This window comes from Tamandua tetradactyla, chromosome 12 (genome assembly GCF_023851605.1).
Source record: "Tamandua tetradactyla isolate mTamTet1 chromosome 12, mTamTet1.pri, whole genome shotgun sequence".
NCBI lineage: Eukaryota > Metazoa > Chordata > Mammalia > Pilosa > Myrmecophagidae > Tamandua > Tamandua tetradactyla.
Window position 1 is genome coordinate 79,917,383 of NC_135338.1, and position 288,358 is coordinate 80,205,740.

The window sequence follows — 288,358 nt, forward strand, 5'->3', positions numbered from 1 at the left end:
TTTTTAATTTTGTGGCAGCCTTGTTTAGTTTTGGTGTTAGTATTGTCAGGCACAGGGTCATTAAGGATTCCACACAAGACAGCGAGTCAAAGATTAACACATTTATTGAAGGGATAAAGTAGGGAGGAAATAGGTGGGAGAGTGAAATGGAGAAAGCAGGTAAGAGCCTGAAATTGGCTCCCCTCTGGGGAGCCAGCAGGAAAAAAGAGAAAATGGTTTGGGCTCCTTGTTCGGAGTGCTGTGCTTTAAAGGGGCAGTGATGCCAGGAGGGGAGGGTGCACAGTAGGTGGTGTGTTGATTCCTGATTGGATGGGAGCTTGTAACAGTTTACAGCTGGGTCCTTGAACCTGCCAGGGATGATGAAGGGGGGGCTGAGGGGGACTCTGCATCAAGAGTTCCTTTTGCTCTTTGAGTTTTCTTTCTGAAACCTAACAAGTATTATGCTGGTCTCACTGAATAAGATAGAATGTTTCCCACAATGGTTTATGCCCTGGGAGATTTTACATAACGTATCATAACATGTATTATGGTTTTAAAATCTCACTCAAGAAACTGTCTGATCTAATGCCATTTTTTTGATAGATTTAAATTTTTTCTTCTTGTTACCTCCTCTATTTCATCTTTGATTCTTCATTTGTTTGGAGTTTTGTCTCTTATTAAGTTAAAACTGGTAAATTATAGTTTCTTCTATTTTTTCCATTTTATCTAGATGTTCAAAACTGTTCATATAATTTTATAGAGTGTCATCTTATATTTTAAAATCCTCCATACATGTATTTATAACAACTGTCCATTTCTAATTATGTATACATGTATATTATCTGACTTGACAAAGATTTGCTTAATTTATACTTTTTTCAAAGAACTTGCTTTTAAATTTAGCAATCAAATCTATTAATTTTGTGAACTATTAAACCAGTTCTTGTCTGAAGCCTTATTAAATTCTACCTTTTTCTTTCTGTTTTTTTAAAGTTCTCTTTTATTAAGTTTTTCAATAATAGAGAATTCTCAGCTTTTATCTCTTCAAATATTCCTTTTTCTCCAGTTGCTCTCTCCTCTCCTTACGAAATTCTAATACAACTTACATTCTATCATTCATTTCTTTAAAATTATCATTATGTTCTCCATTTTTTAATATGTCTGCTGCAATCTGAGTGGCTTTTTTCTGCACCAATCAAATTCTCTCATTCAAAGTAGAATGTACCTATTGAGTTTTATTCTTCCTCTGAATCTTGTTTATTTCTAGAATGCTCACTCAGTTATTTAAAACATCTTTTTTTTTAATACTTACCTGTACCTGACTTAACTGTTGCTTACCTATTGTTGTCTTAATTTCTGTTACATTTAAAAATAGTGAAAGTCCTTTTCCTTTTCTTAAAGGTCTAAAATATCATTTTAGTTCTTCTAAATCCATCTAGTTCTGGGTTTGTCATTTTTTCTATTAATTTCCAGAAAAGTCATCTATATTGTAATTTGTTTACTTATCATTTGAAGCATGCCTACTAATTTTTGCTATCTGGAAAAATTCTCTGCCTTGATTTTGAGGTCAGTTCTTTTAATATATATTTATAATTCACTTTGTGATATTTTATCTAGAACTTCAAAGTTTTGAACTAGAAATGGACTTCATCAACATCTGCTCAGTTCTTTAATCAGACTAGAATTTTTTTTTTTTTTTTTTACTAGTATGCTTAACTAACATGTTGTCCATACCTTTCTCCCTTTTTAGGTGTATCTTGCACACAGAACTTTTTCTCAACTTGGTGCCTTGGTTGTGTTCTACAAATTTGGCATTTAGCGGTCTCAGGATTCTATGTTTCTAAATCATGTGGAAATTTAGTTCTGATTTCCTCCTTAATCCAAGAATTATTAAGAAGGCTGGACTTATTAAAGAGAGACATATAATTTTCTTCTTGGCAATCCTTTTATTCTTAATTTTTAATTTGATTGTCTTATGAAAGTAAATATGACTAGTATAATTTTCTTTTGAAATTTTTAAAGACTCTCTTGTTGCCAGGCACATAATTGATTGTTGTGCCTGTCTGGGTGGGGTGGGTTTCTTAAGTAACTGGAGACAGGTGGAGAAAGCTTTCATTGTCTTAAATCCAGGGTCACTCCTGATTCCCAGCAACTCAGGCTTCCTGGTTCCTGACAAGGAGTTATGGTGTGAGCCCCCGATTAAGAACTAGGACATGATGTAGCTTCTGGTTCGACCCAATAAAAATAAGAATGGGGGACCTATGACTTCTCTTGCCTCTTTCATCATAATCTCCCTTGAAACACAAATGGACCAAGAAGACCCACAGTTGTATCTGGAGTCGTATATTTTCTTTTCCCAAGAAATGCTTCTCTGGAGGGATTCTGGAGAAGATGGCAGAGTAGGGAGATACAGGACTTATTCCTCCTATAACAACAGTTAGTGAACAAGCAGGAACTGTCTGAGTGAGTGGTTCTGGGGCTCTGGAGACCAGGGGAGCACTGTTCAGCATCCAGGAATGAGCAGGATGTGGAGACGGCGAAGCTACAGCAAAAATTATGTGTGAATTTCTCCTTCAGCAACGGCTGGTACCCATTCCCCACCCCTGAGGCTTGTCTTGGATAAAATTGGTGGCTGGCTGCCATGGACAGGAATGGGAAGGGGGACATATCCAAGTGCTGAGCATGGTTCCGGTCAGCACATTTGGACTGCTGGGTTCTGGCTCTGAATCATGGTTTCAGCCTGTCTGGAATAGGGATCCCTGTGGCCCTTATTTGCTGCCAGGTGGAGGTTGAAAAAATACACTCCCTCCTTAGTGTTGTGGGGAAAGCTTTGCCAAAGAGTGCTGTTCAAGTTTGCTAGGTGCCAGAATGCAATATACTAGAAACGGAATGACTTTTAAAAGAGGGAATTTAATGAGTTGCTAGTTTACAGTTCTAAGGCTGAGAAAATGTCCCAATTAAAACAAGTCCATAGAAGTGTCTAATCTAAGGCATCCATCCAGGGACGGACACCTTGGTTCAAGAAGGCCGATGAATTTCAGGGTTTCTCTCTCATCTGGAAGGGCACTTGGTGAACACGGCATCATCTGCTAGCTTTCTCTTTTGGCTTCCAGTTTCATGAACCTCCCCAGGAGGCATTTTCCTTCTTCATCTCTAAAGGTCGCTGGCTCGTGGACTCTCTGCTTCATGGTGCTGCAGCATTCTTTCCTCTCTCTGAATTTCCTCATTCTCCAAAATGTTTCCTCCTTTATAGGACTCAAGAAACTTATCAAGACCCACCCAAATGGGTGGAGACATGTCATCACCTAACCCAGCTTAATAACCACTCTTGATTAAATCACATCTCCAGGGAGATGATCTGACTCTAGCTTTAAACATACAGTATTGAACTGAATACGGGTTATTCTGCCTTTATGAAATGGGATTTTGAGTAAAACATGGCTTTTCTAGGGGACATACATCCCTGCAAACCAGCGTAAGTGTTATCTGCTAGGCAAGCCAGAAAACTGCAGTTTAGGGGAGGTAGAGGAAAAAAGAATAATTTCTGGTATCTTTCCTGATCCTCTCATCATGCCTTTTGACACTGATCTGCACCAACTTCCTGGACCCCAGTCTCTGTTTTGATCAGGTAAACACAGGCAATTCTAAAAATTTACTATAAGTTGAAACAGTTTGATGAAAGAGTTCCAGATGAGAAATAGGTGTCAAAAAAAGAGCCTTAACACATAGCTGATCAACAATAAATACCTAGGCAAGAGAGAAAAACTGACCATCAGAGTAAACATCAAGATAACTAGATGCCTAGACATCAGAAAAAAATTACAAGCCATACTAAGAAACATGAAGATATGGTCCAGTCAAAGGAACAAACTAAAAGTTGTAGGCAGAATTTTTAAGTTTTTTTTTTTGATGCATGGTCTGGGAATAAAATCTGGGTCTCCCACATGGAAGGCAAGTTTGTTTGTTTTTTAAATTTTTTCTTTTATGTATGCGTAGGTAGAATTTGGAATAACTAATCAAAGATGCTCATCAAATCTCTTAAATCAATTCAAGGAGATAAAGAAAAATATGTCTAAAGAGAAAAAGAATAGTGAGAAGACACTGGGTGAGTATAAAGAAGAATTTGACAGTATATAAAGAAAATGAACTAATGGGAATGAAAGACACAATAGATGAGACCAAACACATAGTAGAGGTATACAGATGTGTACAAGCAGAAAAAAGGATGAACAAATTAGAAGACAGAATACCCAAAATCTTACAGACAGATGAACGCAGAGAGAAAATAATTCAATAATTGAGCAGAATCTCAGGACATTGAATGGTGGCGTAAAGCAAACAAACATATGCATAATGGTTGTGCTGGTTTGAAAGGATGTATGTACCCTAGAAAAGCCATGTTTTAATCCTATTCCCATTTTGTATAGGTAGTCATTTCTTCTAATTCCTATTCAGTATTGTAGGCTTGAAACAGTAATTAGATCATCTCCCTGGAGTTGTGATTTAATCAAGAGTGGTTGTTAAGCTGTATTAGGTGGAGGCATGTCTCCACCCATTTGGGTGGGTCTTGATTAGCTTACTGGAATCCTATAAAAGAGGAAACATTTTGTAGAAAGTGGGAGATTCAGACAGAGCAGAGAAGAAAAACATAGCCATGAGGAGCAGAGTCCACCAGCCAGCAGCCTTTGGAGATGAAGAAGGAGAACGCCTCCCAGGGAGCTTCATGAAATAGGAAGCCATGAGAAGAAGCCAGCAGATGATGCTGTGTTTGCCATGTGCCTTTCCACTTGAGAGAGAAACCCTTAACTTTATCAGCCCTCTTGAACCAAGGTATCTTTCCCTGGATGCCTTAGAATGGAAATTTCTATAAACTTGTTTTAATTGGGACATTTTCTTGGCCTTAAAACTGTAAACTAGCAACTTATTAAATTTCCCTTTTAAAAAGTCATTCTGTTTCTGGTATATTGCATTCTGGCAGCTAGCAAACTAGAACAGATTTTGGTACTGGAGAGTGGAGTGCTGCTGCAGTTTGCAAATACCAAACATGTTGGAACAGCTTTTTATTTTATTTTTTTATTAATTAAAAAAAATTAACTAACAAAACATTTAGAAATCATTCCATTCTACATATGCAATCAGTAATTCTTAATATCATCACATAGGTGTATGGTCATCATTTCTCAGTACATATGCATCGATTTAGAGAAAGAAATAGCAAGACAACAGAAAAAGAAATAAAGTGATAACACAGAGAGAAAACAAAAATAAAAATAAACAGTACAAAAATATATAAGAGAAAAAAAAAAAACAACTATAGCTCAGATGCAGCTTCATTCAGCGTTCCAACATAATTACATTACAATTAGGCAGTATTGTGCTGATCATTTTTTTTTTTTTTTTTAGAAATCATACCATTCTACATATGCAATCAGTAATTCTTAACATCATCACATAGATGCATGATCATCGTTTCTTAGTACATTTGCATCGGTTTAGAAGAACTAGCAATATAACCGAAAATGATATAGAATGTTAATATAGAGAAAAAAAATAAAAGTAATAATAATAAGAACAAAACAAAACAGAACAAAACAAAACAAAAACCTATAGCTCGGATGCAGCTTCATTCAGTATTTTAACATGACTACTTTACAATTAGGTATTATTGTGCTGTCCATTTTTGAGTTTTTGTATCTAGTCCTATTGCACAGTCTGTATTCCATCAGCTCCAATTACCCATTACCTTACCCTGTTTCTAACTCCTGCTGAACTCTGTTACCAATCACATATTCCAAGTTTATTCTCGAGTGTTGATTCACATCATTGGGACCATACAGTATTTGTCTTTTAGTTTTTGGCTAGACTCACTCAGCATAATGTTCTCTAGGTCCATCCATGTTATTACATGCTTAATAAGTTTATCCTGCCTTAAAGCTGCATAATATTCCATCGTATGTATATACCACAGTTTGTTTAGCCACTCGTCTGTTGATGGACATTTTGGCTGTTTCCATCTCTTTGCAATTGTAAATAACGCTGCTATAAACATTGGTGTGCAAATGTCCGTTTGAGTTTTTGCCCTTAATTCCTTTGAGTAGATTCCCAGCAATGGTATTGCTGGGTCGTATGGCAATTCTATATTCAGCTTTTTGAGGAACCGCCAAACTGCATTCCACAGTGGTTGCACCATTTGACATTCCCACCAACAGTGGATAAGTGTGCCTCTTTCACCGCATCCTCTCCAGCACTTGTCATTTTCTGTTTTGTTGATAATGGCCATTCTGGTGGGTGTGAGATGATATCTCATTGTGGTTTTGATTTGCATTTCTCTAATGGCCAGGGACATTGAGCATCTCTTCATGTGTCTTTTGGCCATTTGTATTTCCTCCTCTGAGAGGTGTCTATTCAAGTCTTTTTCCCATTTTGTAATTGGGTTGGCTATCTTTTTGTTGTTGAGTTGAACAATCTCATTATAAATTCTGGATACTAGACCTTTATCTGATATGTCGTTTCCAAATATTGATTCCCATTGTGTAGGCTGTCTTTCTACTTTCTTGATGAAGTTCTTTGATGCACAAAAGTGTTTAATTTTGAGGAGTTCCCATTTATTTATTTCCTTCTTCAGTGCTCTTGCTTTAGGTTTAAGGTCCATAAAACCGCCTCCAATTGTAAGATTCATAAGATATCTCCCTACATTTTCCTCTAACTATTCTATGGTCTTAGACCTAATGTTTAGATCTTTGATCCATTTTGAGTTAACTTTTGTGTAGGGTGTGAGATATGGGTCTTCTTTCATTCATTTGCATATGGATATCCAGTTCTTGGAACAGCTTTTTAAATGGATAAGGAGAAGAATCTGGAGAAGTTGTAAGGAGCTTAATAGAGAAGACCTGGAGTGCTTTGAAGAGACTGTTGGTAGAAGTGTGGACTCTAAAGATACCTCTGACCAGGCTCCACACAGAAAAGAGGTGTGGGCTATGCAGACTGCAAGGAAGGCAATCCTTGTTTTAAAATGGCTGCTAATCTGGCAAAATTGCCTAGTGGCTTTGGCTGGAAGATGGATTTTAAAAGCCATGAACTTTGATACTTAGCAGAAGAGATCTCCAAATTAAATGTCAAAAGTGCAGCCTGATTTCTCCTCACAGCTTATAGTGAAATGCGACAGGAAAGAGAAAAGCTGATAACTGAACTCTTGGGTACAAGGAAACTAGAAATTGATATTCTGGAAAATTCCAGGCTTCCAGGAAGGGAGACCCCAAAGAATAATGCCCCACATGAGGACTTGGTCAAATGTGGAACCAGTCAGTCATTTCAGAGAAAGCCAGGATCGGACATGGAGTTATCCAGGAAGGATTTGTGGAAACTCCTTATGTCTGATGGGCATGATCCAGCACTACTGCATAGAAAGCCAGTAAGAATGTTGCAGGATCTGTATAAAGAGAACCACTGCCAGTCAAGACTGAGAGGGACAGAGAAGGGATACATTGGAGGAAAAATAACCTCAGAAGCAGAACCATGGAGGCTGAAATCTGAAGTCAAGAAACCTCAGGCTAGGAGAGCGGACCCGCCCAAGCATGCAGAGAGGGTGAGTTTGCCCCTAAGGCTGAGGATTGGCCTTCCCACTTGTTGCAGTGGAAGAGTTATGCTGCCTCAGACCTTGGAGAGGGTGAAGCACATTCCTTGGGGTTTGGGGAGAGCCTGGCTGCCACCACATGGAGGGGTTGAGTGTGAGCTCTGGAGATGGCAGAGAGCCCGGGTGCAGCCATGATCCTTGGAGAGGGTGGACCCAAGAAAAAGGTGGTCTTTTCCCAATATCCCCCAAGGTTGTGTTTGCAATGAGGCAGGCCTCTGTGTAGGCCCTTGGAAAGGGCCTTTCCAAGGACTGCCGCTTTCTAAAGTCCTGAAGATGAAAACTCTCAGACTTTGAAATCTAATGAATAGACTTTGCCCTGCAGATTTTTGAAATTGCTTCGGTCCTGTGACCCCTGTGTTCCTTTCTCCCTATGGTAATGGGTATATGTATCCTATGAATGTTCCTCCTTTGTATGTTGGCAGCAAATAATTTGTTTTGAGTTTTTCATAGGTCCAGAGCCAGAGGATAATTTTGCCATAGAACAGACCATGCCTGTAACTAGTTTTGATAGGAATTTGTACTGTTTCTAACTTTGTATTGCTACTGAAATGATTTAAGTTTCTCTGATACTGTGATGGAATTAATGTGTTTTATATCTGGGAAAACATGTCTCTTTTAGGGTCCAGAGGGTGGAATGTGCTAGTGTGAAAGGATGTGTGTGCCCTAGAAATGCCATGTTTTGGTCCTAGTCACATTTTGTAAAGGCAACCATTTCTTCTAATCTCTATTCAGTACTGTATGTTTGAAACTGTAATTAGATCATCTCTCTGGAGATGTGACTTAGGGAGTCACATCTTGATGTGAACTTGATATGATCTTGACGTGATCACGAGTGATCAAGAGTGGTTGTTGAAATGAATTTCAGCCATTTGGGTGGGTCTTGGTTGGTTTGCTGGAGTTCTATAAAGGAGGAAACATTTTGGAGAATGAGAGACATTTCTGAGAGAGCAGAGAATGACATAGCCATGAGAAGCAGAGAGTCTACCAGCCAGCAACTTTTTGAGATGAAGAAAAAAAATGCCTCCCAGGGAGCTTCATGAAAGGAAGCCAAGAGAGAAAGCTAGCAGATGATGCCGAGTTCGCCACATGCCTTTCCAGATGAGTGAGAAACCCTGACCCTGTTCGCCATGTGCCTTCTCACATGAGAGACCCTGAACTTCACTGGCCTTCTTGAACCAAAATATCTTTCCCTGGATGCCTTAGATTGGACATTTCTACAGACTTGTTTTAATTGGGACATTTTCTTGGCTATAGAACTATAAACTCGCAACTTATTAAATTCCTCTTTTAAAAGCCATTCTGTTTCTGGTATGTTGCATTCTGGCAGCTAGCAAACTAGAACAATGTTTGACCCAGAAGAAAAAGAGAAGGGAAAGGGTCAGAAAGAATATTGAGGAAATAATGGATGAAAATTTCCCAACTCTTATGAAAGACTTGAATACACATATCCAAGAAGCACAATGGATTCCAAACAGATTAAATATTAATAGAACTAGTCCAATACTAGACACATACTACGCAAATTGTCTAACACCAAAGATGAAGAAAAAATGTGAAAGCAACAAGAGAAAAGCGATTTGTCCCATAAAAGAGATGATCAAGACTATGTACTTATTTTTCATCAGAAACCATGGAGGTGAGAAGGCAATGGTATCATATGTTTAAAATGGTGAAATAGAAAAACAGTCATCCAGGAATTCTTTATCCAGTGAAAATGTCCTTCAAAACTGAGAGAAAGTTTAAAATATTCAAATTAACAGAAACTGAGAAACTTTGTTAACAAGAGACCTGCCCTACATGAAATACTAAAGGGAGCTCTGCAAGCTGAAAGGAAAAAAACAGGAGGGAGATGCTTGGAGGACAGTGCATGAATAAAGATTATCAGTAGCATAAAAAGAGAGACAAAAATAAGATATGACATATAAAAACCAAAGATAAAATGTTTGAAGTATGTACTGTCTCTACAATAATAACATTGACTATAGTAGATTAAACTCCCCAAACAGAAGATGCATTGACAGAATGGATAAAAAACAGGATCCATTATAGGCTGTCTACAAGAGACTTTTCTTAGATCTAAGGACACAAATAGATGTGAAAGTGAAAGGTTGGAAAAAGATATCCCATGCAAACAGTAAGCAACAGAGCTGAGATAGATATACTAATGTTGACAAAATAGACTTTAAATGAAAAACTGTTATGAGACAAGAAAAACATCATATATTAATAAATGGGGCTATCTGTCATGAGAAGATAACAATCACAAATATTTATGCACCTAATCACAGTGCCCAAAGGTACATGATTCAATATACTGGCAAAACTGAAAGGGGAAACAGATGACTCCTCAATAATAGTGAGAATTAAATACACCATTCTCATCAGCAGATAAAACATCTAGACAGAGGATCAATAAGGAAACAGAAAATTTGAGAAATATGATGAATGAACCAAACCTAACAGACATATGCAGAACATTGCACCCCAAAACAGCAGGATGCACATTCTTCTCAATTCCTCATGGACCATTCTCCAGGATAGACAAAATGCAGTGGGAAAAAAAAAAACAGGCTTTATAAGTGTAAAAGATTTGAAATTATACAACACTTTCTCTTATCATAATGGAATGAGGTTGGAAATGAATAATAGGCAAAGAATTGGAAATTCACAAATATATGGAATTTATATATTTGTGAACACCACACTCTTAAACAATCAATGATTTAAAGAGAAAATGGCAAGATAAATGAGTAACTCTCTAGAGTTCAATGAAAATGAGAACACAACATATCAAAACTTATGGGAGACAGCAAAGGCAGTGCTGACAGGGAAACTTATATACCTAAATGCCTACATTAAAAAAGAAAAAAAAGAAAGAAGCAAAAACCTAACTGCACACCTGGAGGAACTAGAGAAAGAACAGCAATCTAAGCCCAAGGCAAGCAGAAGGAAAGAAATAAATATTTAGAGCAGAAATAAACTAAATTGAGAACAAAAGCAACAAAAATCAACAAAACCAAAACTTGGTTCTTTGAGGGGATCAATAAAATTGGCAAACACTTAGCTAGACTGAAAAATAAAAAAGAACAATTCAAATAAATAAAATCACAAATGATAGGGGAACATTACTACATGCCTAATAAAAAAGATCATAAGAGAATACCATGAACAAGTGTGTGAGAACAAATTAGAAAACTTAGATGAAATATACATTTTCCTGGACACGCATGGACAACCTATGCTGATTCTAGAATAAATTGAAGACCTCAACAATCCAATCACAAATAAAGAGATTTAATCAGTCATCAAAACCTCCCAACCATGAAAGGCCAAGCACAGTTGAATTCTACCATTCTTAGAAGAATTATTACCAATACTGCTAAAACTCTTCCAAAAAAATTGAAGCAGAGGCAACACTAACTAACTCATACTATGAAGGAAACATCACCTTAATACCAAGCCAGATAAATGTATCATGAGAAAATAAAATAAAAACCAGTCTCTCTGAAGAATATAGATAGAAACTTCCTCAACAAAATACTTGCAAACCAAATCCAGCAGCACATTAAAATAATTGTACCCCATGGTCAAGTGATATTTATCCCTGTTATTCAAGGTTGGTTCAACCTAAGAAAATCAATTAATGTAATACACCAATTAACTGAATGAAGGAAGAAAAAACCACATAATCTTCTTGGATGATACAAAGAAGGTACTTGACAAAATCCATCATCCTCCTTAATAAAAACATTTAGAACACTAAGAAGCAAAGGAAGCTTCCTCAACATGTGTCATGATTAGGTTCATGTGTCAACTTGGCCAGGTGGTGGTGCCCATTTGTCTGGTTGGGCAAGTGCTGGCCTGTCTGTTGCTGAAGACAATTCATAGAATTAAATCATGATCACTTTAGCTGCATCTACAACTGATTCCATCTGTGATTGGCTGAGGGGAGTGTCTTCTGCAATAAGTGATGCTTAATCTAATCACTGGATTCAGAAAAGAATCCTCCTTAAAAGGCTTCTGCTTTGGCTGATGATCCTCTCCTGTGGAGTTCATCCAGACCCTTCATCAGAGTCATCAACTTCACAGCCTGCCCTATGAATTTTGGAATCTATGTTTCCACAGTTATGAAACACTTTTATAAACTTGATATCTACAGATATTTCCTGCTGATTCTGTTAACATGATAAAGGGAATATATGAAAAATCCATAGCTAACATCCTAATTAGCAGTGAAAGACTGAAAGTTTCATGCTACTATCTGGAACAAAACAAGGATGCCCAATATCACCACTGTCATTCAACATTGTGGAAGAAGTTCTAGCTAGAGCACTTACACACACAAAAAAAGAATGAAAAAGCATTTGAGTTTGGAAAGGGAGAAGTAAAACATTCACTATTTGCAGATGACATGATCCTATATTTAGAAAGTTCCAAAATATTTACAACAAAGTTACTAGAACTAATAAAGAGTTTTGGACTTCACCAAAGTGGCAAGATACAAGATCAAAAAACAAAAATCAGTTGTATTTACATACAGTAGTAATGAGAGATGTGAAATAAAAATCCAGAAAAAATTGCATTTATAATAGAAACTAAAAGAATCATATATCTAGGAAATAAATTTAATCAAGGATATAAAGAGCTTATATACAGAAAACTACAAAATATTGCCAAAAGAAAATGAAGACCTAAATAAATGGAAGTAAATTCCATGTTTATGGATTGGAAGACAAATTATTGTGAAATAGTTAATTCTACCCAAAGTGATTTACAGATTCAATGCAATTCCAATAGCCTACTTTGCAGAAATGGTAAGGCCAATCATCAAATTTATTTAGAAGGACAAGGGGCCCTGAATAACCAAAAACATCTTGAAAGATAATAATGAAATTGGAGGACTCAGATTAAAGTATATTACAAAGCTACAGTGATCAAAAAGCATGATGCTGGTATAAAGACAGACATATCAGTCAATATACTCAAACTGAGAGTTCAGAAATAGAGTTTTGCATCTATAGTCAATTGAATTTTGACAATGTTCCCAAGTCCACTCAAATTGGATGGAACAGTCTCTTCAACAAATGTGCATGAAGAACTGGATATCCATACCCAATAAGTGAAAGCAGATCCTTATATCACAACTTACACAAAAATTTATTCAAAATGAATCAGAAACTCAAATACAAGAGTCAGGACTAGAAAACTCCTAGGAGAAAATGTAGGGAAGCATTTTCAAGATCTTGTTGTAGGCAGTGGTTTCTTGGACTTCACACCCAAAGCACAACTAATGAAAGAAAAAAAAGAGGAGTGAGACCCTCCCAAAACTGAATAATTTTGAGTGTCAAGGACTTTGTTAGGAAAGTGAAAAGGCAGCCTACTCAATAGGAGAAGATATTTGGAAACTACGTATCTGATAAGGGTTAATATCCAGAACACATAAAAAAATCCTACAATTCAACAATAAAAAGACAAACAATAAAATTCGAGAATGAGCAAAAGACTTCAATACATGTTTTTCCAAAGAGGAAATACAAATGACTAAAAAGCACATGAAAAGATGCTCAACAACACTAGTTATTAGGGAAACGCAAATCAAAACCCCAATGAGATATCAATTTCACCCTACTACCAAGGCAGAGTAGGATTGGACATAGGGGCTGTGGTCACTGTTCCTCCACCCAGACCTGAAAGAATTAAAAGTTTCAGCACCAAAGCCCCAGGAATTGAAACATAATGTCACCACCAGTCCAAGGCTGCAAAACTAATCCCCCAAGAGGCAAGTATTTAACTCTTTTGATAAAATATAATCCGTGCATAACAGGAAGGTCACACGCATGCAATTCTTTTAAAATACCATGAACCCTGATAGTCATGGGACAAAAATAAAACAATTACTGTAAGCTAAAGCCTCTACATAATCAGCCAAAACTGTGATCCCCAGTGTGATGGTAGTTGAGCACATTCACATTAATCCCTTTAACATGTACTCTCACTTTAATAAATCTTGCTGTTTGCCTTCACTTTTTTACTGTCCTTGAACTCTTTCTCATGGAGAGATTCCAAACCTGGAGTGGGGCTTGACTCTGCATGCTGGTGTCTCCAGTTACACTAGAATGGACACTATTAAAAAACATAAAATTGTTGGCGAGGATGTGGAGAAGAGAAATGCTCATTCACAGCTGGTGGAATTGTAAACTGCTGTGGTTACTGTGGAAGAGAGTTTCATAATTCCTTAAAAAGCTAAGTATAGAATTGTCATATGACCCAGCAGTTCCACTACTACTTATATACTCAATAGAACAGAAAACAGGGATGCGAACAGACATTTCCACACCAATGTTCATAATGGCATTTTTCACAATTGCCAAAAAAACAACTCAAGTGTCCATCAGCTGATGAGTGAATAAACCATATGCAATGTGGACATATATGGGATATTGTTCAGCAGTAAGAAGAAATGAAGTCCTGGTGCATGTGACCACATGGATGAATCTGGAGGACATTATGTGGCATAAAATAAGCCCAACACAAAAGGACGAATATTGTATGATCTTATTGGTTTGAAAGACATAGAATAAGCAAATTTTTAGTGTTAGCATCTAGAATATAGATTACCAGGAGAATGAATGAGGGTAGGGAATGGGGAGCTAATGCTTAATTTATGCAGAATTTTGAAATAAGTTTGATTGTAAATGTTTAGAAAGGGACAGAGGTGATGGCAACACATTATCATGAGTGTAATTAACAGCACTGAATTGTGCATATGATTATGGTTGAAAGGAAAAGCTGAGGGCCATGTATGTCACTGAAAGCCAGAGGATGAAACATGGGTATAACTTAGTGAACCATGTTGTGGATGATTAATGTGGTTAATAGTACAAATATAAGAATGTTCTTCCATGAAATAGAACAAATTTATATCACTATTACAATTACAAGCTGATAATAATAGGGTGGTATGTGGGGATAATATACCTAATGCAAACTATGGACTAGAGTGAATAGTAATGTTTTAATTTTTTTTTCATCAGTTTTGACAAAGGCACCACACTAATGCTAAGTGTCAATAATAGGGAAGTAAAAGGTATATGTTTGTTTTTGTTTTTGTTTTTCATTTTGGAGCAATGAAAATGGTCTAAAGTTGATTGTCATGATGAAGGCACACATCTGTGATTATACTGAGAGCCATTGATTGCAGACCTTGGATGGATTTTCTGGTTCATGAATAAAACTGTTTTTAAAAAATTAAACAAAATAGTTTGGGGGTACCTAAAGGATCCCCACCACTTCCCCCTTTCTGTGCACGTCACAATGCTGTCTTGAAGGTCAATATAATTATGCTGTGTGTAGAAGTGAGTGTGGCAGGGCATGTAAAGGAGATGGCATCATCAGCACTCAGATTAAAGTATCTCACATGAAGGTGGTTTCAGTAAAGTGAAGGAGGACCAATGGTAATTCGGTGGCATGGCACATTTGGGGGAAAGCAAGATTTTAGAAAGGAATTTTCAGAACTAAAGGAAGGCATGAGAGTTAAGTGCAGAAAAGTAACACATAATGGTTTGTGTTTGGAAGGTTTGAAAGCTCAAAGGCACAATAGAATTTTTTAACTGTGCCTAGGACTAGTCCTTCCCTGTTTCCTGGACTAAAACAAACAATTACTATTATTACTATCTTCCATAATTAGGCAGCAGTGATTAGGGTCTCTCTGGCCAATCACAAGCAGCAAGCACAGCATGCACATGTTATACTGGCAACAGTTAAGAGTGAATTTCACTCTTCCTTAGGAGGAAATGGAGAAAGAAGAGCAGCAATGGAAGTGGAAGAAACAGTAATCAGAAAAACTGGTGGCAGGTTTTGATACTCACACTTGCTCTGGACTTCCCTCCTCCAGTCATTTTAAATTTGCAAATTATCCATGTGAAAACCTGGAGACTCTTTCCACTTTCCTTCTCAATTCTTGGTCATACTTTATCATTGCTCCTTTTCTAAAATTGAATAACCTGCACATTAATTTATTTGTCACTTTCTTATTGGAAAATTGAATTTGTTTCTGTTTTCATTACCTGTACACAGTGGCTTGTCTACAATAGCCTTCACATAGATGAACTTACAGCATTTTAATAAGATGACTCTGCATTGGGAGAAATTTATAATGGATAAAATAAACCTTTTTATCATTGAAGTAATACTTCATTCTTGCCAGCAAACACACAAAAAAGGCCACAAAGGTTGTGAGTTTAGTTTAAATGTGAAATTGCCATGTACCCTTTCTACTAGACCACAGGAAAATCTATGATTCCTGCTTTAAAAGTTCAATACCAAATTTAATATGTAGCATTTTCTTACATGATAAAGAGTTCCCTTCATATAGACTTCATAAACTGCTGAGTTGTCAAAGCTCTGCATAAATAATGCATGCCTCTTGCTCATCACTATCAAAAAACACTGCTAAGTCGATAGAAAATTCAATGATTCTCTTTTACTGAGATCATAGAACACACACTTAACACAATTTGCTGACCTTCCCATCAAAAATATTGTCTGCAGAGCTCCTGGCCTGAATCCTACCACACTGGAAAATAGATAGCTGTGGTTTGTAAATGGAGAGAGTGAACACTGGTTAAAATTCTGATTTCACTTCACCTTAGAATTGGTCCACTGAGAAAAATTTGCAGCCCTTACTTCTCTCCCATTCAGTACACACTCTTCCTTCAAAGGCATTTTTAGTCAGAGTCTGTGTTCTTTCAAGAAATCGCTTGTAGTAAGGCCAAGGGAATGGCTAAGTGAGACCCAGTAGGATAATAGGCATATTGCCTCCTGCAAGTGTTTGATTTGTACAGTGAGAAATACACCACTCAGTGATTCACCAGTACATCTGTCCCAAGGAAGTCTGCTTGGGAAATGTCATATACACTAGTAAGTGTCAGGGTAAGTATATAAATCAAACATATATAACAAGTCATGTGCCTATAAGGAAAATATGCCTAATTCAACCAGATGTCCAGGTACCTGGTCTGGACATGTTCTCCCCGAGCACAAACTAAGTTCCAAGGTTCCATCTCCTAATATTCCAAAGAAAAACAAACCACAAGTTCACATTAACATATCTAGTAAATTTATGATTCCTGCCTTCTGCCTACCTAATGATATAGGATATTCTTCAGTTGACCATATTTTCTGTAAAATTTTCTGTGGCCACTCAATATTTCTTTACAACATGCTGATACGCAAGTTAGACTCTATGCATCTCCAATAGAGATGTGCGAGATGTGGAAGCCACCTTTCACTTATTTCTCTCCCTCAAATAAAACCCAAGACTGCCAAAATTCTTCACCAGTCCAGATCTGCTAGAACAACCAAAAAGCCATTAAGAATTATTAGTCATGCTCCAATAGTATGATTACATGATTAGCCTCCAAAATACATAAATCACTTCCCCCAAATAAATAGTAATGCTACCTTCTGGAGAAAACTCATTAGCACTCTCATTTAAGTGTCCTTCTTTTCTGACTAATTTTATCAGAAGTTCCCTTTTGAGCAGGTTGAAAACTGGATTCCTGGGCCCCACCCCAGACCTACTAAATTGAAATCTCTGGGGATAAGGCTCAGGCACTTTTATTTTCAATAATTTTTTTCTTCACACACTGTGGTTTGAGAATCACTTGGGGTAGATTTTTCTCTAGAGCTCCTTTCCGATTTAGTGCCCCATGGTTCTGAAAATGTACAAAAAAGACTGTCAGTGTGCAACACAAAGGGACAACCCATACCATAGACTATCTCCATTTCTAAATCCATCATGGAATTTAGCAGCAGGACTGTTGATGGGGGGAAAGTGGGCTGGGGGAGAACTGAGCATTGAAAATCTCAGATCTGGGCTCAAGTTCAGTGCCTTCGCTTTCAGCTCTGAAATCTTAGATAAATTACTCAATTGCTCTGATTTCAGGTTTCCCACTTGTAAAATGGGAGTAAAAACATCTACTTCCCAAAGTATAGGACCTTGTATATAATGGTGCACAAGTAATACTTAAAATATTTCATTTAGCAAATGTTCACCTCCCAATTTCCCATTTGCAAAATTATGATGACAGCGAGCCCAGGTTCACTGGCTGTTTTGAAGATGAGGTTAGGTAAAGAGCAGGGAACCCTGAATCCCTTAACCTGTCTTGAAAAGGGGACAAACAAGGGCACCAGTTTAATCTGAGAGCAGGGTACTGTGTTCAATTGAACAGTGATTCCCCAAGATGCTCATATCTTAATCCTGGAACTTGTGGATATGTTACCTCACTTGGCATAAGGGATTTTTCAGGTGTGTTTAAATTAAGGCTCTTGAGATGGGGAGATTATGCTGGATTACCCAGGTGGGGCCTAAATGTAACCACACCAATGTAACCTTAGAAGAAGAAGATAAAGAGAAGTTTGACTATGGAAAGAATGAATGTGATGTGGTAATAGAATTAGGGGTAGAAAAGGCAATGCACTGTGTGGAAGGAGTCATGAGCTAAAGAATGCAGGCAGCTTCCAGAGGCTAGAAAGGTAAGGAAAGAGAGTTCCTTCTCTAAAGCCTCCAAAAGGAACCAGCCCTCCCCAGGCCATGATTTTGTCCCCATAAGACTCATTTTGGACTTCTGAGCTCCTGACCTGTAGAAGAATAGCTGTTTAAAGGCATAGAATTAGTGGGAATTTGTTACGGCAGCCATAGAAAACAAATATAGGTGGGGTTAAAAAAATCTATTTCTAAGAAATCGAAGGGAAAGTTTTAACAATCTACAATGTAAAAGCATCTGAAATTTTAGCAGGGCAATTTCAAAGCATACATATTTGCTCCTCCAGCGTTGACTGAGCACCTATTCTGTGCCTGGAATCACACAGCTCAATATTGGCTTGACACAGCCTGTGGAGCTTCCCAGGACACTTTGCCTCACCTGAAGTATCTCTGGAAGGAATGCAAAACCCCTCTTCAAATGCCAGGCCCAGGAATAATTCAGGCTAGCACAGCTTCCATCAGAGTTGGGTATTAGGGTCTTCAATATCTGATTTATGGAGCCTTTGTAGTGTGTGTGATGATTATGTTCAGGTGTCAATTTGGCCAGATGGTGGTGCCCAGTTGTTTGGTCAAGCAAACACTGGCTTGTTACTGCAAGAATATTTTATTTTGGCTAGTTAACAAACCAGAAAGCTGGTTTATTAAATTATCAGTCAGTTGATTGCATTTGTGGCTGATTACATCTATGATCAACTAAGGGTGTGCCTTCTGCAAGGAGAGAATCCAGTCAGCTGGGTTTAATCCAGTCAATTGAAGACTTTAAGGGAGAAGAGAATTTTCATTTCCTCAACCAGCCAGCCTCATCTGTGAAATTCGCTGAGGAGCATCATTGGAGTTGCTAGTCTTGCAGCCTGCCCTTTGGATTTTGGACTTTTGCATCCCCATTGTGAGATACTTATAAATCTCAGCTTTACAGATATGTCCTCCTGGTTCTGTTTCTCTAGGGAACCCTGACTAATACAGCTGGATTTGATATGGAGAGTGGTTTTTTAGAAATAGAATGTTAAAGATGGGTTTTACAGTTGGTTTTCTACTCAGATTAGATTCAAAGGCACTAAGGACTTTATTTCCAACAATCAAGATGGCACTAACAGTCCATGGTGTGAGTTGGAAATACAGATACGCAAAACATCACCTAATCACACTCTTGTATTAGGCAAGGTTCTGGGTGACAATGTTTTTGACACCTTAACACTTGTGGAGTTATGAGGTATAATGATGATGGTTTGTTGTTCTTAGATAGCTGGATACAGTTATGAGAGAAAGGGATGAGATGAAGGCTTCAAGTTTGCAACTTAAATGCCATAAAAAATATGTAAAAGTTTCTGTATGTACCCTGAAAGAAAATCTTATTTCCTGGGGTCACAGCCTTGAGATCTCTGAAAGCCAGACCCAGAGTCTCATTGTGTGAATAGCAGATTTTCAATATAAACTAAATTCTCAGCTTTGCGGGGTCTGCTGTTAAAGTAAGGGCTTTGATCGGAAAACAATGGCAGTTGAAACTTGGGATGGTGACATTTGGGTTGATAATGATGGCAGTGGGGACATGAAAACCCTGAATTCTGCTGAGTCTTTGCTAGATAGACTTGTAATTATTTCTCCTGAAGAAATAGGGTGTCTCCACCCTGAGGAGAGAGCCTGTCTTGAGAAAACAGCTTCCCAGCCTCCACTCCTGTCACCTCTTCAAGACCTATAATTAGATTAAAGTTCCAACAAGCCCTGCAAGGTGAGGTATAATGTGTGACCCATGAGGAGGTATGCTATGCTCCAAAAGAACTGCATTAGTTTTCCAATTCATATAGGCAGAAGTCAAGGGAATATGTGCAGGAATAGATATTAAAGGTGTGGAATAATGGTGGAAGGAATATAAAATTGGATCAGGCTGATTTTATTGACATGGGACCACTAAGCAGAGATTCTGCATCCAGTGTTGTAGTGTAGTATGAGGGGCTAGAAAGGGCATTAGCAGTTTGTTTGGGTGGTTGGCTAAAACATGGATCAAAAGGTGGCTGACATTACCTGAGGTCAAAATGCCAGAACTACCCTGATATAATGTAGGTGAGGGGCTCCAGAGGCATAAGAGATATTGTAATGTTAGAGTGGATTTATCATGGAAGACCTGTTCATGCACCCCAGGAATGTCCAGAGGACATATCTTTAAACAAGACTTTGAGGAATAAATATGTGAGACCAGCTCTATCATTCCTAAAGAGTTCAATAGCCACCCTTCTCTGTAGGTCAGATATTACTGTGGGAACTGCTGTCACTGAGCTGGAATCCTTAAACACAATGGGGATAATTGGATCCTGAGTTGGCAGAAACCTTATAGCAACAGGTAACCACCATAGACAGGTGGGCATGGCAACCATAATGGACAGCAAACTTAAAGCAGCAGTCAAAGTAATCTGATTCAGAATCACGTGGTACCTGGAAGTAAAATAGATGGGCAGTTGTCATGGTTAGGGACACGTGTCAACGTGGCCAAGTGGTGGTACCTGTTTATCTGATTGGGCAAGCGCTGGCCTGTCTGTTACAACGAGGACATTTCATAGGATTAGGTCATGATCACGTCAGCTGCATCCACAGCTGATTCCATTTGTAATCAGCCAAAGGGGAGTGTCTCCTGCAATTAGTGATGCTAAATCTAATCATGGGAAGCCTTTTAAGGAGGACTCAGAGGAGACAGGTTCCATTCCTGCTTTGGCTGGTGAGCCTCTCCTGCGGAGTTCATCCAGGCCATCCATCGGAGTCATCGGCTTTGCAGCCTGCCCCATGGATTTTGGACTCTGCATTCCTGCGGTCACGTGAGACACTTTTATAAATTTTATATTTGCAAGTGTTCCCTGTTGATTCTGTTTCTCTAGAGAACCCTATCTAATACAACAGTGTACAAATTTCTTGTTTGAGTTGTATAAACAGAAATGCTCTAAGTCAAGTGAACAGAAGTATAACTTGAATTACAAAAACAAAAGTCATAGTCTCTTAATCAATTTGCAGACTTGAGATAGTTTATAGACCCAGAGCCCTTTGAATGAGGGGAAAGCCAGTTACCCTTAGGGAAGGACCCTGTTACATTGCCAAAAATTTACACTCTTGACCTTCCTCCCAGCTTTCTCCAATGATACCTATAGCCACTACCTGGGTAACTGTGCACTGGGGAAAAGGAAATAATCAGTTATTCTGTGGATTACTAGACATTGACTCAGAAGTGACAGTAGCTCCAGGAGACCCAAAAACATCACTCTGATCCACGAGTTAGAATTTGGACTAATGGAGGGCAAGTGATTGCTGGAGTTTTAGCTCAAGTCCATCTCACAGTGGGTCTGTGGTTCTCTGGATCCATTCTTTGGTTATTTCCCCAGTTCTAGAATGCATAATTGAAATTGACACACTCAGGAACTGGCAGACACACACATTGGTTCCCTGACTCATTGAGGGATTATGGTAGGAAAAGCCAAAATGGAAGCCACTAGAACTGCCCCTACTGGCAAAATAGTAAATCAGAAACAATACTGGATTCCTAGAAGGATTACAAAGATTAGTACCACTCTTAAGGATGTGAAGGATGCAGAGGTGGTAATTTCCACCACATCTCCGTTCAAATCTCCTAATTGAGCTGTGAAGTAAAGAGATAGATCTTGGAGAATGACAGTGGATTAATGTAAACTTAACCAGCTGATGACTCCAATTAAAGCTTCTGTTCCAGACTTGATATCCATGCTTGAGCAAATCAACACATCCCCTGTTACCTCATATGCAGTATTGCTCTGGCAAATGATTTTCCTTAATAAGTAAAGACCACCAAAACCGGTTTTCTTTCAGTTGGCAAGGCCTTCACTGTACCTTCACTGTCTTACCCTCTGGGGTATAGTAACTATCCAGGCTTATATCATAATCTTGTTCTCAGGGAGCTTGATAGTTTCTCCTCCCACAAGACATCAAAATGGTCCCCTGTATTGATGATATCATGTTGATTGGACCTAGTGAGCAAGAAGAAGCAACTGTTCTAGACTTATTGGTAAGACATTTGCGTGTCGGGGGATGTGAGACAAATCCAACAAAAATACAGTGGCCTTTTACCTTAGTGAAATTTCTAGGTGTCCAGTGGTGTGGGGCATGTTGAGATATCCCTCCTAAGTGAAGGGTAATCTATTGCATCAGGCCACTCCTACAGCCAAAAAGAGGCACAATGTCTAGTTGGCCTCTTTGAATTTGGAGATAACATATTCCTCATTTGAGTGTGCTATGTTGGCCCATTTACCAAGTGTGCTGGTTTGAAAGGATGTATGTACCCTAGAAAAGTCATGTTTTAATCCTAATCCTATTTTGTAAAGGCAGCCATTTCTTATAATCACTATTCAGTACTGTCTATTGGAAATTTTAATTAGATTATCTCCATGGAGATGTGACTCAATGAAGAGTGGGTATTAAATTTGATTAGATGGAGACATGACATCACCCATTCAGGTGGATCTTGATTACTCTACTGGAATCCTATAAAAGATTAGACATTTTGGAGAAAGTAGGAGATTCAAAGAGAGCAGAGAAGAATGACAGAATCATGAGAAAGCCACAACAGAGAATGCCACAGAACCACAAAGCAGAGTGTCCAGCAGCCAGTGACTTTTGGAGATGAAGAAAGTAAATGCCTCCCAGGAATCTGAAAAGGAAGCTAGAAGATGATGCCATGTGCCCTTCCAGCCAAGAGAGAAACTCTGGCCACATTTGCCATGTGCCTTTCCACTTGAAAGGGAAACCCTGAACTTCATCAGCCTTCTTGAATCAAGATATCTTTCCCCGGCTTCCTTAGATTGGACATTTCTATATACTTGCTTTGTTTGGGACATTTCCACAGTCTAGAAACTATTAACTTGCAACTTATTAAATTCCCCTTTTAAAAACCATTATGTTTCTGGTATATTGCATTCTGGCAGCTAGCAAACTAAAACACCAGTGACAAGAAAAGCTGCAAATTTCATGTAGGGACTCGAACAAGAGGAGGCTCTGTGACAGGTCCAGGTTGCTATGATAGCATCTCTACCATTTGTAACAAATGATCCAGCAGAGCCAATGGTGCTGGAAGTGGCAGTGGCAAATAGAGATGCTGTTTGGAGCCTTTGGCAGCCTTTCTAGGAGAATCACAACACAGGCCCTTAGGAGTTTGGAGTAAAGCCTTACTATCCTCTGCAGATAACTACTTTCCTTTTGTGAAACAGCTTTTGGCCTGCTACTGGGCCTTAGTAGAGAATGAATGCTTAACCATGAGCCATAAACGTGTAGTCTGAACACCAAGTCATAAAGTTGGGAGTGCACAGCAGCAATCCATCATAAAATGGAAATGGCATATAAGAGATAGAGCTCAAGCAAGTCCTGAAGGCACAAGTAAATTACATGAGTAGGTGGTTCAAATGCTCATGGCCTGCACTCCTGACATATTACCTTCTCTTTTTCCAACCAGTGCTATGGTCTCTTAGGGAGTTTCTTAAAATCAGTTGACTGAGGAAGAGAAAACATGGATCTGGTTCACAGATGGCTCTGCATGATATGCAGGTACCACCTGAAAGTGGACAGCTGCAGCACCACAGCCCCATTCTGGGATGTTCCTGAAGAAGAGCAGAATTCTTCCAAGTTGGTGGAACTTCGAGCAGTGCCCCTAGTTGTTCATTTTGCATGGAAGGAGAACTAGCCTAAAGAGCACAGGATACTGACCCATCAGATGTTGCTAATATGTTGGCTGGATGCTCAGGGACTTGGAAGGTGCATGATGGAACATTAGTGACAAAGAGATCTAAGGAAGAGGCATGTGGATAGACCTTTCTAAGTGGGTAAAAAGGATGAAGATATTTGTGTCCCATGCAAATGATCAACAGAGGGTGGCTTTAATAGAGAAGGCTTTTAATAATCAAGTGGATAAGATGATCCATTCTGTAAGTACTAGTCATCCTCTTTCCCCAGCCACTCCTGTTATTGCCCAATGGGTTCATGAAGAAAGTAAGTATGGCATAGGAATGGGGTCAGAAACATGGACTTCCACTCACCAAGGCCAACCTGGCTACAGTAACTGTTGAGTGCCCAACCTGCCAGCAACAGAGACACCCGCTTTGTCCCAGATATGACACCATTTCACCATGATGATAAGCCTGCTACCTGGTGGCAGGTAGATTACATTGAACCACTTCCATCACAGAAGGGACAGGTATTTGTTCTATCTGCAATAGACACATACTCTGGATATGGGTTTACCTTCCCTGCATGTAATGCTTCCATCAAAACCACCATCCGTGGACTTATAGAATGCTTTATCCACTATAGTGGTGTTCCACACAAAATTCCTTTTGATGAAGGAACCCACTTCAAAGCAAATGGAATGCAAGAACGGGCACATGTTCTTGGAATTTTATGGTCTTACCATGCTCCCCATCAACCAGAGGCAGCTGGGTTGATAGAGTGGTGAAGTGGCCTATTCTGGAACAATGCCAACTAGATGGCAATACCTTGCAGGGCTTGGGCAGTATTCTCCAGGAGGTTGGGTATGTTCTGAATCAGTATCCACTCTAGGGTGCTGTTTCTCCTACAACCAAGATTCACAGGTCCAGGAATCAAGGAGTGGAAATAGGAGTGGCACCACTCACTATCACCCCTAGTGATCCACTAGGGAAATGTATGCTTCTTGTCCCTGAAACAACTAAGATCACAGGTCTTAGTTGCAAAAGAGGAGTGCTTCTACCAGAAGAGACAGCAATGATTCCATCAAATGGAAGTTAATAGTACCACCTGGCCATTTTGGGTTTCTCATGCCTCTGAATCAACAGGCAAGTAAGGGGATTTCTGTGCTCACTGGCGTGATTGATCCTGACCATCAAGGGGAAATCAGGACTGCAACTACACATTGGAGATAAAGAAAAGATTTTCTGGAGTACAAGAGATCCTCCAGGGCATCTATTAGTAGTACTCACATGCCTTGTGATGAAAGTCAGTGGAAAACTGTAACAACCCAATCCAGGCAGGACTACCCATAAACTTCAGGAATGAAGGTTTGAGTCACTCCACCTGGTGAAGAACCATGGCCAGCTGAAGTGCTTGTTAAAGGTAAAGGAAACATGGAATGGGTAGTGGAAGAAGGTAATGATAAATATGAACTATGACCATGTGGTCAGTTACAGAAATGAGGACTGTGATTGTTCTAGTTTGCTAGCTGCCAGAATGCAACACACCAGAAACAGATTGGCTTTTAATAAAAGGGGATTTATTTTGTTAGTTCTTCAGAGGAAAGGCAGCTAACTTTCCACTGAGGTTCTTTCTTACGTGGAAGGCATAAGATGGTCTCTGCTGGTCTTCTCTCCAGGCCCCTGGGTTCCAATAACTTTCCCCAGGGTGACTTCTTTCTACATCTCCAAAGGCCTGGGCTGAGCTGCGAGTGCTGAGATGAGGAATGCCGAGCTGCTTAGGCCGTGCTATGTTGCGGTCTCTCATTTAAGCACCAGCCAATTAAGTCAAACGTCCTTCATTGCAGCAGGCACGCCTCCTAGCCAACTGCAGATATAAATCAGCAACAGATGAGGTTCATGTACCATTGGCTCATGTCTGCAGCAACAAAACTAGGTACACTCACCTGGCCAAGTTGACAACTGAATCTAACTACCACAGTGATGGTAAAAGTATTTCCTCCTTGTTTTGTTATGCGTATGTTTGTATTTGTACACAAAGCAAATATCTTATTTTCTTCTTATCGCATGACATAAGTTGTATTGGTCATGTTGGAGTATTTAAGTTATAGGATATCAAGTTTAAGGTTGAATGTTACCTATGGACTTGCACCCCATTCTGGAAATACTTAATGCATTTATGGTTGTATGCAGGACAGTTGAATATTGTAAGGCAAGACGTATGTCTGTTATTGTGTTCTAATTAGAAATTAAGTATGGTTTAAGGTGATGTGTATAGCTGCCAAGTTGACAAGGGTTGGACTGTGATGGTTAGGTTCAGGTGTCAACTTGGCCAGGTGATGGTGTCCAGTTGTCTGGTCAGACAAGCACTGGCCTAACTGTTGCTGCAAGTATATTTCATAGTTGGTTGATAAAACAGAAGGCTGATGTATTAAATTATCAGTCAATTGACTGCATTTGTGGCCGATTAAATCTATGATCAACTAAGGCATGTTTCCCACAATGAGATAATCCAATCAATTGAAGACTTTTAAGGGAGAAAAGAGATTTTTCATTTCTTCAGAGAGCCAGCCTCTCCTGTGGAATTTATCAAGAATCTTCATTGGAACTGCAAGTCTCACAGCCTGCCCTGTGGATTTTGGACTCTTGCATTCATATGCCAGCTAGCCTTTCTTGTGGAGTTCATTGAGGACTTTCTTTGAAGTTGCCAGCCTCACAGCCTGACCTACTGATTTTGGACTTTGGCATCACAGTTCCATAATATGTTTTTTATAAATCTCATATTTACAGATATCTCCTATCAGTTCTGTTCTCTAAAGAATTGTAACTAATACAGTGTATGAGGAACTTGGCTTGGCTCCAGTGACCCTGTCAACTTGGACTTGACCCCAGAACAGTAGACCCAAGGAGTGAAGGGTATGTTTTTCACTCCCCATGTCCAAAATTTGCTCTACCAGCTGTCAGTGATAGATTGCCTTATGTACCCCAAGAAGGGATATGTTCTTCATCTTTATATGCATTCCTGTGGGTGTGAGCACACTATAAATAGAACCTTAAAAAATGTATAATTATTTCAGATGTGGCCCAACTCAATCAGGGGGTGCTGTCATCTGTACTCTAGAATCCTTTATAAGCAGAAGAAATTCAGATATGGTAAGACACAGTCAGTCAAGAAAACCATAGGGAGGAGACAGAAGCTGGGAGTCAGTGAAATCAGAAGCCAGACAAAGGTGAGAGAGATCACTATGTGATGGAAGCAGAGATACATGCCAAGGGACCCCAAGGATTGTGGGAAACCAGCACCAGAAGGCTACAGACTCCAGGAGAAAGTAAGGCCTTTTCAACACCTTGATTTGGACTTCTAGTCTTTGAAAGTGTGAAACAATAAATTCTAGCTGTTTAAACCAACCCATTGTGAGGCATTTGTCATAACATCCTGGAAAATTAAGAAACTGTCCCAAACTTATTTGCTCCTTTTTAGAACCATTAGTTTTCTGATCCTCATTTTGTTTGCCAGAATCAGATAGTAAACCTGTTGTAAATGTTGGTTCATTGATAAAAACAAAGCTTATGTAACCAGTTTGAGACACAGAGGCCTCTGGGCAATGAATAGGGTGACTGTGTAATTCATCTATCATTCACACCATGACACTTCTGAGTGTAAGGGACATTTATGACCTCAGACAAAGTAACTGCTAGACTCAGTAAGCTGCAATTTGAGAACAGCATCCAATCCCAGAGTGAGAGGGCAGCAGAGGCAGGGAAATAAGGGTGCAGTCCACTCCAGGAGTTGTAGACCTTCCAGGAGAACCCCCCAAAAATCTTCAAGGCTGAGAACTCCCCCCAGGATAAAGAAGCAGAATGCTAGCCTCTTCCTTCCACTTTCTCCAAGAATGCCACAGAGGTTGGAGATAGTCACTTATTCCTGGTAGCTCACTTGACTACACCCACATGTAGCCTAGTTTCCTTACCTATGCTTCTATCCTCTAGCCTATTACTAGCTATATTAGTTTGTTAAATGCTCCCAGAATGCAATGTATCAGAAATAAAATGGCTTTTAGGAAGGGAATTTATTATGTTACAAGTTTATAGCTTTATGGCCATAAATATGTCCAAACTAAGGTGTCCACCGAAAGGTATCTTGACTCAAGAAAAGGTGATGTCTGTCCTATGGAAAGGCATGTGGCTGGCATCTGCTGGTCCTTATTCCCAGTTCTGTGGACTCCAGTAAGCTAATCAAGATTAATCAAGATGAGGTCACATCTCCATCTAATCAAAAGGCTACACCCACAATTGAATGGATCAGTCTCCATGGAGACAATGTAATCAAAGGTTTCCACCCTAGGTCTGGCCCCACACTGTTGGATCAGGATTGAAACATGGCTTTTTCTGGGGGTACATAATAGTTTAAAATGAGCAGAATAGCCCTTTCCAAGGAATCCAATATACTCCAGGATGCATTAACAGGCAATCCTTTGCTACATACACTGTCACCAAATTCCATTTTTGCAATCCATTAAGTTTCTTTTTCCCAAGTGATAGACACCCAAAGCTCTGGTTGATTTGCAGAGTGGTCAGCAATCACACACCTTGAATCCTCCTAAGATCAAGCCTTTCTTGATCTAGAATACTATTTCCATCTATCCATCTATTTTTTTAATGGCCTCCCTACTCTTCCTTGCCTAGGGTGGGCAAATAAAGTACAGGATATCCTTTTAAATATGAATTTCAGATAAATTTTTTAGTATAAGTAAGTACATCCCATGCAATTTTCATCCTATCCAGTACTTTAATTTGCTAAATCTAGTAACTCTCCCCTCCTTTCTTCCCCTCTACCAAACTGGAGGAGATATTCTCCAGAGTCCCATTACAATGGTATAATATCAAAAATATTTCTAAAAGCTTTATGAAATTGATGTGTGGAGAGGGATGTAGAATTGTTTTATTTAAAGAACATGCCCATCATTCCATGGAGGCAAAGATATCCAAGGATAGAAGTTGTTTGTGTTCAGATGCCACGTCTCTCCCATGCCTCACACTCCTGGAAGTGTTGAAAGGAAGAGCTATGAATACCTGACATGGCTTGCTGAAACTTCTGTAATTCCATCACCAATTCCACACAGGCGACCTGTAGGCTGCTTAGGCAAACATGTCATAGACTCCATATAATGTGCTAAAGCCCCCTGGCTTTGAAATATGCTTGCATGCCATTCTGCTAAAACCCTGTAACCAGAAACTTAAACTAACCTTTATTTATCTATGTGCTTGTTTATTTTGCTTATGCTAATATGTGCGTGAACTTAATTTGTGAGCAATCTATTGAACCAAATGGTGGTGAGCATCCATTATAATAAAATGGATGTCTTTTTTCCCCTTGAAAAATGTCCTTTGAATGCAGATAAAGAGTAATTGAAAATTAATGGAGTGTGTGTCCTAGGGACAAAAAGCAGGGGAGCTGAAAAGGAGAGTTTAAAAGGCCTGGGTAGTTCTCATTGGTCACTAATAGAATCATCAGATTAATGACAGAAGAAAATAAGATGTCCACTTTCATGAAGTTACTCTTGGTGTTAACCAGACCCTACAAAAAATGAAAGGATTTATTTAGCTCAGAAGTTAAAAGCCTGAGTGTTCCAGAATCCTAGAATTTAGTAAATGTTATAATAACAGGGTGTTGGTCACAGGGTAGATTGGAATATGTAAGATGTGTTCAATATTTCAAAAGACCTGGTGGAAATGAGTCCATAAACATTATCTGAAAACATTATCAGTGAGAATGCCTTCTAGCAAAAAGAACACTTGCCATTAAAAGAGTTGTTGAAGAAAGGTGTACACAGCATACACCATCTCAATAACGGGTATTAGAAAGGACTTGATATTGGATGTGGGCTGCTGCTTCTGGGGCACTTTGGGAAGGACACAAGGATCAGCCGTGGATCAGATGCTGTCAGGAAACAGGTTAATGTCATGACTGAGTATCTCAATAAATCATGTCTAGAAGAAGGACAGATTAAAGGAAGGAGCAGTATCTTAATTCATAAAGAAGCAGCAGGCACTCCTAGTCAATTTTATGATTTAGACAAAGTACAGGCTTCATCTGTGTTCACACATAGTTACACCCATGGTCTTGTTATTGTCTTGAGCCATCATCAGCTCAGGGTGGTCACTCCCAATGTTGATGCTCTGTGAAATGTTTTATGTTCACCAAGAGAGCACCAAAGCCCAACTGTGAGTGCCAAGACAGCTGCTGGATGTCAAGTGTCATTTTTTCCTTCTCATAACAAAGCAATGATAATTAGCTCAAAATTATTGAGCACTGTGTGTTGTTGTTTACTATGTTATTTTTCTCTTGTTTACTGCAGAATTATGATTGAATAATGGCCCATCAAATTTTGTCTTTAAAATATTGCAAAATAATTTGGTAGATAATAATGTTTCAAATCATGGGTGGGATACATAAAGGAAAAGCAATAAAATGTTCTTGGGTTAAAATCAGATCAAATGTTGAAATACACATATATGTACATGATTGTGCTGTAGCTCCCAGACCTATTCATAAGAGACCCCAGGAAGACTTTATCAGCCAGGCATCTCCCTCCTTGTCAATGTCCCTCAATTGTAGAAATCCTCTGTTGAGCTGCCCATCTATCTCACACACTCCACCAAGACCTTCACAGCACTTTATTGATTGAATGATTGATTTTTTTAAACTTTTTCTTATTGTGAAATATAATATATATACAAAATAGCAATAAATTTCAAAGTATGTTGTAACAAGTAGTTATAGAACAGATTTCAGAATTTGGTATGGGTTACAGTTCTACAATTTTAACTTTTTCCTTCTAGCTGCTCCAAGGCACTGGAGACTAAAATAAATAATATAATGATTCAGCAGTCATATTCATTTTTTAAACCCCATCTTTTCTGTTAAAACTCCTCCTTCTCCTTTGATCCTTATCCCAATCTTTAGGGGTATTTGGGCTATGCCCATTCTGCCTTTTTCATTTGGGAAAGGGATGTCAATAATATGGGATTGGGGGATGGGACTAGTTGAGGTTCTGCAGAAGCTGGCCACTCTCAGTTTTAGGACATATTTGGCCTATGTATCCATCTGAAGGTTGTAGGTTTCTGGAAATTAATCACAGTGCATGGAACATTTATAGAATCTCAGATAGAGCCATCAATGTTCTTTAGCATTGAGAGGAATAGTTTGGGTTGATGTTTGGCAAAACAGGATAACTAGTAATATCTAGTTAAAGCTTGCATAAGAGTAGCCTACAGAACAGCCTCTCAACTCTATTTGAACTCTCTCAGCCATTGATACCTTTCTTTGTACATTTCCTTTCTCTCTTTTTGTCAGGAAGACATTGTTGATCCCATGATGCCAGGGTCAGGCTCATCTCTGGGATTTATATCCCATGCTGCCAGGGAGATTTTCACCCTTGGATGGCATGTCCCACATGAAGGGTGGGGAAAAGGTAGGTGGTGATTTTGTTTGCAGAGTTGGGCTTAACAGAGAGGACACATTTGAGCATCAAAAGAAGTCCTCAGGAAGGAACTCTTAGGTATAACTATAGGAAGGCTTAGCTTCTCTGTTACATAAATAACCTTCACAAAAGCAAGTCACAAGATCAAGGGTTTGGCCTACCATTTTTCCTTTGGTTTTTATTTGTCAGATCTATACATTCTTTTCCCTTTTTCTCTTTTTTTCCTTTCAGTTACCCTTACTGGTACTCTTCAATTCTGTTCCCTCCTCCAGACCTCCCTCTCTTGTGTTTTTTTTTTCTTCAGTCAACAGAATTCCTTTTAGTATTTCTTGTAGGGCTGGTCTCTTGTTGACAAATTCTCTCAGCCTCTGTTTATCTGTTAAAATTTTACCCTTTCCTTCACTGTTTTTCTTAATTCTTTTTATTGTGAAAAATAACATAAATACAAAATAGCAGTAAATTTCAAAGCACACCACAACAATTAGTTATAGAATGGATTTCAGAGGTTGGTATGAGTTGCAGTTCCACAATTTTAGGATTTTCCTTCTGGCTACTCCAAGTGACTAGAGATTAAAATAAGTATCAATATGATGTTTCAGCAGTCATACTCATTTGTTAAATCCTATCTTCTCTGTTATAACTCCATCTTTTCCTTTGATTTTTATCCCAATCTTTAGGGATATTTTGGCTAACTTTTCTATGTTGGAAAGGGAAGTTGATAATATGGGATAGGTGGATGGAAGTAATTGATACTAAGAGAGGCTGGCTTCTCTGTGTTTCAGTACTTATCTGGCCTAGGAACCCATCTGGAGGTTGTCAGTTTCTAGAAAGTAATCATAGTGCTTGAAACCTTTGTAGAATCTCACACACAGACCTGGATGTTCTTTAAAGTTGTTAGGAATGGTTTTGGTTGAGGTTTGGCAAACCAGGATAACTAGCTGAAGCGTGCATAGGAGTAGATTCCAGAGTAGACTCTTGACTTTATTTGAACTCTCTCAGCTACTGATACCTTATTTGTCACAATTCTTTCCCTACTTTCTGTCAGTAAGGAATTGTCAATCCCACATTTCCAGGGCCAGGTCCATTCCTGGGAGCCATATCCCATGTTGCCAGGGAGACTTTTGCCCTTTGATATCATGTCCAATGTAGAGGGGTCTCTCCCTCACTTTTAAATGACAATTTGGCTGGATACAGAATTCGTGGCTGGAAGTCTTTCTCTTTTATGGCCTTAAATATACCATCCCACTGCCTTCTCACCTCTATGGTGCCTGTTTAGTAGTCCAAACTCAGTCTTATGTGGTTTCTCTTATATGTAGTAAGCTGCTTTTCTCTTGCTGTTTTCAGGACTTCCTGCTTCTCTTCAACATTTGACAGACTGATTAGTATGTGTCTTGGAGTAGATCCACTTGGATGTATTCTATTTGGGGTTCACTGGGATTCTTCAATTTGCATTTTTATGTCATTTATAAGTGTTGGGACGTTTTCCCCCAACTACTCTTCTTAGGCCTTTACTCTTCTTCTGGAACACTGATGATTCTTATATCTGTGCACTTCATGTTGTCCATCATCTCCCTGAGATCCAATTCAAATTTTTCCATCTTTTTTGCCATTTGTTCTTTTGTGTGTTGGTATTCAATTATTCTATCCTCTAATTCACTTATTCTTTCTTCTGCCTCTTTAAATCTGCTGTTGTATGTCCCTAATATATATTTAATTTTGTCTACAACATCTTTAATCTCTGTGGTATGTGATATTTTTCAACTTATTCTTTCACATTCTTATTTATCCTCTTCTAGGGTCTTCTTGATGTCCTTTATTTCATTACCCAACCCACTGAATTTATTAAGAAGAGTTGTACGAACATCTCTGATTAGTTGTTCCAAAGTCTGCATCTCCTCCAGTGTTTTAATATGGTCATTTGGGTGGGCTGTATCTCTCTGCATTGTCATATGCTTTGTGATATTTTGTTGACTTTGAAGCATTTAATTATCTTGACAGGGTAAGTTTGGAAGTTGATTTCCCTCAATTGTCCAGCATTTTGTATTTGCTTGGATTTTCATTGAATGACTTCTTTTGCACTTGGTTCATCAGTAATTCTCTGCCAAACCAAGGCCCAGACCAAATGCAGGGGATGCAGCTCTACTTAAGGATCTTTTTGAAGCTAGACAGTTGCCAGAGTGCACTTTTTATTTCTTCCCAGCAGATGACACTTATGTGCCTCCTCTTCCCATCAGGCCCAGCACTCCAAGACTATGGCTGCTGGGTGAGTTAGATGGAGACCTTGTGCAATTCCAGACAGGCTTGCTGGTTCTAGTACATGCTGAAAACTGCAAACTCCAGGCTAGGGACTGGGAAGTCTGCACCTCAGTGGAGATTTTGCTTTTGGGCCTAATGGGGCTGGCAACCCCCATGCTCCCACTTGGAATAATCCTGGATTGTAGAACTCAGTATGTCAACCCCTGTCCACAACCAACTTGGAAATGCCTGCTGGCTAGGCATGGTTTGGAAGCTAGGTGCAGTGTGGGGGCTAAGCATAGGGATGTGGGATGTAGGGAGCAGAGGTGCAGAGACACAGGGTGTGGCACAGGGTGCAGGGCATGGGGATAGAGGCATGGGGAAGTGGGTGTGTGGTGTGGGGGCACAGGGCCAGGTATGGGGTGGGATATGGAGCAGGGCATCAGGTGGGGCACAACAGCAAGGTAGTGGAGTGTAGTACAGGGCATGGTATGAGAGACATGGGGCCACCTGGCCTGGGAAACCCTTTCTACTCTTACCCCCAACCCACCCACCCATGCTGTACTAGCAGGGTCAGTAGGGGCCCCAGGGGCACTAGATAATCCAAGCAATAGGCAATAATATTGCAAAGACTCTGAAAATTAAACTGTTATTGGAACCACAGTCCACAAAATAGGCCATGGACTGCATGATAACTTAAAGAGAGTGGCTATCTGCTAAATTAAGATTTAAATATCCCTAGCATCTTCTAGTCTAATAAACAAAATTTCCAGGGCACTATTGGTCAATCACCCCTCATACCAAGAACCAAGAAATGACAACTTGAAAGAGAAAAGACAACCAAGGAAGCCTACATCTGATTGAATCAGACCCAAATACCAGATAAGTGCTTAAAGAAGCCATTGTAAAACTGCTTCAACAATCAGTTACAAATTCTCTTGAAACATATTAAGAAATAGAAAATCAAAGCTACTTTTCTCATCTCTAGGGCTGGCAGGTGCATTCTGCAGTTGCTACTTCTGTTACACCATCGAGTTCATTGTTTTACTCCTTCAGTAATAGGTCACCTTTCACCTAGTTAAGCACTATTTGTATGAAAGTTTCCATGGTCATATATCTGGAGTGAGTTCTACTTCCCATTTGGACCCTGACTAATACAGAAGCTATGAAGAGGTCAGAAAACATTCATTTGGAGAGATCAAGAAAAGGGTTTATATCATACTGTCCTGAAAATTTTCTCAAAATCCTCTTTGGACAATGTTTTTTCAACTAAGTTCCTTTCTCCTGTGCTTTGATCAGAGGTTATTCATTCATCATGATTAGTTCTATTAGAGGCACTCTTCCATTCCAGATCTGACCTACAAATATCACCTCTGTGCTTGACCTCTAAATGTTTGGAAATGTGGATGCTGCTGCCTTCAACCTTGTTCAACCTTCCATCACAGTATTCAAGAAATTCCCTCTAGGGCACATTCTCTGTGGAAGAGAGAAAGGAATACACTATATCCCATGATTCTCTTTCAAGTATCTAGAGACCAGTTGAATCACACCACTGCCCTACCTTCAGTGGCTCCCCATTGCTCTTCAGAAAATCAATCCTGACACAATGACCCCTCAGTGTCATCTATCACCCCTCCAGCTCCTTGCTGTAACCCAACTACTTTGGATCACTCTGATGATATGGTTGAACAATGGGCCTCGATCATGCTGCTGCCACTGTCCACTCTTGCCCACTCAGATCCTGTACTCTTGGGAACTCTGTTTTTACCTCCTCTCCTGGAGGTGCGTGGCTGCTTCTGGGAGCACTTGATTGGCCTCATTCCATTGTCCCAGGTCATTATGCTTTGCCACACTCATCCTGTCTCACATCTGTCTGTCTGCTAATACACCAGGTTGTCTACCAGACTTCAAGCTCCACATGAGTATGTTTCTGCCCATTTTCATCTCTGAATCTTTTAGTGCTTAGCCTCTACTCAGGATGTAGTCAGTGGGCGTTCAATAAACATTCATTTAGTGCATGGTTAGGGCTTTTCATGTGTAACAGTCCCTCCATAATGACCCGAGAGATTTCTTTCTAGGATTTCATTGTCAAAGCCCCTTTCTGATATATAATTTTATTTATAACATGTGATTTTCAATATTTGGATCCCAGAAAACGTGATTAAGGAAGAGACAATTGACATTGTTTCTCTAAACTACTTTTTTCTTACCAGAAAATGTGTTGCTGGATGTCTTTGTCAATGGTGGCAGGAGAAGTTTGACAATGAAGCATCTATTAAACTTAAAATGGATGCCTGTGGCAGGACTTGGAAGCTTGTTTTTCTATAAAGCCTTTAAAAACAAGAAAATATAAGAATATATTCTCCCCTTCGTGGGAAGGGTGAGGTTTGATCCTGCTGAAAATAAACTTAGCTGGCATTTTTCTGAGTGCTTCCCACATTCCGGGATATACTCTAGACTCTGTCTCAGCAGGTTCTGATATTAATCATTCCCTCTTTAAAGATGAGAAAACTGAGGTTTAGAGAAGGTCAAAATGCTCAAGGTCGATAAGTGGGGAATAGAGGTGGGTCAGCTGATATTGGGCAACCTTTTGTTATCACTGCAACAGAGAAGCTGCAGAGAGTGTGGAGGGAAAGGATGTAAAAGCCATTAAGAGTCCTAGAGAGGTTTCATTAATCATTGTCCAGCTAAGCTCTTTCCTCCTGTGGTGTCTAACATAGCCCTGAAACACTCAATGGGAAGTACTATCTATGTAGCCCTCAGGACATTCATTTTCAGCTGATTCAACCTCCTCAGCTATCTTAGTTTTCTGTGGAAGCCATAATAAAGTAACACAAACTGGATGACTTAAAGCAAAAGAGCTTTATTGTCTCATAGTATTGGAGGCTGAAGTCTGAAATCCAGATGTTGGCAGAGCCATGCTTCCTTTGAAGTCTGTATCATTCCAGTGGTGTCTTGCCACAATCTGTGACATGATTCAATCTTTTTCTCCATCCTGTGAACATTTCTGTCCCCATCTGTCTCCTATTACCTGTGTCCATATTTTCTTTCCTCATAAAGACACCAGTCATATTGGATGAGAACATATCCTAATCCAGTTTGGCCTTATCTTAACTAATAACATCTTCAAAGATCCTATTCCCAAATAGAGTCTTTACATGCCTTTTCACTCCACACTCTGAAACAGAGGACAGTATTTTCCATTTCCCTGCAATTTCCAATGCAGTGAGGGAAAATATTGTATAATAAGAAATTTGGCCTTCAAAAACAGATTTGACCTTTGTACAACTCCTACGGCTTAAACTCTAAATTTTTGCAATTTCCCATGATAAGACATTTTTATTCATGGTAAGTCCCAGACCATACCTGATAGTTCATTCTAACAAAGTGATGACTCAGGTGGGGCTTTCCATACTAGAAAGATCTATTATGTGATTAGGGGTTTGGGATTTTGAACCAGATCAAAAAGGAAGGGGAGAGGGGCTAGATATTGATTCCAATGACACAGACATTGATTCCATCAATTATGCCTATGAAGTGAAGCCCCAACAAAAGTTCTGGACACCAAAGTCTGAGTGAGTTTCCATGATTGATGATACACAGTGATGTGCTGAAAGATGTCCATCTTTACTCCATGTGGAGAGGACATGGAAGCTTGCATTTGAGACCTTCCCAGATCTCATTGTATAAGCCTCTTCATTTGATGGCTCTGATTCATATCTTTTTTTGCTATGGTAAAAATGTACTCGTTAGTGCAGTGCTTCTCTGAGTTCAGTTAGTCGTTCTAATGAATCATACAACCTGAGAGGTGGTGGGAATCCCTGAATTGCAGCCAGTTGGTGAGAAATGTAGGTGTCCCAGGAAACCCCCAATCTTGAGGCTGGTATCTGAAATGAAAGCAGTCTTTTGGTGACTGTGCCTTTAACATATGGAGTCTGCCCTAACTCTAAGTGGTTAGAGTAAGAAATTTCTGTAGTTAGTGAAATAAACTATTGCAAAAATGATTAGGGCACAAGAAAGCAATGTTAGGATATTGAGTTTCTAGTTCCAGTTCAAAAATTATTATTCTTGAGTATGAGTGAGTCACCACTGTTGGGCTTGATCTTCTCAACTGATTTCTGTTGAGGTATAACTGAACTGCCTTGATTTTTCTCACTGTGTGAATCTTGTCTAATTATATATCTAATTCCCTGACTGAAAAATACTGGCCCCTGGATAAGAGGTTGTTTTCCCATGACATGGCAGATGCTAGGTGCCCACTACTGTTTGAGTGAACATAGTGAATCTCAGCCTATGGATTCAAGGGGGTCACATCGTTACTAAAATCTGAATTTATGTCGGCAACCAAGCATGGGTTGCAGATTGTGACTGTGGGCTGCCAGTCAAGCTCTGGCTCTCCTCTGTTCCTTTATCTCTAGGAGCCTGGTGGGGTCTCACAACAGCTCAGGAAGCCTCCCTGAGGGAGAGCATCAGCCACTGTCCCCATTGCTGCTGCCTTTCTGATGGTATGGTTACCTGTCTCCCCTAAACACAGATGTTTTTTGTGTGAGAGCTCAATGCTCCCCCACTGACCCACTGCTTTCTGATCCTAATTCTCACCAAGACCTCTTCCACAATGTCCCCTTTGCATCTTCTGTTTAAGGGCCAAACCCAGTCCCCAAGGCCTCTACTATGGAAAATAAATTCTCATCTCTTCTGCTTGAAAAGAGTGCCCACCTCCTTTTTGCAGTTTGAAAACTGATGGTGTCATGGTTAGGGACAGGTGTCAACTTGGCCAAGTTGTGGTACCTGTTCATCTGATTGGGCAAGCGCTGGCCTGTCTGTTGCAATGAGGACATTTCATAGGATTAGGTCATGATCACGTCTGCTACATCCACAGCTGATTCCATTTGTAATCAGCCAAAGGGGAGTGTCTTCTGCAATTAGTGATGCTAAATCCAATCATGCGAAGCCTTTTAAGGAGGACTCAGAGGGGACAGGTTGCATTCCTGCTTTGGCTGGTGAGCCTCTCCTGTGGAGTTCATCCAGGCCATCCATTGGAGTCATCGGCTTCGCAGCCTGCCCTGTGGATTTTGGACTCTGCATTCCTATGGTCACGTGAGACACTTTCATAAATTTTATATTTGCAAGTGTTCCCTGTTGATTCTGTTTCTCTAGAGAACCCTAACTAATACATCTTGGTACCAGGAGTGGCTCTTAAGGAACAGAATCTTAAAAATGGGTTTTTATGAATGGTTTTCTGCTCTGACTGGGCTCAGAGACACTAAGGACTCTGATTCCCGTAATCAGAATGACACTCCCAATCCATGGACTGAGTTGGCAAAGGAGATGGTCAAAATATCATCATTCGATTCGCCTAATGCTTCGCTTGTACGAAGCCAGACTCTGGGGGATAATGTTTTTGACACCTTTACAGAGTTTTGTAGAAATAAGAGTTATAGAGATGTTGGTTGGTTGTTGTTAGATACACTGTCTACATTAAAGGGTGAAAGGGATGGGCTTAAGGCTTCACACAAGAAGCTTAAGTGCCGTCTGAAAGATGTAGAGGTTTCTATGAGTATCCTGAAGGAAAATTTTATTTCCTGTAGCCGTAGACTTGAGATCTCTGAAAATCAGACTCAGAATCTTATTGTTAGAGTAGCAACTTTACAACGTAAACTGAAATCTCAGTCTTGCATGGTGTCTGCCGTTAAAGTGAGGGCATTGATTGGAAAGGAGTGGGACCCTGAAAAATGGGATGGTGACATATGGATTGATAATGATGTTGGGGGTGAGGTTGAAACCCTAGACCATGCTGAGCCTTCTTTAGATAACCCTGTAATAGTCTGCCCTGAGGACATAGCCGCCCCACCTCCAGCCTGCCTTGAGGAATTGGCTACCCAACCTCCTCCTGAAGGGATTAGCCCTAGAGTCATTAATCCTGTTTCACCAGATGAAACTGCAAATGAAAGCCCTGAAGCAAATGGCTTGGAAGATATTTCTAATTCTTTTCATGACCCACCCCCACCACCCCTCATTTCTTCTAGACCTATAACTAGACTAAAGTCCCAACAGGCCCCTAAAGGTGAGGTACAAAGTATCACACATGAGGAGGTACGTTATACTCCAAAAGAACTGTGTGAGTTTTCCAATTTATATAGACAGAAATCAGGGGAATATGTGTGGCAATGGATTTTAAGAGTGTGGGATAATGGTGGGAGGAATATAAGGCTGGATCAGGCTGAATTTATTGATATGGGCCCACTAAGCAGAGATTCTGCATTCAATGTTATAGCTAGAGCAGTTAGAAAATGTGTTAACAGCTTGTTTGGGTGGTTGGTTGAAACATGGATCAAAAGGTGGCCAACATTACCTGAGGTTGAAATGCCAGAACTGCCCTGGTATAATGTAGATGAGGGGATCCAGAGGCTTAGAGAGATTGGGATGTTAGAGTGGATTTATCATGCAAAGCCTGCTCTTACACCCCAGGAATGTCCAGAGGATGCACCTTTTACCAGAACAGTGAGAAATAAATTTGTGAGACTAGCACCATCATCCCTCAAGAGCTCTGTGGTTGCACTTCTCTGTAGGTCAGTTATTACTGTAGGAACTGCTGTCACTGAGCTGGAATCCTTAAACACAATGGGGATGACAGGATCCCGAGTTGGCAGAAGCCAGGTGGCAGCACTTAATCACCAAAGACAGGGTAGACGTGGGTATTATAATAGACAACAAACTCAAAGGAGGCATCAAAATTATATGACACGCAGAGATTTGTGGCATTGGCTAGTAAATCATGGGGTGCCTAGAAATGCAATAGAAGGGCAGTCTACTAAATTCTTGTTGGAGCTGTATAAACAAAAGAGTTCTAGGTCAAGGGAACAGAAGTCTAACCTGAATTACAAAAACACACAGTCACGGCCCCTTAACCAATTTCCAGACTTGAAACAGTTTACAGACCCTGAGCCCCTTGAATGAAGGGGAGGCCAGGTCCCTATGGGGGAGAAACCTATTACACTGCCACAAATTTATACTGTTGACCTTCCTCTAAGTCTTCCCCAAGGAGACCGACGGCCTTTTACCAGGGTAACTGTGCATTGGGGAAAAGGAAATGATCAGATATTTCGGGGATTATTAGACACTGGTTCAGAAGTGACATTAATTCCAGGGGACCCAAAACGTCACTCTGGACCACCAGTCAGAGTGGGGGCTTATGGACGCCAGGTGATCAATGGAGTTTTAGCTCAGGTCCGTCTCACAGTGGGTCCAGTGGGCCCCTGGACCCATCCTGTAGTTATTTCCCCAGTTCCGGAATGTGTAATTGGCATAGACATACTGAGCAACTGGCAGAATCCCCACGTTGGTTCTCTAACTCGTGCACTGAGGACTATTATGGTGGGAAAGGCCAAGTGGAAGCCACTAGAACTGCCCCTACCAAGCAAAATAGTAAATCAAAAGCAATACCGTATTCCTGGAGGGATTGCAGAGATTACTGCCACTCTTAAGGACTTGAAAGATGCAGGGGTGGTGATTCCCACCACATCCCCATTCAACTCTCCTATTTGGCCTGTGCAGAAAACAGATGGGTCTTGGAGAATGACAGTGGATTATCGTAAACTCAACCAGGTGGTAACTCCAATTGCAGCTGCTGTTCCAGATGTAGTATCATTGCTTGAGCAAATCAATACATCCCCTGGTACCTGGTATGCAGCTATTGATCTGGCAAATGCTTTTTTCTCAATAGCTATTAGTAAGGACCACCAAAAACAGTTTGCTTTCAGCTGGCAAGGTCAGCAATATACTTTCACTGTCTTACCTCAGGGGTATATCAACTCTCCAGCCCTATGTCATAATCTTGTTCGCAGAGACCTTGATCGTTTCTCCCTCCCACAAGACATCACACTGGTCCATTATATTGATGATATCATGTTGATTGGACCTAGTGAGCAAGAAGTAGCAACGACTCTAGATTTACTGGTAAGGTATTTGCGTGTCAGAGGATGGGAGATAAATCCAACAAAAATACAGGGGCCTTCCACCTCAGTAAAATTTTTAGGTGTCCAGTGGTGTGGGGCATGTCGAGATATCCCTTCTAAGGTGAAGGATAAATTGCTGCATCTGGCCCCTCCCACATCCAAAAAAGAGGCACAATGCCTAGTTGGTCTTTTTGGATTTTGGCAACAACATATTCCTCATTTGGGTGTGCTACTCCGGCCCATTTATCGAGTGACCAGAAAAGCTGCTAATTTTGAGTGAGGACCTGAACAAGAGGAGGCTCTGTGACAGGTCCAGGCTGCTGTGCAAGCTGCTCTGCCACTTGGGCCATATGATCCAGCAGATCCAATGGTGCTGGAAGTGTCAGTGGCAAATAGAGCTGCTGTCTGGAGCCTTTGGCAGGCCCCTATAGGAGAATCACAACGCAAACCCTTAGGATTTTGGAGCAAAGCCTTACCATCTGCTGCAGATAACTACTCTCCTTTTGAGAAACAGCTTTTGGCCTGCTACTGGGCCTTAGTAGAGACTGAACGCTTAACCATGGACCACCAAGTTACCATGAGACCTGAGTTGCCTATCATGAGTTGGGTGTTGTCTGACCCACCAAGCCATAAAGTTGGGCGTGCACAGCAGCACTCTATTGTAAAGTGGAAATGGTATATACGAGATAGAGCCAGAGCAGGTCCTGAAGGTACAAGTAAGTTACATGAAGAAGTGGCACAAATGCCCATGGTTTCCACTCCTGCTGCCACATTACCTTCTCTTTCCCAGACCAGAGCTATGGCCTCTTGGGGAGTTCCTTACAGTGAATTGACTGAGGAAGAGAAAACTCGGGCCTGGTTTACAGACGGTTCAGCACGATACGCAGGTACCACCCGAAAGTGGAACGCTGCAGCATTACAACCCCTTTCTGGGGTGTCTTTGAAGGACAGTGGTGAGGGGAAATCCTCCCAGTGGGCAGAACTTCGAGCAGTGCACCTGGTTGTTCATTTTGCTTGGAAGGAAAACTGGCCAGAGGTGCATTTGTATACTGACTCATGGGCTGTTGCTAATGGTTTGGCTGGATGGTCAGGGACTTGGAAAGACCATAATTGGAAAATTGGTGACAAAGAGGTCTGGGGAAGAAGTATGTGGATAGACCTTTCTGAGTGGGCTAAAAACATGAAGATATTTGTGTCCCATGTGAATGCACACCAGAGGGTGACTTCAGCAGAGGAAGATTTTAATAATCAAGTGGATAAGATGACCCGTTCTATGGATACCAGTCAGCCTCTTTCCCCAGCAACTCCTGTTATTGCCCAATGGGCTCATGAACAAAGTGGTCATGGTGGTAGGGATGGAGGTTATGCATGGGCTCAGCAACACGGACTTCCACTCACCAAGGCTGACCTGGCTACAGCCACTGCTGAGTGCCCAATCTGCCAGCAGCAGAGACCCACACTCAGCCCCCGATATGGCACCATTCCCCGAGGTGACCAGCCAGCTACATGGTGGCAGGTTGATTACATTGGACCACTCCCTTCATGGAAGGGGCAGCGATTTGTTCTAACTGGAATAGACACATACTCTGGATATGGGTTTGCTTTCCTTGCACGCAATGCTTCTGCCAAAACTACTATCCGTGGGCTTACAGAATGCCTTATCCATCGTCATGGTATTCCACATAGCATTGCTTCGGATCAAGGAACACACTTCACAGCAAATGAAGTGCGGGAATGGGCACATGCTCATGGAATTCTCTGGTCTTACCATGTTCCCCATCATCCAGAAGCAGCTGGATTGATAGAACGGTGGAATGGCCTTTTGAAAACTCAATTACGGTGCCAACTAGGTGGCAAAAACTTGAAAGGCTGGGGTAATGTTCTCCAGGAAGCTGTGTATGCTCTGAATCAGCATCTGCTGTATGGTGCTGTTTCTCCCATAGCCAGGATCCATGGGTCCAGGAACCAAGGGGTGGAAATGGGTGTGGTGCCACTCACTATTACTCCTAGTGATCCACTAGGAAAATTTTTGCTTCCTGTCCCTGCTACCCTGAGTTCTGCTGGTCTACAGGTTTTAGTTCCAAAACGGGGTGTGCTTTCTCCAGGAGAAACAACAGTGATACCACTGAACTGGAAGTTAAGATTGCCACCTGGCCACTTTGGGCTACTTATGCCTCTGGATCAACACACCAAGAAGGGGATTACATTATTGTCTGGGGTAATTGACCCTGACTATCAGAAGGAAGTAGGACTGCAACTACATAATGGAGGTAAAGAAGAGTTTTCTTGGAATATAGGAGATCCCCTGGGGCGTCTATTAGTACTACCATGCTCTGTGATTAAAATCAATGGAAAACTGCAACAACACAATCCAGGCAGGACCACTAATGGCTCTGAGACTTCAGGAATGAAGGTTTGGGTCACCCCACCAGGCAAAGAACCATGGCCAGCTGAAGTGCTTGCTGAGGGGAAAGGGAACATGGAATGGGTAGTGGAAGAAGGTAGTGATAAATATGAACTTCGACCACGTGATCAGTTACAGAAACGAGGACTGTAATGCTGTCTTGTTTGTGTTATACAATTTAAGTTGTAAGATATCAAGTTTAAGAATGAATGTTGCCCAAGGATTTGCACGCTATTCTGGAGAGATTTAATGTGTTTCCAGTTATATGCAAGACAGTTGAGTATTGTCAGGTAAAAGAAAAAATGTGTGCTTATTTGTTTTCATTTGGAAATTAAGTATGGTCTAAGGTGATATATATATATATATATATATATATATATATATGTGCCAAGTTGACAAGGGGTGGACTGTCATGGTTAGGGACAGGTGTCAACTTGGCCAAGTTGTGGTACCTGTTCATCTGATTGGGCAAGCGCTGGCCTGTCTGTTGCAATGAGGACATTTCATAGGATTAGGTCATGATCACGTCTGCTACATCCACAGCTGATTCCATTTGTAATCAGCCAAAGGGGAGTGTCTTCTGCAATTAGTGATGCTAAATCCAATCATGGGAAGCCTTTTAAGGAGGACTCAGAGGAGACAGGTTGCATTCCTGCTTTGGCTGGTGAGCCTCTCCTGTGGAGTTCATCCAGGCCATCCATTGGAGTCATCGGCTTCGCAGCCTGCCCTGTGGATTTTGGACTCTGCATTCCTACGGTCACGTGAGACACTTTCATAAATTTTATATTTGCAAGTGTTCCCTGTTGATTCTGTTTCTCTAGAGAACCCTAACTAATACAGATGGTGAAGATGAACTCTAAGTTCTGCATAGTTTGGAAATTTTGAGTCTAACTGAATGCAGTCAACTTGCCACTATCCAGGAAGGATTTGAAGCACTGCTTTCTCAAAAACATATCACTTTGCTCTGTAGATGGCATGTGAGTCTTCGCCGATGTGAGTGCCTGAGGGAGTTTAATGCTGACATGCAAAAAAAAAAAACAGAGACCAAGGGCTGGTCAGAATAGAGGAAACATGCTGCAGCCTGCAACTACAATTTGCGATTTTAAGTTGGGGGTAATTTTTTTGAGCCTTCCTACTTTTGAAAAATATAAAAGCTACTTTATATTTTAGAGTTATCAAAATGCACATGAAGAAATATAGCATGCATTTTAGCTCTAAGAAGTATTTATTTCTGCAAGACTTTCCTTATCTTTAATGACAGTTCAAGGTAACATGTCTTGACAAAAAACTGTGCAGTCAGTATTAATAAAAAGAAATTCTACACCAAAAAATGGGAGATTCTTGGCTGTTTTAATTTACCACAAGGAGAAAAATGGGACAAATACAGGTGGATAATTGTTAAGCTCTACAACTATATAAAATCCATATGAAGTTCAATGACTTTACCATCAATTTAAAAACAGCTGCCATGATGCTCTTAATTTTTTATTTTCATCTTTTTAATTTTTTTATTATTTTATTTAAAAGGTTATGGTATTACAAGAAATTGTGTATAAAATACAGAGGTCCCACATACCACTCTTATTAACACCTTGTATCAGTATGGTACATTTGTTATAATTAATGAAAGAATATTTTTAGAAATGTACTATTAACTATAGTCCATTGTTTACAAAAAGTTACTGTTTGTGTTGTACAGTCATTTTTTAAAAACAATTTTTACTCTAGTAACAAAAAATTTCCCATTTTAACAACATTATAATACATAATTGAGTGGTGTTAAATATGTTCACAATGTTTTCCTGCCATCACCACCCATCCATAATCAAAACTTCACAATCAACCTAAACAGAAATTCTGTACAATTTAAGCATTAACTCCCCCTTCCTTACTCTCACCCCAGGTCACCAGAAACCTGTACTCTAATTTATGACTATATAAATTTGTTTGTTCTAATGATCATATATTGGTGAGCATGTACAATACTTGTAATTTTTTGTCTGGTTTATTTTACTACAACATGATGTCTTCAAGGTTCATCTGTGTTGTTGCATGTATTAGGACTTCATTCCTTTTGTACAGCTGAATAATATTCCATGGTGTGTGTGTATATATATATATATATATGGCAGTTTATTTATCCATTCATTGGCTAATGGGCATTTGGGTTGTTCCCATCTGTTATTAAATGTGAATAATGCCATTAGGACTGTTGATGTGAAAATATCTGTTCAAGTCTCTGCTTATAATTCTTTTGGGTATATATCTAGAAATGGGATTGCTGAGTTATATGGTAATTCTATACTTAACATTCTGGGGAACCCCCAAAATATCAACAGTGGCTGCACCATTTTACATTCCCAGCTTTTTTTACAAATATAAAGTTTGTTTTAAATATAATATTTACTCTCTATTATCACTCATTTTTCTAAATTATGTTCAAGGACCTTAAAAAAGTATTACAAGTAGAGAAATGTAAGACCCCAAAATAACAAAAATAGAAAGCAGCAGAGAAGTGAAAGAGCCTCTGACCACAATCTTCAAAATGCTACAGCCAAGAAAAAAAAGTAAGAGAATGGCAGTGAGGGCCTTCAAAGCACAGACCCTACCTCAATGTGGTTTCTGCCCAACTCTACACTTTTGACTGAAGGACCTGGTTCCACTCTCTCCACCAAGCCTCACCAATTTGGGGTGAGGCTGATTGAGAAGGTAAGTGGTAACCTTGAGACAAAGAATTCTAGAAATCGAGTCAGAGCAGAGCCCCTACCTGCCACTTGAAGATCTTATAGAGACAGGGAATTCTACCAAGGGTCTTCCATTTGACTCCCTCAGATGGGTAGAAATCAAAGAGAAATGTGCTCAACCAAACACAATGAACAGTACTAGCAAAAGCTCATGTTCCTGGCACCCTGTGAATTATTTGCCCTAACAGCAAAATCCATCGGAATTTGATTTGTTCTCTCTTCTGACTGGATGTGGTGTAAATTTAGGGATTAAAGAATATTGCTGGAGTAACAAAACTAAAGCAGGAATCTGAATAACCAGCTCTGAATCTCTGATGAAAGAGAAATTCCCAGAATTTTATGCTGAACTATGAATGCTATGACAATTGTGGATCATAAGATGATGCAGGGTCTACCCTCAGGAAAATGCTTCCAATGCTATCGGGCATCCAGACTGACAACAGCAGCAAGGTAAGATCAGAAAAGTCCAGCTCCTCTCTCTGAGGGGCTCTCTTCCTCTCAGAACCTGAGGCCCAGAGAATAGAAAAAAGGAGGAAATACTCAATCTTCCCCTCTTGCTTGAATGGGACAATAATTGGAGAATTTGGGAACATAGTCAAAGATCTTTTCTTTCAGAGGAAATAGACATCCAGACAGAGCAAAATGCAACATCATAAGATGCAATATCAAGATGAAAATAGATGACATGATTTTTATGCGAACATACTACAGGAAAACAGAAAACAAAGAATGCTATGGTTCGGTTTATGTGTCAACTTGGCCAGGTGATGGTGCCCAGTTGTCTGGTCAAGCAAGCACTGTCCTAACTGTTACCACAGGACATTCTGTGGATGGCTAATAAACTAGAATACTGTTTTATTAAATCATCAACACATTGATTATGTTTGTAGGTGATAATATCTGCAGGTGGCCAAGGGGATCGTCTCCCATAATTAGTGACAATTAATCTAATCAGTTGACGGCTTTAAAGGAAAAGACAGAAGAGTGAATTGCTTTCTCTGCTTATGCTAGCCATCCTCTCTGAGGGGATTCTTTGAAGACCTTCATTAGAGCTGTCTGTCAGCTTGCAGCCTGCCCTAGGGAATTTGGACTCATGCATTCCCACAGTGCAAGAGACGCTTTTATAAAATCTCTTATTTATAGATATCTCCTGCTGGTTCTATTTCCCTAGAGAACCCTAACTAATGCAGTAGACTCGTATTGGAGAGAGAGGCAAAGATTCCATTTGGCAAAGAACCAGAACCCGATAAACAGAAAACGTTCTCCAAAAATTCTGTATTAGAAGTTAATGAAAAATTGATTTTTATTAAAACAAGAACTAAAAGATAAGATAGAAGAATAAAATGTAAGGTAAATTGCAGAACTTTGGAAATGAAATGAGGATCAAGCTAACACTATTTCAGAACATGTAAAAAAAAAGTGAAAAGCAAGAAAGAGAATAGACAACAATGACAAAAAATGAACTTACCAATTTAGAAGAAAAGTTTCAGATCACTATAGGGAACACAAAGGAATAAGGTACATCAGTTTTATACATACACCAAAATGGGGGAAAAGAAGGGAAAATTCATTTTGTATAAAAAAATTCAGGAAATAAATTTTCAGAAGGTAAAGACAATAAACATAATTACAATATCAAAAGCAGGGGTAAGAGAAGACTATATGCAAAATGAATTAATTTTTATATTTTTCAAACATCATTCAATTTGTTCTCATATTAATGCAATGGGAGTTAGCAGAAATTGTTCTGAATTGCTAGATAAATAAATAAACATTAAAGCCTACAATTTCCTTATATAAGGAAACTGCAGAATGACTAAAAATAAAACTAACAACATTCTGGAGATATTGTCAGTGTGATAAATCATGAAATATAATACAATTATATAAAATTATATAGATAACCAGTTAAACATAAAAAGTAAGCCTTCCATTTTAATAATGAGTATAGCAACTAACATGAGGAAAAGAAAAGAAAATTGAAAATACAGGATGCAAAAAATTATTAATTACAGAAATTATGATTTAAGGAACAATAATATTAAAATCAAGTGTATCAGTTTTATTAAAAGATAAATGCTTATCCAAGGTAAATCTAAAACAAAGTGATCCAAAGGTAAAACAAATGTATGGGCAAGGACATAGAAGGCATATACTCAGAAAAAGAAATTTGTAGCTCTGATTTTAAAAGCAGACAGATGTGGATTCAAGGTGAAAGAGTTTAAAGAGAATCAAAATCTAATATTAACTGTGACATATCATATAGTAAATGGAAGCAAAACTAAAAGAGAAGTAATGCTAGTTGGGAGCATGGTCCTATTCTGCCAGGTTCTTCCAGGTCAAGTGGACAATGGGGAGAGAAGGAAAGGCATGTGTATCACACTTACTAACAGGATAGAACATCCAGGAGTGGATCAAGGTCACACTCTGGGAAGAATCCATTTAAACAAATGGAACATATACCAGGCTTGAAAAAAAAAAACACCCTTAATAAATTGTAAACAACAGTAGTAGTTCAGAATACACTGGGCTCAGTGCTATAAAACAAGAAATCATTATTTAATTTTACAAGTGTGGAAATTTTGAAACACTCAAAAATTCAAGTCAAAGAATTATTAAAGCTGAAGTTGTGGGTGGGGACTTTAAAAAGGGAAGCCTAAAGCTTCCATATGACAAAGATGGCAATGTAAGATGCTCCAGGTGCTGTTCCCCACCAGAATCTTTGAACAACTAGTTAAAACAGCAAAGCAATATTCCTCAAAACACCAGTAAACAGGTCAAGTGTTGCAGTGAATGGATGAGGGCTGAATCAAGAAAATGCAGCTTTAAAACTGGTAGGAACTGAACCAGAGCCTAGTACAAGCAGTGGACATGGTCCCACTGACAGCCGAAGATGGCTGTGAACCTGGCTTGACATCAGTGACCAGTGATGACCCAAGTCAACATGATATGATGGCGTGGATCAATGAGTTTCTGCAGCTGAATTTGACAAAAATCGAAAAGTTGTGCTTAGAGGCTGTCTATTGTCATTTTATGGACATACTATTGTCTAGTACCATTGCCTTGAAGAAAGTGAAATTCTAAGCTAAGCTAGAACTTCAAAATACTACAAGCACGTTTTAAGAGAATGAGTGTTGACAAAGTAATTCCTGTGGACAAATTGGTGAAAGGAAACTTTGAGGACAATTTTGAATTCATTCAGTGGTTCAAGAAGTTTTTTGATGCGAAAGTCTATGATCTATAACCTCTAGACAAGGTCAAGAAATGGCAGTGCCTCCCTCATTTGGTGCTTCAGCTCTAAATAAATCAAAGAAACCTCTCAGCTCTAGCAGTGCAGCTCCAGGGAGGCCCATTTCAACACAGACAACTACTCCAACTCCTAAGGCTGGCCCAGGTATGGTGAGAGATCATCCAGGTTTGGATGATGGGGATGGTAAAGCAGCTGAACTGATGCAGCCAGTCAGTGTATTGAAACTTACATCAAAGACTTGGAGGAGAGAGATTCCTAGTTTGGAAAGCTAACGAACATTGAATTGATTTTCCAGGAGAACAAGGGGAGAATGACCATGTGTTGCAGAAGACTGTGTACATTCTTTATGCCACAGATGAAGTCTTTGTGATACCTATTAAAAGGGGGCCCACAGAAAGAAGAAAAGGAATATTAACTACCTGGAACAGCAGAACAACATCCAAATTCTCAAATTCTTCACTCAGTCATGGGCTTAGCTGTAAAATAATCCCTTATATTATTCTTAGAGGACTCACTGGTTTCTTTTCTTTTGCAAAGTAGTACCTCGTCTTAATAAATTTACTCGCAGAAGTTTCACTTCTTTTTCCATTAAGTCTGAGTGAAGAGCTTTTACCTTGTAGCAGAACAGTGTTAACATCTAGTTGGTTTGCGGAGGAAGCAAAGAGGCTGACCATGGAGCACACCCTGTGGTTGCTGGAAACGCTGATTGCTGGAGAAGGCGCTTTTATGTGATGTTTAAGTGGCGAGAGATCTGAGTGGAGAAGTGGTAAGACTGAATAGAATTTTAAGCTAATCTGAAATCTTGGCGAAGAACGTTTTAATAAATAAATGCCGTAAGAGTATTTAAAATATGCTTCCATATTTCAAAATATAAAATGTAACATGACAGGTTTTATGTGTTTGACACCGTGTTTAGGAAGGAAGGGCCAGATTGTGGAAGCTTTGGAACCTGCTGTTCATAAGATTTTGCAGGACGGCTTGAATCCTTGTAGGCTTAGACATTGGCCCAAAAGGAAAGTTGCTCTGTAAAGCCATTTGGGGTCATTGACCGATCGCAACCCTATAAAAGTGCAAGAGGTACTGTTGCCTGGGTGAATACAGGGTGTATTTCAATCCTGAGATATTTGAATTAAAGAGCTCGATTTTCACTGAGGATTTCTCTGATGATTTTTCCAATTGTCCCCCGATTTTCTTTGTTTTGTGTTGAATATGGGGTGTGTCCAGTTTTTTAATCTCCCTATTTTGGGGGACTTGCCCACATCTTTGGGATTTGAATGTGGGTAGTATCCAATTTTACTGTCTTTTAAGTTTACATTTAACATGTTTCTCTTCTTGGCTCCCCTTGCCCACTGGGGACTCCTCTCTGGCTCCTTAAAGTTTGCTGCTTTCAGTAGAAATACAGCAGGTAGGTGATTATGCTGCAAGTTCTTTCTGGACCTCTGGCAAAGGAAGTGACCAGTGAAGGCCATTGCTATCTTGGATCTGCAAGGCTGGGGTGTTTTTGGTACCTGCTGTCTACAGCTCTCCACTGCTATCGGCATACTTTACCAGTGCAGTAATCTCTTTGGAGATAAATCCATAAGCATATTATTAAATGTTAATTTTCTTTTGCAGAAAATACAGTACCATGAGTGACTTAATTATTAATATTTAAAAATATTCCATTCCTTAATCCTCCTTCATTTGCTTTTGCCCACAGTCTATTCAATTCCTTTGACAGAATTCTACAAAATGTGTCACCTACTACTGAGATTGTTCAACCCCTGATATATTTGTATTGATTTGTATCTAGTGGTAGCTTGTCCTAAAATGTGTAATAAAGCAATTATTTTATGATAAGATTGTTGTGTAACACATGCTCTGGATGGAATTCAGAGGAAAACACAGATTTATGATTAGCAATGCCAAAAATGCAAGTAACTAGCCACTGTTCAAATGACAGTGGCGCTATTTCTTTTTTGTGGCATTTTAGACTTTAATTGCCCTAAAATTCCATTTTATTGGGAACTCATTTTCTACCTGGTTTTTCTTGATATGTTTGTCTTTACTTTAAACAATTTCTAAATAAAATTCTGTATCCAAGGAAAAAAATGGTAGGAAAAGCTTGTGGTACGTTTGCTGGCCCTTGCTTCACCCACTCCCTGGCATGACGCTATGCACCCCCATTGGGGGTCACAGGACCTGTTCCGGAAGGACCAGAAAAACCCTTATGCATATACCAGGGTGCCTGTATATTGGTGGCAATCTATTAGGTGGCAACTTGAAAGACTTGCCCATGGACTTGCCCTTCAGGCAAGGCAGCATGCAGATAGCTAGAACAGTATAAGAAACAATTAAGTAAAAACTGCTTGGAGTAAAGGATTACATGCTCTAAGTTATATAACAGAGCACCCAGGAAGAGGAGAAAGTCTATTTAATAGGAAATAGAGGGGGCATTTGAACTCCTTTAAATGGAGAAATCCCTAGGGCCATGAGTAAGCACAAGCCCAGGACAAGATAGAAGCTCAGAAAAGATGGTGATGACCCTGTACTTCAAATTTTCTTGGGCTGATCCTCTTAACAGGAGGGCTAAACCCTGAAGGAGAACACCATTCAACAAATAGCCAATTTATAAACACTGAAGAAGGAATCTTTTCCTTGGTTGGTTGGTTGTTGTTAGCTCCTGGAACTCAAGGAAATCTCAGTCATATCACTAGTTGAATATTAACCAAAAGAACTGACAGCTCAAGGACTATAACCTAGAATTGACACCTTAAAATATTAATATGTATGACAATATACAACAGACGAGTATAAGACAAAAAAAAGAAGAAACAAGAAATTATGACTACATCCAAAGGAACGATGTACAAATCCAGAAACCATCAATGAAGAAGACCATATTTTGGATATACCAGACAAAAAGATGGAAAAAAAAAAAAGATCCTCAATATGCTCAAGGAGATAAGGGAAACATGGAGAAAGAACTAAATGTTTTCAGGAAAACAATGAATGAAGAATATAAGACTCTCAATATAGGGACAGAAAATTTTAAAAGGAACCAAGCAATAGCTAAAAAGAAAAATTCCCTAAAAGGTTTCCACAGCAGATTGGCGCTGGTAGAAAAAAAGAAACAGTAAGCTCAAACTGAAATGATTCTGGATGAGCAAAAGAATGGAAAAAATAACTAAAAAATTTGAGCAGAGACTTATGGGGGACTCACAAGCTTACCAAGGTATGTATTGTGGTAGTCAAAGAAGAAAAAGACAGAAAGGGGCAGAAGGAATATTCAAGGGAAAGTGACAGAAAACTTCCCAAATTTAACAAAAAGACGTGATTATACAGTCAAGAAGCCCCATGAACTGCAGAGAGAGGGAAGAAAACTCCTCCCAAACACATAGTAGTCAAACTGTTGAATGTCAAGAACAGGGAAAGCAAAGTGTTACATACCAGTGAGTTCCAATATTATTAATAACTAATTTCTCACAAGAAACCATGGAGGAAAGAAGGCTGTGCAACCAAATATTTAAAGTACTGAAAGAAAATAATTACCAGACATGAATTATATATCTAGCAAGACTGACTCTTTAAAATGATGTGCAGATTAAGACATTCTTAGATACATGAAAGATGAGGAAGTTCATCACCAATAGACTGGCCCTACAAGCAATGCTTAAGGGAGTTCTTCAGAATGAAAGGAAAGGACATTAGACAGTAGTTCAAAGCTACATAAAGAAATAAAGACCTGCAGTAAAGGTAACCATCTGGGTAATTATAAATGCCAGTTGTTATAGATTATTACTTGGTATGTAGCTCCACTTTTTACTTCTTATAGGTGATAAAATGCAAATGCTTAAAAAGTAATGATAAGTTTAATTTTGGGATATAAAATACACAATGATATAGGGAGTAACAAGTACAAAAAAATGTGGGGGATGAAGGATATAAGAAAATTATATGACCATGCTATTGAAGTAAAGTTGGTATCAAAACAAATATGATTGGTAGACATTTAAGATATTAAATTTTAACCCTATGATAATCACAATGAAAATATATGAAAAATGTATCCAGGTAGAAATGAGAAGGCATTTGATATGGACAAAACAAAGAATCAAATACATATAAAAGTAGGTATTCATGGAAATAAGGGATTAAAAAGTAGGACATATAAAGGCTAAATAGAAAAATGGCAGAAGATAGTCCTACATTATCAGGAGTGACTTTAAATGTAAATGGATTAAATTTTCCCCTCAAAGACAAAGAGTGGCAGAATGGCAAAAAAATAAAAATAAATAAAATAAAAAAAGCATAACACAACTATATGCTGCCTGCAAGAGACTCACCTTAAATTCAAAGATACAAATAGATGAAGGGTGAAAAGATGGAAAAAAATATATATCACGCAACTAGTATCCAAAAGAGAGGTAAGGTGGTATATTAGCAGGATTCTCTGGAGAAACAAAAGAAATAGGACATATTTGTAAATATTATAAGATTTTATAAAAGTGTCTCACACAACTGTGGGGATGCACAAGTTCAAATTCCTTAAGATACATTGTAAACTGGCAACTCCAATGAAGATTTTCAAAGAATTCCCCAGGAGAGGCTGTCTGTCTGAAGTAGAGATGAAAGTTCTCTCTTCAGAATGCTGAAGTCCTCACTTCTTCTTTTAAAACCTCCAACTAATTGGATTAAATGTCTCTCATTGCTGAAGACATGCTCCTTAGTTGATTGTAGATATATCAGTCATAGATGCAATCAACTTAATGATGATTCAAGTCCATGAAATGTCCTTTTAGTAACAGTTAGGACAGTGCTTCCTTGACCAAACAACTGGGCACGATTTCCTGGCCCAGTTGACAAAGGTGACTTTATGTAAAATTGGATAAAATAAGCTTTCTGTAAAAAGCAGTTACAAAGGACAAAGATGACCATTGTATATTGATAAATGGAACAATTCAACAGAAAGATGTAACAATTTTAAATATATATGCACCTAATAGTAGAGCCCCAAATATATTAAATAAATACTGCTACATATAAAGAGAGAACTTGAGTGTTGTACACTAATAGTAGGGGAAATTTTTTTTTTTGCATGGTCAGGCATCAGGAATCGAACCCAGGTCTCCGGCATGGCAGGCGAGAACTTTGCCTACTGAGCCACCATGGCCTGCCCAGTAGGGGAATTTAATGCACCATTTTCAATAATGGATAGGACATCTAGTTAGATTGTGCTGGTTTGAAACTATTATGTACCCCAGAAAAGCCATGTCCTTTAATCTTCATTCCATATTGCTGGGTGGGATCTTTCTGATTATTTTCACAGATATGTGACACACCCAATTGTGGATGGTAACTTTTGATTAGATGATTTCCATGGAGATGTGTCTCCACCCATTCAAGGTGGGGTTGCTTACTGAAGTCCTTTAAGAGGGGACAATTTTGGGAAAAGGTTTAGAGCCACCACAACCAACAGAGCCAACAGAATGGACAGAGCCCTAGGGAAGACATTGAAGAAGCCTGGAGAGAAAGCTAGTAGACGTCACCATGTGCCTTTCCAGCAAAGAGAAACCCTGAACATCACTGGCCTTCTTGAGTCAAAGTATCTCTCCCTGGATGCCTTAGTTTAGATATTTTATAGCTTTGCCTTAATTTAGACATTTTCACAGGCTTAGAACTGTAAATTTGCAACTTAATAAATTCCCTTTTGTACAAGCCATTCTGTTTCCAGTATATGGCATTTTGGCAACTTTTACAAACTAAAATACAGATCAATATGGAAATATAAGACTGGAATGATACTATAAATCAACAAGATGTAACAGATCTATATATATATATAGAACATTTCACCAAACAAAACAGAATAGACATACTTCTTAAGTGCACATGGATCATTCTCCAGGATTGAACATCACTTAGGTCACAAATCAAGTCTCAATAAATTAAAAAATATTGAAATCATACGAAGTATATTCTCCAACCACCGCAGGATAAAGCTAGAAATCAATAACAGAGGGAAAGATGGAAAATTCACAAATGTGTGTAAATTAATTGGTTTGTTTACTTAATTAATTGGTTGTTTAATACTCTTAAACAACCAATGGGTTAAAGTGGAAATCAGAAGTGAAATGAGGATATATTTGGAAGTGAACGAAAGTGAAAATGCAATATATCCCAAATGTATGGGATGCAGTGAAGGCAGCACTGAGAGGGAAAAGTATAGCTCTACATGCTTATGTTATAAGAGAAGAAAGACTTCAAATCAAAGACCTAACCTCAAAACTGAAAAAGAGACCTAACTAAACCAAAAGTGAACAGAAGGAAATAAATAACAAAGAGTATAGATAAATAAACAGAACCAAACTAAAACAAAACAAAACAAACAAACAAAAACTAGAGGGAATCAATAAAACCAAAAGTTGGTTCTTTGAAAAGATCACTTAAACTGACAAACCTATAGGAGACCAGCAAGGAAAAAAAGAGGAAACAGATAACTAAAATCAGAAAGGAGAAGATAGATATTACTGGAGACTCTTCTGAAATAAACTAAGATCCATAGAAGATACTGTGAACAATCATACACCAATAAATTAGATAACCTAGATGGAATGGATACGTTCTTAGGAACATAAAGACTACCTACATCAACTCAAGAAGAAATAAAAGATCTCAACAAACCAATTACTCATAAAGAGAATGAATCGGTCATCACAAACCTTCCCCCCCCAAAAAGCTCAGGATCAAATACCTTCACAGAGGAACACTACCAAACATTACACGCATAATTAATTCCCGTTCTGCTCAAACTCTTCAAAAAATTGAAGAGAAGGGACTACATCCTAATTCATTACATGAGTGAAATATCACCATCCTACCAAAAACAGAAAAATATCACCCTCCTACTAGAGACAGAAAAAGATACTACAAGAAAAGAAAACTACAGATAATATCATTTATGCAAATAGATGCAAAAATCCTCAGCAAAATACTAACAAACCAAATGCAACAGCGTACTAAAAGACGTTTACATTATGATTAAGCAGGATTTATCTTCAATACACAAAGTTCATCCAACATAAGAAAATCAATTAATATAATACATCACATTAACTGCATGAAGTAAAAAAACATTGATTATCTCAATGATGCAGAAAAGGCATTTGGCAAAATCCAGTCAATTTAAAAAAAATGTTAAAAATGTTTAAAAAATCATTTGTTTAAAAAAAAACTGAGACTATTAAGAATAGAAGAAAACTTCCTCAACATGATAAATACCATCTACTAAAAGCCCACAGCCAACATCCTATTTAACAGTGAAAGATTTAATGCTTTCTTTCTATGATCATGAACAAGACAAGGATGCCTGCTGTCACTGCTGTTGTTCAACATTATACAACCAGAAAAATTCAGCAAGAAAAAAAAATAAAAGATATCCAAATTTGAAAGGAAGAAGTAAATCTTTCGCTATTTGCATATGATACAATACCACATGTAGAAAATCCACGATAAAGTTCTTAGAGCTAATGAATGAACTGAGAAAAGTAGTGGAGCATAAGACTGACACCCCAAAATCACTACTGCTTCTATACACAACCAATAAAAAAATTGAAAGAACAAATCAAGCAAAACCAACAAACCAATTACTAGTAAAGTGATTGAATCAGTCATCAAAAATCTCCCAACACAGAAAAAATCGGGACCACATGACTTCATGGGTAATTTGTCCTATACATTCCAAGAAAAATTAACACCAATTATTTTCAAACTCTTCCAAAACATTAAAGGAGAGGGAACAATCCATAACCCATTTCACAAAACCAATATCACCCTAATAACAAAGCCAGATAAAGATACCACAAGAAAAGTATAGTCCAACGTCCCTTATGGATATAGATGTAAAAATCCTCAACCAAACACTATCAAACCAAATCTTAACAGCATATTAGAAGAATTATATACCATAATTAAGTGGGATTTACCCCATGTGTGCAAGAGTGATTCAACATGAGTAATTCAATTAAAGTAATACATTTATTAATGTAATACACTAATAGAATAAAGGGAAAATACGTGATCATCTTAATTTACATAGAAAAGGCAATTGACAAAATCTAGCACCCTTTCTTCATAAAAACACTTAGAAATCTAGGAATAGAAGGAAACTTCCTCCACATGATAAAAGGCATATATGAAAATTCCATAGCTTTCTCTTTAAGATCAAGAACAAGAAAAGGATGTCCACTGTCACTACTGTTATTCAAAATTGTACAGGAAGTTTAGCCAGAGCATTTTGGCAAGGACAAGAAATAAAAGTCACCAAAATAGAAAGGAAGATATAAAAATTTCCTTATCTGCAGATGATATGATCTGATACTAAAAAAAATTTTGAAAAACTGCCATAAAGCTATTAGAGATAACAAATGCAGCAAAATGGCAAAGTACAAGATCAACACAGAAAAATCAATGCTGTTTCTGTACACTAGCAGTGAATAACTTGAAGAGAAAATAATGAAAAAATAACTTATACTAGCAACCAAGAGAAACTAATAACTGGGAAAAATCTTAATCAAGGCCCAATGAACATGTACATGGAGAACTATAAAACATTGCTTAAAGAAATAAAGAAGACCTATATAAATGGAACAACTTTCCCTGTTCATGAATTAGAATACCAAATATTGCTAAGATGTCAATTCTACCCAAAGTGACTTAGAGATTCAGTATAATCTTAACCATAATTTCAGCAGCCTTTTTGCAGAAATAGGAAAGCTAATCATCAAATATATATAGAAGGGTAAGTGCTCCTCAATAGCCAAAACCAACTTGAAAAAAAGAGAACACATCAGAGGACTCACATTTACCAATTTTAAAACTTCTTACAGAGCTACAGTAATCAAAACAGGACATAAATACAGACCAATGCAATTGAACTGAGAGTTCACATCTATGGCCAACTGAATTTTCACAAAGATAACAAGTCCGCTCAATGGGGAATGAAAGTTTTGTTCAACAAATTTTGCTGGAAAAACTGGATATCCACATGCAAAAGAATGGAAACCTCCTACCTCACACCATAAATAAATGTTAACTCAAAATAGAGTTAACACCTAAACATAAGAAGCAGAGATATAAGACTTTTAGAAGAAGACACAGGGAAGACTGTTCAGAACCCTGTGTTAGGTAATGGTATCATGGACTTTACACTGGAAGCACAAGCAAGAAAAAAATTAATAAATGGGACTTCATAAAAATTAAAAGTTTGTGAGCACCAATGGTTTACCTCATGAACATAAAATGGCACAGTACAGAATGGGAGGAAATATGTGGAAATCACATATCCAATAAAGATTTAATATCCACAAAATATAAGAAAAGCCTGCAGCTTAACTACAAAAAGACAAATAACCCAATTTAAAAATGGACAAAAGACTTGAATAGACATTTCTTCAATAAAAAAGATGTACATATGGTCAAAAAGTACATGAAGAGTGGCTCAACATCACTAGCATTACAGAAATGCAAATAAAAACCACAATGAGATATTAGGTCACGCCCACTAGAATGGCTGATATTAAAAAATGGAAATTAACAAGTGTTAGTGAAGATGTGAGGAAACAGGAATGCTCGCTCATTATTTGTGGTAATGAAAGTTGTGCAGTCACTGTGGAAAATGGTTTGCTGGCTCCCCAAAGAGTTAAGTGGAGAACTACCATATGATCTGGCAGTCTCTCTTCTAGGTATATACCCAAAAGAATTGATAGTAGGGGTTCTAACAGATACTTTCACATTAGAGGCATTATTCACAACTGAGAAAATATGGAATCAACCCCAGTGTACATACACTAATGAATGAATAAATATAATGGAATATTATTTGGCTGTAAAAAGGAAGTTTTGATGTACCTTGAAGATATCATGTTGAGTGAAACAAGCAAGACACAAAAGGACAAATACTGTATGATATTCATATCACTATGAAGTGATAAGAATAAGCAAATTCATAGAGTCAGAAAGTAGAATACAAGTTTCCGGTGAGCTGGGGCAGGAATAGCAAATGAGCAATCGATGCTTAATTGGTGCAGATTTTCTGTTTGGCATGACGGGAAAGTTTTGAAAATGGATGGTGGTGATCATAGCACAACATTGTGAATATAATTCACACCATTAAATTGTATATTCAAATGTGATTACAAAGGAAAATTTGAGGTCATATATATATTACTAGAATAAAAATTTTAAAAAATTGATAGAATTGTGCAACACAAACAGTGAACCCTAATGTAAATTATGGACTATAGTTCATATCACAATTATAATAATATTCTTTCATCAGTTATAGCAAAGGTACCATGCAAATGCAAACTGTTAATAATAGGGGCGTATATGGAAACTGTATTTTCTAAATGATTTTTCTGTAAACCTACAACTTTCAACATCTCTAATAAAAGTTATTACTAAAAAAAGAGAAATCCAAGAGTGAGTATGTGTAAGTGTGTGTTTGAATATGAATGTGTAAGAAAATGACAGAACTACTTTCAGTGCAAAGGACAACCCTGTAAAACTAAGATGTCTCTCAGAGGTAGAAGAATGAGAAATACACATGATCACCTCTACTTCTGTTAATAAAATATTTTATGGTTTACAAATGGCCTGGAATTACAGAAGATCTAGAAAATAAAGGCAATGAAAATACTAGTATCAAATCATTCGGATCTCTGTTAAAGCTTTGAGCAGAAGAAAATACAGAGCCAAAAGCAGCTGCACAGGATTAAATAAGAATAAATGGAAATGAATGAATTAGGTATCTATCGCCAATTTAGGAAAACAACAACATAAAATAAAAGTAGAAGAGAAGTAACAAAATATTAAAAACAAAAGCAGAAGTTTAAGAATTTCATAACAGTAGAATTTGATGATGGGCAATACTTAGAAGTAAATTCAGAGAAATCTAACAAAACAGAGGAGGGACTGGTGATGATTGTTAGCAGAAATAATTAAATTTAGAAAAGAGGATAAACTTTAAATGTTACTACGGAGAGAGACAGAAAGGGTAAATAAGTGGGCAGAAGTGTCAGACATTTTGCATTCCTGTGAGCACACAATGGGAGTTTGACAACATAGGGGTCATTAAGACCAGAACTGCTGGCACCACCTCCCAGGGGTGATGGCAATGTGGTCCCCCTTCCCTACATATGATAAATTATGATAATAGAATGTTAAATCCATATGTAAGGGAAGTAAATGGCAATGGGAAAAGGAGCCAAGTCAGATGTGGTCAGCAACACTTCCAGGATGGTCTAGGGAGGGTTGGGGAGGGGTTTGGTTTGTCAGACAGAATGAATGAGAGAAATAGTTAAATTATGTAAGAAAGGGGCCTCAAGAGAGCTTTTAGTTAAAGCTTCGGTCAGTCTTTCTTCCCCTACTGTGGCCGTGATGAGTGTGCTGACTTGCCTGGTGCGACCCACTGGCACCCATGGCAGGGCAGATCCCTCCGTTCCTCTCCAGATCCCTTTGTGCTGGGCTGGAGAAGGTAGCCTCTCTAGCAGCTGTGACTCTCACTGCTTTCCTGCTTCTGCCAGGAAGGTCAGTCACTCAGGACCACAGAAGCTGGCACCTAGTTTCCTAAAGTGGTGAATAAGTTTAAAGGATGTGTGTCTGAACATAGGATAAAGTAAAATGCTTGGTGAGCTAAATAAATAAACACAGAAGGAAGTGGAAATACACTTAGAAAAGAAAAAGGGCAGATAACTACAGATACAGAGGAAATTCAAAATTAATAGCAGTCTATGCTGGAAAACTTTGCAACTATGTTGAAAAAAATGGCTGAAATCAATTTTCCAGGAAAATTTGTGACTAAAATTGACTACGGAAGAGCTTGAGGACCTAACTTGCACAATGGGTGAAACCCAGTAATGTACTAGTGATAGTTCGGACAGCTGTGAGATAAGGTTTCTTTATACTTAGATAGAAGATAAATTTAAGACCAAGTAAATGGTTGCAGAACAGAGATTTTTTTCAAAATATGTTCCATTTTTCTGAAGTCAGCATAAAAGGAAAACAAAATCTGGAAATAAAAGCACACAAAAGTAAACTGTAGAACTGTTCATCTCAATTATGAATATTTATAGTAAAAATCATAAAAATGAGCAGTGATCAGGTAAGGAATATGATAGGGGGTTGGTCTTGAGAAATCTATTAATTTTGAGGAAGCATGCAAGAATAAATGGGAAAAACCTCATGATCATCTCCAAGGATACTGAAAAGGCTTAACAAGTAGCTAATATATATTTCTAATTTTCCCTAAAAGTATTACATGTCCATGAGTACACGGATACTTATTTTTATTATGACAAGGAAATTACATGTCATCATACAATTTAAATGATGAGACATTAAAGCACCCATTAATGTCACAAACAAGAGAAGTATTTCATCTGAACCCCTATTACTTAACACTGTTCTCAAACGGTAGTTTAATTCAATTGACTGAGACAAAAAAATGAAAGAAGTATTAGAAAGGAGGGGGCAGAAGAAAATCTCAGAAAAATAAGAAACCACAATTATAGTGGCTGATTGTGACATTAATATACAAAATAAACTATTTTCCTATACATCTAGTGAGAAAAGTATTTCATTGAAAATGGCAGACAAATGATAAAACTTCTAGAAATTAACAAAAAGAAATGCATTGGTTTTGTCTGAACAAAACCATGAAATTCTACTGAGTGATTTAAAATTAGATTTGCATAAAAGTTTCGATTGCAGAGTTGTTGAGTAAGAAGACAACAATTTAAAGATGTCTGTCTCTTCCATATTAACCTATAAATTCATTGTGAGCCCAATTAAAAATAAATGTGAGTGGGCGGGCCATGGTGGCTCAGCAGGCAAGAATGCCGGGTTCGATTCCTGGTGCCTGCCCACGTATAAAAAAAAAAAAGAAAAATAAATGTGAGTGTGTTTTGAAGGGAGTGTATAGTTGAAAATGCCTGAAATTAATATGAATAAATCTGTGGTAATTAAAGGCATTCATAGAGAGATAATCAACGACACAGAAAGAGATAAAAACACATAAAGGAATTTAGTTTACAGATAAAGTGGTATTTTGAAGAATAGGGGAGAGATTATAAATGTATTGTAGGAGTGCCCTATTATGTATTTTGTTGGCATAACTGACCAATTGTTTGCAGGGAAAAATTGGTTCTTTACCTCTATTTCCTACAATAAATAAATTCCAGAGATTTAGAAGATGTAAAAGTAAATAAATGAAATAAAGAAAGTTTTAGAAGAAAATATGAGTAAATTTATTTATAATCTCAGAGTAGGGGAGGCCTTTTAAAATTGGAAACCAATGCCAGGATCTACAAAGGAAAATCACAAATGACAACATAAAAATTTTAAATTTCTGCATGCCAATAAATAAGCAAATTAATAAAGAACATCAGAAAACAAATGATCAATAAATAAAAATATTTTCAAGACAAAAGACAGAAAGGTCCAAAAGTACATGGACAAATTACATAAAAGCCAAATAACCCAACTGATAATTATGCAAAGGACATACACTTACAAAAATAGAAATTACCAAAAATATTTGAAAAGATATTCAATTTCACTCACAATGAAAGGGACAAAAATCAGAAAAATTTACAGTATAATATTAGTTTTCACCAATCAGATTGAAAAAAAAATCATTTGATAATATCCAGATCTGAGAAAGTTTGAGAAATAAGCCATTTCATTACATTGTTGGCCGGTGCAACCATTGTTCAGTTTTTGGGAGGACAATCTTACAATAGCTATAAAAATTTTAAATGCACATAGCTTTAAACCAACAATTCCATTTCTAAGCTAGACTTTATATCAAGATATAGTCACAAAAATATGCTGAGATATATGTATGTACAAGGATGCTAATTATAGATTTGTGTATAAAAATAAAAATTGGAAGTGCTCTATATGCATCAACAACAATAAATTATAGTCTGTTGAGAAAATGAGACACTAAACAGCTAGCAAGAGGAATGAGGTAGATCTTTATGTCTCTATGGAAAAGATCTTTAAGATGAAATCGTTATTAAAGAAGGCAAGGTGGAGAGCACTTGGATAGTGAGTTCTAGAAATGGTATGTCTGTCTCCCTACCTTCCCCTTGCCCTCTCCCTATTCCTTCTTTTACTTTCTTTCTTAACATCCTTTCTAGAAGGGTATCCGAGAAGGCATCAGTTGTCCCCAGAGAGGAGAGAATACAGAGAGCATGGGAGGCTAATATTTCTGCTATTCACACTTGGCTAACCATCTATGCATCTATCCCTTTCATTATTATCATTTTTATTTTTAATGTCAGAATAGTTATTTGGGTGGTCAAAATGTGAAGTATGTACTTTTGTTTGCTTTTGATTTTTTTTTTTGCATAAAATACAAAAACTCCCAATTTTTTTCAAGCCAAATTGTGGTAGGCATCCATTTTTGAATAACGATAAGAAATGAAGCATTCACTTTATAGATAAAAATACTCCTACTTGTATCCTAGATACCTCAAATACAAAACACAGAAAATATTGTGCATTGCTCATTCATATCATGCAACATATGTAAATTCCAAGGATGACCCTGCTCCAGGCGTGATGCTGAAATGCCCTGATTTATCAACCTTTTATTGAAAACAGGGCATCTTTAAAGCATCTCTTTTCTTAAGTCACACGCACATTTGCTCACGCACATACACAGACCACACACACAGAAGTTGCCATCTCCATCTTAGTGCAAAAGATTTATGCGCATGACCCAGAAATGAGTGAAATAAATGGCTGGAGAAATGTTTTGAAAGTCTAATCTTTCCTCATTATGTACCCACCTCTATTTTAGTAGGAAAATAAAGACACTTAGGAGCCCAGAAACCTGCAGCTTGAACTCTGAGCTGTTGCTGGATGGCACAATAGAACAGGAGAGATCTTCTTGCTCTCTGATCTCTTTAAAAAATAAGAATGGGAAGGTGATTATTGTCAACAAGATAATATGGACCAAGAAAGGTGTAATCACCTGAAGTTTAAAAAATTCAAGTTCCTCTTCTCTTCAAAACATACATTTCCAGGGAATCCACCCATTGATCCTGAGCCAGTTTTCTGAGCTGAAGCTGGGATGGGCAGGCTGTAGAGAGACAGATCCCCAAAAACCAGATCCAGTGTGCCTGACTATGCTGGCCCCTCCCTACTGGCCACTTCTGACTTGTCATCCAGGAAAGCCACTGGCCATACAAGAAGCCAGGAGAGACCCCAGCTCCTAGCTCCTGGCACTGACAACATTTTGTTGTCGATGAACCTAAATATTACAAAGACTCATTGACCCCAATACTTTTTGGGGGGTATATGTGTGCATGGTCTGGGAATCGAAAGCGGGTCTCCTGCAGACCCCAATACTTTTGAAGCACCTAATGCATTATTTTTAAAAACACATAAACAGTTAATTTAGCTTTAGCTATTATTTTTGGCTCATGATTATACTAGAACTCTGCTTGTCTTTTGGGTTTTGCAAACTAAACAGACTCACTCAAATCCCCATTGTCCAGGGATGGTATATAAAGCACTGGAACTGACTGGGATCTTTAGGAAAAAGATCCTGACTCAGCTGAAGCCACACAAATCACTGCCCCTCCTGATCCCCTTGACAGGGTAGGTGTGCAGACAACCATTTACAAGACTACGTCTTCTTTCTTTCTTTCCTTTCCTTTTTTTTTTTTTTTTTTTTAACATAGAAACAGCATAACCCTATTTCTCTTAACAAACTATTTTTGTTAGAGGAAAAAAAGTCGATTTGTAGGAAAACTAGTGGTTAGGGTTTTAGTTTTAGATTTTTCCCCCTTCACCAGTCAATTGTTTGAGTGGATTTAGTGAGTTTGGTTTATGATGATGATTTTCAATTTAGGTTTTCACAGGCGTAAGCATATGCTGGATTTTGCCGGAGGCCATCAATGGCAAAAGACATGCAGGCATGCAAAACCAGCTGTGCAGGCTTCAGCTGCATCGCACCTCTCTGAGGGGTTCCCCAGGAAGAAGGGACACGTAATACGATGCCTCAGGCATCCTGAGACATACGGTTGCTTCAAGGGTATCCATTCGCCCACCGGAGAGGATTAAACAAAACTTTGATGACACTCTATTACTGAAAGTAACAATGAAACCGTCAGCAACATGGGCAAGGATGATCAAGGTGCATCTGAGCTGTCAGGCATGGATTTAACACTTCAGTGGGATTAGCATCCCGTTTTCTCCCAAACCAAAAACATTTTCTGTCTGTGCATTTCCCCATACGCCTACAGGATGAAGAGGAGGTTAAGCGAAGTCTTTAGACACGGCCTCCACGAAGTTGGGCGCTGACATGAGGATGCCGATGGTACAGATGATGGTGAAGACCGAGAAGGCCATGAGGCACAGACGGTCCACCACGCAGGCCGCGAACTTCCACTCGCTGCAGACCGCCTCGCTCTCGTCCTGGCAGCGGAAGCGGTTGGCGATGTAGCGCACTTCCTCCAGGATCTTGGCAAGGTCCGGGTCGCCCTCGGAGGATGGCCTGCCATGCAGGAGATGCTCGTGGTGCGTGGGGGAGCAGGCCATGCGGCCGCACACCACCCCGGAGTCGGGCGTCGGAGCACAGTGCAGGCCGTCCAGGCCGCGGAAGCCAATATACAGCAGGTTCCCATTGCTGGTGGGGGGCGCGGCCACCGTGTTCATCTCCACGCTGGCCAGGCTGCAGCGCCGCTGCTTGTGCTGGCAGGCGGGCCGGACCTTGTCCTCCCCGGGCCTCTTCATGCGTAGGAACCAAGCACACCAGTTCAGGAGGATGATTCTGGTCTGGGGAACAACAGAGGGTTAGGAGCAGTCCAGAAGCGAGCATCAGCTGATCGCAAGGGCAGCAAGGAGAAGCGAACCTCCCAATATGGAGGTGGCTCTACATTGCAAGACCCTTTTCTTCCACCCGGGGTAAAAAGCTCTATGGCCCTCCCAACTGATTTTATGCAGGTGAGCAGTGCCCACTCTTTAAACTGGTTGGGTTAAATGTGAGGTAAGAATAAAATCAATGCAAAAAATCACCCAGGAATGAGCTGAATTATCTTCCATGAGCTCATGCCCCAGCAGGTGGCAGTAGGCGACACTGCCATCTCAGAAAACACTGTCTTGATACCAGAGCCCCTGGACTGTATGAATTGGGCAAGTCACATACCCTCATCAATTCTTCCTTATCTGTAACTAGGGCATGATAATACCTAATCCCTTGATTCCAAACTGTGTGCCAAGGTACCCCAGAGTGACCAAACTCTCAGGGTGTCCCAGGATATTATACATTTCCAAGGGAAATATACTACACAAACCAACAATTCAGAATTTCTACATTAGATTGTATTTCCCCTTCGATCATGTCATATGTTTCCAGAGCTGGCTTAATGCAGTTGTCCTGAAAAAAATACAAGTGCCCAAGCAAGTCAATGTGAAACAAAAAATGAGAGTAATATCCCCAATCCTGACCCCAAGGTTTGAGATCTTGTGCTGTGCCCAAGGGATAGAAAGTTTGGGTGTAAATACTTAGTAAGTTGTTCTGATCTGTTTAGTAAACATAACTATTAGGTATTACTTTTGGTTTGGGGGTCTGTGAAAAAATTTCTGAGATACTTACAGGGCCATGAATAAAGAAAGTTCAGGAAGCGCTAGCCTAACTCACTAGGCTACAAAGAAAACTGAATTAAATGAAGATTGAGATAGTTCTTTGAAAAGTGCAAAGGAGGGATTGACAAACTGACTATAGAGGGCCAGAGAGTAAATATTTCAGGCTTGGCAGGACACAAGATCTGTGCCCCAACCACTCAATTCTGCTATTGCAGTTCAAAAACAACTGCAGTGTGCAAATGAGTGAGTGTGGCTATGTTCCAATAAAACCTTATTTAGTCAAACAGTTGTTAGTCTGGATTTACTAAAATAATTGGTGGGCTGTATTTGGCCCATGGGCCACAGTTTGCAGAGCCCTAATCTGAAGTATTTTACTAGTGCAAAGCACCTACAATGTATGGAAAACACAATCACGGTTATTGTCTGTATTGTCTATACCTAAATGGAAAGAAGTGAGAAATCTGAAGCCCTGAGTCAGGTCAAGGATTCTTGTAAGCCATTTCTAGACATATGCGTGTAAAGTGGCCCTTCCCCTGAAATTACATAGATATGAATTTCATTTTAATTTTGTTTTATCATTGTAGACAAACTGCATCAGCAGCAAGGCAGCATGTTTCCCATCTGTAAGTAGAGATAGGAAGTTGTCTAATTCTTGGCAGCACTTTCATTCCTGGTCACCGTTTTTATGACATCTTATCAAAGTTATTTGCAGTAAACAGTTCTGGACACAGGTAATGGAAAAAATAAGAAAGGGCAAGATCATTTTCATTGCTGCTATAATGATGACCCTTTGTTTCATCATGTTTCAAGTACACTTAGCAGAGCAGCTGACCAACCCTCTGTCTACCCTACCCAAGCCTCACAGGCAAACTTCTGGAACCTGTAAAGGCTGAGGCTGCTGACCCCTGGAGGGTTTTCCATAATGGATATGATGGATTGAAGCTTGTTCCCCACAAAGACATGTTCAAGTCCTAACCTCCGGGCTTCTGGATGTAAACTTATTTGCAAATAGGGTCTTTAAAGATGTTAAACATGAGTCCAAACTGGATTAGGATGGCCTATTGGTGTCCACATAAGTAGAGGGAATTTGTACACAAGGAGGGAGGAGACAGACAGGCAAACAGACAGGCAGGTGATGGAGGCAGATTTGAGTTATGGATTGCAGGCAAGCCACTACCAGAGTACTACATGTGCTGGAGAAACCCCTTTTGGTTAAGCCAACAGGTCTGTGGGACTTTGTTACAGCTGTCCTGGCAAACTAAGATTTTAGGTAAGATGTAGGAACACACGGCTCCCACGAATCTTCAGATGAGTTCTGCGGTACACACCAGGTCCATGAGACATACCATCTTAGCCCCTTTAGGGTTCTGCAAAGTGGGCATAGTCCCCTCATTTTACAGTCAATGAGGCTAAATCTCAAAGAAGATAAGAAGAGGGCTCAAGGTCATCCTGTAAGTGGTTCGTTCACTTCACATGTTTAGACTTCCACAGTCTCATTTGCAGAAACATCTCTTCAAAATTCCTATGATTTTAGGCCAACCCACACTGAGAGGGCCCAAGGGCAAAGGAGAACATCCTAGCAACATGTGCTCCCAAACTGAGAAACAGCTGTGCAGGTGGAGAGCTGAGCATGCAGGGAACACTTCTCCCATATGGGGGGTGTCTACAGACCCTTAGGCACATCTCAAGCTAATGCAATGCATGCTGCCAGGTCTATTTTGAATTTGATGTTCTGAATCTTTAGCTTTCAAGGCTAAATAAAGTATTTCAAAAGATGAAATAATCTCCTCAGCACTTATGAAACCGTGCTCATGACCCCTTCTTTTGGGTTACAGTTTTGTTTCTGGCTGTGCAAATGTCACATAATATCACCACATCTGACAGCATCTTCTTCAAGACCGGAGATCATAATAAAAGTTCCTTGGAGGATGTTTATGTTTCAGATACACATGGAAAGAAAGAAAAATGCAGGGGGTGCCACATAAAATGAAATTGATGATCAAGCTCTGTATTTCATTTGCAGACATGGATTGCAACACGCTTTTATGCTGATAGATGAATAATTAGCATTTACTCAAGATTTTTCTGGGAAAGAGTAAAGGTCATTAAAAATGGTTTTGTTTCCTCATGTCTTAATTCACTTATCTTTATATCAGTCAAAATACTTATCAGAAATATGAATATATGTTTAAATTTTTGTGTTTGCATACATAAACCCTGGAAGGAAAAGGGAGTTAATCAAAATCATTGTCTATAATAGAAACAGGGTGAGACGCAGAAGTGGGAGCAAGAATTCCTTAGAAGGAATTTTTGATTTTATTTTGACCTTCAAAATACGTAAATGTGTTGCCTGTTTCAAATGGATAAATGGACAGAAAGACTCACAAATAAACAAGGCCCCCCAGGCCACTTGTGTAAGTGCACCATGGTGTAAGAAATTCAAAAAAGGATGTAGGTGAGTGTGTGCAAATACCTCCCAGCTATTACAGGGGAGATAAGCCTTCTCAAAGCAAGTCTCACGGAAGGGTAAGGCACAGCCTACATGCTGACACAAGTTGCCTAATGTAAGAATCTTTATTAAATATATGAGAGGAACCTGCCCGGAAAAGAATCTGATGGGAGAGAAGCCAATATTTTTGTAAAGTAATCTGTCCCCAATTTAACTTTTGGATAACTATAAATTATTTCACAATGAATATTTTTAGCAGACTCAGAAACTTCCTGAAGTTGGGAGTGAACTAAATGCATCTTACAGCTGGTGATTCCTAACTTCTGAACCTGAATGCAAGTTATGGACCATCAAAGACAGGCTCATTTGGGGATGACAGGGCTTTCTGTAGCTCCCAACCATCCTTAGGCAACCTTCTCAGGGAAACTGGGAAGGTTTGCAGCCCCAAGTAAGGAAAAGGGGTCAGACAGCCCTTCCCCACCATGGATTTTGTCTGGTGAGGTGGGAAAAGCTCAGGCTTTGGCTCAGTCCAAATTAAGGTTTCCTGACTTCCAGGTGAGGATTCTTTTGGTGACTGGGGATCTTGAACTCTAGACTCAAAGGAGCTTATCCCATGGACATGTCAGCATCACCAGATACCACTGAAGCAGAGTGCATGGCAGATGTTGGGAAGCTATGCTGAAGCCTTGGCCAAGATGACAGGTGAAACTGTCGGAGGGAACTGTCAGGGCCTGTCCCCATAAGAAGTTCATTTATTCATTCATTTGCTTGTCTCCTTCTATCCCATGTCCCTCTCCCTCTGGTAACTATTAACATTTATTTTATAAGGTCAAATTAAATGTGCTCCTATATGTATTGTGTGTATGTGTTTTCATACAGCTCATTCTCTCTTACTCACTTTACTCCTTATTATGGTTTAAAGATCCAACCATGTTGCTATGTATATATTTAGTTTGTTGCTTCCAACTGTTCCATGGTGTACATTCCAAAAAATAGTTTTAAAAATACCGTGTTAGAAAAATATACAGAGCAGCCAGTTTGTACGCCCGGCTCTGGAATATCAAATTAAAATAAAACTGCCAGAGTATATGAAAAAGAATATTTCTCATAACTGTACTCTATGCAAAGAGATGTAGACAGGTGAACCTAGATAAAAAATGAGCGATTTGTTTAGGAAGTATAGGTTCTTGTGTGATTTTAAAAATAGATAATTTACTCATTTTTCTTTAATGATATAACATTCTATTTCTTACTTTCAAAATCCTCAAAATAGGCCAACTCTCATTACCATAAAAATAGGCCATCTGACCACAATAAGCACTTTGCCTATGTGGTTTGAAAAGTGCTGGTGCCCTGCGGGCATCTCTAAGGTGGGCCTCTGACTGCCTAGCAGCGGGGCAGGGACTTACCCACTTGGGCATCTTGCCACCATCAGGATCGTGGTGGTGGTACTGCAGCACAATCACCGTCACAACGACGGACAGGCCCACGATGATCATGGTGCTGGCAAAGTACTGGGCTGCGGAGAGAGCAGACACAGGTGAGACCCACTGGGCTCCCCAGGGCAGGGGTCCTGCACTGTGTTCACTGACCACCAGGGACTCAGGAGCAGTGATGCCCATGAGCAGGGCAGACCTACCTTCTGCCAGCTGGGTGAACCCTTCACATCCAACTGAGTGGCCTTGGTAACTAATTCTACTTCCATCTATCAATCAGGGCTGTGATGAAAGTCATTCCCATGAGAAAACTTAAGGGATGTTTTCTGAACCAAAAACATGTGGACAGTGGTGGCGAGGTCACCGTCAAGATTACGGGAGGTTGTGGGTGATGGGCTCCTGGGGTGCAGCAGGGGTAAATCAGCATATCACCGGCCTAGGACACTTAGGGTATCAGTCTTGGAAAATAAGAGTCTGGCCCCATTCATTTGAGAGATGCTGGGGGAGACCAGTTGTCCGGCCTGAAGAGAAGGTCAGCTTCAGTGACTTTGTAGACTGACAGATTCAACACTGACAAACAAGGGTGCATCTCTCCACAAAACCCACACTTGTGGGAGAGCCACATCCCAGGTGAGAGACAGCCTACTACACGTGAATGGGATTCAGGCCTGGTCCACTGCTAGCCACCTGTGTGAGCTTGGGCAAGTTAATCAGCCTCTTCCTGTCTCAGATTCTCCTCCAGTTAAACAGGGATGGGAACCCCTTTCTTGCAGGATTGATGCAAGAATTAGAGATTATATGAGGCAAGGGCCCAGTAGTACGTGGCACAGAGCAGACATTCCATAACTGGCAACTATGGTAATTAAACTTTCGGTGTAGCTGTCCTCTTCAGGAGGCTGAAGTCTCAGAAGCATCCTGGCACAGGTGGCTAAGTGTAAGGCCCCCACACCTGGCTGAGGACACAACTGCTCTCCAGCCAGGAAAGAGCTCGCTGCCTTCCTACTGAGACCAAGTGGTACCTGTAAGTAATTCTGCCAGTGACAGGTCCCTAACAGAAGGGTAAGGAGAGTCGGCCAAGCAACGACTCATGGGGGGACCCAGGGTTAAAGGATCCCACAGTTAAAATTCCATTCACAGGGGGCAACCTGGCCAAAGTCCCTGCCTGACAGGTGTCCCTGCATGACATCTTTCTAGACATGAGCTGTGCAAAGCACAAGTCTTCCCCAGTAGGTGCATACATGAAGGCAGCAGCAGCCAGCTGGACCAGTTAGGGTAGTTTCTGTTGCAAATTTCTATTGAAAGTAACATATTGACGAGTAGAAAGACTGGGGTCTGATCTGACTGCCAAGTTGAAAGAATATTTCTAACTATCTGGATGGAACTGAGAGAAATATGACACTCCCAAAGGTTATTGTTTTTTCCTACCAATAGATGCTCTGTACAAAGTATTACACACACATGGAGTTCCACAGAGCAAGGTAATAGACTTTTAGGATTGTTAAGCAGGGGATATCAATGTACGTCCACATATCAGATAAGGGCCCTACCCAAGGGATTGGTATTCAGGAGACTTAGGCCAACCAGACATATGCAGAGATCAATTCTCATTTCTGACCTCCACCACCACCTGGGAGTGGTGACTCTCACACCAAAACTAATTAAACCTCACAGCAGAATGTTGGGTTCCTATTCTCATGACTTTGAGCTTGGTTGGCTTTGGAGGTCTTGGTTCCATGATGAGGCACAGAACCCAGGCTGCAGGCACGAGTGTACTGAACCCTAAACCATTAGTCCACTGGGCAACTTTTGAAGCCTTCTGTTTATTCCAATCCAGAAAGGTGCTTAGTAACAAGTACTACTGTCTCCTGTTTCTGTCTTCCTTCCCTGAGTAGAAGATTGTGTCTTATACCTCTTCTGGCCCAAATGTATCTGTCCCATGTCACAGTCCCTCAAACACTTTTGCTTTCTAAGAAGACATCTAGTTATCAAAGGGTATGTGGAAAAAACAATGTCTTAGGCTGAAATAACATATCTCTAATGGTAATATCTCTGGATCCAGAGCAAGCCTGTTTGATGTATGAAGGAAAGGGGACATTGTTGTACCCCGAAACCAAACCACAAAGCTGGACTCCTTCTCCGACATGGACAGAGGTCACTTTGAATGTTCACAGCAAGTCGTCTCCTCAAGGAAGGAAACAGGGGCATACCTTTCTCGATGGCTGTGGAGGACACATCCCTGCTTCTTGTATCTGCTGGAGAATAATCCCGTGCCTGTAAGAGAGAAGCCTGGCTCTTGCCTTACCTATCAGTGGCACTGAATCTGATGTTGCAGGCATGATTTCGGCCACAAGGAGCATGAAGACAGTAAGAGATAGTAAAACCGTTATCCCTAAAATGTAAACACACAGAAGATTGCTAAACAAAACAGATAAAGCCTCCCTTACAACTCACAGAGGTTCCTCAACTGAGATTCAAAGAGCTATGAAGTAGTTGGGGCCTGGGAATTTTTGAAATTATATGCACGATTTTCTGCTCACAGAGGCATGTGCATTGTCCATTTCATTTAACAGATTCCTAAAAGACTCCCTAACAGAGACAACCTTAGGAAGCAGAACTTTATAAGAATCAAGACAAAATGAATCATTTAACTTAGCACAATTAACTCCCTTTTTCCATATTTCATTATTGAGCGGTAGCTTCAAGTAGCAGAAAAAAAAAAGAATATATATCTAGTTGGAAGATTTGATTACAGGTCTTCAATTTGCTGCTCATTTGCTGCCATGGGACCCTGGATAAGTCATTTAACATTTCTGTGTATCAGACTCGGAAGATAAGGGTTTGCGGATGAATTCTACCACATACTAAATATGACTTTTAGTAACTCTTCGAGATACTGATATTTTAGTAACTCTTTGAGATACTGATATTGAGAAACTCATTCCGCCAACCTAAATCTCAGTTTTCTTTTCTTTATACTGGAATTATGGTAAAGAATTATACTATGTAAGGCACAAATGTAAACTGATAACAAACTAAGTTGTTTGTCCAAATTGCATGCTGACCAGTCACCACCAAGGAACAGAATGGAGTAACAGGAGGGGAGAAAGGACAGGTTCCTCACAGCAGGATCGAGCCAGTTCCAATCTGGGTGTCCCCATCCTCCATGGCAAAGGGTCCTATATGCAGCTGCCAAGCATGGGGTCCCTAAGCATAGCGCTACTCCCAGGAGGATTTGGACACCCAGCCTGGACCCTCAGGCAGGAGCACCTGTTGTTATGGAGACAGATGCTGAGCTACACGCCTTGCGCTAGGAGGTCAGTGTGTGAAGAGCCAAGGAGGCCCTGGACTCCACTGGCCCCTGCATTGCTTGCCCTCCAGAGAGCTAGATCCCAGGGACTGGCCCTCAGGGATGAACTCTCCTCTCATCCACGGCACTTACCAAGGGAAATCTTCTCCCCAGAATCTGCAGGAAGCAAGAACACCAGGAGGGCCAGGGCCGAGATGAGCACACAAGGGATGAGCAGGTTGAGGCCGTAGTAGAGGGTCCTGCGGCGCATGGTCACGGTGAAGGTGACATCCGGGTATGGCTCTTTGCAGCAGTCATAGAACCTCTCACTCCTCTTGCCTGGGATTCCTTGATGCGGAGGAGCAGGGACATAAACCACCGCTTTAATGAAATCACCTCCTTTTCATGTTAAAAAACCAGGTAGATAGTGTTTCAATAAACCCTTGCTGTTTTATTATGGAGTTAAGAATATTTTAGCGATGCTTGAGCAAACTGCTAAGTATGTTTTAGACGGACTGGAAAAGCATTTTTATGAATACATTATCAATATCACACCATTATAAATATAATTAGTGGGTTTTTTTTCCTATTTAAAACAATAACAGAGTCCCACCAGTTGAAATTTCCTCTCCAACCTGATTTTAGGAATGAATTAGATTTGGATAACACAGGGATGCCTTGACTAGCACCCAGTTGTTTAAATTCAGCCTTTACCATAACTGTAGGTACTTCACAGAGAGCAATGTGCTTCCCAACTGTTTCCTGTCCTAGAGCTCTTAATAAATTATGGAACATACTCCAAAGGTTCAAGAAATGATCTCAGTGAAATGGAGAATGGAAAATCACAACTTCATAAAGATAGCACAGGAATAAGAAAGCATTCCTTCAGCCCACTAGCTCTGTGTCTTGGCTGGTCTTACCCACGAGATCCCATTCTCCATTTGGAATGTAGCCACTGATATCTGCCTCCTGCATCTGCAAGTCCAGGGACCACCCTCCGTAAGTCCAGGAGCCAAACTTCAGTTTGCACTGCTGCACATCGAAAGGAAACCAGCGCACATCGATGTAACAGGAGCTCTTGAATATGCCTGAGGGGGTGATGAAGATAGTTAGAATACCATACTGAAGCTGCCCGAGTCATGTTTATAATATATTCTCTCCCATGCAACCTTGTGCCCACTTCATAGTATGCAATGACTACTCCACGGCTTGCTAGCCTGATAAAGGGTTGGCAAGTTAAGCTTTCTGTTCTGTATGACTGCATTTCTTTCCAGTCAGTGCTCTGTGCATGTCTTTCTGGCCCCTTAGTGCTCCCTTTCAGATGAAGTAAGGTGGATATGGCTTGAGGGGCAGGTACAGAGCACCAAGACCTCTGGACTGCATGCAACCCGGAAGCTTTCTGCCCCATCTCTCCCCTCCAACCTCAGCTTAACTTGTCCATAAGAAGAAGGAATTTTTTTGGGAAAAAAAAATCTGGAAAATGAGTTCTACTAAAGCTTCACAGTCTTTTAAAATTCAAACACAACCCTGACATGCTCTGTTGAAGAAGACAATTCTGTTGGCTCTCTATGCAAACATTAGCAGCTCTGTAAATTTCCATTTAGCACATGCATCTTGAGTCTCTATATAATAAAAGAAAAGTTGACAGTGGAAACAATATCAGAGAGGTTAATAAAAATGATGATGAGGTTAGAAATAGAAACTGAAAAATGTGTGTGTGTGTGTGTGTGCTTGTATGTGTGTTTATATTTGGTAGGGAGTGATGTGGCATTTTCCTTAGCTTAAAAATTGAGAAAATACTCAAATATCCATAAATATATAGAGAGGCTAATTTTAGCTAGCCCAAATCCTAGCTCAAGAACATAACAACAACTGATGGAATTAAGGTGAAAAGATATTGCTAGGACATAAGGAAGAGCTTCCACTGAAAAGACAGGTTCCAGGTTAGGATAGGTTCCAGGTTAGGACAAGTTATCCAAAAAGTCACCAAGAAGAAAATGGATAAATTCACTTTACTTATTTATGCCAATATGCTCCTCCCTGCCTACAGACAGACTGGAATGCACTGGAAGCAAGAATGGTATAACTGTTCTAGTGCTAATGCAGACAGGAGACATGCACTCTGTAAATTTCTGTTACTGAATTAAAGATAGAATGGATGTGGGAAACAGCGGGGAAGGGACTCAGTTGTCTTGCAAACCTGGATATCCACCCCCGCAGCCAAGTTGAGGATGGATGACAAACTTCTTGTCACTTCAATTCCTCTAAATATGATTTGAAAGCATTACATTAAATGTTCAGAGGAATCTGAGGTGATTAGAGACACCCCTTCCCATGAACGGGTTGGATCACCCAAAACCCACACAGTTGGGAAATGAGAACTATGTGACTCTTTAACTATAGGATTCTATTTCTATGAAAAGACCCAGAGGAGACCTCTAGGGACAGAAAGCAGATCAGTGGCTGCGTGGAGCTGGAAGTAGGAGTGAGGACTGACTGCAAATGGGCAGAAGGAATCTTTTGATGGAAATATTGCAAAGCTATTTTATGGTGGTGGTTTGCATAAACCTAAATTTACTAAAACTCATGGGTGAATGACATCATATGTCAATTACATGAGTTATATGTCAATTATAACTCAATAAGGTTATTATAAAATAAACATATAAAATGGGGAAAAAGTCATTTTCTAATCAGTGTTTCTATTTCAAAGCTATAACCAAAACACCCTTTCTTTAAACATTTGATTGTAGTACCATTATGCAATTCAAAAATTTTCCATTTTCACTACTTTTAAGTGTACAGTTCAGTGATATTAATTACATTCACAATATTGTGCTACCATCACCCAAACATTTTTATCACCTCAAACAGAAACTGTGCACCCATTAAGTAATGACTCCCCTTTCCCTTCACCCCCAGCTCCTAATAACCTGTAATCTATGCTCTGTCTCTATGATTTTACTTCTAGGTATTTTGGTACATGGGAATTATACAATATTTTTCTTTTTGTGTCTGGCTTATTTCACAAAACATGATGGCTTCAAGGTGCATCCATGTTGTTGTATGTATCAGAACTTCATTCCTTTTTGAGGCTGAATACTATTCCACCAGGTGTACATTCCATATTTTGTTTATTCATTCAACTGTTTACCCATGCTCAGCTATGCAGCATCCCAGGGGCAGCTCTATACTGCCCTAAGCCAGACATCTCCATATTTCCCCTGCCAACATAAAGGGCGACGCCCATAATAATACACAAGATGTCCAGTCCTGACCAGACAAAGGTTCCAGAGAAGGTCTCCTGGGGATAATGGGGCTGGGAACCTGACTGGAGGACCACAGGGGGTGGCCAAACATAGGAAGCTTGAGAGTCAGAGAACACAGCTCTAGGAGTCTCAAAGGGGCTTCAGCCCTCAAAACAACCTGCAGGACCATATTCTTTTATATTGATGACTTCTGGATGTCATTTCCTAAAATCGCTCTCCTAATAGAAGTTGCACCTTAAAGGCCTGGTGTAAAAGAACATTCATGTTATAGAACTCTCACTCTGCTGCTCCAACATGCAATGGACCAGATGTTGGGAGAAAATGCATGCCTGAAGGACTAGCACAAGCGGAGATGCTCTGACATAGAAAACCTGGGATGCCAGGGTTCTGTTCTTAACTCTGTAAAAACATTGTTGGTGGGTATCTACCTTTGACTGATTCGGTATCTCATTCATTCATTCATTCATTCATTCACTCATCAGTAGGAGTTCTTGAGCAGCCACCCTGGACTACATACAGAGTTGCACAGTAGTGGATCCTAAGGTGAATAAACACAGATTCTGTCCAGGTATCATTTCCTAAGACAGGGAGCTCAGGCAAATAGAAGCTCATAGGGCCAAGCCAGTTTTGCTGTGTTTTGTGAGATGACTCTGAAACAGCAGCATGGAGACAGGGCTGTATGGTCAGAGAGGGTTTAAACATCAGATATGGGGTGTGTATGCATGAGTGCATGAGTGTGAGTGCATGAGTGTGAGTGTGTGTGTGTGTGTGTGTGTGTGAATGGGGTGGCTACAGATTGCCCAGGAACAGGAAATTAAACAAACCAAAGAGTTCATTAGGCTTCCTTCATGAAGCAGGTGAGGCATGGTGGGGGGGGGGGATAATACTGGAAAATAATATATTAAAAAAAATCTAAAAGATGAAAAAAAAAAAAGTCTGCTCATCTTCACATGAAAACACACCCCAAACATGCCTTGAGGCCATAAAACCCCAGAGTCCCATGCTGCTGATCATTCCTTGAGCATCCCAGGGCTCCAGGACTATGAATCCGACTGACATGATGAGCTGGTGAGAAAAGAATCCATCCCAGGAAGCAGGCTAACAATTGAGTTGGTTAAGAAAGAGGAGAGAGAAACTTTCAGGGACAAGTCACTTTTTAGTTCTTCTTTGAAATGACTTGGCCTTGATCCAACATGCTGAGTGGGATTTAGTACCGGTGCTCAATAAGCAACTACAGCATTTCATCATGTCACCTTCAGCACTAGTGGATGGCACCAGCAAAGATACTGAATCTCATGAGAAAGAAAGCATTGAGCTGAAAAGGTATCAATGGCTTGGTACCTTGGTATCTGGCTGTAAGGGGAGTTGGAAATTTTCTAACAAGGAAACTTCCTTTAACTATGCATTGACTTTACAGGAAATAAAAGCATATGATATATTTTACCAAAGATAGCTTGAGCCATAATTCCAAGACAAAGGGGAAAGATGGCATTTTCAATTTCAGGAAAAATGTGGAAGCCCAGAGGAGAGGAAGGCAGCACTGAAGAAATGAGAGTGAAGAGAGGGAAACAGCACCAGACTATTTGATTATGCATCTGAGCACTGACACTCTGAACTTGCTTACATTTTCTAAATTTAAGAGGACAAAAGGAAAAGGATCTTACCTGGAGGGATGTACTGACAATGCCCAGTAGAATTCACTAGAACATTGGTGTGGAATGTGGCATCAAATCGCTCATCTGCACTAGAAACAGTAAAAGGATTTCATGACCAACAGTACGAGGTGGTGGATTTCCCAGAGCCCTTTGACTCTCATTACTGAGGTGGGATTAGCACAGGTTTCAGCAGGGTAACTCCTGCAGCTCAGCTGGGAGAATTTCTCAAAGCACAGCTCGGAAAGGGTCAACCAACTCTACCCCCCACAATTTAATATGAACCATAACTTTTTTCATATGTACATAAAGCAAAGCTCTAAACAAAAAACAAGCAAATAAAAAAGTATTTGGAAGGACATCAGCAGATGAGAAATTTTAAAATATTTGTAAGAGATAACGAGTAGGAAGAAGAACAAGCCTGCAAACTCCATAAGGCAAGGCTCTTTAGCTACTTTGTTCACAGGGCTAGTTCCATCATCTTGAATGGGGCTTAATTCCTGGTTGGCATTTCATAAATACATCTTGAATGACTGAAGCTGCAGAGTGCAACTGGCACCAGGAGAGCCACAGAGGGCTTCTGGGCTCCACAATGTGAGATGACAGGGAGGAGGACACATGAAGATTGTAGAATTAAGCACAATTTTTGGATAATCCTAAGCATACCCCAGCTCCACCCTTGCTCCCCAGTCTCCTGCCCATGCATAGAACCTCTTGTGACCATGCTAGAGAAAGAAACATACATGCCAAGAAGTAAAAACAAAATTTTAACAGCTCTACACATAAATAGAAAATAAACTGCCTCAAGAAAACATAGGTAGCTACATATGGAGCTAGCACAAAGTTCCCCACATTTTGGTAATGAGGGACTCCTAGTGGAAGGGCTGCCTGGAGGTCCACTCACCCTAAACTACAGTCTCTGTCACTTCCACAGACACTCAGGCAGCTTGTTGTCTGTTCTTGAGTTCCTCTAAACGGAAAACTCTGAACCACAAGATATTTGAGTACAGTTTGAGCATGAAAGACACAATGAAGGACAGACACAAGCACACACACACAGAGATACAAAAAGAAACAGGCAATGCAAGGAATGAAAAATTATTTCCAAAAAACAGTGTTCTCTCATATCCCTCAGTAAAATTCAAGATGAGAAGGCAATCAGGAAAGAGGAATATGCAAATTAAAATATGCTTTCTGAAACAGAATTTTAAAAATTGGTAGAAGGCTTGATTCACAGGAATCCATGATGTGTCCCAGGAGAGGAAGATGGTGTGGACAGAAATGGTGAAGCCCAGAGAAGACCAGGTCATAAGAAATAACTTTATAAATCAAAGCCTTATCAAGCGATAACAAGAAAAGTGAGAGAGAGAAAATCCCCAAGCAGAAATTTCCTAGAGCTGGAAGAAACCACTCAAGAATGATGGCAAAGGAAAGGATTTTTCAAACATGTAAGACCTCAGAGAGTTTGGTTCCCATGTTTATTTAATTTCTTGGGCACGAATCTGAACATGTGCTCAAAAAAATGAAAAACAGAGAAAGAAGAAATAAATTATTGGACTAAACCTGGGTCATCAATAAAAGGGATTCTCATGATGAGCTGGACTGTAAGCCCAGAGAAAAAGTCAGTCTATACTAGAATGAGAAACTTAAAAAAAATATCTGGTAATACAAAGAAAAAAGGCAACCAGAAATCTCTTGGAAGAAACTGTACAGGAAAGTCATGATTTGCATTGGAAACAGAAATGTGATGAAGCCAAGAGGGAGGGAAACTGAGCTGTCATAGAGGGGTAACTTCTTGAGATGAAAAAGGACACATCTACTTTGTCCCTTCCAGACACACACATAGAGAGAGAGACAGATGTAGGATCAAGATGTTAATATTCTTTGCTCAACTGTCTCTCTTAGTTACATTATAAACAGTGATTTGTAACAAAATAGCTGAAAAAGAGACCTTTCTATGTCTCTTCACAAGCTCACCAAGGATTCTACTCTTCTTTCCAAACTAGGTTCTCCGGAACCCTAAAACATTCTGTGGCGATGTTTCAGGGTGTTTGATTCCAATATTTTCTTTCCCTTGTATTTTAAAATGGTAATAAAATCAAAACACACTTAGATGTCTGTTTGTAGGATTTTAAGTCTTAAGAAACCACCAAAGTAGAAATGTATGGTGCCTGGATGAACTCCTTTTTCAGAGCAAATTAAACTAAACACTATCTTGCCATGAATGTGCATGAATTTGAGCCTCTTGTAAATGAGTCACTAAATAAGACTTCAGCAGTTTTGTACTGCTATTTTAAAAACTCAAATTTGGGCCTATGATTACACCACAGTCAACCTACAACAGGCTACAGAGTCATTAGAAGCAGCAACAATGGAAAGTCTGCTTTTATGCATGTTATACAACACACAGTTTTGCTTATTTTGAGTTTCTTTTTCTCTGAACTTTTACTTTATAGTATAGACTGTGAACATTGTTAGCTCAGTGATTCAACTCTGAAAATAAAAACAATTCCTATAGCTCTTCTTCAAAGCATTTGGATCACTTTAACCGAAGAGACTCTTGAGATCACAGGCAAATGGGTCAAAACAAAATAAAAACATGTTACCATTAGCAACCACTTGATATTTTTTAACTAAAACCAAATGTTGAGATAAACAATATTGTAACACTGCAACTGTTATCAAAATTCAAATTTTAACATTCATCTTCTCAACTTTATTGTTTGTTCAAATAGGCAAATTTATTTTATAAGTTAATAATATATATGTAAACTCTTACAATCAATTTGTGCTAAGAAGTTGCCATTTTATCTGTTTTGACTATTAGGGCTGGAGAAAAGATTGGCTGAAAAAGGATGCTGCTGCTAAAAACTGAGTTTGAACATGGCTTTCCAAGGCAGGAGATGACGTCCCCTCTAACCATGAGTAGCCAAAACCATTCCAGGGACCTTGATGACACAGTGCATACAGTAAGTGCTGAATGAATGCCACCACAGTGCCCCATATACACAGCTACTAAAACTGGGGGGATCATCCCACTCTTCTGTTTGCTTTTGGGTGCACTTGAATCTTCTGAATTAAAGAGCTTGAAAAAAGGTCAAATATATATTTTTCCTTGACTACTAGAAAATAAGGCCTATCCTCAGGGATCTTAATGACATCAGTGCAAGGCCCCTTAACTCCCTTCAAGAGCTGCCTTTCTCTCACTGCTGCCAAATGCCTCCAGTCAGGGATTCCCACTGGTCTCCAGGATGACAGCTGGCTCTTGGTGTGGGGAGAGCTGTGAGCCAGCCTCATCACAGAGCAGTGAAAAAGGGCACCAGGACCTTAACACTAAAGACGATGGAGAGGTAGATTATTTAACTCATGAATTCAGGACGCGGGCCACAGATCCTTAACTGGATTTGCATTTGTGGCAAAGAGCACGGTCTGCACATACATCTGGAGATAAATGGGTGGGAGGAAGACGTAAGGAAAATCTGATCTGCCAGGTCCATGAGATGAGTGAGATGTTGCCTGGCAGTTAAGGCTGGGAAAGGAGGCTTAACACAAACTGAGGATGCCATGCTAGAGGGTCCAGGGGACTCAATCTTCATTGGATTAAATTGTTTTCAGGCAGCAGTGGTGGCATGGGTGAGGAGAGCCCACAGGGCACATGTGGACCCCAAGGATGTGGGCTTAGACCTCTCCCTCCTCCATAACCCCCCACAATGTCTGGTCCCATCCCTGGAAAGGGCTCCTGGGATGAGAGCCCAGTGATTCCAGCCTCTGCTGGCTCTGCAGAGCTGACCCCTAAAGCTGAGTGGGGGTGTGGAAGAGGGTTAAACTCTAAGCCAGGAAAGGGGAAAAGTGATTTTCCACCCACAGAGTTGGAGAGTCATCTGACAATACCTTGACTGGCCCAGGCATCAGCAAGGCCAAACCCTAAAAGGGCATATGTTCACCAAGATGAAACTGTGTCCAAAAAGAGGATGAATTACAATAAAAAATAATAACTATAAAAAAATCAATACTCCTGCAAAGAGGACATTCTGTGTGTGCCCATGAAATCTCTGATTAATAAGGTTTCATATGAAACCAGTCCCATTCCCAGCTGAGTTCACATCCTCCTTGAGAGATGAGAAGAGGGAAAAGGGGAACAGATGAAATGACATCTAGTGAAGAAGTCAAGGAAGAAGAAAACAGCAGATCTAAGGTACCATTTAATTTAAAACCCTTAAGAAAGAAAAGAGCTGCCCATTATATCACAGTGCAACATTAAGACGTAACTTGTGCTGTTTGAAACTGTTGTGCACCCCAGAAAAGCCATGCTCTTTTAATCCAATCAGGCAGGCCTATTGTTGGGTGGGACCCTTTGATTAGGTTGTTTCCATGAAGATGTGACCCCACCCATTCAAGGTTGGTCTGAATCCACTTACTGGAGTTCTTTAAGAGGGAGACACTTTGAAGAAAGCACAGAAACTTAGAGACAGAAGACCCTGGGAGTTGCTAAGGAGCTGAGAGAGCCATTTTGAAACCAACCCAGGAGAGGAGAGCCAGCAGATGTCACCAGCCCATCTGGTGACATCTGGGAAGAGGTGTCCCAGCATCAGCAGCCTTTCTTCAGAGTCAAGGTATCTTCCTCTTTATACCTTAATTTGGACATTTTCAAGGCCTAAGAACTGTAAGTTTGTAACCTAATAAATCCCATTTATAAAAGCCAGTCCATTTTTGGTATATTGCATTCTAGTAGCTTTAGTAAATTGAAACACCACTGATGTAAATAAGGTCTGCCCAGGTCTCAGAGGGGCAAAAAAAAAAAAAAATATGCTAAGATAATAGATGAATTTTGCTAAATCAAAGAGAAAGAAGCCCTGCATGGATATTTTGATTTACGTCTGCATTTCATTCAAAGTAAACGCGGCCTGTCATAGTCAATGATCAAGAAATTTTGAGTGAAACTGAATTTTCATGGTCATTTTTATCTTTTAGAGATACCAAGGCAGATAGCTAGTATATCAGCAGGAGATTTCCAGAAGAATCCATTAAAAAATTCTTTCTTTATCTATCAATTTACTAGTGGGCGACTGATATTACAGCATGTATTTAATTTCTGGGCTTGTTTCTTGAACTATACGTCTCCCTCAGCCAATACAATATCGTTTTAATCATTACAACATTATAAAAGAGCTGACATCAGATAGGCCACCGTCAACACTTTTGTTGTTTTCTAAAACTGTCTGAGCTGTTTTTGACCATTTGCTCATTTTAGGATCCACTTGCCAGTCCCAGAAAGAGCCTGTTAAGACGTTGCTTGGACTCTCATTAAATTTCTCAGCCAAGTTTGGTAAAATTTGATGTCTTTAAGTGTTGAGTTTTCCCATGCATAAACATGATCTAATTCACCATTTACAAAGTTTTTTTAGATTTATTTATTGGTACTTTTTAAATATCTGTGGATATTAGAAAGAAAGTTTGCTAAATTATGTTTTCTAATGGCCTATTGCTAGAATACAGAAACATATTGGATATTTTCATCCTGATTTTGTGCCCAACACAGTTTGTCTGGATGGTTTCTAGGGTCTACTATGTTTACAAAAATTGTAGTCTATGAATAATGATAATTTAGTTTATTACCTCCCAATCCTTAAATATTTTACTCATTATTTATCTTAGTATTTAAATTCATACCATCATTAAAATATTTTTGAAAAATCGTGACAACATATATCCTTTGTTTTTTCTTTACATATAGGAAACTTTCAATATTTCATCATTAATTTAGATTTTATAAGACCCTGTGCCAAGCTGAGAGAGTTTTCCTCTATTTCTAGTTTGTTAAGAAGTTCTTATTACCAGTGGTGCCAAATGCTTTCAATTGCTTTATCTCCAAATACAAAGATGGTCATATATTTTTTCTCCTTTATTCTATTAACAGGATCAATTATATTATTGGATTTTTCAGAAGTTAAATAAAACATGCACTACTAATAAAAATCTAAGTCTGTTAGAATTTGCTTTTAAATTATTGCAAGATTTTTATTTGCTAATATTTTAGTTAATATTTATACATAATGTTCATAAGTGAGTGGTATGCTGGGTGAAGCTGCCTGTAAATCCAGATTTTTAAATTTCTTTTTTAAAATTTATAGATTTAATTTGTTTATCCATTACTTTATTTTATCTACAACTACCTTATATTTTTCTAGAAAATGTTCAATTCTATCTAAATTTCCAACTTATTAGCATAAAGTACTCCATAATTTCCTTACTATTAAAAAAAATCTGTCTGTATTTATAAATCTCTTTTATATCTAGTAAATGTTTGTTTGAGCCGTCCTTATTTTCTTGATAATTACTCCTTGAGGTGTGTTTTTTTTAGTTCTTTTTAAAGTTACTTCTCCTTCATTGATTTTCTCTATTTTATTTTTCTTATCTAATACATTTCTACTTTACCTTTATTTTTCTTCATTTTATTTCCTATGAATTTCATGTTATATATTTCCTAACTTATTGAGATTGGTAATTAACTCACAAATTTAAATCTTTCCTAAAATAACCACTTAAGTCACTCTCTCTCTCTAAGCTAAATACTCACGTAAATTTTAACTTATTCTTTCAATTTTAGATATTTAGTTTTCCAGATATTTATTTTTAGTGGAACAAGGATATATCTATGTCTATACCTGTATCTTTATTTATATCTGTATGTATAACATGGATATTTTATTTTTTTCTGACCTCTATTGTTGCCTTTAAATGATGTGCAGCCTGTCATTCCTTTTTAGTCACCTATCTTTTTAAAATGTTTCTAGGATCTCCTTTGGCTTTGGGTATTTTGAAGCACAGTATGTCTAAGGGTTCATTTCTTGTGCATCACTCCTAAAACTTGTTGCTTCTCCTGATGCTTTCCATCAATTTTATTAAATCCTCAGCCATTAATTTGGAACATGGCTTCTGCAGGAAAAAAAAAGTGTTTTAATAGAAAGCCCTGCATCCTCTAAAACAGACTTTTGAGAGCTATCCTGTTGTAGTCTTGTTCATTATCTTTGAGTTATAGTGTTATTCTTTAAGGAACTGACAGATGTATAAATGCTGTGCTATAAGGCAGAGATCTAATTTTCTTCCTGCCCCTATTATTCCTCTATTATTTCCTCCTACAATCACTAGCAAATATATGTGGCACCACATATCCTATGTTTGAAAGGAATCTATCTTCTACGCCATGCAGTAAAAAGCAAAGTCCCAACTGGGTGGGAATCCAGCTTCCAAGGTATGTGCGACCTTGGACACACTCCCTGCTTCAGCTACCCTCTCTGCAAATTTGAATAATAGTAGTACATTACCCAAAACATTGTTTATACATATATATACACAGTTATAACTCACAAAAACTTTTTGTGTGTTGTCTTGGCATCCATCTTACTTTGGCTAAACACTTGTCTCAACCCTGACCTTTGGCCTAGGTTACTAAGCAACTCTCCAGCCCTGTAAAGTTCCCGCAGAGCCCAAACCCACACGTGTGCCACCACCCACACCACCCATACACCTCACCCAAAACACAGGGGTGGTCCCAAATGATAAGCTCACCATCCCCACTGCCCTCGGACCCCCAGCTCCTTTTCTTTTTTGTGCCTGTTTGCTTTAGGCTAACCAATCCTTCACTCCCTTGGAAAATCTGCTCATCTCTGCCACTGAACCACAAGAAAGCACAAACCCACAGTTCCCAGTATTTCTGTGTCAGTGATCAAACCTGCTGGTTGAACCACCCTGGCTGATGGTATTTCACATCAACCCCTCATGGCACCCCTCTCTCTTTGGGAGCTGGGAGTAACAAATTATCTTTTCTCATGCATTATGGCCTCAGTTTCCCATTGTGCCACACCTGACAACCCAGATCCAAATTTAAAATCCAACTTAATCAAATGCTAAATATAATATAAATTAAATTATAAATATATACTTATAACAGGACCTGTCACATAAAAATGCTATAATTAGTGTTAGATATTATTATTACTGTTCTTATCCATTTTTGTGTATTTTCCACCTATTCAGCTTTCTATGATTCATCCAAGAAATTATCCCCATTCCATCACCTGAATTTAACCCCTCCATTGAATTTTATAGTTTCAAAGATTGTATTTCTCATCTCTGTTAATTTTACTTGGATTTTTCAATGGTGTTTTTTAAAAGGCACTTGCTCTTTCCTGATGTTTTCAATTCTGACAATACTTTAATTACATTAAAATTATTTATTAGTTTCTCTATCGTAAGTGTTTAGCAGTACAAATTGCTTTTTGCTGATGTTTGCTTATGTGAGCTGGTTTTTAAAATATGTTTTGTAATTTTAGTTTTGAGCTTATTCTCAGCAGCTTTCTTATTTAAACTGAGATGTTTCATTCCTGATTCATTTCTGATAGAATCTTCATCTGTAACATTTTCTGTAAAATGTAAAGATTATATATATAATCTTACATAACCTTTAAAGACACAAATGCATTAATGATGGTGAGTAGGAGGAGGACGAGAAAGGGAAAGAAGAACAGGGGAGAAAGAAGAGCAGAATCTGGTGGTTCCCCTTTTGTAGCCTAGAGCCCTCATGCATGGACACGTGTTAGCATGAACAGTCAGGTAGCAGAACACTCATCACCTGAAGAGCTTGCCCGTGGCACACTGAATCCTACCGACTGCACTCACTGGAATGCATCCTCCATCTCTATGAGCCCAGATGGGCTGTTGGAGGTTTAAGTGGGAATCTGGTGGGTTGGCTTAGTGGTTCTTCTCTCCAGCATGCTCTGTTGCCTTTTCTGCCATTCACTTCAAAGGCATCACTAAACAGACCCCTTTGTATGTGGCTGTGTATTAAGCTGGAGTCTTCTGGGTGGTTGTATAACTTGAAACTTCAGATCCTCAAGTGGGCAGGCAGGTCCTTTGTACTGAATTCTCAGAAGGGACATTCCCTTTCCTACCACAGCCTAAAACAGTCAATTCTCACACTCATCTTGCTATGCTGAAGAGCTGATTTTATTTTCTGGTCCAACTCTCTCACTGGGTATACATTTCAAGGACTTCTGCTTTCTCTGTTCTCAGGCACTGCCAAGAAGAGGAAAACCCAGGTTTCCATCTTGCCTTGGAAGGTAAAGAGTTTTGTGTTCCAGGACTGTTCATTGAGATATCCAGGCCCTGGTATGAGGTCTGAGGCAAGATGGCTGGACACTATTCCTCTGATTCCCACTTGGAGCCTCCTCATTCCTTCCAACTCAGAGTTTTTTAAGTAGTCTATACAAATTGATCTGAAGAAGTCCATAAAACAAAAACAATAAACTATTTCCATTCCTAAATAATGTGATTATGCTCCTTCTGGCTCTAAATCTGTGAAACAAAAAAAAATATAGAAAGCTAATCAGCACTGACATTAGGGCTACTATGACTACGAAGGCTGCTCAGAATATGAGAACATCCGTGGATATGAATAAATGAAAATAAAAAGGCAAACATAATGAGTCAACCCTGGGACTGACGCATCCCGTCCAACATGTCCCCATGTGAGGACTCTGACCCATCACCTAGGCAACCTCCAAAGCCTCCCACCTAATTGGGGTCCAAAGTCCATGCCTTGAGGCTTCTCTGTAAATGACTAAAGAGTGGTCACACTAATTATATTTTAAAGACAGCTTTTCCCTTTAGATTGAGTATAGTTAATGAAATTAATCAACATTAATCTGAATAAAGTCCAAATAAACTAAGCATATGCTTTGAGAGAAATACTGATGCCTGACAGCCCTGGGAGTTCTCGGAGAAATCGAGACCTCAACCAAGGGCTGGCGCGTGAGAGTTCTTGACTCAGTCACAGCAATAAATTCAAGGAGTAGTCAGTGTGTACAGCCAAGTGGTTTAATAAACTTGATGATGCCGGAGAGCCCTGGGATTTTTGGAGAAGTCGAGACCTCAGCCAGGGGCTGATGCTATGAAGGTTCTTGACTCAGCCACGGGAAAGAACTTGAGGACTAGTCTGAGTGTCTACCCCTAAACTTTAATGCACAGTGAAAGTACACATTCGAAGGGGGTGGGGGGCGGGAGGAGCGCAGGCTTTCTCCAAAGGAGGAGAAGCCCTCTGAGGTCAGAATCCTTGCATTATAAGAACTTGGAGCGACTGTTCCCCTTCTGGTTACGCTAATAAGGGATAGATTAGCTGCACTTTTTATTGGTTCTTTTCATGCACCAAATTGAGTGAGGGTTAGGCGTGTGAGGGTTAGGTGTGTGTGCGCCCCAAGGAACTTCTTGGAATGGGTCTTAGGGTCACTTCCTCCTCCCTCCTTCCCTCTCTAACCTGCCTCAACACCACTTGCTATGACAGTATAAATAACAGGAAAACTGACAGAGCAAAAACATTGTTCTTGTCCTCCAGAAGCCAACCTCAAAAATGTTTGCTCCAAATTATACTAAATAGATCCACCAAAACCTGAAGCAGAAAGAGTAACAATGAATCATACAAATTTAACTTGGCTAGATTGTGAAACACATGATCCATGACTGAATTTTCTTATGAATAAACCAACTTGGTTTGCCTAAAAAACTATTTAAGAATAAAACAATTATAGTCATAAATATATTGTTACCATTTCTGAGGTAATAAAAATTAGGCTCAGACTTGGTTACAGAAAGATAGAAATGACGTATTTTTCTTTGTTCCTCCTGTAAGCACAATAAAAAACATGGACTATATATACATATATAAGCATAAAGAAGGCCCTGAAAAGTGGAGAAAAGAAGGCAGATCAGTTAGTGCATCAGGACCGAAGGAACAATACATGGTGAGTTTTGAAAGTTTCCTTTTTCTCTCATATATTGCAAACTGGTGCTGGAGAAGCTGGCAATCTGTAAATACTAGCATGTACAGACAGAAAAGCTGCAAGAAAAGCCTGATTTCTCTGGCTGAAGGGCCAGGAAAGAGTCAGGCTGACAGACAGAAAACTTTTAGAAAATAGTCCTACCCCAGCCAAACACCAAAGGGGTATGGAAAAAACAAATGACAAACTCTACCCCAACCCTAAGAGTAAATGCTGAATGGGGACGCTAGACTGCCATCCTACATAGGCTGTAGGGGGGCACTTTTCCACGATGTCACAGAAGGCCATGTGGGGTGCTGGGATTTGATCTTCAACTTGAACCTGTCTTCTGGGGACACAATTCAATCTCTGTGAAATTTACAAGCTAAAGGGAAAAAAAGTATATGATTCTATCAATTGATCCAGAAAAAGCATCCAAAAATATTCAATACTTAGAAAACTCTCAGGAAACTTGAGCAGAGGGTGAATTTTCAACTTGATTAAAGAACATCCACAAAATACCTACAGCTAACATCGCATGTAATGATGATAGACTAAATGCTTTCCCCCTAAAATCATGAATAAGGCAAAGATTTTCACTTGTGACTCTTATTCAACAACATATTGGAAGTTCTAGTCAGGTAAGAAAAAGAAATAAAATGCATAGAGATCGGAAATAAGTAAAACTGCATCTATCCACAAGTGACATGACAGCCTAGATAGAAAATCTACAAAAAAACTCCTACAACTAATAAATGAATTCAGCAGTGTTGTAGTGAAAAAACTAATAATAAAAAAGTTAAGTGTATCTATCTATACTAGCAACAACATGTAGAAACTGAAATTAAAAATATAATACCATTTACAATCACTCAAAAATCAATTACTTAAATACAAACTTAAACAAATATGGACAGGACTTGCATGCTAAAAATAATAGAATGCTAGCAGAAAAAAAATCATAGAGGATTTAAATAAGTGAGACCACACCATATTCATGGATTGGAAAACTCAAAACAGAAATGATAGCATTTCTCCCAAAAATGATGCGTAGGTTTAAGAAAATTCCTATCAAAATTACAGCAAGTTTTTTTGCAGATTAGACAAGCTCATTCTGAAATGGAGATGTGAAGGAATTAGAATAGGTAAAACAATTTGAAAAATAAGAATTAAGTGGGAATCTTATTACATAATTATAATAATCAAGGCAATATGGTATTGGTAGAGGAAGGGATCCATAGATCTATGGGACAGAATACAGAACTTAAAAATAGACCCATACAAATGTTTTCCCCACTGATCTTTGCAAAAGTGCTAGGAAGTCAACAGATGACTACCGATAGCCTGTCAGCTAAGAGAGCTGGAGCAGCTGGACATTTATAGACAAAACGATTCACTTCCACTTAAACCTCACACTTTATGTAATCATTAAAAACAATTAACTCAAAATGAATCCCAGACTTAAATGTGAAATATAAGTCTATAAAAGTTTTATAAGAAAACACAGGAGAAAATATTCTGGACTTAGGTCTAGGCAAATAGCTCTTAGGCTTGACACAACAAAAAGAAAATTTGATAAACTACTTTGTTTTAAATTTTAATTATAAAATTTTAAATAAAAAAAACACAAATTTCTGCTCTGTGAAAGACCCTAATGAAAAGAGAAGCTACAGGAGAGAAAAAGAACACACATTCAACAGTAGATTAGTGTCTAGAATATATAAAGAATTCTCAAAACTCAACAGAAAAAAAACACAACAAAACCAATTAGAAAATGGGCAAAAGACATGAACAGATATTTAATCAAAAATGACATATAGATGACCGATAAACCCATGAAGAGATGTTCAGCATCATTAGCCACTAAGGAAATATAAATTAAAACCACAATGAAATATCTGATATTGCCACAAGAATCACTAAAATTAAAAAAAAAATGTTTGTGGGGATGCAGAAAAATTGATCATTCTTATGCTTTTGCTGAAAATACAGAATGGTACAGCCATTCTGTGGATGTTTATGGCTATAAAAGGATAACAGGAAATAGATGTTTGTTGTTATTAAACAGTTTGAATGTTCATTGTAGTTATAATAATACAAATTTATACATGTGAAAAAATCACATAGAATTATACACACACACACACACACAGAAATAAACAAATGCATGCAAATGAAACTGATACGATCTGAATAAGCCCTGTGGATAATATGGCTCATTCAGCCATATTATGATTGACATCATAAAATTATGTCAATTTACTGATTTTGAACATTGTGATGGTTCGGTTCATGTGTTAACTTGGCCAGGTGATGGTGCCCAGTTGTCTGGTGAAGCAAGCATTGGCCTAACCATTACAGCAAATATATTCCATAGCTGGTTAATAAACCAGAAGGTGGGTTTATTAAATCATCAGTTAGTTGATTTCATCTGTGGCTGATTACATCTACAATCAACTAAGGGAGTATCTTCTGCAATGAGAGAATCCAATCAGTTGAATACTTTTAAGGGAAAAGAGAGAACTTTCATTTCTTCTTCTTTAGCCAGCCTCTCCTGGAGAGTTTTCGATGACCTTCATCGGAACTGTTAGCTAGCTGCCTGCCTAAAGAATTTGGACTATTGTGTCCTCACAGTTGTGTGAGACACTTTGATAAAATCTCCTATTTAGAGGTACCTCCTGTTGGTTCTGTTTCCCTAGAGAACATTGACTTATACAATTATATACTATAGTTATGCAAAATATCACCATTGGGGAAAATTGGGAAAGATGCATGGTCTTTCCCTGAACATTTTTTCAACTTCCTTTGAATCCATAATTATTTCAAAATACAAAGATAAAAAATGAAAAATTTGCCAAATATCAAACAATAGTGAAATAGTATATAAATTCTCAATAGAATATTGTCACCAACAAACTGATGATCAGGAAATGCTCAAGGGAACATTTATGGTGAATGAAAAATACAGTAATGGCCCTGGCACCATGGGATTAACAATGCCTGGCACCATGGTATCAACCAAAAGGGGGAAAAGAAGTGTAACAAAGTATCAGCAGGTGAGAGAGTCCAAATAGAGTCAAGAGGCTCTCTGGAGGTCACTCTTACATAAGCTTCAGTTAGAAATGGCTACCTACCGTAACTTGCCAACCGCCAACCAAAACCATTCAAGCCAATCCTAAAGAACACTTTGGGCATTATATAAGATTTTACATTAATTCTAGCATTAGGGAACATTCTAGAAACCTACAACCTCCAGATAGTTAGCTGGACCAGATAAGTCCTGAAATGCAGAGGGGCCAACTTCTCCAGAACTTCAAATAGTTCATCTCCCTATCCCTTCCATATTACTGACAACCCCTTCCAACATGAAAAAGTTAGAATGGGCGTAGCTGAAATACCCCTAAAGAGTGGGAGAAAGATCAAAGGTGATGGTGGAGTTATACAGAGAAGGTATAGCTCCTTCTCTTATAAACAGAGAAGGTAGGGTTTAACAAACAAATATAACTGCTGAATTACATTGATACTTCTTTTAGTCTCCAGTATCTTAGAGCAGCTAGAAGTAAAAACCTAAAATGGAGGAATTGTAACCCATACCAAACTCTGAAACCTGTTCTATAACTAATTTGCTGGATGTGCTTTGAAATTTATTGCTTTTTTGTATATATGTCATTATTCACAAAAGGAGAAAAATATTTCTTCTAGCCTCCAGCGTTTTGGAGCAGCTAGAAGGAAAAATCTGAAACAGTGGAATGGTAATCCATAACAAACTCTAAAATCTGTTCTGTATCTACTTGGTTGAAGCATACTTTGAAAATCATTGCTTTTGCATTTTTAAAAAATGCAGTAATGATGACCACGAAGATGTATTAGGTGGATGAACTGAAGGAAAATATAGAAAGTCAAATTTAGCTATTCAGGGAAGGAGAAAAATAAATAATTTGATTTTGCCATGGCCCTTGAACCCAGTATTTGAGACAGGAAGGCTTCTTTCATTTCCTCGCCGTCAACCTGAAGTTAACTCTTCATAATAAATGAGGTAAGGTTGAACAAAGCCAAGATAAAAGGAATTTGAGAGTATCCACCTGTAGGTCATACGGAACCACAACCTTCAAACCCAGGTACTGTCTACCATAGGTTTCAAACCTCAGTAATGCATAATATCTTCTTGTGCTTAATGACTATATCAGTAGGCACAAAGCATTTAACTGGTTCATAATAATAGTCTTTCCAGGCACCATCCAGAAGTCAACAAGATGGAACTCATACCATACATTGTATCAAAGAAACCATATTGTGGTCATCATACATCTTGCTTGTTGATAATAAAATGCATAAAGAATCTTGTTATGCTTCACTAAAGTTATCTAGAATTAGTGAATCCTTAATTCTAAGTCAGACACATAAACTATATAAGTACCAGGGAGAAGCATTCAAACAGTTAAAACCAAGTTCCCCCTTGTTCTTTTGTCATCAGGCGCCAATGGTGAGAGCACCATTCATCATTCAGTTGATATTTCTCTAGACAGGAGGCGTGAGATAAGAATGCTATTGAGATTTGTGTATGGGCTGAAAATTATGACTTCCAGCCACCAAAAACCTCCCAATTTCAACCTAATTAAAGGAACACAAGCCAATATCCATGGCCAGTAGAGAGAGTCTTACCAAATTTGGTCTGTTGACCTCCTGTGGCAGATGTCTGAGCCCTACTTTAAGTTTGCTGCTGTAGCAGAGATCGAGCCTCCATTGTTAACAAGTGCCCAGGAACTTTTTGAGCACAACAAATCAAGCAGAATAGTCAATGTGAGCAACAGAACCTAAAGCACCCATATGGGCTGCAAGGCCTCCAAGGATCATCAACAAATCCTCCCAGTAGCCTGAGAGTTTTCAAAGCTCATCCTGCCTGTCTTCTCATGGCCTCATGATTTCCTTTGACCCAGGGCACGAAGGACCTGGGTCCTGATTAGGAACCCCCTTCCACCCACTTCCAACAAACAGGCTGGCCACAGCAGGAAAAACACAATGCTTTTGGCTACTTTCATATTCCTTTCAGAGCTTTGGTAAATTTCATTAGTTTTTTCCCACCATGATTTGGTAGTGCATTGTATCAGATTCATTCCTAGGCATTTCATGGTCATCATGCCTTTTATAAAGGAGAGTCTCTTTTTCCATTTTTCTTGACTCTTATTCACTGATGGGTACCAAAGCTATTTTTTTTTAAACTCTATTATCTCGTGTCCCTTGCTCAATCAACTCTCTTATTAGTTCAAAGTATGTCATTCGGTTCTATTTTAGGTAAATAATCAGCAAGACATAATGACAGTGTCATCACTTCCTCTGTTAATATTTCCAGCTCTGATTTTTAATTTGCTTTTGGCACTTTAGCTGGGGTCTTCACCAGACAGTTGAGAAGCAGGGATGTATCTGTCATCTTTGCCAAGCCTCAGGACTGACAGGGACTCCTCTAACTTTACAGCAGTTTTACGTTTTCTGTAGCTTTCTTATGGTAATAGTTATTCAATTAGAAAAGTTGTTTTCTATTCCCAGTTCATAACATGTATAGTTCAAGAATTGTTGCTGAATTTGATAGTTTTTTTTAGCATCTATTGAGATTCTGTCTTTTCCTTGTTTAATGTGGTTATGGTACCATTAATTCCATTAATAAAATCCATTAATCCGTCCTTGCACACCTGGAATAAAACCTTACTTGGTTTTCTTCTTTAACATATTTTGAAAATTTTGTTCTTATTTTCTACTTTTTCTTCAGTATATTTTAATAATTAGCATTTCCCTAGTAAATCATCTATTTCCAGTAGGTGCTTCATTTATATATTTATTCCTTCATTTACTCATTTAATTTTTGATGTTTTTGAAAATCCAGATTAAAATTTTTGATTTCCTTGGTTTTAAAGTGAATATGCATTTTTGCTTCTTTATAAAATTATTTATATTTGTGTATTTACTAATTTCTTCTATTTTATTTGGTCTTATTTTGATATTCATTTTCTAGCTTTCTAAAACATAGGCTTAATTAAACAAATTTCAAACTTTCTTGTTTCTAGAATATTAGTTTTATATTTTCATTAAGCTAAGATGAAATTTAGGGTGTAATTTTTTTTAACTTTCAAGTAGGGATTATAGATACACACATATTATTTTATTACTATCCTTTGTCGTTAATTTCTACTTCTATAGCATGTGGCCAGAAAATATGAGTTATATTTTCTTCTCATATTTGGAATATAGTAAATATCATTTATGGTTCAAAAAAATAATTGTGCAATTGCATCTTGACCGAAAGTGGGAAAAGAAGTGTAATTAATAAAGTGGCAGAGAGAGTTCAAATAGAATTGACAGGCTACTCTGGAGGTTGCTCTTATGCAAGCTTCAGGTAGACACTGCTACCTACCATAACCTGCAAACCCCCAACCAGGACCATTCCAGCCAATCTTAAAGAACACCTAGGGCAATATATAAGATTTCATAGGGGTTCCAGGCCCTAGAGTAACTTTCCAGAAACCTACAACCTCCAGATGTGTCCCTGGTCCAGATAAGTCCTGAAATCTAACCTCTCCAGAACATCAGATAGTTCCATTTCTCTACCCCATATTAGTGACAGACCCTTCCAATAGCAAAATTTTAGAATTGCCATAGCCCAAACAACCCCAAAGAGAGGTATGGAAAGATCAAAGGTGATGGTGGAATTATACATAGAAGATAGGACTTAACAAATGACTATGAATGCTGAATCATTAAATTGATATCTCTTTTAGTCTCCAGTATTTTAGAGCAGCTAGAAGTAAAAACCTAAAATTGTGAAATTGTAACCCATGTCAAAGTCTGAAATATGTTCTACAACTAATTGTGGTGCTGTGCTTTGAAATTTACAGCTTTTTTGTATATATGTTATTGTTCACAAAAAAAGAAGGAAAAAAAGTCTATTATGATGATTAAAAAAAGAGTATTTAAGCCCTCCAGCCTCCTATACTCTGGAGCAGCGAGAAAGAAAAATATGAGAGGATTGTACGGTAACTAACCCATGACAATCTCTGGGATCTATCTTGTAATCACTCATTGAAGAGTGCTTTTTGAAGAAAACTATTGCTTTTTATTTCTTTGCTTTGTATATATGTTATTAGTATACAATAAAAAAGTTAAAAAAAACTGTTACACATGAATGTTCCAAATGTGTTTAAAAGTAATGTTTATCTATTGGGTACAAATCTCTCTATCTCTTCAGTCAGTTTTATCAAATGTTTTATTTTATCTCTTTTATCTTGACTTGATACAATGCTTGGCCCCTTCCAACACTTTCTTCAGCCCCTTCCTTAGAGCTCTGAGCCATAGCTTGACTTACCCTTGTTTCCCACAGATGTGCCCTACCCTCTCAGACCCCCATCCTTCATCTCATTGGTCTCTTCCTGGAGCCTCCCTGCCCTAAAGCAAGGGGGAGGGGGCACATAAATTATAGTTTAACCAGGTCGCTCTTAAAAGTAAAGGGGCACTATTAGCAATAATCATGCCATATCAACAGGAATAAGTCAGGAATGTTTCAGCCAATCAAGATGCATGAACAATTTCTCTCTCCCTCCCTCTGGATAAGGAGCTTTCTTTTCCAGATCTTTGAAATATGCTACATTCCTGACACAGGACATCTTTTTTTTCCTACATGGGCAGGCACGGGTAATCAAACCCAGGTCTCCAGGGTGGCAGGCGAGAACTCTGCCACTGAGCCACTGCCGTACCACCCCACATGTCATCTTTTGCTCTGTGAAATGTTCTTTCGTGCCCTTGTCTTATAACCACGAAGAAGTTGTCAAGGTTGGGAAAACCGTGTGGGGTTTGAATTCAAGGCCTTGGACCTTGCATGGACAAGCTCTTCAATCTCTTCCAGAAACAATTTCTTCAATTGTGAACTTCAGATAATAATTTCTGATCACTTCACTGACAGTTACAAAATCAGACAAACGAGATCACCAGGGTCAAGTGATTTGTGACTGATTATAAACACCTCAAGGGCAGCGAATCCTGTCTTCCTCTTGGAAACACAATATCGGGATTCACACAGTAGGTCCTCAGAAAATACCTGAGTTCAGCTGACAGCATTGGCCCTACCAGTCCATGGGCCTGGTTCCCACAAATTAAGTTTCACTTTCCTCAGTTTCTAATACATACCATGGCATGTGTACCACTAGGGACCCTTCCCTGCAAGTTGCGACGCTGCGGTCCTGGGGGCAGAGGGGAAACTATTCCCTTCTCAAATATCTCTTCCCTGTTAACTACGATTCCTTATTTCCCGCTCATGGCAGGGGCCCTGTGAGCATAGTCCTGGATGGCAGTGGAAATATACACAGTAATATACAGGGACTTGGGCGGGCCACAGTGGCTCAGCAGGCAAGGACGCTTGCCTGCCATGCCAGAGGACCCGGGTTCGATTCCCGGTGCCTGCCATGTAAAAAATATATATATATAAACAGGGACTCCAACCGCAGGTCCAGAGGCTGACCTTGGTTCCCAGGGCTCTGTCCTCCTCGCCCTCCCTTCCCTCAGGCAACTCATGGCGATGACTGAATTTCCCATCGAACACTTGTCTCAGATATTTATTACACAGACACTTAGAATCGTGTTGGCTCTGTTTGATGCGGTGAAGATCAATAAGCTCATCTCCAAAAGCCATCCTCTTGGGCAAGATCAGGTTCCCAGCCCCTGGGATGTGGGGAGTGAATGGGGAGTGCTCAGTAGATTGACCTGGTGCCAAATGTAGGAGGATGAGAGTCTCATCCGTGCTGCCTCAGGTGCACAGCCATCATCAGAGAATGCCACTTGCTGCAGCACCTGCTCCTCTGTTTGAAATGCTGCTCAAACTCTTGCCCAAGTGGTTTAGAATTTGTCATTCTATGCTCAGTCACAGGCTCTGTGGGCCCTTGCTGGGAAGGGATTTGCTAAAAAAACAAGTCAGATGTCAGAGGCTGACAGGAATAGAACGTATGGATATCCCACGGCAGGTCTGAAAGAAGAGAAGAAAAAAGCTCCTCTCTTCCAAAGTGAAACATAAAGAGGCAGAGGCACAGTGGCTCAGGAATGGTCTGGAAGCAGGTCAAGTTGGCTTGAGAGAGAGGAATTGTTTTTGTTGGGGGTGGGGGGGCGGGCTTTGTTTAACTTGTAGAAAAATAAAACAAAGGTACTCTACAAGCACAGGCATTTTTGTTTTGTTTTGTTTTTGAATGGGCAGGCACCAGAAATGAGCCCGGGTTTCCAGAATGGCAGGTGAGAATTCTGCCACTGAACCACCATCACACCACCCAGTACAAGCACTTTTTAGGCATGAACAGAGGCAGCTTTCCAGCAGATAAATCCCAGACCCTGAACTCAGGCAGATCTGGGTTGGTGGCCTCAGGCAAGTGACTTAACCTCTCTGAACACGAGTTCCTCCCCTAGATGCTAACACCACCAAGTCTAGGAAGAATTCCTGACCAGCAGAGTTCCCGCAATGATACTCAGTGAGTGCTCAACACAGGAAGTTTGGCTGCAATTTAGTAAACTAATAAGAGCTGAAAGCTGGGCCACCTGTGCCAGATACATGAAGCCTTCATGTCCTTTGCAAAAAGAGTGGAAGGAATCGGACACGCTGATGGTCAGCAAGTAGACAGCCTGCTCTGGCACAGACAGGCTCCAAGTTAATCTAAAACAGACAAATTAGTTGAGCTCACAATGGCTGCCTGATGACGCACAATCACTTGTCCTCCCTCCTCAAATTTAACTGGGATGCCAGAGTAAATACGGAAAGAAAAACACATCACTACTGTAAGCTGGGAAGAATGCATCGGCAGAGAAGAACAGAAAATAATTTCTAGACAAAATAACCTGATGGGATCAGCTGATAGAAAGTCAGGTGGAAGACAGAAATAATTATTTTTACAATTATTAAAAGCAAAACGAAAGGCAACAAAAGCTTTATGAAAAAGAGTCAGAACCTCTCCCATGCACATCATTATCAAAGCCAAGTCCTCCAAGAACTGGTCTGCAGCCCCTACACACCTCTGCCTCCCTCCACCCTTGGTCCAGCCACATGGGCTTCCTCTTTCCCTAGAAGAGAAAGAGAATGTTCCTTCAAAAGATAAACTCATGATGCTTGCACAAATATAAAATGAACACATGCCAAAGATTTTATTTAAGTCATTAATTAATTGCTAAAAACCAATGCAGAGGACATGCAAAGAGCAACATATATACGAGTCAGGAATGCTGAGCTGAATCTGCCCACGGGAGAATCAGCTCAGCAGAAAACATCCAGTTGTCTATGGCCTTAGAATCGTGTGTATTCCTATCAGTTTTCTAGGACCTACAGAGTTTGAAAAACAGTTTAAAGACAAAGAAAGACACAGATACAGCTCACTATAGAATCAGAGAACCAGAAAGGCATATACTTAGCTTTCCATTGGATGCCCAGGAGTCTTTGCTTTTTAGTTTGTTTGTGCTTGTCAGTCTTTCATAACCTTTCCCGGCGGCTCTTCTGCACTTACTGCTCTTTGTGTTGTGTCCAGACCACTTGCCTCCCAGATATTACCTGCCTTATTCTTTCCCTCCTTTAAAGTATTTTGTTGGTTTCATCCCCTTCTTCTGACTCTAGCACTCTCTAACCTCTTTGTTTGCTTTATTTTTTAGAGCATCTATGATGAATCAATAGAACCAGCTAATACCTCTTGCTTTCCTTTTCTCTCTCTCACATTCTCTCTCTCCCTCCTCCCCCTACTTCCCTCTTCTCTTCATCCCTTTCTCTAGAGTGTTTAGTCACTGATGTATCCTCAGATCCTAGAAATGACTGTGTGAGCCTTCACTAAATATTGGCAGGGTTAGGAAAGAGGAGGATTTTTGAACATGCAAACATACATTGGTTGCTCCATCAACTTCATGAAAAGAAGCCACTTACCACATCACCCCTTCTTCCCACTACACACTATTAAGAAATAGCCTGTCTCTAGATTTAGGTCTGAATATTTGATAATGAAAATGCTAAAACAGCACATCCCAAAAACTTTTTCTTAGAGGTCCATAGAAGCAAAATTATGTTTGCTCACTTGAGGATTCCTGCCACATACAAGAACTGCCACTGACTTCCTTTCAGGGATGCTGTCTCAAGCCCCCAAGGCAGCCATGCACCAATTTGCCAATCTTAGCCAGGCCCCAGGATGCCACAATTCCAGCAGCCATTAAGTGTAACAATGTTGAATCTAAAAGATTCACTTCCTGCGATTGCATCCTATAAAACAACTGGTGTGATACCACAATAAATCCACTACCACCCAGCCATAAGGAGGAAGAACTGGGCTCTTCTCTGCTGCTAACCTTCCCATCTCTGGTGCTCTGGCTGAGAAGCCCCCTGAGTCCTAGAATGCTCTCCCCACCATGTGCATTGCTGCTGTACTCCCCATCAGAGACTGGGACAGGATCTACAATCATACCAAGGTAAAAACAGTTGGAAATTGCTCATCTTGGGTGTAGTAGACCATGTCAACAAATCATCTTCCCTAGGCCCCTGGCCCTGGCAGCTTTCTATCTCAAGCATCTGCAGCCCTGTGTGAGGCTCTTCCACCAGAGTGCATTTGGGCCATGCAAAGGATAGACAATTTCCAGGTGCTGGGACCTAACACCCCTGGGAGCAGCGTCCCACCATCAAAGGGGTTGGTAGAAAAACAGCCAGGTTCCTTGGGAGAAGTCTGAGGCATGCTATGGGCAGTCTTCCAGAGGTCCCCCATGGGAATGGTCACAAGCTGCCCACAGTGGTAACTTGCTTTTGAACACATACTGGCTTTCTTCCCTTCCTTGTCTCACTTCTTCCCCCCCTAATAATGCTCCTCCCACATTAATGAGTTGCACCGAAATCTTTGTATTGGGGTTACCATCTAGGAGCCTAACCTAAGACATGTAGGAAGGGAATAAATGATATCTTATTGGCTATTCGTTGATTAACCAGATTATAAGGTCTGATAAGCTGGATCATATTGCACCCACGAATGTTGTGCACTCATCCCCCACCCCCCAACCTGCCCCCAAGGTTGTGCCATCAGCCACGCGGTCATGGATACCTGTGAAAGAAAGTTGTAGTTAGAGAACTCCAGCTCCAGAGTCATCTGTCAGCCTGCAGACATGCAAATGTAGCTTATGAGTCTGTGAAAAAAAAAAAGGATGATTGACACCTAGGCTGTCCTAAACATCCAGAGCTAATACAAGTATCTTCAAATATATCCATAAAGAAAGATTTCATTATTTTATAGGATTTTCAAAAATAAGGCACTTGCCCGCAATTGTATAGTGCAGGAGAGGCAACGACAGAAGTAGGATTTGGCCTTTCTTTCTGCAAGCAGACTGCTGATAATTCCATCCAAACAGCAAGGCCTTTAATTCCATCCAAAGGGGAAAATCATGACAAGCCATCCACAATTGCAACTCATTCTGAGCATGATTGTGTTCAGAAAGATCCTTGAACTACAGGCTTTAAAGTAAAGCAGAATAAAGCAACCAAGAAAGTACTGGGGTCAGCATTAAGACAGAGATGCTTTTATTAGCACCCCATCTTCTCTTTAGAGCACTAAGGCCAGCTGGCCAGCAATACTACAGCTTGCTCACCATCCATCAAGAAAACAAAGCAGCCTGTCCCAGAAATGATGCAGACATGGCTGTTTTGCAATGATCCAGCCCCTTCAAAGCACAGGAAATGCATCATATCTCAAAAGCCATTAGTGACTCACACACGGACTCCAATATCAAACTGGAGTCGTGAGAAATAAGACATGTCTGCAATGCTTTCTCCAGCCCTAAATCAGCGCTTCTTAAAAGAAAATAAAAAACAACAGCATGACTTATACAAAGTAACATTTCTGTCTCTTTGAAGAAGACTCTCCTCATCCAAATATTGATGAACATTCTGAGAATAAGGTATCACTTTGAATGCTGAGAAGCTGGCAGCAATTTCTAAGCTGAATATCACTCAAAATCCCCAATAATGAATATCAGAATGTCAGGATCTTCCTAAATTCAAACCTATTTTTGATACTTCCTATATCAATTTTTGGCTCAGTCATAGTTTCAGTGTTTTCAATGTCACCAGTATGATTTTTTTTCTTTTCATTTCTTCCTCCCCTTGCTATTATTAGCAGCATTTAGTATTATACTGATCATATTTCTCTTAATTCCTGCACCATTCCTGTGATCAGGCAACCATGTGAACCCAACTAATTTATCTGCCTTAGATTATTTATTAAGTGCTATGCTAAGCACCCACAAGTAGGGACAGACATCAAGTGCTATGAAGGACAAGAACCCCTCCCTTTCTATTGGAGCACATGACAGTGATGTGCGTCCTAGACTTGGTGGTAGTGGGGGAATCGTAGAAGACTTCCCTGGAGACACAGAATCCACCTGAGGTCAGACGGATGAATGGAAAGGAGTGAGCTTCCATGCAGAGAGGGGAGCTCATATGATAGTGGGAAAACGCAAGGATACCTATGCGTCCTCTCTCCTGCTTCTATTTTTCCCTTATAAAATGTATTTAACTTTGTGTTCTTTTTGGCCTGATACCATCATTATATGTTTAGTCTGGTCTTTCATTTCCTCACCCATATTAGTTTATAAGCTACTGGAATGTAAATACACCAGAAATGGAACAGCTTTTAAAAAGGGAATTTAATAAGCGACAAGTTTACAGATCTAAGGCAGTGAAAATGTCCAGAATAAGGCACCAGCAAGTTATCTTCACTCAAGAAAAGCCAATGCTGTCTGGAACACCTCTGTCAATTGGGAAGGCATGTGGCTGGCATCCGAAGGGGTCTTTGGCTTCTGGATACCTCTGTCAGCTGGGAAGGCACATGGCCACCCCCTAGCTTTCTCTCCCTGCTTCTTGTTTCATAAGGTTTCCCTGGGAGCATTTTCCTTCTGCATCGCCAAAGATGTCTGTCTATGTGATCTCTAAAGCTTTTTCCAAAATGTTTCCCCTTTGAAAGGACCCCGTAAACTAATCAAGACCCACCTTGAATGGGCGGAGTCACATTTCCATCTAACCGAAAGGCTGAAACCCACAACTGGGCATGCCATACCTTCATGGAGATAATCTCTTCAAAAGGCCACATCCACAACTGGGAGTGTCACAGCTCCCCAGAGATATTCTAATCAAATTGATTTCCACCCTACAATATTGAATCAGGATTAAAGGACATGGCTTTTCTGGGGTACACATCATTTTCAAACTGGCAAACCACCCAACCCCACTGATTCTTTAATCTGACCTTGACAGTTTTTACTACTTTCCTTTCTCAGCGTGTGACAGCTAGTCTCTGGGAATGGTATGCTCATGCCCCACCCCCTCTGAGAAGTGTGAGTTATTTCCCTTCCTCTTGAATCTGGGCTGTACCCTGACGACTGTGACCAACAGAATGCGAGGCAAGTAGTGTTTTGGGACTCCCAAGTTTAGTCCTTAAGAAACTTGGCAACTTCTACTTCCTTTCTCTTAGAGTACTCTCCCTTGGAAGCCAGCCACCATGCTGTGAAAAGCCCAGGCCCTGTGAGAAAAGGTTTATGGAGGAAAACCAGGCGCTACACTGGACAACCCCAGCTAAGCTCCCAGTGACAGCCAGCATTAGCTGCCAGCCCTGGGAGTGAGACCTCTTGGCATCCCAGATAACTTCATGGAGGATAGAGAAACAGCTATATGGGCCTCCTTGATCCACACAACCATAACATAGTAATAGTCATTTTGTTGTTTTTTTTAAGCCTCTAAGTTTAGGGTTGATTGATAGGCAGTAATAGACAAGAGACAACCAACACTGTGTGTATGACTGGCACAAATATTTTCTGTAATGTGTTTACTACAAGCTGAGTTCAGGGGGGACATGCAAGCCAATTATTTAACAGTTTGTTCAGAAAAGAAGTCCTAAATCTCATTTCTCAGAAAAACTAAAGCAGAAAACAAGGAAGCCTCTATAGACGCTATAGAGTCTGGTAGACTGGTCCGTAGGGATATGGGGAGAATTGCAAAGAGGATACCAATAAGTAAAGCCAGGGGGGTAACATGAGACAAAAGGGGTTCTGCAGCCATTAGTTGAGCTCAGGTGAAAGGAGAGACATTATTCCAAACAGCCTGGTTCCTGGTGACATTTGTCAGGCAAAGACTGGTATATCTTTGCTCACTGAAGTTAAATTATATATAGAATACTTGCAAACTCTTAAATAGCCAAAACAATGGAATCAGCACATATTTTAATTTTTCACTCATAAGCCATAAAAGTCATCTCTTACAGTCTCACAGTTAAGAGATTCTACCATATTCATAAAATTTATTATTGATTTCAGAAAATCTGAATTGGGAATGTTTTAGTCTGCGTGTCCACTCAAGCAAATACCATGCAGCAGATTGGCTTAAACAACAGGAATATATGAGCTCACAGTTTTGAGGCTAGGGAAAAATGCAAATCAGGGCATCATCAAGGTGATGATTTCTCCCCTAAGACTTGGCATTCTGGTCCTGGGCTTCTCTGTCACATGGCAATGCACATGGTAGCTTCTCTTGGCCTCTACTTTCTCTTTAAGCTTCCATTGATATTCAACTTCTGACTCCTCCCTCTGGGGTTTCCTATGTGTCTGAATTTCATGCAATTTTTGCAGGACTCTAGTAATAGGATTAAGACTCATCTTGACCAAAGTGGGTCACATCTTAACTAAAGTAACAAAAATTCCTATTTACAATGGGATCACACCCACAGGAATGAATTAAGTTTAAGAACATGTTTTCCTGGGGTACATAGCTCCAAATTACCACAGTTTGCCCCCACTGGACCCTCAAAATACACATTCTTTCTACATGCAAAACACATGCATTCCATCACAATGTCCTAAAAGCCTTAAATCATTTCAGAAACAATGCTCAGTACAAATTATAATCACAATTAGTTATGGGTGTGGTCTGTCCTGAGGCACAATTCCTCTCTGTGGACCTGTGAAATCTAGAAAACAAGTTATCTGATTCCAATATACGATGAAGAGACAGGCATAGGACAAACATTTCCATTTCATTAGGGTGAAACTGGAAGAAAAAGAGAGAGGTGAAGGTTGCCAAACAGTTCTGAAACCCAATGTGCCAGTTTGAAAGGATTACATACCCTAGAAGAGCCATGTTTTAATCCTGATTCATTTTGTGGATGCGGCCGTTTAGGTTGGAAAACTTGATTAGATTATCTCCATGGAGAGGTGAGGCACCCAATTGTGGGTATTAACCTTTGATTAGAGGGAGATATGACTCCATCCATTCCAGATGGGTCTTGATTAGTTTGCTGGAAACTTTAAAAGAGGAAATATATTGGAAAAAGCTTTAGAGTTGCAGAGCTACCGAGTGATGTCAGCCCATGCAGCCAGAGACCTTTGGAGATGAATAAGGAAAATGCGGCTGGGGGAGCTTCATAAACACAGAAGCCTAGAGAGAAAGCTGGCAGATGCCATATTTGCCATGTACCTTTCCAGCTGAGAGGTCATCGGCTTTCTTGAACCAAGGTATCTTTCTCTGGATGCCTTATATTGGACATTTCTATAGCCTTGCTTTAATTTGGACATTTTCACAGGCTTAGAAATGTATTCTTGCAAATTAATAAATCCCCCTTTGAAAAGCTATTCTGTTTCTGGTATATCACATTCTGGCAGCTAGCAAACTAGAACACACAGCATAGAAAACTCCATTAGATTTCAAGGTCTGAGAGTCATCTATGGACCAATGTTTTGTCCTTTGGGCTGATGGAGCAGCAGCTTCAACCCTTCTAAGTGCTTTCACAACAGACATGCTCTCCCTGAACACAGGGTGGAGATTATACCTTCTCTGATCACTGGGATGGCAGCCAGGCTCTGCAAACCCTGGAAAACAAGCTCCATCCCTCTGAGCATTGGTGTGGGGGAAAGGCTCTCTACAAATCCTGGGGTAAAGGTCCTACTCTCTGAGCACTGTCCCTTCACGCTGGGGCAGAATCTCTGCCCCCTCCCAGCACAATGGTGAACCTGCCTTCCCACACACATGGGTGGGCCTACTTTCTTGGCCCTGAGGGGATAGCTTTGGACATGGCTTCTATGGTTCTGTCTTTGAAATCATTCTTCCCTTCAATTTAACCCTTCTCTGTCCATTTCAGTCCAGGCTGGGAGTGGCTCTGCTCATACAAATTTCACAGAAAACTTGTCAGTTTTGCATGTAGTTCACAGGGGTCCAACCCATCAGACAACAGAACTTTTCACAGATCTCTTCTGCATAGCTGCATTTCCAATTCTGACTTCCACAAAAATGGCTGACCAGATTCATGTTCAGTTAAACCCTCAAATGGAGCCGCACTCTTCAGGGACTCACTCTCTGGAAGCTCACGGAGGTCCCTGATAGAGTCATTTCAGGCCCTAATTTCAGAGCATACTATCTGGATAGGTTCAGAATTTTCCAAACCATCAATTTCTGGTTTATTTGTGCTTAAGAGTTCATTTCTCAGCTTATTCCTTCCCTATTTCATGTTACTATAAGCTGCATGGGGAAACCAGGCTATATCTTTCACACTTAGTCAGTTAAACACTTTCAAGTTCTACTTTCTATCCAAAAGCAGAACTCAAATTCACCAAATTCTCTTCCACTTTCAAACAAGGATTGCCTTTCCTCCAGCTTCCAATAACACAGACATCATTTCCTTCTAAGGCTTCAACAGAAGAATCTTACTCTTAGGGTTCATATTTCTACCAACAGCCACTTCAAAGCAATCTAGGCTTTATCTATCAAGCAGCTCACAATTCTTCCAGCCTCTGCCCATTACCTAATTCCAAAGCTGTTTCCATATTTTAATTTAGTTGCAATAGCAGTACCTCACTGATGGTAACAAAATCTGTTTTAGTTTCCTTGGCTGCTCAAGCAAACAGTATGCAATGGGTTGGCTTAAACAATGGGAATTTATTAGTTTATGGTTTTGAAGCTAGAAAAGAGTTCAAAGTAAGGCATCATCAAGATGATGCTTTCTCCCCACAGACTGGTATTCTCTTGCTGGCTACTGGTGATCCTTGGTCCTGAGTTCCTCTTTCGCATGGCAATGCACATGGCAGCTTCTCCTGACCTTTCCCTTGTCTTCCAGCCTCCACTGATGTTCAGCTTTTGGCTGCTCCCTTTGGGGGTTTCTCTTTCTCTATCAGCATTTAATTCTGCTTATAAAGGACTCCAGTGATATGATAATGACCCATCCAGTTGAATTTGGGCACATCTTAACTGAAGTAACCTCATCGAAATGCCCTACTTAAAATGTGTTTACACCAACATGAATGGATTAATTTTAAAAGCATGTTTTTTTTCTGGGGCACATAGCTCCAAATCACCATAAAGAACTATGAAATATATTCTTTCTACTTATTTCTAAATTGCCCTACCATCCTACTCTAAACCTATAAACATACAACCTCCCTGCCCTTCTAAATTTTTATACTCTACCTACCACCTCGCTAAGCATGCTGCACACGTCTGCACAGTTACCCTCCCAAACTCTGTGAAGTTGTTGTTTTCCCCATTTTGCAAAGGTTACAGAGATGATAAATATTATGGCTAAGATTTACACCCAGAATTGTTCACCCTAATCTTCTGCCCTTGCACTGTCAAGTGTAATTCCTCCAAGAAACATGACCCAAAGTCCAGGCATGGAAGCTTATTTGCTCTACCTACTCACTCAGGGACCAATTACTCTTACATTAGACATAATTTGCCACAGCTTCTCTGCCTGAATTAATTTAACAAGTGGAAGTGTTGCAGCAAATCAGAAGGGGATATTCTTCTAGAGATAGGCCCAGTGATTCAAGTGAAATGTGGGCACTAGCAGCAAGGACAGAGGAAGAATGAAAAGCCAATACCTGAAATTGAATCACCCAGTGTAGGACATATGCAAGAATGCCTCAAGTACCAATATGTAGAGACACAATGCTATGCACCTTTAATGCATAACCTTATGGATATACGGTCTTAGGCAGTGTGCTGGGTGATACACATGGCAGAGAACACTGGCACAGAGGGAAAGAGCTGCTTCTCAGTGCCAGTGACCACTTAGCCCTGTGGGGAGTAATGGTCCCAAATTATAGGTCATTTGTCTAGCATTTCTGGAAAATACTCAAATACTCCTGATTGCTAAATTATGCAAGCACAAAGTTATTTTTCCTGTTCTCCAGAGTGCTTACCTGTTATAGAGAAGAATATCTGGTTTCCAAATCTGACCATCTGGGAACCGAACGCTCTTCACGCCTGGGTATTCTGACATGTTCCATTGTAAGTAGTGGTCTGTCCAAGACTGACATACACAGACAAGGACGTTAGTGGCACTTTGCTATTAATATTTCTTGTAAGAGATCATTAGGTAAGTTTAAGCCAAAACAAGTTCCAGACACTTCTTTTTATAACTGAGTTGCCATCAATAAAATATAAGGAAACTGGGAATAATAATCTCTTCCAAAATGACTCTGAATAAGTAAAATCATATTTAAGGCCCTGCTGTCATCATGACCACATCCAGAGGGTAGCATTCATCAGTTCTGGCTACCACATACTCCAGAGGATTCCATTCCTGCAGCTGAGGATTTGGTCCTGCCAAATGAATAACTGTTTTGTTTTCACAGTTTCCACTGTAAGGACACTTAAAAAAAGCTGCTTATTTCAGTTGGAATAAGAGACAAACTGGAGAAATATACATTATTTATCTCCATGAAATATTACTGTACAACTGCATGGGAAGCTCTCAAAGGCTTCTAATAAAAAGTTTTCAGATTCAGATTTTTATTTTATTATTAGGGTAGGGCTGCTGATGCCAAAATTTGCCTTGGCAGCCAAACACTGAATCAGGACACACAGATGAGGGTGAGGATTCAAGAGGGGTGCACAAACCCATGGGCGAAGTTCCTTGGTGTCAGGTGCTGTCTGGGTTCTCAAGTGGACCTTGCTAAAAAAAGGCCAGTGCCTGGGTCATCCCTGCCAGAACCATGTCCACCAACCCTTCCTGGAACCATGTGCTGTGTGGAGTCTGTTCTATGGGATCACCCTGCAGGTTGTGTAGAACAGGCAACCCCTAGCTGGGGTGTGGGAACAAGAGGCTTGGGATTAGCTTCTACAAATGCACCATAATCACGTTAGACCAAAGGTTGGGCCTCATACTTATCCAATTCCCAGGGTCCACTGCATTCCAGAGCCCAGTATTTCTCAGACTTAGAAGGAATAAGATGCAACACCTTCCGCTGCGACCAGGGCAGCTCCCCAAAACCAAACACATCATCATCTTTGCAGGAAAACAGGAATATTTACAGTAAGCAAGACAATTAAATGCCTTGATTTTATGTTGGCTTCAGTTTGATTTACATCAAATGAGCACGAACAAAGTTATAACAGCAACATCCAGAGAAAGAAAGAAAATGTTAATTTTCAGAGTGGTTAGATTTCGGAATTGCAGGGCAGGGGCTGAGCTATTGAGGCTGGCAAGAAGTCAAAGGGCATGTTCCAGATATGCAGCTGTCCTCCTAGGAGGGCAGATAAGCATGCTCGAAAAGCTGTCAGTTTTGGGAATATTTAAAGTTGGACAAAAGGGATCATCCAGTGAATAACATCTTACAACCATGGCCCTGTGAGAATGAGGTGCTAATGTATCATGCATGGAAGTACCATCTCAGGCATCTAGAATGGAGACCTGCCCTACTAAGGTCACTAATTAGATATGTGGGGGCAGGGGGGAGGGAAGGTAGGGGAAGGCATGCTGAGAAAGGGCCTGCCTTGTTCTGATTGTTCTGAAGGAATGCCTGGGAGCTGTCCAAACTAGGTTTGCTTCAGCTTGTACCCTCCACAGCATTTACCTCACCCTCCCTTCTTTATTTTCTGTTTCTGGGTACAGAGCTCTTCCATACCCAGCCCCTGCTCTTGCTTTAACAGTATCTTATATCTCGCCATAGAAACCTCTCTGGGTTTGGGAACTCACAATCCCAGAGCTTGTCAGTTTCACCATTACTATCCTCCTGATCAGGACCGTAAATTCTAAGAACTGCCCATTAATGGGGTGTGGTGAGCAGAAGCTCATCTCCCCTTGCTCACCTAAATGACTTGCAGAAGGAGGGAAGGCAAGGGGATTGGAGTGTTTGGTCAGACCAAGCCTAAGCCTCTTTTAATTGCATCGCATCCCAGCTGTATGCGGCTTCCCCACGATTTCACATCTCTGCCTCTTTTCATGACCAATGTTCCTGCTCAGCTGGCTGTACCATGTGGGTCAGCATCACAGCCACTTTGCTTGCTCAGTACTGTGCATATATTTACCTAGGATCACCACAATCTAGGGATGTCAGCATGATCACTGTTCCTGTTTCCAGGAGGAAATGGAGGCACAGAGAAGCTAGGTCTTTTCAGTGTGTCACTGCTAGTATGTCACTGATTTAGACTCAGAATCACATTATTTAGCCTCAAGCAGGGTGATCTTTGGGCCCTACAAGAACTGGTCCACCCAATCAAACCTCTTCGCACTTACAGACCTTCCAATACTGCCATTTGGGCTGCACATCCTCCCCAAGGTGCTGCCCAGCTGCTCACACTGTTTTCCTACAGCCAACCTGAGTCTCTCCCCACGCTCAGTGCAAAAAGGCAGGCTGTGGAGAGCTTTGGAATCAGATACATGTGGATTTGCACTAAGGCTCTGGCAGAGCAAGCTGTGTGAGCCTGAATATGGTAAATTACCCTCTCTGAGCCACAGTTTCCTCAAAGCGCAACACTGTAAGGACGAAATGGGATTATGTAATGAGATGCAGTTAACAGTAAAATGGCACACATTAAATGATGGCTTAAAAAAATAAGAGCTCCATTTTATGAAATCCTGTAGGATGTGAGAGCAGTCATAGCCAATCTGTAGTCAAAGGGAGAAAAGAGAGCAGCTTCTTGGTGATAACAGTTGTCACAAATGCCACATAAAGAAGCACCTGCTGTGTGTCCCACTTTCACACCCTCCATCAAAGCTCACTGAGCCCTGTGTCCCTATCAGTTAACTACTCCTACCACTAGGCTTCCTATAAGGATCTCCAGCAATCCATGGAGACAAGAATCTTCAAACAAATTCCAGAAAGAAGTTATCTATCCTCTCAAAGTACTTACCCCTGCAGATGTAGGTCTCTTGGGGGCAGCAACCCCGAATAATAACTTTGTACAGTTTGCACCCATCATGTTTTCCCTGTGCTAGGCACCTGAAAATAAGTATTAATTATCAAAGAAGCACCTCGAAACGCCAATGCTCCCAAATCTTCACATTTAGATAGTCCGTGCCTTCCCTGCACTCCCATCCATTTCTGTGTGATTCCTTCTCATTAAATCTTCAAGAGCAGAGTGTGGGAGGTTGCCAGGGGACACACAGGGAGAGAGGGGTCATGCATCTAGAGCGCACACTGGGAATCCCCAATTCTTCCATGGGGTGAGACCAGGGCCCTTTGAGAGCCTGCTTTGAGCCAATAGGAAACTCAACACAGCCTGCACACACACACACACACACACACACACACACACACAAACACATGGAAGCATTATAGTTAAACAGAGAAGAGGGAGAGAGGGAGGGAAGGAAGGATGAAGCAAGGGGAAGAAAGACGGAGGCAGGGAGTGAAGGAAGGAAGGAAGGAAGGATTGATTAGATAGATAGATGGATAGATAGATAATGAATGAATATGACTAAGGAAAGAAGGGAAAGAAGTGTTCTTTGCTTTTAAATAATACATATTTTTTAAATTCTTCCAGTCAACTATTTTGGTCTCAGAGTTGGAAAGCGGGCCTCCTTCTGCCTTCCATACCCCCATCACCCTCAATGAGATAATGATTACAACATCATCCTTAACCACGGGATGTTATTATGGCCTAAAGAAAGCTGCTGGCTTATCTACAAGCATGATGTGTGGCATTTCTATGTATCAGAGATAAGGTGATGAAGAACACAGAAATTAAAAGGTAAGTATTTTAAAAATAAATATGATTTAGAATCTAAGCTTCTACGATGTGAATGCTGTTAGTTCCATAATTAGCATCAGAAGGCACAAAAATAGAGAATAAATATAAAAAGGCTTGGAAATTCAAAACCAAAAGAATGGTCAGGATTCCAAAATAAGAGAAGACAGATTTTTTAAAAGCAAATGTAAGTCTCCGGAGAGCTCAAATCTCTCTTCAGAAACTAAAATGACTTGTCATTGCTTCTCATCGATGAAATCAGATTATGTCTGACAGGCTTCCCCAAAATCATAAAACTAACTGGCAGAGAAAATAAGCTAACCGCTTCCTCTTCAGAATGTAGAGGTAAACAAAGATCAGAAACCTTCTTTTCCTTCAGGTTATCTCAATCATCTAGAAGTCCTACAAAATCAAGGGCAAGTGAGAGGAAGGAAAACAAAATCAACCAACAGCAAGTCAAAGAGAATTCTAAATTTATTTATTTATTTTTTTAAACTTTCTGTCTCTTTTATTTTGAATGAATAGAGAATCTATCATTTACAGAGAATTGAACTCAACATTTAAATTCCCTTAAGGAATCAGATTACACTGATTCACAGATTTTCAGAAGAGAAATTCAACAACTTGAAACTCTCTGGGAGGGTAAAACCAAATGCCGAGAACAATTTCCTTGGCTTGCTTTCAACCTCCTGTCCACATTTCTGCCCTGTGTTTAGAATTATGGTCCTGTTAGCTTTCAATATTGGGCTTCACATTACTATACACATCCATTATTCAGGCTGAAGTAAGACCAGGATGGTCAGGGACCAGGAACAAAAAGAGCAGGAGTCAGCATGATGATTGTTTAAGTGGTCCTGGGACGGCTCCCCAGGACCTGTCCTTGATAGTGCAGCTGGTCCACTCTGTCTGTGCTTCCCACATTCGTGCTTAAATGCTGAAACACTGCACAGGAAGAAGGAGCACGCAGTGGACCAGGTGTTGATTAGATAACTTTCTTCTTGTATGCTATACGGCAGGGTCACATTTCATTATTTTTCCATATGAGTACCCCATTATTGCAGCACCATTTTGTCTGTTTGTTTGCTTTTGCTTGTTTGTGGGTTGTTTTTTGGGAAATGCATGGACCAGGAATTGAACCCGAGTCTCTTGCATGTCAAACAAGAATTCTACCATTGAACTATCCTTGCACCCCCAGATCAGATAACTTTTAAGTTCTGTTTTAAACCCAAGATTCTGAGATCCCTTAAAAATTCAGTCGAGAGATAGAGTTACCAATGATATAAGCTGTAGGCCCCACTTTCCAGATAAATGTATCAACCCGGATTTGTAAGGTCACATGCTAGATGCCAAAAGCAGAGAATCTGACGTGCGGCCTGTGAGCCCCCAAATCTACACCACTAAATCCACCTCCTGTGGCATCTCTGGTGGAGTTACCTACTCTGTTCTGTTACTTTAACTTTTTAAAGTGTGTAAATTACACAGTCTGACTGTCAATGGCTTAAGAGAAGATGGAAACTGGGTTTTCTATGTTTCTGGGTCCCTTCACAGGGTCTAGTTTATGCCTTCCACATAGTAAGTGCTGAAGAAGATATGCTTAATAGAGATAAAGAGGTGAATTTCAAAACAAAGCAAACTGCAAAAGTTTTGGCAAAGTCAAGTCTTATTTAGAAATAAGCTGTGTTTGGATGAATTTTTGAGGTCTCTGGTGACATCTTCCAAGCAAGGGTGTTTTATTTAGGGAGGACTTGTACTTGATATAGTAAATAATAATCCAGTTACATTTTTCCTGGAAACTAACAGCCTTAAAAAGAAACTGGACAAAGTTTCTATGTTGCTGAAGATCAATTATTTAGTTAGCAAGGGTTAGGGAATCTCAGTGCCAGGGAGCTAGGCCTGTCCATCACACATGCCTCTTCCTCTGTAAGAAAAATGTCAACAGCAGCTCTATATCCTAAAGGCCACAGGAAATGTCCAGTTTCAGGTAAAAAGGTAAACATTTGCATCATTCCCCTGAGTTCCCAGAGTTTTATCATACACTAAAGTGTCCAAATGTTACTTGGGGAGGGATGGCTTTATTTTGTATCATGATATCTTGATCCCTCTTAGAGCCACCTTTGGTTTTTGTTTTGGTCACTCATTCAACAGCTTTGCAGTATCTTTTATACAAAGGAGGCAGGGAAACAGGCCCTGGGACGCAGCATGAACAAATCAAACTGGAGCCCTGCTGTCCAGATTGCAGGCAGAAGTGCAGGGAGATAGTGACTCAGAGTCAGCAAAAAATAAACAACTCAATATGAAGAATGTCAGATAGTGATAAATGTTTTGGGGCAAAAAAAAAAAAGAAGCAGGGTAAGGAAAAGAAAAAGGCAGGGTAGAGGCAGGGAGGTTTGGAGGCAATATATAGGAAGTGAGGGAAGGTATCATAAAAAGTGATATTTAGGAAGGGCCCAGTGGGAAGTGAGAGAGCCAATCAAGTGGCTTCGGGGAAAGAGCCTTCCTGGCTGAAAGAGTAGCAGGACAGAGGCCCTGAAGTAAGCAGATTCGTGGGTGATGGGTACAGAACATCTGAAAGGGAGCGAGCACAGTGAGCACAAAGAGCAAGGGCTGGAGCGCTGGGAGAGAGGGTCAGGCAGGGAGGGTACTGAAGGCCAAGTGAAACAAGAGCTGAGAGGAGTGTGGCTAGACCTTCATTTTCTTGTACTGCAATCATGCTGCCTGCTATATTGAGAAGAGGCCTCATCAGAGGAGGGACAGGCTGAAGCAAGAAGACTTGTTGCGAAGCTCTTGAGAGAATCAGGGTGAAAGATGTTGCTGGACTAGACAAGGATGGAAGCACGGGAGGTGATGTGAAGCGGTTCCATCCTGGATAGATGTTGAAGGTAGATCTGGCAGAACTTGCTGATGTTAAGAAGTCAGGTGCAAAAGACAAGAGTTAATGGTGACTCCGGGGTTTTTGGTCTGAACAGTTGGGCAAATAGAGTTGCCGTTTACGTACAGAGCAAAGACTGGAAGGGACGGGATGAGCTGGTTTGGAGCATATTAAGTTTGGAAGGGCCTATTAGATACCCAAGTGGAGACTGAAGGGAGGCAGTTGGTCTAGACAGGTGAGTTTATAAATTTAGTACTTTAAACCAGGTATAGTGGACAATGAATTAGGAGGAAAACCTAACAGGAGAGTTACTCCAGACAGTAAGTGGAGAAAAGGTTCAGGGAAGAGCGACAATCGGCTCTACTGAATGTCCGTGAAAGGGTGAGTAAGGTAAGGGGAAAAATTAATCACTGGAAAAAAATGGAACAATACTGGCTCTTCCCAGGTACTGATTGGTGAGGGACCTAGAGAATCACCTGGCACTGAAGGAAAAGTTTGGCCTCTTGCAAGGGTTTGGTTACCACACTGAAGGCACTCCTAGAAATCCACTGAATACTACAGTTAAGATTTCTGTATTGCACAGTCTGTAAATTCTACCTTAGATAAAGTAAAACAAGCATACACAAATATGGGCTCTGGTCACAAATCCAATGATGTGATTGGGAGAAGGGAGGCATTAAAAAATAAGACAGATCAATAGAAAGATGGGTGGTTGGACAGATGTGTGATAAAGCAAGGACGGCAAAAACTAATTATGGAAGCTGGGAGGGGACAGATGGGAGTGCACTGCAAAATTCTTTCACTACTCTCTGTTTGAAAATTCTCATCAAACATTTTGGGAAAAATATTCATTGCTTTTAGCAACCTGGGAGTTCTTGGTTTGCTCACCAGAAGATATTTTAATGGAGTGGCAGAAAAAAAAAAGCCAGATGATGGAGAATGCCAGATGATAGCGACAGGAAAATGGGCACAGTGAAGTGACAATCCTTTGGAGGAAGTTTCTGTAAAGGTGAGGAGGGCAATGGGTGGGGGGAAAATAGAGTACTAAGCCTGTATGCTGATGAGCACCATTTCCAGAGACCATCGAAGGTGCAAGAGGCAAGGGATCACCTGTTAAAGAGGGGCTCTCGGCAGGCACAAGGGGAAGGGACCTTGTCCACAGGAGGACAGACTGGCAGAGAAGGGACGTGTAGATCTCCCATCCATGACATAGGGGGAGACACTAGCGTACCCAGGCACAGGTGCTGGGAGGACGGATGTGGGGATGGGAGACACAGTGAAGAATGTCACTGTAACTTCCTGCACGGGGCAAACTCCCAAAGGTTCCTACCTTATTTACTATCAGTAAGTTCTGCAAGTGGTCTTCACACCAGCTAAGCATACCCCGGAGGCAAACAGCTGAGAGTTTAAGTGGTTCTGTTTACTACCTCTCAGCTCCCTATGTATTCCACTAAAACAAGCCTGCCCAAGAACTGCCTGGGAAGATCCTTGGCACCCACTTTTAAGTTTCCCCTTTCTCCCATTTTACAAAGAGAGGCAGATCTCCTTTACTCCAAATCTTATTTTGGGACTTTGTTCCAAGAACCAAAGAAAGGGTCAATTTAAGCATTCGATATCAGTGTCTGTGGGAATTATGCCTATAATTGGGTGACAAATATTTTCACAGGTCAGGTGAGTTTTAATCCTTCTAATTCTTTGTTTTCAACAAAACTGAAGGAGAAATGAATGAAGTTGTCACCGGATACATTTGATAAAAACTACATCATTTTTGGCATATGATCTGGAAGTGCAAAGAACTGAGTATTACTATAACAAGTGCCTTTCATTACCTACTGTAATCTTACCATATCTATTTTTAAAAAGTTATAGAATTGATAGTGAAACCTGTATCATCTTCTCAGTTCTAATATTAAGAAATGCTCACCTATGACGCTTAAGTTAATTTAAAAGAAAACCCATCTTTGCCCCAAAGAGGAAACTTTCCAATACTTTTTAGGTTTCGTAATCATTTATCAAAATTTACAATCCATGCCACCTTGATGAATTATGTACTAATAATCATTATTATCCTAAATCATTCCAGAAGAAAAAAAAGCTTTAACTCTTATGGTCTAAAGGAATACTTTTATGTATTTATTTGCATTTGAGAGAACCCAGATGAAATGATTAATAAAAGACTCTCAAAAATGAAATTGTATTATCATAGGATGAAATGTGTGGAAAGTGGAATTCAAATGCAAGCGCAGAGGAAATGGAACCATGTAAAATATCTGACGAAGAATGGCTTCATATTTTTTTGAAAATGAATGACATGGGCATCAAATTATTAGGGTACTTAGAGATCAGTAGATCTATTCTTAAATGCCGAGATTGATAATTTGCTGGACATTGCATCATTTGCAACTAATTAAATTTAAGTTAGGATTTTAGATGTAAAATTAAAAATCTGTGAATGGAATAGAGCATTTCAGAATTATTTTAGGGGTTCCTGGAGCAGGAAGTACTCAGCCTCTCCCTGAGGTGGGGTTCCATCTGATGCTAATGAGCCCCTCTGGAGGGCAGGAGAACAAGGCAGGCTCTCCACAGCACTGCAGTCGGGACTGAGACAAATAAATTATGTTGCAGGCAATGAACATCTAACGCAGCCTTGCATCTGATGACTAGTCTTGTTTGAAGTATTTTTTGAAATTTCCCCAAATAACCCTGTTGTAAAATACAAACATGCTGAGCACTGCAGGATGTGGTGTGATACATCCGAAGGCCAAAGAATTTGCACAGTTGTTGGTGTTTATAGAGCCAGAGGTGACGGCGAGCCTTGGCTTTTCTCACGGACTACAGCTTTCCCTGCAAATCAAACATCAGCAGCTCAAGACCCAGAGAAGGACAGTCATTATCTTAACTTACCATTTGCAGCCAAATGTTGGTGGTTAAAACTTGGTTCTTCTCATCCTAAAAGAAAGAAAAAAGCAAAATATGATGCATATGGTTTACAAAAGAAGTTATTCATATAGGAATCTGAGTGTTGGAATGGTTGTTTGTGGAAATTAAAGTGCCCTAAGTACTTCCAAATATAGGCAAGGAGCATTTCCCCAGAGTTAAGCTTCTAAATTTTTTTTTTTCGGAAATGGATACACGGATTTATTGTAGAGCATTTACGAAAGACAGAAAATCATAAAGAGGAAAATTAAAATCCTGCAACCTCCTCATCCAGAGATGATGCCAGTTCATGTTTAGGTGCATTTCTATTTTCATATTTTATTTAAATGTATACTCTTAAAAATCCCAGAAAATTGGGTAGACATTGTAATTTTTTAAAGTCAGGTTTATGACCAGAGTTTATTCGATTTTGAATAAGTAAAAACATTTTATTCTTCCCTCCCTAAGCAAGGGGGCATGACTGTGCATTGGGCTGATGTTTCCAGTGCTGACGGTGCTGACGGCTCTGTGTGGGACCAGCTCTGATTCGTTCTTGCCGGTTCCTAGGTTCCTGTTTTTTTTTTTCTTTCTTCCTCTATCTACCCGGCAGCATGCTAGTCCCTTGACACACAACACCCTGCAAGGTGAGTCCTGCCCAGGTGAGACAGATGAAGTAACACTTCCAAGGACAGAGAATCACTGAGTCAAGAACCTGGGATACAAGCTTTGGTCTTTCTGATTTCAAGTCCATTTTCCCACTTTTCCAAAATAAGGGTGGGATCCAGCAGAACACTGAACCTATGCACTAAACAAGTAGCTCTGGATATTACATTAACCATGGCTTTGAACATGCACAGGACATCTAAAAAGGGATGCGAGTCAAAGCCAGTCTTCCAGCGTTTTATCATGGCTGATCAAGCCCAAAGAGCTGAGCAAAAGCCAACACTCAAAGAGATAAATGGGCATGATTTGTGCAATAGTTCGAGAACACTGTTATTAAATGCCAATATTAAGAACTCTGCAAATTAGCAATTGCCACCCTCTTCAACGGCCCCAGGAAGCTGTGTCCTGAAGCTGAGACCACCAGCAACTCCAGCTAGAACAAGTTTGCCTGATTCTAAAGGACATTCACACACACAAAAAGACTCTATGGAAGAAAGAACACAGCATCTGCTGGGGTATGGAGGGCAGGGGATGCAAATGCCAAATAAAGGCTGCCTCTCATTAAAATAAAAATGCTAAACATGTAAAAAGCTGACCCTCCCCCAGCCGCTCACACCCTGGGCACCTCTGGGGACTGCAGTGGAGGAGGGAATCCTACACAGAAGATGAGGCTGCTTGGGGAAAGATATGGGACAATGCACCAGGCTGGGGACCATGTCTCGAAGAAGCTGCCAATTCAGTGACAGGAAAAATACATCCCGTTTTCTAAAATGAAACCACCAGTATTTCTGCAGTAGAGGAAGTTCTAGAGCTCACATTTCTCTGTACTGAGAAAATGGCAGAGCCATAAATTGAAATAGCATGAGTGCTCTGTTTCCAGTTTCAATTGCTGATACCATCTGAAAGCACTGTTAAACTCTTTCAGGACAAATATCTGTTGCTTCAACTTATCAAGAAGTTGTTTCTTAATAGACTTAAAATCAGCTAGTCTTCCATTTAGGTGCCTTACCATCTTTTAGTTGCTTTTGTGTCTTCATCTTCTGACAGACAGGCTTCTGTGGTTTGGGATTTCAATTACTACCAATCTAATTAAAAGGCTTTCTTCTTTCCAACATTCTAACTAAAAACTCATTGCACTGAACATGAATTTCTCCGGCATGTGGCAGCATGGGACCAAAGCACAGCATTTCAAACTGTAATCAATGATGAGATGCAGCCAGCCACCATCCTAAAGGTGCAAAGATGCCATAGAGGACCCCCCATGTTCTAAGGAAGCACAGCTGATAAACCGCCCTCCTTCAGAAGAAAAGCATCAGTCAGGAAGGCTACCGTATCATCCTTAATCTGCCCTATGACAAGAGTCCCCACACTGCTTCCTACCATCAATGTGTGGCATGCCCCATACACCGCACACACACACACTCCCTGCCCACATACAGAGTCTGTCCTCCACTCTGTCTCCCGATGTGGCTTTCTGACCACCAATATCATACTATCACCTTCCTTTTTTCACATGTCGATGGTTCTCCAATGTGCAAAGAATCAAGTCAAAAGACCTTTAATGCAGCACCTAAGCCCTTCATATGGAATCTAGTCCAGCTAAGTTTCTATTCATTCATTCAATCAACAAACATTTATGGAGCACTTCCTATTCCAGGGACTAGGCAGGACCCAGCTTGTACAAACGGAACTGAACAGACCTTGCCTTTGAGCTCAGAGAAAATAAAACAGGGGGATGTAGTATGATATCAACCATCACAATACGTCTATAATAGTAATGCATTTATTATTAGAAATGGTGACAAGGGTTAGCAAAGGAATGGACAGGGGACCATCAGAGAGGAAAATGGGCAGACAGACTAAACCCAGAGTGTTGAGGGGTGCAGTCATTCGCTTGTACCCCATATGGCCTTATATGCCCAAAGTCATAAAGCCGCCTTATACTCACCCTATGCACCCAGCCCTCAATCCTGGTCCCTTGGCCCCTGCTTGCCTGGATATGCCTGCCACCTTGCTTGTCGAGGCTTCATCCAGGCCTTCCTTGTATAAAACTACATGGAAGGGGCAATGACTTCAGCCTCTTTCCCTTATCTGCAAAACAGTTCTTGGCCAACAGCCCCCTCTCTCAGGGGTCTCCTGGAAATTTTAATAGGGACTCCAGCTATAAAGGGTCTGCAGTAGTGGCTGCCTTCCTTCATGGCATCCACCAGCTGGCAGACAAACCCACATCCCTCCCTCTCCTTGTTCCACAAGTAGGCCAGCACTGGGTCTCTCTTCCTCTCCTCCCATTCCCCATCTGCTTCTGAAGAAAGTCCCATGGATCTACATCCCTCTCACATTCCTCCTATGGATCTACATCCCTCTCTTATCTATCCGCACTCCCAACCCACTAAACCTGAGTTCAGACTCTCCCTCATTCTTTTCCTCATAGGCTGCTGTGACATTCCACTAACTGCCCTTTGTACCTCCAGTCTTGCTCCTCCTCCACTCTCCTGACACAATGATTGTTGTGAATCTATGCCTTCTCATAGATTCAGAATAAAACATATGCCCCAGGAAGGGCTCATAAGTGCTGTACTGCCTTCGCTGCCTCACTGTGATCATGCACATCCACAAGGCCTTTCCAGGTGGCCCCTGCTCCCTGGGCTCAGATGCCTTTGATTATATGCCGATCCAAACCCTCTTCCACTTTGCTTTCCAGACTCATGGTCTTCAGAACCATCCCAGCCTTACCTCCTGCAGAGAGTCCAAGAGAGTCTTAACTTTCCTTTAGTTTGATCCCTCCTCTTTTCTTTTAGATAGCCTCCTCTCTGATTACAAGCCCCTGATCTTCCTCTCACTCTCACCCTAACACTATCTGGGAGGCTCCTTATTAGTTGCAGGCATATCTCAAATATATTCTGGGTTTGGTTCCAGACTACCACAATAAAGCAAATATTGCAATAAAGTGAATCACCCTAATTGTTTGGTTTCCCAGTGCATATAAAAGTGATGTTCACACTATACTATAGTCCATTACGTGTGCAATAGTACTATGCTTAAAAATGATGTACATGCATTAATGAAAAAAATGTTTTAGTGCTCAAAAATGCCAACCATCATCTGAGCCTACCAACAACCCTAATCTTTTTTGCTAGTGGAGGCCCTTGCCCCAGTGCTGTTGGCTGCTGACCGGTCAGGGTCCTGGTTGCTAAAGGCTGGGAGATTGTGGTAATTACTTAAAATAAGACAACAATTAAGTCTGCAGCATCGATTGACTCTTCTATTCGTGAAAGATTTCCCAGTAGCATGTAATGGTGCTTAATAGCATTTTACCCACAATAGCCATTCTTTCCAAATTGGAATCAATCCTCTCAAATCTTGTCCCTGCTTTATCAATTACGTTTATGTAATAGTATAAATTATTTGTTGCCATTTCAATGATGTTCGCAGCATCTTCACCAGGGGTAGATTACTTCTCAAGAAACCACTTTCCTTGCTCATCCATAAGAAGCAAGTCCTTCTCCATTTAAGTTTTATCATGAGATTGCAGCAATTCAGTCACATCTTCAGGTTCTATTTCTAAATCTAGCTCTCCTGCTATTTCTACCACATCTGCAGTTACTTTCTCCATAGAAATCTTGAACCCCTCAGTCATCCATGAGGGGCAGAATCAGTTTCTTCCAAAATCTTATCAATGTTAAGATTTTGACCTCCTCCCATGAACCATGAATCTTCTTAATAGTATCTGGAATGGTGAATCCTTTCCAGAAGGTTTTTAATTTATTTTGCCTGGATCCATCAAGGAATCATTACCTGTGGCAGTTATAGCCTTATGAAATGTATTTCTTAAATATTAAGACATGAAAATTGAAGTGACTCCTTAATCCATGGGCTGCAGAGGGGATTAAAACGACATTCATCTACATCAGATCTCTTGTGTGACCAGGTGCATTGTCAATAAACTGTAATATTTTGGAAGAAATCTTTTTTTCTGAGCAGCAGGTCTCAACAGTGGACTTAAAATATTCAGTAAACCATTTTTTAAACAGATGTGCTGTCATGCAGCCTTTATTATTCCATTTATAGAGCACAGAAGAGTAGATTTAGATTTAGTATAATTCTTAAGGGCCTTAGGATTTTCAGAATGGTAAATGAGCATTGGCTTCCACTTAAATCCACCAGCTGTATTAGCCCCTTAAAAAAGAGTCAGCCTGTCATTTGAAGCTTTGAAGCCAGGCAATGACTTCTCCCCTCTACTTATGAAAGCCCTAGATGGCATTTTCTTCCAATAGAAGGCTGTTTTGTCTACATTTCAAATCTGTCGTTAAGTGTAGACACCTCCATCAATTATCTTAGCTAGATCCTTGGGATAACTTGCTGATTTATCTTACACTTTTGTTATGGAGACATAACATAAACTTTCCTTAAACTTCACGAATCAAACTCTGGTCATTTCAAACTTTTCTTCTGCAGCTTCCTTACCTCTCTCAGCCTTCATGGAATTGAAGAGTTAGAACCTTGCTCTGGATGAAGCTATGGCAATAAGGAGGAAGATGTAAAGTTCAAGGCAAGGAAGAACTTTCCTGTCTAACCCTAGTCCAGCATGCTTCACTAACTCTGGTAACCAGTTCCAGAGTTGTTGAAACAGAGAATGGGGTCCATTGATCATGAGTTCTTGCCCAGAAAGGATGGTGAGGCTGGACACTTACATCCCTTTGCAATCTGCCCTACAGTCATGCCGTCTAAGACAGTGGCTTCAGTAAGCCAATACAGTAAACTGCTGGCCTGGTTGCCTCCCTCACACTGATGCCTACTCCCATCCCCCGCCCTCAGTTCCAGCCTCCTGGCCTTCTTGTCACCCAGGATGCCTACCATGTATCCATGCATGTCCAGCTTTTTGATGGAGCTTTTTGCTCAGCAGACTGGAGGCACTATTTCAACTCTGCATTCACCTTCATGGAGTCAGTGTTTGCAAACCATCATGCACACTGGGAGTAAATTAAGTGGAATGAGAACAGGTGGACCAAAAAGTGAATTTGGAAAGTCTACAGATAGAGAGCTGTGGTATACAGCTATTGCAGCACATTGGGGGGGGGGGGGGACTAACTCCTATGGTCCAGAATCTACTCAGGAAACATGATCCAGTTCCTCATCCCAGGGGGAATTTCCTTCTCACCCCAACTCTCCTCCACAGACTAATGACATCAACCTCTTGTGCAGCACTTGAACTTGTTCAAAAATGACGAACTTGCAGATGAAATGAATTCAGCAGTCATTTCACTCACAAGTTCAAAACTGGGATCATCAGCTGGGGGTGGGGTAGGGTGATGAAATCTAACCCTGACCCCAGTATCACTGAATAGACAACTGAGTGCAAGCTCCTAAAGAATAGCATTCCACCCTTCCCTTGGACCTGGCAAGAAATAAGCAGCACACACACTGAAAATGGGTATCTATGATTTGAAACCTTCAGGCCACTGGTTCTGACCCAAGAGGGCAGGAGAGCAGGACAGAGGGAAGAAGCAGTGTCCAGGTCTGCAAAAGACCCACCAAGCTCTAATCACAGCTCCTTAATCCCCAGGCATATTGGTTCTTTGGATTTCAAATTACTCTTTAGGGAAATGGGGTAATAGCAGCTGCCTTGACCCCTTTCTGGAGCTGGTGGAGTGTGAAGTGAAGTCATACTAGCCATGAAATGTTACTCATGGCCAGAGGCTGGTCACACACACACACATACACACAGAGCTTCCCACATGGCCTAAGCTGCTTTGCTCCTCTGGAACTAAAACACAGAAGACAGAACTCACATGCTTAATGGAAACACAGGGTCCAGTGCACCAAGACACCCCCAAAGTCAACTGGTCTACACCCCTCATTTTTGCAGTAAAGGAAAGCCCACAGAAGGTGGTCAGTTGATGTTGTTGTTGTTTAATCTGAACGCTTCAATTAAGAATACACTGATTTAAGTGACTACGTGTCTTAAAATCAATCTCTCTGAATCATTACTTATCTATGTTATAGTATAACTGTTCAGAAACTAAGTACTATCTTGTGTTCCTACAGCAATGGTTCTTTTGGAAGTTACAGTGCAATATTATGATTCAATATTATTTTAGAGAACTCCCATCACACATTTTGCTTTTGTGAAGCTGAAAAAAGTTAATAAGAAGAGCTCTAAATATGCCTAAATTCATGTTTCCAGAAAAAAAAATCCCTGGGCAATATAAATTCATATTTCTGTAGCACACCATACGTTGCAACAGAGATTACTTCTGTTGCTTAACTTAATCTTCACTCCAACCATATTATTAGCCTGTTGTTCTGCAATTCTCCCTGAGTCAGTCAGATACCAGGTCTGACAAAAGACTCATATCCAAATAAGAAAGAAACTACTACAGAATTATTGAGAAAGGGACAGACAATCTAATAGAAAAATGGCAAAAGGAGAACAAGCCCTTCACCACAGAGGGCATCAGAAAGTGATATATCTAATAATAAAATAGCTAACCCTTAACCAGAGTTTGCATTCTTCTAAGGTAAACACACACATACATATCCATACATATTTAAACTATTTAGGCCTTGTGACAACAACCCAGCGAAGTTAGTACTATTATTATTCTCCATTAATTACGGGGACTAGAGGCGAACTTTCAAATTTAGCTTTACAAATCACTGTTCTGTCTGAACATTTTGTGGTGAGCTTAAGGGGAGGGACATAGAGACATCAGTCGTGAAACAAAACAAAATGAGCTCCTGGTCCTCCTAGCCCCAGGTCACACAACTAAGCATAAAAACTGAGATCCGAGCCCTATGTGTTTAGTTCAATCCCTGTGTTGGGGACTGACTCATGCCCCCACCTCCACACACAGAAGGCATACTCAAGTGCTAATTCCCTGTCCTCTGGGTGTGAACCCATTTGTAAATAGAACTTTTGAAGATATTACTAGTTAAGGTGAGGCCAAACCAAATGAGGGAAGACCTTAATGCAATATGCCTTAAGTCCTTAAAGTAAAGGAAATTGGACACAGAAATGGAAGCCGAGAGTCAGAGGAATTCAGAGGGTCGCACAAAAGGACAGAGAGAGAGAGAGAGAGAGAGAGACAGACAGACAGAGACAGAGACAGAGACAGAGACTGCCAGGTGAGGGAGGACTGCTGGGCTATTACAGACTCCAGAAGAAAGCAAACCCTGCTAATACTCAGGTGTTTAAGTTTGCTAAAGCTGCCAGAATGCAACCAACCAGAGGTGGATCAGCTTTTAATAAGAGGATTTATTTAGTTACAAATTTATAGCAGCTGGCATTCTTCTCACTTTCTCTGTCATATAGGAAGGCACACACGGTGGATATCTGTTGGGTTTTCCTCCCGGCTTCTGGGTTCAAACTGCTTTCTCCAGGGTAATTCCTTTCTGCATCTCCAAACATCTGGGCTGAGCCGCAAGTGCTGAGATGAGGTTTGCTGAGCTGCTGAGCTCTCTTCTCACCTCTCTCTTTTCAGCCTCCAGCTAATGAATTTAAACCTCACTCACTGTGGAAGGCACTTCCCTTAGCTGACAGTAAATGTAATCAGTCATATACGTATTTCACATACGGATGATTTAAGTCCACAGCAACAGAACAACGGGGCATCATCATCTGGCCAAGATGACACCTGAACCTAACTATCACACCTGGTATTGGATTTCTGGCCTCCAAACCATAAACAAGACAATAAACTCCAGTTGTTCAAACCAACCCATTGTGTGGCATTTGTCTTAACAGTCCCAGCAAACTAAGACATCTGTATTTCAAATCACTACATGATCCTGACCCCAAAACTGTAACAAAGAAATACTTACATACTTGGAAGCATGAAGCCCCTTGATGAGGAAAACAGAAAATAGTTTACTTCGGTATTTGTATAGGACAGAAGTTCCTCAAAATACGGTCTGGGAATCCTTGGGATTTTCATGATTCTTTCAAGGGATCAGTGAGGTCAAAATTTTTTTTTCTCAAGAGTTTGAATCCATTTGCATTTTCACCCTCATTTCCTCCCAAGTATTCAGCAGAGTATTCCAGAGGCTATGTAACATGATATCAGCAGTAAGCTTAAATGTATTCATAGATAAAACTCAAATAAAATTTGGGGGATCATCAATAAGTTTTAAGAGAGTAAAGGGATCCAGGTACCAAAAGTTTGAGAGCTGCTAGAGTAAGGCTTGGCATTACTAAAACATTCACATCCTTGTATCTCAGGGCTTAGCTGTCTCAGGATACTGAGTCCTGCTCCATCTTCTCTGCTGTCATTTTGTTGTTCAGGATTTACATCTTGGGGATACAATGGGAAGTTAGATGTTGCAAGCAGAAAAGGACTCTGCTACTCACTTGCTGCATGAAGTTTTCTGGATTCCATTTCCTTATTTATAAAGATGGGGGTAATACCTATCTTCCTGGAATATTGCAAATAGGACAAGGAAAAGTGCCAGGAACCTAGTAAGTTTCTCTATCTTTCAAGTATCCAGAGAAAAAAGTTCCTCAGATGCAAAGTTACTGAAAAACCCTAAAGAATTGGTCCAAATTGGCAACATCTCTCTCTCTCTCTCTCTTTCTGACACCCTACTTTAGGGGTGTCACATAATTATTCTGATTTTACGTTCATGTGTAAAGGAAGAAAAATTCTTATTTATTCTTACTGAAATCAAGGTTTAAATTCATGTATCAAACCGTCAACATTTAACTTTATTAATTTTTTTTTTCCCTAGGCTGTATAAGCAAATACAATGAAATGGGTGGGGTTAAACAATGGGAATTTATTTGCTCATGGTTTGAGGCTGAGAAAATGCCCAGATCAAGTCACCATCAGGTGATGCTTTCTCCCCAAAGACTCTGGTGTTCTGAGGCTGGCTGTTGGTGACCCTTGGTTCCTTCTGCCACATGTCAAGGCACATGGTGGCACTTCCTGGTCTTCTCTTTGGGTTCTGTTTCAGCTTCTTGTTTCCTGTAGCTTTTTCTCTCTGTGTCTGAATTTCATTCCCTTATAAAGCACTACAATAAAAGATTAAGCCCCATCCTGACTGAAGTGGGTCATACTTTAACTGAAGTAACCCCATCAAAAAGTTCTACTTACAATGAGTTCAGACCCACAGGAATAGGTTAAATTTAATAATATGTTTTTCTGGGGTGCATACAGCTCCAAATCACCACAACGGGTTAATGGTTATTCTGTACTATATGAATGCAAAATGTGAATCTTTTAAAAAAAGAGTTTTGTCCAAAGTGACTTCATTCAAGCCTTAAATACTGATCTGTTAACATTAGCTATCCTGGCAGAGGGGTTCTCCAAGGAACTTTGATATTTCATACTAAGATTCTGGAACTCCTTAATCACAAATGAACTATTAACAGATATATACTTATTTCTAACTGTAATGTAAAATACTGATACATTAAGGAAACAGGTTATGCTACGACCCTTTAAAACGCAGCATGCTGAGAACCCCTAACACTGTAGACATGGCTACAAACATCCCTACTGAGGCAGAAATTACAGTCCTTGGAAAGACTTCTGCATCTAGAGCTCTCTAAACAGAGTTACTTTTCAACTTAATTCTATTTTTAACTACCAAAGTTAATCCTGATCGGTTCTAGAATATTGTTTTCTATTTGGACAGGGTGATTTTAGGGGGCACTGCAAAGAGAAAGGATTAAGGGATTTAAAGAATTCAGAACAAAGTATAGCACTTTTTTTTCTGACAAGACAGTGTGTAATTCCTTATTGACATAAATACAGTAAAGATAAATAAGTATAAATGCCAGTTGGACTCTAACCGAGAATTAACAAATATAATTATAGCTTACTGAACTTTACTTAGATGTTTATTAGCTTTCTGATATATTGTGATATAGCCAAAAGGCAAAAACTTGTAACTGTTATAACTCACTGAACTGCAGCCCAGATGTCTTAATGTTTCGCTTTGTAACTGTAACTGAATAGCCTCATGATAAACTAGTGACCCTGTACTTATCTAGTTTTATAATATAAACATCTTTCTATTCCATTAAAGCTCCCCTTAATGTATACTAATGAAGAAACCTGAGCCCACCCATCCCAATTACTACTTTACTGCACTAGATAGGGCCGGGTCTAACCAAAGCTGATATGCCCAGTAGCACAAAACTTGAACCTATAGTAAATTATGACTCACTGAAATACTAAAAATCACACCTATAATGAAATTAAGCCACAATTTTCCTTACATATGTCCTATGACCAAGCATGTAAGTTGTCCGTACATCCTCTATAATTAGACTATCTCTAACAACATCTTCTCAAGTCACTGGATTCATTATCATGAGCTTGCCTTGGCCAAGAGGCTGAAAAACACTCAGAAGCTCTCCAATTCAGGGAGACAGATCTGAACCTCCTATTCTTGTATCATGCTTTTTCTCTCTTTGAAACCTCAGTGAATCGGTTTGCTAACGCTGTGGGAATGTGATATACCATAAATGGACTGGCTTTTATAAAGGGGATTTATTAAGTTACAAGTCACAATTCTAAGGCCATGAATATGTCCAAATTAAGGCACCAACAAGACGATACCTTATCAGAGAAAAGGCAGCCAGCATCTGTCAGCTGGGAAGGCACATGTTTGTCATCTACTGGACTCCAGTGGCCTTCTCTCTAAGCATCTGTGAGTCCTTACTTAGCTTCTTTGGGACAAACTCTGGGTTTCATCTCTTAACTCAGTATCTCCAAATATCTGTGTCTAGACATCTGCTCTCTGTATCAGCTCTGAACTCTTTTTCTCTCTGTGAGCTTCTTTAAGGACTGCAGTAAAGTAATTAAGACCTACCTTGAATGGGCAGGGTAACATCTCCATGGAAAAATCTAATCAAAAGTTCTGACCCACAATTGGATGAGTCACACCTCCACAGAAGCAACCTAATTGAAAGATCCCACCACAAATCTGCACCAAGAAGATTGGGTTAAAAGAGCATGGCTTTTTTAGGGTACATAACAGTTTCAAACCAGTGCATTCCATCCTCTGGATCCCAAAAAGACATTTTTGATATTCTTCCATATACAAAATACATTCATTCCATCACAAAATTGCAAAGGCTTAAATCATTTCACTAACAATACAAATATATGAAATATGAAGTTAAAAACAGTACAAAATCTCATTAAAGTCAGTTACAAATGTCAGGGGAGACAGTAGAATGGAGGAGAGAGAAGGGAGAAGAAATAATAAATTTTCTTTTATACTTCATCTGTCATCATAACCAAACCATTTAGCAAGCATTTATTTCACTATTTACAACAAAGAACATGAAACAAGGTATATCTGACTAGACTAAAAGAAACAACTGCACACACAGAGCTACCCACCAAACCTGCAAGTGCTTTAGTTACAGAAATTCATGTAGCTTTTACATCAGGTTTTTTCAATGAACTCTATAAGGAATCAAGTCATAGTACATATTTTAGGGCCCCATTTGGCTTTGCCATGAAAGCCCTTGAAAGTCCCATGGACCATTTCATTCCAACAGAACATGCCCAAAGTATCTTCTTGCTCTCATTACATGGAATATGAATGGCTCTATTCTGAAACCTGAACTCACCCATTTACTGAGATGTTTGATTTTGCTCATAAAAGTAGAATGCGTCACATATATGATCAAATTGGAGTCCTCGAAACATATGACTGGGGTTAAAAGGATCCTGGCATGGCTCTGAGTGTAGAGCTGGTATACTGGTGGATTAAGAGGCTGATATGAAGGGAAGGGGATGTGATATGGGAATGGAAGGTAGGAACAAGATTTAAACGCAGTAACTTTCTCTTTATCATTTGAATTTTCTAATATTTCTGCAAATTATGTAGATTAATGGGTTTAATAAAATGAATAAATTCAGCCACAGATAAGAAGAGAAGGATATGAAAAATAATTTACCCCCATTATTGCACAAAAAATGAAAATTGTGGGTGGGCAGACATGAGAAAGATGAGAAAAACTAGAATGACAGCTACATGGACATGGTTTGGCTGGCTGAATGAATGAATGAATTAATTAATTAATAAATAAGGAAATAAAGCAAGCAAATGCAATGAAGGAAGGAAGGAAGACAGGCAGGCAGGTACCACTAAAGATAAAATACAGTCTGGAAAAAAAAACTAAAACAAGAAGGGTATGTTTCCCAGAGTTCTTTATGCTATAGAACTTAAATAAGACTTGGATCAATAAAATATAATCCCAAAGACAGGATTCTAAACTATCCAAGTGAAATAAAAGGGAAGATTGCAGAGCTAAATAAATAAACTGAGTATCAAAACAACACCATTACATGGCTAATAAATAAATTAGAAATGGAAAGGAACAAAACAGACACAGCTGAAAATTGAGTTACTGGCATGAAGGCAAGACATGAGATAATCAGAGTTTGTGCTGAGGAAAAGCACAAAGAGATTAAGTCAATTAGAGAAGAGGTTGGAGATCGAGGAGAAACACAGATGATATAAACAGGGATAAGATGGGGAACATACACATGGAAAATAGTAAGTATTCTGGCATAGCACTCAGGTGACCTACTTCTGGTTCTGGGAAAACAACAGACTCCATTACCTGCACACCACCCCATGACAAAATGCCTAGAAATGCCAGAAGAAATCAAACATCCTTTTAAATATAAACATAAGCTCACAAGAAAAGTAAGGGAAATTCTCAAAAACAAAAAATTCCAAATGAAACTGAAGAAAACACTGTAAGAAAAGCATGAGTGCACTCTATGGCAGAGCCAGGAGGACAGAGAGGGTGGTTGCCAGTCAAATTAAGGAGCTTGAACGATCCTTAAATGAGAATGAATACCAGGCTTTGATTCCACAGGTGTAGGAATGTTGAACCAAACCCTCCACTCCATGCATGCACATACACACACACACGCGCATATGCACGTGCACGCATACACTTACACAAGGCCAGGATCTTGAAGATTCCCTACAAGAGGATAACAAAAAAGAAGTTTGTCTGCCTCAATCTGGGCTAACAAGGAGAAATATATATATATATACTGATAATTTCTAGAAAAAAAATCTTCATTTTGATGGTGGTTTCAAGCTTAAACTACCCACAATATCTGAGAACCCTACAAACAGTGAAGGTAGAATAAAAACTGTTGCACGTCAGTGGAACTTCTGAGACACCACATTGAAGCAAAAAGAACACGAAGTAAGCAAACATTCTTGCCTGCCATGCCAGAGACCTGGGTTCAATTTCTGGTGCCTGCCCATGGGAAAAAAAAAAATAGAAGAAAAAGTAAGCAAACAAGGAAGCAAAACTCTTTGACCAGAAACTGCAATGAAGATTATTTTCTCCTGATGCAAAATATAAAATAAATAAGCGGAAAATCTTCCACCAGTGAGAGAGAGAAAACTTCAGCAGCATGATTAAACCCAAAAAAATTCAGATGGGAGACATATCAGAAGTATAACACTGAGTAAGTAAGTTTAAAATGGTTGAAATACTAAAGATGCAAAGAACACAACAAAAGAACAAGACACTCTGGAAAATAAAAACAGGAAGATTTGAAAAAAGAAAAAGGTCTTTGCAAAATGAAAAGATAGTCACTGAAGCATAAAGATCAATTGCTGGGCTAAACAACAGTTTAAAAATGACTGAAAAGATAATTAGTAATTTGAAGATATGCCTGAGTAAATGACCTATAATGTAGTTCAGAATGATAAAAAAAAGATGGAAATATGAATAAGAGGTTAAAAGAAATGAATATTACAATGAAAGATCCACTGGGCATATTTAAAAGTTTCATTAGGAGAAAACTTACCGAAATAATGGCTGAGAAATGTTCAGAATTGATGAACAACTCTAATCATCAGATCAAGGAGCTGTAAGTCCCTCCAAAAGATAAATAGGTATGAACAAAAACTAATCATGGCTCAATCAGTTTTCAGCTCCAGCATATAAAGAGATTCGAAGTCCTGTACTTACAACCAGAAAAAAATGCTGAACAAGTGGAAAATCTTTTGTTGGACCCATGAGAGTGAGTTGCAGGCTAAACCACCACAGAAATCTAGAGAAAAAGATGGATCTAAGGAATTACAGTCCAGATTCGCTTACCTGGGGCAGAAGCCCCTGTAGCCATTAACTGATAGGAACAATTGAATGATAATTTTCATGAACTGCTAGTTATCAAGCATGAATTAGGGTAAGAGTAAAAAATCCAAAGGCCCACCTTCTTTGGAGTGTTCTTACACTTTCCTGTGTTTTGTCTTTTGTCTCCAGGAATTTCAATAAGTTCTCATGGCGCACATGCCAGAAGTATCCTTTTATGGTTTTGGCAGGGGAAGGGAAAGTGTCATCTTTGAGAAATAGCCCAAAGTCTTCTCCAAAATCAAGACTTTGCAGGGGTTTTATCACAGCTGGAGAAGGGCAATCCTTCCACTCCAACTCCCACAGCCATCCTATCTTACCCAAAGAGAGGAAAATAGCTATACCATTAGAGGAACGATTGGGAACATTATAGTCCAGAAATAGAGGCCCATTGAAAATCTGAGATTTAATCATAAGATTAGAGAATGCTGTCCCACATCCACACCTTACCACCATAGGAACAGGGCTCCAGGTCAATAATACTGTATTATATCAGAAAGAGCTGTGAGGTACAGACTGTCTCTGGGACATGGTTGCATGGAATTCCAAAGTCTAGTGGGTAGCAAAACCAAGGGCACCTAAAGCTACAACAAACATCAAAGCCCAGATGATAACCAGATTAACATAAATCGTCACACAGAGTTCCTATTACACGGTACACCATTTCTGGTTCACAATAGAAAGATTATAAAGCATGATAAAAAGCAAGAACAGAAACACAGCCTTAAGAGATAAAGCAAACATCAGAAAAACACTCAGACAAGAGACAGATGTTGGAAATATCATAGAATTTTAAATATCTGCAATAAATATGTTGAGCTCTAATGGAAATACTAGACAGCATGGAAGAATAGATGGTGCTTTAGTTTGTCAAATGATGCCAGAATGCAATATACCAGAAATGGGACGGCCTTTAAGAAGGGAATCTACTATTACAAGTTTACAGTTCTAAGGCCATAAAAATGTCCAAACTAAGGCATCCAGAAAAAGATACCTTGACTCAAGAAAGACTGGTGTCTCACGGTGGTCAAAACAGCATGGTACTGGTACAAAGATAGAAGCATTAATCAATGGAACCAAATCGAGAGTGCAGAAATAGACAACAAAATCTATGGTCAACTAATATTTGACAAGGCCCCAAATCCACTAAACTGGGAAAGAACAGTCTTTTCAATAAATGGGCATGGGAGAAGTGGAATCAATAACCAAAGAATGAAAGGGTACCCTTATCTTACATCCTCTACAAAAACTAACTCAAAGTGGATCAAAGATCTAAATATAAGAACCAGTACTATAAAGCTCTTACAACAAAATATAAGGAAACATTTTCAAGACGTAATAATAGGAGTAGCTTCCTAAAGTTTACACCCAAATCACAAACAATGAAAGAAAAAATTGATAAATGGGAACTCCTCAAAATCGAAAGCTTTTATGCCTCAAAAAGACTGACAAAAAGATGAAGCCAACTCAAAGGGAGAAAATATTTAGAAATCATTTATTGGATAAAGGTTTGTTATCCTGTATACATAAAGAAATCATACAACTCAATAACAACAACAAAAAAAAACCAATTATAAAATGAGCTAAAGACATGAATGGGCCTTTTTTCAAAGAGCAAATACAGATGGCTAAAAAGCACATGAAGAGATGTTCGTTTTCATTGGCTATAACGGAAATGCAGATCAAGGCTACAATAAGATACAAATGAGATACAAAACTCACATTGGAAAGAATGTGGAGAAATTGGGACACTATGTGCTGCTAGTGGGAATGGATAATGGTACAGCCATGATGGAAGACAGTGTGGTGGTTCCCTAGAAAACTAAATATCAAGTTCACTTATGACCCAGCAATAGCCTTACTCGGTACATAGCCACAGGAAATGAAAGCAGTGACACAAATAGACATTTGCACACCAATGTTCTTAGCAGCATTATTCATAATTGCCCATATATGGAAAAAACTCATGCCCTCATCAGAAGAGTGAATAAAAAAATGTAGTATGAACAATATGATGGGATATTAAGCAGAAGTAAGATGAAATGACATCTTGAAGCATATGACAAGATGGATTAACCTTGAGGACATAATGCTAAATGGAAGAACCCAGACACAAAAGGATAGCTACTGTATGATTTTGCTTTTATGACCTTGATAAAGGTAAACTTAGAGACTTACAGTACAAAGTATAGGGGATCTAGAGATAGCGGAAGCTAAAGATGGGCAAGCGATTAGCTAATGAGGTTGAACTTAAATGAAAGGGAATGGATAGAAGTGAAAGCAGTTCATTAGTAGGTCTATAAGTAACATTGCCATATTGCCATATTGCCATATTGAAGGTGAACATGATTGAAAGGGGCCATATAGAACCACTGCTTTAACACTACAAATATAAGTTCTTGCAGGAACTACTTCAAAGGTATGAATCTTGTACAAAGAGATTACAACATCAGGGTTTAGAGGGAAACTACAATTGCATATTGTTGTATTATTGGGCTATGTTTAACAGGAAGACATCAACAGTACCATAGCAATGCCAGCGGTAAATACTTGCGGGGGGGGGAGGACAAGAGTAAAGGGGAGGAAAGGGGAGGTTAGGATTTTCTATTTGGTAAGAGTGTGTTTATCAGTTATTTTTCTCTTGGGAGCAATGAAAATTGTCTAAAATTTAAAGTGTTTATAATTATACCACTAAGTGAGGATAATGTGATACATAGACTGTTGACTTTGGACATTATACATGATGCCCAATGGATGGAGGTAGCTGAAGGATACACTGACTGCGAGATAGAAAGGCAAACTGTGGTGTACATATAGGATCGAATATTGTGCTGTTACAGAAAGGAAGTAAGTCATGAGGCATGCAACCTTGAGAATGAACCTGTGAGCCATTATGTGATACAAAATAAGCCAGAAACAAAAGAGCAAATATTGTCTGTTCTCATTTAGAAAATGCTTATAAGAAAACGGGGGCCTAGACTGTTAGGTCTTATAGCAGTCACATTTAGTCTGGAGGCATAATTGTTATTTCTAGATTTTGAGAGACTGTGCTATATATGTATAAACTGGTATTTCCCTGGAATTATACTATTGTACTATTAACAATGTACACCTAAAACTCAGAGTAGGTGTTCTGCAGGTCTGAAAGTCAGCAATGCCACATACAACAACTGTTAAAGAAATTGACAAAGAGCTCAGGCTTCAATTAGAGATAAGAACTAAATGTACTGGGTCTGGACCAAGGTAAATCAGGAAGTAAGGAAGACACTGTATTTTAGAACATCACTACTATATGAGACCAAAGGAAGATAAATTTATTTTGTCCAAAACCTAAATTTTCCACAGTACGTAATCTAAGTCAACCTATCTGGATAGAGCATTTAAACAACCCAAACACAGGGAGCCCAGAATAAAAATGAAGGTTTATAACTCTGCATAGCTTAATGTAATTCCTGGTTACATCCCAGAGTATGTGGAACAGATAATTCAAAAGAATTGTCAAAGTCCCTTGAGGAATGGGAGAAAAAAATACGGAACTATTAAACCTTACTTCTGGGGAAACCCTGATACTATTTCAAACATTAGCGATCCCAAAGTCAATAGATCAAATCCTTGATCATGAGGCTTGCTCTTATGAAGCTTATTTGTATAGTGCAGAAGTTAAGCCTACCTATAGTTATGCCAAAAGTTACTTCCAGAGGACCTCCTTTGTTACTCAGATATTGCCTCTATCTCTCTAAGCCCAACTCTGCAAGGAAAATCATTACCCTCCCCCCTACGTAGGACATAACCTCCAGGCATAAAAGTCCCTCTGGCAACATGGGATATAACACCCAGGGATGAGCCTAGCCCTAGCACCATGGGATCAACAATGTCTCCCTGACCAAAAGGGGGAAAAGAACTGTAACAAATAAAGTATCAGTGGCTGAGAGAGTTCAAATGCAGTCTAGAGGCTACTCTTATGCAAGCTTCAGCTAGATATTGCTATTTATCATGGTTTGCCAAACCCCAACCAAAACCATGCCTGCCAACACTAAAGAACATCTAGGGCACAACTGGAGATTCTACAAAGGTTCCATGAACTATGATTACTTTCCAGAAACCCACAACCTCCAGATGGGTTCATAGGCCAGATAAGTCCTGAAACCTAGAGAGGCCAGCTTCTCCAAGAATATCAACTAGTTCCATTCCACTACACCATATTATCAACAGCCCTTCCCAACATGAAAAACTTAGATGGGCATAGCCCAAATACCCCTAAAGATTTGGAGGAATATAAAAGGAGAAGGTTGGGTCATAACAGAGAAGATAAGACATAACAAATGAGAATAACTGTTGAATCATTATACTGACATTTCTTTTAGTTTCCAGTGTCTTGGAGTAGCTAGAAGGAAAACCTAAAACTGTGGAACTGTAACCCATACAAAATTCTGACATCCCTTCTATAACTAACTGTTACAGTGTGCTTTGAAAGTTATTGGTTTTTTGTATATATGTTATTTTTCACAATAAAAAAAGGAAGACTGATATTTGTCATATGGGAAAGCAAATGGTTGGTACCTGCTGGACCCTGTTTCTTCTGTTGTTTCCAGCTTCTGATGCTTGTGGTTTCCTATTTAAGTGTCTGTGGAACTTCACTTAGCTCCTCTGGTAAGTAACTCTGGGTTCTGGTTTAGTTGGCATCTCATAGGAAGGCACTTGGTGACATCTGCTGGGCTCTGCATCTCCAAACCTCTGTGAATAGGCATCTGCTTTCTCTGTCAGTGCTCTAAGCATCTACAAACATCTGCATCTCTGTCAGTTCTGAAGGAACTGTGTTTTCTCTAAAATGTATCCCCTTTTAATGGACTTCAGTAAACTAATCAAGACCCACCTTGAACAGGCAGAGCCCATCTCCATCTAATCAAAAGGCAACACCCACAATTTGGTGTGCCACATCTCCATGGAAGTAATCTAATCAAAAGGTCACAGCCACAATTGAGTGAGTCCCCAAGGAAACAATCTAATCAAAGATTTCCACACTACAATACTGAATCAGGATTAAAGACATGGCTTTTGGGGGATATATAATACTTTCAAATCAGCTCAGATGAGTAATGTCAGTAGGGAGATGCAACCTCTAAGAAGCAAAGGAAAATGGTATGAATAAAAAATTCTGCAATGGAAATAAAGTATGCCTTTGTGGGCTCAACAGTAGACTGGACTTGGCCAAGGAAAGAATCAGTGAGCTTGAAAATACATCAATTGAAATATTTCTACTGAAATGCAAAGGGAAAAAAGGAAAGGAGGGAGAGAGGGAGGAAGGAATCATCCAAGAGCTATGGGACAATTTCAAAAGAAACAATATACATGTCATTGGATTATCAGAAGAAGAAAGAACAGGACAGAAGGAATATTTGAAGTAATAATGCCTGAGAACTTTCAAAATTTAATATCAGACACAAATCACAGATTCAGGAAGGTGAGAGAACACTAAACAGGATAAATATCTAGACAACTAGATACAGACTTTACACCCATCAGAAAAATTAAGTCAAAATGAATCAAAGGTTTAAACGGAAAATGGAAAACAACAAAATGAGAAGAAAACATAGGATTAAACCTATGTGACCCTGAGTTTGGTTATGAGTTTTTGAATACAACACTGAAAGCATAATACATGCAAGAAAAAATATGCTTAATTGGCCTTTATTAAAATTTTAGAAATACTTCTCTGCAAAAGACACTGCTATAAGAATCAAAAGACAAATTCAAAAAAAACTGTGAGAAAATTTTGCAAAACACATATCTGATGAAAGACTTACATCCAAAATGTAGGAAGCACTCTTAAAATTCAGCCGTAACAAAACAAACAACCCATTTTAAAAGTGGGCAGAAGGGTGGGCCACAGTGGCTCAGCAGGCAGAGTTTTTACCTGCCATGTGGGAGACCCAGGTTCGATTCTTGGCAAAAAAAAGAAAAAAAGTGGGCAGAACATATGAACAGACAACTCATCAAAAATATGCAGAAGGAAAATAAGCATATAAAAAGATATTCAACATAATTTGTCATAATGGAATTGCAAATTAAAGCAACAATAAGATACCACTGCACATCCATTTGCATGGCCATACCTAAAACAATGACAATACTAAATGTTCCCAAGGATATGGAGCTACAGGAACTCTCATTAGCTGTGGGTGAGATTGTAAATTATTAAAGCCACTTTAGAAGATAGTGTGGCAGTTTCTTACAAACTAAATGTTGTCCTGCCATACAATCCAGCAGTTAAATTTTCCAGGTAATTATCCAATGATTTGAAAATTTATGTTCACACAAAAACCAACACATGAATTTTATGGCTCCAACAGTCATAATAACCCAAAACTGAAAGCAACCAAGATGATCTAAAATAGGTGAATGAATAAACAATCTGTTGTACATTTATACAATGAAAGATTATTCAAGGATAAAACGAAATGATTTATCAAGCCATGAATGATATGGATGAATTGTATGCACATATTGCTAAGTGAAAAAGCCAGTCTGAAAGGTCTATCTACTGTATAATTCCAAATAAAAGATATTCTGGAAAAGATAAGAATGTAAAGACCATAAACGAACAAGGGTTGCCTATGGGGTCTGGGTAAGAGGGTAGAGTTAGATCGATGATACACAGGGGATTTTTTAGGCATTAAGTATTCCTCAAAACCCATGTAGCTTCACAACGATAAGAGTAAACCATAAAGCATGCAAAATAAAACAAACGTTGGTGCATCTCAGGATGGAATGCAGAATGTGATGGGAGGCTCTAAATGTACTACAAGTGCATGAAACAATTTCACTGTTGGGGTTTAGGGAAGAAGAAACAGATTTAAGTGACTGAAAATGAGTGGAATCTGTAAAACTAAAACAAAAGAATTATATATATAAACTCTGTGGCCTAGATGATGAAGCTATTCCCCATGGAGGTACAGGTTAACAACTCTGAAACCAATATACATGTATACTTGAATTGAACAGCACTTACTGGAATTAAGTAAACGAGAGGCAGATGATAGGAGGCAGGTTTGTTATTATTAGAATGGGGCTTTACAGATAAATAAGGGGAAGCAGTTAAAGGTCTATAGGGTAATGGATTAGAATTGGAGGTATCAAGATGAACCCATGTTTTAGTTTTATATATATGAATACACACAGGTTAGTATACACATATATATCCCCTTGCTCTGTCAGTTGAAAGGACCTAGAAGTAACAAAATCCCACTATCAATGAGCATCCCTATGGCCTAGATCTTGTTTTCTTAAAAAAAAAAAAGCAAAAATAAAGGAACTTGTATGCTTGGAGAAACTGGGGATTCCAGGACTGGGGCAGGAAACATACAGTAAGACTCCAGATGATCTTGTAGTGCCAGAAAGTAGGAAAGTTCTTTTTAAAAATTAAATTAAAGGGCAGGCAGTGGGCGCAGTGGCAGAGTTCTCACCTGCCACGTTGGAGCCCAGGGTTCCATTCCCAGTGCCTGCCCATGCAAAAAAAAAATTAAATTATTGCAATAATGATAATAGTATGTCAAAGGGATACTGAAGCCAAATCAAAGATCACCCAATGGTCAAAGCTGTAACAATTTGAGAAACAAAATAAAGTAGTAATTGATTATTGAGAAACAAAATAAAATAGTAATTGATTAAAACCCAAAAAATAAAATAAATATCCATGAGTCAACCCTGACATAAATAAGTGAATTAAAAAGCAAAAATATGGGGAGAATAAACAAATTTCCCATGCAGAAGAATTCCAAATAATGTATGTAGATACTCTGCCCTTGAGGAGATGGAGCATAACTTCTCAATCTTTAAGTACAGGCTGCGCAGAGGGAATTTTTTCCAAAGAGTACAGTCTGGGGGGATGAGAGAAAAAGAGAAGCTTTACGGTAGAGAAATCTGACACACACTATCTTAGGTGAGGTGAGACACGTCAACACCAACAGTGATGTTGAATCAAAAGTATCATCTTTGATATGATATGATAAAAATGGTACTTTGCTGTTGTGATCTTCCTCCCTAAAACATATTGTCCCAGTTTAAACATGAGAAAAACATCATGCAAATGCCAACTGAAGAACATTCTACAAAGCACCTGCCCAGCATTCCTCAAAACTGTCAAGAGCCTCAAAAACAAGGAAAGTCAGAGAAACTGTTACAACCCAGAGAAGCTACAGGGACCTGAGAACTACATACGATGTGGTATCCTGAAACAGAAAAGGATTTTAGGCAAAACTAAGCAAACAGGAATTAAGTATGGACCATAGGTAATAACGATGCAGCAATATGAATTTATAATAATGGGCACCATGTACCATGCTAACGGGAGATATTAATAATAGAAAAAACCGGGAGGGTGGTAAGGCAGTATATGGGAACTCTCTATTGTACCCTCCCAAGTTTTCTGTAAGCCTCAAATTGCTCTGGAATAAGACGTTTATTAAAAACAAAAACCCAATCACATGATAGCGAAACCATAGAATATGAAAAAAGGAGATCCTAAAAACCCAGTGTGAAAGGCAGTTTTCTTACAAGGGAATGACATGGCCTGAGAGCAAAGCACAGCAATAGGAGACAGAAATCAACAAAATAACATCTTCAAATCCAAGGAGAATAAACCTGAAGTGAAACTTTGAAGTCTATGTTTACCTAAACTGTCATCCAAGAGTAAGGTTAAAATAAAGACACTTTCCAAATAAATATTTAATTACCAACACTCCTTGTTGAAGTAATTATTATCAGGATACTTCTGAAAGAATAAATTGAATTTGAAAGAAAAGAGTGGGACACCAAAAACTGATTCAGAGTGGCTGAAATCCCACATATCTAGTCAAAAAGGACAGGCAGAACAAAATGGAAACATTTCCCTCTTCCAAATACTGCTTCAAAGATCTAGTAAGGGAAGGGCCAGACTGTGGGACTCTGGGACTCCTGTAGGGAAGATAAGTCGATATCAATTGGCCTTGTCAGAAGTCAGAGCACCATCGACAGCTGCAAGAGTGAGTTTTTATGGTTAAGACAGGATGGCACGGAGTTTTCTGATGCATTCTGGTGGACAAGCATAAGGGGGTCAGCAGTGCTGAACTCAGGCAAAGAAGCCCACATGGTTTCCCACAGCAGCTGACCCAGTGTCTTCCTCTTCAAGCTAATGCTGGGATGGAAATGCCCACCACTGGTGATTTATTAAGGACACACTCTTTACACTAAAATAAAAATACTGGAGGGAGTGGTAGGAGCACTGACCTTTACATGGCAATACTTCAGTTCTCCAGGGAGCTCCATTCATCCAACCCTGACCTAAAGAGGTTCTGCCCGTGCCCAAATGGTTGTACTGAGTTTATGTACTCCTGCATGTTGCTACCCCAGCAGCTACCAGTACTAAATTCCAGACGTAAGGACACAGTGTAGGTGGTGGCAGGGGAGTCTGCATTTAAAGTACTACCCCCATGAAACCAGGCTCGGTCGCCTTGGAAATCTGTGGGCTAGAAGAGGGCCACCCAAATCATTTGCATCAAGGAAGAAATGAAGCAGAAGAACTGTAATCCCTTCCCACATAGTCCCTATTCACATTGCTATCCTGAGGATTCTAAAAAGCCCCATAGAACATGATTAAATTTGCAGTTCTCGAATGTATTTACAGAATCCTATTTTTTTTTTTTGTAAAATCTATAAACTGTGAGTTCCTTACAGGTCTTAGGCTCCTCTTTTACAAGCCCTTCTTTTATGGACTTGTAAAAAACTAATAAATTACTGGCATTTAAATAAAACTTTGCAATCCTAACTAATCACTGCAGAGTTCTAACACCAAGAAAAATTCTATACCTCTCCTTTCCCCAACGCAAAATTCCACCTCCCACTAATCCAGATTATATTATGATATCCTCTTTTACATACAACAATAAAGCAGCCAAGCAAACCAAATTCGGACTATTCACAGCCCTCTTTTCTTCTTCTGAAAAGTAAAATGAAGTGATACATGTCATAAAGCACACTACATCAATTACTAAGAAAAATGTTCCATCATTAGATCAGGAAAGGAAGTAATCTCCATTTGCAAATGACTCAATCACCTGAATTATGAAAAAGTTCCAAAGTAATTCTTTCCCTCATAGATAAGCTTTTGCTATGCCTGGGCTAGTTATTATGTCTGGGATTTTTTTTTTTTAATATGGAAAGCTTGAACTGCCTAGGAAGAAATGTGCTCAGCGTAGGGAATGACATATACAATAGCTGTCACTGAATTCTTCCAACACAACGCCCCACCTTCCCAGGCTATCTGTGACCATCCCTTCAACAGAACTAGGCACCATCACCTGGTTAAGTTGACATTTGAACCTAAGTACCACATGCACGTACACCATAGTTCATTTATTTATTCATCTGCTGCCAGATCTTTGGGTTGCTTCCACTTTTGGGCCACTATGAATAATGCTGCTATGAATATCGCTGTGCAGATATCTGACTGAGACCCTGTTGCCAACTCTTTTGACTATATACTTAGAAGCAGGGTTGCTGGGTCATATGGTAGTTGTAAATATCTGTGCTGGTTTGAAAGGATGTATGTCCCCTAGAAAAACCATATTTTAATCTAAATCCCATTTTGTAACGGCAGAATAATCCCTATTCAATACTGTATGTTTGAATCTGTAATTAGATAATCTCCCTGGAGATGTGATTGAATCAAGAGTGGTTGTTAAGCTGGTTTAGGTAGAGGAATGTCTCCACCTATTTGGGTGGGTCTTGATTACTTTCTGAAGCCCTATAAAAGAGGAAAAATTTTGGAGAATGAAGGAGATTCAGAGAGAGCAGAGAATGCTGCAACACCACGAAGCAGAGTCCACAAGCCAGCAACCTTTGGAGATGAAGAAGGAAAATGCCTCCCGGGGAGTTTCATGAAACCAGAAGCCAGGAGAAGAAGCTAGCAGACGATGCCATGTCTGCCATGTGTCCTTCCAAATGAGAGAGGAACCCTGACCATGTTCACAATGTGTTTTTCCAGATGAGAGAGAAACTGTGACTGTGTTTGCCATGTGCATTCTCACTTGAGAGAGAAGCCCTGAACTTCATCAGCCTTCTTGAATCAAGGTATCTTTCACTGGATGCCTTTGATTGGCCATGTCTATAGACTTGTTGTAATTGGGACATTTTATCAGTCTTAGAACTGTAAACTAGCAACTTATTAAATTCCTCTTTTTAAAAGCCATTCCGTTTCTGGTATATTGCATTCTGGCAGCTAGCAAACTAGAACAATATCTTTTTGAGCAAGCAGGAAACTAATTTCTAGAGTGGATGCAACATTTTACATTTCCACCAACAATGCACAAAGTTTCCTATTTCTACACATCCTTGTCAGCACTTGTTACTTTCCACTTTTTAAATAAAAGCTGCTCTAATTGGCTGGGTATATTACATTATGGTTTTGATGTACATTTTCATAATGGCTAATGATATTGAGCATATTTTCATGTGCTTATTAGCAATTTGTATAGCTTCTCTGGAAAAATCCCTTTTCAAGTCCTTTGCCTATTTCTGTAATAAAACCTTTAGAACCCTCCTCATTTCTTTCTGTGAAACTTTTCTAATATTTTCTTTGTAGTCACTATGGGGCATAAATTTAACACCCTAGATCTATAACAATCTCATTTGGTTTGATACCAACTTAACTTCAATATCATATATTCACTATGTTTCTGTTGTACTCCTCCAATCCCTCATCTTTTCTAATTTTGGTATACTGAAAATTAAGTACCCAGCGAATCTTTTACATCTAAGTATTTATGTGTTCCTACAAGAAGTTTTATTTTCTTGTTTTATTTAAACTTGTGTAGTTTCCACTTCTTCAGTTGTCTCTACTATTTCTATTACACTCAAGTTAGGATGCATTACAATACCTACTGTAAATCAACGGTTTCTAAATACAATTTTGCCAGTAAAGCATCCTTGATAAAAGCAAACAGCAGGTCTGAGGTGGCAGGTACACAAGATAGACCTAAAATACCTCACTTTACTTTTGCCCAGAAAACAAAAGAAGTTATCAGAAATCAAAGGTATCACACCAAAGAATTCAGGAGTTTACATGACAATATATAATCTACTGTAGTGGATTAAAACACATCAAATACAAAACAATTTTACTAATTCAAAATGATAGTAAAGAGCAAAATATCATTGTCCACTATTTAAATATCTTTTATGTATATTCATAATACATTTAAAAATAAACAAATGAGAATATCCAGAAAACAAAAAATACAAAGAGGATCTGGGTTCTTCAGGATGACACAAATAGTCATTATCATAATAATACCTAGTCCACATGATTATTAGAGACAGAAACAGCAAGATGTGAGAACATGCTTCGAAAACTTCAAAGTTACGTGCAGAGAAGTGATGTTATTTTAAGGCTCTTTTCAAATAAAAACACTGAAATACAGACTAAAAGTTCATTCAAGTCATACAATCAAAGCTTCTTAACAGAGAGGAGACATCCCAGACCTCAATCACAGCTCTTTCCAGATTTCCAGACAGAGACTTAACGATTGAGTTAGAAGGAGACTTACTTTCCTCCAAAACAGTAGCATTTCTGGAATAGATGCCATATTTTCAAACCTAGTCAAAACTATAGAATGTATCCATTTTGCTATTCATTTTTGTGATGAGACTAAGTGTCAAGCGCTTTAAGTGCATTTTTGTCTAATTCAGTGTACTTTTAAAGGGATATTTGGAAAGGAAAAGAGTTTCGTTGACTGCTGGCCCTGCAACTTCACATCTATCACCAGCTGCTTGCAGCAGATGCAAAACACCACCGGAAAGAAAATACATTTCCTGTCATGAACGTTTGTTCTTTTTTTAACTTTAATCCATTGTCCATAATTTTCCATGTCCAAAACAATAGAGGTGCCATCTGAACACTGTTGTTTTAATGTTTTCCAGATGGCTATTTTTCAGACTATGGCCATCATACTCATTGCTCCATCATCTGGAAATCTAGATGGAAGGTACAAATCACCCTGACTCCTTTAGAGAGTGTGATAGTGAATTTGATAGGTCAACTTGGCTAGGTTATGGTGTCCAGTTGTTTGGTCAAACATTGACCTAGATGATACTCCGAAGGTACTTAGTAGATGTGGTTAGCCTCTATTCAGTGGACTTCAAGTTAAGTGTGTACCATGGGTGGGTCTCATCCAATCAGTTGGAGGTCTTAGGAGTAAAGAACTGAGTTTCCTAGATATGAAGAAATTCTGTTTCAAGGCTACAATATCAACCCCTCGGTTTCCAGCAGCTGGCTTGCTGTACTGATATCAGACTTGCCAGACCCCACAATAGTGTGAATCAATTCCTTAAATTAAATTTCTTAAAGTACATGTACATATGACCTGCTGGTTTTGTTTCTCCAGAGAACCCTGAATGACGCAGAGGAAAAGGAGGCAAGGAGGAACTTTCTATACCTGTGTACCTACTTCCAGCTGCATATAACAGTGCCCCCTTCATTCTTGATCTCACCAGTCTGTAGAGAAAGGATGCTATTTAGTTTGGAGTTGTATTTAGTTTGGAGTTGTAAAGTCCCAAACCATTAATATAAAAATCAGCAAAGACTCATTAGATTAAAGCCAGGTTATCAAATCCGCATACAGAGGGTCCCTCCTGACCTAAACGTGCCAGACTGCCTAAAATTTACCAAATTAAAAACAAAATCTTCTAACTTCAATAGTGTACAGGGCATATCCCTGAAGAATAACTACACATACTTGAATATTGCAAATATCAGGATTAATTAAATTCATCTGTTTTTATTTTATCAACATACCTGCTATTCTTATGATTTCATAAAAAAAATTTTATTGATCTTTAATCTACAGACATTTGAGGAAACTGTAAAATATTGACCTAAATGATCTAGCCACAAGTTTGCTGAGTTATTCCACAGCTCAGCAATTTGAATTTGATGAAAATTTTAAATATTAACACTGAATTTTAAAAAGAAAGTCTTTTAAAGTAGTTTTAAATGTTTTTTTTAAAAGGTTGGCTTTTATAGGCTTTGATTTTTTAAGTCCATACAATGTTTTATTCAACATAAAAGCCACGAATATAATGTCAAGATTTTCCAAAGCAAACATGTCTATAAATTAATTACCTAATTAAGTACTGCATTTGAAATATACTCAGTATAAAAAGTTTTAATTTGCTTAGGAAGCTTCGGGGAATTGTATTTCAATTTTTCTTCAAAGTCATATAATAAGCACCCAAAACAAATATAAAAACAAAAACCCCATTTTCATCTAATTTCTAAGCCACCATCATCAGTTCATGCTTTAAAAGACACCCTACTTTTCCTGACACAAATCCATTCTAAAAATAAAAATATCCCCACTGAAAAATATTTGAATAATAGCGCTTGAATCCTACCATGAGTCTGAAAATACTTGATATTTTAATTCTGTTAGAATAACCTTTCATGGTGACTACTTTAAAAGAAACTCATTAAATTTAAGGAAAATAACACTTATGTAATTAGTATATAAAACTGCATGTTATATCATTCTTGATAAATTCAAGTCAAAGGTTTCACCATGGAATAGGAAATCACAACTTCTACTTCTGAGATAACTACTGAGAATACTTTTTTTTTTTTTGGTGCACAGTTCAGGAGTTGAACCCAGGTCTCCCGAATAAAAGGCAGGCATTCTAACCACTGAACTACCCGTGCACCTGAGAATACTTTTAACAGTTAACAAATGGCCATCTGAAGTCCTTAATCAGATGATATTCCAAGGTACCCCACTTAAGAAAATAGCAAAAACAACTTTATCTAAAGGTAATCAGTGTTCAGTCAATTTAAAGGAGACCAATAAATATCAAAGAGATATTGTGGGTTATGTAGCAACATGAATTTGTGAATAAAATAATGGATTAAAATGCAAATTATTATGTCTTTGCCCACTGGCTTAGTTCCTGAAAAAATATCCTGTAGGTTTCTAATTCAAGACGTCAGCTTCAACTCCTCCATCTATTTCCCTTCTTTCAACGCCATTAAAATTAAAGTAAAGAGTTCAATTCCTGGTGACTGCCTATGCAACAACAACAAAAAAATTAAAGAAACAAAATGGTATAAACTCCCCAAAGCATTGGGGTCTTCAGAATATAAGATAAAGCAACAAATTTCAGGAAGAGGAATATACATGGAGACACGGTAAATGTTAAAAGAAAATAAAAGAAGCCATCACCTAGAGCGTTGGTAGAGGAGCCACAATGTGGCAGGAGCAGGAGTGCCCTGGAGACTCCCAGAGTTGTAAGAAATGCCCTGAATGAAGAAGGGCATAGAGTAAGAAGTAGATGAATTCACAGAAAGCCTTGGAATCAGGAGTGGCCAGTTCCTTTCTGAAAGTATACACCAGCCAGGTGTTTCTTTTCACAGCCTTGAAGCCGAATTCCAGGAGATCATCTGAAAAAATTGTCTGCTTAGAGCTGTGCTGTACAATATGGTAGCCACATGCAAAATGTGGCCATGGAGACTTTGAAATGTGGCCAGTGCTCATTGAGATGTGCTATGAACAGGACGTCCACATTGGAGTTTGAAGATGTAGTACAAAAAAAAAATCTTATCTTGTTAGTAATTTTTATGTTGGCTACAAGTTGTAAGTTTAATATTTTGAAAATAAAGTTTAAATAAAATAGTTCAATAAGTGTGCCAGTTTGAAATTAAGTACCCTTAAAAGCCATGTTTTTAGAGTCTTGATTCAATATTGTAGGGTGCAAAGTTTTGATTAGGTTGTTTCCATGTTGATGTGACACAGCCAATTATGGTTGTGTGATCTTTTGATTAGATGGGGATGTGACTCCACCCATTAGTTTATTAGAGTCCTTTAAAAGGGGAGACATTTTGTAGAAAGTACAGTTGCTTCAGAACCAACATAGATGAAGACATGAGATGCTTGGAGTTCTGACAGAGAAAGCTGATACAGACAGAGACATCTGGAAAGGCAGACACCCCGGAGATACCAGGAGCTGAGAGAGCCACTGAAGCTAGCTAGGAACAGAGCCCAGCAGACATTACCCTGTGCCTTTTCTTGAGATGCTAAGCTAAGAGATGAAACCTAGAGTTTTGCCCAGGAGCAGCTAAGCCAGGACCCACTGACACCTAAAGAGAGAGCCACTGGAAACAGAAGCTGGAGGCAATGGAACCAGGAACAAGGACCACCAGATGCCAGCCAGTCCCTTTCCATCTAACAGATATCAGCTTTTCTTCAGAGTCAAGGTTTCTTTCTCTGGATGTCTTAGTTTGGACATTTTTATGGTATTGGAACTGTAAATTTGTAACTCAATAAATCCCCTTTATAAAAGCTGTTCCATTTCTGGTATATCTCATTCTGGCAGCATGAGCAAATGAAAACAATAAGTTAATTCCATTTGTTTCTTTTTAAATGTGGTCACAGAAAATTTAAAGTCACATCTGTGGCTCACATTATATTTCTATTGGACAGCATTGGATTAGAGAATAAAGAATCTAATATGAAAAGAGACGCCCCTGAGCAAAGCAGACAGCTCTTTTGTATTTAGGGTCCTCAAAAGTCTTAACCTACAAACTCCAAACATCCCAAATTTAGAAACCCCCAATTTCCTTAGCCCTAAAACCCCTACTCACAAACTCCCTTTCCCTAAAACTACAGCTAGAAGACACTTAAGTCCCACACTCAAATACAGTACTCTCAATGTTCTTGTTCCCTAACTTAAAAATATTAAGAGAACACTAACAACCTGAGACATTTTAGTAAAGTCTGTGAAACAAACTAATAGAAAAAATAAACAGAACATCAGATAAAAAATTAATTCAAATGAAATTGAAAGAAATAAAAATATTAACCCTAAAAGAAATGTTATTTAGTTTAAAAAAATAACTAGAAAATTAAACAATACTCTACAACTGGTATCCTCAGAGAAATACAAGAAAATATTTTATATTTAAAGCAAAAGATAGAAAGCTATGAAAAAGATAAGAAAGAAAAAGACCTGCAAATTTAAAGTATAATTGCAGTAAAAGAATTAAGTAGAAGTTTGGAACACGAAAGAGAAAATTTTTACAGTAACAAAACAAAATGAAAGAAAGGAAAGTTGAAAACAGATATACCCTGCTGCCTAATAGGAGTTCAAAAAAAGTATAAATATGAAAGAGAAAGAAATGATGAAGGGAATTTTCCAGACCTGAATGATGCAAACCCCCACACTAAAGGGCTCAATGTATGCCCCAAACAAAGACTAAAAAGAGTGCCTTAATTAGACACAACATTAGATAATACAGAATGCTAAAAGATAAAGAAGGCCCTCAAGTATGAGAAATTCAAAAAATAAAATGCATCAAACAAAATAATTAACGAGGTTCAACCTCAAAGAAACAAGAACAGGATGTCTTCAGAAACATCAGCAGCAATATTAGATGCTGAAAAACAGTAGAGCAATGCTGTACAAATTCTAAAAAAAGTAATCATTTTTCAACCAGAAAAATTTATCTGTTCAGACTGCCAATGATAGATGACAGCTGAATACACGCATTTTTCAGACATACGAAATGAAGACAACTTTTCCACATACCATTCCCTGGGGAGATCCCTGAGCATGCACTCCGCAAAACAAGACAATGACACAACACATAGGAAGACATAGGCTCCAGGAAATCATGAATCTACCTCACAAGAGCAATGAGTGAAAGGGGAAACTGTAAAATGAGCTGAGAGAATAAAAAAGGAGATATTTAGTGTTCTAGTTCTCTAGCTGCAGGAATGCAATATACCAGAAATGGAGTGGTTTTTAAAAAGGGGAATTTAATAAGTTGCTAGTTTACAGTTCCAAGGCCAAGAAAATGTCCCAATTACAACAGTCTATACGAATGTCCAATTTAAAGCATCCAAGGAAAGATACCTTGGTTCAAGAAGGCCAAGCACGTTCAATGTTTCTCTCTCAGCTGGAAGGGCACATGGTGAACATGGCAGCGTCTGTTGGCTTTCACGTGGCTCTACAAAAAAGACTCTCTCCAAAATGTTTCTTCTTTTAAAGGATTCCAGAAAGCAACTCCACCTTCAGTGGGTGGAGATACACTTCCATGGAAATCATCTAATCAAAAGTTACCACCCACAATTGGGTGGGTCACATCTTCATGGAATCAAAACGCTCCAACCCAGCAATATTGAATGACGATCAAAGGGCATGGCTTTTCTGGGGTCCATCACAGATTCAGACCAGCACATTCCACCCTTTGGACCCCAAAAAGACATGCTCTTTCCAGATGCAAAATACATTCATTGCTGGTTTGAAAGGAAGTATGCCCCCTAGAAAAGCCATGTTTTAATCAAAATCCCATTTCATAAAGATAGAATAATCCCTATTCAACACTGTATGTTTGAAGCTGTAAATCAGATGATCTCCCTGGATGATGTGATTTAGTCAAGAGTGGTTTTTAAGATGGATCAGGTGACGACATGTCTCCACCCATTTGGGTGGTTGATTGGTGTGGTAGTTAGATTCAGTTGTCAACTTGGCCAGGTGAACGTACCTAGTTTTGTTGCTGCAGACATGAGCCAATGGTACGTGAACCTCATCTGTTGCTAATTACATCTGCAGTCGGCTAGGAGGCGTTTCTGCTGCAATAAATGATGTTTGACTTAATTGGCTGGTGCTTAAATGAGAGCATGCAATGTAGCACAGCCTAAGCAGCTCGGCATTCCTCATCTCAGCACTCGCAGCTCAGCCTAGGCCTTTGGAGATACAGAAAGAAGTCACCCCGGGGAAAGTTGTTGGAACCGAGGGGCCTGGAGAGAAGGCTGGCAGAGACCATCCTGTGCCTTCCCACGTAAGAAAGAACCTCAGTGGAAAGTTAGCTGCCTTTCTTCTGAAGAACTAACAAAATAAATCCCTTTTATTAAAAGCCAGTCCATCTCTGGTATGTTGCATTCCAGCAGCTAGCAAACCAGAACAATTGGAATCCTATAAAAGAGGAAACATTTTGGAGAAAGAAAGAGATTCAGAGAGAGCAGAGCAGAATGATATAGCCATGACAAGCAGAGTCCTCTAGCCAGTAACCTTTGGAGATGAAGAAGGAAAATGTCTCCCAGGGAGCTTCATGACACAGGAAGTCAGGAGAAGAAGCTAGAACATGATGCCACATCTGCCATATGCCCTTCCAGATGAGAGAGGAAACCTGACTGTGTTCACCATGTGTCCTTCCACTTGAGAGAGAAACCCTGAACTTCTTCAGCCTTCTTGAAGAACCAAGGTATCATTCCCTGGATGCCTTTGACTGGGCATTTCTATAGACTTGTTTTAATTGGGACATTTCTTAGAACTGTAAACTACCAACTTATTACATTTCCCTTTTTAAAAGCCATTCCATTTCTGGTATATTGCATTCTGGCAGCTAGCAAACTAGAACACATAGAATAGATGGTCTTGAAAAGAACATAGAAGTATGATAAGATTTGGTGTGAAGTATAAAAATCATTTGAACTGACAATAAGACACTTCAACCCCATTTAATGGCACATAAGTCATAGCAATAGACCTGTAGAGAAGGAAACATAAGTCCAGCATAGTGGCTATGCACACAATAGTGTTTATATTGTCATAAAATCATAAGAGCTGCTCATTTTTTTATTTTTAGAATCAAGCCAGAGTCTAATTAAAGATGAATTACATATTGTAACAGAATATAATTTAATATTTAAATATTGCCAACATAGATGTGGAAGGAGGTATAGAAAAGTAGGGGTCAGGGTGGGCATGTTTATAGAGAGAGGAATCCAGGTTCACTGTTTAATGACTTCAAAGCGACTTTGAAATGACTTCGAAGATGCAAAAGTGGCTAGTGAAAGAAGTGAGAACAGAAGTATGACATGGTTAGAAGGACAAGAGGGGCCAATTTCATATCCATCATAACAAGAAATCAATGAAAATCAGTAAAGTTGATAAATCAAGGAGTAGAAATAACAGCAGAAGATTGAAAAATGGGAGTGATAATCAGAAATAGAAGACTGTTAATCGTATCTGTCTTTGGGGGATATGGGACAGCAAGAGGAAAACTGGGCCAAGGGGTTGTGGCTTATAACCCTAATTTATTTAAACTGGCTCTGGAAATGCATATATGTGTGTCATTTTGACATTTTTAAGCATTAAAATATGCCAGAGCTCACAATTTTGTCATTTGGCCAGGTGTGATGCCCTGTTGTGCTGTTGCTGTGGACTTAAATCATCAGCACGTGAAACTCCTCTATGGCTGATTACATCTGAAGTCGGCTAAAGGGAGTAGTTTCTGCAACGAGTGACGTTTAATTTAGCTATAGGCTTAAAAGGGAGAGGTCAGAAGAGAGTTTAGCAGCTCAGCATCCTCATCTCAGCACTTACAGCTCAGCCCAGACCATTGGAGATGCAGATAGGAATCACCTGGGGGAAAGTGTTTGAACCCAGAAGCCAGGAGGGAAGCCTTGCAGACATCCACCATGTGACTTCCTATGTGACAGAAAAAGCCAGAGGAAAGCCAGCTGCCTTTCCTCTAAAGAACTATATTCATAACTACATAAATCCCCTTATTAAAAGCCAATCCATCTTCTGGTATGTTGCATTCTGGCAGCTTTAGCAAACTAAAACACCAGTTATAGACATAGAAAATAACTGAAAAGTCCATTTGGGACACATTGGATAATATAATGTCCAAATGAGATATGGATCAATAATCACTCAGTGATTACACTGATTAACCCTTTAATTGCACTTGAAAATTAAAATAAATTAACCATCAGTCAAGATTATCATAAAGGTGCTTAAGATTGGTTACCTTTAAGCCATACACAAAAATCAAGTCTAGGTGGATTATAGATATAATGTAAAAGGTAAAACAAGAAAAAAGAGGTCCTAAATGAAACTAAAGGAAAATATCTTCATGAACTCGAGAAAGGTAAAGAGTATCTACACATAACACAATAGGCATTAAATATAGAGGAAAGGATTTATAAATTGGATCCCATATAATTTCTGTTCATCAAAAGACATCATTAGTGTCTTTTGCCAAGAAAAAGAAATATATTATACTTCAATTAAAAGCTTAAAAAAAGAGATACAGAACATTAAAAGAGCAAAAAGTCAAGCAAAAAGTTAAACTGTTTGTAAAACACACCATTGAATAAGGGTCCATTTAAATAAAATAGAAGAACTCTTACAAATCAATAAAGAAAAAAAAAAACAAAAGAAAAGAAAAAACAGGAAACCCAAGAGAAATACAGTCAAAAGACAAAAACAGACAATTTCCAAAACAAGATATCCAAAGAGTTATTTAGAAAATTGGAAATGTTCTCAAACTCATTAGTAATCAGGGAAATGCTAATTAAAAGCACAGCAAAGTATCCCTTCATATACACCAGAAGGGTTAAAATTAAAAAGACTAAAAATACAAATTGTTGGTGGGTATGTGGAACAAGACTTTTCATACACTGCTGATGGAAATGTTCATTGGGGATCCATTTTGAAAATCATTTGGCATCATCTGCAAAAGTTAAAAATATGCCACCCTATGATCTCGTAATTCTACTCCTACATCTATACCAAACAGAAATGCATGTGCATCAAAACACATGTGCATGTGCATCAAAATACATGTAAAATAAAAGCATCCACACATCCCCAGAAGCATTATTCATAATAGACAAAAGCTAGAATCTAAATATCCAATAATCTTAAAATAATAAATTGTGTTATATATATATACATATACACAATGAAAACCAAATAAATTGCAGCTACAGGCAACAGTTCAGGTGGATCTCATGAAAATAAAACTTCAGGGCAAAGCAGTCATACAAAGAAGCACGTACACTGTGAGTTTTAAAGTAGAGCAAAACTAAACTGGTGGTAGAAGTCAGGTTAATAGTTTCTCCTCTGGATGGGAAAAGAGCTATGTTGTGTGATGGTTACTTGAATGGTGTTTTAGTTTGTTAAAGCTGCCAGAATGCAATAAACCAGAAATGGAACAGATTTCAAAACCCGAATATATTAAATTGCAAGTTTACAGTTCTAAAGCCAGGGAAACTTCCAAATTTAGGCACCAACAAGAGGTTACCTTCACTTAAGAAAGGCCAATACCATCTGGAGTACCTCCATCAGCTAAAAAGTCACATGGGTGGCATCTGCTTGAGTCTCTGGCTTCTGGACACTTCAGCTGGGAAGGCACATCGTGACATCTGCTAGTTTTCTCTCATTTCATAAGGCTACCCTAGGGGCATTTTCCTTCTGCATCTCTAAAAATCTCTGGTTACATGGGCTCTGTCAGCACTGGAGCTTTTTCCAAAATGGTTCCCTTTTAAAGGGCTTCAGTAAGCAACCCCGACTTGAATGGGTGGAGACACACCTCCATGGAAGCTACCTAATTGAAAGGTACCACTCACAATTAGGTGGGTCACAAATGAAAACAATCAAAGAGATCCCACCCAGCAATACTGAATGAGGATTAAAGAACATGGCTTTTCCAGGGTATATGACAGTTTCAAACCAGCACATTCCATACCCTGGACCCCAAAAAGACATGTTCTTTCTATATACAAACACATTCATTCCATTACATTATCACAAAACCTTAAATCATTTCAGTCACAATAAGAAATCAGAAACAGTACAAAATCTCATCAAAGTCAGAAACAAGCAGAGTCTGTCCTAAAGCAAAATCCTTCTCTGGTTTTGAACCTATCAAACTCAGAACAAGTTATCTGCTACCAATTCACAAGGGAGAGACAGTCATAGGATACATGTTTCCATTCCATACGGAGAAATTGGAAGGAACACAGATGTACCCAGATCCAAACAGTTCCAACAACCTGCAGGGCAAATTCCAATAGATTTCAAAGTCTGAGAATCATTTATTGTCGGCACTTTAGAAAGTGGCCATCCCACCCTTTCCAAGGGCCTATACAGCAGCTGGCTCACTCCAAATGCTGGGGTGAGAATTGGAACCTAGAAGGACATTGGGGGGACCACCTTTTCTCCACTCTCTCCAAGCACTGGGCAACACTGGGGCTCTCTGCCATCTTCGGGGAACACACTCAACCTTCTCAGAACAATGTGGTGGCAGCAAGGTTCTCCCCAATGCCCAAGGAATGTGCTCCACCCTCTCCGAGGCCTGGGGTACTGAAATTCTTGCCTCTGCCTTTGGAACAAACTCACCCCCTCCAAGTGCATGGTTGGGTCTGCACTCCTGGCCCAAGGTTTCTTGGCTTCAGACCTTAGCATCCATGGTTCTGCCTTTGAAGTTATTTTTCCTTCAATTTGTCCTTCTTCTATCCCTTTTCATCCAGACTGGCAGTGGTTCCATTTATACAGGTCCCGCAACACTCTTGTTGGTTTTTGTGCAGTATTCTGGGATCATGCCCATCAGACAAAACGACTTTCCACAAATCTTTTCCAGACAACTCCATCTCAAATCTTTGCTTGTCCTGTAATAGACACTGTGGGGGGGAACCACCTTTTCTGCTTTGACTGCTTCCATGTTTGGTTAAATCCTCATGTGAGGCACTATTTTCTGGGTCTCACTTTCTGGAAGCCCAGAATTTTCCAGACCATCAATTTTTGGTTTCTTTGTACCCAAGGGTTCAGTTCTCAGCTTATCTCTTTCCTGTTGCATTTTACTATAAGCTACAAGGAGAAACCAGGTGCCTTTTCCATGTTTAGTTTGGAAATTTCCTCAGCTAAATATCCTTAGAATTTAAAGGATCATAGCCTTTAAATTTTAACTTCCATCCAACAGTAGTAATCAATTTGGCCAAAGTAACTGACATTTTAAAACAAGAGTTGCCTTCCTTCCAGTTTGCAATGACACATTCCTCATTTCTGTCTAAAGCCTTATGAGACATATCTTTAGAGTCCACACTTCTACCAACAGTCTCTTCAAAGCATTCCAGGCCTTCTCTATCAAGTGCCCCAAAATTCTTCCAAAATCATCCCCTTATCCATTTAAAAAGTCATTCTAACATTTTTGGTATTTGCAAACTGCAATACCCCACTTCACTGGCACCAAAATCTGTTTTAGTTTGTTAAACTTTCTGGAATGCAATATACCAGAAATGAAAAGGCTTTTAAAAAGGGAATTTATTAAACTGCAACTTTACAATTCTGTGGTCATGAATATGTCCAAATTATAGGTACCAATGAGTGGTTCCCTTCACTCAAGAAAGGCTGATGCCATCCAGAACATCTCTGTCAGCTCAGAAAGCACGTGACAATGTCTGCTAGCTTTCTCTCCTCATTTCATAAGGCTTCCCCAAGAGGATTTTCCTTCTGCATCTCCAAAGATCTCTGGCTGTGTGGGCTCTATAGGCACTGCAGCTTTTTCCAAAATGGCTCCCTCTTAAAGCACTCCAGTAAGCAACCCCACCTTGAATGGTGGAGACATATCTCCATGGAAACAATAAAGATACTACCCAGCAATTGAATGAGGATTAAAGAACATGGTTTTTCTGGGGTACACAACAGTTTCAAATGAGCATAAATTAGTTCACTTTGTGAGAATTCATTGAGTTGGTTTTGCTATTGTGTCACATTTGTGTCTATTATACTTCAATTCAAACATTTAAGATACATTTATGAAGTGAAACTTGCATCTCTCTGTATGCTAACTGGTGTTAAAGGTTACTTCAAACATCGATAAAACACCTTAATACAGAACAGTGAATAAACTAATGCTTCCAGACTGTGATTTCAATTGTAAATTTTATCAATTTGAGCTTAATCAAATCTATCCTGGCAATCAGTGAGCAGCCTTTGCCTAATTTGCTTAATCTAAGTCCCCAAACATTACATTGCATGTGTGCCCTTTTTAAATATAGGTAGGGTAGATAAAGAAACCCTTTTACAATCCTGAAATTCCAAATCAACTTCAAACCTACCCTCACACTTGTCTTTTCTTTACAAAATGAACATATTTTCTTTCCTCTATATTCTTTCTCCCTGGAATGGAGATAGCACTTCTTTTATCCCAAGGTGGGATTTTTTAGATACAATTTACTTTCAGTGATCTAAGATTAATTTACCCATTTTTAGAACAATCTCACAAGTTGTATCTATTAACCATCTAGAATCTTCTATCCATGACATCTAGAATCTTCTATCCCTATTACCTCCTGCAGTTGGGACAGGTCAATCCCTTCATCTTCTACTACCTGACGTAGAACCTGCAGTCAATTATCCATCCAGGCTTTTCCACAGCCTGTTCTCCTGCAGTGATTTTTAACCCACAATACAGTATTTTACATAATTCCCTATTTAATTTCATGTTCATTTTAGTCAATTATTTTGGCTTGACTGAAACATCTAGCTTTATATCTTGGAAACTTAATGAACCGTTTTGATGCCTCAGTTTGAGATATCAAAAAGTACTCAAGAAGGAGAGCTAATATCAGGGTAAAATGGGCATATATGGGGTGTGCAAGCACACGCATGCAAGGAGAGTGTTTACACATGCAGATGAATATGCGTGTATACACACTATTTTAACATAGTTATGAAAGTTTTGCTAAAATAGTGTATAGTGGATGTTGATAGTGAATAAGGAAAGCGCTATAATAAACAACATGGAAATTGCTATCAGAAAGTACCAAATCACTTTCTTCTTCTCTGAAGAGGAGTAAAACACTACCTAATCCTGATTTTAAAAATAAATCAATAAGATAGCAGGGATTTTCACCAGTATCCTCCATGGCAAGATGATTTCTCTTCCTTTAATGGCATGTCAGGGATGAAACAGGAGCTTTGAGAGAGCTGAACCCTTTGGGGAATATCTTCAGTGGTAGACTTAAAGTCAACATTTATAGGAAAAGTGTCCATAATTCTCAGTCTATAAAGCCAAAAGTGTTTTGCAGGCTTACATCTCAGAGTCATAAAGAGGTTTGAGAGTGATAAAATTTCCACCATAATAAATCTTGGTCAATTAGAAAGGTGCACTCTATACATGTCCTAATTTATAATTTCAGCTTTGCTACCAGCAATGATGAACTAAATGATTCTCACTAATCCTCAAATGAGAACAATTAGAAAATGCATAATGCAAAAATCATGTGTTTAAAGGCACCAAGAGAACCAACGGAGCAGTGAGAAATTTTAGGACCAGGAACCAGGAGGAGACAGAAGTCCTGAAAGAATAACAGGTGTGGGGGCCACTTCCCAGGGTCATATGATGATTTCTAAAGCGATGTGTAAGAAGCTAAAAATTAGAGCAGACCAGGACACACTCAAGAGCTAGGGGAACAAAATAAGAATCAGGGCCCACTAAATAAAGAAAAATCCTAATAAATATCCTAGATTTTTATCCTAGGGTGTATATGCAAAAAAACAAAAACAAAAACAGAAACAGACTACTCTTCCAGGAGTTAAAGCCCACTTCTCAATTTCTCAATCTCTACTTGGAGTAATGTAATTTGGGATTCTTAGTGTCCCTGGCCCAGCTGTTGGTCAGAAGTAAACATAAAACCAGAGCAAGATAGTATCCTCAAGACCCTCAGTTTATCTCACCGGGTGTCACATATTATGTTTGGGGCAAAATAAAGAACAGGTTTAGAAGGAGCAAAGATCATGTGACTGAAAATCAAAAGTGAAAACAGATAATAGAAAGACATGCTTAGATACCTAAGGAATTTTAGGTATGGATGGAGCTAACAGACAGGAGTTGTAAAATAATTCCTTACTGAAGAACTATAAAACAAGAATAAGATCTAGAAAATGTAACAAAAACTAACAGAAAAGTAAAGTAAAAAAAGGTAAAAAGCGCAATATCGGAAATTTTAAAAACAAGTCAACACATGAGATTAACAATGGATAAACACAATAAAGACAGAATTTGTGGATTCAATATAGGTCAACCAAAAATAGCTTGAATAAAGCAAGGAGAGGCAAAATACCAGGAATTACAGAAAAGAATATGAGATATAAGATAAAAAGTAGGTTTTTTAAAAAAGCACTAATGATATTTTGGGCTGGATATTTTCTTGTTGTGAGAAGTTGTCCTGTATATTGTACAAGGTTTAGGAGCATCTCTGCCCTCTACCCACTAGATGCTGGGTTAGCATTCCAGTACCCATATGATAACCAAAAATCTCTAGATATTGTCAAATATCTTCTAGAGGACAAAACTGCCCTTCACGGAGAATCACTTAGCAAAAGTAAAAAGCTGTGGCAAACAATGAATTGCAGACTCCCTCAAAAAAGAGACAGATAATGGAGCAAAGTAACAGTTAAAGAAAACAATGGTGAAAATTTTCCAAAACGTATGAGTAATACCAAGTAGCAGACTCAAGAAGCAGACTGCATCCTAAGCAGGTAAACAAAACAAACCCAGTAAAAGTGCTGAGAATACAAATAAGAGAACATTTTAAAAGCAGTAAAAAAAAATAAGAAAAACAACAGAGCATGCTCAAAGGAGCAACCGGACTGACAGCTTACTTTTTTTTTTTTTAGTATTTTTTTTAATGTATTTTTGTTGAAATATTTTCTCTCACCATACAATCCATCCAAAGTATACAATCAGCGGTTCACAATATCATCACAGAGTTGTGAATTCATCACCATGATCAACTTTAAAACATGAAAAAAGAAAACCCAACATCCCTACCCCTTACTCCTCCCTCTTATTGGCCTCTAGTGTTTTAATGTACCCAATTTCAAGACTTATAATAGACATATATTAACTAAAACAGTATAGTATATCTATATAACTATATATATATATGATTTTTGGTATTATCTTATATTTCCTTTTATTAGATTGCAGCTTCCAGATTTTTAGAAGCTGTAGTTACAAGAGAGTGGAACAAAATAGTTGGGCATTTGGGATTTGCTATTGTAGATGGCACCCATGGAATCTAATATCCTCAGGGCTCACATGTTATTTGAAATTTCTGTGGTGCCTCTCTGCTCATGTGCATCAATTAATATACATATAAATATGTCAGTGGAATAATACAAAACATCCCGAAAAAGATCCATACAAACACCAGCAACAGACTGTTTTTTTCTTTTTGTAATATGGTTATACAATCATTATCAAAAATTAGGGCTATATCTTAAGAGAAGTAATAAAAGTCAGGAAGCAATGAAATGATATGTTCAAGGTGCTTAAAGAAAGTAGTTGCCAACCTAAATTCCTTATCTTTGGAATTATCATTCAGAAATGAAAGCAATATAAAAATATTTTAGACAAGTGAATATGGAGAGATTTTGTCACTGGCAAACCAATATGGAAAAAAAACACTAAAGAGTGGAAGAAAAATAATCACAGCTGGAGGCTAGGTAATGCTGGAAAGAATGAAAAGCAATAGAAAGGTTAAAATGTGGGTAAATAAAAAAATACTGACTGCAGAAAATAATTATTTATTTCTAAAAATATCAAAATAAAATATATAACAGTAATAGCATGTAAGTTGGAATTATGGAGTTAACATGTGAACAGAATTAAAGTATTCTAAAGTCTTCCCCTGTACAGGAAAGTATATGACTTTCATTAGACTTTAATCAAGGATTCATGCTACTCCAGATCAACCACAATAATAAGAAAAGTAAGAATGTATAACTAACAGTCTAAGAGAAGGGAAAATTGGAATCGTATAAAATACATCATCAAAACCAAGTGAATGCATGCAAGGAGAGAAGGAACACAGGAGAGGAAAGACAAATGGAAAGCAAATAGCAAAGAACAGATCTGAGCACAAACATATCAGCAATAACATTAAAAAGACAAAAACTGTCATATTTGATTTTTAAAATTATATGCTGCTTACAAAAGACATCGTGAATCATTTCAACAAAAGCTTTAAAAATAATTTCCAAAATGAAAGAGGAATAGGAATTGAATATACAAAGTGATGGTTAAAATTATATTTTAAAACTCATATTCATTTTTATTTAGGCTACTTATACCACCTTAAAATCAATACTTGTTAATATTGTTTAAGGCACCAGAAATGGTGTGATGCCATTATAATTTCTAAATGCAACTATAATAAACATAAAGAAAAGATAATATGAATGACACCAGATGTTTTGGTTAATGGTAATTTGGGTGATTTCTTCTATCTTGCCTCCTTTATAATTCAGTTTTCTTCACTAAACATATATTACTTTTATAGTTTTAAGAAGTAACATTCCAAAAGAAATTACTTAAGATAATTACCTAGTTATATCTTGGGCATTTTTTCACAGAATGCTTCCTAGGTGTATCATTTTATAATTAATATTTATAATATTATTTAAATTATAGTTTGAGTATTTTAAATAATGTCTACTAAATGCAAAATCATTAGTATGATGCACATGAGCAGAGAGGCACCACAGGAATTTCAAATAACATGTGAGCCCTGAGGATATTAGACTCCATGGCTGCCATCCACAATAGCAAATCCCAAATGCCCAACTATTTTGTTCCACTCTCTTGTAACTAAAGCTTCTAAAAATCTGGAAGCTGCAATCTAATAAAACCTATAAGATAATACCAAAAATCACTGATGCATAATTAAATTATTTGTTTTACATCCTCATATAATTATGTGTTAATTCAGATTATTCATTTTAAACACCTTGCCTTCTGGACATGCTTTCTATAACTGTATAGATTTATTCTATGCATTATCAACACTGATACAGCCTTTAGGTATATATGCAGAGGCAACTGATATTTCATGAATAAAGGAGAAACATCCTGGAAACTTTTGGCACTTTTGAGCCTTTTATTTGCATCATTGCAAAATGATCTTTTAATGTATAATCTCATTCCTTGTCCAGTTACAAGTTCATGAACTAAATGAGTAATCACAAGTCAGAGAATGCATTTAGGAATAACCTATGCACTTTAACTTAACAAATTTATTTATGTAGCTACATGATGTTTTTATACAGTCATATACCATAGAGAGTATCTCTAAAACGGCTCTTTAATCTAACCCCTTCTCCATGTCTCTACCGCAGCCATCCTAGTTTAGGCTTCTGTCCTTGCCTACACATTCTCTCCTCTCTAATATGCCCTTCCCCCTACACACACATTATCTAAACGCAGATCTAAGTGGGTTTTGAACATCCCTCCCTGTTCACAAATCCACCATATTTTCCAACTTTCCTTCTCATGGTTCACCAGGGGCCTGTTGAATAGCAGAACAGAAAACAGTAAGTAAAACATTTTCTTTAAAGACTCATTCTTTGTCTTTAATACGTATGCACATTTCTGCATTCTAATCTATAATTTACACTTATTGAGCTTAATGCAAATATCATGCTTTAAATTGCTTCCATTTCTAGGAAGATATGTTATGGCAAGTGGAGCTTGCAGCTTCAGGAAACTCCTGGCAGAATACTTCCACATACCCTCAGAGATACCCAGACCAGAACTCAGGGCAAAATGTAATCTCTGCAGGGGCATTGAGGTAGATTGAATTATATACCCCATGAAAAGACAGGTTCTTGACCTTAATGCATGTTCCTATCGGTATGAAGCCATTTGTAAATAATTTTGAATAGTATCTTTGAATATGTGAAGCTGAGTCAGGGTGTGAACTCGTATATAAACAGGAGCTTACAAGGACTTATTCAGGTGTGGCCAACTGAATCAGGGTGGGTCTTTATCCCAATTACTGGAGACCTTATAAAGAGAAGAAACTAGAACAAAAGTCAGAGAAAGCCACAGGAAGAAGCTGGAAGTCAGCAGAGACCAGAAGAGCCTACATAAGGAAAGAGAAAAGGCCATATGACAAGACAGCACCAGAATCCCACAGATCTAGGGGAGAAAACACGATCTTGTTAACACCTTTAATTCTGGAATTCTAGCCTTCTAAACCAAGAGCCAGTGAATTGCTGCTGTTAAGCCAACCTGTTTTACGGTATTTGTCACGTAGCCTGTCAAACTAAAACAGACATTGGAGATATCTCACAATGTGCCTCCCCTACTCTCCCTGGACCCATCTCCCATCTCCTATTAGAGAATAATCCTTCTAACTGAACCCTCCATGTTCTGTTTCTAGGAGATACTTCTTACAAAAAGGGTCAGTAAGAAAAATATAAGTTTGGCAAATACTCTATTTCTCTCTTAGAGATTCTCAATAAAACAAGCACATTAAGTTTTCTGAGATCTCTTGCAGGAAAAACCTAGAGATAAATCAGGAACATATGTTCCTCAAATATACCTTGTTGAAAGCTGTGTTGTCTTCCACCTGCTCTTCCAGCTGTTCCTCACCATGTTTCCATTATCTGAACAGACTTTCTTACATTCTCCAACTGACAAACGCCTATTCAATTTTAAAATTCTAATCACCTCCTCTTTGAAACCATCCCCAGCTACCCTACTTGGAAATAAATGTTATCTCCTGAGCATATTTTCATCACTTTGGGTGGATCTTTATGGTAAATTTCATCCCATGTGGTAACCAGTCTCCTGAGCCAGACAGTGAGTTATCTAAAAGTAGAAATCATCTCTTATTCATATATGAATTCACAGACTTCTAGAGAAGTCTATCATAGGAACTCAATAAGTATTTGTGGAATTAACTGATGACAGAATAAATGATCTTTCACAATACACAAACTCTCTATAGCTCCAGCCAGGAAATATCAGCTGACATAAAGTAAGGACAATTACAAGGCTTGAAAAAGGCGTTGATCTCTAAAATGGCCCAGTTAGAATGAGCAAATGACCACTGGAACTGAATGCGTAAAGGGAATTTGGACCAGTCAAGACACTGCACACATGAATCATTTATGAGGGCCACGGTGTCTCTGTCCATGGTTCTGAGATTCCAGCTGGACAGACCTGGCTCAGCTTCAAAACCAGACAGGGCCAAGTCAAGCTGGAATACAAATGCTTGCATATTTCATTATTTCTGATATAGAGACTGCCTTTTCACCCAGGATCTCAGCACATGCACAATCAATCAGTTATGGTTCAGCCAGTTTAAATAGATTAATCTGATTTTGTTCAGCAGAAGAAAGTTATAAACTCTAAAGGAGGCAGCAGATGCAGAGCAAAGGAAATCAGAAGATGTGGATTCTCCTTGCAACCAGGGCTCTGATCTTGGACAAAGTGACCACACCTTCTAAGGCATCAACGTCCTTACCTTTCAGTTCAACAGCTAGATATTTAAAACTGAGCAAGTCTTTAGTGGTTTGTAAGCATTTTCTCTTGGTTAATCCTTTCAAAGCCCTGTGAAGTATTATTATTCTCATTTTACACGTGAGAAAGCAGAGCATAGAAAGTAAAATTAATTTGCTTAAGGCCACCCACGAAAAAGCAAGCATTGCCTGGCTGGGAAGTTCATTGAATTCCTGGCTAATTCCACAACAAAGTTGAGACCAAATTTCTCCCCTTTTCCCCCACCCTACTAACTTCTGGCTGCTAACCATGGTCCTTACATGGGTATCTCCTAACACTGGGACGTCAATGATGGCTTTCTTTCTTTCTTTTTTTTTTAAATTTTATAACCTGATGAAAGTTTTTTATTTAATTTTCACACTGTATAACTCAAGTGTATGCTCTCATAATTCCTCATATTAATCTGACTCCTTAAGGTGCTCCTAAAGAGGCAGAGGTGCTTATGAAGAAGACTGAAGCTTCTTAATGACTGGTCTTCTCTCCAAAAGGGATTTCCATAGCCTTAGGAGGTTATTGCTCACGCTCACTACTCGCACTTTTTGGATAAGTGGCTACTGCATCATTATGCCCCATGCAGCAGAAGGACACACTCCAAAAGAAACAACTTTGGAACAGGCAAACTGTCTGTTGCAGATCCTGGGCAAGCCTTTGGGGCAGGGGAGGGGGGAGATGGGGGAGGGAGGGTGGCCTCATTTTCTCGCCCTATCGTGCTTCATTTACAGAGTGTGTTAGCTCAGCTGCTTGGTTCTTTTGCATGTGGTTTTTGTATGAAAATGACAAATGACCAGTGTTAAGCTTTGTGTTTGTTTAACCATCAATCTCTTTAGCTTATTGCAAGGCCCAGTGAAGGACTACCACGCTCATTTTATTAACAGGAAATTCAAAACTCAGGACACTTAAAAAACTTAATTCGGCCATCCAGAAACCAACAGAACCAGAGCTCTCATAAGGGCTCCAGAACTCACCAGAGCTTGTCTTTGATAAACACTGAACTCCTTAAAGTAACAACAAAAGTCTTGTGTTCCCTCCTCTTCCTGGCCTCCTCACCTTCCCACCTCAATTTCCTACTGACCTAGCTTGGGTCAACTTCTAGAAGCTCTGTTTCAGTTTCTGTCCTTTCTTCTTTCCCATGTTTCAAGGTCTGTAAGCAGCAATGTTTGCTCTTCTGTGTCCCACATGACAGCATCTGTATTCCTTTACAGTTTTTCTCTTATGATAACATCCCCATCACATATATGTTAAGCAGGCATCATTCTGCCTGTAGGAAGAAATACACATTTCACATAGGCATAATATGGGAAAAAAGGCCATTCATCCAGCAGTTTTAACTAGGTTAAGTGATGGGAGATGTATGAACTATTAACGTGGGCATCTCTTTTTATGCAGGATTACGAAATATCACCTAGCTTCTTTCCCCTACTTTATCTAAAACCCCTCTGGTGGCTCTTAACACTTTCTACCTTGAGTTGTGGCTACTTTCACACCTTTCTAACCATAATCTTCCTACTGAACACCTCCCACTGTGCCACACCCCTAGTCCACTCCACGCCACCCTCAAACAGAATACAACAGAATAGACAAACCTGTTTTCAATGAAATAAGCAATTCTGTTAAATATTTGTATTGCATGAAGGACATACAAATGCAAATTGAATATCCAAAGCAGTCTAGAAGGGCTACAGAACAAACTCACACAGCTATTACACAGATTGTGCCAGTCTAAGTCGGCTCTGCTAAGGCTGTAGGCAAGAGGTTCTTAGGACAGACAACAGTGCCTGTGGTTAAGAGCCTTGTTCACCGTTAAGGGAAGTGCTACAGCACCTGCCCTCACCAGGGAGGCAGAAAAAAAAAATTAGATTACTGGAATCATGGTGGGGGTGGGAGCCTCTCAAAATCCCACAGCTGCCCCTCTGGCTCGCCAGATTCACTAGGCACAGAGCCCAGGGCCAGACCCCTATTCAAAGGGCAGCAGCGAAGTGTATAAATGGATAACAATGAATGCTAATACCCACCATACAGAAGACTCAATGTGGCATCCACACCCTGTTCCTGCTATTGATTCCTGGATCAGGATACTTTGCCCTGAGTTTCTGAGCTGAGAGAAAGGGAGGGCTGAAGTAGCCCCACGCACAGGTGGTCAGGGCGCTGGCAGTTTCATCCTGTCTCTTTTCGGACAGGGAAACAGAGGCACCCAGTGGAAGCAGGCCAGGGCGGAGGTCAGAGCGCTGACCCACCTCGCTCAGAACCAGCTCAGCCTCTGGGCCAAAGGTACATCACCCTGTCGCCCAACCTTTCAGGAACCAGCCACAGGCTGCGGTCCAAGAGCCCGCGGAGGGAGAGGGGAAGCCCGGCGGAGGAGCGGGGACTCACCACATCCATGATCTGCAGGAGGCTCAGCGAGAAGTAGACAGTGAGCGGCTGCGAGTCGTTGGCCACCGGCCTTTCCAAGGGGTTGTAGTTCTTGACCAGCTCCTTGTAGAGCTTCCTCTGGAACTCGCCTTGCAGGGACACTTTAAGAGGAGAGTCCGCCAGGCTACTCAGAGAAGGCCGGCAGCAGTGAGCCCCACGCCCACTTGCGCGCGCCCCCCGCGGGCCGCCCCCCGGCAGCGCCCTAGCTGCCCCTCGCCCGCGGGGAGAGAGCACCGGGCCCGAGCCGGCTTCTCCAAATCGTGCTCCGCCCTGGAGCGGGACGTACGGAGCCACCCAGAGCTACCCAGGATCTCGCGCTGGAGTGCAGGGAGGGGATACCCGGCGGCGGCGGCTTTACCGTGAAGGAAGGAGGCGGCCACTGCCAGCCACACGCCTCCCTGCGAGCCACGCATGTTGAGACTCCGAGCTGCTGCGGGCGAGTGACCAGTGTCCCGGCTCTGTCCCGGGCCTGCGCCTCTGACCGCCGAGCCCGCTCGCCCAGCCCGGCTCGCGCGCCTTTAAAGAGCAGCGCCACCCCCGGTCCCGGGGCGCCTCTCCACGTGACGGACCAGCCCCGCCCAAGCCCGCCTGGGAGGGCCTAAGCGGCGCGGCGGCCGGAGCTGCAAGAACCCGCGGCAGCCTGGAGAACTGCAGCCGCGGGTACAAATGGCAAATACATCCAGTCGCTGGGTTGGTGTCTTAGGACGTCCGCACATTCGTTTTCACTCCGCGAGCTCTGCTCCGCGTCTCGGGCCTCTCTGATGGCAGTCCAAGGCCAGGGATCTGCCTATCCGTTTGGTCCTTTGTTACCGTTCCGCGCGCTCCTCCTCTTAGCCAGGAGCTACGCCGGGCCGTTGAAAGAAAGCGGGGGCAGTCTTGGGGTCCAGTCCTCTAGCTCGCTTCCTGTCCCACGCCAATAGTTATCTTACAGCCCCCTACAAGTTCAGAAGTCTCACTAACCAGACAAGACAACCAGAGAGGACAACCCTAAACACACACACTCCTACTCCCTAACCAGCCCCGAGTGTTTTGGTTTGGGAGGTGTTTGTTTCTCCCAACAACCATTTGCTGGGCATAACCGGTCAGATTATCTGCAGTGTTCCAGAAGTGCCGACAGGAAGGCACAGTCTTTGCCTGGATACATTCTGTGGGGAAAGAGACTCTTGCTAACATATATGACGGAATTACCTGTAGCTACCCTAATTTATGCTTAAGTCTCTTTTAAAAGAGATTCAGAAGAAAGAAAAGCTAGCTCTCCAACTTCTTGCTGGAAGGGGTAGCCGAAAATTGGTGTTCTGATCTAGATCTTTATTGAGTGCAGGGAAAGTTGATGAGCAAGGCAAGGCTCAGAAGTGGACTCCAGACAGGGAAGACGAGGGTAAGAGCGGGTCTTTGAGGTTAGAGGGGGCGTGGCTTCTGCAAAGAGAGACACAGAAGGAATGTTGGCACCTACAAGGGGCTTTAAGAGTGATGGAAAGCTCTGTCCTGTTTGCTCACAGCAAGCGGTTTGAAGACGGTCGCATGAAGCAAGGTTCCCTGTCGCCTGCCTTCCTGCAGGTCCCAGGGTGTCTGAATATGCCAGGAGCTCCGGCCACTGTGGACCAGGCATCAGATGCCCTGCCCACATTTCTGGAACGCATAAGTCTAAGAGCTTCCTGGATGACACCAAAAGTTATTGAGCTTGAATTTACTCCAGTGGCAGGAATGGGAGACTGAAAAATAAAGAAATAGAGCGTCTTGATGCAAATCCATAAAGGTTAATTGATAACATGTATAATCAAGTGATCAGTATGGCTTTGATAACTGCGTTAAGAAGGTAGAATAAGGAGGGATGAATCTTTATTGAGTAAAAGAGTTGGTAAAAGGTCACAGATGACCTGGGCTTGCCTCAGAGGATGAGTAGATTTGCAACAGAAGAACAGGACATAGGCACAGGGGTCCCAGGTGAGCAGACAGGTGTGCTCTTAGCTTCATCTGGCTCCTGAGTTCCCACTGCAACGTGTAGCACTCCAGAGAATCACAGAGCAGGCACCTGGTGAAGGAATGAGCTGCAGGGTATTGAGTGCTAGCAAAAGTGGAATCAGTGATGGAAAGTAAATCTCAACAGTATAGAGGAGGCCCAACTGGCATCCACCACAACTAGGAGAGTCTCACTGCCATGCAGATCTCCAATGGTCTTGAGAATTCAGCACTCACTCTATTATACACTTTCTGAACATGCCTGAAAGTTCTGCCTTCAATTCTAGAGGAAGATTAGCCCATGAGAGCCACTGAAATTCATATATATTGAGTATGACAATTGGAATCATATTGTCAAAGCCAGAATTTCTTCCTTACATCCGTCAAAATATTAGAAAACCTAAAAGTAAACTATTTTCAAATTAGACAACAAATCAGTGAATATTTAGTTAGCCTTTTGTCCTGCAAAATATCTGGTGGACCTACAAGTACCAGCAAGTGCAATCCACATGCACTCAGTTCACAATTTAGAGCTGATGTGAGTGTAGAATAATAAATTCCAGTCTTTGTTATGCCAATAAGTAAGTCTGTAAATTTGGCTCTATCCACATGGCTTCTATGGAAACAAGATATTTTATTTGTTTAATTCTGTTCCTTATTTGTTAAATGAAAAAAGGAGGGAGAAATTCTGGGAGTAGAGCCTGCTAAGCTAGTGTCATCCCCACTCTTCTCCCATTTCTGAATAAAGAAATGATAAATTAAATTAAAATTACAAAAAATAATATACCTGAAACCATAAAGCGGTGGCAGAATCAAATCCAGAGTAGTTACCCACACTGATGTTGCTGCTGTGGCCCAAGGGAAAGCCAGAGATAGATATCCATATAATGCCAGGACCTTGGATATCTTCCCCTTGAATGAAGAAGACGATGGAAAACTCTAACCACTACACAAGAAAGTGGGAGGAAGTATGCCTTGAACTTCTGCTCTGGGTAGGGGAAAAGGTAATCAAACATTTAAAAACCAAACTGTGCATTAGTCTCAGGTTCTGAGTCCAACTGTATACTACTTACGTGTTTTATAATTCAAGTATCCATCTGGAGGAAGGCTTCCATAATTCCCTAGGCATGGTATGCCAAAATAAAATCACAATGTTCATGAAAATGAACTCAAAATTAAAAATTATAAAACATACAAGGAAGCAGACTATAAATCATACAAGAGTGCAATAAAGGAAAGCATTTCCTTTTTTGAAAATAATCAGAAAAAGTATTACTCCACAAATTTGAGATAATAATGAAATCTGAAATAACCTATAAATTAAATATATTTAAAATGCTTAATTTATTGATTATGGTGAGTAATGTTAGCTTTAGCAATAACTCCCAAATTCCATTCACTGAGCACAAAGTTTATCTCTCTCACACCATAATCAAAAGTTCAGGTGACTTTTCTGATGTTTTATGCTCCCAGAAGTATTTCAGGGATACAAAATTCTTTCATCAAGTGGATCCACAGTCTTCTAAAGTTGACGAAAGTGAGCCTAACCTAAGCCTTCTGCAGGAGCCCCCACATTCAAACAACTTGAAAGGAAAAAGAGCAGACAGGAATGTACATGGGCATTTCATGGCCAGGCTTAAAGTGAATTAAATCACTTCTTCCCACATTCCTTTGGCCAGAATCCTCCCGGTTGATTCCAATCTCAAAGTAAGAAAAGCTGGAAAATACAGTCTTCCTAACTGAACCAGAAAAAGAGAACAAAGAATGAGCAGTATCTGTCCAAAGAAGGATCACAATTAGCAATAGATAGCATAGGGAGAGAAAAACACAAAGGAAATAAAACACAAATAAGAAAATAATGACACTGGACAGCTACATAACAAAACCTATGCCAATTGAAATAGGAAACTTAGCAAATTTAGAAGTTTAGATAATGATAAAGAAAAAATTAATACTCTGACAGAGCTGTAAAAGTTACACAGAAAACAGGTAAACCGGACAGATAACAAGGTTAAAGGACAAGAATGATAGAATGAGAATTCATCTAACAGGATTTCTAAAAATTATTAATGAAGAAGGTGAGGAATTACTTAAAAAGAAATGTCTAAGAAATTCTCTGAATTGAAAAAAAAATGTAACCTTCAAAGTGAGGGAGATCAATAAGTAATGAACATGTAAGTAAGCAAAACATTCATAACTAGATAGTAAACTAGAGAAACTGAAAATTCGCAAAGAAACAAAGCAAATCTCAAGAGTGACAGAAGACCAAGTGACAGCAGATTCCTCGTGAGCAATGGTGACAGCCCCAAAACAGTGGGTGACTAACCTCAAAGTGCCCAGCAATAATCAGTCAGCCAAATTGTTGCTCAAAATGAATGGTAACAGAAGGTCATTTTCAGATTAACAAAGACAGGAACAGCATCACTCACAAACAGTCACTAAAACAACTAAAATTTATACTTCAAGCAGAAGGAAATTTAACATAGAAAGAAAACATGGGTAGTAAGAAGCATTGAAGAAAGAATGATATGCTTATGTAAACAATAACTGTTAAGAAATAAGAAGAAGACTTTGGGAAGGGAAAATTGTTATCAAGGGAGTCATTTTTGGCTCTGGCAAGTTGTCTAGGTCAGTTATAAGGCAAAATCTCCCGCTACAAAAATAAAGACACAAAAAGGCAAATATTGTATGATTTCACTGATATGAAATAATTAGAATAAGTTACAGAATAATATGAATAATTAGAATAATTCACAGAATTTAGAATATGTAACCAAGGAATATGGTTGGGATAGGGAATGGGAAGTTAGGTTTAAAATGTTTAGGGTTCCAACTGGGAATAAGGAAATTTGGGGGTAATAGATGGTGGTTATAATAGCACAACGCTGTGAATACAATTGGCAACACTGAAATATATATGTGAATGAGGTTAAAAGCAGAAATGTTAGGTTCTATATATGGTAATAGAATACTTTTAAAAAAAATTTCATGGAACTGCAATATATAAACAGTGAATCTTAAGTTAAACTACGGACTATAGTAAATATTACAATTATTAAAATATACTGTTGTCAGTGGTAACAAATGTGCACAAATGCGAGGTATTAATAATAGGGTGGTATATATAAGAATCTTGTATTTTATGCATGTTTGTTCTTTAAACCCACAATGTCTCTAATTATATATATATATATATATATATATATATATATATATATATAGCCATCTGGCAAAAATTACAAAGCATATTAAAAATTCATTAAAAACTCTTCATGAATTTGATCCAGTTATCATTTTAAAAATAATACCAATCCAACAATTAGTGAATACACATTGTTCTTAAGCAAATGAAACATTTACAAAAGGTTCCTACTCTTCATTCTTGATATTGTTTTTAGCTTTTACATTTTTTCTTGATTATTTTATTGGTCTTTTAAATAACCATATTTTTTGTTGGTCCACTGTACTCCATGTTTAATTATTTTTCATTAAATTCAAATCCTATCTTTACTAATTCTTTCCTGCCTATGTTCTTTCAGTTTACTTTATTTCTATTCAAGCATCTTAGGTTATACACTTATCTCATTAATTTTTAATTTTCTTCTTGTCTAATAGAAGATTAATTTGACTAAAGTATTAAAGTTAGTACAATTCTGAGAAAGAAAAATTACAGATCAATGCAACTAAGAGAATTAGATACACATTTAAAATCACATTTAAAATTAGCAAACTAAATCCTGAAAGTAAAAAATGCATGATTAAAAAGCAGCATTTATTAAAGGAAGGTAAAAAAGACATCAATAATTCACCACATTAACAGACGAAGGGAAAAATATCACTATATCAATATCCATTGAGTAAAATATATAATGCCCATTGTAATCCTAGGATAAACAAACTAGGATTAGAGGAAAACTGCCATAATTTGATCAAGTGTGTCCACCAAAAACCTACAGCAAAACTGTGATGTCTTTAAATAAATGTTTAAGTATAGCATACTTTAGATTTACATAAAAGTTGTGAAGACACTACAAAAAGTCTCTATATACTCAATACCCAATTCCACTACTGTTTACATCTAACATTAGTACGGTAGAATTTTCACAATTGAAAGAATATTGAGGCATTATTATTAACTAAAGTTCACACTTTTTATTTCCTAATTTTCTTTTTCTCTTATGAGATTTCATCCAGGATAGATTATATTAACTAATCATATCTTCTTATGTCCTTCTTGGTGGTGATATTTTCTCAAACTTTTCTTGCTTTTGAGGACCATGACAGTTTTGAAGAATACTGGTCAGGTATTTTGTAGAAGGTTCCTCAGATTGGACTTGTCTGATGTTTTTCTCATGATTAGATAGGGTTTATAGGTTTGGGGACGACATCACATGATACCAATGGTACATACCATCAATATGACATCACTTTAATTTTGACCTCGATCACCTAGTTTCGAGTAGTGTTTGTGAGATTTCACCACTGCAAAGTCTCTTTCTTTCTCTCCTTCATACTGTAGTTTTTGGAAGATAGTCACTGTACAGTTCACACTTAAAGAGTAGGGGAGTTGGGCTCCATCTCCTTAAGGGCAGAATATTTACATAAATTAGTTGAAATTCTTCTCCACAGAAGATTTGGCTCTTCTCCCCCATTCATTTATTTGTTTAATCATTTATTTATGTCAGTATGGACTCATAGATAATTATTTTATAATTTGGATTATAATCCAATACTACATTATTTTATTTTGCTGCTCACCTTTTTCCTGCTTTGGTCATTGGGAACTCTTTGGCTCCTGTTGCCTTTTTTTTTTTTTTTCCTGGTGCGGGCAGGCTCCAGGAATCGAACCTGGGTCTCCAGCATGGCAGGAGAGAATTCTGCCACTGAGCCACTGTTGCACTGGGCCTCCTGTTGTCCTTCGGTGTATTACCACCAATGTAGGATTTTTTCTTAAAGCACTTCCTTACATTCTCTCATTACTTTTATGCCTCTAGGCTCATCTTGTAGGTTTCCTGCCACACTGCTAGAATCAGTCATTTCTCCAAGTATCCCTGACTCATTTTATTAAAAAATGGTATTCACAAATGAAGATATGGGTACTGGGTTTGCTTCTTGCTGATCAGGTTGCTCCTAAGACATCTCAAGTTAACAGAGGAAAAATATGTCTGTGTGTTACCAATATAAATAAATTTTATACACCTAAAAATAATTTATATAGATCCATCCATGTCCATATCAAGCAACATATGAGTTCACACTGAATTATCTAACTCTAATCTAGTCCCATATGCACTCTTCTAGACTTCTTCCCTTGTTTGTCTGTAACCTCCCACTCCAACAGTGAGAAACTTGGCTCCCACAATCTGTCATGTACTTATTTAGTTGTTCAATTGTGTATAAGTGTATTAGGACTTCAGAAATACCAACCTCCACCTTGATGGAAATTATAAGTAGAGTGCAGTTTTTGTGTAGGTGCATTTGATTTTAGTCTTACAGTTTCCACTCATTTTGAAAGTTGTTTAGCTCAGCACTTTTACCTCCTTCACTGAGGTCATTTCTGACATTCATAATACAGTCAGTATGTTTTATCACATTCCGTGTTCCATCATGGGATCCCCTGACCTTCTGCATGATATTTTTTAAGTTTGTATCCTTTGAGGTTCTTTTTCTTTGAGCCTTCTATTCTGTTCCATTGATCTATGTGTCCATTCTTTTGCTAAAAACATAATATCTTGATTATTTTGTCATATAAAATTCTTAAAATTGGGTTTGCATTGTTAAAATTTGTTTTTCTTCTTCAGTGTTGTATTGGTTATGTTAAGTCTTTTACCTTTCCATATAAACTTTAGAGTCATTTTGTTGATACCTACAAAATAATTTGCTGGGATTTTGACTGGTATTGTGTTGAATCTACAGACCAGCTTTGGAACAATTTGCTTCTTAAGAATATTGGCTCTTGGAATCCCAGGAATAAGAAATATCTCACTTATTTAGATCTTTTGTGATTTCTTTAATTAGTTTTGTAGTTTTCTGCAATATGCATTCAAGGCTACTTCATGTCTTTATGGTTTGATAGCTCATTTCTTCTTATCATTGTATAATAGTCTATTGTTTCAACATACATAGTTTGTCTACCTATTCGCCTATCAAAGAGCATGTTGGTTGCTTCCAGTTTGGGGCAAATATGAATAAAGCTCATATAAATGTTCAGATAGAGATTTTAATGCAGATACCAGTTATCAATTCATTTGGGTCAATAGTAATAGCTAGGAGTGTGATTGGAGGATCCTATGGTAAGCTGTTTAGCTTTATAAGAAATTGTCAGTCTTTCAAATTGTTTTATCATTTTGCATTCCACTAGCAAATAATGAGAGTTTAGGTATGAATGTGAGTCTCTGTTACTCCACAGCTTCACTAGGATTTGGCATTGTCAGTGGTTTGGATTTTAGTCATTCTAATATATATGTAGTGATATATCTCATTTTTGTTTTAATTTTCAATTCCCTAGTGATATATGATGCTGAGCAGTTCATATGCTCATTTGCCATCCATATATCATCTTTGGAGAGGTGTCTGTTCATATCTTTTGCCAATTTTTAAATTCAGTAATGAGTTTTCTTAATGTTGAGTGTTAAGAATCCTTTACACATTTTAGGTACAGGTCCTTTCTCCTTGGCTGTCTTTGTCTTTACATATAAGTTTTAGAAAAAGCATGTGTATTTCCACAAAAGTATCTACTGGTATACATTTTTGTTTTTTAATTGAGATACGTTACATATGGTGAATTGCTCACATCTAAAAGGGTACCTCCAAGGAGAATCATCTGCTGTCTACTGAAATAAAGGAACAGTAATTCAATATTCCTATACCCAGTGAAGGCATAATTTGCCTTCAGAGAAAAAGAAAGCTATTTTTTGCATCCTTCTATTTTTGAAAAATATTTTCATTGCATATAAAATTCTCTATTTATTTAAATTAATAAAGTTAACAACTTAAAAAATGTTGTGATTTCCTTGGCCTCTTTAGTTTCTGAATAGAAATTTTATATCATTCAAATAATTGCTCCCTTACTAGTTTCATTTTTTTCTGTAGTTGCTTTCAGTATTTTTTCTTTGTTTTTATTTCTTACTCGTAAATTTGGTTGTGTGTCTTGGCATGGATTTCTTTGCATTTATCCTCACTGAGCTTTGAAACTATAGTTTATTACTTTTTCCCAAATTCAGAAAGTTTTAGGTCATTATTTATTCAAGTATTTTTTAGCACCACTCTTTTTCTCTTCTCTCTCTTGGACTCTGTCGATACAAGTTCAGAATTATGTTGCTGCCGTACTGGTCTCTTAGGTTCTGTTCATTTTTTCAATATTTTTACTCTTTATTGTCAAGATTGCATAGTTCTATTGTTCTATCTTGAAGTTCAATGACTCTTTCCTCTGTCATCTCCATTCTATCGTGCTGGTTTGAAAGGATGTATGTACCCTAGAAAAGCCATGTTTTAATCAAAATCCCATTTCGTAAAAGCAGAATAATCCCTATTCAATACTGTATGTTTGAATCTGTAATTAGATCTTCTCCCTGGAGATGTAACCTAATCAAGAGTGGTTGTTAAACTGGATTAGGGGAAATGTGTCTCCACCCATTTGGGTGGGTCTTGGTTGGTTACTGGAATCCTATAAAAGAGGAAACACTTTGGAGAATGAGAGATTTGGAGAGAGCAGAGAATGCTACAGCACCACAAAGCAGAGTCCACAAGCCAGCGACCTTTAGAAATGAAGAAGGAAAATGCCTCCTGGGGCACTTCATGAAATCGAAAGCCAGGAGAGAAAGCTAGTAGATGATGCTGTGTTTGCCATGTGCCCTTCCAGCTGAGAGAGAAGCCCTGACTACATTCACCATGTGCCTTCCCATTTGAGAGAGAAACCCTGAACTTCATCAGCCTTCTTGAACCAAGATATCTTTCCCTAGATACCTTTGATTGGACATTTCTATTGACTCGTTCTAATTGGGACATTCTCTTGGCCTTAGAACGGTTAGCTAGCAACTTATTAAATTCCCCTTTTTAAAAGCCATTCTGTTTCTGGTATATTGCATTCTGGCAGCTAGCAAACTAGAGCACTACTATTGAGTCATATCAAGTTCTTTGTTAATTCCAGTTATTTCATTTTTCAGTTCTAAAACGTCCATTTGTTTCCTCATTGTGTTTTCTATTTCTTTGCCAAGACTTTTACTTAATTTGTGTTCCAAGAGTTGTCATGACTGCTCATTTAAACAGGTTTCAATACCCACTTCAAAAATTTGTCAGATAATTCAAATATCTGTGTATTTGCAACATCAATGTCTGTCGATTGTCACTTCTCAGAGCTGAGGTTTTGTAGCTCTTCATATGCTAAATAGTTTTGGATTGTATACTATACAATTTGAATTCCATTATAAGACTCTGAGTCTTTTTGAATTGCAATAGAGAATGTCGGTATTTATGTTTTAGCCTTCTCTAAGCTGTAATATCACTTCAGTTCTCCTGAGCCTTTACAGTGCTATTCAGATCTGTCCTGCATATGCACCACCCAGTGGTCAGCCTGAACCTGAGCATACCTATATTGGTTAGTTCAGTTTTCAAAGTCTTAGGAATGCTGATTAGGGACAGATTGTTTTTATGTAAGTTGGAAGTGAGGGAAGGACTTCATAAACAGCTTTATCGAGTCTTTTCCATGAGCTGTCTCTCTGCTCTCTCACCAGTACTTTCTCATTCCCTGCAATTCTCCTTTTCAGTGCTCTGCCAACAATTGCCAAGTTCCATAATTATATGACAAACAAGGCCCAAGCAGTGGAGGACAGGAAAAAAATAAAATTGAGATTGATTCTGTCCTTTTGAAGCTATAGCTATAGATCAGAGAAAAAATATGGGAGATTTCCCCTACTCTTTCTGAGTTTTTCTTTACACTCCCTGAAACAGAACTGCATTTGGTTCTCTCTCTATCTGTACCATAGTGCTCATTTCTGGTTCTATGACTGTGTAGAGTTCAGACTACAGAATATCAAAGGAAAAAAAAGATACACTGCCTACTAGTTTGAGAATATGAATCTGGCATTTCTTTTCTAATGTGCCTGCTGATATTTCCTTTTCCAAATTTCCAAATTGCCACCTATGCATTCTGTTTACATTTCATAGTTTCATTCAGTGGGCTAGGAATATTGTGTTTGCTCCACTTAGCTAGAACTGGAACTAAAATGTTACTTTTTCCACTTACGATTTATGCATGATTAACAATAAAATTTATATAGGTAATACTCAGTTAACTTTACCAATATATTTCTTATTTCCCTTGGCTTCCTTCTATGTTTATTATTTTTATGGATATGCATCCTTTAGTATACATCCTTTAGTAGATCCTAATGTGGTAAGTTACCAGTTGCGATTCATCTATAAATGCCTCTCTTTTCTCATCAAAATTTTGAACAGTTTTTTTTTAAATAATATGAATACAGAAAACAGCTTAAAGCAAATGTCCCATGTAATTTATTATAAGATCAAATGTTCTTTAACCACTGTATAGTCAGGGCTCTCTAGGGAAACAGAACTGACAGGAGATGGCTATAAATATTATGAGATTTTTATAAGAATTATCTCACATGATTGTTGGGATGTGCAAGTCCAAATTCCATACATCAGGTCACAAGGCGGGAATGCCAATGAAGGTTTTGAATGAGTTTCCCAGGAGAAGCTGGCTAGCTGAAGTAGAGATGGAAATTCTCTCTTCTGACTGCTGAAATCCTTACTTCTCCTTTTCAAGCCTTCAAACTGATTGTATGACATTTTCTTTGGTTGTTGAAGCAATCTTCTCAGCTGAATGTAGATGTAATCAGCCATAGATGCACTCAACTGACTGATAATTTAGATCCATGAAATGTCCTCACAATAACAGTTAGGCCAGTGATTGCTTGACCAAACAACTGGACACCAAAACCTGGCCAAATTGACAACTGAACTTAAACATCAAAGTCCACCACTTGTCAACTTGGCACCAGTTTGCATTGTTATTCTCTGATAGGGGCCTGTCAAAGGCTCCAAACAGCATCTCTATTAGCCACTGAGAGTTCCAGTACCGTTGAATCTACTGTATCATATGTCCCTAGTGGCAAAGCAGTTTGTACAGCAGCCTGGACTTGTTGAAGAACCTCTTCTTGTTCCATTCCCCACTCAAAAAACTGGCAGATTTTGGGGTCACTTGGTAAATGAGCCAGAGTAGCACACCCAAATGTGAAACTGTTGTCTCACAAATCTAAAGAGGCCAACTACGTATCGTGCCTCTTTTTTGGTCTTAGGAGGGGCCAGGTACAGAAGCTTATCTTTCACCTTAGAAGGGATATCTTGACATGCCCCAGACCACTGAACACCTAGTCATTTCACTTAGGTGGAAGTCCTCTGTATTTTTATTAGGTTTGTCCCCCATCCGCTGACACACAAATGCCTTCCCAATATGTCTAGAGTAGTTGCTACTTTTTGCTCACTAGGTCCAATCAACACGATAGAATCAATATAATGATGAGTGTGATGCCTTGTGGGAGGGAAAGACAATCACAGTCCCTGCAGACTAGATTTGACATAGGCTAAAGAGTTGATACACACTTGATGTAAGACAATTTCTCAATTGAGGAAAAAACATTTTTCAGATCAATGGCTGCATACCAGGTATTAGATGTGTTGATTTGCTTAAGCAAATCAAACACATCTGGAACAGTAAGTGAAATTGGAGCCATCACCTAGTTAAATTTATGATAATCCACTGTCATATTCCAAGATCTATCTGTTTTCTGCACAGTACAAATAGAGTTGAATGGGAATGTGGTAGAAATTACCACCCATGTATCCTTAAAGTCCTTTTTGGTGGCAGGATCTCTGAAATCCCTCCAGAAATCTGGTAATATTTCTGATTTACTACTTTTCTACGAAGGGCAGTTCTAGTGACTTCTGCTTGGTCTTCTTACTATAACAGCCCTCACTCCACAAGTCAGGGAGCCAATGTGGGGATTTTGCCAGTCTCTGAACATGCCTATTCCAATTATGCATTCTGGAACTGGTTAAATAACCATAGAATGGGTTTGAGGCACCAGTGGACTCACTGTGAAGTGGACCTGAGCTAAAACTCCATTGATCACCTGACCTCCATAAACCCCTATCTGACTGGTGGACCCCAGTGATGTTCTGGGTCTCTTGGAATTAATGTCACTTCTGCACCAGTGACATTCCCCAAACACCTGATCATTTCCTTTTGCCCAATGCACAGTTACCCTGTTTTATTAGTTAGGGTTCTCTAGAGAAACAGAATCAGCAGGAGATATCTGTAAATATAAAATTTATAAAAGTGTCTCATGTAACTGTGGGGATGTAGAGTCCAGGGTATCTAAGGGAAGACCAAACACTGGCAGCTTCAATGAAGGTCCTCAAACTCTCAGGAGAGGCTCTCTGGGCAACCATGGGGATGTAAGAGTTCAAGATCTGTAGGGCAGACTACGAGCTAGATGCTCTGATGAAGGTCCTCAATGAACTCTCAGGAGAGGCTGGCTGACTAAAGCAGGAAAAGTGATTGTCTTTTCTGGGTCCTCCTTAAAAGCCTTCTGTGATTAGATTAAGCATCACTCATTTCAGAAGATGCTCCCCTTACTTACTAAGCCTCACTCATTTCAGACAACACTCCCGTTTGATTGCAAATGGAATCAGCTGTGGAAGCCACCAACGTGGTCATAATTTAAGTCCATGAAATGTCCTCATAGCAACAGACAGGCCAGCACTTGCCGGGCACCACCACCACATAACCAGGCACCACCACCTGACCAAACTGATACATGAACCTGACCATGACACCTGTGAAAAGGCCTTAGGTCTCTTTGGGGAAGGTTGGGAACATTAGCAGTATTACACTTTTGGCAGTGTAGTAGGGTCCTTCCCCAAGGGGACCCACATTTCCCTTCATTCAAGGGGTTCTGGATTATAAACTGTCTCATCTGTCAATTGACTAAGGGAACTTGACCCTATGTTTTTGTAATTCAAGTTATAATTTTGTTTACTTAACCTAGAACAGATCAAGTAAGAATTTGGTAGCATGCACAACTATTTTATTCCTTGGTACCCCATTATCCTTTAACTGATGCCATAGGTCTCTGTGATTCAGACAATTCTGATTACTGCTTTGAATTTTACACCCGTTATAGTAGCCACATCCTACTTGTCTGTGGTGATTAAATGTTGCCATTCAACTTCTGCCAATCCATGATCCAGTTATCCCGCTCATGTTTAAGAATCCAAGTTCAGTGATAAGTTCCCACAGTAATGTCTGATCTATAGAGCAACCACAGAGCTCCTCAGAGTTAATCTCACAAATTTACTCCTCATGGTCCTGATGAAGGGTTTGTCCTCTGGACATTTCTGGGGTGGGTGGTCAGGTCTTACATGTTAAATCCACTCTAACATTCCAATTTCTCTAAGCCTTTTGATCCCCTTATCTATGTGATACCAGGGAAGTTCTGACATTTAACTTCAGGCCATACAGGCCACCTTTCAGTCCATGTTTCAGCCAACCCCCTGAGCAAACTGTTAGAGCCCTTTCTAATTCCTCAAGCAATAACGTTGAATCCATACTCTGCTTGGTGGGCCCATATTAATAAATTCAGACTGATCCAATTTTATATTCCTTCCACCATTACCCGCACCATTAATACCCATTGTCATGGATATTCCCTTGATTTCTGTCTATATACATTGGGAAAATCAGGGAGTTCTTTTAGACTATAGTGCACATCTTCATGGATCACACTTTGTACCTCACCTTTTGCAGCCTGTTGGGATTCAAGTCCAGTGACGGGTCTGGAAGAAAAGAGGGGTAGTGGGGCTAGATAATGATAAGAATTCGAAGTGCCTTGCAAGCCAAGTACTTCAGAGCCTTCCACTGAAATTTCATCTGGTGAAACAATTAATATATATAGACAAAGGAGTAAGGGTTGTTTGCTCAGGAAAGGTGGTTACAGGATTATCTGACAAAGCAGGATTAATCTCTTCAGGAGGAGGTTGGATGACAGATTTTTCAAGGCAGTCTGAAGGTTGGGAGGCTATATCCTCAGGCCAATCGGAAGTCTGGCATCTGATTCCTCAGGGCAGACCATTACAGGTTTATCTGTAAGAGATTCTGCAGAATTTAGGGTTCTAATGTCCCCACCACCATCATTATCAACCGTATGTCCCCATTCTAATTTTCAGGATCCTATTCCTTTACAATCAATGCACTCACATTAACAGCTGACACCACGAAAGTCTGGGAATTTAGTTTATGTTATAATTCAGCATTTTCACAATGAGACTCTGTGCCCAGTTTTCAGAAATCTCAAGTCTGCAACTGTGCAAAATAATTTTTCCTTTAGGGCACATATAGAAACTTTTATGTCTTTCATGTGGAGTTTAAGTTGCAAATTTGAAGACTTGCGCTCATCTTTTTCTTCCAAAACTGTATCTAATATATTTAGGAATAATCAGCCACAGGATTTTACATTTTAAGTACACAAAACTCCATTAAGATGTCAAAAACACTTTCACCCAGAGCCTCACCTTTTATAAGCTTTTGAGTGGCCATATCCAGTGATGATACTTTGCATTTCTCTATTGCCAATTTAAGTCATGGACTATCAGTGCCATCTTGATTTTTGGAAATAGAGTCATTAGTGCCTTTGAATCTAATCAGATTAGAGAACCAATTCCCAAAACCAATTCAGAAATCTCATCCTTAAGATTCTGCTCCATCCCTTCACATCTTACCGAGGTTCTCCTGCACTTTCATGTTTAAGAACTTGTGAATACCTACCAATTTCAGCTGCTAGCCTGTTAGGATTTCCAGTAAATAACTTTAGCAGATAATTTGTAGGACCAGTGCAAAATAAAAATGCAAGGACCCTCTATCAATAAGCAGGTAAAAAGCTTTTTCCTTCCTTCTGTGGCCTGAATTCTGGGCTTGTTAAGGATACCATGTTATCTAGTTTTATTGTAGATATTGTCTGTAGAAATTGAGTTTTGCTAATCCAGTTTCTGCATGTTCATGGTTATTTTGCGGAAATTCAAAAATATATATTGCAGTACTATATGAAGCATATTCCAAGAATCCTTGAAAACATATTTTAACTCTTTGAAATTATTTTTTTCATAGTTTTTATATTCAGCCTTTTTGAAGGGTGTTATTCCAAATTTTTTGATAATTGTTTTCACTGATAAAATCTACAACCAGTCTCTGTCACTTCTAGGTAGCTACTTTATCTTTTCTCTCCAGAAGATTCTAAGATTTTTAGTTTTACATGAATATAACTTGGTGTGTGTATTTTCATTTATCTTGCTTGACACTCAGAATAAATTCTTATTTGAGAGTTCTCTACCTTAGAAAATATTCTCTGACATTGTGTCTTCTAAAGTTCTTTTTCTGACACTTCCTTTAATCCCTTAATCTGAGACTCCATCTAGATTTGTTTTGGAGACTTTCACTGGATCCTCACTTTTCTAAACATTGGCCTTTTATTAACTTTATCTTCCCTCTATAACTCTAAGTTGAATTCTGCATAAGTGTACTATATATCACAGTTTTCTTTGGAAAATACTGATTCATGCATATTGTCCTAGTGAAATTGCTACACCCCTTTCTTTCTCAAAAGTGTCTCTTTTGGTAGGTAAACTAAGCAATCCTCAGTTTTAACTTCTAATTTATTAATTATCTTTTTGCCTATGTTATTTCTAGAATTTATAAATGTCCATTAAGATTTTATAAATTTCATTGTTTATATTTTTTCATTTCCATTATTTTTGAGTCCATTTACTCTTATTTCATTTGTCTGCTTTATTTCAACTTGTATGTCTGATACCATTTCTTTATCTCTGAGGATAATAACATGCATGTTTTAAAAATTTTAACCTTTTTATTATGAATATAACACATGTAGGAAAGTACATATACATATGTGTCCAGCTTCACAAATTATTGTAAATACCCATATAACCACCATTCAATTTCAATTCAAAGGAGTGGGGAGATTGCTGCCTTGTTGTGGCCAAGTGGGAATGAAGGTCCAAGATCTCCACTCAGGCTCCTTTATGGAGGATGCCTTTTCACTATCAGATGAAAGTGGAATTCCAGCTCTGTTCTTGGTGTCCTCTGGTACCACCCTGGCTAGGATTTAGAGAGGTGATTAGAGTGCCAAGTGGGGAGTGGATGCCTAATTACCCATGGGTTGTAAAGAAAGTTCCAACTTCCCACTCTGCCTCCACTGTCATAAGGCGGCATGGAGTGGGTCTCTTCAATGCCACTGGCTAAGGGTGGAAGTCCAGGTTTCCTATATGACACAGTATGGGTGGGTAGAGTGTCACATTACTCCTGGACAGAGATGAAAGTACCAGCTGCTCTCTTCATTTTCTTTGATGGGTTGCTCAAGAGCTGCCTTCTTGCAGTCAGGGGCAGATCAAGTCTAGATTTTCCATTCTACATATGCTGATGGGAGTGGGAATAGGGTTGTTATTATCTCAAAGTTTTTTGTTTTGCTAGGTGGCCCCTTTCCTGGTCTTTTGTTTAGAGAAGGCAGGCTTTTTTAAAAATAGTTTTATGGAGATACAATTCACATATCATGCAACTCACCCATTTAAAATATACAATTTAGTATATTCACAGGTATATACAACCATCACCACAGTCTATTTCAGAAGACTTTCATCATCTCAAAAAGAAACCTCATTTGTTTTAACTATCATCTTTCTTCTATATTTTCATATCCTCCAAACCTAAGTAATAATCAATACACTTAATGTTTCTATATATTTCCCTATTCTGGACATTTCATATAAATAAAATATATATGATGTGGTCCTTTGTGACTAACTTCTTTATTTAACATGATGTTTTTAAGGTGCATACAAGTTGTTGCATGTATCAGTACTTCACTCCTTTTTGTATGTTGAATGATAATTCATTATATAGGTACAACACAGTTTGTTTATCCACTCATCAGTTGATGAATACTTAGATTGTTTCCAATTTGGGAGCTGTTTTGAATAATGGTGCTGTAAACTTTATGTACAAGGTTTTGTGTGGACATGTGTTTTCAGTACTCTTGGGTATATGTATAGGAGTGGAATTGTTGACTCATATGTTTACCCAACTGAGGAACTTCCAGAATGTTTCCTAAGATGATTGCATTATCTTACACTCCTGCCAGCGGTGTATGAGGGTTCCAATTTCCCCACATCCTAACACATTATTATCTGACTATTCACTTCTAGCCATCCTAGTGGCTGTGAGGTATAGCCCATTGTGATTTTGATGAATTTCCCTGATGAATATTGATGGTGGGCATCCTTTTATCTGCTTAGTCACCATTTGTCCATTTTCCCAGGAGAAATATCTATTCAGATCCTTTCCCCATTTTAAAATTGGATTATTTATCTCTCTGTTATTGAGATAATTAATTGTAAGAATTATTTATATATTCTGGATGAAATTCCTTATGAGTATGATTTCCAAATATTTTCTCCCATTCTGTGACTGTCTTTTAATTTTCTTGATGAGAAGAACGTATATTCTGATGTTGTGTTGAGTGCTCAACTTATCACTGTTAGGTCTAATTAGTTTGCAATGTTGTTTAAATCTTTTATTTCCTTGTTTAACTGCCTAGTTGTTTTATTCATTATAGAAAGTGGGTTACTGGGGTCTTCAAACAGTACTGTTGGTTTGTCTATTTCTCCCTCCATTTTGTTTTTTACTTCATATATTTTGATGCTCTGTTATTAGGTGCATATATTTTTTTCATAATTAGTATATATTGTTAATAGAGTGACCCTTTATAAAATGACCCAATTTTATACAATAGCCCTCTTTATCTCCCGTAACATTTTTTGTTTCAAATTTTATTTGGTCTGATGTTAGTATAGCCACTGCAGTTTTCTTTGTTTTAGGTTTGCTTATATGTCCTCTCCATTCTTTTACTTTCAGTTTGTATATTTGAATAATAAGTGTGTCTCTTGTAGGCAGTAGATAGCTTGATCTTTTTTTTTATTCAATCTGACAATCTCAGGATTTTGGTTGGATTGCTAAATTCATACACATTTAATGTTATGAGTAATTTAGTTGGATTTAGTTGGACATGCATCTGCCACTTCATTTTTTTTTCTGTGTCTCATATCTTCTGTGTTCCACCATTATTCTTTCTTTTGAATATTTTCTAATGAATTATTTAAATCACTTTAGTGTTTTTTATCATAATTTTTGAGTTATTTTTACTGGTTGCTCTAAAGCTTACAGTATACATCTTATCCTATTAGAAACAGCTTCAAATTTATATTAACTTAATTCCAGTGAGATATTAAAATTTTACTCCTATATTGTGCTATTAACTTTTCTCCCTTTTTAGATATTATTGTTATACATTTTGCATTTATTAATGCTACCCAGCAATATATTGTCTTAATTATTATTTTACAATTTCTAGTCATTTCCTTAGCCTAATATGGCTTTGCTTCCATACCCTTCCTTTGTGTTTTTATTGGAAAATATTTTACAGATAGTTTGCATTTTTATATTACTTGTACAATTGCTTTATAAATCATTTAAGAGAAGAAAGGAGAAAGAATGTGTATATATGTATAGAAAAGCCATGAGATTTTCTAAGATATAATTGCCTTATTCACTTTACTTGTGCTTTTTGTGTTTTCATCTTCTAGGACGATTTCATCCTGAAGAGCTATGATAACTATTTCTTATAATACAGTCTTATAGCAACACATTTTTTCCATTTCTGTATCTGGGGATGTCTTTATTTCATTTTATAAGACAATTTTGCTAGATATAGGATTTGTGGTTGATAGAGTTTTTTCTTTGAATATGTTGAAGATATCATCCCATTGCCTTCTGACCTCCATTATTTCTGTTGAAGAAGTTACCTGTTAATCTTATTAGGGCTTCCTGCTCAGTGATGCAGTGATGAACCATTTTTCTTTTGCTGCTTTCAAAATTTTCATTTTGTATTTGATTTTTGGAAGTCTTACTATAATGTCTCTGTTTGCAAATGTCTTTGTGTTTATCATACTTAGCGTTTATTGAGCCCCCTGGATATGTAGCTTATTGTTTAATAAATTTGGTAAATTTCAACCATTATATATTTGACTATTTGTCTTCTTTCTCTCTTTCTTCTCCTTCTGGTACTACCAGTGCTTAATGGTGTTCCATATTTCCCTAAACTTCTCTTCACTTTTCTTTATTCTTTTCTCTCTGTTCTTTAAATTGGATAGTCTCAATAAATCTACCTTCAGGTTCACTAATTCTTTCTTCTGCTAGTTAAAATCTACTGTTAGAACCTCTCTAATGAAATTTGTATTTCAGTTACTGTAATTTTTAACTGCAGAATTTCCATTTGGTTCCTATTTCATAATTTCTATCTCTTTAATTGATATTCAATATGACATTGTCATTATAGCTTATCTCTTTAATCATGGCTTCCTTTAGTGTTTTGAACATATTAATAATGGTTATTTCCATATTTTTCTGTTAAATCCAGTATCTCATCACTCTTACAGGTAGATTCTGTTATCTGACTTTTTTCCCATGTATAGGTCATAATTTCCTTTCTTTTTTCATACGTTATAATTATTTATTAGAAATTGAAAATTTTAGATAATATTTCATAGCACTCTGGGTATTTGTTAGCCTTTTCCCCAACAGCTTTTCATTGTTTTCTGTATGTTTATTTATTTAGTTTATTTTAGCCTTTTCCCCAACAGCTTTTCATTGTTTTCTGTATGTTTATTTATTTAGAACTAAATACACAAACACACACAATTGTGTGCATACATGTAAAACTAGGGGAATCCAATATGTAGATTTTATCAATGTCTATTTTCTGGTCATGAACTATAATATTGTAAGACAGTAACACTGGGGAAAATGGTTAAATGATGCACAGGATTTCACTATATTGTTTATTACAACTGCATGTGACTTTACAATTATCTCAAAATGAAAGTTTTAAAATGAAAAGTAAAGTTATTTTCTTTTCTCCATATATATCTCATGAAGTATTCATTAGGTTATCCTAAATATCTGACAGATTTTGTTTCTATTTTAAATGACAACTAATAGTCTATTACATTTTCTTAATAGTTATTACTGATGTAGAAGAGTGCAATTAACTTTTGTACGTTCACTTCCTGTCTGAACATTTTGCTAGATTCTCTTATTTATTCTTACAGACTGTCTATTGAGCATTTTTCCCTAGGAGTTTTCATTATAATAGACACTGAACTTTTAAAAACACTTTTTTAGGAATGTATTGAGAAAACCATGTGATTTTTCTCCTTTATGGCCTTCAAATAGTTCATTTTTTAGTAAATTTGATCAATAAATTTTCTGATAATGAAAATATCTCGATGGAATTCTTGTGTTTCTAGGGTAAAATGTCCATGACCATTTTGTTCATTAATTTAAGATATATTATTGGGTTTAATTAGCTACAATTACATTTCCAATTTCTGAATGAATGTCCACTGTGAAATTAGTCTGTCCTTTTCTTTGTTTGCAATTCAGCTGCTCTGTTTTTGTACTGAGGTTATTAACTAATTTCTTGGATGAGTTTGGCAGCTTATCTTCGATGTCTATTTTCTGCAATAAACATTGTAAATAGGTGGTACATGTTCCTTGACAGTTTGGTAGAATCCATCTATGTAATACTGTCTGGATTTTCTGGAGCAGGGGGAGAATATGTTCACTATTTCAATATTTTATTTGTTTTTTTGGTCTTTACAAACGTTTTTTTCTTCTGGGTCCAAAGTTGCATTTTAACTCTTTTCAGAAAATTTTCCTCTTCATCTATACTTTTATATTTAGTCTTCTGTAATCGTTCATTATATTCCTGTGAATACATTTTACAATACTTTTAAATTATTTTTAAATTACATTTTAAATTATCCTTTATTTTGAGATCATTGTAAATAACTTTAAAAATTTTTTATCACATAAATAATTCACCTTCTATGACAGAAGAGTAAATGTCCCAATATTTACAAACCCATTACTCATTCCTAATTTTTCCCCTGGAGTCCTCAAACTGATTTAATTGTGTTCTTGCATGTTGATGTCTGAAGTTTTCTTTATCATCATTCTAGGAATTTTATTTACTTGTTCTGTAAATTAGCAGTCATGTATTTATATCCCATACTTTGCTCTATCTTTTTTGCAATCTCATTTCACTGGATTAAATACTTCTAAAAACGGGTGCATACATACCACATGTTTTGAGACCTTGGTAATCTAAAAATCTCTTCTCTCTACTTTCATGAAACACTAATTTGTTGGCTGGTATAGAAGCATGGATGAGAAATCATTTTCTTTAGAAATGTCAAGGAAGTGTTTATTGTCTGAGGCCATTTTAAAGATTCATCTATTATATTCATTATTTTTGGCTCATATTTTTCCCCCTTCCCACAGTGATTAAATTCACAAAATTCACTTTAATATATTACACCATATTCACATGGGAATATTTCAATCTGGAAACTCATGCTCTCAACTTTTATAATATTATTTCATAGTTATTTTTCTCTCCTTCTCTTTATCTGTTCTCACTTCTGGGAATTTGGGTATTTTGACCCTACTAGATTGATCATTTTTTTTCCCATATAGTTCTTCTACCTTTACTTTTTTGTTCCGTTTTCTAAGAGAGTAACTGAAGTTTATCTTCCAATTTTCCATGGAATAATTATTTTTCCCATCATATTTTTAACAGCCAAGAGCTTTGCTTTCTGAAAGCTTTTGTTTTTAAAAGAATCTTGTTTGTATTTTTGTGGATGCAATATCCTCTTTTATATTTATTGACTTTTCTCCACACAGGCACTTAGCTTTTTCTGGACTAACAACTCAGGCACTGTTAACCTATTTACTTGAAAAGTTTTAAAAGTTTTTAACATCTTTTTTGTTGATATCAACTTACTTTCTGTTATGCCCTTTTGAACTAATGCTATGGTTTTCTATTTATTCTGATTTCAGTGGAATTTTGAATATCAGTTAAATCATCCAAGTTTAAAAGGAAATACCTTTAATAGAAAAAAAACTAGTATATTCATGTTAATATCCCTTCATTTTGTATTTTATTTGTTTTTGTTTTCAGGTTTTTGGAATAAACTTGGAAGGTATTAGTCTACATAATTAGCATCTTTCCAATAATCAGGCTTTGTTTTCACATTCCTCATTTGGGAGAAATTTAAAAACTGATTCTTGAATGAATAAAAAAAACAAAGTTGATAACACTTAAAAAAGTCTGAAAATGTAGCATAAGTAGAGCAGTTATCCTATCTTAATATAACAACTCTGTGACTATAATAAAAGCCACTGATTGTATACTTTGGATGAATTATATGAGATATATGTGAATACATCTCAATAAAACGACTAAAAAAACACGAAGAAAAAAATCACAAAATATTATTTGCATTAAACACATAGACCCTCTCAAAACCTATATATCACACATTTTATAAAAGTCAATAGATGGCATGTGGTTTGAAAGGACCTTCTTCGGGTGTACATTCTAAAGGTCAGGGTTGATGAGTTGAATTGGCATGGGGATGATATTGAAAATTAATAACTAACATAAAGAAGAGTGAATGAAAAAATGGGGTTACACTAAAGGGTCTTTGTACAGATTGATTGTGAGTGTGCCATATGCAGAGGTATTTGGTGGAGCTAATTTTGTTTGTCTATGCTCTTAAAATATATATATAAGTTGTTAAAAAATATTGAACCAGGCACAGAGTTAGATTCCAGTGATTGAAAAGTTATTTCTGGAGAAACAGCCAGGTTGTGAAGTTGGGTAACCTAGCTACAGAGAATGACTGGTATTCTCAACAGGACAGTAATCTCACCACTCATTTGAACATTACTATATAATATGACAGAAAATCTATCAGGGGAGAAATAAGATTGTGACCTTTCAGTGATTGTCCAGGGGAAAACATTTTCTGTATTCTATTAGCTCTGAGATTGATGATTCAGGTTTAAGGCATACGATCTCTGATCATGTGCCTGGATTACATAAAAGACTTGAGATTGATGTTGGCTTCATCAGCATGTCCAAATTCAACTAGCCTGTGCTCCATCTAAAGCAGAACCAATCAGGGACTACTAGCCCTCCTTGTGCTGCATCATGGTGCAATATGACCATTTAGAACAAACAGGAAGGAGAATAAAACACCAGTCCTTGCTTGAACACTAAGTCCATGTCAGATACCAGTAGTTATAAAAGCCCTTTGCAAGGTACTCGTGATTTATATAAATTAATCTTCATGACAGTTACAATAGATAAGTACTCGCATTTTGCATTTTATAGATAAGATTAAGGGAGGTGATTTAAATTGCACAAGGTCAACTAGTAAAAACAAGCGGAAGTTCAAACTAAAATATTTCTGACTCTTTCAATAGGTAGTAATTTGGCTTCATCTCTAAAAGCTTAGAATTGAATTGCAATTCATATGGCTTCATCCAACACTAAGATTTTATTATTTTATTAGGCATAGACAACCACAGGGTTTCTTATTGCTTCTAAGATAAACTGCCAGGCCAATAGTTCTTTCTGAGAGAACAGCCTTAGGTAGTCATGCCACTTCCTGTCCACTGCTGATAACCTAGGGATCTTTCCATGACTTGTGGACAACCACTCCAAAAATCAATAGCCTAAGGTGTGCTCTGTAATGAAAAGCTATTCCCCAACAGTACTATGAATATCAACTGAGCAAGGTAGACTTTCTCCCTGGAATTTAAATTGGGGCGTTTAGTAACAATGAACTCCTAGGTAGGCAAAGAGAAGAGAAAAATGGACAAACAACAACCACGTGATCTGGTAGCAGAATCCAGCATGGATTTGTGATGCTGAGGCCTAGAGCTGTCCCATTCAAGTCTTCCTGGTGGCCAGCTTGAGGTTCCCAGCTTTGGTGTGTTGCATAGTTTGGTCATCTCTCCCTGGGTTCTTGGAAGGTGCACCCAATGGATAAGATTCCTCTTTTCTATTATCTCACATTAATTCTCAAGGTATATACCCACCTACTTTAGGTGGTGTGAGCAAATCTCTGCCATGAGTTAAAGATCCCAACTAATCATTCTTTTTGCTTTCTTAACTTTCCTGAAATGTTACCCTCAGCTTTGATGAAAGAGATCCAAACTGTCATATCTAAACACAAATAGCTAGAGAGAAGATTCCACGCTTCAGCTTTCAATGACTATAAGCCACATGTGGGACACTAACATAACTTTGTAAAGTTAAAGTTTAGAGTGTGGTTCTGAATTTCAGGTGTTAGTGAATCAGGGTCTAGGGTCAGGCCATGTTGGGTAAGGAACAGAGAGAAGAGGTGAGCTGTGTAGTCAGAATGGGAGCATGTAAAATATGGAATAACATCTCAGGATGTATGTGGAATGTACTCAGAGTTCCACATGGTTAAATTAAATCCTGGTCTTATGTCATTTAGAAGCATTGGTAAGGAGGATAAATAGAGGATATTACAGGAAATCCAGTAGGAAAATGTACTATTGGTTGCAAGTAGGGGGACCAGCCATTCTGGTTGTTTGGGACTGAGGGGTTTCTTGGGATGTGGGATTTTCAGTGCTAAAATCATGAGAAAAAGGGACACTGAACATTCTAAAACTTGGACATGACAAAAACTCAACCCTCACTAGTTAAGCAAAATTGATGATTCCTTGGCTCCAAAGGCCAAACCATAAGAAGGAAAACTCAAAACCCAGTTTGATAAGTCCCAGGAAAGGATTATGACTGGTCTGATTTGGGACAAACATTGGCCCAGCTTAGGTGAGTTCTGTCTTTAGATCAGTCATCCTTAGTCCAGGGGTCCAGGGATGTGATGAGGGACATGAACATGACCTCTGTAGGAAATATTTTGGGTAGGAGTTATGTTCATTTATGTTTACTACAGTTGAGGACTAGAGAAAATAAGAACAGTGGTGGAATTAGGTATAAGGTCTCTGGAGTGAGGATTGAGGAGTGGACTTCAGAGACTGTAAGGCCAGGGTTTATGACCACTTAACCCCAGGGACTCATTTAAATCTAGAGAAAGCTGTCTGGCTCACTCCTTCCTTGGTGTGGCCAACCCATAGCAGGTCCTGTTGCCTTTTTAGCTCACAATAAACTGAAGTCTTTGGCTATTCCATTACTCTTTCACTCCAAAGCAATCTTTAAATGACAGGAAAACAGAGAGAGAGATGTGTCCCTCTCATTACTTTTAGTTTTTTTTTTTTTTCTTTATTCCAATTTAGGCTGCAAGACAAGTGTTCTTGACCTGGATCCAACTGATCAGTGATATTGGTTCAAAATTAAGCAGAATGTTTCGATCTCTCCAGGTACTTGGAAGACTCTGGGACAGAACCAAGGCTAACAGCCCTGCCATAGGGGAAGACAAAGTCTGCAGAGGTTGTGAATGGCATGCCTTATTCCCACAAAAGTCATGCAGTTCAGGGAGCTCCAGCTTTGGGTTTCCAGGGATTTCACCTCTCTATTAATATGAGGGGCTTTTGAAAATTACTCATGCCTATTTCAGCCAAGTCTTTGAGGTCAATGTCAACAATCATAAATCCTGTTGATAGTATATGATGAAAATGGTACTTTCTGTGATCTTCCTCCCCAAAATTCATGTGTTCCATCAAATCATGAGAAAAACATCAGGCAGTTACCAATGCAAGAGCATGCTACAAAATACCTGAGCTCCATAAAACCTTCAAGATCATCAAAACCAAGGGAATGCTGAGAAAAACATTGCCCCTAAGAGGATCCTAAGGTAACATGAGGGCTAAACATAATGAGGTTAACTGGATGGGATCCTGAAACAGAATGAAGAATGTTAAGTAAAACCTAAGAAAACCTGGATGAACTGTGGAATTTAGTTAATGTATCAATATGGGTTAATTAACTGTAACAGAGGTATCATTAATATGTGATGCTAATAGGGGAAATTGTGATGAGTGTAATATGGGAACTCTACTCTCTCCTCAATTATTTTCCATAAATCTAAATCTGCTCTAAAAAATAAGCCTACTAATTAAAAAAAAAAAAAAGGAAAAATTGGGAAAAATCTCATACCCACCCCCATCTCAAAGATTTCGATCCCATTGATCTGAGTTTGGGTTCTGGCTTCAGCAGCTTTTAGGAACCTCCCAGGTGATTGTTATAGGAAACCAATGCTTTCCATGAATAACAGAATATGCCTGTTGTTCCCAAACATGTCTGCCCATTGTAATCACCTGGGTAGTTCAACAAACACAGATGACTGTTTCAATCCCAGGAATTGTGATTTATGTGGCCTGCATGTGGCCAGGGTTTTGGAATTTTTTAAAAAACCCTAGGGGGTTCTAATATGCAGACAAATTTGTGAATCACCCCTAGAACTTCCCCCAGACTACCCATGGGTTTTGAGAGGGAAGGAATAAGAATGTTAGGTTACTTAGAGGTCAGATAAATAAACAGAGGCCCATTTACAAACCCTTCATGTTAACTAAAAGTCAGCTCTTTTCATTGTGCTGAACTGGAGAGTGGAGGTCAGGGGTGCAGGTAATTAGGTGATATTTGCAGGCAAGGGTGATGCTGCTCTGATCAGCCAAAGATTGATGCTTCTTCAACCCTGTTGCTGTTCACATTCTGTCAGGTTACCTAAGGCTCAAGTCTGTGGATAGGTATGCTTTGAACTTCCTGGTTCTGGCATGTATCTGCTGGCCTGTGGCAGGGCACCAATTATCAAATCATTCTCAGCATTGGTCTCTCCATTCATAAATTGGGGATAATCCCCCATATTGTAGATGACATATGTAAAGCAGCTTATGGGTGGTTAATGCAGAATAAATCATTTCCCTCTTGCCTACCGCTTTGAGTATTTGAGTGTGTTGGGGACTTCCTTTAGTAATTACAAGGTATTTCTGCTGTGGCAGACAACTATTCTCAGTTTGCATGTTCTCAATTTGCAAGAGCTCTGCTTTCAGCATTTCTCAGCTGCAAATTTAAGACATTATGACTCTTGATTTCTCAGGATTTATGAACATGCAGTCACAGAATGTTTGAATTAAAGCTGAACTTTTCAGAGAGAATGACTGGGATTCTCTTGTAATTCTAACATCCTGCAAATGCAGATCCAAGCCTGCATGCAAACAGAATTTTAAATGTCATAACTCAGCAGATTTCAGATTCCATGATTCATAGCTATTCAAAATCCATAACTCAGTGATTCTCTGATATTATAGGAGTGATTTTCTATTTTCATGGCTGACACACGGAAAACATAAATCTGAACCCACAGCAACTATACAAAGGGTATTCATCTTCATGTCCATGCCTCACAGTGACTTTTAACATGTTTGACCACAAGAGAATGGGCCTGTATCTGGGACTACCAGGCTTGTCTAGGTGGAATTCCCATGGGGGTTCAGTTTGGAATTAGAAGCTCATTGAAGAAATGGCAACAACACAAAAAATTGAAATTTCAAATTGAGATTTATTTTATTTGCTCTTTTTCAAGAGAACAGATATTGATTACAATGATTGATATAACCAAACATTTGTACAGTGAGCAACAGAACAAGGATTAATTAATCACTTCTCAGATTGACTCAGGGATCCTCAGATATGATGACTTTGAGGATTTTTAGATTTCTTGACCCCACAACTCAAACACAAAATTAAGACACTCAAAGCAGGGAAAAATTTGAAAACAACATTTAGAAACAAACTTGTCTAATTCTAAAAAACAAATGAGAGAGAGACCCAAAACACACTCAACCAGAGACCCAGAATATGTTGAAGAGGGTAATGACTTCCTCCCTGCTCTCCCTCTTATCATGTAGAATCTTCCCTACAGACCAGCTGGAAGGGAGAAGCTGGGTTATAATGGCCTCTGCTCAGCTAATTCAGAGAGAACCACTTCTGGCTGGCCAGCCCCAACCAAACCCCATCTCTTACCATTTGACAAGGTGATATCTGTGGTTGGCTGTGGAGCTGGACAAATCCAGGAGTAAGGGAGATGTTCTGTGTGGAGCCATCCCAGCTGATGGCCAAGGAGAGTATGACCTGTTCAGAGAGGAGCAGGGATGGGAGGAGACCATTTCCTCCCCTCTATGCAAGTGCTTTCCTTGAGTTCCATAGTATATCCCACATTACCATCTTTTTCTTGCATTTTTGTATTATCATTTATTATTTACATTTTTTTACTTTGAGATGGAACAAAAACACACACAAAATAAATGTAGAGCTTAGTGGAATATTATAAGGCAAATGTCCTTGTACCTACCATCCACATCAAGAAATAACTTTGCCAACTACCTTAAAAGCCCTTTCTCATGCTCCAATCAAATCACAGCCCCTTCTTCCCTCTGAATGTAATTGTTATGCTGATTTTCATAGTAAGAGCCTCCTGAATTTCTTCATAGTTTTACCATCCAGTTGGGTACCCCCAGACACTATAGTATAGTCATTTCTTTTCTCTCAACTTGCTGTGTCATTAAGTATCTTTCAATTCAGGGTTTATACCTCCATTCCCCCCCCTTTTTTTTTTACTTGAGATGTACCTATTGAAGAGACTGGACTTTTTTTTTTTACCTACAGAGTTTCCTACATCCTGAATTTCATATCCATTCTGCAGTTCTGCATGTTTTGTATGTTCTATGTTCTGCAAATTGGAAACTGGATCCAGAAGTTCAATCAGGTTGAGGTCCAATCTCTTTGACAAGACTACAGATTGCATTGTGTTCTTTCACCAGGAAGCACATCGTCATCACACCTTTTGGATGTTAGCAAACTCAGAGCCTAAATCCATTAATTCATTGGGTGTTGTAAAGAACTAATTACTTAGATTATCATTTTGTCTTCATTTATTAGAGAATACTTTTGTATGGAAACATTTCATCTATGATTTTGTTACCCAGGGTTATAGTTAATATTAGAAAGACAGAATAAAATAAATCTTTGACATTGTTTTTAGTTACCTAGGTTTCCAGATAATTATTCATTTCCTTGTAATCCACACAAAGTGACTTAGTATACTATTTTAGATAATTTAAAACTTATGGAAGCATTTCAAAAATAGTACAATATTATAGTATACCCATTTCCCATCTCCCTTTTATGCTACTCTCTTACATAATCACAGAAAAATTATAAAAACCAAGTTAAGAGTGGTTCACTATTTTTAAAAGAAATGCATAATTTAATCAGATTTCAGCAGTTTTTCCACTCTTTTTTCCATTGCAATGTATCCAGAATGTAATCTTGCATTTAATTTTCATATATCCTTTGTCCTTTCTAACCTATGATAATTTCTCACTCTTTCCTTATCTCAAGATCTTCACATTTTTGAAAGCCAACATTTTGTACAATGTACCTCAATTTGACATTTCTGATGCTTTCTCATGATTATGTTGAGGCTATGAATATTATTGGCAAGTACACCACCAACCAATGTGTTCTCAATACATCACATTAAGAGGTATTATGTGTCAATTAAATATTAATAGTGATCTTAACCTTGACCCATAGCTAAGATGGTGTCTGTCTAAACTCACTATTTTCCTCTTTGTAATTCCTAAATATTTGAGGGCAGTTATTTAGAAAAGAGCACACTTTGTGCTTAAAATAAGCCTGTCATTCAGTATTCATCAATTAATCTTGCCTCGTCTGCAAGAATTATATCTCTAGTTTGTCTTTTTTTTAGTTAGAGAAGTTGTGGGTTTATAAAGCAATCATATGCAAAATACAAGATTCTCACGTTATTAACACCTTGCTTTGATGTAGTGTATCTGTTACAATTAATGTATATTTTTATAATATACCATTCAGTAATGTCTATGGTTTGAATTAGGGATCACTGTTTGTATAATGTAGTTCTAAGAATTTCTTTAATTTTTAAACTAGCAACATATATATAAACTCAAATTTCTTCCTTCTAACTGCATTCAAATATATAAATCAGTGCCGATAATTCTATATACAATATTATTATATATACAATATTGTGCTATCATCACCACCATCCATTACGAAAACTTTTCCATCATCCCAAATAGAAACTCTGTACATTTTAAGCCTTAGCTGCCTATTTCCTACACCCAGCACATTCTCTGATAGTCTAGATCTGACACTATGAGTCTGTTTATTCTAATTATTTTATATCAGTAAAATCATACAATATTTGTCCTTTTGTGTCTGGCTTATTTCACTCAACATGATGTCTTCAAGGGTCATCAGTGTTGTTGCATGTATCAAAACTTCATTACTTTTTATAGCTGAATAATATTCCATGATATATACATACCACATTTTATTTACCAGTTCATCAGTTGATTGCCACTAGTATTGCTTTCATCTTTGGGCTATTGTAAATAATGCTTCAAGAACATGGGTGTGCAAATATCTGTTTGACTCTCTGCTTTTAATTCTTTGGGGTATATACCTAAAGTGGGATTGAGGGGTCATATGGTAATTCAATACTTAATCTTGTGAGGAACAACTAAACTGTCTTACACAGTGGCTGCATCATTTTACATTCCAATGAATAAGAGATGAATAAGTATTCCTTCTTCTCCATATCTTTTCCAACACTTGTAATTTTCCATTTTTTAATCACCATTCTAGTGAGTGTGAATGATATCTCATTGTGGTTTTGATTTTCCTTACCCTAATGATGTTAAGCATCTTTTATGAACTTCCTGGCCATTGTGTATCTTCTTTGGAGGAATTTTTATTCACATCTTTTCCCCATTGTTTTAATTAGGTTGTTTGTCTTTCTGTTATTGAGTTGAAGCATTTCTTTATATATTCTTGATATTAGTATCTTGTCAGTTATGTGATTTTTAAATATTTTCTCCTTTGTGTAGATTTTCATTTTACTTTTATGATAAATGCCTTTGAGGAATAAGAGTTTTTAATTTTGAGAAAGTCTCATTTATCTGTTGTTACTTTTGTTGCTTGTGCTTTCAGTGTAAAGTCAAAGAAACCATTGCCTAACTACAAGATCCTGAAGCTGCTTTTTTACGTTTCCTTCTAGGAGTTTGCTAGTTCTGGCACTTACATTTAAGTATCTGATCAATTTTTGAGATGATTTTTGTACGTATTATGTTCTACGGGTCTGTCATGGTCAGCTTCATGTGTCAACTTGGCCAAGTGGTGGTACCTATTTGTCTGGTTGGGCAAGTGCTGGCCTGTCTGCTGCAGTGAGGACATTTCATAGAATTAGATCATGATCATGTCAGCTGCATCCACAGCTGATTCCATTTGTAATCAACCAAGAGGAGTGTCTTCTGCAATGGGTGATGCTCAATCTAATCACTGGAAGCCTATTCCTGTATTAGCTGGCAGACCTCTCCTGTGGAGTTTGTCCAGTTTGACCCTCCATCGGAATCGTCAGCTTCACAGCCTGCCCTGCGGATTTTGGACTCTGTGTTCCTGTGGTCACATGAGACATTTTTATAAATTTTATATTTGCAAGTGTTCCCTATTGATTCTGTTTATCTAGAGAAGCCTAACTAATACATCTTGGTACCAGGAGTGGTTCTTAAGAAACAGAATCTTAAATATGGGTTTTTATGAATAGTTTTCTACTCTGACTGGACTCAAAGGCACTAAGGACTCTGATTCCCATAATCAGAATGACACTCCCAATCCATGGAGTGAGTTGGCAACAGAGATGGTCAAAATATCACCATTTGATTCTCTTAATGCTTCGCTTTTACGACACCAGGCTCTGGGGGATAATGTTTTTGACACCTTTACAGAGTTTTGTGGAAATAACAGGTATAGAGATTTTGGCTGGTTGTTGTTAGACACATTGGCTACATTAAGGAGTGAAAGGGATGGGCTTAAGGCTTCAAACGAGAAGCTTAAGCGCCGTCTGACAGATGTAGACATTTCTATGCGTATCCTGAAGGAAAATCTTATTTCCTGTAGCCGTAGATTTGAGATTTCTGAGAACCAGACTCAGAATCTTATTGTTAGAGTAGCAACTTTACAACATAAACTGAAATCTCAATGTTGCATCGTGTCTTCCATTAAAGTGAGGCATTGACTGGAAAGGAGTGGGACCCTGAAAAATAGATGGTGACATAGGGATTGATAATGATGTTGGGGGTGAGGTTGAAACCCTAGGTCAGGCTGAGTCTTCTCTAGATAACCCTGTAATAGTTTGCCCTGAGGACATAGCCATCCCACCTCCAGCCTGCCTTGAGGAGTTGGCCACCCAACCTCCTCCTGAAGGGATTAGTCCTAGAGCGATTAATCCTGTTTCACAAGATGAAACTGCAAATGAATGCCCTGAAGCAAATGGCTTGGAAGATATTTCTAATTCTTTTCATGACCTATCCCCACAACCTGTCATTTCTTCCAGATCTATAACTAGGCTAAAGTCCCAACAGGCCCCTAAAGGTGAGGTACAAAGTATCACACATGAGGAGGTATGTTATACTCCAAAAGAACTGTGTGAGTTTTACAATTTATATAGACAAATCAGAGGAATATGTGTGACAATGGATTTTAAGGTTGTAGGATAATGGTGGGAGGAATATAAGGCTGGATCAGGCTGAATTTAGACCCACTAAGCAGAGATGTTCAGCATTCAATGTTATAACTCAAGGGGTTAGAAAAGATATTAACAGTTTGTTTGGATGGCTTGTTGAAATGTTGAGATGCAGAACTGCCCTGGTTTAATGCAGATGAGGGGATCCAGAGGCTTAGAGAGATTGGAATGTTAGAGTGAATTTATCATGCAAAGCCTGCTCTTACACCCCAGGAATGTCCAGAGGATGCACCTTTTACCAGAACAGTGAGAAACAAATTTGTGAGACTAGTTCCATCATCCCTGAAGAGCTCTGTAGTTGCACTTCTCTGTAGGTTAGATATTGCTGTAGGAACTGCTGTCACTGAGCTGGTATCCTTAAACACAATGGGGATGACAGGATCCTGAGTTGGCAGAAGCCAGGTGGCAGCACTTAATTGCCAAAGACAGGATAGACGTGGTTATTATAATAGACAGCAAACTCAAAGCAGGAACCAAAATTATATGACTTGCAGAGATTTGTGGCATTGGCTAGTAAATCATGGAGTACCTAAAAATACAATAGAAGGACAGACTACTAAATTTTTGTTCGAGCTGTATAAGCAAAAAAGTTCTAGATCAAGTGAACAGAAGTCTAATCTGAATTACAAAAGTACAGAGTCATATCCCCTTAATCAAATTCCAGATTTGAGACAGTTTACAGACCAGGAGCCAGGTCCCTTTGGGGTAGAGCTACAAATTTATACTGTTAATCTTCCTCTAAGCCTTCCCCAAGGAGACTGACAGCCTTTTATCAGGGTAACTGTGTGTTGGGGAAAAGGAAATGATCAAATATTTTGGGGATTATTAGACATTGGTTCATAAGTGACATTAATTTCAGGGTTCCCAAAACGTCACTCTGGTCCACCAGTCAGAATGGGGGCTTATGAAGGCCAGTGATCAATGGAGTTTTAGCTCAGGTTCATCTCACAGTGGGTCCACTGGGCCCCTGGACCCATTCTGTAGTTATTTCCCCAGTTCCAGAGTGTATAATTCATACAGACATACTGAGCAACTGGCAGAATCACCACATTGGCTCTCTAATTCATGCAGTGAGGGCCATTATGGTGGGAAAGGACAAGGGGAAGCCACTAGAACTGCCCCTACCTAGCAAAATTGTGAATCAGAAGCAATACCGGATTCCTGGAGGGATTGCAGAGATTACTGACACTCTTAAGGACTTGAAGGATGCAGGGGTGGTGATTGCCACCACATCCACATTCAACTCTCCTATTTGGCCTGTGCAGAAAACAGATGGGTCTTGGAGGATGACAGTGGATTATTGTAAGCTCAATCAGGTGGTAACTCAAATTGCAGCTACTGTTCCAGATGTGGTATCATTGCTTGAGCAAATCAATATGTTCCCTGGTACCTGGTATGCAGCTATTGATCTGGCAAATGCCTTTTTCTCAATAGCTATTAGAAAGGACCACCAGAAACAGTTTGCTTTCAGCTGGCAAGGTCAGCAATATACTTTCACTGTCCTACCTCAGGGGTATATCAACTCTCCAGTCCTATGTCATAACCTTGTCCATAGGGACCTTGATCGTTTTTCCCTCCCACAGGACATCACACTGGTCCATTATATTGATGATATCATGTTGACTGGACCTAGTAAGCAAGAAGTAGTAACTACTCTAGACTTGCTGGTAAGGCATTTGTCTGTCAGAGGATGGAAGATAAATTCAACAAAAATACAGGGGCCTTCCATCTCAGTGAAATTTCTAGGTGTCCAGTGGTGTGGGGCATGTTGAGATATCCCTTCTAAGGTGAAGGATAAGTTGTTGCATCTGGCTCCTCCTATGACCGAAAAAGAGGCACAACACCTAGTTGGTCTCTTTGGATTTTGGCAACAACATATTCCTCATTTGGGTGTGCTACTCCAGCCCATTTATTGAGTGACTAGAAAAGCAGCTAATTTTGAGTGGGGCCCTGAACAAGAGGAGGTTCTGCAACAGGTCCAGGTGGCTGTACAAGCTACTCTGCCACTTGGGCCATATGATCCAGCATATCCAATGGTGCTGGAAGTGTCAGTGGCAAATAGAGATGCTGTCTGGAGCCATTGGCAGGCCCCTATAGGAGAATCACAATGCAGACCCTTAGGATTTTGGAGCAAAGTCTTACCACCTGCTGCAGATAACTACTCTCCTTTTGAGAAACAGCTTTTGGCCTGCTACTGGGCCTTAGTAGAGACTGAACACTTAACCATGGGCCACCAAGTTACCATGAGAACTGAGTTGCCTATCATGAGCTGGGTATTGTCTGACCCAACAAGCCATAAAGTTGGGTGTGTGCAGTAGCACTCTATTATGAAATGGAAATTTATATATGAGGTAAGGCGAGAGCAGGTCTTGAAGGCACAAGTAAGTTACATGAAAGAGTGGCCCAAATGCCCATGGTCTCCACTCCTGCCACATTACCTTCTCTTTCCCAGACCAGAGCTGTGGCCTCTTGGGGAGTTCCTTACAGTGAATTGACTGAGGAAGAGAAAACTCAGGCCTGGGTTACAGATGGTTCAGCAGGATATGCAGGTACCACCCAAAAGTGGACAGCTGCAGCACTATAACCCCTTTCTGGTGTTTCCTTGAAGGACAGTGGTGAGGGGAAATCCTCCCAGTGGGCAGAACTTCAAGCAGTGTACCTGGTTGTTCATTTTGCTTGGAAGGAGAACTGCCCAGAGGTGCATTTGTATGCTGACTCATGGGCTGTAGCTAATGGTTTGGCTGGATGGCCAGGAACTTGGAAAGACTATAATTGGAAAGTTGGTGACAATTAAGAATTCTGGGGAAGAGGCAAGTGGATAGACCTTTCTGAGTGGGCTAAAAACATGAAGATACTTGTATCCCATGTGAATGCACACCAGAGGGTGACTTTAGCAGAGGAAGGTTTTAAAAATCAAGTGGATAAGATGACCCGTTCTGTGGATACCAGTCAGCCTCTTTCCCCAGCAACTCCTGTCATTGCCCAATGGGCTCATGAACAAAGTGGTCATGGTGGTAGGGATTGAGGTTATGCATGGGCTCAGCAACATAGACTTCCACTCACCAAGGCTGACTTGGCTACAGCCACTTCTGAGTGCCCAATTTGCCAGCAGCAGAGACCCACAGTCAGCCCCCAATATGGCATCATTCCCCAAGGTGACCAGCCAGCTACATGATGGCAGATTGATTACACTGGACCACTCCCTTCATGAAAGTGGCAGTGATTTGTTCTAACTGGAATAGACACATACTCTGGATATAGGTTTGCTTTCCCTGCACGCAATGCTTCTGCCAAAACTACCATCTGTGGGCTTACAGAATGCCTTATCCATCATCGTGGTATTCCACATAGCATTGTTTCTGATTAAGGAACACACTTCACAGCAAATGAAGTGCAGGAATGGGTACATGCTAATGGAATTCTCTGGTCTTACCATGTTGCCCGTCATCCAGAAGCAGCTGGATTGCTAGAATGGTGGAGTGGCCTTTTGAAAACTCAATTACGGTGCCAACTAGGTGGCAATACCTTGAAAGGCTGGGGTAATATTCTCCAGGAAGCTGAATATGCTCTGAATCAGCAACCACCGTATGGTGCTGTTTCCCCAATAGCCAGGATCCATGGGTCCAAGAACCAAGGGATGGAAATGGGAGAGGCACCACTCACTATTACTCCTAGTGATCCACTAGGAAAATTTTTGCTTCCTGTCCCTGTGACCCTGACCTCTGCTGGTCTACAGGTTTTAGTTCTAAAGGGGGGAGTGCTTCTACCAGGAGAAACAACAATGATTCCATTGAGCTGAAATCTAAGACTGCCACCTGGTCACTTTGGGTTACTCATGCCCCTGGATCAACAAACCAAGAAGGGAATTGCTTTATTGTCTGGGTGATTGATCTTTACTATCAGGGGGAAATAGGACTGGAACTATAGGTAAAGAAGAGTTTTCTGGGAATATAGGAGATCCCCTAGGGTGTCTTTTAGTATTACCATACCCTGTGACTAAAATCAATGGAAAACTGCAACAACTCAATCCAGGCAGGACTAGCAGTGGGTCTGAAGCTTCAGGAATGAAGGTTTGGGTCACCCCACCAGGCAAAGAACCACAGCCAGCCGAAGTGCTTGCTGAAGGAAAAGGGAACATCGAATGGGTAGTGGAAGAAGGTAGTGATAAATATGAACTAGGACCATGTGATCAGTTACAGAAACAAGGACTGTGATGCTGTTTTGTTCCTGTTATACTATTTAAGTTGTAAGATATCAAGTTTAAGAATAAATATTACCCAAGGACTTGCACCCTATTCTGGAGAGAGTTGCTGTGTTTCAAGTTATATGCAGGAAAGTTGAGTATTGTTAGGTGAAAGAAAATAAATGGGCATTTTAATGTTTTTTTATTTAGAAATTAGGTATGGTTTAAGGTGATATATATAGCTGCCAAGTTGACAAGGGGTGGGCTGTCATGGTCAGCTTCATGTGTCAACTTGGCCAAGTGGTTGTACCTGTTTGTCTGTTTGGGCAAGTGCTGGCCTGTCTATTGCAATGAGGACATTTCATAGAATTAAATCGTGATCACGTCAGCTGCGTCCACAGCTGATTCTATTTGTAATCAGCCAAGGGGAATATCTTCTGCAATGAGTGATGCTCAATCTAATCACTGGAAGCCTTTTAAGGAGGATTCAGTAGAGATAAGCTCTCTTCCTGCTTTGGCTGGCAAGCCTCTGCTCTGGAGTTCATCCAGACCCTCCATCAGAATCGTCAGCTTCACAGCCTGCCCTGTGGATTTTGGATTCTGCGTTACCACGTTCATGTGAGACACTTTTATAAATTTTATATTTGTGAGTGTTCCCTCTTGATCTGCTTCTCTAGAGAACCCTAACTAATACAAGGTCCATATTTATTCTTTTGCAAATGGAGATCCACTTTTCCCGGCACCATTTTTTGAAGACTATTCTTTCCCAATTGAGTGGCTGTTGTCCCCTTATCAAAAATCAGTTGGCCATAAATGTGAGAGTTCATTTCAGAGCTCTCAGTTCAGTTTCACTGGTCTAAATATTTGTCCTCGTGCCAGTGATATGCTGTTTTCATTACTGCGTGTTTGTAAAAGTTTTAACATTGAGAAGTGTGAGTCCTCAAACTTTATTCTTCTTTTTCAAGATGGATTTGGCTATTTGGTGCCCCTTACCTGTCCATATAAATTTGATGATTGTTTTTTTCATTTCTGCAAAGTAGGCCATTATAATTTTGATTGGTATTACATTGAATCTGTAGGTCACTCTGAGTAGAATTGACATCTTAACAATATTTAATCTTCCAATCCTTGAACATGGATTGCTATTCCATTTATTTAGGTCTTCTTAATTTCTTTTGGAATGCTTTGTAGTTTCTTGTGTACAAGTCCTTTACATCCTCAATTAGATTTATTCCTAGATATTTGATTCTTTTAGTGGCTATTGTAAATGGAATTTTTTCTTGGGTTCTTATTCAGACTGTCCATTACTAGTGTAGAAACACTTCTGATTTGGGGGTATTGATCTTTTTTCCCACCACTTTAATGAATCCATTTATTCTAGGCACTTTGTTGTGATTTTTCAGGATTCTCTGCATATAATACCATGTCATCTGCAAAAAAGGGAAAGTTTTACTTCTTTCCATCCAATTTGGATGCCTTTTATTTCTTTTTCTTGCCTAATTGTTCTGGTTAGAACTTCCAGTATGATGCTGAGTAACAGTGGTCACAGTGGGCATCCTTACCTTGTTCCTGATCATAGAGGGAAAACTTTCAGTCTTTCACTGTTAAGTAAGATGTTAGCTGTGGGTTTTCATATATGCTCTTTATCTTGTTGAGGAAGTTTCCCTCTATTCATAGTTTTATAAGTGTTTTTATCAAGAAGGGGTGCAGGATTTTGTCAAATGGCTTTTTGTCTGTAGCATTTAAAGAAGGATTTTTATAGGCCTCTTACCTTCTACATTTAGAAATTGGAATTCTTCTGCAAGGAAGAGTTATTACCTCCCAATTTATATATTATTCAGTTATATATAAGTGTTGGGGACTGAATCATATCCCCCACAAAAGACATGTTCAACCTCTGATCCTGTGGGTGTAAACCCATTTGGCTACAGAACCACTGAAGATGTTCTTAAAGATGTGCCCAGCTGAATGGGAGTAGGCCTTAATCCAATATAGCTGATGTCCTGATAAGCAAAGGAAATCTGACACAGAAGGAAGCTACGGGAAGCAGGAGGAAGCTGAAGTCAGCAGAACCTGGAAGAGAAAGGAGAAAATGGTGCCATGTGTATTGTCACATGACAGAAAAGCCACAGACCAAGGTTTTTGGCAGCCACCACTGGAATATCAAAGTCATCAGAGAGAAGGCATTGTCTTGCTTATGCCTCAGTTTTGTACTTCTCCTAGCTTCAAAAATGTGAGCTAATAAATTGCTATTGCTTCTGCCAATCCATTGTATAGTATTTATTTAAGCAACCAGGAAAAAATACAATCAATATGGACTCATGGGTGTTTATTTCATTCTTTGGGTTATAGTCCAACACTATTGCTATTTATTTTATTGATAAGACTGCTTGTTGAGAGCTCTTTGTTCACTGCTTTTGTCAGTGAGAGCTCTTTCAGCTTTGCTGTTGTGCTCTTTCATTATGTCATCATCCTTTTATTGTGTTTGCTTGCTTGTTTTATTTTATTTTATCACTTCCTCACTTTATGGCACCAAAGAAGTTCCAAGCTAATTATATATTTTTCCCTGCCACAGTCATGGAGTCAACCATATCTCCAAAGAGAATGGTTTCAAAGAAGGCACTCTATTGTCTGTTAGCTTGTGTAGTTTCTAACAAGAAATCTGATGTTTTTCTCAACTCTGTTTCTTATATTATTTCTTTTTTTCTGGCTACCTTCAATTTTTCTCTTTATCTTTCATCTTCAGCAGTTTGAGCATGATATATGTGCATGTATGGGAGTGCTTAAAATTCTCTGAACTTCTCATATTTGTGTTACGGTGACTATAATTTTGGAAAATTCCCAAGCATTATTTCATAAAATATTTATTTTGGCCCACTTTCTCTCTCTTCTCTTCTGGGATTCCAATAGTGCATATGTTAGAATGTTTAATATTGCTTCTTAGCTCTTGGATGTCTCTCCCTCTGCTTCTCCTTCTCCCTCTCCCTCTTTCTCTCTCTCCCCCCCTCTCCCTCTGTCCCTCCCTCCCTCCCTTCTTTCTTTCCTTCCTTCCTTCCTCAGTTTTGGTGATTTCTGTTGACCTATAACAAGTTCATTGATTCTTTTCTCAGTTTTTTCATCGAAGGTATTCTTTATCACTGTCATTGGGTTTTTCATGCTTATCATTTCAGTTGACAACTTTTACAGCTTCCATCTCTCTACTGAAATTACCTATCCGATCTTGCATATTGTGCTCCTTTGGCATATTAATCACAGTTATATTAAATTATCTATCAGATAATTCCAACATCTGTGCCATATGTCATATATTTGAGTCTTGGTTCTGATGATTGTGTTTTGTCTTTTGAGTGGGGCTTTCTTGCTTTTTCATTGCATCAAAAAATTGTGTTGAAAGTTGAACACCTTTTGTAGGACATTAGAGGTTGAAATAACTAGATTTATGCCTAGAAAACTTTTATATGCATCTTTCCTTCTGCTGTATCTGTACTATGTCGATTTGAGTTAATCTATGTAGGAGTTCACCAGAGTTTGAGATCTGTTGTTGCTATGGTTACCTTCAGTGCACCACAGGCTTGAAATTCTAGTGGAGATTCCTTGTGTTTAAGGTGGAGGGCTGTTTTCCAGGGCAATGTTCCTGATTATGAGTTTAAGATCTTCCCTTTGAACTTTGGCTCAGAGTGTTTCTTTGCCCACTTCTAGTTCTCTTCTGCCCCTCTCATTCAGAATTGGTCTGTACTTGTTATTCAAACTTTATCATCATGGTACTTTAAGGTGGGTGTGGGTTCTATGCTGTTCTGACTAAGCCTCGGTCATAGGCATGCACTGCACCCTGAAGTCTCAGATGTGTGACCTTCTTAATTCTACTGCCTCTTTCCCATTATAGCTGTGGATTCAGCACATCCATCTGACCCATCCCCCAGAACTAGGTTCTTTTACCCCTGTCCTCATCTCAAATATCCAATGAGTTCACACCAGTGCTTTAGGGGAAGCAGTAATTGTTGCCTTTCAGCCCACAGATTAAGGCTTTTGTCCTATAGTGGTGACACAGGTGAAGAATCCACCTGGATTTTCTTATTCCCCACATGGTGCTTGTTCTCTCCCCTGGTGCTCAATAATGGGCACATGTCTTTTCAACTTGTGAATTGCAAACAAGTTCAAGCATGATATGCTCTTTGAGACTTGGGTAGGTTTACATAAATGGTAATTATATATATGATTAAATATATGTGAAAAATTATACAAATGATTTATACATTGTGAAAGCATCTCAGTAGTGCCAGCTGTATAGTGTTTAGTGATCACTTACTATCTGCTGACACAGTATTATCTACTTTCTGTTGCAGCAGCCTTGCAATTAGGGCACCGTGGCATAGTGGGGACAGGATTGCTGAACAAATTGCCCAGCTGTAAGCAACCCAGAAGACTATGATATGCACATCAACATAAACTCCCAGCCCTGTTTCTAACCATAGTATGTGCATCTTGTCACCATTTCCATTTTTGCCCTTTACTCCTTTGTTTTCTCTATTTTTCTATATAATGATAGCTTGTGTACTTTTTTTCTTTCTCTAACAATTTTGAAGGAGTCATTCTGGTTTTGTTCTTTTAGTTGTTGCCTTTAAGTTGACTGGACTCTATTGCAAGTTCTCATCAAAGACCACCATGTGGTCCAGTCCAGGGGCTACTGTCCACCTTGGCCACTTAGCAGCTTTGAAGAGGTTTGCTCATATCTCTCTTCCTGAAAAGTACTTCTTTTGCAATTTCCATAATCTTGCATTTGCAGTTTCTTATGGTAGTTCCTCCTTTTCTACCTTTAAATTGTCTTTTCCTTGAACATTGGGCCTGGGCTCTCCCTTTGTTCCTCTGTAGGTACTACTCCTAAGAGAGCTGCAGCTCCATTCATATCTCCAGTTGAGACCTTTCTTCTGAGCTCAAGACTAGCCTACACAACTTCCCATTGGAAAGCTCTGCTTGGAGGTCTCACGGGAAGCCCAAACCTAACAGTTTCACACCTGTGCTCTTGATTCCTACTTTTCTCTTGCTACATACCCCACCTACTCATTCTTTTACCTCTTCTCCCTCAATCACCAAATTATTAGCCAGTTCTCTAGATTCTAACAAAATATGCATTACTTACTTCTCTGTTTCCTCTGTCACCACTGATAGCTTCTCCCCAGACAGTTGGAAAAGCCTTCTGAATGGTGTCCTTGTCTTTACTTCCTCAATGCACCCTAAACTCAGAGGACAGAGTGAAGTCAAATTATGACACTTCCTTGTTGAAGAAAACAGGAACTTCATCCATTGCTCTTTGGAGCGCAAAATGTCACAGAACATATGCAGGAAAACTGGAAACCTCAATCAAAATGGCAAATACATCTGAATTTTGCCTCACTAATACCTTCCTGGAATTTGTCTTTTGCCCATATTTGCAAACATGCAAAGTGATAAATATTCAAGTTTATTTTCAGCAGTGCTGAAACAGTAAAATAACTCAAAGGCCCATTGTAATAGGGAATGCGATAAACAAGCTATGATATGTCCACACAATAGAGCATTTTGAAAATGTGAAAAAAAAAAGAGTGAGGAAGCTCTCTATATGCTGATATGAAAATATTCCCAGAATATATGTGAAAAAAGCAAGTTGAACATATTATATATGATATACACTCTTTTGTGTAATGAAGAGTTAGAAATAAAAATTTATTCCCTGAGCCCCACCTGCCTGTTCACTTTCACATCCAGCCATTTCCACCAGGCGAACCTGCATTCCAGAGGCAGATGCCTGGTTCCCAAACAAGCCACAGAGTTCTTGTCCCTCTTCTCTCTCTGACCTGGGCCCCACCAGGTTAGCCAAAATCTTTGGTTGCAGGCTGCTGCCTCCCATCAACAGCTTTTCTCAAATCTCTCCACCTCCTGAGGTATTGATTGCTCTCTATTCTGTGTTCCCTCAACACCCTTTGTTGTAGGGGTGCCGAGAGATTGCTAGCTTCTCGAAGTCCGTGCCTTCCTCTGCTTTATATCCCAAGAACACAGCTTAGTTCCAGGTGTATAACAGATTCTCCAAGGGATACAGCTGCAATTGAACCTGTGTCAATGCTTCATTTACACCTTTCTTAATCACATTACAAGAACCATGAAACTTCAGATCAGCAAGAAAACAGCCATTTTCCACTCTATGAAGTGAAACTATTCACTATCTGCCATCTTTCTGACAGCCAACAGAAAATGACCAAGAATATCGAATTGTGAGCTACTTAAATGTTTTATGTATGAAAAGGACTCAGTACCATAGAATTTAAAGTTATCTTCAGCTTCTTTAACAAAATCTAATCAATTCAGTTCACATCAGTAGACTGGAAGGTCCCTGTTGGTACCATGTCAATCATACTTCTTAACAGCCAGGGGCAGTATTCATGTTGGCAGAGAGAGGGAGAGTAAACACTGTCTTGGCAAAGCTACTGATGCCCTACTTGAAGCTGCATCTTAAGACTCACAGTAGCAATCTGGTGCAGTAGGTCTCAGGAGGCTGGAGTGTGAGCCCTGACTCCTATGTTAGCTCAATATATCATGCACCCCCGCTAGACATTTTAGTCCCCTTAGTCTCCTCTATGAATCAGCTCATGAGCCTGTGGGCCCCCACCTGGTCCTCTATTATCTTCTGATTATACTATCCTTAGGAGATACTCAGAACAACTGTAACATAAAAAAAGGAATGCTTGCCTCAGGTTTCTATTCTTCCTCTTCAGTTCTATTGAAGTATGCACGTGCACACACACATACACACACACATATACACACTCACAAACTTACATGCCCAGCCTTTTCCCAAGGAAGCTTTGTAGAGTTCTCTAGCCATTGGGTTTGGCACAAAGTGTCCTAAACAACTTTTTCTTTAGACATCTTCCCCAGTGTCTTACTTTGCCAGAGATGCTATGACAAATATCACACAATGGCTTGGTTTAAACAACCAGAATTTATTGGCTTATGGTTTTAGAGGCCAGAAATTCAAACCAGGGTGGCAGCAAGCCATGCTTTCTCTCATTCTGCAATGTTCTGGTGATGGCTTGCCATGGCCCTTGGGTTCCTTGACTTCCACCTCTGCACATGATGTGGCAATGTCTTTGGTCTCCTTCTGTGGCTTTCTCTGACTTCTAGATTCTATGTCTTCTGGCTTCTGTCTGCATCCAATTTTCTTCTTTTTAAGTCCTCCAATAACATGGATTAAGACCTACCCTGATTCGTTTGGGCTACACCTATTAATTAATGTATCTTCAAATGGTCCTGTTTACAAGTGGGTTCACACCCCAAAGGAACATGCATTAAGATGTGAACATGTCTTTTGCAGGGGACATGATTCCATCCACTACACCCAGGGAGAGGTTGTTTTCTGGGGTGATGTACACAAGCGGCCACGCGACTCCCGGTGCTCTGCTCTGCTCTGCTCTGGCCGTCCCTGCCCCTTTGTGGAGTCAGCAGCAAGCTCAACCAGGGAGAGCAAAGGAGCAGTTGGAATTCACTGATTTGGTCTCTGACCAAACGCATAGCTTTAGAACCGTTAGAGGAGTAAAACTGACACCAGTCGAGGAAACAGACACCCCTTAGACTCACATGGACAACAAAAGGCTGTATCTTTGGCACATCTTGAGTGAGAAATGTTACTATCATAGGGGAACCATGAGCACAGAAGAGTGGTCTAAAGAAAAGCAAACCAGAGACAAGTATGCTCAGATGATTAGAGAGGGAGCCTCTGCTATTGGACAGGGATATATATGAGGTCCCACTCAGGAGAGCCTGAAAAACTCAACCTTAAGGCCATCTGTCTCGATTTCCTATAACCCCTTGTTCTAGTTTGCTAGCTGCCGGAATGCAATATACCAGAAACGGAACAGCTTTTAAAAGGAAGAATTTAATGAGTTGCTGGTTTACAGTTATAAGGCTGAGAAAATGTCCCAATTAAAACAAGTCTATAGAAATGTCCAATCTAAGGCATCCAGGGAAAGATACCTTGGTTCAAGAAGGCTGATGAAGTTCAGGGTTCCTCTCTCATCTGGAAAGGCACATGGTGAACACAGTCACGGTTTCTCTCTTGGCTGGAAGGGCACATGGCAAACAGCGTCATCTGCTGCTTTCTCTCCTGGCTTCCTGTTTCATGAAGCTCCTCGGGAGGCATTTTCCTTCTTCATCTCCAAAGGTCGCTGGCTTGTGGACTCTGCTTCGTAGTGCTGCAGCATTCTCTGCTCTCTCTCTGAGTCTCTCTAAATCTCCAAAATGTTTCCTCTTTTATAGGACTTCAGAAACTAATCAAGACCCACTCAAATGGGTGGAGACATGTCATCCCCTAATCCAGTTTAACAACCATTCTTGACTAAATCACATCAACCAGGGAGATGATCTCATTACAGTTTCATATATACAGTATTGAATTAGGATTATTCTACCTTTAAGAAATGGGATTTATATCAAAACATGGCTTTTCTTAGGGGGCATATATCTTTTCAAACCAGCACACCCCTGCTTACCTTCTGATTTCTAGTCACTGTAATGTGAGAAGATGAGTAAAGTTCCCTGGACAGAGACAGCAGTTCCCTTTGGTGAGCCTCATACATCCTGGGAACTGTGTTCCTTTGAGTGGGAACCCATTTGTAAATTGGATCTTCTGAAGATGTTATCATTAGTTAAGTTGCCAAGATGGAATCCAGTTGGGTCACTGATCTGACCAGCTTGCTTACCTGTCCTGTGGCAGCAGTATTTACGATTGATCTACACCCCTGGCTCTGCAGTCCACTAAGTGGGCTCTTGCAAATCTTTACTGACAACTGTGACTTGGCTGCATTCATACACCAGAATCTCTGAGTCAGCCACAAGCATGCAGCAGAGAGGCAAGTTCCTCAGGAAGAGTACATTTGGAAAGCTCCCTTCTTTGGAAGGGTTGTTTATCTGCAATGCACCTTTAAACAATTCACAGAGTCTAATTTCATCTTGGACACATGTATTTGCATCCTTTCAAAGACCTTTTAGAGTTGGAGGAATGCCTTCCTATGCCCTTAGACTGAGTTGATTCAATTTCCTGACTTTTCTCAGCTAATCGTCAGTCTGTAATTTCCTAATGACTTTTCCCGGCTGTTCTCCTGATTGCAAAATGGCATGGCCAGCAGAGATCCTCTGTATGTGTTTTTAGGCAGGATTTTGTCAGCATTTCTTTCCTAATTATGAACCACTGTCAGGTCTCTAAGGATGCAGCATTCCTCTGGGGTGAGCCTACTCTAACCAAGATTAGGTTTTGGTAGGGGCCCCAGGGAGCAGGACATAGTAGAAACCCAGGGCATCGAACCCTCTAGAGGCCTTTATTCTTTTACACTACAGTGCACCAGGAAGTGAGGCTGGACTCTGAACCATCTTAGTCATGACCTACACAGTGCAGCTTGGAAGGGATCTACCAAACCAGTGCACATCTAGGTTTTCAGATGTATCTTCATCACTGGATTGTACTTTGTTCCTGTTTTTTGTTTCATGAAGGGTGGAGCTTTAACTATATTGGCAATATTGTATTTCTTCTTTTAGGACTTTTAGTTGTAGTAACATATACACAACTTAAAATTTCCTATTTTAACCACTTTCAAGGATATTATTCAGTATTTTTAATTATGGCCATAATAATGTGCTACCATCACCTCTACCCATCACCCCAACTTTTTCATCACCTCAACAGAAACTCTGTTCCCATTAAGCAATAACTCCCTCTTCCCTTCACCCCTGACCCCTGGTAACCTGCAATCTATGATCTGTTTTTATGAATTTGCTTATTCTTGTTATTTCCTATAAGTAAGATCACATAATATTTGAACAAACATCGGCCATTCCTTGAAAACATCATGCTGCTGTTCCCACCTCTTATCTTAGCACACACTTCTCTTTTGCCTCAAAAGTATTACTTTCCTTATCCAAATGAAAATCTCTAGTCCCCTTCAAGATTCAAATCAAGCTCATCCCCTTTCTGACTTTCCCAGGAGGGTGCCACATCCTTTTTTGCATCCCTGCTCAATCTTCTTTGCTGCCTCCAGCCCTGCTTAGCATCTCTGGCATCACTGATCACAGGCAGACATCACCAGACTGTGAAACCCCCAACATGAGATGCCTCATAGAAGTCCTGGTTATATGCCTGGTTATGTGCACTGCCCAGTACATAACATAGTAGGCACTGAAATACTTTTCAAATATTTCATTTTAGTTAATTCTAGTAGTACTTCAGGGAAATCCCAAGCTCGGCTTTCACAGAGTTTTGAAAAAGCAGCAAATTACTCTGTTGCCCATAAGACAGTCACATCTCTCCAAAAGCAGCACCCTGCTCTCCCATGCACTACCATCAGTGTAGCTCATTGTAAGGACAGTGGAACTAAGCCACAAGGCTCAGCAGACATGAGACTGTCATTTCTCTATCTAGACCCTTCCCTTTTGGCACCATTCACCCATCTCCTAGAAATACACAAATTCAGAGCCAGCTCTCTGAACCAAAAGTCAGATCATTTTAAGAGTAAGCATCAACCAAAGACTGTAAGTCCAAGGATGCAAGTGCACAGAGGGAATAAAAGGGGAGGGAGGCAGGATTCAGCAGGGAGGTAATACTGAATATAGCCAACTGAAGGACTGCTGGTGACCGGTGGCGGGGGGGGGTTCAGCACACCCAAAGAAGGCAGAAAATAGAGATGCTAAACTGCACAAAGGGATATAGGATGGGAATTTACATGTGCCTACAAGCTAGTACAATACAAAGAAATGAGCTACGTGTTTGCTCTTCGGAAGAGAAGTTTTATAGCCAACAGCGAGGCCAAGTGGTGTGGCTGGGGAGATGCAGGTCCTCTGGGATCAGTGGGCCGCAAGAAGGAATCTCCCCAGGCATGGCGGAGGGGAGGCGCTCACACGCAGCCTTACAGAAAGGGTCTAGGTTATGGGGGTGAATCACCTCTCCCTCCTCAGGACTCTAAATCCTTAGGAATGAGCAGAAAATAGCTGGAAAAAAAAGTGACATCAGCATGTCAGAAATTTGAAGGAATCTCGGAAAGGCAGAAATCAGACAGGAGATGACCAAAAAAACGCACAACCAGTAGGAAAGGGGGAGAAGGACCCCAAAGAATTAGACGGAGGAGGGCTTCCACAGGTCCAAGCTCCCAGAGAACAGCGCTTATGTCAGTCAAGCATTCAGACTGGGAATTGTCCTGGAAAATGCAGAGGTGGCATCTCTGGGTCACTGCATTTCATTCAGAGGGTCCCAGAGAAGGCAGCTGGCTGAGGACTTCCCCTTCTCCCCCTGCCCTAGTCAAGGGAATAAGTAAGAGGCATGGAAGCAAGAGGTTTAGGCTGTCAGCAGATGCAAAGAAAGCTCCTAATTTTAAAATATGGGAAATTAAAGCACCCAGGTTCAATGTTTTCCTCTCCAATACTCTGAAAACACAAGAAAAATACAAAAGATATCCCAAATGGGTTTTATACTATTTGATCTGTGTTTTTCTATGGTTTACATATATATATAAAGAAAAAAAAATCTCCCTACATTTAATGTAACCCACCTTCCCATTAGTACAAAGTCAGGGTTTTGTACTTACTTATGTCTTTACTCCCCCATTTTCTTATGGAAGGAGCTCTCTGGCAAGGGTGTTTTTTCCAGCAATGAAAGAGGACAGAGGAGTCCCCTTGACAGGGAGCAGCTCTGCCACCTGGTGGCTGCATCGTGCCACAGTCATGCAGGGCCGTGGAGACCCGAGTCCTGGAGGCTGGAGGATCACCTGTGCCCAGGAGGGGACGCACACAGGTTCTACCATTTCCCTGTCTTTGTGTTAGCCCAGGGAGCTGCCCCAGGTGGCTTCACAGTGGAATGCAAGGTCTGCTGGGTGAGGCAGCCAGAGCCCCTGAGGGTCCCCATCAATATACACAGACCGCCCCCACCTCCACTCGCCCAGGGCTTTGGCCAGGACACAAGGTCCCTTGGGAACCTCAAGGATTTCTTTTGGGAAGAGGGGTCTGTGAGGGAAGAAGCTTGTGCACAGGACCTGGGAGGAGAGAAAGAAGAGGCGAAAGACTAGGGCAGGTGGGCACTCCCCAAGGGGTCTTCTGGAGCCAGCACAGTCTATTCCCACAGGGAAGGGGGCCATGGCAGAGAGGAAGGGGGAGTTAAAAAGAAATTTGGGAGTTGTAGGGAAAGCATAGGATTGGGGAGAGAGGCCCTCTTCGCATCCCAGCTGGGATTGCAGTGCCCTTACCATTCCCAGGAACTGCTGGGTGGGGCAGCCGGGAAGCCATGGGACAGCACCCGCCTGGGCCAGTTTCTTGTTTAGGGGAAGAGGAAATCCACTCAGGGGCTTCACCCTGCTGGAATGACCCAAAGTAATAAGGGCTCTTTGGGGTGGGGTAAATGGGAGTTACCAGCTGAAAAACTATATTAACAGGATTGGAAACTCACTTGTGGGAAATGAGTCAGTGGAAATGGAGCATCAGGCTGGGAGCAAAGGCCAGGAGGTGACCCCTGCTTTGCACTGGCAGCTGGGAGGTGGCCTCCAATAGGCTGGAAGGAGCTTCTCAGTGGGAAAGAGAAGCAGCAGCGCCAGAGGCACCGGGTGGAGAACAGGGCCAAACAGCAAATGAGGCAGCCAGAGCACAACACAGGGGACACAACATGGGCCACACGATACCAGGTACACACAAGACACACAACACTGGGCACTCACACTGGGCATACAATGCCATGCACGCACACAGGGAACAAAAACCAGACAAACACACATTGGGCACACACTGGGCACATAATGACAGGTACACACACACATGGGCTCACACACTAGGCATACAACACTGGATAGGCACATTGGACACATACATACTAAGAACACAATACCGGGTACACAATAGCAGGCACACACACTGGGCACACGTCATAGACACGGAATGGAAACACGCAGACACACAGAGACAAACACATGATGTTGTGCACTCACCCTGGGAGCACAGCACCAGGCATTTAGAGCCAGGCACATTACAACAGGCACCCAGCACTGGGCACTAATTGCTGGTCACCACTCTTAGGCACATACCTCCAGCACACATACCAGACATACAAAGTCAAGTTCACAACTGGGCACCCAGGAAGATGTCAGGAACATATGGCAGACACAAATGCTAGGAACAAGACATTGAGCATACAACATTGGACACACAAAACCAAGTAAACATTGTTAGACACACACTGCTGAGCAAATAACATAGAGAATGCAACACTGGGCACATGCTGATTGGGCCACACTAATGGATAAACAGTATAAGGCACACAACAGCAGGAACAAGCGGGCACATGCACTTCGAATACAAACAACATGCAACGGTTAGGCACACAATGCCAGGTACACAGATCTGGGCAAACAATGCCCAGCACATAATGTAGGATGCACAGCACTGGGCACACAACACTAGGCACAGACTGTGGGAATACAATGCTGGGCACACAGAATCAGGCAAGCAACACCAGGCACAAAACACTGAGCACAAAGTGTGGACCACGCAAGTCTGGATACACTGTGGAAGGCACATAGAGTCAAGCATTCCAGGTCAAAACAGAACACTGAGCACGTATCACATGCCAGACACACCCACCAGCACACAACACAGACATACAAGGCTCAGCAACCAACACTGGCCGCATAAAGCTAGGCATACAGTGTGGGACACACAACACCCGGCATATAAGGCTGGGAACACACACCAGGCTCTCAACTCCCATAACACATTGCAGAGTCACAATTCCGGGCACACAGAACCAGGCAAATAACACCAGGCACACACACCAGGAGCAAAACTGCAGTCACATGAAACTGGGGACACTGCTCTAGGTACACAATGCCAGGAACATGTCAGGAACACATGGCAGACACAAATGCCAGGAACAAAGCACTGGACATACAACACTGGGCACACAAAACAAGCCACACGCTGTTGGGCACACAACACTGGGACATAATGCTAAGTACACAATGCCTGGTACATTCCTCAGGCACACATGCCAGCTCTGGACATCCAAGTGCACCCTCTGGGAACACGACACCAGGCACACAACATTGAGCCCATGAAATCAGGCACTCAACTTCAGGCCACATGCCGGAAACATACTGACAGGCTCACTACGCCAGACACAAATGCTGGGTGCACAACTGTGGCATGCAAAGGCGGGCAAACACACCAGCACCCAATGTGTGAATCACACAGGTGGAAAATTAGGAAATTAAGAAAGGTGATTTAACACCTTTTGTAAAGATTTGTAAGACATAAAATCGACTTTGATTGTCAAGATTCACAGCAGGCATTTTTTTTGTAAGGGAAGATCTTGACAAATGACAGTCTCCCAAATGTACCCCCAATCCTCAGAGCTTGTGAGTATGTAACCCACCATGGCAAATAGCCTTTGCAGATGTGATTTAGGGTTTCCACCTTGAGATGGGGAGGTGATACTCGGTTTCCCATTGGGGTCCAATCTAATCATGTGAGTCCTTAAAAACAGAGACCCATTCCTGGCCATGGTTTGCTAGAGAGATATGACGTGACAAGGGTTCCGTGTCTTCTGCTGCTTTGAAATTGTAGGAAAAGGGCCAAGAGGGACTGTAGGGGATCTCTAGAAGTCAGAAAAGGCAAGGCAAGTGATTCTACTCTAGAATTTCTTAGAAATAAACAGCACTCTGATGACTCTTTGATTTTAGTCCATTGAGACACATTTTAAAAAATGAATTTGCCCTGTTTTAATCCACTAAATTTGTGGTAATTTGTTACAGCAATTTTAGTTTGTAAAAGCTGCTGGAATGCAATATAACAGAAATGGAATGGCTTTTTAAAAGGAGAATTTATTAAGCTGAAAATTTATAGTTCTAAGCCCATGAAAATGTCCATATTAAGGCAAGGTTATAAAAATGTCCAAACTCAAACATCCAGGGAAAGATACTTTGGTTCAAGAAGGCCAATGGCATTCCAGGTTTCTCTCTCAGCTGGAAAGGCACATGACAATGCCTGCTAGCTTTCTCTCCAGGCTTCTTCAACGGCTTCCCTGAGGGCATTTTCTTTATGCATCTCCGCATGTCTCTGGCTGAGAGGACTTTGTCAGTTCTTTAGCGTTTTTCAAAATGGTTCCCTCTTAAAGGGCTCCAGTAAGCAACCCCACCTTGAATAAGTAGAGACACATCTCCACGGTAACCACCTAACCAAAAGTTACCACCCATGATTGGGTGGGTCACATCTCCATGGAAACAATCAGAAAGATCCCACCCAGCAATACTGAATGAAGATTAAAGGAGATGGCTTTTCTGGGGTACCTAATAGCTTCAAACTGGTACTAGCAGTAATGAAAATCTTAATACAACAATTTGTCTAAAGCTCAATAAATGGATCATTTTAGTAAGCATTTCTTGTTATAATGCTAATGAATTGAAATGTTGTTTTCTTAGATAAAAACAAACGAAATGGGATTAAGAAGTCAAATTCCTAAATAAAACAGCAAAGCTTTCTTTCCATCTCTAAATACTCCCTAAAAGGCACAGTTCAAGGCATTCTCCAGGTAAAGATGCCCCACACCGTCTGCTAAGAAACCAATAGGTTTTTTAATTAGAATTTAAAAAACACTCAATTTTTTGTTGTTATTACAAAGGCAAAATTTTATATTTAAAAAGAAAATTAAATCACAGATGCACAAGGGACAAGAGTTTAATATGCCAAAAACATTTTGTTGTCTATTGCACTTAATGTCAATATTTGGGGTAATTTTTAAAGATTTTCCAAAAAAAGTCTTTATAATAGCTCTGTACAATAATATTTAACATAACTCAACAGACATATGAAAACTATTTTCACCTAAATTGTTCTAAAGACAGTAAACTCACATTCAGTTGCTTTTTCCTTTGTTTTAAAATAAGCTACCAGTAATTCTAACCAGTCTAAAATGTATGGTTCCCGGACCAAATAGAAACACTCATACTTTCAAAAATGTTTTCCAGTGGTACCTTGGCCTCTACTAAAAGCATAAAATAGCTAAGGAGAAACTAGAGTTTATTTTCAAATACTGTAACCCATATCCAATAATTCCTTATCAGTAGAAGTATTTTCAAAATACCAGATATTTAGGATCATTTTTAATTATTTGTTCTAAGCATGAAATTCTATTGACAACTCTCCATGCTTCTGAATAAACCAATAAGGAACTTAAGGAGCATGAGTAACAATGAAATCTAGTATACAATGTAAGACAGGCAAAAGTGATAAGCAAATGTTTTTCTAAATAGGAAAAGTAAACATTAATTTTATATTCTAGAGAAACCTACTTAGAGGTTTTCACATTATAGAAAACCAAAAGACCAAGCATCAAAATGACCAAAATTATAATTTATAGCTGGAATATTTTGCTGCATTTTTGCATTATACCGATACACAAGTATCTGAGGACTCTAAGATCTTGGGATAACAGACTAACTCTTCACACCACTCCAGAAGGGGGAAAAAACAAATTATTATCTTCCCACAAATGTCTGAGCTTTATACCATAAATTAAATCAAAGAGAGAGGTATAAGGAGAGGTTATAATGCAACTCTCTTATCACTTCTGCGTTTTTTCTTTGTGATAAGGACAAGTATATTTTTGTTTTTGCTTAATCTAGCAAGCTTAAAAGCTTATAAAATCAACTTTTGAATAAGAAGAAAGTCTAGGACTTCATGGTTATTAATTTTACTCCTAAAATATCTGAGGGACTCAATCTATCTGAATTATTATAGTTCTTTTAAATACCATTTGAAAAATTATTTGTGCCCACTGGACCCACGACTATACTATATCTTAACAGAAAACCTATGACCTGGATTTTGAAGTTTTTCACTCAGGTATCTGTTCTTCAACCTGCTACTTCCTCACAAGCTTTCTTCATGTACTAAACACAAACTGGGAGATTTTTTTACATTGGACCTTCTCCTACAAGGCCTTATCAGATAACTTTGTAAACATGCATTTACAATCTTTGAACACCAACATCTTAAACTGAGACTAATGCCTAGAGCCACATTTCTTATTAAAAGTTTGTCACAAAAGATTTACCATTCTGGGGGATTAACCTAATGCTACCTGAAAAAAGAACTGAGTTACAGATATTCCCATAAATCTTAAAACCCCAAACTGGAATTCTAATGAATTTTTTTTAACACGTCTATACAAGTGCAACTGCACTTATAACATCAACACTATTATAGTACAAGTGACAGAGACAAAGGGACCTACTCATTTTTCCAAAGACCAAGATTTAACATAACAAAGCCTAAAAAAATAGGCAGAAGAGATGAAACACTATCATTAATATAACTATATAAAAATCTTCTATGTCTATCTCTGTCTCCCTTCTGCTGCATGAGGAATCAAAGAAGTCAAACAAAGGATTGTTGTGCTAATCCAACCATGGGAACTTTAAGAACAGATAGGTATATATTTCCTGTTATTCTTTCAGGATGTTATTTTATACATGTTTTTTAAAAAAAACTTCAAAAATAAAAATAAGGAGCTATTTAGCCTTGGGCATATTTTGCAATAAAGTTTCTTGGATTTCTATGACAAGCTCTTCAAGCAATTCAACTTTTCAAATAGAGTTATCACTCAGAAGTCCCTCTGACATAGGATCTATCCCATCATTACAAAGCGGCTTCCTCCTTTGTTGAATGTGAGAATGACTCTTTGTTCCTTCAGGATCCCAAGTCACTCATTCAAAGTCATCCCTGTCTGTTTCCCAACACTAGTTATGTCAAATTGTAGGGGTATACCTTTAGGAACCTTCTTTACAACAGACTGTTTCCTCTTTGCCAAGAATGAGGATATAGCAGTACTAGTTAATCGTGGTTTCTGAGTTACCGGGCACTGCATTGCTCCAGGATTGGCAATGGATACAGTTAAAATTCCTCCATTTGTGGTGGAAGTCTACCATTGACAAACTTCTGTGCTATACCATGAACGTGCATTTTATAGAAGACTTACATGTTAGCAATTAGCGGAAAATAAAATTAGCACATAATGTAATCAGTTGAAAACAACTCAACATTTGAGATATAAATTATTTTATTTGGACTTACAAAATGTATGCTATTTTATAGCATTTTTACAATTTTATATTATAGTAACATATGCAAATAAAAATTTCCCAGTTTAACCACTTTCAAGTTTATAATTCAGTGGGATTAATAACATTCACATATTTTGCTATCACTAACATCCATTACTCCAACTTTTCATCACCTCAAACATGAACTCTGCGAAGTTTTAACATTTTTAACTCAAAAATGCAACACATATCTTTTCAGGCCATTAAATATATCTCTTCATGGCTTTAAATTATTTACTGTTCCCATTAGTGGATGGGACAATTCTCTCAGCTAGTGCCCTTCGGTTGAAACTGCACAAATCCATGGACTCTGCTTTCCTTCTCTGTGAAATGGATGTACTCCATTTCTGCCACCTAAGCCAGCCTCTCCTCTTATGCACATTCCTTTCCCTCCCACTCAAGGGCTGACATGGCTCCTAGAAATCTCTTTTGTCTTCTGCATCCTCAGTTTTTCTCTCTCTATAGGATCATTCCCATTGGCATTAAACACAATATCCCTTGAACTCACATTTCATTTCTCTATCCCCTTCTATTGTAGCAAACACTAGCTGCCACAATATGAACGGAAATCTCAGTGACTTCAGCTTAAAGTATATGTATTTCCATCTCCTGCAATATCTGATATAGATCAGACAGATATTCTTGGAGGCTCTCTTGCAGGTGGTAACTCAGGGATCTGGGATCCTTCCCTGGTGTGGCTGTGTTGTCTCAAGGGCTTCTAGAAGGAGAATAATACAGGAGTCTTGGCCTACCCTGGTACACATCTCTTCCTCTCTTACTCCACTGGCCAAACACCAGTCACAAGAGAGTCTTCTTGTGCACCCAGGAAAAAAACTTACACAGTGCTGCTTGGTCTTACCAAATGCACTCACTCTCTAATTCCAGTACTTTTCTTCTCTCTCAAGACTGCTCCAGTTTTACACGCTTTGAGATGATAATGGACATTAATGAAGATATGATAGTCCCAGATTACTGGATTATTGAATTCTCGCACTACAACCAAAATATTCCAAAAGATATTTACACCAAATATGAGCTAAAGCTCCAAAATTATGGGGAATACAGAACAGTGTACTATGATGGAAAGAACACACTGTAGAATGAGATCACAAGGAATTTCAGATAATCAAATTATTAACCTAAAATTAGCACTGTTAAAATATTAAAAAGTATAAAAGAATTGAAAGCAAGAGTAAGGGACAAGACAGTACCTAAAAGAGCAACTAGAATTCCTACAAATTCAAAGTATAAAAATGATGTTTGAAAACTCACTGAAAGAGATAAAAAGCAGTTTAAACTTCAGAAGGGAGAACTGATGAGCTAATAGATTTGAAGAAATTGCCTAAAATGTACCCAGGGAGACAAAGAGCAATAAAATATGGAAAAGGAGGTAAGAGACGTGGGGAATGGAACGAGAAGAATTTAACATGTCTAGTTGTAGTTCCCAATACAGAGGTTTGAGAGAATGATTTAGCAATGATATCAGAAAAGATAAATTAATGAAAAATATGAAGCCTTGGATTCGATAAGAAAAATGTACCTTGAGCAGCAGGATTCACAGAAATAAATCCATACCTAGAAACATTTAAGCAAAACTACAGATTTTCAAAGATGAAGATATTCCAGGCGTATGTTGTCCATTCTTTGCCCCAGACCTGAAATTAACCATTTTGTTGGTTCCATTTAGTGGTAAATGGTCTCTTGGTGGACAAATAAAATAAAAGTGATAATTTCTTTCAGCTCACCATTGCTTTGAAACCAACAAAGCGAGAAAATATATATTTTTAAGAGGAAAAACTCCCCAACTTCTGCAGATATTTTAAATTCAAATGAAAGATTGCAGAGTTTTTACTTAACTTCTACAGATATCACTGTTTCTTTTCCTGTGCTGAAAAATGTGGCTTCTGATGACATTAAAACAGTTACATATTTGCTTAATCTTAAAATATACATGTAATAATTTAACATAATAATATCATTATAGTAAGACCACCAAATAAAGTTTAAGATATATTTGTGCTTTTTGTTCCTAAACTATATCCTACTAAGAATGTCAATCAAAATAATAGACATAAAAGTCACTTGAAATAATCCTATTCTCTTTAAAGTTGTGCACAAATTTGATATACTTGACATAAAATCATTTCCATTTTTCATTTTTTGTTAATTGATTTTTATGCGGTTTTCTTTATGTTAATTTTACGGTAAAAAAGTTTTAAAAAAAGGCAAGTGACTAAATGAACAAACACATTCAGCTGCTTTGATGGATGAATTTTTTTTTATTAGAGAGTTTTATACTTGCAGAACAATTATGCAAAAATTTCAGGTTTTCCATACACCACCCAATTGTTAAAACTTTGCATTGGTGTGATACATTTGTTACAATTAATGAAAGCACATTTTAATAATTGTAATATTAACTGTAGCCCATCATTTAACTTAGGGTTCACTGTTTGTGCTGTGCAGTTCCATGGATACATCTAAAACTTTTTTCTAGTGCCATATATACAACCTAATATTCCCCTTATAAACCACATTCAGAGAAATATTTCAGTACTGTTATTGACTTTTTTAATTGATTTTTTTTAGCAGCGAAGAACATTACATGGTTCAAAAATCAACCCTACATAGCAAGCAGAAGTCTAACTTCTTTTCACATCCCTACCCCCAGGTTTCTCTTTCCATTATTTCTCTTAAAAACTCCAGGAAAGATAGCCTGCCCCATAAACGGCACTGCACTCTGTTATTCTAACATCACGCCTGCTGGAAATCGTTAAGCATCTGTCTATAGATCCTTTCAGTTTTTATTTTTTAATTTATTTTTATAATAATTTTATTTATAATAGACTCTCTTATTATTCATTAACATTTAATACCCCTTCCTGAGGACAAGCACAAGTAGTCACATTGGGGAACTCAAGCATAGCTTTGAACAATGGAGAGTGGGTAGGAGAATCTTTGATGATCATCTTGGAGCTCATGATTCTCATGTCCTCTCTACCACGACAAACAGCCATACCCCAGGAGGCTATTCTGTTAACTTAGGGCCCAGATGAAAAATATGTAAAGAGAGCTATGAATAGTGTGAACAAGAAAAAAACTTTTGTGTCTCTGAACTACTGGGGTTAAAGGGTCCTTTTTCACTGCTGCGCAGCCTAAACCATTCTGACTATAATTCTTTGTGTGAATGTTTATTTCACCAGTCCCCTATGATGGACATTGGAGTTGTTTTGACAACTTATGTAAATTCTAATTGATAAAAAATTATAGCAAATAATGCTGTAATATGTAGCTCCTGCATGTACCTCATTTCATATTTTTTGCCACAATACTTTGGCTAGTTTCCTGGATTACCAAGTCCAAGGGCCAAGGCTCATGTAATATAGCTAGATATTCCGATTATCTTCTTTGCGTTATATCATTTTGCATTTCCACCAGCAGTGGCTGAAAGAGAGAAAATGGCTGCAAGCTGGGTAGGACGTTCAAAGATTGTAGAATGTCAGGTGCATATCCTCCTAAAGCTTAAAAAGCAGGAAACAAACTTCCCCTGCTCTCTCAGGGAGATCCCCCCCAGTCCTTTCCAACTTTTCCTCTGCTAGTTTTCATGGTTAGCATTTCTTAACATTTAGCATTAGGTGGCGCCAGAGAGCAGCTGCCTGGGGTGTCTGAGATTCCTCTAGAGAGAGATTTCTTCTCTTTTACTGATCTTCCAGAGATGAAGCTCCGAGCATCCCAGCTCCAGAATCAGGCAGATGTGAGCAATGCTGATAGAAATACCTCCTCTGGTAGAAATACTAACAGACAAACTCACAGGCAGGTAACATTTTGCCCTTCGCGGTAAAGTGGCTTTGCTTTAGGAAGTTCAGTGGTTCCTGGGCTCTGGGGCACTTATAAGGGACTTTTATTGGTTTTGCTGTATGGTAACAAACATAGGAAGAAAATCAGGGTCATGACAATCTCCTACGAGTTGGAACTACAGAAAAAAATGGTTTCTGTTGAGATCAATGCCACTGAGCACAGCATCCTTGGAGAAGAAAATCAGTAACAATCAATGTGGTGCTGGTAAGAGAAGACAGAGCATACCTGGACAAATCCATTATAAAGGGACAAGAGGAGCTCCTGGGAGGGAGGCAACAGGGAGACAAACAACCACAGTCTGCAGGAGCTTGAGATCTGTTTCAGATTCTATGTTACAGGGCATAGGGGCCCCTTCTTACCACCTCTTTGACCTCAACCCGTCAGCTTAATGTCCATCACATGAAAGGGGCTGAACAGGGTCTCTAGCAAGAAATACATTTAGATAACCACACCCTCTGGGTAGATGCCACTCGTGGGCTCCTGGCTTGCAAGTAGGCAAGGTCTCTTCGTGAGGACAAAGCTCTGCTTCCTTGGCCAGGCACAGCTCCATATCAGGGAAGTGACTGGACCAGCATGCGCTGGGCATCAGCTGCTACCTCCCTGCATCCCCACTGAGCTTCCCTGTCCAGCAGAATGGTGCTTGGTAAGTGTTTATGAGGTGCATGAACAAATGAATGAAACTGTTGCAAAGATCTCTTCTTCAACAATTTTCAGACAGTTGCCTCTGCAAATATCAGTGTTTCAGTGCAAGGCGGTGCCAGGCTTGCTGTGCCCTGGGGCTGGCTCTGGCTCTCCCTGCCTGGCATCACAGCCTATCCCTGTGCCTCCCCCAAACTCCAAGGCCAGTGCCACGGGACACCTCAGTAAATCCCTGGGAGGCCTCCCTTGGGTGATTTCAGTGGCGCTTATTGGAAGCAGTTCAGCAAGACTCCCTTGCAAAGGAAAGCCCCATGGCAGGACCTGCAATTCAGAAGAAGCCTCTTCGGGGACTCGAACAGTTAACCTGCTTCCTGGGAGGGGACTGCCTTCACTAAAGACCCAGACCATGGATGATTTGGGTAGGAGAGGGATGACTCCAGTGTCCCAAAGTAGAGGACACTGCTTCCACCCAAACACCCTTCTCAGACCAGAAGGGATTTTGGGGGTCCCTGCCCTCTGTCCCTCCAAGTTTCTAGAATTCCTCAACTATTGAGGACTTTAGCCTCAAAAAAAAAAAAACAAAAAAACAAAAAAAAAAGACCCATGCCTGTGATGTGGCAGATTTCAGAGTCTAAGGAATTTTCTGGTGACTTTTGGTCTAGACTTCACTACCAGTCGGGGTTAACTGTGCCCAAAGCATGGAGTGGGAGGCAACAGCCAGGGGAAGCAGGAGGGCGCCGCCTTGTGGCCAGATCCCTGAGCCAGAAAACTGCAGACAGACACCAATTTATGAGCCTCCCTTCCTCACATTTTCAGGGAAGAGGGTAATTTCCAAACTGAGCAGGGTGGGGGTAAGAAAACAAAGGGAAAGTTAAGTGATTTACTCCATCTACCACTCCCTGACAGCGGATGCACCGGAACTGAGGTTTTCAGGGGAAAGGTTTGGCTCATTTGTTCATCTTTCCTGTGAGAGCTTCTGTGATCTGCTTTGTCTTATGGAAAGGCCCCAGCTGCAACAAACAAAAGCTGTGCCGAGGCCCTTCTCTCACTGGGTGGAATGTCGGGAGGGCTGATGAAACACATGGGTCCACTTCCGGCTTTACTTTCTTACCTGTCCAGTAACAACTTGACAACCAGATAAAGCATACCATTGTTTTCCAAACTTTGAATTTCAGGCAGCACAGACCCGTGATTCCTGAGAACAAGCAAGCAAAAAAAGTAAGCCTCAATGTTTTGGTTTGCTAAAGCTGCTGGAATGCAATATACCAGAAATTGGTTGGCTTTTAACAATGGGGATTTATTAAGTTCCAAGTTAGAATTCAAAAGCCATGAAAATGTTCAAATTTAGGTACCAACAGAAGAATACTCTCTTAGGAAAGGATGCTGGCATCTGGGGTTCCTCTGTCATATGGGAAGGCACACATCTGGAGTCTCCTGGTTCTTCCTTCCAGGGTCTAACTTCTGGTTTCAATGGCTTTCTCTCTCAGCTCCTGTGGGTCCTTTCTTTGCATCTCTGGGGCATTTCGCTTTAAGCTCCCTGGACTTTTACTGTCCTTTATCTTCTTCACAAAGGACTCCAGTAAAGGATTAAGACCCACCTTGAATGGGCTGAGTCACATCTCAGTTGTGACTAACTAACCGAGAGGTCCCATTCACAGTAGGTCTGCCCCCACAAGAATGGATTTTAAAAGCTTGGCTTTTCTGGAGTAATAACACATTCAGACCAGCACACTCACCCTCATTTCTGGGCCACAGTGTAATGAGGAAGTGCCCAAGAACAGCACAAGGCTGGCCAGAGCTGAAGAGAGAGTTGGGATAATGGGTGGGAAAGATGAGCCGCACATTGAATCTATGCCCTGTCAATGGATCTAGTGATTTCATATGCATCCCACACGTGATACGTGTTTATGGTTTTTACTATCTTCAACCAGGAAGGTCGCCACCCTCAGGCGTCCTAGACCTGGGTCACTTGTTCACATGTGACCTTTCCTTGACCTGCTGCAGGCCAGACTGTGTCATTTATAGCCTCCAGTTCAGAAAGATCTTTGCAGATCATGCACAGAACAGCCCTGAGCTCTGAAAGCCCATCACCTCCTTTGATGGACTTCCATAAAGCATTCTAAATTTGCAAAACAATGCTCATTTTCCAGTCTCGCCAATGGGTCAGACATTGCAGCTATGAAATAATGTAATTTAATACTTTATGAAATTTCTGTTCTGTAGACAGCAATATTCCTCTTTTTCTTTTTTTACAAATATCACATGACATATGAATACCATCTCTTGGGGGAAAATTTTAAAAAGAAAACAGAAGAGTTTTGGTTCTCTAAAGCTGATGAAAAGTAATATACCAGAAATGGACTGGCTTTTAACTATAGGGATTTATTAGCTTACAAGTTTACAACTCTAAAGCTGTGAAAATGTCTAAAGTAAGGCGTCAACAGAATGATGCCTTCTCTGAAGACCAGTTAACAGCAAGCTTGGGCTCCTCTGTCAGACAGCAAGGCTTATGGCAACATCTGCTGGTCCTTCTCTTCAGGTTTCATTGCTTCCAGCTTCAGGCTTCAGTGGTTTCTTCTCTCAGTTTCTGTGGGTGTTTTCTTGTCTCCCAGCTGATCTGGGGCTTTTTCCATGAGCTTCTCTGAGTTTTCTGTGTGTCCTTCATCCTCTTTTAAAGATCTCCAGTGAAAGGATTAAGACCTATTTTGAATGAGGTGGGTCACATCTCAAGTGAAATAACCTAATCAAAAGACCCCACCTACAATAAGTTACATCCACAGAAATGGATTAAAAGAACATGGCTTTTTCTGGGGTACATAACAGCTTCAAGCTACCACAGGAAATACACAGAATACAAAGCTTAAGTCACCTTACTCAACCTCCACTCCCAAACTTGCTTCAGTCCCTGAATGTACTCAGCTAAAAGAAGGCCATGATTCTGGATAATTTTGTCTACCTAATTTTGTCTCTCTTGAGAAAGTTTTGCTTTGTTATCTAATGCAGGATGAGGATACTATTTGTTTCTTATTGATGGCAATGTGGTGTAGAATCCACTGCCTCCAGCTCAGCTCCCAGGGAGCTGGAGTAGGCTTGTCCTCAGGGTCAACCTTCCTGTGTTTCAGCACCACCTCTACAACAGAGGTTAAAGAAATAGCCACCTCCTGGACTGGCAGGTGGCTGACATGAGATGGGGAGGGTGAGACAATGCAGACTGGGGCAGATAGTAAATGTCCAATAAATCTGAGTCCTGCCTATCATACCTCATATGCCAGTTTCTAATCTTGCCCCCAAATGGCAGAGAAAATGTGCCTTCAGCAGCTTAGGTTTTTAACCCCTGCATCACCTAATGAGGGAGAGATAGTTCCCCTACTTAGTTTCTCCACTCGGACACAATTTATCTAGCATGGGTACTGTCTCCTCCAAGAAACCACAATAATCTCTGGGTCTTGGATACCCTTGGGGCTGGGGGCCATGAGTACGACTGCTTAGGCACCATCATTCTTTCCAGTTTCCATTTGGTAACCCCTAGCTCAGCACCTGCTAAGCTCTAACCACAGGACCCTACACTAAATTATAAAAGAAAGCAAACTTTTGTAGCTAACCACAAGATCCTGCTTTTCGCCCCCAGGAATAGCAACCCAAACCAGCTTTAGTATTGTGCTATTTTGAAACTGTTATGTACTCCCCAAAAGAGCCATGTTCCTCTAATCCTGATTCAATATTTTGGGTTGGAAACCTTTGATCATATTGTTTCCATGGAGATTAACACACTCAACTGTGGGTGTGACCTTTAGTTAGATAACCCCCATGATGATGTGGTACACCCAATTTTGGGCATGATCTTTTGATTAGATAGAGATATGACTCTGCCATTCAAGGTGGGTCTTGATTCATTTGCTGGAGTCCTTTAAAAGGGGAAACATTTTGGAGTTGTTTCACAGATGCAGACCTTTGAAGATACTTGGGGTGCCAACAGAGAGAGAGCATAAGCCCAGTCATGGATGTTTGGAAATGCAGAGCCCAACAGACATCACCATGTGCCTTCTCGTGAGATGCTAAGCAAGCCAGAACCCAGAGTTGTGTCCTGGAGAAGCAAAGTGATGGCCTACTGACACTGAGAGGGGAAACCACTGGCACTAGAAACTGGAAGCAACAAAACCAATACAAGGACCAGCAGACCCCCGCCACCTGCCTTCCCATGTGACAGACATAGACCTTCTTGAGTCAAGGTATCCTTCACTGGATGCCTTAGTTTGGACAATTTTATGGCCTTAGAACTATAAATTTGCAACTTAATAAATTCCCTTTTTAAAAGCTGCTCCATTTCCTGCAGCATTAACAAACTAAAACAAGGAGCATGCACAGATAAAATCCTGAACAAGAATCATCTTTAGTGCATTACAATAGTAAATTTTTACCTCTGGGTGGGATTTAGATGCCATTTTTAAAATGCACAATGTATGTAGATGCATGTTTTAGCATGATTAGAGCTACATATGCAGAAGGTAAACACTCCTTCATCCAACACCTTATCCACATAACCGTAATACCATCTTTCTCTCCATCCACAAGAAAAGTCATAAAATGCTGTTACACTTCTAACTTGGGCACACAGATGTAAGGAGCTGTTCTCTTGTCTCCAGCAAGGCTGGCCTTTGCTAGTAAACTGTTTTCTCGAAACTCTGGTGTCACTGAATTGGCTTATGTGCACCAGATAAGGACTCTCCTTTGATCCATTACAATTTGATGACTCCAACAGGACCAGATCTTAAAGACTCCCAGATCTCCATTGCTGCCACAGAATGAAGATTTCCAGCCATCAACCTTGCACAGCCTCTCAGACCAACCAGTCTTGAGGCTTGACGACTGGGATGCACCTTGCTCCTGTTGATATTAGCAGACCTACAGTGCAGTTTCATTGGGAGAGGAGAAACCTTCCTGGGAACAGACGTTTTCTGGGTGAGTAACTTTGTTAAAGTGACTGCTTTTACGTGAGAGCTGTCTATTGCTTTGGTTTTTGGCTACTGGTTAGGATCGTGGGTTAGAGTCCCACCTAAGCCTAACTGGGTTACACTGGGTGCAGATCCCAAGCAAAGGACAGTTAATCATTGTCATGGTCAGGTTCATGTGTCAACTTGGCCAAGTGGTGCTACCTGTTTGTCTGGTTGGGCAAGTGCTGGCCTATCTGTTGCAATGAGGACATTTCATAGAATTAAATCATGATCACAAGAGCTGCATTCACAGATAATTCCATTTGTAATCAGCCAAGGGGAGTGTCTTCTGCAATGAGTGATGCTTAATCTAATCACTGGAAGTCTTTTAAGGAGGACTCAGAAGAGACAGGCTCTCTTCCTGCTTCGGCTGGCAAGCCTCTTCTGCAGAATTCGTCTAGACCTTCTATCGGAATCATCGGCTTCACAGCCTACCCTGAGGATTTTGGACTCTGTGTTCCCATGATCACGTGAGACACTTTCATAAATTTTATATTTGCAAGTGCTCCCTGTTAATTCTGTTTCTCTAGAGAACCCTAACTAATACAATCATTGATGTGCTCCCTTGGTGATTGTGTGTTCCAAGTCCCACTCTGGTTTTCTTTCTTCTTACAGTTTTTTACTAAGATCTTCTGTTAAGGTGCAAAAGGGATCATCAGAAATGTCAACAGTCCAACCAATAAAAACTGTAGCCTTCTAAAATGTTTCTTGATATTTGGTCAATGTTTGGATATGAGCCTGTGAAAAAGAAATGGATGATGCTTCTCTGTACTAAGGCCTGATCCCAAAAGAAATAAGAGTATGGGGAACAATGGCCCTAGTACAGGTCTCTGAATTATAAATCCATTTTACAATTAGAATTGTTTTGTAAGAGGGAGGAGAAATGGGATGGAATCTCTCATGTTTTATGCCTCATGGACTTGTCCCAAAAAAAGAACTTACAGAGGAGACATCGCATCATGCTTCAAGGGGATTGTCATTCATAGGATATAGTGACTAAAAAAGAAAGATATTAAGAATGGGATGTGGTAGTTTGAAGCTGTTATGTACCCCCCAGAAAAGGCCATGTTCTTGTAATCCATTCCTTTGAGTGTAGACTTTTTGTGGGTGGGACTTCTTGATTAGGTTATTTCAAATGTGATGTGACCCACCCCATTCAAGGTGGATCTTAATCTCCTTACTGGAGTCACTTTAAAAGGTAAAGGACACACAGAGAAAGCCCAGGGAGCTTAGAGAAGCCCCAGAGAAACTAAGATACAAGGGCACACCCACAGAAGCTGAAAGGAAGACACTGAAGTCAAGGACACACAGAGAAAGCCCAGGGAGCTTAGAGAAGCCCCAGAAAAACTAAGATACAAGGGCACACCCACAGAAGCTGAAAGGAAGACACTGAAGTCAGATGCTGAAAAGTAACAAAACCCTGGAGAGAAGGAGCAGCAGATGTGATGTGTGCCTTCTCACGTGATAGAGGTGTTCCAGATGCCAACAGCCCATCTTCAGAGTCTAGGTATCATATTGTAATGCCTTGAGTTGGATATTTTCACAGCCTAAGAACAGTAAGCTTGTAAGGCAATAAATCTCCATTGTAAAAGTCAACCCATTTCTGGTATATTGCATTCTGGCAGCTTTAGCAAATCAAAACAAGGAGAAAATCTCAATCTATACAGACATTAGCTGATATGGACCCAGAGAGAGATTTTTCACTATTACATTTAGATTTCCCTGCCACGTCTCCACTTCCTTATGGCAACACAGAGAAATGGGGAGAGAAGGAAGATGCCACTTCACTTCAGAGCAAATCCTAATCAGGCTCGTCATCTAGTCATGGAAAAGTGATCTCCCTAACTCATACCCAATAGGGTACTTAATTCAGCCAGGGGCCTACCCAACCCCAGGCAATTTTCATTAAGGCAAATTCCAGCCAGGATTTTTGACCAAAGACACTGAAGAGGGCTTATATATGTACACACTCCTTTCTCTACTTCAGATTTACTCAACTGGGAAAATAACATGCCTTCCTACCAGGAGGACCTCCCCAAAGATGGGGGATCTTTTTGCTTCTGTTTTTGCCATGCATGATCAAACCCAGACCAATATTCAGGTACTACTAAGTATCCTTCTCACCCTGGAGGAGTGTAGACTGGTTATCGAAAAAGCTAGACAGGAGGCTGACAGTCTACACAGTTTCCAACCAAACAGTCCCATTCAAGTCCTGGGAACCTTAGCTTTTCTACTAACAGAGCTCCATTGGAACCCTAATGAAGAAAGGGATTGAGCTAAATTAGATCATTGCAAAGGGTACATAATGACTGGAATGAAGAAAGGGCCCCAAACCTAAAAGCTTAAAGAAAGTACAGGAAGTTCAACAGGGACCCAGAGAAACCCCCTCCACATTTCTTGAGTGGATATTTGAAGGATACAGACAATATACTGACTTAAATCTTGAAGACCCAGAAAATATGAGACTAATTAATATGACTTTCATCAAAGTGCTCCAGATATAAAGAAGAAATTATCCTAACTAGGAGGATTAGGGATGTCTATGTCACAACTTGTTGAGATTGCATTTAAGGTGTTAAATAGTTGGGACCAACTTCAAGAAAAACAGACGAAACATCAAGCCGCTTTACTGGGGGCAGATATCAGCCAAGGTTTTTCTGGACTGAGATGAGACTGGGCAGCTAGAAGGGAGAAACAGTGAAAAGTAAGACCCCTGGTGCTCCCAACATTCGCCCATCCTTTAGGGACACAGCAATGCACCTATGGCAAGGAAAAAGGCCACTGGAGGTGGGAATGTCCAAGTCGCCCTCAGAGAAGGGAGACTCAGACAACTCACAGATCCATACATCAAACACCTCTGCTTGCAGGGGATGAAAGCAACCAAAAAAGACAGGGGCCAGAGGCATCTTCCAACTTTAACCATCATATCATCATTTCCTACCAGGAGCCCCAGTGGGAATATTGGTGGGAGTATGATTAATGGACTTTTAAATAGACACTGGCTACTTTGTCTTAAATGAGAAACTGTTTCTATTCCTATTCTAATTGGAATATCTGGAACTGCTGATGATAAACCATTCCTACAACCCCTCAAATGTCAGCTGGGAAATACTCATTTATAGCAGTTTCTTCAACATGCCTGAATGTCCCATGCTCTTCTTCAGAGCCAAAACAAATGCGCAAGTACCCTTTGCAGCAGACACCCTTAACACTGAAGTTCCCCCAGACCAGCTTTTGAGCTGTCCTGCTGCATATAAAGGAAGAAAACCCATCTGAGATACCTGAAGAGATCCTTGTAAAGATATGACCACAAGTATGGGCTGATAGGATGCAGGGAAGGGCCAGGACTGAGGAACCATTTCAGGTAAAAGTCCGACCCAATGCCAACATCCCTAACTTCAAGCAGTATCCCTTAAAGAACGAAGCTCAAGAAGATATAGGCCCACTGATAGATTTTCTCAAATGTCATTTAATTTGTCCTATTTCATCTGTCCTAAAACAAAGAAGGAAGAGGAAATATCAAGTTGTTCAAGATCTAAGGGCCATCAATCAAATAGTGGAGGACATTCGTCCAGTGGTACCCAAAACTGTACATGTTACTAACCACTCTACCTGGGGAATTCTGTTATTTACTGGCTAGACTTAAAGGATACCTTTTATTGTGTGCTGTTAATCTCTGAATTTCATGAACTATTTGCTTCTGAGTGGGAGGCCCCTGAACCAATATAAAACAACAATATCGTAGGTCTGTACTTTCCAGGAATTTAAGAATGCCCCTACTTTATTTTGGAGAGACTTTAGACAGAAAACCCAAGAGAATTACAACTCCAAGAAGGGATGCTTTTACAACATATGAATGACATTCTAATTGCTTATAAACATAACATTGCCTTAACCTTAAATTTCCTGGCAGATTGAGGTTGCAAAATATCTAAGAAAAAGGTTCAATTATCACAACTGGTTGTAAAATTTTTTAGGATTTGAAATCTGCTATCTGATAGGAAAGAGGCTTTAGCCAGAGTGGCTGAGCCTAGCACAAAAAAAAAGCAGTTATGAGGATTTTTAGGAATGGCAGTATTGTATTCTGCTGCATTGGGATACCAGGTTTTGGACTTTTAGATAAGCCTTTACATGCAGCCTTAAAAGGGGAGAAAAGGAACCTTTAGGATGGACTCGGAGTGTCAATTAGCTTGTCTCACTATCAAAGAAAAAGTGATGACAGCATCTGTCTTGGGCCTGCCTGGCCCCTGAAGACCCTTCTTCCTATCTTTCCAAGAAAGATAAGGCATCAGTGTGGGGGTCTTAACTCAAATTATTGAAAATTCCCAAAGACTTCAGCTGCTTATTTCTCCAAGGAGCTGGATCCTGTGGCCCAAGTATGACCAACTTGCCTGAGGGCAGTAGCTGCAACTTGTGAACCTTCTGCTGGAAGCAGAAAAATTTACCCTGTGTAAATTTAGGCATGAGAACAGCTGTGTTTTCACTTCCTCACTATGTGTTATCTCTCCTAGAACAAAAGGGGGGATATTGACTCATGGTAGGACATCTCAGCAAATACCAGGCCATCCTTCTTGATAATCCCACTGTGAAACTCAAGGTTGTCTCTTCTTTAAACCCAGCAAGTCTCCTACCAGAAATAACTAAGAGGAACCCAGACATGACTATATTATAGGTAATTGAAGAAGTCTATTGTAGCTGACATCATCTAGATGAGACCTTCATCCTAGAGGGAAGGACCCAGACCTAGACCTGAGATGTTCACTGAAGGAAGCAGCTTCATAGATCTCGGTCATCAGAGAGCAGGGTAGCCACTGACATCTTCCAGGAAACCCTGGAAGCTGAAGCCCTTCTCCCAGGTTTGTGCAATGAAGTGAATTCATTGCACTTGTTAGGGTCTTGCATCTTAGCAGTAGAAAAAGATTTAATATTTACACAGACTCTAAGCATACCTACTTTTCTGTAGTGCACACCCACAGGTCCATCAGGAAAGAAAGGGGTTTCCTAACCTCAGGTAGCAAGGACATTAAAATGCTGACATCATTCTTGCCTTATTAGAAGCAGTTAGGTTGCTGAAAGAAGTTGCCATACCTCATTGTCCAGGGCACCAAAAGGGAAATATGGCCACAGTTTTTGGTAATAACCAAGCCCACCCAACAGGAAAACAGGCCACCAGAACACAGAATCCAGCAGTAGTAACTGCACATATTCCAAGCTCCTCTGTAGCAGATGATCTCAGTCCTTTAATATCTCCTGAATACACTCTAAAAGTCTTAGCCAGAGAAAAAGAGTAGGGATTTACTAATCAGCTTTCAACTGACTGGCTCAAAAGTGAAATAGTTACCGTACTCATGCCTAAAAGACGAATGGAGCCAATTATATCACGCTTCCACCAATGCACACACTGTGGCTGAGAAACTATGTACCACCGGTTACACAAGTTTATAGTGGGGCCAGATATCAGAAGGATTATTCAAAAGGTTAACCATAGCTGGTGACATATGCAGAAGTCCATCTGAAAACTGCCCACCCTCCCCAAGCTCTTGCTAAAGGAATACAATACCGGGGATTAGACTCTAGAAAACTGACAAATAGACTTCACTGTTATGCCAAAAACCCAAGGAAATTACCACTACTTACTACTGTTTGCAGACATATTCTCAGGACAGGTTGAGGCCTTTCCTATCAGAACAGGAAAAGCATCATGAGTAGCAAAAGCCTCACTAAAAGAAATTATCCCCAGTTATGGATAGCCTCACTCAATTCAAAGTAACAATGGAGGGTCTTTTGTTTCTAAAATCACACAGGTATCAAAAGAATCTACACACTCCCTGGAGGCCTCAATCTACTGGGAATAATGAATCAAACCTTAAAGAAGGCATTAGCTGAGATTTGCCCAGAAACCAACTTGACATGGGACAAGGCCTCGCCAATTGCCCTCTTAGGATAAAAGTGAACTCCAGAAGTGGCTTGAGGTAAGTTCTGATGAAATGGTATTTGGGAGCCCATTCCTCAAAAGTGAGCATGCCCAAAATACTCAATCTCAGAGATAAAGACAATTTAATATTTCAGAACGCCAGATCCACTTAAATGGCAATCCATGAATATGCTTCAACCACCTTTTATTTCCCACAGATGTCCCCCTACAGAGTACAAAACTTGGAGATTGGGTGTTACTTAAAGTCTGGAAAACACAACACCCTGAGAGTCAGTCCAGCCTAAAAAGAAGGGGCCTTACCTTGTATTGCTTGTTGCTTACTCTTCCACTAAGTTACAGAGGTTCAGACCTTGGATCCATCACTCAGGAGTTAAACTCCAAGTGTTCCAAGAAGGAAATGATTCTCCCATTCAGAGAAAAAGCACCCAACCACCAATATGGGAATACATCTGCAATCTGATCTCTGATCTCAGATTTCTCTTCAAGCTGAAGCCTGAAAAGAAATGAGCAGAGTTGATCACTCTGCTTGGCTTGGTTAATTTTTATAATCTTTGTTAATTTACAACATGCTTGCTTATTACCTAAGGGGTGGAGTCAATTCTATTGCTGAAACAATGTCCCCGTACTGCTACCTTATTACTAGTTTGCTTTTGCCATGTGTCCTGACCAGTCAGATAGTAAAGCAGAACGGAAAAGCAACTCTATCATAAAGCTATCCCAAACTCCAGCATGGGGAGACTAGTTAAAGGATTGCTGGTTATGCCATTCCAATCCCTGGACCAAATCTTCTCATATATTACCACACCAGTACAAAGCCTGTCAAGTTCCAAACTTAACCCCTCTTATGGGCCAACTAAATTTAAAACTCAGTCTCCTTATAAAAGGAAAGTTGTTAGCCTATAGTCTGTTTCCATGTTTTGGCTTAACTCCCTATCAAAACCAATCATTAAATTAATTAGAACGAATGGGAACTTTATCCCTTTCAAGCCAAACCACCGATCTTACTGATTTTACTTAGCTGGGGAACCACCTGGGTACTTGCAAATGGACATAATGAAACTCTTTGTAATTATACTACAAATGGAAACCTAGATTAAAGAGCCTTATGTTGGGACCTCAAAAGAGAAACTGTTAAATCAGGAAACATAATTTTCTTATAATGTACTCATCTAAATCTGAAATGAGAGTTAAAAATATTAAAAGCTAAGCAAATGAGACATTTGGAGGAAATCTCACACATACCCTTCCTGTAAACTGCACACCTTGGGAGAATCTTATAAATTAGGCCCCTTGTCTAACCTTGGCTGCCACCTAAATAAAACCCTACACAATTTTTTTCTGGAAAATTCAAGCTTTGCAAGGATCTACTTGGGAAATCCTGCTTTCCCCCTTAACCAGGAAGACCGACCCAAACCAGCTTTAGGAGCATGCAAAATGTAGTTGGGCAAAATCCTGACCTGGAGTCACCTTTAACTCATTGTAATAGTAAATTCTCCACCTCTGGGTGGGATTTAGTGCCACTTTTTGATCATACCATACATGTAGATGCATGTCTTCTCATGATTAGAGATACACGTGGACAAGTTGTGTAGCTTCTTCATTCAGTCCCTTATCCGCGTCACCCTAACACCTCCTGCCTCGCTACCCACCAGAAAAAAGCAATGCAAAGCTGCTACGCTTGTAACTCGAGGACACAGATCTGAGGAGCTGTCCTCCTGTCCCAGCAAGGCTGGCCTCTGCTAATAAACTCTTTCTTTTCTCAAAACCCTGGTGTCACTGAATTGGGTCTTGTGCACATTGGGTAGGGACTTTCCTTTGGTCCGTAAAACACCTGCAGGTCAGCTAACAGCTCAGCCTGGGTTCAAATCCCTTGCGTTAACTTGGGAAGCCGCTTCACCTCGCCGCACCACAGCGCCCCCTGGTGTAAGATTCTGACAATATCCGCTCCCACCTCAGAGGGTTGTGAAAAGAATGAAATGAGTCCCTAGACTCAACGTACCTGGGACACTGCTTAGCGTGCAGTGCGGATATGTTACCATTGCTTCATTACCTATCAATATTTAATGGGTACTGGTTTATAACAGTCTTTTAAATTCATTTCTTGAATCAATTTTGGTGGTTTATGTTTTCCTTAAAATCAATTTGTGTAGATTTAAACTACAGCCATATTGTATATATATTAATACGTTTCTGCATTAATAACTATATTTCTTTTCTTCTAATGCTGCTATTTTTGCTCATTTTACTTTTTTTGGCTCAGGATTGCCAACGTTTTTTTATGGGGTGGGGGAAGGGGGGTCTTTCTAAAACCCAGCCTTGGGCCTGATTTTTAAATTTTTTCTCTTTTGTTTGCTTTTATTCTATTCCATGTCTTTCTACTTTAATTTTTAAGATTACTATTCTATTATATTTCATGCAAACAAAAAGTATATATTTAACTTGTGTGAAGTTAACAAGGATGATAATCAAACCAACAATAACCTGTGATCCAACCACCTAACTGGAGAACCAAGGAGACAAAGCAAATTGCTACTCATCCTTGCCCAGTATCTTCTGCCTCCAAGCAGAAGTAAACGCTATTATCTTTTTATTCTCTGTTTTATAAAAATAAGTTTAACTATATAGCATGCATTATCAGACGGTATACTATTTAGTTTTACTCATTTGTAGCTTTATTTAGATAGTCCTATACTGTAAACTATCTTTTGCTTTTCATACTTTCACCTACCATTATGTTTCTAAGCTTCGTATATATATTGTTGCATGTAATTGTGGCATATTCTGTATAACATTCTATTGTGTGGATATATTACAATATATTTCAGCCTATAAACATTTGGATTTTTTTGTTACATAAACCAAGGCATCACTGCAATGCACATTCTTTTATATACTTCCTGGAAGAAACTTTTTAAAAGCTATTACTTGGGGATGAGATTAGGGGACTATCAGGTGAGAGGCAGCATAAGTGAGTGGAACAGAGCAGAACAGTACAGCAAGATAACGTGATTTGAATCCTGGCTCTGCCACTTATTTGATGTGTTATCTTAAGCAGAAAAATTAACCTCTTTGCTCCTCAATTTCCTCAACTATAAAATGGGACAGATAGAAGTATGTACTTCATAAGGTTAGAAGGATTAAATGAGTTAATATATGAAAAGTACTTAGAACAGTGTCTGGCATAAAATTGTATTCTATGCATGTCATAAAATCAATTCAGATATAATTTGGGCATTCACAGGATAATGCCAACTGCTCTTTAAAATGGTTGAACAAATTTATGTAGCAAAAGAAGTCAACTTTTTTCCTCCTTCACTCTTGGTGTTGTCAGACTTCTTTCTTTTTAAAGATTTGATTTATAAAAGATAATATAGTATTATGGTACAGATTTCACAAAATGTGATCAAAATATTTACAGCAAGGCACAGATGTCTTTCTTCAAAATAAATTATCTGTATATGAATATTACATGTTTGTATAAAGTAATTGTAGTTTCATAGTTTTTATAGTTTTCAATGTGTACGTTCTGCACATATTTTGTTAGCTTCACATCTATTTCTTTTTTCCTTTGTGAATGTAAATGATATTGGATTTTTAAAATTTCAGTTACCACATGGTCACTGCTACTACTTATAAAATAATTGATTCTTGTTAATTTTGTCTTATACCCTGCAAACTTGCTGAACTCACCAATTGGTTCTAGATTTTTGTAGATTACATTGGAATTTTCTATCATCATGTCATCTGAAAATAAGAACAGATTTCTTTCTTTCTTTCACCTTTTATTTCCTTTCCCTGACATTGTACTAACTAGAAATTCCAGTACTCTGTTCAATAGAAATGGGACAGTGGACTTCCTTGCTTTATTCTCAGCCTTAAGGAGAAAGTCTTCATTTTTTTCAAAATTAAGTATGATGATAGCTGTAGGGTTTTTGTAGATAAACGTAATCAAGTTGAAGACATTCCTCAATGTTCCTGCATGGCTAAGAGTGTTTAATCATGAATATGCTATAATCCTGTGATTTTCTTCTTTAGCCCTTTAATATGGTACATTACATTGACAGATTTTGAATATTAAAATAACCTAATATCTCTGGCATAAATTCCATTTGGTCATGCTGTATAATTCTTTTTATACATTGATGTATGAGAATTTTATACAATTTTTATACATTGATGGATTCAGTTGCTAACATTTTAAGGATATTTGCATCTATATTTATGAGGGATATTGTTCCATAGTTTTCTTTTTCTTTTTGTTCTGTCTTTGGACTTGGCATCAGTATAGTATTCATGTAAAATGAGATGGAAAATGTTGCCTCCTCTTCTATTTTCTGGAAGAGATTTTGAAGAATTGGTATTAATTCTCCTCTAAATGTTTTGTGGAACTTATTTGTGCCAGGAGATTTCCTTTGGGTAAGTTTTTAAATTATGAATTAAATTCCCTTATGTGTTAAAGGGTTACTCAAATTATCTATTTCATTTTGGCATTTTGTGTTTTTTGAGGAATTGATTCATTTTATACATGTCATATTTATGTGTGTAGAGTTGTTTGCAACATTCTCTTATTACCCTTTGATATCTGCATGGTCAGTATTAGTATCCCCTGATTCATTTTTGATATTGGCAAATTGTGACTTCTCTTTTTTTTTTTTGTCAGTTAAAGCATTTTTATTATACTTGCTTTAAAATTAAGAAGGTCTAACATCTGTGTCATCTCTGTGATGCTGTGTATTGATTTTTTTTTCTCATTCAAATTGAGATTTTCCCAGTCCTTGATATGACAAATGATTTTAGATTGAATCCTGTTAGGATTCAATCTTATAACATGTTTTAGAAGCCTTCCTCTGAATTTTAGAATTCCATTTTGAATCATCTCTGGTGTTTTAATGTATCTATCTTCCCTAGCAACTCCCCTGCCAACTCCCAGAACTCAATGGGAATCAAATAGCTTCAGGGGAAATGGTCACCATAAGTTCTCACCGAGCTTGAAAGAACCTGTGGCATGAGGTTGTCCTAATGCTGCAGTGAGCACCAAACCAATTCTGATGTGCCACATCTGAAAGCAGCAAACAAATTAGAGTAACCCCACAATTCAGTCTGTCTAATGCTTTGAAATCACCTTAAGAATGAGGAGGAAAAGAAGAGAGAGAAAAAACACCTTTCCAAAACCTTGTTTTTTTTTTTTTTAATTGAAGAGTAGAAAGGAACAAATGCAACAGTTTCCTTGTTAAAACAAATTTTGGATAAATGAAAAGGGGCCCAGATTATGTGGTGGCAGAAAGCATTTTCAAAAGACTCTCACTTCTGCTGCTTTTATTAGTTTTTCTAAACCATGCAAGAGACTGGATGTAGCAAAATGATGATTAAAAGTGGTTTTCGAGAGAGAGAGATAAAATTTTAAATAATGTGAGGACTTATCCTGCTGATTTTGTTAAAAAATAAAATAAATATTTTTCTATATGTGGGGAAAAAAGAATCAGCATCTATCATTAAGAAAAAAAAATTAAAAAAAAAATAGACCGGGAGGGAATGAGACAGCAGCATAGCAAGCCTAAACATTTAGAAACACACAGTTATCATGTCTTTTCCAGCAATCATGTACCATGGAACCCAAATCACAAGACATCTGAAGAAAAACCAACAGCATCACATTCGACATAAAAGCATTAAATTCAATAAACATATCCAACAATAATACATCAATTTTTGAAACGAAGAACAAAAGTACAGAGTTATTTGATACAGGATTATTATTAGTTGGGATAAAACCCTGAAGACAACTGAAATGTAAATACATAGGGGCAATGGCTGAGTAAAGAGTGAATTAAGATATCTTGAGTCTTTGTATTCTGCCTATCTAATGATGTATAACAAACCTTCCCCAAAGCTAGTGGCCTAAAAAGATAATCATCATTTATTTTGCCCATGAATCTGCAATTTGACTGAGGCTTGAGAGGAACAGCCTATCCTTGCTGTGTGCAACATCAGCTGGGGCAGCTTGACTGTGGCTGCAGGATCACTTTGAAGATGTCTCATTTCCATGGCTAGTATATTAGTGCTGCCTCTCCACTGAGTGCTCAGCCAGAGGCTATGCCTAGGAACTTCAGATCCTCTCTGCATGATTTTTCCAAAGGGAGGGGTCTCCCCATGGCTTCTTGGTCTTCCTCACAGCATGTTACATGGGTCCTAAATAGAACCTACATGCATGACTTCTGCCTTATTCTTTCGGTTATGCAAGTCATGGCATCCAACCCACATTTAAGTAGAGAGGAAACAAGACTCCACCCCTCATTTGAAGAGTTGGCTAAGAATTTTGACATTCTTTAATCTCCCATATTATTGAATATGATTCAGCTAAATTTAGTTCTGTATGTACTGTCCATACCCATGATTAAGTGAAAAAACAAGTTGAAGATTAAGTGGGGTAAAAAATAGGAGGAGAAGGCTATACATGCATATTTATTGTTATTTGAGACTAGAGAAAAGTGTTTGTGATTATGTAGAGATGTGGGAAGGGAAGGAGAGGGAAATTATTGTTTGCTTCTTTATGTACTTCTGTCTTGGATTTGTTACAACTAGCTTATATTTCCTTGAGATATTTTTAAAAATTCAGTAAAGTTTATTTCAAAAAAGCTAACATAATTGGAAATGCCACCAAATAAAGCAGAAATAGAAATATAATTTTTAAAATATTCAGTTAAACAACAACCCAAAATATCAATGGCCTAGTTTTGTTCTTAACAAAGCCACCACTATCACCACCAACGAAAACAAGGCTCAATCGAGCACTGAAGTTGTATTTACAGTGAAGACTTGAGGTCCCTAAACAATCCTGAATCCAGAACAGCTATTGAATTTTCCATTAGTTTGGCTTTTCCTAAGGCATAAGGTGAAGTGGGTGCTGGGTAAGAAATAAAGCTTTTCATACGTAATTCATACAATAGTGCTGTGCCGGTTTGAAGCTGTTATGTACCCCCAGAAAAGCCATGTTTTAATCCTGATCCTATCTTGTGGGAGCAACTGTTTCTTTTAATCCTGATTCAATATGTAGGTGGAAAGTTTTGATTAGATTATCTTCAGGGAAATGTGGTATGCCCAGTTGTGGGTGTGACCTTTTGATTAGATGGAGATGTGACTCCACCCATTCCAGGTAGCTCTTAATTAGTTTACTAGAGTTCTTTAAATGAGGAGACATTTTGGAGAGAGCTCTTAGCTGACTCAGAGCTGACAGAGAGAGCAGATATTAAAAAGTTGATTCAGAGAACAGAGAGAGAGACACGGATGCTTGGAGATGCTTGGAGTCCAGCAAACATTGCGTGTGCCTTCCTATTAGATGTCAAGGAAGCCAGAACCTGGAGAGAGCTTTCCTTCTGCTTGTTTTAGGTTTAGTTGGCCCTTTTTTTCTTGATCATCCAGTTGTGAGGTTAGGTCTCTGATGTGAGATCTTTTTTTTCTAATGTTAAGTGTTTAGAGCTTTAAATTTCCCTCTCAGCATTGCCTTTACTGCATCCCATAACTTTTGCTGTGTGGTGTTATTGTTTTCATTCACCTCAAGATATTTCCTAATTTCCATTGTAATTTCTTTTTTGATCCACTGGTCTATAAGAGTGTGTATTTAATTTCCATATTCTTTAGATTTTCCAGTTCTTCCTCTATCACAGATTTCTAGAGTCATTCCGTTGCATTTGGAGGAGATATAGTGTATGATTTCAATATTTTAAAATTTATTGAGATTAATTTTGTGGCCTAACATATGATCTATCCTGGAGAATAGCCCATGTATACTAGAGAATAATGCATATTCTCCTGCTGTTGGGTGAAATGTTCTAAATACATCTGTTAGATCTAGTTGGTTTATAGTTTCATTCAAGTCTTCTATTTTCTTATTGCTCGTCTGTTTAGATATTCTATTCCTTATTGAACATGGTATATTGAAGTCCTCTACTGTTAACTTAGAACTATTTATTTCTCCCTTTAAATGTGTCAAGTTTTGCTTCACATATTTCAGGCTGTGCTCTTAATTGTATATTTATAATCGTTATGTCTTCTTATTGAATTGAGCCATTTATCAGTATATTGTGGCGTTCTTTATCCCTTATAACAGTTTTGACTCAAATTCTACTTCATCTGATATTACTATAGCTACCTCAGCTTTGTTTTATTACTGTTTGCATAGAATATTTTTTTCATCATTTCACTTCCAACCAGCTTGTGTCTCTAAATTTAAGGTGGGTTTCTTCTAAGCAGCGTAGAGTTTAGTTGTAGTAGTTAGGTTCTTGTGTCAATTTGGTCAATGATGGTGCCCAGTTGTTCTGTTGCTGCAGAATTATATTATCAGCATGTGAATTTCATCTATGGCTGATAATATCTGTGGTTGGCTAAGAGGAGTGCCTTCTGCAAGGAGTGATGTTTTAATTTAATCAGCCTGAGGCTTAAAAGGAGAAGTCGGAAGAGAGAGAATCAGCTCAGCACAGAGCTGAGAGCAGCTCAGTGCTCAGAGCCAACACGGACCCAGACATTTGGAGATGCGGGAGGAAACGCCCCAGGGAAAGCCCTTCGAAATGAGGATCTGGGAGAGAAGTCCAGCAGATGTCACTGTGTGCCTTCCGGTGTGACAGAAGAACCCAGATGAGGGCTAACTGTCTTTCCTTCGAGGAACTGTAAATTTGTAACTGAATAAATCCCCTTTATACAATCCAGTCCATTTCTGCTGTATTGCATTTTGGGAGCTTAGAAAATTAAAACATTAGTCATTTTTTAATTCACTCTGCCAATCTCTGACTTTTGAATTATGAATTTAATCCACATACATATTTAGTGACTACTGACAATGTAGGACTTTCTTCTGTCATTATGCTATTTGGTTTTTGTAAGTCTTATACTTTTTTTCCCCTCAATTCTCCCATTAATGCCTACTTTCATATTTACTTGATTTTTGATGGTAACATTTTGTGTTCCTTCTCATTTGCTCCTGCTTATATTTTTTCAGATATTTTCTTGTCGGTTACCATGGGGCTTAAATTTAAGATCTTAAATATATAACAATCGATTTTGATTTTATACCACCTTTAACTTAATTGCCATACACCAGCACTCTTCCTGTGCCCCACCACTTTCTCACCTTTTTGTTGAACATGTTATAAATTATATATTATATATTGTATATGCCAAAGCATAGATTTATCATTGCTTTTTATGCATTTTCATTTAAGATCTATAATAAAAAGGTAGTTACACACCAAAAGATACAATGCAATGGTACAGGCAGCTAGTATTACTCATACGGCTGTCTTTACTGGAGCTCTTCATTTCTTTATGCCACCTTGATCCCCTGTCTAGTATCCTTTCTTTTCAGTTTGAAGATCTTCTTTTAGCACTGCATGTATGCAAGGTCTAATGTCTTTCCAGCCGCCACACTATAGATTGTCACCAACATAGAGGCACCTCGGTATACACATAGAAGTTTCTGTACTTCTCCTAGAAATGGACCAGGGACCAATAGTGAAAGCACAGGATGTCTCCATACCACGACAGGGAGGGGTTTGCATAGGGGTCTAAAAGCTTAACCTATCTTTTATAACTTTGAATTTGAATAAGCTTATCCTATCTTCTATAACCTTTAATTTGAATAATTTCAAATTAGCAAATATGTTACAAATTCCATTCAGAGAATTCCAACATATCTTCACCCATCTGGATCCACCAATTTTACCATTTTACCATGTTTTCCATTTTATTTTATCTACTTATCTTCTGAGTATTTGATAGCAAGTTGCATACATTTAATACTCCTTGAGCTCTTAATACTTCCATGCCCTTTCTCTACAAACAAGAATATTTACTTACATATCACAAATACAATTATCAATTTCAAAAAATTGATATAAAATTTACATTTTATACTCCATTTTTTCTAATGTACCAATAAAGTATTTTATATTGTGAAAAATAACATATATACAAAAAAAGCAGTAAATTTCAAAACACACTGCAACAATTAGTTGTACAACAGATTTCAGGGTTCGGTATAGGTTACAATTCCACAATTTTGGGTTTCTACTTCTAGCTGCTCCAAGACACTGGAGACTAAAAGAAACATCAATACAATGATTCAGCAATAATCATAATCATATGTCAAACCCTATCTTCTCTATATAACTCCATCTTCTCCTTTGATCTTTCTCCAAATGCTTAGGGTTATTTGGACTATGCCCATTCTAATTGTTTCATGTTGTTAGGGGCTGTCAGTTATACGGGATAGGGGGATGATACTAGTTGATGTTCTGGAGAGGCTGCCCCCTCTAGGTTTCAGTACTCGTCTGGCTTAGGAATCTATCTGGAAGTTGTATGTTTCTGGAAAAAAACTTTGTAGAATCTCAGACAAAGCCCTAGGTATTCTTTAGGATTGGCAGGAAAGGTTTTGGTTGGGGTTTGGCAAATCATGATAGGTAGCAATGTCTAACTGAAGGTTGCATAAGATTAGCCTCCAGGGTAGCCTCTAAACTCTATTTGAACTCTCTCAGCCACTGACACCTTGTTATACCTCTTTTCCCTATTTTGTCAGGATGGCATTGTTGATCCCATGGTGCCAGGGCCAGGATCATCCTTGGGATTCATATTCTACATTGCCAGACAGACTTTTACCCCTGGATATTATGTCCCATGTAGGGGAGAGGGTAATGATTTCACTCGTAGAATTGGACTTAGAGAGAGAGAGGCCTCATTTGAGCAACAGAAGAGGTCTTCTGGAAGTAACTCTTAGGCATGACCATAGGTAAGCTAAGCTTCTCCATTACATAAATAAGCTTCACAAGAGCAAGCCTCAAGATCAAGGGCTTGGCTTATTGACTTTAAAATCCCTAATGTTTGAGACAATAACAGGGGTTTCCCTAGTGATTAAGAGTTTCCATATTTTATCTCCCTCCCTCAAAGGACATTCCCAATACTTTTTGATTGTCTGCTTACCATACTCTGGGATGTATCTGGGCATTGCATTAAGCTATACAAAATTACAGGCCCTCATTTCCAATCTGGGCTCCTTATGTTTGGGTTGTTTAAATTACCTATCCCGACAGATTGAGTTAGATTATGTGTTACAGAAAATTCAGAAAAAAAATCATCTTCCTTTGTCTCATAGAGTAGGCGACGTTCTAAAATACAGACAATATCTTCCTTACCCCTGTATTCTGAATTACTTAATTCTGACCTGATTGGAGTCAGTCTTGTCTCTAATTGAAGCCTGATCTGTTTTTCATTTTTTAACAGTTGTTGTATGTGTCAATGCTGACCTTCACAATAACAACTACACTGAGTCTTAGGTGCCATAAGTTCCAGAGAAATGCCAGGTTATACACATATAGCATAGGCTCTCAAACTCCAGAAATAAAAGTTACTGCTCCAGACCAAATGTGACTACTATAAGAGCTTAAAATCTAGGCCCAAATTTTCTTTACAGTATTTTCTAAATGATACCATACAATATTTGCTGTTTTGTTTCTGGCTTGTTTCACATCACATAATGTCCCACAGGTTCATTCACAACATTGCATGCCTCACAACTTTGTTCCTTTTTGTAGCAGCACAACATTCAACTGCATTTATACACTACTGTTTACCATTCTACTTCTCAGTCAGTGTATCTTTCAGCCATCTCCATCCATTGGGTATCACGTATAAAGTCAAAGTCAACAGTCCATCAACACTCTCAATTTTAGGCAATTTTCATGGATCCCAAAAGAAAAATAACTGATCAATACACCCTCACAAAATAGAAAATCCTAACTTCCCCTTAACTCTTGTCCCTTCCCATCCCCCATTATTTATCCCTGGTATACTCTTGATGTCTTCCTGTTAAACATAGCCCATAGCACGCAATAGACGTTTTTCCCCATCTACCACAACACTATAGACTCTGAACAAGATTCATACCTTTAAAGTACTTCATGTAAGAACTTATTTATATTTGTAGTGTCGGTGGGACATATGGGTCTATAAACCCTTTCAAGCACATTCACCTTCAATATAGCAATATTACTTATAGACCCACTAATGAAACTGCCTGTACTTCTATTCATTTCCTTACATTCAAATTCAACCTCATTAGCTAAATGTTCACCATCTCTAGATTCCGTGTATCTCAAAGTCTCCTATATTCTGTATTATAAGCCTCTGAGTTTATCTTGACCATGGTCATAATAGCAAAATCAGACAGTATCTATCCTTTTGTGTATGGCTTATTTAACTCAGCCTTATATCCCTAACAGTCATCCATCTTGTCATGTGCTTCAGGATGTCATTTCGTCTTAGTGCTGCATAATATTTCATCATATGTATATCCCACATTTTGTTAATACACTCGTCTGTTGATGGGCACTTGGATTATTTCCATCTTTTGGCGAGTGAATAATGGTGCTATGAACATGGTATGCAAATGTCTGTTTGTGTCACAGCTTTCAGCTCTTCTATGTATATACTGAGTAATGGTATTGCTGGATCCATAGGGCAACTCAGTATTTAGTTTTCTGAGAAGCCACCAGACTGTCTTCCATCGCTGACTGTATCATTCCCACCAGCAGGGTATAGTGTCCCAATTTTTCCACATCCTCTCCAACATTTGTAATTTCCTGTCTCTTTAATAGCAGCCATTCTTATAGGTGTGAGGTGGTATCTCATACTGTTGATCTGCATTTCCCTTATAGCTAATAAAAATGAGCATCTCTTGATCCCCCGATGAATCCCAGAATGATTTGATCATTGACTGGAAAAGTATTTGCAAGCCCCCTTCAGGGAATGGTGAGAGTGGGGAGAAATTCAACTTCCCCAAGTTGAATTCTTGATATTCTCACAAGCAGTGTGGACAACCAAAGCTATAGGCTGAGCCCCCAGTCTTGGGGTTTGTTCACATGAAACTTAGCCCCACAAAAGATAGGTCAAGTCTACTTAAAATTTAGGCCTAAGAATCACCCCCAAGAGAGCCTCTTTTGTTGCTCAGATGTGGCCTCTCTCTCCAACCAATATGATGAGCAGTCTCAACACCCTCCCCCTCTCTGCATGGGACATGACTCCCAGGGGTGTGGACCCTCCTGGCAACGTGGGACAAAGATCCTGGAATGAGCTGAGACTCAGCATCAAAGGACCGAGAAAACCCCTAGAATGAGCTGAGAATTAACATCAAGAGACTGAGAGAACCTTCTTGACCAAAAGGGGGAAGAGTAAAATGAGACAAAGTGTCAATGGCTGAGAGATTCCAAACAGAGTGGAGAGGTTATCCTGGAGGTTATTCTTATGCATTAAGTAGATATCACCTTGTTGTTCAAGATGTAGTGGAGAGGCTGGAGGGAATTGCCTGAAAATGTAGTGCTGTGTTCCAGTAGCCATGTTTCTCGATGATGATTGAACAATGATATAGCTTTCACAATGAAACTCTGTGAATGTGAAAGCCTTATGTCTGATGCTCCTTTTAGCTACTATATCAACAGAAAAGTAGAACATATGGAGCAAAAATAAATAATATGGGGAACAAATGTTAAAATAAATTCAGTTTGAAATAGTGGTAAATGAAAACGAGGGGTAAGGGATATGGTACGTATAGTTTTGTTTTGTTTTTTTTCTCTATTATCATTTTATTTCTTTTTCCATTGTCTTTTTATTTCTTTTTCTAAATCGATGCAAATGTACTAAGAAATGATGAATATGCAGCTATGTGATGATATTAAGAATTACTGATTATATATGTAGAATGGAATGATTTCTAAATGTTTTGTTTGTTAATTTTTTTTAATTAATAAAAAATGAGCATCTCTTCATATGGTAGTTAGCCTTCTGTATTTGCTCTTTGGAAGAATGCTTATTCATATCTTTAGCCCATTTTATAATTGGGTTCTTATTCTTTTGTTTTTGAGTTGTATGATTTTTTTATGTACACATGATATCAAATCTTTATGTGATATGTGATTTCCAAATATTTTCTCTCATTGAATTGGCTGCCTCTTCATCTTTTTGACAAAGTATTTTGAGGTGTGAAAGCATTTGATTTTGAGGAATTCCCATTTGTCTATTTTTCTCTCATTGCTTGTGCTTTGGGTGTAAAATTTAAGAAACTACGTTCTATTACTAGGTCTTGAAGATGTTTCCCTATATTTTGTTTTGGAAGTTTTATGGTATTGGTTCTTATATTTATGTCTTTGATCCACTTTGAGTTAATTTTTGTATAAGGTGTAAGGTAAGCATCCTCTTTCATTCTTTTGGCTATTGATATCCTGTGCCTCTGTACTGAAAAGATTATTTTGTCCTAGTTCAGTGGATTTGGGGGCCTTGTTGAAGATCAGTTGATCATATATTTGATGGTCTACTACTGCACTTTTGATTTGATTCTATTGGTCAATATTTCTTTGTGCCAGTGCCATGCTGTTTTGAATACTGTGCCTGCTTTGAAATTCAGGAAGCGTTAATCCTACTACTTCACTTTTCTTATTTAGGATATTTTTATCTATTCAAGGTCTCTTTTCCTCCCAGATGAAGTTGGTAACTAGTTTTCCAAGTCTTCAATGTAGGTTCTTGGAATTTTCATTCGTATTGAATTGTATGTGTAACTCAATTTGGGTAAAATTGACATCTTAACTGCATTTAACCTTCCTGTGCATGAGCAGGGAATATCTTTCCACCTATTTTGATATTCTTTGATTTCTTTTAGCAATGCTATGTAGTTTTCTGTGTACTGATCATTTACATCTCTAATTCAATTCATTCCTAGATACTTGATTCTTTTAATTGCTATTTTGAATGGATTTTTTTTTCCTTAAGTGACTCCTCAGTTAAGTCATTGCTTGTGTATGGAAACATTACGGATTCTTTCACATCAATCTTATATCCTGCCAACCTGCTGAATTTTTTTATTAGCTCAGGTAACTTTGCTGTATATTTCTCAGGATTTTCCAAATACAGTATCATATCATCTGCAAATAATGAAAGTTTTACTTCTTCCTTTCTGATTTGGATGCCTTTTATTTCTTTTTCCTGCCCTATTGCTTTAGTTAGAACTTCTAGTACAACGTTGAATAATGGTGACAGAGGGCATCCTTGTCTTATTCCTGATCTTAGGAGGAAGGTTTTCATTCTCTCACCATTGAGTACAATGCTGACTATGAGTTTTTCATATACGCTGTTTATCATATTGAGGAATCTACCTTTGATTCTGAACATTTGAAGTGTTTTTATCAAAAAGGATGCTGAATTTGGTTAAATGCCTTTTCAGCATCAATTGAGATGATCATGTGAGTTTTCCCTTTGGATTTGTTAATGTGCTGTTTTACATTAATTGATTTTCTTGTGTTGAACCACCCTTGCATTCCTGGTATAAATGCTGCTTGCTCATGTTGTATAAAACTTTTAATGTGTTGTTTAATTCGGTTTGCTAGTACTCTGTTGTGAACTTTTGCATATAAGTTCATTAGGGAGATTGGTCTGTAGCTTTTCTTTCTTATAGTATCTTTACCCAGTATTGGTATTAGAGTGATGTTAACGTCATAAAATAAGTTAGGTAGTCTTCCTTTTTCCTCAATTTCTTCGACAACTTTGAGCAGAATTGGTGTTAGTTCTTGAAATGGTGATAAAATTCCTCTGTGAAACCATCTGGCCTTGGGCTTTTCTTCATAGGAAGATTTTTGATGACTGATTGGATCTGTTTACTTGTGATTGGTTTGTTGGGATCTATTTCTTCTTGAATTGGTGTAGCTTGTTCATGTGTTTCTAGGAATTTGTCCATTTCATCTAAACTGTCTAGTTTATTGGAGTATAATTGTTCATAGAATCCTCTTATGCTTTTTTTTATTTCTTCAGGGTCTGTGGTAGCCACCCCTCTCTCATTTCTGAGTTTATTTGCATCTTCTCTCTTTTTCTCTGTCAGGCATGCTAGTGGTCCATCGATTTTATTGATTTTCTCACAGAACAAACTTTCTTTTGTTCTTTTGTTCTCTAATTCATTTAATTCTGCTTTAATCTTTGTTTTTCTCTTCTCCTACTTGCTTTAGGGTTAGTTTGCCATTCTTTCTCTAGTTCCTCCAGGTTAAGATCTCAACTTTTATTCTTTCTTCTTTTTTTTAAGATAGGCATTAGGGATACATATTTCCGTCCTAGCACAGTTTTTGCTGCATCCCATAAGTTCTGATATGTCATATTTTCACTTTTATTCATTTCTAGATAGTTACTAATTCTCTAGCAATTTCTTCTTTGACCCACTGGTTGTTTAACCAGTTATTTAAAGTGCGTTATTTAAGCTCCATATATTTGTGAACAGTCTTGTTCTTTGGTGGTTATTGATTTCCAGCTTCATTCCATTGTGATCAGAGAAACTGCTTTCAATAATTTCAATGTTTTTAAATGCATAAAGACCTGTTTTTTTCCCCAGCATATAATTTATCCTTGAGAATGTTCCATGGGCACTAGAGAAGAATGTATATCCTGAGGTGTGGGGGTATAAGGATCTATAAATGTTTGTTATGTCTAATTCATTATTTATCAAATTGTTTGCATTCTATATTTCCTTGTTGAACCTTTGTCTGGTTGTTCCATCTGTAGAGGAAGGTGGTATATTGAAGTCTCTTACTATTATTGTTGAAGCGTCTATCACTCCCTTCAGTTTTCCCAATGTTTGCCTCATATTCTTTGAAGCTCCTTGATTATGAGCGTAGACATTTGTGTTTGTTATTTCTTCTTGGTGAATTTGTCCCTTTTATTAATACACAGTGCCCTTCGTTGTCTCTTATGATGTCTTTACATTTAAAGTCTATTGTGTCTGATATTAGTACAGCTACTCCTGCATTCTTTTGGTTACAGTTTGCATGGAACATTTTTTTTCCATCCTTCCACTTTCAACCTATTTGTATCCTTGAGTCTAAGATGATTCTCTTATAAGCAGCATATATCTGGATCATGTTTCTTAATCCACTCAGCCAATCTGTATCTTTTAATTAATGAGATTAGTAAATTAACATTCAAAGTTAGTACTGTAAAGGCATATCTTAATCTATCATCTTATCCTTTGGATTTTATTTGTCAGATCTATATTCTTTTCCTTCTTTCTCTTTATATCCTTAAGTTACCCTTCAATTCTGTGCCCTTCTCCAGACCTCCCTCTCCTGTCTTTTTTTTTTCAGCCAACAGAATTCCCTTTAGTATTTGTTGTAGGGACAGTCTCTAGTTGACAAATTCTCTCAGCATTTGTTGTCTGTGAAAATTTTAATCTCTCCCTCACTTTTGAAAGACAATTTGGTTGGGTACAGAATTCTTGGCTGGAAGTCTTTCTCAGGATTGTGAGTGTATCATATCACTGCCTTTTTACCTCTGTGGTGCCTGTTGAATATTCTGAACTCAGTCTTATTTGATTTCCCTTGCAGGTAGTAGATCATTTTTCTCTTGCTGCTTCCAGGATTTTCTGCTTCTTTTTAATATTTGACAGATTGGTTAGTATGTGTCTTGGGGTAGGCCTATTTGTATTTATTCTATTTGAGGTTCATTGAGATTCTTTGACTTGCATATTTATGTCTTTTATAAGGGCTAGGAAGTTTTCCCCCATTATATCCTCAACTAATCTTCTTAGGCCTTTCTCTTCTCTTCTCCTTCTGCAACACCAATATATATTCATGCACTTTGTTTTTTCCATCATTCCTCTGAGATTCAATTCAAATTTTCCATCTTTTTTGCAATTCACTCTTTTGTGCGTTCAAAATCAATCATCTTGCCCTCTGCTCTGCTTATTCTTCTGCTTCTTCAAATTTGCTGTATTGTGTCTCTAGTATATATTTGATTGGTCTACAGAATCGTTAATCCCTGTGACAGCTACTATTTTTCTATGTATTCTTTCAAATTCTTTTTGTACTCTTCTAGTGTCTTCTTAATCTCCTCTATATCATTAACCAACCCATTGATTTTATTTAGTAGAGTTATGTGAACATATTTGATTAGTTGTTCCAAAGTCTATGTCTCTATATGTGGTCATTAGGCTGGGCTATATCTGTCTCCATTTTCATATCTTTGTGATTTTCTGTTGCCTTCAAGGCATGTAATTATCTTGATAGGGTTACTTTGGAAGTTGATTTCCTTCAGTAGTCTAAAGTTTTGTATTTGTGGGACAAGTGTGGGGGTGAATGCAGGGCAAGGTGAGAGGCATAGCAGTGTGGTGATGGGTTGCAGCACAGGGATAAGCATGGACTGAGGTGCTACACTGGACCTCAGTGTAGGAATATGTGGCTTGGGGGGCTAGGGCAGGAGTGTGTGCGTGTGCAGGGTGGGAGGCAGGGTACAGGGGTTAAGGGGGCAGGGTACAGATGCATGAGTGCTGGGGTGGGCAAGATGCATGTGTGTGTATGCATGGGTCTAGAGACATGGGGCACTTGTTTTTGCATGCACAGATCTTGGGGCAGTTGTGGCATGGTCGAGGTGTGCTCCTTCATGGACTGGTGGTGGGTGTGGCACAGATGCCTGGATGAACGCTTGTGCAGAGCTGGAGGCGAGGTGGGGGGTCATGCATATGTGGGGTGGAGGGGCGGGGTGGAGGGGCCGATGGGTTGAGGCATGGATGTGTGAGTGCCAGGGCAAGCAGATCATGTGTGGTTCTGGTGGGGCAGGGAGCTGGTATGTGCATGAGCAGAGCTAGGCGCAAGTGGGACGTGGCGGCGGTGTGTGCATGGTTGGGCTGGGGTAGGTGTGGCATAGATGCATGAGTGAGTGCCTGCAGGGGGCTGGGAGGAGGTGGGGGCTGCGGGCAGGGCACTGGTCTGCAGTCCTTGGGGGACGCACTGTGAGAGTTTGCACATGTGCTGGTGAGCTGGGCAGGGCTGGGGTGGGTGTGTGTATGCGTGGGACAGGAGTTGGGGTGATGATACATATGTCCCTGGAGGGGTGGGATAAGGGTGCTTGGAGCACCAGAGGGCAGGGCTTGGGTATGTGGGTTGTGGGGCGGTAAGTCATGGGTTGCGGCTGGAAGTGGGGTGCTTGGCTCAGGTATATAGTGCAGGGTGGGGGTGATGAGTTGTCAGGGAGGCGCGGTGCATCTGGGCTGTGGCATATTTAAGGATCACATCTTGGCTTACTTCCATCTCCCTGTGTATGCACTCCTGAAGTCTCTTGGCCTCCATGTAGAAAGGGGCGCATTAGACTCATTAAACTAGCTGGATGGTCTTCAATTCTCTGCATCTCAGTTCCTCAGCTTTTTCAAACAGGGCCTCCCTATGTGGGATACAAGACCCTCCCAGGTAACTTATACCCTGGAATAATTGTTGCTCTGGTCCTTTTTCTGTCACTGCTCTAGCTGTTCCTTGGAGCAGGGGTGCATTTGACCTATCCTATTCCCCCAATTAAGTCTTTTTAAGCCATTACTCCTCTATTCTCAGACCTATCAAGTATTTAATTGTTAGTATCCATTTGGTTTTTATTTCTTTTGCAATTGTGGGACTATTTATGCAACATAATTCTTCCCACCCTCTTACCAGCATATCACTCAGTGGGAATAATCACATTCACAGTGTTGCAGTTACCTCACCACCATCCTTTACTAGCACTTTCACTTCATCCAAAACAGAAACCTCACACTCATTTTGCATTAACTCCCCATTGCCCCTGCCCTCCACTCCTGATAAACTGTGCTTTATTTTCTGTGTCCATGAGTTTGCACATCCTCTGATGTTTTCTTTTTGTTTGCCGTAGGTTTAGATTTAACATCATAAATCTATAACAATCTCATTTGCTTTGATACCACCTTAACTCCAATAGCACAAATAAGCTATGTGTTATACACTTCTGCCCCCCACCTTTATGTAGTACCTGTCACAAATTACATATTCATAAATTATAAGTCCCAAATCATTTATCATTACATTTTAGGCAGTTGCCTTTTATATCCTGTAAGAAATATAAAGTATAGTTTCAAATAAAAAATATAATTGTACTGGTATTTATATTTATCCATGTCATTATCTTCAATGGGGATCTTTATTTCTTCATGTATTTTTGGTCAATTGTGTACTGTCCTTTCTTTTCAACCTGCAGAATTCCCTTTAGCATTTCTCGTAGAGCCATTTTGATGGTGACAATCTCCCTCAGAATTTGTTTATCTGTGAATGTCTTAATCCCTCCCTCATTTTATTTTTGTATGCTGTATGGCAGGATCACATTTCATTATTTTTCCATGTGAGCATCCCATTATTGCAGCACCATTTGTTGAATTTTTGTTTGTTTGTGTGTTTATTTTGGGGGAAGTGCACGGACTGGGAATTGAATCCAGGTCTCTCTCATGGCAGGCGAGAATTCCACCACTGAACTACCTTTGCACCCACCCGTCCCATTTTTTTAAAAGATAATTTTGCCCAATATACAATCCTTAATTGGCAGGGTTTTTTTTTGCTTTCAGCTTTAAATATGTCTTCCCACCACCTTTTTGTCTTCATGGTAATATCTTTTATCTATCAAATACTCTTTGTGTGTTTTACAAAAATCAGTTGACAATGTTTGTATAAATCTATCTCTGCGTTCTCTATTATACACATTGACCTACATTCCTATCCTACAATACTGTCCTATTATGCGGCTTTATAGTAAGACTCGGAATTAAATAGTGTCAGCCTGCCAATATTGTTCTTCTTTTCCAAAAATTCTTTCACTTTCCACTTGAACTTTGGAATCAGCTTGTTAATATGTACAAAAATGTTTGTTAGGATTTTGAATGGGATTTAATTAAATCTATAGAACAAATCAGGGATAATAGACACCTTAAATGTATTAATCTTCCAATCAAAGACCACTTGATATCTATTTATTTAGCTCCTCCTTGATTTCTTACTCCCTTGTTCTGTATTTTTCAGCATATTGATCATGCACACATTTGTTAGATTTATATCTAAGTGTTTCATTTTGATGCCCAAAGTGTTTCATTTTGTAAGTGGGGTTATTTTTTATTTCAAATTACTATTGTTCATTGCTAGTATATAGAAATGTCATTGACTTTTAAACATTGACATTACATTATGCTACCTTGATAACTCACATATGAGTTCTATAAGTTTTTAGTACATACTATGGGATTTTCTACATAAAAAAATGTATTTTCTGTGAAGAGAGATAATATCCATTTCTTTTTAGTATGCACAGATTTTCTTTCTTTTCCTTGTCTTATTGCACTGGCTAAGACTTCCAGTAAAATATTGCACAGTAGTAGTAAAAGAGGACATTTTTGCTTTGTTCCTGATCTCATCCACTGGTCCTTAAGTCTGATGTTAGGTTAATGAACTTCCCTTGGTTGCTAATAATTTTAGTTTGCTGTGAATTTTCATTATAAATTCTGTTAATGTAATTATAGCATCTTTTGAGATAATCATGTTTTTCTTGCTTTTATGTTGTATGGTAAATTACAGTAATTTATTTTGTTTTTATGTGGTAAGCACAAATAACATAAAATTTACTATTTTAACCATTTTAAAGTGTACAGCTGAGTGGAATTTAATACAATTGCAATGTTTTGCAACCACCACCACTACCTAGTTACAGAACATTTTCGCCCCCCCCCATGCCCATTAAACAGCTTTCCCCATTTCCCTGCACCTCAGCCCATCACAACCACTACTCTGTTTCCTATGTCTGACTTTTTATCTATTTTGGATATTTCATATAAATGGAATCATATAACATGGGGCATTTTGTGTCTTGCTTCTTTCACTTAGATTATGTTTCTGAGATTTATCTATGTTGTATCATGTATCCACACTTTGTTTCCTTTTTAGGGCTGAGGAATATTCCATTGTATGCTTTTACCACATCTGCTTATCCATTGCTTATTTTCACTTTTGGCTACTGTGTATATTGTTGTTCTGAATATTCTTGTACAAGCTTTTGTTTGAACATTGTTTTCAATTATTTGGGGTAAATACCTAGGAGTGGATAAACACTGGGTCATATGGTAATTTTATGTTTAATTTATTAAGGATCACCAGACTTCCACAGCAGCTGTACCATTTTATATTTTCATCTTCAGTGTATGAGGGATCAATTTTCTCCATGGCCTTGTAAATGCTTATTTTCCATTAAAAAAAAATAATTATGGTCATCCTGGTGGGTGTGAAATAAAATTCCATTAAGACAAACCCTTAGTTTGTATTTATCTGGGAATGTCTTTATTTCACTTTCATTTTTAAATGATAATTTTTCTGGGTACAGAATTCTTGTTTGACAGTTGTTTTTCTTCCAGCACTTTTAATGTATTCCCATTGTCTCTTGACCTCCGTGGTTTCTGAGAGAAATTAGTTGTTAATCTTACTGAGAATGTCTTGCACATAATTAGCCACTTCTTTTTTGCTGCTTTAAACATTCTCTTTTCCTTTGTCATTGGCCAGTTTGATTATGTTATGTATAGTTATAGATCTCTGTCAGTACATCCTAGAGTTAGCTAAGTTTCTTGGGTATATACAATGTTTTCCATCACATTTGGGAAGTTTCCAGCCACTATTGCTTCAAATATTATCTCAGCATCTTTCTCTTTCTTCTCAACTTCTGGGCCTCCCATTACACAAATGTTGGTATGCTTGATGGTATCCCACCAATATCTGGGGACCCATTCACTTTTCTTCATTTTGTTCCTTCTGTTCCTCAGATTGTTTAATCCCAACTGACCCAGCCTCAGTTTGCTGATTCTTTGTTCTGCCTGCTCAAATCTGCTATTAAACCCTTTTAGGGAATTTTTAATTTAATGAATTTAATATTCTTACAACTCTGGAATCTCTATTTCATTTTAATAATTTCCACCTCTTTATTTATATTCTGTATTTGTAAAATAGTTCTCCTTGTTTCCTTTAGCTTTTTTCCAATGGTTTCTTTGAACTATCTAAGCATATTTAAAATAGTTGATTTAAGGTCTTTGTCTAGTAATTTGAACACTTGGTCTTCCTGAGGGACCGTTTCTATTAATTTATTTTTCCCCCTGTGAATGGGCCATTCTTGCTTGTTCTTTTCATTCTTTGTATTTTTTTGTTGAAAACTAAAGTATTAAAATGTTATAATGTCTTAGCCTTAGAAATCACATTCTTTATCATCCCCAGGATTTGTTATTTCGCTGCTTGTTATTGTTGTTGTTTGTTTATGTAGTGAATTTTATGATCCAATCCTGCAAAGTCTGTGTTCTTAGTCATGTGTGACCACTGAAATCTCTGTTCCTTCAGTTTAAGTGTCCGTTAATAACTGGACTTAAATTTCCCTGAAAACCTAGAATCTAAATGTCCCCCCACGTTTTCTGAAGAGCTCTGTGTGTATGTTGGGGCATAACTTCAATATTCCATTAGGCAGTTACAACTGCCTTCGCCTTTGCTTCCTTCCAGTGCACAACCTCAGTGTCTATAGGTGTGAATTTTTAGGGCCTTCATGAACATGTGCACAGTCCTTTGCATGTTCATGGTCATTCAGATTCCCAGGAATATGCCAGAGCTTTCCAAAACTCACATGGACTTCCCATTCCTCAACCTTCATTTCAAGCCTTTTTGCTTAGCCTATTGTTTGCTCAAATTATTTTCTATTGCCTCAAACAACAGCAATGTTAAAACACTTGCCTGTAAATGTTTTCACAAAGGGCTTCCTAGGGAGAAGCTCTTAGCACTATTCCAGTTCTTAGTCAGGTAAAAAACTAGGTCTTCCAGAAAAACACCTCACAGGTCAAACAACTCTTCATGAATGAGACATTGAAAGAGCCTGAGCTTTGCTTTGCTATCCCTGGTACTAATAATGCAGTATGTTATTTTTCAAGACTGAGATGGGAAGCAGGGATGAGATAAAGGTAAATTAAAATGCCATAAAACTCTGTTATTAACAAGATTCAGCCATTTTTCTTGAATAAATGCTTCCTATGTTGCTGCAACATTTTTGTTAAATTCCAGAGTTCCAAAAAAATTGATTCTTACAATGTATCCTAAGCATTTTATTGCTTTTATGTAGGGGAAATATTTACTGTGCCATTTTCATTGATCTTACCTTGATGGGTTTTTAATTGTTAAACTAACTTTGAATTCCAGCCATAAAACCAACTTGTTTATGATGTATTAGTTTCTTAATGTATTTCAGGATTCAATTTGACTAATATTTGTGGACTTTTGTATGTACATTCATGGGTGAAACTGATCTATAATTCCCTTCTAAAAAATGTTCTCTCCAGTTTTAGTATTAAGGCTAAACTAGACTAATAAAATGAGTTGGAGTGTGTGCTTTCTGGAATAGTTTTATAGGCTTGGTATTATTTCTTTCTTGAATGTTTAGAAGAATTTGCATGGAAGCCATCTGTGTATGAAGCTTCTCTCTGAAAAGAATTTTGCATATATATCATATTTCTTTAAAGGAAACAAGAATTTTCAGATTTTAATAATTTTCTTGTGCCAATTTTGGTGTGCTATTGATTTTGGTATGTTTGATATGTTTGGCAGCCATAGGTAACTAATATATTTGGGTTTTCCAGAAGACTCTGAAGTAAGGATTCCTATAAAAATTTGTGCAGGAAATGCTGTTCAGAGAAACCAGTATGGGAAAGCAGGACAAGGAATAAAAAGAAGCCAAGTGAAGGTGAAATCTCAAGCCATGTCCCAAGGAAAGTAACTTCAGCCTGAGGCCACAAGGAAACCCTCGAGTATAAATTAGACTTCAAAGCAATCCAGTCTGGAGACAAGTTTGCTGAGTTTCATACACCCATTCCTGATTGGCCCTGGCTGAAGGCCACCATGGGGAGGTGTCCACTCCCAGAAACTTTGGTTCTCTAAGTGTGTGAACAGAGTGGGGACAGTAATCTGGGGACAGATATCTGAAGAAGTGTCACAGGTATCTACTGCCAGAGGGGAAAAAAAAAAAAGGCAGGAAAGGGGAACAGCAATGACCAAAGGAATCCCAAGGAAATTGGGTGGAGCAGTGATAAGACTAACTCATAAACTCTGTCTGGACCACCTATGCAGGTGTGCAACCTCTGCACGATCTCTGTTCAATACCCTTATTTTTGATACGATTCTGAAACCCTTAGAGACAGAACTTCTACTCTCTCTAGATCTTCTCTAGTGCCTGCAGTATAAATGAGACAGAGCCAGCTGAAGGAAAGAAGAGATGGCCCCACTAAAAAGACGTCCATCTTCAAAGCTTGAATCTCTCACCCGTCACCTGTGAAAAAATAAGACTTGCTCTCTTCTTGGTCCTGAAAGAGCACTTAAGTGTATTTATGCTGGATGACCCAGGATAGGTCAGTGTGTGGTATGGCTAAGAGTGACAAAATAAGTTTTATTAGAGAATTAGAGAAATATCCCAATGAGTTCAGCTCATCCAACCATACTCCCGCTCACAGATACTCTTTACTCTTATCCCTAAATATTATAATGTAGAATTCTATCTTCACTGCCAACTTCCACAGTTGTTACATTTTATGTTTCTCTTATGATATATTGCTTACTGTGTGCCATGAATTGGGCTAAAATCTTGACTTAATCCTCAAGAAATCATGAAAAGGAGTTATTATTACGCTTTATTTGAAAGAAGCTGAGGCCTACCGGTCAGGGGCTTGCTGAAGAAATTTTGGAAAGACAATAGGCAGAATGGGTCAGCCCATGGCTTGACAATCACGCTACATGTCTTTCTCACACACACATTCACATTCTCATGCCTTTACCTGGAGCTCCTCCTTAGTCTCAACTTTGCCTTCATTGGAGACCCTGCTCAAACCCCTGCACTACCCATGAGGGCTTTCTGGAGTGTAGCAGAGGTAGTTCTAACTTCTTTGCCTTGGTTATATACACCTTATCTCTCCTTCTATCTAGTGCTAACTAAAGGGTATTTTACTTTCCTATTCCCCAGGGCTGGGTATGTGGTAAGTGTGACATATATGTGTATTGTTGCAGTAAGTCACTAACACTCAATGCTTAGATGTTGAGAGGAATACATGCTGTTACTCCCTGTGATAGTTAGGTTCAGGTGTCAACTTGGGCAGGTGATGATGCTCCTTTGTTCTGTTTCTGTGGACTTAAATCATCAGTATGTGAAATTCATCTATGACTGATTATATTTGCAGTCAGCTAAGAGGAGTGCCTTCCATAATGTGTGAGGTTTAATTTTATTAGCTGGAGGCATAAAAGAGAGAGGTCAGACAAGAGCTCGGAAGCTCAGCATCCTCATCTCAGCACTTTCAGCTCAGCCCAGATGTTTGGAGTTACAGGAAGGAATCACCCCAGGGAAAGCCGTTGGAACCCAGAAGCCAGGAGAGAAGGCCAGCAGACATCACCGTGTGCCTTCCCATACAGAGAAACTCAGATAAAAGCTAACTATCTTTACTCTGAAGAATTATAAATTTGTAACTAAATAAATCCCCTTATTAAAAGCTGATCCATCTCTGGTATGTTGCATTCTGGCAGCGTTAGCAAACTAAAACACTCCCTTTCAAAATGTTTATGCATGATTTGGAGCATGGTGCTTTTGACAGGTTTTATTTGGGGGGCTTGATATATCTGAAAGCTAGAAGACACCTTTGATATCCAAAATTGTGTCATTATTAAAAGTACAAAAATTAGCATCTCCATGGCTAGAGTGTTTTTATGTTCATATTTTTGTCTCTTCATCATGCCATCTGCTTGCATAATTTCATTTCAATTCTATAGACACCCACGACCAGCCTTCCACTGAAATCAAACTCATGGCTTTTTCTGGCCTAATTTTCAGGAAAGATCAAGTGAGAAGCCTGCAATGTTCCCTCATTTAATCTTCAGGACAACCTTTAGAGGTACATTTTATTATTGAAAGTGAAATGCAACTGGTGAGGGACTGGACCTGAGTTCCTGACTCTTGGGATCTGTTGCAGCCCTAGAGCCCACCTCTGCCCTGCTCCCTTGGCCTTGCTTGGGGCTGCAGATGCTCAGCCTCTACCTGCACCTTCTTACCCTCACATACCCTCACATACCCAGCACCTTCTTCCTCACTGGATTACAGTGACAGAATCCGAGAGCCCTGGAAATTCCTCTCTGAAAGTTGCTATAGAAACCCCCAGTGGGCGTGTTTGGTGGAATGTGGTGTGAATCCTCCCATCTGATGCACAGGCTGTAGAAATCAACCCCCAACATCTCTCACCTGATATATGCCACCACAGATTGCTGGGGAGGACAGAAGAAAGAGCCACCCATCTCCTCTTCTGTTTAACTCCAGCCATACCACACCTGATCTTGGGGAAAGTGGAGGGCTTATTGAACTCAACCTCCCCCATTCAGAGATAGTAAGTCTGAAGCCCAAAGTATCCATCACTTCCCCAAGGCCTCAGAGATCACCAATAGCTAAGGTGGACATTGTCAATAAAAGTGCAAAGGGGGGCTCCAAACAACTTAGATGAAGTACCAATTCCCCCCCACAGTATTGTCAAAATACTGCACCATCTTCCTTGGCAGGAGTGGTGGTGTGGGAAGGAGTAGGAGCCTTGTTTCACTGGTTCTTGGATGATAATGTCTTCCCTCCTGCATCCCTCAAAGACCTCTGGATTTTGCTCAATACTTACGTGGCCCATCAGCTCTAAGCCCAGTGAAGTTCTGATGCATCCATTGGCAAATCAACAACTCCTTTGTGGCTGCTTCCAGAGAAAACAAGTGGACCCTGCTGCTCAGAGAAGCTTAGTTTAACAGAAAAAGCCTTGAACTCAGGATCAAACAGCCTAAGCTCAGAGCCCAGCTCTCCCACTGGCCAGTGGTATGTCCTCAGTTTTCCCTGCTGCAGTAGGATCTGATTGATTTCATAAAGGAAACAAGGATTCAACCAGGTCATGTGCATTCTCCTTAGCCACATTGTTCAAGAGAATTTCCAACTCACTTGGACAAGAGTAGAGAAGGCCGAGTTGTTCTGGTGGGCATGCAGCTGCATGCTGGGCTCAGAGCCAGCATCCCGGGGGCCACCTATGAGAACCACCACTTCACTGTTGGATCCACGGTGAGTTGGGTGGGGGTAGCCAGATAGGGACTTGAAGCACTTGATCCCACATGTTGACAAATACTGGATTTTCACAGGGTTGCCTGTGAAATTTTCTCTTTTCACACAGTTCTCAAAATAAATCTTGTCGAAGGGAGGGCTTTACAGAGAAGCGACAGATATATCTTATTCTACATAAGATGACTAGTATCCCACAAATGTTCACAATAAGAATAAGCTTTATGAATGTAAGAGACCCAAAGAAGCTCAGAGACATGGGAATCTCATGGTCCGTGTGAGGGATGAGAGATGTAGTGGGAACAGGTAACTCCAGAGCAACCTAAAGTCCACTTACCCAGAAAATATTGAGTACCTACTATGTGAAAGGCTGTGCTGTGAATAGGGAAAATTTAGAAACAGGAATAGAGATGATCTTCTGCTCTCCCAGCTTTATAGTGCAATAAAAAGGTTACAACATATAAAAGTTATAATACTAGGCAAAGCTATAAGAAATACCAAAAGAGAGATACAAGCTATGGGCTGCTGGAGATAGCAGGATGAACTGAGTGTTCTAATGTGTATTTGGTGGGGGAGGGGAAGAGAAAATTGAAAGAATTTAGATGAAGGTAGGGGATTCTGAATTGAAGCACAATAAATGATTATTATATTTATAAGAATCCAGTCTACAAAAAAAGGAAAAATGTGAATAATTTTTTAAGAAAAACAAGGTCTATCTGTATATTATTTAAAATAATCAAAATTGGCCTTAAACTCAAAGTTTAAAAAATACTACATTTTGGAAGATTATGCAACTATGTCTTCAAGGAATATTCATTGGCATCAGGAAATGCATCAAAGATGACCAGAGAGAGCTCTGTATATCCTCCCATCTATAACTGAATGTGACACTCGACAAGAGAAATGAGAAGGCCTGGTGGAAAGTAGAAAACAGAGCTAATTTGCAAACTGCCTGAATGTTGGATGCATTCCCAAGCCAGACAGATATCCATCAACCTTATTGGCTCACAGAATTTAAGCACAAACTTATGAGTCATTGGCTGACCACTCAGCAATGCTGGCCCAGGGCATCCTTAAAATGACAGCCATGAAAGTAAAAACAAGAATTTAATAAAAATCAGCAGGGTATCATCAACTGCACACTGTGGAGGAGACCAAACTAGGGAATCAGTCCAAAAAAACTCACTAAACAAGTATTGTGCTGGTTTGCAATGATGTATGTACCCTAGAAAAGCCATGTTTTAATCCTAATCCCTTTTTGTAAAGGCAACCATTTCTTCTAATCCCTATTCAGCACTGTATGTTTGAAACTGTAATTAGATCATCTCCCTGGAGATGTGATTTAATCAAGAGTGGTTATTAAACTGGATTAGATGGAGGCATGTCTCTACCCATTTGGGTGGGTCTTGATTGGTTTATTGGAGTCCTATAAAAGAGGAAATATTTTGGAGAATGAATGATTCACAGAGAGCAGAGAATGCTGCAGCACCTTGAAGCAGAGAGTCCATCAGCCAGCGTTTTGGAGAGGAAGAATGAAAATTCCCCCTGGGGAGCTTCATGAAACAGGAAGCCAGGAGAGAAAGCTAGCAGATGACTCTGTGCTCACCATGTGCCCTTCCAGCTGAGAGAGAAGCCCTGATTGTGTTCGTCATGTGCCTTCTCACTTGAGAGAGAAATCCTGAACTTCATCAGCCTTCTTGAACCAAGGTATCTTTCCCCGGATGCCTTAGATTGGACATTTCTATAGACTTGTTTTAATTGGGACATTTTCTTGGCCTTAGAACTGTAAACTAGCAATTTATTAAATTCCCCTTTTTAAAAGCCATTCTATTTCTGGCACATTGTATTCTGGCAGCTAGCAAGCTAGAACAAGTATTTACATGACAGAAGCAACAACCCTTCCCCGCCCCCCTACCCAAGGATAGAGGGAAGTGGGGAGGGGGTACCTACTACGATATATTAACTAAAATGTCCAACAAAAAATTATGAGACATGCAGAGAAACAGGAAATTGCAACCCAATAAAAGAGAAAAGCAGTCAATAGAAACTGCTTCTGAGGGGACCTCGATGTTGATACGATGGGCAAAGACATAAAAAAAAAAAACTATTGAAAATATGTTCAAAGAACTAAAGGAAACCATGTTTAAAGAATGAAAGGGGGTTGAAGACTATGGCTTATCAGAAACAGAATATCAATAAACAGATAGGAAGTATTAAAAAGAATAAAATGAAAATCTGAAAGTGTAGTCACTGAAGAGAGAAGCACACTAAAATGACAGCAGATTTTTTCCTTTGCTGCTTCTAGATAAGCCATAGTTTAAAAAGTTTTTCCCACTCCCCAGGAATGAACACATTCATACATGTTCTGTTGATAAATTAGGTGGTTTTGTTTTTTACACTTGTTCATCTGATCCATTTGGAATTTATCCTGCTTGGAATAATGGACCCTATTTTATTTGTTTGTTTGTTTTCATATTGCCACACAATTTTACCAGCATCACATATGGAAAAGTTGCCTTTTCCTGCTGATCTTAGACGCCACCACTATTATATATTCTATTTCTATTTGCATTTGAGTGTTTTTGAGGATTTTATGTGCCAATATTGTGCTGTTTTAATAACAGAGACCTTAGAATAATATTGATATTAAATAAGATTAATCTTGTCCCTCTGTTCTACTCTGTTTCGAGAAAATCTTCACTGTTGTTACCTGTGGATTCTTCCATGTAGACTTGATAAATAACTTATCCAACTCAACAAAAAATAAATACATATTTTATTGAGATCACATTAAATTGGAAAATTTACTTAGAATTGACATATTTATGATATTATTCCTTCCTAATTAGCAATTTAATATGTCAAATATGCCTTTATATTTATTTAAGCCAACTTTTGTGTCTCTCAGGAGTCTCCTTTCTTTTTAAAAAAATAATTTTCCTTATATAAGTTTTGCACATTTTTTGTTATGATAATGTCTACATATTTTATGTTATTTCTATATTACAAAAGTTTTGTTCTTTCTAGTTCATCTTCTATTATTTTGTATGTGAAATGAAGAATAACTTTCAATTTGTAACTTCTTATGGTTGGCAAATATATATATTTTTATTTTTGCATATTAACATATCTACAAATCTTTATTTATTTTAACTATTGATTCTTATCTTTAGCTTATTTTGTTTTATATTGATTGACTTTTGCATATAAAACCAACTTGCAAACCTGCATAAAATGAACGTGGTCATTATTTACTATCTTTTAATATATTGGTAGATCTAAATTTATACTACTTTACAGAAATTTTTAGTTATGTCCATAAGTGAAACTGGCCTGCAATCATCCATCACAAATCGACCTAGAACCATTTTGATATCTGAATTTTGCTGGCTGCATGAAATTATTTCTGGACTATAATTTTTATGTACTTTCTCAGAAAGTTTCCTTACAATTTGTGTTATTTTCTTTCCTCAAGTGTTTGATCAACTTTTAAGGGAAGTTATCAAGTCCTGCAGTGTCTTCATTGGATGGCCATTCTAGCTGAATTTAACACATTTTTCAAGGACTCCTGTTGCTTTGTATTTAGAACATCCAAATGAACTAGACATATCTAGTAATTCTAGATTATTAAGTAAATTGCTACTATAGAAGCAAAATCCTTTCTTAATTTTATGGAAAAATTCTTGGCTGACAACTGCATTATATGTGAACATTTTTTTATAATGACTTATTAAAGCTATTTTTACTTCAAATAAAATTCCTTGTAGCATTTTCCATATTTTTATAACTCTCAATGGTGATAAGTTGCATTGTTCTAGGGAGTTGTTCATTTCTTTTAAATTTTCTAATTTCTCATTTAGTTTATCTTGGATTTATCAGTTTATTAGTGTTTTCAAAGACCAAAATTTTACTTTGGTGATCCCCTACATTATATATTATTTTCTATTTTCTGCTCTTTTATTTATAGTTTCTCTCCTATTTTATTTGAGAAATGGAAAGATATTGCATGTCCATAAATTGGAGGATTTAATATTGAAATGTAATCCCAATAAAAATTCCAAGTTTCCTTTATCTTGTGAAACTTGACAAGCTGATTCTATACTTTGTGCAATTTGTATGACCAAACCAAAAGAGAAATGAAAATCTGGGGAAAATGTTTGCATCTTGTATAACAGATAAACAATTCATTATCTTACTCACTTCTGTAAATCAACTAGAAAATAAAACCAACAATGAAATTTTAAAATATGAAAAGGTCAAGACTGGTCAGATCAGAGATTAAGGAAAATGAATGGGTCTGAAACATAGGAAGCAATGTTTAAGCCCATTCATGATATTCAAAGTAAAAATAAATAAAAACATTCAGAATGCACAAAAATTGCTATGCCCAACAAACATGAAAAGAAATTTCACTAATGAATAAACCATCAGACCAAGAAATTTTCTGAAACAAAAAATGTTTCAGAAGCATAATTAGCAAGCTTGGTTTAATGAATATATCCAGACCCTGCACCTAATTAGAGATTATAGAAAACATTTACAAAAGTTGAAAGATATTATGTGTATTAGTCAGGGTTCTCTAGAGAAACAGAACCAACAAGAGATATCTGTAAATATGAAATTTATAAAGTTGTCTCATGCCATTGTGGGAATGGAAGAGTCCAAAATCCATAGGGCAGGCTGTGAAAATGGCAGCTCTGATGAAGGGTCTCAATGAATTCCAAAGGAGAGGCTTGCTGACTGAAGGAGCTGTGAAAAGATATCTCTTCTTCCTTAAAAGTCTTCAACTGATTGAATTATTTTCTTTGTGGGAGACATACCCTTAGTTGATCACAGATACAATCAGCCACAGCTGCAATCAATTGACTGATGATGTAATAAACTAGCCTTCCAAAAAATGGCTTTGCAGCAACAGTCAGGCCAGTGCTAGCCTGACTAGACAACTGGGCATGATCACCTGGCCAAATTGACACATGAACAGAATCATCAGTCTATCCTTTGCCAACTTGGCAGCTATACACATCACCTTGAAACATGCTTAAGTTCCACATAGACCACAGTAGCAGACATTGTTTCACCTATACTCAACTGTCCTGCATACAACCAGAAATGCACTACTTCATGTGTTTTAACTTAAATACTTTAACATAAACAATACGACTTATATGATAAAAGGAAAACAAGATATTCACTTATGTACAAATGCAAACATAGTCATAACAAAACAAGGAGGAAATATTCATACTATCACAGTCCATGTTTTTGTAACTGGTCTCATGGTCATACTTCATATTTATCACTACTTTCTTTCATTACCCATTCCATATTCCCTTTGCCCTCAGCAAGCACTTCAGCTGGCTATGGTTCTTCATTCCCAAGCTTTCTGGGCCATTGGTTGTCCTGCCTGGACTGAGTTGTTGCAGTTTTCCATTGACTTTAATTACAAGGCATGGTAGAACTAAGAGATACCCTAGGAGATCTTCTTTTACTGCCATTGTGTAGTTGCAGTTCTATTTCCCCTAGATAGTCAGGATCAATCACCCCAGACAGTACAGTAATCCACTTCCTTGCCTGTTAATTCAGTGGACAAATAATCCCAAAGTGGTCCAGGTGGAAGTTGTAACTTCCAGTTCAATGGAATCAGTGTTGTGTCTCCTGGGAGGAGCACTTCTCTTGGCACTAGAACCTGTAGACCAGCAGAGCTTAAGCTTTCAAGGACAAGAAGCAAAAATTTTTCCTAGTGGATCACTAGGGGTGATAGTGAGTTGTGTCACTCCCATTTCCAACCCTTTATTCCTAGGCCCATGAATCCTGGCTATGGAAGAAAGGGCACCATTCAGTGGACATTGATTCAGAGCATACACAGCCTCCTGGAGAATATTTCCCCAGTCCTGCAAGGTATTGCCACCTAGTTGATACTATAATTGGGTTTTCAAAGGGCCATTCCATCATTCTGCCAACCCAGCTGCCTCTGGATGATAGGAAACATGGTAGGACCAGAGAATTCCATAAACATGTACCCATTTCCATACTTCATTTGCTATGAAGTAGGTTCCTTGATCGAAAGCAATGCTGTGTAGAATAACATGATGGTGGATAAGGCATTCCATAGGTTCATGGATGGCAGTTTTTGTGGAAGCATTTCATTCAAGGAAGGCAAATCCATATCCAGAGTATCTGTATATTCCAATTAGAACAAATCACTGCCCCTTCCATGATGGAAGGGGTCTAATGTAGTCAACCTGCCACCAGATAACAGGTTAATCACCTCAGGGAATGGTGCCATTTTGGGGACTGAGTGTGGGTCTCTACTGCTGGCAGATTGGGCACTCAGCAGTGGCCATAGCCAGGTCAGCCTTGCTGAGTGGAAGTCCTTGTTGCTGAGCCCATGCATAACCTCCATCCCTACCACCATGCCTTCTTTGTTCATGAGCCCATCGTGCAATGTCAAGAATGGCTGGGGAAAGAGGATGACTTGTATCCACAGGATGGGTCATCTTATCCACTTGATTATTAAAACCTTCCTCTGCTGAAGTCACCCTCTGGTGAGCATTCACATGGGACACAAATATCTTCATGTTTTTGCCCGCTCAGAAAGATCTAACCACATACCTCCCCAGACATCTTTGTCGCCAACTTTCCAGTCATGCTCCTTTCAAGTCCCTGACCATCCAACCAAATGATTAACCACAGTCTATGAGTCAGCATACAAACGTACCTCTGGCCAGTTCTCCTTCCAAGCAAAATGAACAATTAGGTGCATGCTCAAAATTCTGCCCCCGGGAGGATTTTCCCTTACCACTGACCTTGAAAGACATCTCAGAAAGGTGTTGTAGTGTTGCAGCTGTCCACTTCCAAGTGGTGTCTGCATATCATGCAGAACTACCTGTAAACCAGGCCTGAATTTTCTCTCCCTCAGTCAACTGACTATAAGGAACTCCATAAGAGGCCATAGCTCTGGTCTGGGAAAGAAAAGATAATGTGTCAGGAGTGGGGACCAAGGGTATTTTGACCACTTCCTTAAGAAACTTACTTGAGCCATCAGGACCTGCTTAAGCCTATCGCTACCTAATATACCATTTCTATTTTATGATGAAATGCTGCTTGTGCACACCCAGATTTATGGCTTGGTAGGTCAGACAATACTCAGCTCACGACAGGCAACTCAGGTCTCATGGTAACTTGGTGGTCTATGGTTGAGTGTTCAGTCTCTACTAAGGCCCAGTAGCACACTAAAAGCTTTTTCTCAAAAGGAGACTAGTTATCTGCAGTGGATGGTAAAGCTTTGTTCCAGAATCCTAAAGGTCTGTTCTGATTTTTCCTACAGAGGCTTGCCAAAGGCTCCAGACAGCATCCCTATTTGCCACTGACACTTCCAGCACCACTGAATCTGTTGAATCATATGGCCCAAGTGGCAAAGCAGCTTGCACAGCAGCCTGGATTTGTTTCAGAGACTCTTTTTGTTCCAGTTCCCTCTCAAAACTAGAAGCTTTTCTGGTCACTCATAAATGGGCTGGAGTAGCACACCCAAATGAGGAATATGTTGTCTCCAGAATTCAAAGAGACCAACTAGGTGTTGTGTCTCATTTTTGGTCATAGGAGGGGCCAGAGGCAACAGCTTATCCTTCACCTTAAAAGGGATATCTCAACATGTCCCACACCACTGAACACCTAGAAATTTCTCTGAGGTGGAGGTCCCCTGTAATTTTGCTGGATTTATCTCTCATCCTTTGGAACACAAATGCCTTCTTAATAAGTCTACAGTAGTTGCTACTTCTTGCTCACTAGGTCCAATCAACATGATATCATAAATATAACGGACCAGTGTGATATTTTGTGGGAGGGACAAACAATCAAGTTCCCTACACATAAGATTGTGACATAGGGCTGGAGAGTTGACATGCCCTGAGGCAGGACAATGAAAGTGTATTGCTGACCTTGCCAGCTGAATGAAAACTGTTTCTGGTGGTGCTTACTGACAGTTATTGAGAAAAAAGCATTTGCCTTATCAATAGCTACATACCAGTACCACAACCAGGTGGCTAAAAGCCACAGAAATTTATAGTTTATGACTATAGTTCTGGAGGCCAGAAGTCTGAAATTACCACATCAGCAGGGCCATGCTCCTTCTGAAACCTGTAGGTAAGAATTCTTTCTTACCTCTTCTAGCTTCTGGAATTTATGGCCATCCTTGGTTTTCTTTCCTTGTAAGTACATTTCTCCAAACTCTGTCTCTGCCTTGGTTTTCTTCCCTGTATCAGTCTGTGTCTGTGTCCAAAAGTCCTTCTTCTTATAAAGCCATTTGTTATAGTGGATTAGGGCCATCCTAATTCAGTTTGACCTTCTCTTAACTAATTATATCTTCAAAGAACCTATTTCCAATTAACTCATGAACATATCTTTTGTAGGTACACAATTCTACCTATCTTCAGAAATAGTAGTAATTAAAAAATCGTAAGATAAAACTAGGCATGACATTTTGCCATTACACTTGAAATTCATAATTTTATATGTATTATATAAACTACCAAGCTTTCCAATGAAAATAAATACAAAGAAAATTTATTCAAAGTTGCACTATTCAGTGCAACTAGCATCAAAGAAATACAGTTAAGTATCTTTTCCAAATTTCTCCCTAAATGGTATCCAGTTTACAGTTTTTCCAGTGCTGTGCTGCTTTGAAACCATTATGTACCCCAGAAAAGGTCATGATTTTTTAATCCGTTCTTGTGGATGCAGACCTAATGTGAGTTGGACCTTTTGATTAGATTCTTTCAACTGAGATATGACCCACCCAATTCAAGGTGGGTCTGAATCCTTTACTGGAATCCTTCATGAGAGGATAAAAAGTAGAGAAGTTTGGAGAGAGCCCAGAAGGAAACACCCAGAGAGCTTAAAGAGAGAAATACCCAGAGAGAACGCACACAGAGAGAAAAACTCAGAGATGCTAAGAGAGGACCCACAGACACTCAGAGAGAAAGCTTCTGGAATAAGAAGCTAAAAGCAATGGAACCAGAGAAAGAAAGACCAACAGACACTGGCCATGTATCTTCCCATGTGACAGAGGTGTCCCAGATGTCAGCAGCCTTTCTTCAGAGAAGCTATCATCCTGTTGATGTTTTAATTTGTTCATTTTGTGACCTTAGAACTGTAAATTTGTAAGCTAATAAATCCGTATTGTAAAAGCCAACCCATTTCTGGTTGCATGCCAGCAGCTTTAGTAAACTGAAACACCAGCAAAATTGTCCTTCAAAAGTGAAGGAGAATGTATGCAGGACTCCCCAGCCTTCCTTTTATAAGAAGGTGACTGCATTTTGTTGTTGAATCATTTCTACAAGAATCATTTTGAAACACATGAACATTCATTAGTACTGTTTTCACTCTGATTTAGTAAATCAGAAAAACCTACCCCCACTTTCACACTCCTCCTGAGAGATGCCTCAGTATATACTTAGTGTCTGTGAAGGACTGAGTTCACAAATATGCACAGAAGCACTTAAACTTTGCCTCTTAACTCTGAAATATCTGAAAATGACTTCATAAACATTAAAGACAGGAGAACATTATTTAAGGCTTCTTTTTGAATAAATTTACATTTAATATTAAAAGTCCATAGCCTGGTCGGCTTTCAGTACTCTGTAATACTGACTTGACTTTCCTAAATTAGTTATATTTCTAATATTTCACTTAAATTTAACAGTGTCACATTCGGGTTGGAGTTTCACTGGAAATGGGAACTTACTGACAGTGAGAAATGGTATTGAATGATGAAGACACAATATGAACAGACTTGATTGACCCCTACAGAAACTCTTGCCTTAATGTTTGGAGCAACTTAAAGTATATAAGTGAATTTAGTCTTATGTGAAGTAATGAGCTTTTTTAGTTTGGAAAGGATTGCGGAACCCAATGTTAATTGTGCCCTGCCTATTACCACAAAGAAAGATTAAATTATTTCCTCTTTTGGAGAATTTGGAGGCTTTGTCCCCTAACTATATTATAGTGCTATGACTTAAAAATGATTTATGAAGCTGGTAGCCTTCTAGCATGCGTAGTTGTATTGATGTATTTTAGAAAACAAAAGCACAATAAAGGATTCACTTCTGTCAGTATGTATACTGTATCAGATACAGATAGCTGCAAAGAAACCTTTTTTAAAAGAAAATTCTATTGGTAGCTGCTAATAGAATTTTGAAAATGCCTTTCTGCTTGTTGGCCCTGGAGATTTTTCCTTTGTTATATTCTTTTATAGATACAACTCCCTATCCAGAGAAGCTCAATCAGAGAAGCTCTGTAGTCCCAAGCAAAGTGTCTTGCCTAAACTGTTCAAATGGACCTGGGTTTTGTTGAGCAACTATCTGTATAAATGTAGAATCCGAACGATTATTTTCTATGGATTGCTTCACAGGATGCATGGGCTGCTAGGGATTGAGGTAGCCAAGATGGAATGTTATGAAAAGCATATTTACATTTTAAGAAACATTGAAACCAAAGTTAAGGACAACTTTAAAATTATTTTATTCACTACTTAATTTTTTAACAATGTTGATTTAAATTAGGATGTAGTTTGTGGTGGGAGAGAAGCCAGAAATACCAAGTGCTGGTTTGATATTGAAGAATAAGGTGTGTTTTGCCTTTGGCTTTATGAGTTATGGAAGTTTGGCTTACCTGAAGGTGCCATGTTTCTAAATGAACCACATCAAGGTCAATACATTAATTTAATACTCATTAATTTCAATTTTCTGAAAAAGAAATTACTTTTATTTTGATTTGGAATCCAGAATGTGTGACAGGTTTTTTCAAACTGTTGGAAAACAGTGTCTAATATGAAGGATGAAAGTTTAATTTACTCAACTTTCTGCTCCCTAATCCAAACAGTGTTTGTCTTTAGTGTGAAATTTTACTGTGAAAACTACTTGCAATGTCAAGAGATTACAGAAACTTATATTATTAATAAAAAGGACTTGAGTCTGAGAAAAAAAAAGAGAGAGAGAGCATTTAAAATATTCACAAACAGAAACTGAGACAGTTTGCCAACAAAGACCTGACCTACAAGCATCACTAATGGGAGTTCTGCAGGATGAAAGGAAAAGACAAGAAAGAGTGGTTTGCAGTAGTGTGAAGAAATGAAGATTATCAGTAAGGATAACTGAAAGTTTAAATGCAAAACTCAGTAATTCTGTATACTCAATATACAGCTCTACTCTTTAATTCTTTTAAAAGTCAGAATACAATTGAGCAAAAAAAAAAAAAAAAAGCACATTTCCTAATAAAGGACATGCGAAATATAAAGTGATAAAGTGGGACCAAAAAACCTGGAGAGGGGAAACAGAAGAATATGGGGGCAGCAAGCATGTATGCTATTGAAGCTAAGTTGGTATCTTTTCAAATTAATAAGTTATAGATGTAGTTGATGTAATACAAACCCCAGGATAGCCACAAGAAAGTATTTTAAAATTTATACAGAAATAGAAAGGAGAAAGGGATTAGTCAGATACATCACAAAGATATCAACAATATAGAAAAAGAGGTTGCAATAAAGGAAATAAAAGACAAAAAAGATATGAAATATAAAAACCAAAGGAAAAAGTGGCTGAAGTAAATACTCTTGTACAGTAATAATACTGAATATTAACGGGTTATACTCTCCAATCAAAAGACACAGATTGGCAGAACACATTTTAAAGAAGCATGATCCAATTATATAGTGTTTACAAGAGACTCAGCTAAGACCCAAAGACAAAAATAGGTTGAAAGTGAAAGTTTGGAAAAAGATATTCCATGCAAACAGTAACCAAAAAGGAGCTGGGGAAGCTACACTAATATCAGAAAAGTTGAATTCAAATGCAAAACTGTTAAAAGAACAAAGAAGGACACTACATAATAAAAGGAACAATCTACCAAGAATAAATAACAATCATAAATACTTATGCAGTAAGCACAGTGGCCCAAAATACATGAGGCAAAGACAGGCAATACTTAAAGGAGAAAGAGACCTCTCTATAATAATACTTGGAGATGTCAATACACCACTCTGATCAATAGATAGAACATCTAGACAGATGATCAATAAGGAAAGAGAGACTTTGAACAGTAGATAAAGGAAATACACCTAGGATATATTTACAGAACCTTTCACCCCCAAACAGCAGTACACACATTTTTCTTAAGTGCACATGGATCATTCTCCAGGATAGAGCACATATTGGGTTACAAAACAATTCTCAGCTCCTTCCCGGGCCGGCTGAGAGTATCGGAGAAGCAAGGTTCCCAAGCTGAGGCAGGCGGCGCCCTTCTTTTGCGGGCGGCTTCGAGTCTCGGCTTTGAGTCCGCGGCTACGAATCTCAGATCAGAGGGCTATCCAAAGTCTGGGCTGGCTAGACTGACTGCGAGACTCGGCTGCGGTGAGACCCCCGAGCGGCGCGTGATTTCCCGATCAGCGGCAGCTGCGGTGGTCCGAGCTACTCCCTCCCTCCTTTCTGGGCCGGCTGAGAGTATTGGAGAAGCAAGTTTCCCAAGCCGAGGCAGGCGGCACCCCTCTCTTGCGGGCGGCTTCGAGTCTCTGCTTCGAGTCCGCGGATACGAGTCTCGGATAGGAGGGCTATCCAAGCCGCGGTAGCCCCCCCCACAGGTGGCTTCCTGGTCCGGTGGGGAATCCCCCAGGCCCGCTGTGGCCCGCAACCAGCCACAGGGTCCCCTCAAGCCGCGGCAGCTGACGCCCCCACCACGCGCGGCCCCTGAACCAATGGAGAGAATTGGATCTGAAATCCCCAGGCCACGGAGATCGGTGACTGGGGGAGACCCATTCCAAACACTTGAGACAAACGTGTGCCACGTGCGCCACATACTGGGCAAGATAAGAAAAACAGATCCCAGAGATTTCACAGAAAAATCTTACAACCTTGCTGGGTCCAACACCAAGAGAAATCTGAATAAATGCCCAGACGCCAGCAGCAGAAGATAACTGTCCACGCTCAAAAGATTGAGAATATGGCTCAGTCAAAGGAACAAACCAATAGCTCAAATGAGACACAACAGCTGAGACAACTAATCCTGAATATACGAACAGAAATGGAAAACCTCTTCAAAAATGAAATCGATAAATTGAGGGAGGACATGAAGAGGACATGGGCTGAACATAAAGAAGAAATAGAAAAACTGAAAAAACAAATCGCAGAACTTATGGAAGTGAAGGATAAAGTAGCAAACATAGAAAAAATAATGGATAGCTACAATGATAGATTTAAAGAGACAGAAGATAGAATTAGTGATTTGGAGGATGGAACATCTGAATTCCAAAAAGAAACAGAAACTATAGGGAAAAGAATGGAAAAATTTGAACAGGGTATCAGGGAACTCAAGGACAATATGAACCGCACAAATATACGTGTTGTGGGTGTCCCAGAAGGAGAAGAGAAGGGAAAAGGAGGAGAAAAACTAATGGAAGAAATTATCACTGAAAATTTCCCAACTCTTATGAAAGACCTAAAATTACAGATCCAAGAAGTGCAGCGCACCCCAAAGAGATTAGACCCAAATAGGCGTTCTCCAAGACACTTACTAGTTAGAATGTCAGAGGTCAAAGAGAAAGAGAGGATCTTGAAAGCAGCAAGAGAAAAACAATCCATTACATACAAGGGAAACCCAATAAGACTATGTGTAGATTTCTCAGCAGAAACCATGGAAGCTAGAAGACAGTGGGATGATATATTTAAAATACTAAAAGAGAAAAACTGCCAACCAAGACTCCTATATCCAGCAAAATTATCCTTCAAAAATGAGGGAGAAATTAAAACATTCTCAGACAAAAAGTCACTGAAAGAATTTGTGACCAAGAGACCAGCTCTGCAAGAAATACTAAAGGGAGCACTAGAGTCAGATACAAAAAGACAGAAGAGAGAGATATGGAAAAGAGTGTAGAAAGAAGGAAAATCAGATATGATATATATAATACAAAAGGCAAAATGTTAGAGGAAAATATTATCCAAACAGTAATAACACTAAATGTCAATGGACTGAATTCCCCAATCAAAAGACATAGATTGGCAGAATGGATTAAAAAACAGGATCCTTTGATATGCTGTCTACAGGAAACACATCTTAGACCCAAAGATAAACATAGGTTGAAAGTGAAAGGTTGGGAAAAGATATTTCATGCAAATAACAACCAGAAAAGAGCAGGAGTGGCTATACTAATATCCAACAAATTAGACTTCAAATGTAAAACAGTTAAAAGAGACAAAGAAGGACACTATCTACTAATAAAAGGAACAATTAAACAAGAAGACATAACAATCATAAATATTTACGCACCGAACCAGAATGCCCCAAAATACGTGAGGAATACACTGCAAACACTGAAAAGGGAAATAGACTCATATACCATAATAGTTGGAGACTTCAACTCACCACTCTCATCAAGGGACAGAACATCTAGACAGAGGATCAACAAAGACATAGAGAATCTGAATATTACTATAAATGAACTAGACTTAATAGACATTTATAGGACATTACATCCCACAACAGCAGGATACACCTTTTTCTCAAGTGCTCATGGATCATTCTCAAAGATAGACCATATGCTGGGTCACAAAGCAAGTCTTAAAAAATTTAAAAAGATTGAAATCTTACACAACACTTTCTCGGACCATAAAGGAATGATGTTGGAAATCAATAATAGGCAGAGTGCCAGAAAATTCACAAATACGTGGAGGCTCAACAACACACTCCTAAACAACGACTGGGTCAAAGAAGAAATTGCTAGAGAAATTAGCAAATACCTCGAGGCGAATGAAAATGAAAACACAACATATCAAAACTTATGGGACGCAGCAAAGGCAGTGCTAAGAGGGAAATTTATTGCTCTAAATGCCTATATCAGAAAAGAAGAAAAGGCAAAAATTCAGGAATTAACTATCCATTTGGAAGAACTGGAGAAAGAACAGCAAGCTAACCCCAAAGCAAGCAAAAGGAAAGAAATAACAAAGATTAGAGCACAAATAAATGAAATTGAAAACATGAAAACAATAGAGAAAATCAATAAGGCCAGAAGTTGGCTCTATGAGAAAATCAATAAGATTGATGGGTCCTTAGCAAGATTGACAAAAAGAAGAAGAGAGAGGATGCAAATAAATAAGATCAGAAATGGAAGAGGAGACATAACTACTGACCTCACAGAAATAAAGGAGGTAATAACAGGATACTATGAACAACTTTACGCTAATAAATACAACAATTTAGAGGAAATGGACGGGTTCCTGGAAAGACATGAACAACCAGCTTTGACTCAAGAAGACATAGATGACCTCAACAAACCAATCACAAGTAAAGAAATTGAAGCAGTCATTCAAAAGCTTCCTAAAAAGAAAAGTCCAGGACCAGACGGCTTCACATGTGAATTCTATCAAACATTCCAGAAAGAATTAGTACCAACTCTCCTCAAACTCTTCAAAAAAATCGAAGTGGAGGGAAAACTTCCTAATTCATTCTATGACGCCAACATTACCCTCATACCAAAACCAGGCAAAGATATTACAAGAAAAGAAAACTACAGGCCGATCTCTCTAATGAATATAGATGCAAAAATCCTCAATAAAATTCTAGCAAATCGTATCCAACAACACATTAAAAGAATTATTCATCATGGCCAAGTAGGATTCATCCCAGGTATGCAAGGATGGTTCAACATAAGAAAATCAATTAATGTAATACACCATATCAACAAATCAAAGCAGAAAAATCACATGATCATCTCAATTGATGCAGAGAAGGCATTTGACAAGATTCAACATCCTTTCCTGTTGAAAACACTTCAAAGGATAGGAATACAAGGGAACTTCCTTAAAATGATAGAGGGAATATATGAAAAACCCACAGCTAATATCATCCTTAATGGGGAAAAATTGAAAACGTTCCCCCTAAGATCAGGAACAAGACAAGGATGTCCGCTATCACCACTATTATTCAACATTGTGTTGGAGGTTCTAGCCAGAGCAATTAGACAAGAAAAAGAAATACAAGGCATCAAAATTGGAAAGGAAGAAGTAAAACTATCACTGTTTGCAGATGATATGATAATATACGTCGAAAACCCGGAAAAATCCACAACAAAACTACTAGAGCTAATAAATGAGTACAGCAACGTAGCAGGTTACAAGATCAACATTCAAAAATCTGTAGCATTTCTATACAGTAGCAATGAACAAGCGGAGGGGGAAATCAAGAAACGAATCCCATTTACAATTGCAACTAAAAGAATAAAATACCTAGGAATAAATTTAACTAAAGAGACAAAAAACCTATATAAAGAAAACTACAAAAAACTGCTAAAAGAAATCACAGAAGACCTAAACAGATGGAAGGGCATACCGTGTTCATGGATTGGAAGACTAAATATAGTTAAGATGTCAATCCTACCTAAATTGATTTACAGATTCAATGCAATACCAATCAAAATCCCAAGAACGTATTTTTCAGAAATAGAAAAACTAATAAGCAAATTTATCTGGAAGGGCAGGGTGCCCCGAATTGCTAAAAACATCTTGAGGAAAAAAACGAAGCTGGAGGTCTTGCACTGCCTGACTTTAAGGCATATTATGAAGCCACAGTGGTCAAAACAGCATGGTATTGGCATAAAGATAGATATATCGACCAATGGAATCGAATAGAGTGCTCAGGTATAGACCCTCTCATCTATGGACATTTGATCTTTGATAAGGCAGTCAAGCCAACTCACCTGGGACAGAACAGTCTCTTCAATAAATGGTGCCTAGAGAACTGGATATCCATATGCAAAAGAATGAAAGAAGACCCATATCTCACACCCTACACAAAAGTTAACTCAAAATGGATCAAAGATCTAAACATTAGGTCTAAGACCATAGAACAGTTAGAGGAAAATGTAGGGAGATATCTTATGAATCTTACAATTGGAGGCGGTTTTATGGACCTTACACCTAAAGCAAGAGCACTGAAGAAGGAAATAAATAAATGGGAACTCCTCAAAATTAAACACTTTTGTGCATCAAAGAACTTCATCAAGAAAGTAGAAAGACAGCCTACACAATGGGAATCAATATTTGGAAACGACATATCAGATAAAGGTCTAGTATCCAGAATTTATAATGAGATTGTTCAACTCAACAACAGAAAGATAGCCAACCCAATTACAAAATGGGAAAAAGACTTGAATAGACACCTCTCAGAGGAGGAAATACAAATGGCCAAAAGACACATGAAGAGATGCTCAATGTCCCTGGCCATTAGAGAAATGCAAATCAAAACCACAATGAGATATCATCTCACACCCACCAGAATGGCCATTATCAACAAAACAGAAAATGACAAGTGCTGGAGAGGATGCGGTGAAAGAGGTACACTTATCCACTGTTGGTGGGAATGCCAAATGGTGCAACCACTGTGGAAAGCAGTTTGGTGGTTCCTCAAAAAGCTGAATATAGAATTGCCATACGACCCAGCAATACCATTGCTGGGAATCTACTCAAAGGAATTAAGGGCAAAAACTCAAACAGACATTTGCACACCAATGTTTATAGCAGCGTTATTTACAATTGCAAAGAGATGGAAACAGCCAAAATGTCCATCAACAGACGAGTGGCTAAACAAACTGTGGTATATACATACGATGGAATATTATGCAGCTTTAAGGCAGGATAAACTTATGAAGCATGTAATAACATGGATGGACCTAGAGAACATTATGCTGAGTGAGTCTAGCCAAAAACTAAAAGACAAATACTGTATGGTCCCAATGATGTGAATCGACACTCGAGAATAAACTTGGAATATGTCATTGGTAACAGAGTTCAGCAGGAGTTAGAAACAGGGTAAGATAATGGGTAATTGGAGCTGATGGAATACAGACTGTGCAATAGGACTAGATACAAAAACTCAAAAATGGACAGCACAATAATACCTAATTGTAAAGTAATCATGTTAAAATACTGAACGAAGCTGCATCCGAGCGATAGGTTCTTGTTTTGTTTTGTTTGTTTTGTTCTTATTATTATTATTACTTTTATTTTTTTCTCTATATTAACATTCTATATTTTTTTCTGTTATACTGCTAGTTCTTCTAAACCGATGCAAATGTACTAAGAAACGATGATCATGCATCTATGTGATGATGTTAAGAATTACTGATTGCATATGTAGAATGGTATGATGTCTAAAAAAAAAAAAAAAAATGGTCAGCACAATACTGCCTAACTGTAATGTAATTATGTTGGAACGCTGAATGAAGTTGCATCTGATCTATAGTTTTTTTTTGTTTTTTTTTCTTTCTCTTATATATTTTTGTACTTTTTATTTTTATTTGTGTTTTCTCTGTGTTATCACTTTATTTCTTTTTCTGTTGTCGTGCTATTTCTTTCTCTAAATCAATGCATATGTACTGAGAAATGATGACCATACACCTATGTGATGATATTAAGAATTACTGATTGCATATGTAGAATGGATTGATTTCTAATGTTGTGTTAGTTAATTTTTTTTAATTAATAAAAAAAAAGAATGAAAGAAAAAAAACTGCTTAGCACAGTAAAAAAAAAAAGTGTATGAGACAAGAAAAAAAAAAATTCTCAATAAATTAAAAGATTGAAATTATTCAAAGCATCTTCTTTTGCCATAAAGGAATGAAGCTGGAGATCAATAATAGGTGGAGAATTGCAAAATCCACAGTTACAGGGTAAATAGCATACTCTTAAACAATAAGTGGGTGAAACTGCAAGGGAAATCAGTAAATATCTTTAGACGAATGAAAATGAGAATATAACATGCCAAAACTTATTGGGTGCAGTGGAGGCAGTATCAGGGCAAAATTTATAGCCCAAAGTGCCTACAGTAAAACAGAAGAAAGATTAAAATCAAAGACCTAACAGCATAAGTGGAAGAGCTAGACATAGAACAGCAAACTAATCCCAAAACAAACAGAACAAAAAAAAAAAGCAAAGACTAGATCAGAAATAAGTGAAATTGAGAATAAAAAACAACAGAGAGAATTAATAAAACCAAAAGTTAGTTCTTTGATAAAATCAATAAAATTGACACTTAGCTAGACTGACAAAGAAAAAGTGAAAAGAAAATGCAAATAAATAAAATCAGAAATGAGAGAGGCACATTAACACTGACCTCACAGAAATAAAAAGGATCATAAGAGGACATTATGAAAAACTCTATGCCAACAAATTAGACAACTTAAATAAAATGGGCAAAGTCCTAGAAATAAGTGAACAACCTACACTGACTCTAAAAGAAACCGAGGGTTTAAACCAACAAATTACATGTAAAGAGACTGAATTAATCATCAAAAACCTTCCAATAAAGTAAAGCCCAGGACCAGATGCCTTCACAGGTGAATTCTAACAATAATTCTAAAAGTAAATACCAATATTTCTCAAATGCTTCTAAGAAATTGAAGAGGAGAGAATTTTACTTCATTCTATGAGATCAACATCACCTTAATACCAAAGCCAGGTAAAGATACAAGAAAATTAGAGACAAATTTATCCTATGAATATAGATGCAGTAAACCTCAACAAAACACTTGGAAATTGAATCCGAAGTGCATTTAAAGTATTATACACCATGATTAAGTGAGTTTTATCCCAGGTATGCAAGGATTGTTCAACATAGGAAAATCATTTAACGTAATACACCTCATTAATAAAACAAAAGAGGAAAACAAATGACCATCTTAATTGACACGGAAGAGACATATGACAAAATTCTATATCCTACCTTGTTAAAGACACTTAGAAAATAGGAATAGAAAGAAACTTCCTCAACTTGATAAAGAGCATATATGAAAAAACCACAGCTATCTTCATATACAATGGCAAAAGACAGAAAGTTTTCCCTCTAAGATTTAGAACAAGACAAGGATGCCCAGCCACCACTGTTATTACACATTATACTGGACATTCGAGCAAGAAAACTTAGGCAAGAAAAAGAAATAAAAGGTATCCAAATTGGAAGGAAGAAATAAAATTTTCACTATTTTCAGACAACATGATCTTATATTTATAAAGGCCCTCCTCCCCCTAAAAAACTATTACAAAGGTGCTAGAGCTAACTAAAGAATTCAGCAAAGTGGTGGGGTGAAAGAGCAACATGCAAAAATCAGTAGTGTATCTACGTATTAGCCACAAAAAAATTTGAGGAGGAAATCAAGAACAAATTCTATTTACAATTGCAACTAAAATAATCAAATATCTAGGAATAAATTTAACCAGTGATGTAAAGAACTTGTACACAGAAAGCTACAAAACATTGCTAAAAGAAACCAAGGAAGAACTAAATAAGTGGAAGGACATTCTGTGTCCCTGGATTGGGAAACTAAACATCATTAAGATGTCAATTCTACCCAAATGCATTTACAAGTTTAATGCAATCCCAGTCGAAATTCCACCAGCCAACTTCGCAGAAATGTAAAATCAAATAATCAATCATCAAATTTATTCAGAAGGATA

The 288,358-nt window shown here is 39.0% G+C and overlaps 1 protein-coding gene and 1 pseudogene across 1 annotated transcript; one reads left to right on the forward strand and one right to left on the reverse strand.

Annotated features, from left to right (window-relative positions):
* The first annotated feature begins 49,517 nt into the window (after positions 1–49,517).
* On the forward strand, positions 49,518–50,311 carry LOC143651464 (microtubule-associated protein RP/EB family member 1 pseudogene; annotated as a pseudogene).
* A 15,289-nt stretch (positions 50,312–65,600) lies between these two features.
* Positions 65,601–169,033, reverse strand: LOC143652400 (neuronal acetylcholine receptor subunit alpha-7). The gene is made up of 10 exons (XM_077123998.1): positions 168,934–169,033; positions 168,537–168,676; positions 119,200–119,244; positions 109,655–109,764; positions 79,641–79,720; positions 75,628–75,795; positions 74,861–75,055; positions 73,724–73,810; positions 71,395–71,504; positions 65,601–66,726 (listed from the first exon to the last, which is right to left on the reverse strand). The coding sequence occupies exons 1-10, from the start codon at positions 168,986–168,988 to the stop codon at positions 66,208–66,210; spliced, it is 1,509 nt and encodes a 502-aa protein (XP_076980113.1). The 5' UTR covers positions 168,989–169,033; the 3' UTR covers positions 65,601–66,207.
* Positions 169,034–288,358: the final 119,325 nt, after the last annotated feature.

Excerpts from the sequence above, each read along its gene's own strand:
- LOC143652400 (XM_077123998.1), bottom strand. The coding sequence starts at position 168,988 with ATGCGTGGCTCGCAGGGAGGCGTGTGGCTGGCAGTGGCCGCCTCCTTC. Across the intron at positions 119,245-168,536 it reads TCCTGCAGATCATGGATGTG|GATGAGAAGAACCAAGTTTT; the intron begins GTGAGTCCCCGC and ends TCTTTCTTTTAG. Across the intron at positions 75,796-79,640 it reads TTGTCAGTACATCCCTCCAG|GCATATTCAAGAGCTCCTGT; the intron begins GTAAGATCCTTT and ends TCACCCCCTCAG.